This window comes from Protopterus annectens, chromosome 8.part0 (assembly GCF_019279795.1).
Source record: "Protopterus annectens isolate FY-2018-M chromosome 8.part0, PAN1.0, whole genome shotgun sequence".
Lineage (NCBI taxonomy): Eukaryota > Metazoa > Chordata > Ceratodontiformes > Protopteridae > Protopterus > Protopterus annectens.
In genome coordinates, this window is record NC_056741.1 from 1,342,576,548 (window position 1) to 1,342,796,547 (window position 220,000).

The 220,000-nt window shown below is 37.9% G+C and overlaps 1 protein-coding gene across 2 annotated transcripts; it reads left to right on the forward strand.

Moving 5' to 3' along the window:
- Window positions 1–5,543: 5,543 nt before the first annotated feature.
- CD3E (CD3e molecule) lies at window positions 5,544–149,635 on the forward strand. 2 transcript variants are annotated; one of them, XM_044080888.1, is made up of 7 exons: window positions 5,544–5,642; window positions 6,047–6,180; window positions 43,139–43,162; window positions 56,962–57,150; window positions 122,555–122,695; window positions 141,914–141,972; window positions 144,831–149,635. In XM_044080888.1, the coding sequence occupies exons 2-7, from the start codon at window positions 6,129–6,131 to the stop codon at window positions 144,897–144,899; spliced, it is 534 nt and encodes a 177-aa protein (XP_043936823.1). In that variant the 5' UTR covers window positions 5,544–5,642; window positions 6,047–6,128; the 3' UTR covers window positions 144,900–149,635. The 2 variants fall into 2 exon arrangements, with proteins under 2 accessions (XP_043936823.1, XP_043936824.1); XM_044080889.1 differs by lacking the exon at window positions 5,544–5,642 and adding an exon at window positions 5,727–5,799.
- The last annotated feature ends 70,365 nt before the right edge of the window (window positions 149,636–220,000 follow it).

Consider the following 220,000-nt stretch of genomic DNA (forward strand, 5'->3'; position numbering starts at 1 on the left):
AGGACAATGGAGGCATCCTTGAACTCTTGAGGGATAATTTCCTGTTGCCACATGGTCTGGAAGAGCTCAGTGAGCTTCTGTAACAAGACTGGTCCCCCTCATCTGTAGATTTCATCAGGGATGGAATTAGCGCCTGGTGCTTTTCCACTGGAGAGAAGGTTAATTGCTTCCTCAACCTCTGATTCCTTTGGAGAGTCTGCCAGGGAGGTATTAATAGCAACTTGCGGCATGTGGTCAGTGGCTTCGGCTTTGATGGAGGAAGGCCTGTTCAGGACATTGTTGAAGTGCTCAGTCCATCTTTCCAGGATGGCGTTCTTGTCAATGAGCAGAGCGGACACGTCTGTGTTCAGCAGTGGTGATTTTTCAGAAGATTGTGGCCCATAGATTGTCTTCAGGGCATCATAGAAATGCTTGAAGTTGTTGCTATCAGTGTACTTCTGGATCTCATCTGCTTTTCTGCTGAGCCAGGAGTCTTGTCTCTCTCTCAGCTTTACTTGCACCTTGCTTTTGATGGAGTTATAGGCTGATTTCTTGGAGATGGATGTAGTGTCTTGCTAGAGGGGTCTGAAGGCTTCATGCTTCTTATCCAGTTTCTGAATGCCTTCATCATTGTCGTTGAACCAGTCCTGATGTTTGCATATGTTCAGGTCCAAGTGAACAAGAGCGGTGTTGTAGACCACATCCCTAAAAGCTGCCCAGTCCTCTTCTGCACCATTGGTGCCAAAGCTGAGTTGGCCAAGCTTACTGTCAAGGTCTTCACTGAGGTTCTGGCACACAGAGTGCCATTCTAACTTGCTGACATTCAAGCGCCTATTGGTCTTTTTCCCCTGCAGGCGCCACCTGGGCTGAATGTGCATGTTCAGTTTTGAGAGGATGAGTCTGTGGTCTGTCCACCAGTCTGCACCATACATGGCCTTAGTCACTCTAACATCCTGCCTCTCCCTTCTCTTTACTATGACATAATCAATGAGATGCCAGTGCTTGCTGTGTGGGTGCATCCAAGACATCTTGTTACAATTAGGTAGGTGTTTGAAATCAACAGGTCAAGAGCTGCACAGGTCTTCAGAAGTAGATGACCATTGCTGTTACTTTTGTCAACTCGATTCCACCCAATGACTTCCTCCCATGTCTGGTAGTCTGCTCCAACACTGGCACTGAAGTCACCTAAAGTGATGAGTTTGTCCGCCTTGGGCACAGATGCTATGAGGGACTCCAAGTCTTCATAAAACTTGTCTTTGATATCCTCTGGGTTTGTCATGGTGGGGGCATATGCAGTGATGAAGGTGGCGTGGTGCTTTCCTTTGAGGGGGGAGCTGCAGAGACATGAGTCAGTTGTTGAATCCTTTTGGGAGGCTGACTAACTTGCTGATCAAAATAGATCTGATGGCAAAACCCACTCCTGCTTCATGACATTCATTGCTGCTGCAGCCACTCCAGAAAAAAGGTATAACCGGCTTTGACTTCTGTCAGCTGGCCTTTGTCTGCAAACATAGTCTCACTGAGGGCTGCTGTCTGGATATTGTACCTGCCAAGTTCTCTTGCAACAAGTACTGTCTACCATCATCTCTCAGGTCTGTCTGTTTTGGAACTATCTATGAGCATGCGCACATTCCATATGCCAATGGTAAGTGAAGTCACCAATGCTTTTTCCTTTGTGATTTGACTACATAATTGGGATCTCTGCCTGCAACAGCAAGCAGGCCAGGGGTTGAGTGAAGCAGGCTATATTCAGGGCTCCATTTCTAGCCCCTTTCTCAGACCATGGAGGTGAGCAGAGTGATCCTAAATATGGTTGCTCAGCCACCCAGAGGACTGCCGAACTCCACAGCTGCTTTGGTCCAGTAGAGAGCGACCCATTGCCCTGGGCTGCCTGTGTGGGGGTTGTAGCTACAGCTTCCAGTGACTCTGCACCTGCTGCTTCATCATTCACCCATTGCCACAGGACTTTAGAGAGAGGGGTGGTGTCTTGACTTGTGTGTGAATTGGATTATAGTGAGGACGATTTGCGCAGATCGTCAGTCTTATTCTCTCGTCCCAACCTATCTTGGTCCAGTGGCAGGACATAGTCGAGATGACTGGAGATGGGTTGGGATGCAGTGGATGGCCAGCAGTGTCCTAATGCTTCTCAGTGTGCCCTATTTGTGCTACACAGCACTTGCTGAGTCTGTCTTCCTGCCCATTGAATCAATGTGGTGATTTCCTCCACTCAGTCTGCCGGATCCAGTCTTCACATGCATAGATAGGCCCTGACTCACTGAGAGTTACAAACCCATCGGCTACCATCACCTGGTTTTTGCCAGCCAGTTGAAGCTATTGCCCGGGGTGTGGTCACTGTTGCATGCCAATAGGTACGAGGAGCCGCAGGTGAGAGTTGAGTGTCAGGTGAGGACCAAGGTTGGTGAACTACTCCACGAGCCCAATGTGTTTGCCCGTCAGAGGTACTGCCTCTCCCTGGCACCCCATACACCCCAATATAAACACACATACACATATATATATATATATATATATATATATATATATATATATATATATATATATATATGGGTCTACTTTGATTCACTGAAAACTCATTTCACTGAATTTCAAAACACTCACTCCAAATCGCTGAAAGCTCAAATCACTGAAAATTCATTTCATTGAATCACATTTCACTGAATGTAAGTACTGTTGGGCAAATAAAACTTATATGCCCTTTTCCCCATTGTAATGCAATCCTGGAGTTAGTATATATAGGTAGGGGTGTGTGAGGGGCATAGCCCCCCACCTACATTTGATTTTATATTGGTAGCTTTCAGTGAAATGAAATTCATAAATATAAAAGCTAAGTACAGTAGGTCGGGGGGCTACGCTCTCCCCCCAACTACATATACTAACTCCAGGATTGCACTATAATGGGGAAAAGGGCATATACATTTTATTTGCCCAACAGTACTTACATTCAGTGAAATGTGATTCAGTGAAATGAGTTTTCAGTGATTTGAGGTTTCAGTGATTATTTGAGGGTGAATTGAAATTCAGTGAAATGAGTTTTCAGTGAATCAAAGTAGACCCATAGATATATATATATATATATATAGATATATATATATATATATATATATATATATATATATAGATATATATAGATACACACACACACACACACACACACACACACACACACACACACACACACACACACACACACACACACACACACACACACACACACACACACACACACACACACACACACACACACACACACACACATATATATATATATATATATATATATATATATATGGGTTCACTTTATAACATCGAAATACTGAAATGTCGAATTTCAGTATCTCGAAGCTATAAAGTCGAATGTTCAAAATAGCGAACGTTCATAATCACGAATTTGACGAATGTCGAAAATATGTCGAATTCACGGTTATGAAGTTGCGCTATGTAATGTCCGGGTTTGGGTTTTGTTGGTGCGCGGTGCCGTGTTTGGATGTAGGTGTTATGTCAGGTAAGTGAGTGTTTTGTAAGGGTTTTGAGTGGGAGTTAGAGTGTGTGTGAGGGATTGGAGAATGTGCGTGTGTGAGTGAGCTTTTGTGTTGTATTTGTGCAATCTTGGAGTTAGTATATATAACTAGGGGTGTGGGTGCAGCCCCACATGGGGTGCAGGGGCTTGCCCTTCTTATGTGTGTGTGAGTTGTGTATGTGTGTTGTTTTTGTTTATGTTGTGATGTGGGTGTTTTCTTGTAGGTTTAGTGTAGTGTGTGCGGTGTTTTCGGTTATGTGGTTTCGCGGTTTTTGTTTGTCGGTGTTTTGTGGATTCGGTTTTATAGTCTCGAGATACTGAAATTTGATATTTCAGCATTTCGAGGTTATAAAGTGAATCCATATATATATATATATATATATATATATATATATATATATATATATTTGTTTTTTTTTGTTTGTTTGTTTTTTTAACTGACTTTAGTGTAGAAAGTGCAAGACTCAACTAGTGATGTCTGCATGCAGCTCACTATCAGGTTGTAGCTAAACCTCCCAGGCAGGGTGTTGGGCAGCTATGAGATCAACTGCTTGTAGTAGTAACAAACGTCTGTTCACAGCAGTAACAGTAGTCTGTTCACAGTAGTAAGAAACATCTGTTCACAGTAATAACAAACGTCTGTTCACTGCCTTCAGTGTCACAGTAGTCTTCACCGTCAATGTAGGGACCTCACTTTACTGGGTGTACAACTTATTTAACATTGAGATGGTAAAATGTGAAAACTACTTGTAGCTCAGAAGGCATACAGATGCAAGATTACATTATAAAGCATTATGGCATTAATAATGTCTTTTTTTCATACTTAAGTCCACTGAGTGCCTTGATTAGTGAGAGGTACTTCCTTTTTCTGAGTGTCTTTATAAAGTAATAAAAAGCCTGTATGTGTTACTTAAAACTGCCTGCCATGCATTTATTTCCTTATGGTTTCAACTTATTTTTATTTAAAATAGGGGAGCTGTGAAAATCTGAAACCAAAGTGACCATGTTTTTTTTGTTGTTCTATTTCAAAGGATTTTACCTATCTTCCAGTTTTAATTAATAGGACAGCTTTCTAGTTCAAAAGACAATCTCCCACAAAGATACCTTACTAAAAGGATACAAGGCCTAAACAACATGTCCTATATGGACTAGCTCTAAGCTTTGTCACCATACTCAGTATCCTACAGACTGGACACAGAGGTGTCCTATGTCTGGCATACAAGGCATCCTCTGACCCAATACTGATGAATTTATTACACATCAGGAAGTCAAATGGCATCAGAAATACTCAGTCAAGAGATCTAAATATCTTCCTCAACATCAGTAAAATAGTTTGGAGGGACAGGTATATCTCGCAGAGGATACCCTTCTTCTGGAACAGACTCCCCATCCACATAAAACAATGTTCAACCCTGTCCACATTGAAGCACAACTTGGATCTATGGATGGGAAATAGAACATTTACATCAGGACTGCCCCCTGTACTACTAATGGACAGAGGCAGATCCTAAATGCTTTATACCATGCATGAGTCCCCCCAAATGATCAATGCTATGATCCCAGTTATTCCCATTAAGAGTAATATATTATTATTGTCCATGGAATGGGTCAGGCCAATTTCTAACCAAATGGGATAGGTTAGTTCAAGCACAAAAAAGGAAACTGGCCAGACGTAAAATGGCCTGAAACGGCAGTTAGGCTAGTACTTACCTATGAACCAATAAAAAAGTCCTAGCACTTTATAGTATATTAAATTGGGTTACTTCTCTGTTTTACTGATATACACATTGGAGCCCTGAAGTTCTTACTACGCATTAGGATCAGCAAAAATATGTAATAACATAAATAAATAAATAAAAAACTCTAGTTGCATTACATAGTATCTAAAAATATATCTAACAGGAAGCATACATATGTTTTTATATTGCTGTTTGAATATAGAAAAAAGTAAGCCTTTCATATTCTGAGTTAACCATTTCCTCTGCTTCATATGTTGTGTTAGCAAATTTATGCACTAGATAAAAACATATGTCCCACCACCTCCATCTCACACCCTTGGTAAACTTCCTGTTCTGTTAAGAGTTCTTCTTGAAGTTGATCTGTTGTGCATCTTTTCACTTTACAGGCAAGTAATACCAAATCTTTCTAAAAACATATCTACTTTTTGATATGCTGAGAAAATATGCTTCAAACTGGAAAGTTATTTTAATGTGTTTCATTTAAAAGTTACTTGTCTTAGTAATCTGTTCTTGTCTGTCAGTCTCTCTTGACATGGTATCCGTGTAAGTAAAAGTTCTATTTTGGTGGGTCAGACCTATCAAACATTGAAATACGGATTACATAAATCATTTATTTATTTGAACTTGATTTTTTTATACCTAAGCACTTTGATCTACATATTACTATTGTGTCTCTAATTCTTATCAGTATTCAAAACTTCAATTTTTTAAATATATGTATGAAGAATGTAGTCATAATGACTTGTAATAATTTGATAATAACATTTGTTTTTCCCAAATATTTGTCTAGATAAAATGAATTGAAACTGTGGATTAGCAAAAGGTACAGTTTAAGTATCAGAGAGAAGTATTCGGTGACTGTTAATCTAAACATGAAGGGGATTACAACTGTCCTTTTCACTGGAACTATGCTGCTCTTTCTTGGTAAGTGTAACTGTGTTTCCTTGCTCCAGCTTTAAGAAGAATAAGAATTCCTTAAGAACAAACAACAAACAAAATTGTCTAACTTTGTGTAAATAACTATTCACATTTGCCTGTTATGTACTGAGTTACCACACAGTCAGGGTAAGACATACACAAACTATTCTAAAGTACCTTAAAATGTGCAAGTCCCTAAGTATCTATAAACTGAACTTTTGTAAACTGGGTATTTTCCAGAACAGGTTCACATTCTATAATTATTTAGCTGCATATACTAAGCCAGTTCACAGTTCTCAGCTATACAACACACAATGTGTTCTTTGTTTAATGAGTCCAAGACACCATTTGTATTCAGAGTAAATGAACAGTAAGACTTTGAACAGGGTTATCAAAATCTACATACAATACAGGTGCTTTCTTGTACATGTACATGTTTTCTAGACTACCTTACTTAACACTGATTACTTAATTGTATGTAAGACTGAATGTCACAGCTCTCTCTCTCTCTCTCTCTCGTATATGCACTACTCTTTATATTAGATTTTTCTTCTAGCCTGGGTCATAGCTGAAAAAGGTCCAAGGACCTCTTCACTTACTCAGGTAACATAAGCAAGTAAGTAAATAAGTAAATAAAGACATAAACAAATGTGTGGTCTCTTCCACTGCTTGCACGACGCACCCCAGTTTTAGGATCACCCTCTATTGTTGAAAAGTACATTAAAAAAAGACTGTCTACTCTTATGAATGAACTTTGCGTGCATTTTAAAGCAGAGACCCTCAGTAATCTTTAATAGCTGATGAATACTAAATATTGCAGGCTATAATAAAATAGTTTCTGTGGGAGTACAATTACATGTTGTATGTACTGCACTCAAGGGCTGAGAAATAAAACTAAGAGCTGAAAGGTATTAACTTATATTTTAATGCATTAAAGAAATGTTAAGCCTTAAAATCACAAAAAATAATAAGCTTATTGTTCTGTTTCCCTTCAGAAGCATAACAATTCAACCTATTAGCCTATGTTGTTTTCTTTTCTTTAAAATTTAGTGTTGCTAACAAGGAAAGAAATACTAGAGATATATTTATCTGGCCCAGCTTCCTTCCGTGAATGCTGTGATTTTGGAACGATGGCCTTATATTAAACTTAAGAAGTAGGATAATAACATTTGTAGTCTGCCATCTCCAATAACACGTCATCAGACTGTCTTCATACCCAGTTAAATAAAACTGGAGCTACCAAAAAGAATCAGGCAAGGGTAAAAGTACAGAACAGAAGTTACTTTTAGGATTTATACAAATGGCTGGTTTAAAATTTAGCATTTCAGTTCATTTAAAGTGTTTGCCCATTCTTTTATAACGCACCATCTTCTAACATCACCATAAAAGGAACTTTGTGCAATACAACACACTTTAAAACATGCACAAAGTGCCTATATGTTATGCGGGGTCTATACATGCTGTATTACTGTATATGAGATCTGCCCTCATATCTCCCACTTTTATATTTTATCTGTGTGATTGTTAATTGCCTCTGAAAAAGGCATGACAGCAATCAGCATAGAACCCTCTTATATACCAAGTGTGATGAACTTATGATTTGACAGATTGATAGAAAATAAATGGGTATTTGTCATACATACAGGGAAGTTTGTACTATTCTTTTCAGGTGCTACCAAGACAATTTAAATCTATATAAACAATTATTAGCAGACATGTTTCTGTTTTATAGTTATCCAGAAGATTTATTGTGATAAAAATCAGATTATTGTCATTGCTTTTCTACTGCAACTCTAAGAAGACTCTAAGAAGACATTTCTCATAAACTCTAACTAGAATAAAGCCATAGAAACCGAACCTGACATTGAAAGATTAAAAATTATTGAAGTTTTATGCTTCTGTTCACAAACTCTAATGATGGCATTTAAAACTTATTTAAATATTTTTGCATCATATTACCGATAGCACTTCATGACTTTACATCATGAAAATGGTGGAAATAAAAATTTTCATCTTTAAGCCATGAAAAAGAGTTTAATAAAGCCAGCTTTAATCTAGTTAATAAACAAAGTGCTTGGTGCTCTTGTGGCAGACTGGAAGATATAGCCTAGTACACACACACACACATTAATACACTCCGCATTCCCTACATTTTTTATAAACTCTGCGATCACTGGATTGAGACAGAAGAACAGCAGGGCAAGTTTTTTTTCCCTTTGTTTTTAATTTGTATGGTCTCTGGTATACACTATCCAGCAATGATCAATATTCAAACTACCATTTAGGCCCAAAGGTGACTTCATGTAATGGCATCAAAACTGCCTTTTTGGAAATTACAGTTGCAAATAATACTGAAAGCTTTGCATAAAATATTATGTCAACAAAGCTACAGGCTTCAAATACCTGCCGCAGTCCAATAGCTATTTTAAATAGATTTGCATTGGGCAATGAGAATATACTTTTTTAACTAGTTTATTGAGAAAAGTAAATAAATTTGTTAAATTTTCTGTCTGAAAGCTAATTCTGTGTTGTGTGAGCATAAAGGAATATTTTGTGGCATAAATTCTTGTGAAGAAGTAAAATATGTTTTTTACACTTATAAGATGCTTCAAAATGGTTGTATTCATAATTTAGTTGCAAAACAGAGGAAGAAAAAATATAAGTTTTATATATTTATTCACAAACTGGCTAGATGGATGTGACCAAATAATTTTTTAAGAAATATGGCCTGGACAAGAGTCAGTGATAAATCGATTCAAGTAATTTAAGGGTTACAATTTATAAATATAGATATAGAAATTAATAAACAAAGTGATAAGGATTTAACAGTTTTGCAAACCTAATGATTCTGGCACTTATCATTTGCCTGTCTATTAAACTACTTTTGTGTTGGACATCGTTTTATGACGTTTGCTTTTATTTTGATTCTGGTGCATATTTGTATAGTAAAATTATTCAGTGATTAATTTACAATGTTAAATAGAATAATCATGTTGCTAAAAAGACGTTTCCCCAAAGATAACTAAGGTGACCTCATTAAAATAGTATTATTAATAGTAATAATAATAATAATAATAACAATAGTAATAAAAATAATAATAATAACAACAGCAATAATACTGATAATAGAAGCAGGTATTATGGCAGAGTATAAATGACAGAGAAGTCTAGTAAGGTACATCCTGTGATAATTACATTTGGCACAGGTAAATCTTTATTTTTTATAATTTTGCAGCACGTCAGTATGACATCTTGTACTGTGTACCTCAGACAAAGGCTAAGAAGGATTTTCAGTCCATGTTTATAGGATGATTTTGGGTAAGGGCAAAGATATTGACATTCATCTAAGATATGAAAACATACAGCTGTTATATTCATAAAGTACTCTATAGATGTTATAGTGGTACAATCTATGGCAAAAATATAAGTACATCATCAAGTTAGTCTGCATTCACAAAAGTAGGTTAAGCTGTCAGCATTGCTTGCTTTGAAATATGATATTTCTGTACCATGTTTTCAATACAGCCTTCTTATTACTTATTTGGTGACAGATATGTTGTTTGTGTGAAAAACAGATTATTATCAGCCCTGGGGTTTACCAAATCGATCCTTTAGCAAGTAAAACAGCAATACTGCACAAAGGAAAAAGTCATAAATTACATAGCTGAGTTTGTACACGGTGCAAAATCAAACATAATTCTAATAAAAACTAAAAGCAGCTACCTGAATATTTGCTTAAATTAGTATCAATTTAAAGTTTATAATAAAGAAAGTGTTGTATTTGTCTCTGTCAGTACTAAAAATTGAATGAATGAATGAAAGTAGAGCAGGCCGCTATCACATACAAGTGTATTGCTGGGTAAAGGATAACATTTCATAACAAAATGGCCACCACCATTCCTCCGATTAGGAGCTGGCTCACTTTAAAATGACTTAATACATTTTGTAACTCTGATATCACATTTTATTGCTTAGGACACCTCTGAAACAATTGTCAGCATTTTGTGCCTAGTTTTATTAGTTTACACTTGCATTGCTATATTGCAAACAATTAAATTGATGAATGTATTATATTAAACTGTGCTACATATGTAAAGCCTTTGACTTATCACATTTTTGAAAATTAAATTTAAGAAATTTGTTTTTTCCGTTGATGCAGGTAATATATTTGATGTTGTGCTTTGATTTCCTGACATTCAGTTTATTTTTTGCATTTTTAACCGATTACAGTAAATCAATAAAAAAAAAATCAGAACTTAAAATATCAATTTGTCATTATTTTCACATGATTTTATATTCTGCCAACATCATAGCTGCAGTAGTTTAGTTTTGGATGAATGGAGCAGCATAAAAACTTATTCAGAATGAGTATCTTTTCCATCTGGTGGGCAGTCAGCAAATCATTGCAGTCCCTGTTTCACACTTTTCAGTGTTTCTTTATCAGATATTATGTCAAGAATCAGATGTTCATTGGTACTAGGTGGTACTTTATCAAAGCTTGGCACAGCGAAACTTGATGCTTTTGCCATTCTCTCTGTAAAATGACCCATATATCCCTATAGCTTTGCAGTGCATACTGTTAAACCAGTTTCATTGAATTAACTCACTTCAGTGATGGTGATAATTAATTCATGGTGAAAATTAGATTTTCCCGCATGGGCAAGGAGCTAATTTTGAACTCTAATATGGAAATGCTCTATTTTATTCTTAGCTCTGTCTAGATGAATCTCCTTGAATAAATGCTTTATTAAACTATAATTTGTCATACATATGCAGCTCCAGTGGCATAGAGGGATAAAGGCCTGACTACTGCCCAGTCGGCCTGGGTTAAATTAGTGGCTGAGGTGACTAATGGAGTGACAGCGAGTGATGGGAATGCCCTACCTGGGGGGAGGGTGGTTCTATATGTGTTACTTCTGATGATACCTTATGGAGGTTGGGGATGTCATGATGAGAAGGCATGGTCCAAAGAGCATAAAGGTTGGTGGACATGTTTGAGCTGCTGTGGAGGTGGGGTGATAATACCACATATCCCATTGCATGCCCTCCTCTCATATGCACTAATGAATGCTACATTGAAACAATACTAATTTCATGAACTTTAATCATACTTTGACTTAGGAATGGGGTCCATTCCCATCAAGGTATTAGAAACCCAAAAGACTTGGAGAAATTAAATAAGGGGGAGTAACAGGGTAGGCCATCATAAATAAAAAAAATGACTGAATAGAGATAGCTAGATACCCAGGATGCCAATAGGATGTGTGCCATCCCCAGCTGCACTGGGGCAAGTCATGGGTACATAGTGGAAGCTGGCAGACCTGGCAATGGATGTGGGGCACTGCGTAGAGCATCATATAATGATACAGTGGAGCAAAGAGTACTCCAAAAATAAAAATAACTTATCATATGTGCTGCCACCACTCCAGTACTGAAATCTTTGCCACCATCATTATTTTCTTCAATCTGTTTACACTTTGAGTTTTGTATTACTATAAATGCTACACATGGGAGATATTAACAGTCTGCTGCTCCTCCTGGCTGCCTGAAAACCACTTCATGTCTATTTGAAATAGAATTCTACCTGCACAAATGTCTAACAGCTGCAGGAATTCTTAAATACAGAGGATCCGTCCAACCTCTTTTAAAGTTTGAATGTGAGTCACATAAAGAACAGTCAAAAATTATAAACAATACAAAACAAAGACACACCTAAAATGCATAAGAGTCAAAGGCCATGTTATCCACTCCCCCATGCACTTTCACTGATGTAGAATGCCTACAGCAGGAGCTTTCTTGCCGTAGCTAAAGACAGACATCACCAATGCTGCTGCCTAATATTACTAATGGCATAAGTGGCAATAGTGTGTGCATACCCATTGGGGCAACTGGGGCTGTAGTCCCATTCCATGATAAGCCACACCAAAAAGAAATGGTAATATCCAAGAGATTTATATTAGAATGAGGTAAAACATATTATTACATAAGTATATAATATCGATAAGTCACACTTGGGTGTGGACAATGCAAGATCCACCCACTCTGATGATGTTTAGCCCTCTGAGTTTTACTTTTGTGGGTAAAATGCCCTAGTCATAGGTAAATCCATACCGCATGCATCTAAGTATGGCACATTGCTTAATTGTTCAGTATATCCATAGTGGTACTTGACATACAAATGAGGGACTGGATAAAGACTATTATTTTAAGCAGATACATTAAACTATATTTATTTCCCCACTTTTGTTGACTAGGAATATTTAAAGTAGATAATAATGTTGCAGGTTTATGGACAGCTAAGACATAAGAGTGTCATTATGATCCATTTCATTAATGTCTAGCGAAGGATGGTACATTGCTGCTTTGTATGTTTCACTACTTTATGTTCATATTATGTGGGAGGCTGACAAACAACAACTGGTGAATGAACAACTTTCAAGGGTTGTACCAGGGCTTTTGAAAGATTAAAATGCCTATTTTTTGTGCATATTATGGTAGTCACTGATTATAATTGAGATTAGTTTTTGAAAGTGAAGCTAAAATGTTACATATCAGTTAGCTACAATTTCTGTAAAATCAAATTTTGTGTGATCTGTACGTTAACACCAAAGTCTTACGCTTATTTTTTGTTTTATCAGCCATGATGTCTCATAGCCACTGCCATTTTCCTTAGCGCTACCTTAAAAACACAAAACAATTCAGATAGTCTATGGAAGTAGATTCAAAAATAAACTAATATATGCAATTTATTACTAATATATACCAGAAAGCATTTAAAATAGAATACTGTATATAATCATGCACTGCATTATACAGGAGGACAATATACAGATTCAGACTGTTTATTACTTTTTGATTGATACTATGGTGACCAACAAAACCTTGAAAGTAGCAGCTATGTGACAGTTAATTAAACCTGGTGACAATTTAGGCAGCACACATTTAACACTGAAAACAGAACACTGCCATGAAAAGCAGCAGCTGTGATCTCTGGTATATTTTAGTTTAGGTCCTTGCTCATGGTGTGAGGAGTGCAGCTGTGTTTTAATGTCTATGTGCTCCACTGTCATATTTTTACTACTTCGATATAAAAAACTATGGCTAGTTGAAGAGGTGGACAAGCCCCTTACCAGAGCAAGGTAAAACTCAATCATACAAGTGCTTGACACTGAAAAGTACAGTCACTAATAAACAAATATGTTTTGTTATGTACTGATTCAAAGATTGTGAGCTCTCTGAGAATTTTTCTTTCCTCTAAGGTGTAGAAGTGTCAGAGTTAGTATACAAGTAGCAGGTGTTTCGTTAAACAATTCCAGACCCACATTAGATGTGCAGCATAGGATAACCCCCACTGAAAAAACACTTTAATGTGCTGCAGTAGCTTGTGATGTTTGCTATTTCCTTTGAAATTGTATATTGGCAGTTACACTTTTCAGTGTCTAACTGAAGTCATGGATGCACACCTTTTATCACAACAGTGGCATAATAATGGTGCTTTGTTGACAATATCTAAAGGTAATAGTTGTGCAGTGTGCAATGATCAATTTGCTCCAAAGTTGTGCAGCACGAAGCTCAGAATTCGTAAAAGATGACTATGACTGTACCCTTCTTTGATAGCCTAGAATCCTAAAATCTGCAGAGCCTAAACTTCAGTATAACTGATGGTAGGAAATAGCATTCACATTTTAAATAACATGCATTATAAAAAGACTGAATAAGTAGCTTTATATATTACCAGGGCCTTCTGCCACCTTAAGAGTATAAATCCTGCAGACCTTATCTTTCTGTTGAGACATAAAGCTATGAACAAAATGGCAGCTCCAGCAGGTAAATTCTGAACCAGACAATTGTATATAAAGAAACTAGTATACTTCAATTGTACAAAGCAGAAGATTTCACGCCAACAACGTATACGACTACTATTATTATTTATTAGCGTCACAACTTTTTAATATATTTTTCCACCTTAATATCTGGTGGTGGATTTACTTTCAACTTAGTTATCCAGTTGTACTCATTTGTTTCTGTCGTACTACATGTATCACCAACTCTGGCATTAATGCTTACTTTTACAAGTACACATAGTTTCCTGTGATAATTACGGACAGAACAGGTATTAGAAAATGAATAAGAGATTAAATAAAGCTTTCTGAGTATGTTTTAAAGTATTTACTCTATTCTTTGCATAACTTAACCTTGTGGTATGCTTACCAATAAGCAGAATAGCAGTATTCTGACTGAGTGATTAATATAAAAATTTGTTGCTCTGAGAATTGTATGAAATGTTACTGGTATCAAACTTGGTTGGAAGTTAAAGGCATTGTGTTTGAAGAATGAATACAAGACCTGCATTCAAGTCTTTTTGGCCATGCATACAGTTTAATGCTGCATTCAGCCCAGTGATTCAGAATGTACCCAGTTTCTCTGAAGCACTTTAGGTGTCTTGTTTAGCTCCGGTACCAAGCTGTTGTAATTCTGTATCAAATATTTCCTGATGTAAGGAGTTTGCAGGCATATATCTGGAGCCCCAAATAGGTCTTTAGGAGGGTGGTCTCAGATATACAGTGGATTGTCTACCTCCAAAACTACCTTTTGTGCTGCTCATAGCAAGATAAGGTGGGCCCTTGCATCTGTCACATCTCGAGTCAAACACATCATAGAGCAGATATGATCAGCTTGTGTGGGTGATAACTTACTATACTGAAGAAAACTGCAAATGGTTGCACATTGTGTGCAGCTGGGATATAGCTATCACAAGCTACTTCTTTTAGCAAAAAGAATTTCACCTTAACAGAAAGCAGTAAGTCATTCAAATAATATCTGAAGATTACTTCTAATTGTTACAGACACCATTTTCTTTTTGGTTCAAACACCCACTTCCCTCCAAGTAATTCATCTATTTTATAAATCCAGGCCTTGACAGAATAGTAGGAATGCACTGTTGTAGCAGAAGGTGATTTTCATGGAGGTGACCTAGCAATCCCACTGAGGATGAAAATGTTACACCTCATTAATACATACATTTCTGATTAAAACAGTTACTTCTGGACAAGGCATAGTTTCACATATAAGAGGCATCAGCACAGGTAAATGCAGGAAACACAGCTAAGGAGTAAGAATAGGTAGAGGTATGCAAGTGTCTCTATAAGTAGCAATTTGAGGTATATTCCTGCATAGAACAGGTCAAATGCATTTGGGCAGGTGCAGGTCACTACAGATGGATGAAAGTGAAGGTTAGGAGCAGGTATGAGCTAAAAGCACAGAGAAGCACTTAGCAGCTTCTGTGAGCAATCTAAACATTGCCACCAGCCTGAGGAAAAAAAAAACTGCTGAGCACTACCTGAGAAGAAAATCAACACAAGCGACAGAGCCCAGCATGGTTTCAGGCTGCTGACTGCACAGAGTAGTGTTGTTCTGCATACCAGACAGCTTGGGTGCTGATTAAGTGCTGTTAAATAAAGTAAGCAACAAGATAGCAAGACGTAGTAAGGAAACAACCTCCATGCCTCAAAGAAAAAGAACAGAAGGGTAGATGGACAGTGGTGCTGGAAAAAGGCCCAGGACAAGGACACATCAGGAATTTAGACAAAAAATGACAGGTCAGGATGCTGCCAGGTCAAAGGTAAGGGAATAGCAAAGGCTAGAGTACAGCTGAGCAGATCTCCAGGTATGTGCCCACAAGTCCTTAAAAAAGACAAGCAATAGCTAAAGAACCAAAAAACTTCAGAAGACTAAGGGTGGAGGAGGAACTGCAGGCCAGAGGGCAGCATAGTGTCTATAGTGAAAGATTCAGTGGGTTGGCAGTAACTTAGAGGAGCAGGATAAACGGAGGAGGAAGAGGAGAAATGCAGTGCAGTTGCAGGTGAAGGACAGTTACACCAGAAAATGTGGAGGAAGGCAGTACACATGGAGGGGAAAGATAATTATACAGAAAGAAGGTGGCTCAACATGCAGGGAAAGGATAATTACACATGTATGATTCAAATGCGAGACATTCAATTTATGTTAGAAAGGAGGGAGCACAAACCACACAGGAGGAAAAAGACAGAAATAAATGTGCAGTGCTGCCTAGGGGAAGGAAGAAGACAGAGACAGAGAGATGAACTCTGGGGAGAGTAGACAGGATGATTGAGTGATTCCTTGTAGAATGGTTTGAAAAGAGGATATTGAATAAAACCAAGGTGAGAATCCTCAATCTAGTTTTTTACAGGAAAGGAAAGAAAAGGTGATTGATCTACATGTTATGGATGTGCTGGCAGACAGTGACTATACAATGAGGCAATTCACAGTAACCATGAAGAAAGAAATAGAAATTGGTCAAAGGACACTGGAGTCTATAGTTAAAAATATGATCACAGAAGAATTAATGACCAATAATCTTGAGATAAGGGAAGAAGTTTGTGGAACAAAACAAAAGAGAAGTATTTGAGGGTAAGATAAAAAAGGCTTAAGAGGGGTGCAATTGCAAACAGCAAAAAGAAACCAGAATGAAAAAAGGTGAAATATTTTTAAAGACAAGAGGAATTACAGGGACTGTTGAGAGAGGAGGAGAGGACCATTAGAGTTATGCATAGGCAGAAATATGTTGAAAAGGGCAGGGTGAAATGGAAGAAGAATGCTGGTACATATTAACAGAGGAAAATACATATTTAAGTATATGGGAGGGACTTAGAGTGCAGCTACAGCAACAGATGGATTGGCCTGGGAAGGTATGAAGTGCACAGAGGCCATGAAGAAACAGGATTTTTTAAAGTAATGTATTTTTGCTTTGCTCGCCAAGGAAAAGGAAGTTAGATACCAGTCTGAGGAACAGAACAGAAGAATGTTGAGGATGGACTGATGAAGATGCAAAGTGAGGAAATGATGAAGGCATTTGAGGCAGTAAGAAAGGGCAAGGTGCAGGGGCCTAATGGGACCTCCGTCCATAACCCTCAAGACAGCTGCTGGAAGAGCAATGACTGAGCATAGGTAGAGGTGGTCACCGTCTCAAAGGAGGTGCAAGAAGCAACCCAGTAGTAGGCAAGACCATGCGTGTGGTCCATAAAATAAGGGTTAAAAGATTTATCAAACAGAATGGGCTGTTGAACTAATTCCAGATTCACAGCAACAGGATCCTGACAACTAACCAGATCTGTTCTATGACTGGATTACCAGGGAGGTAGACATGGACAACCATATGGATGTGATATACCTAAACTTCATTGAAGTCTTTGATTAAGTTCCCACCACAGACTTCTGTCAGTAGGGGGGCAGACAGATGCAGGCAGGTGAATATTCAGGTGAGTAGAGAAATGCTTTGATGGCAGGTAGTAGAAAGTGGTAGTGAGGAATAGTTGTTAGGTGGTGGGAAGGTAACAACCGGCATCCCATAAGGATCAGTCATAGGCCCAGCATTATGAAATGGTTTTGGCACTGGTCTCACACAGGGAATAGAAAATTAACTGACTCAAATTCAATTTATTTGCAGATGATATAATTGCTGACACAGACAGACAGAGGGTTGTGTTTGATGGTGGGGCTGCAGGTCTAGCAAGGGACTTGAGAAGTCGTAAAGCATGGTCTGAGAGGTGGTAGCTGCTATTCCACCTTTATAAGTACATGGTAATATAGTCAGGAATTTTTATTCTTATGGTGCAATGTGCTCTGTAGGAAAGTCAACCTGAAAAACACAGTGCAGGAGACGTGTCTCCACCTCATCCTATATTACTTCATGGTGATGCCATGGAGAGCATTACCCTAATGGTGCAATATATTCTAGAGGGGTAATCAACTTCAAAAATCCAGAATAGAAGAAGGATTTGGGGTTATTATTTGCATTATTATTATGGAGAAAATGAACTGTCAGACAGTGTGGGAAAGGGGCAGCAAGTGCAAACCAAGTGTTAGGGTTAATACGTATAACGATGGAGGGGGTACCTATAACAGGTCCAAGGACCATAACTGAGATGCACTGATACAAGATTGCTATTTCAGCAATGAGGGATTATAGCAGCAAAAGTCAAAGATAACATCGTTAGTTACATTAGGAAACTAAGAAATCACAGCTTGCAATGTGCAGAACTAATCCCAAAATGAAATTACCCACTCACACCCTGAAGACATAGCTAACTTACTAGACAGATATAGTACTAATTGTACTCCAGAAACAATCATTGAAATTCCATGGATCCCCATGTCTCACTCACCACCCTCCTAAGATCTACATGGAACATGCCTTGACTGTATTCTCTAAAATTGAAAACACCACTTCCACAGGCACAGACAATTTATCTGGGTGCCTAACTAATAGCAAAATAAATAAAAAGTTCCACCATTTAGACAAAGCCGAATATATTATAAGATGCATAAACAATCAAATAAATAATAAATGTAAACTGACACCATGAGTACCAGTTATAAAACTTTAATGAAACAGTCAATAAAATACTGCAAAAGTAATACTTTCACTAGTAGACCTTCTTCAGGCAAAATATTAATTATTGTTATTTTTTGATTCCCTAACTTATAGCAACAGACTTGCCCAGCTCAACCCTCCAGTACCTGTTAAACTTAAGCCTCCCCACAGGATATGTCCCTGAGGTTTGAAAAACAGCTTTAATGGTACCCTCTGCAAAAAAGAGATCCTACCACAGATCCCAGGAGTTTTCGGTCCAACAGCCTAACTAGCCTAATCTGCAAGACCATGGACTGTTTGATATCTGACATCTTAAACTACGGTATTAAAAATCTCATACACCTGGACTGATGACAGTTTGGTTTTGTCTGTCTACTAAACTTGGTAAACTTCTTTGGGAAGGTTACAGAGGCAGCAGACAGTTGTCATTCAGTCCACACAACATATTTGGATCTGACCAAGGCCTTTGATAGCACCTCACACTGGTACTATAAATAAGCTAAAAGAACTAAAAGTGGACAATTACGTGGTAAGATGGACTGCAAAGTGGCTGAAAGATAGAACTCACCCTTAAGGTGGAAGAGGCCACTTCAGAAAGCAAGAAAGTAGCCAATGGAGCACCAAGGGGCTCTGTACTGGTGCCCCCTCCTTTTTGGTATCTTCTTTTCTGATCTCCTTGCCACAAACCCTGACCTATGGCTAACTAAATTCACAGATCTGATTTAGCAAGGGCTTGTCCTTCCAAGCCAATGGTGCACAGACAAAAGGCTGAAGCTAAATGTAATACATGCAGCACTGTAACCCTTGGGGAAACACTCCTCATCTACAATTTGCAGCATAGCCAGTACCCCACTCTACATGGACGAGGTAGTCAGGGGTTTCAGCACCTGGATCAACAATTCCCTCGCTCGTGTTCACTGCATTACAACAGTAAGGAAACCTTCTATCTAGCACAACTAATTTCCAAAGGTTTCTCATCTATATCAAAAGATTTTATTGCCCCTGTACTCTTTCCTAATTTAACTAGTTATTGAGTGCAGTGCTCCTTTCAGTATGTACTTAGAAAAAAATATCATGCAGATGGAATGGTCCCAAAACTTCATGATGAATAATATTATTGGCCTATAAATCCTTAACTACCAAGACATGCTAGAAGCCCTATCCCTGTACTCTGTGACTTATAGACTCCTGCATGAAGATCTATGTCTGGCATTCATTGCCATCAAAGACCCCACTCTGATAGAGCTCTTGGCCTTCACAGGACAAATGGCAAAAGTATTCATATTGATCAAATGACAAATCTATCGTTGAGTGCAGAGCGATTAAAAAAAAAAACAGCCAAAACAAGTTTTTGTTTTTTGGGGGTTTTTTTTGCATGGGGGACAAGCCCTCACATACCCCTCATCCCCTCACAGCCCTTGAACTTAAATATAGCTACTCCAAAGTCACACAACAGTGGAGAAAAAGAGGACTCCTCTTCTAGTGATAGTAGTTTTGCCCAGATTTACTTGGTCACTCTGCACTCACTTAAATTGCCTTTGATCACCTGACACATTCCCTACACAAACACCTGAACCAAGGATTTGAACTTCCACCAACATATAAATAAAACATTTTGGAGGGATATAATCATTACGCAGTAGTTTTCCAGTCTCTGGATCACAATGTCCTTGTATGTTAAGCAGTTTTAAGATGAACAAGCTAGTGACATATTTGATTCCTTCAAGGCTAACTTTGACAACTGGACAGATACACAAGTAAATTCCTAGCCTGAACCTTTTCCCTCATTGAAGTGGGGATGTACATCTTATCTTGAGGGCAGTGTTTGGCGAGATGCACATCATCTTCAAACTTACTTGTCTTGTAGTTTTTACAATCCTATGATTGTATAGACTAATGCAAGGTTGGGGTATTTCAGGGTGTTCTACCTACTCTAAGGTACATCATCTTTGGAGTCACCATATATAGTTAGCAAGGGCACGACAGGTATAGCTGTCCATGTCATGGGTGTAAAGCAGGGTCCTTCCTGCAGAAATTCTTTAATGGTATAGAAGTAAATTCTAAAATTCACTCTTCAGTGAATAGGTTTACAATAAATTTGTCAGAGTTCAGGGACCTGCCAAATCAGGTCTTGCATTTCTGAAAGTATCCAGGGAGAGAAAGTTAATGGAGTCTCTTTATTAAGCTCAAGATGAACCACATCATGAAATTACATGCAGTTCTGGAGCCCTAAAGAGAGAAAGAGTTCACAGTGCCACAGAAGTTATGAAGAAAAATAACTATGATGGTGTAAGGGACAGAGGGAATGCTGTACAAAAAAGGCATAAAGACCAGTTAGAAAAGGACATGATATGGTTACACATGACATTAAAATGGATGTCTGATCACATTAAGTTACGTAGAAATGACAAGATGGGAACAAGGTAAGGGGGGGTCTATTTCATGTGATCGAATCCGAGAAAATGGAATATTGGAATGTTGAAATGGCTTCTCCTCTGGATGCTGGTATTTTTTGGGGTTGGGTGTTTGCCCTTTCCCCATTGTGGAGCAATCTCAGAGTTGGTATATTTTATAGGCAGTGGGTGCAGGGGTGCAGCCTGCCACATGGGCTTGCCACCTTGCAAAAACACTGTTTTTCATGATGCTGACTTCCAGAGGAGAAGTCAGTTCAACATTCCAAGATTCAATCTTCTCAGATTTGATCATATGAAGTAGATCTGATAAGTGGGGTGGGTAAGTCTTTCAGATTAGCTGAACACAGGTGAAGTCATCCTCACTTAGATAATGGTACATAGGTGGAATGAGTTCTCCAGATGTTTAGTAAAAGCTAAGCCATTTGAGTCATTTAAAAAATCTTGGGAGGCCTGAAAAGAAAGGAGAAAAAAAGAGGGCAAACGCTATGGGCTTGCTGTGACATTCAGACAAATGAATAGACTCATAGTCTCCTTTTGCTCTTTATTGCATTGTGTTGTGCTCTGTGTGGAAACACTAAGAAGTTCTGTATAGGCCAAATAGATTCAGTAGAGTCCCATCACCCACCACTAGTTCATGAAAACATTGTAGTGTCACAGCCTGTAAGAAGACATTGTTGCAGCACACTTAATGATAGTAGTTTTCCACTGATCAGTTACTTAAGTTTTTGTGAAGTAAAACTGCAGGAAAGTTTTTAGTATCTTTACTATGAAAAGGCCTGAATAACTACTGCCACACACCTAACTGATGCCCATGGGGATTGCATATAAATGTGGACCACTGACCAGGAAAAAAATTAAACACTGAGCTACTCCCTCCTATGCCCCAGTTCAGAATTGACTTTCATCAGAATTGACTTTTATACCCTCAGGCTGGATCTTATTTTTATTTTACATTTACTTACCAGGGTAGTACAATGATTGCAACTGACCACTTGCAGATACTGTCTAGATCAGGTAGTGACAGCAGTTTCTGGTTCATCATTTTGTCTAGGGGACCTTTCTCATACCCAGCTCAACGCTTTCCTCCTGGACACATCTTTGCAGCATGTAGTGACATCATGGGAGTACATACATTCCTATATATGTGCCCCAGAATGTTATACATTAAACCCATAGAACTTGGACTGACCGAGAAGTCATGTTTCCTTCTTGTGCTCGGGGCAACCATCAGCGCTTTAAGTCTTGCCATCAACTGGCAAGGAGAACTAGGGATGGATCACATGATGTCTCTCTGTCTCTCCCTGAAGTCCTACCATTCAAAAACCTGGATCACCAGGGACATATATTCCTTTCCTCTATCTTGGAAGGTTGGTGAAGCCCTAGCAGTTTTTCTGGTTTGGCGGACACAGTGTTCTGAGTAATGTTTAATTTAAGAATATGTCAGTATTTTTTGTTCAAAAAAAAAATAGGTAATGATTTTCAAAATCATGATCATTTAAAAAATGAACATTTGTTTTTCTAAAGAAACACTTTGAAAAAGAAAGAATGCACTGCATGGAAACATTCAAGGCTTTTCATAAAAACAGCTGTTTCCAAGGGAGAAACTATGTGTGATGTGTGTCAGACTAGAATGTGACACTTGATGACAGCATGATTAGAAAATGCCTTGCATGTAATAAAAGTACAGGGTCAAGACACAACTGATTTTGCTGAACTCTAGTTTGGAAAGAGTATAAAATATCTAGGAAGTTATTAGCACGTGTGTTTAACTTCCTTGGCATGTAAGGCATAAGAAAGGATTTTGAAGAGGAAGTTGAACTCTTTTCAATAAATATATAAATAATAATAAAAAGGAAGAAACGTAGCATGGATTTTCAGAAACACAATGTGGAAAAAATTGAAAAGTAGTACAGGAGGTCTTGGCTCCGTGGTGTGCAGGAAAGACCTCTAGCTGTAGCCCAAATGAACTAAAATCAATTAGCAGCACAGTGATTGGAGGTGTCAGGGAGGGTGGTTGCTAGCTCTTTCAGTATGACAGGGAGGTGAGGGGCTTTTATCTGTAAATTGTCACTCTCTTGGTGGTAGGGCCCTGTTGTGATCACAAGACAGATTGCCATTAAAACTTTGGCATGAGATGGAAGGGCTGAAGCTGGCTAACTTTATATGTGGTGATGTGTGTGATGTCAGCAACTCAACCAGTTATGGCACCCCAACAAATCCCCCATGTACTCTTAGACATATATATGATGTTGATAGATACTCTTCTCTACATTTCTCCATCCCCTTCCCAACCCACTTGTGGCTGAGGACATCCCATTTCTGAGATGGTGCTTAGCACCAGTGGCAGTTGATGGGCATTAGCCACACTCCGTCTACTACCCAGTTCATTATCTGAAGCGAGATTTTAAGTGTTAAAAAGATAGGCACAATGCATTTTTTTATGTTTATCTATTTCCTGAGCACTTTTCTGGGGTGACCCAAGAGCACACTTCCTGGTTATTTGACTTGCTCAGAATCACACAGAAGGCAAACAGAGGTGCAAGAAATCAAGCCCTGCATGTTCAGCACATGAATCTTCTCATCAACAGTTCAGAGTTTTAGTCCTCTGCACTAACTGCCAGACACCACACATTCATAAATAGCCTGTAGTTTCTGATTTCTTCACAGTTTTATTTTGTATTTTTTCTAAAACTTTCAGGAAGAAATGTGTATGGCTAAATGAGTCCCATCACACAAGCTCTTGTATTTCTTTTCTTCTCATCTACTAATTCCCAGACCTGTCACAACTTGTTTATGCTTTCACAGTGTCTGCAATCTAATTTTTATTAGCTTATTTATTGCTATAAGTCTAGCACATAGTTCTAACTGTTGTTTACTTCACAGGTGTGTGCAGTGCCACACTTTACAAATACACAGAAGGACTAGTGTGAATATGTGAAAAACTAATGTTCAAGGGCGTAGTTTATTAAAATAACAACAATATAACAATGGAAAAGCTACTAATAAACATACTTAAATTGTATATGTTTAGGTGTTAACAGTTTTCTAACAATTGCCTTTGTGCTTAATTTTATTTATTATATCTGTCTACCTTATTCCAGTATGTCTTACTTGGAAGTAGTCCTTATAATCAAATATAAGCCATCATATGATACAGTAGACTGAAAACAGGGAAAGCAAGTTCTATGATTACTACAAATATAAAGCAAGTTGCTTTCTCGAAGATAAAACAATCATAGAGCTGATTAGTTTTCCCATTCAAACCAATATGCATTTATTTACCATAATGTTTGTTTTATCTTTTGATACTATTATTTGAAAGCAGAATTTTCTTATATTAAAATTGTCAGCTTGTAGCTCAGTCAACTAAGCTATCATTTTATTATATAAAGAGGGCAAGTGACAAAGTGAACTAGTGCCATATGCCTATCAAGGTTTGAATACTAAGTGACCTTAGTGACGTTATTGGAAGGTAGACAACTCCATTCTTACAGCAGATGAATGTCTGATGTGAATAAACTCAGGACTGGTCTTTCTTTTAACAGAACAGCTATTTTATTGGATGCTTGTTAATGTGACAATTTTAAATTTCTTATACATGTTCATTTGATTTGCAAGCACATATCTTGACAAAACATATTATTTATTTATTTTACATTTGTTTATCGGGATAGTCCAACTGGATACATGTCCATTTTTAGCGGAGGCCCAGGGAGAAAAGTTCCAATTAGACAAATTACAAAAATGACATTTAAAAAATATAAAATATAAAAAAGTATAAAAACAACATTTACAATGAAGAATAAAAAAACAAAGTGAGTATGTACAATGGTTCATGGTGTTCCCTAATAGGGATAGACAATTCACATGGTCAGACACAATTAAAGGCAGGAGACATTAGATAGCATACAGAGCTTGGTGAAATAGTTACCTGTTTGATATTTAGAGATTCTCCTTTCAGTATTTAACTTAATCAGGATTGGTACAAGGGCAGAGCCAGTTCATTTTGAGATACTGTTTGAGGTTATTTTTGAATAGACCTATGGAGGATTGTAGGGTTATATGATTTGGCAACGAATTCCAGGTTATGCCAACAAAGTTGGCAAACAGGGATTCACCAGCAGCATTGTTAGCTTTGTGGGCTTGGAAGAGTGGTTTGATGGTTACAACACAACAAGTTATGTTGTATAAATCTATGTTGAGCTTTAGTGCAATGACGTATTGGAATTACTGGTGGAACACAATGTGTGAGCAGCCTTTGCTTGGGAAGGAAGGAAAGTGACAAGCATGTAAGGTTTTATTTTCTCCTGAAGAAGTATTTATTTTCTGTATATGACACTTATCACACCAATGCATGCAGGAGGAACATAGTAAAACAAAAAATGTTTAATATTTAGCAGTGGGCATGGTGGTTTTACATTTTGTTTTCATTCTAATCACAGACCTTTTTAGAATTCTAATGCTTTTAAGCCTCTGAGCCATATTCCATTTAAACTGCTACACACAATACAGTCTAAGCCTGTAGATATAAAATAATTTACTCCCAGACTACGACTTAAAAGAACCTCTAGATTCGATAATTTGTGTTGTGATGTTTTGATTCATTGACACAGCTAAACATCAACAAGTCAGAATCCATTGCTAAACAGCAGTAATCAAACAAAAAAACTTTCAAGAATGTGTGCAAAATACAATTTTAATTCATGTTACACATATCTATATGTATTTATATCTATCTGCAGTTATCTATATCTATGTATTTTGATAGATAGATAGATAGATAGATAGATAGATAGATAGATAGATAGATAGATAGAGAGATAAAAGCACACATATATGGGTCTATATTAAAACCCCGAAAGAACTAAACATTGAGTGTATGTACATCGACACATAAAGGTCGATCTACATACACAGTGAAACACTGAAAGAGTGAAATCCAAAATGCCAAACAAATTTCATCATTAGAATGTGCCACACACGTAAGTTAAAAATAATACTAAATAATTAATTTAACACGCTTTTGCAGGGGGGCAAGCCCCCCTGCACCCCCCACCCCCTACCTAAATATACCAACTCTGAGACCACACTACAGTGGGGAAAAGGATATATTTCCTTATCCCCGCCATTGCACTGCTGCCCAGGAAACACATTCGGCATTTCAAATTCTGCTCTTTCAGTATTTCGCTGTGTATGTAGATTGACCTTTATGTGTCGATGTACATACACTCGATGTTTAGTCCTTTTGGGTTTTTAATATAGACCCCACGTATATAGATAGATAGGTCTTGAAGAACCCACTACCTTGCCTGTCCAGAGGTCTGTCCTACCCAAACCAGTGATGGTTTAGGATTAACTGAAAATATCTTAGAGAGATAGCTAGAGACTCAACTGAATTAAATGAACCTTAGTTAATCCTTAGTAGTGAATCTTCTACTCCATTGGAGAAAGGCAAATAGAGGTTGTTTTCCCCAAAAAATGTTATTAGTCAATGGATGAGCACTTATACAGATTTTCCAACATTACAAAGCATTAATGATTATGTTATTGCATGGACTATGGGAAGCTTAAAAAGGAAATTCAGAATAGGTCTGAAGTAACGTATGAGCACACAAAATAGAATTTTATACCTGGACTTTTAATGGTGACTAACTGGTAAGAGAACAGATGCAGGATTTAAAACATATTTTAAAATTATTGTTAGAACCTGTCGATAACAGTAAATGGAAATGTTAGAAATTTTTGCAGTTCACAGGTTTAAAAGAAGTCTGCCTAATCATATAAATAATGGGTATTGCAACGTGATTTGGAGAGCTCTGAAGCATTACTACCCTTAGTAGAAGACATATTACTTAATGACACATTTAAATCTGAATTGTCTGTTCCTGAGTCTAAACTTACATTAAAATGTGCCGTCTTCTGTGAAACAAAAAATCAAGTAATGTGTTAATTGGTTTCATAAGTGTGGCAGTTACATTACAAAGTTACATCCTGCTATTACTGAGATCAATGCTACTAAAAGAAAGGTGAAAACTGAACTGCATGATACCAGTAAAGTTGTTCCTATGGAGTGTGACAAGACTGCAGCTATAACAAATTTAGTGTTACATCGTTGTGTTACAAGTAAGGTGGTGAAGTATACTATATTTGCAGAGGTAAGAGAAGTTCAAACCCCACTAGAATTTGGAAGCATGATTACCTTTGTCAATGGTCCCTGTAATGTAAGCATAAGATGAGTAGCAACCAAAAATTTTAGGTTTAGTCATGGTACTAGAAAATAATATCCCTTTACATATATAGACATTCACAGCTCTGGGAAAACTGTTACACCCTGTAGATGTAACCCCTGATTTAACTCATGATGTAATAGTAGGAAATGATTTTCCCCATTCAAAGCACTTTGGAAAATGTGAGAGTAGAGAAAATCCACAGACATAATTTGGCAGGCTGACACACAAGAAGAAAGAGGTAGAACTGCAGCTCAGTGCACCCATTCAGTATAAAAATGAGGCAGAAGCAAGACACAATGTTCATACAAAGGTCAAGAATCAAAATTAGCAGAAGGGAACCAGCATAGAAGCTACAGAAAGGGGCCAGAATATGGCTGTGATCACACAAGAAAAACAATCCTGTTTATCAGAAACCTGTCCCAGTGATAGAGCAGCAGAAACCTAAAACTGTAAGAGATGTCTGTATAAGAAACAAAGGTGAACAGATAGGAAACTGTGAAGTAAAAAATCAGCATAAGTCAGAAGTTTGTACAGACTTACAATGAATGTTAGCACCAAAACAGAGACAAAAGATGTTGGATACTTGAGTGAGGACTCCCAGTGTGAAGAAATGGTAGTAAATACTAAAAGTGGCATGGATAAGGAAATGCATAGTTATGAACCAACTTCATTTAGTCTAAAGAAGAAACACAAGTAAAGCAGACCCTAAGCAACAGGTGTCTATAAATGAGTAAAGAAGAAAACCTGAAGATATATTTTGCTCTGAGATACCTTTTGAAGAACACTAACAGAGAGAAGGATCAGAGTGTGAGGAAGTGGTATCAACTCACACTAGGTTAGAGAGAAAACAAGCTAAAAAGAAAGCACTTGAGAGGCATATACAGTCAGCAGGGATAATAAAGTAGAAGGTATTTTTTGGGGATCTAAGACTACCCTTTACAAGGGAATACATAGGACAAGCTGCAATTTCAGTTCTAGTGTTTTTGCGATGAGGAAGCTACAGCTTCTGTTTCAAGGCAAGTTACTGAAGAACCCTGACTTTTTTTTGACTTATAGATAATCCTCATAAACTTTGAAAAAGAAAACAATGGGGGAATGTTACTTTAATTAGGACACATTAGAACACTGCCAAGATTGTAGGAGTAGGTAGTGCACAAGATGTTCTCATTACTTCTTACTCCTACATTCATTATAAATTATCTTTTAGACAGAGTAAGTAAATAAAGGAAAAAATATTTTTCATTTATTAGTTTCAAACCCTTATAGGACACTTGTAATAATAACCCACAGCCACATGTCAGGAGGTGGACAAGGCAGGGGTATTAGTCAAATGTTATGGGCGAGGTATAACGAAAGAGAAAACTTTTGTGCTTCTTGTTCTGAACATTAAAAAACTGCATGCTGTCATTGGTATAAAAGTTCAGTGATCCCAATGATTTTCATAGAATTTGAATGTATTGCTGCAGATATTGTGGTGGGCATTAGTAAAATCTAGGAATGGGTATCAGTACATACTAGTAATAATGGACAATGCCATGATATTTGCAGAAGCAATGCCATTTTGCAAAGCTAATATTAAGGCTATTGCCAAAGAATTGCTACAGTTATTTTCTAGAGAAGGCACCCCTAAAGAAATAATTACTGACCAGGGCACTACCTTTATGTCAATGTTGGTTGGCTAAAAAGAGGTTAAGAGAGCAGTCACAATAACAAACAGAAAGGCATCAGAGGCACACTACCAGCTTCTGGAAGGTGACTCAGTAGATGGCAAAAATAAACTCTATCAGGTTGCAAGTCAAAAACAGAAAGATAAAGAAGATAGTCAGACACCCTTTATAAGGGATGTCATCAACATCCCGCTCAGCAGTGCACAGAGCATCAAAGGCAGATGGAAGGAGTTATTCTAGCATTTTCTGAATGAAAAAAAAAACACAAAAGATTTAATGCCCCAGACACAGCCTACGATGGGAGAAGAGGAGGAGCCCGCCATAGAAGAAATAATAACAGCATTAAGGCAAATGAAGTTAGAGAAAGCACTCTTATGTGATCATGGCAGATATATTAAGATGTTTAGAGAAAAATGGCTCAAGGGGTTATGCATAGCAGTATGAGGAGAAGGCCATATCCCAGAAAACTGGAGAATAAACACTCCAGTGCCAGTGTGTACAAGAACAAAGGGGACATTCACAACTATGGTCAGTATAGAGGTATCAAACTCCTGTCACATTGTATGAAAATGCTAGAAAGAGTGATTGATAAATGAATATGCAGAACAGTAGAAAGTAAGGCAGGACAAGTGACCCACTGTTTGCACTGAAACAAATAGTTGAGAAGAAGATACAAATGGAGAAAGAGTCAAACTGGGCATTCCAGTGCTTGGTGAATGCATATGACATAGTCCTTTGGTGGTTTGAAGTCCCAAAAACATTGGAAGAATTAGTGCATGCTGTGTACAAGGACCCAATGAGTCAAGTACAAACAGCATTTGGTCTCACAGAAGGGTTCCTGTGGTTGTAGGTGTGCATCACAGATCACCTCTGAGCCCACTGATATTCATATTGTTGATGGACTACATTAGCAAATAGATTGTAAGGGACAGATCAACAAAGCTGCTGGGTACAGGTAATGTGACATTACTATAAGACTCGTAAGAGGAACTTTAACAAATGACAGAGAAATGGAATGAAAAACTGAAGGCACATGGGATGTAACAGGAGTAAAGACAAGACAAGGCAGTTGCCATGGCAGGAAATGGAGGAATCAGAAGAAGTTGAAAACTGGTACAGAAGGGAAAATAGTGGAACAGCTTAACAGCTTCAAGTATCTGAGAGAGATGTTTGAAAACAAGGGAAGTCTGAATAAGAAGGTCAAAACTAGAAACAAAGGGGCTCTAGCCAACTTGCACATTGTATGAGGTATAGTGTGTGACAGAAGAATGCCAAAGAAGCTGAAAAGTAAGGTAACAAAATAGTGTGTGAGCAGTACTTCTGCATGTTGCAGAAACCAGAGCAGTGAAGGCAGAGCAGAGCAGTTGATGAAGCTACAGGTGAAGAAGATGAAGTGCCTGAGATGGTTAGCAGGATGCACACTGTGAGACAAATAAAGAAATTATAGCATCAGGGAAGAAGCCAAAGTAGCTCCAAAGGCAGAGAAGATCAAATAAAACAGATGACAGTGGTTTGGGCACATGTGCAGGAAAGTAGAAAATACTTTGGTAAAAAAGCCTTGGGAGAGACATGAAGAAGGCAAGAGAAAATGAAAACATCCAACAAAGAGGTGGATGGATTACATGAGAAAAACCTTTCACAGTCAGGCATGACTGTTAAAGAAGATAGGAGAGTGGCACTGAATCAAGAGAGGGGGTGACAGTTGACATGACACCCTGACCCCATGTACAAAATTGGCAAAAAGGGGGTTGATAATGATGGTGATGATGCACACCATTCATGTCAAGGGTATTGCATCCATTCTTTAAAGTCAAACAGTTCAGCCTAATATCCATAGACTGATGGATTACTAGCCATGCTTTAATAAAATACTTGTTAAAGAAAGTTTTGGCACAGATAAGAAGAGCCGAGAAAAGTTGTTACCCTACTTTAAAGTTTAAGAGAGATGCCGGAAGCTTTACATACTTTACCCCATTTTAACTTTTGTGCAGAGGCATCTGAGTGAACTGCTGGATACTAGTAAGTACATTTGGAAGAAGATAAAACATTAATTAAAACTTCAATAGAACACTGTGTCATTTGCATGGTGATCTAATGCTGGTTATGCTCAAAGTAAAGGAGCACATGCAGAAAGCCTAGGTAATGCAGCAACAGATTTTTAACAAGAATGCCCAACTTAAAGAATTTAACCCAGAAACTAGTGTTAGTTCCTTCCATACCCAACAAATGCCTTGCTAAGTGATGACTGATATTTGTAGTAATTGAATGAATAATACTGTGAATTTTAGGGTAGACAGCCAGGAAGAAGAGAAATTGACAACATCTATCATATTAAGGCACTGAAGGCATGCAAAGAAGTGAAAAATTACACAGTGGGGTTGCAAACCAAACTTGATACAGAAGAAAAAACAGACAAGCTCTAGCTGAAGTGCAGTTAGACAAACCATTCCTGAGAGTGCAAAAGCAGAAGCAAAACAATTTCTCTTAAGAAATGAAAGAGTGTATTCAGAAATGTGTGGAGGAACTAAAATTGTAAAACACAATAAAGGAACAACTCATGGGATGACAGACTTGAGATCTTACAGAGAACACAAATCAAAATATAAGTTAGTAAGAGAAAAGATGTTCAAGCTAGGAGTGTTACAAGAGTCACAATGTTTTTATTTTTTTATCCTTTGTTTACCACTTTAATCCTAATAGGCTAGTAGCCTGTTTTCAGGGGAAACCTGTGGTGGAATTCATACTGGTAGGGTTTGGAGAAGCACTTCCCATTTCCATTCCAGGCAAAGAGGCAGCCCGGAGAGACAGGGAGGCAGATGGAGAGAGAAGCAGATGATGGAGTGGTGAAAGAAATGTAGGTGAAAGCAAATATCGAGACTGGAGAATGTGCACAGGATTCTGAGGAAATGTTTCAAAGAAACTAGTTTGATGAAGATGAGGCAGCAAATGATGGATGTATAATTACAATCCTCCATTTGGGAGGGTTGCAGAATGTTATTGTTGTGTCTTTCGGCTTTTCCCGGTTAGGGGTCGCCACAGCGGAACTCCGGTCTGCTAATGATTGGTAGTTGATTTTTACATGCCGAGTTACCAGCCCTGATGCACAACCTTCAATGAAGGTACGCCCATTCATGCATGTCTCCATGCAGAAGACGCTCTAGCTGTGAATCAAACTGGACAACGTCTGACTGTGAGGCGACAATGCTACCGCAGCACCACCGCCACAGACCGAGGGTTGCAGAATGATTTACTTAAAGAAAGAATGGTGCAGAGTGAGCCAGAAAATGAAGCAGATGTTTCCTGGGGGATGTTATGGAGAAAATACAAAGGAGGATGCAGAGACAACCCTGAAGAATATGGGTGAGAAGGAAAAGCAAACATATGCAGAGAAAGTAAAAGAAGGCAAAAGTAATGTAGCACAAAAGAAGGCAGAAGAAAATGAAAAACAGAAGTACATGGTAAGGATCCAAAGTAAAGAAGACAAAGAAATGGACAGGTATGAAGTGTGGGACAATTTAATAGCTCTTTCAGGTGTAAAAACATGAAGTAAGATAATTTATTCTTTTTAACAAAGAGACATTTTTGTTACATTATATTTGAGACTGTTTTTCAATGGAAAATTTTTTTGGAGAGTATAAAAAAGAAACACTGTAATCCATGGAATCTTTATATGATAGAAGCATTTAACAGGGAAACAAAAAAAAAATACTCATACAATTTTGAACAGTGGTAGAAATAGAGTCTCTGAAAGGAGATTTATAAGGTTTATGTAAAGAAGTAATGGACTTTGCAAAAGTTTATGACACAAGGAGATTATGGGTTGGTGGCTAGAATTGTAATATTATGTGAAAAATAGAAAGAGAAAAATATACATATACCAAGCCTGATAAATATAGGGAAGAATAGGGGTGCTATAAAATACTGGGGACAACCCAAAACATGTTTTTATGAAAAAGAAGGTCACTGGATAAGTTAATGTGACAAACAAAAATGTTATATTTGTGGGGAAATGGGATATGTTGCAAAAATGTGAATTGAAATTTTATAAATGTAACAAAATTGGATATGTATGGATGAATTGCAAAAATGAAAATACGAGTAAGGAAAAAGAAAAAGAAGAAAACGAACAAAGAGAAGACATTTTAGAAGTAATAGAAAAAGAAGGAAAATTAGATGAAAAGTAATAATAAAGAGGACATAGAAGAAAGCTCTGAAATTAGTGATGAAGAAGACATAAATTGGGCGGTAGTAAAAGGGAAAAAAGAATTCTATTGATAAAAAGGTAAAAGGCAGAAAAAGAAAATTTAAAGGGATAAGCAAAGAAGAAAAATGAAAGTAAATGGATGAAAAAGAATATATACAGCTAAATATTGGGCTTGTTATGATGGTGTTTGACTCACAGACTCAAGGTGCAGTGTTTGATTCTCACCTTTGAGAAAGAAATTGGTAAGGCTTAGAATGACCTCTTAAGAAAGTTAGCCTAGTAATTAGCTCTGAACTTATGAAACCATGCATCTAAGGAAAAGGAAAAATAAAAATTTTAGAGTACTTTCTGTAAATGTGAATAGTATTAAGAATATAGTAAAATTACTAGAAAATCTGGAGTGGTGTAATACATGTGATGTAGATGTGATTATATTAGAAGACATAAGATTTTTAACAAATGAAATATTACAAAGAAACTTTGAGGAGGAAAGAATTTGGAAAATGAGAGATGTTCTGGATTAGCGTTATTCTGTAGAAATACACTAAAGATATTAGATATAACTTTAGCAAAAATGGGAAGAATAACCATTGTAGGTTTAACATGGAAATAACAAGTATATAGAATTATAATGTTATATGCTTATACTAATTGTAAAAATGGGAAAGCTTATTTCATTATATTTTAGACTATGTAGTGATAAATATAAATATTATAATTACAAGAGATTTCAGTTGTGATTTAAGAGGCAAACATAAAAGACAGAAAACAATATAAGAAAAATGTTGAAAGTTATAAGCTGTAGTAAGTAAAAACTTTGGGACAAACATCCATGGACTTACAAATAGAGGTATATATAGAACTGAAATAGATTATTTTATAGTATGAGAAGCGAAGGTGGTTGAAATAGGATTTTCTAATCATCTTGCTATATGGCCAGAAATAAAGAAAAACAAGGAATATATATATATATATATATATATATATATATATATATATATATATATATATATAAATAGGCACACAAATAAAAAGGATAAATAACAAAGCATGGAATGAAGAATAAAAGAGATTAGTAATACTGTTATAGAATGATCATATTACTATGAGAACATTTTATAAAAATTGGTCTGAATGGTAGATGATATTTAAGGAAAAATGTTTTTACAGTGCAATATCATGTGAAAAAATTAGAGAAAGAAAATTATCAAAGAACATATAACAATGCATTGGAAGATTTAGAACATAAGGATACAAAGTACTTTGGCAAAGAAAAAGAAGTATATGAAAGAAACCGACAAAAACACAAGAATTGAAAGATGAGCGAAGATATTTCTACAAGGAAAAAGAGATGATATATTGAGTTACTTAAACAGAACATTAAAGGAAGATGGCAGTGTAATGAGAGAACTCAAAAATATAAAAGGAGAAATATAAGGAACTCAGGAAAAGTTTATGAATAGTGCAGTACAATATGTACAAGAAATGTTTAAAGAAAAAAGGTAGTGAAAAAAAACATGGAAAGTAAAAAGCTTAACAGAAAAGAGACTAAAGAGTTTGAAGAGGAATTTCTTTAAATAAGCTAGATGAAGTATCAGGACAAGTAAATATAGATTCAGTTACAGGGCCAGATGGAATAGAATATGAAATATATGAACAGTTAAGGTATTGGCAATAAAATATGTTTTAAAGATTTTAAGTGAATTTTTAAATGAAGGTTTTAAGCATAAAGAATTATGTAGAGGAATACTTAAATTCATATGGAAGAAGGACTATAGAAGACAATTATAAAACTTGAGACTGATATTATTGAATAATAATGATTATAAGATCTTTATGAAAATAGTATAAAAGAAATTTGAAACTAAAATGGAAAATATTATGGAAGATAGCTTATACAGTATTATTGGGAAGGGTTGTCAATAATTTTTAATGATACAGAAATGACAGCGAAAGGAAGAAGCGAAAATAGTAATAGAAGACATTGATAAGGTATTTGACACAACTGGATATGAAATCTTATAGGTAATAATGAAAGACAATAATTGAGAAAGTTAGGAAATTATGTATGTTGGCATATAGTAATAATAAAGTAAAAATACTGTAAATGACTGGTTCAGCCAAGAGGTACATATGAAGAGTGGTATAACACATAGATGTCCAATGAGTTATATACACTATGCATTAGTTATGAATGTGACAGAATGTGAAATAAATTACAAAATAAAGGAGGTAGAGCATTTCTCCTCAGGCCTCCGCTGAAAATAGGCTCTGTCCTAGTCTGACTTTCCCAGTCAACAAATGTTAAATAAATAAATAAATAAACTGAAGGGTAACTAATGCAGATGACTTTATAATAATTGCAAAAAAAAATTTGATAAAAGATGTAATAATTTGCACAAATGAATGTCTAGATATGTTAGAGATGGCTTTAAATAAAGAGAAAAGTAATGGGTTAGGTGATGTAGTAAAGATCGGGGGTATATATTTTACAATGAATTAAATTTCTGTGTTAGGTATAAAATTTGGGAATAAAGATATAAGTAGTATTCAATGGGAGAAATAGAAAAACAACTATCTTTTCCTGAGAATATATAAATTATCATTCAGAAAAAAAGGTTTATTTGATAAATTCAGTACTGGTGGGGAAAATAGCACACTTAGCAAGTGTATTTATGTTGCCAACAATATGTGAAAAGGAATTATTACAGATATGTTTTCATTTATATGAGGTTCTAGATTAAACCCAGTAAAAATAGTAGTTTTTATGTAAATAAAGAAGGAGGTAGTTTACAGTTAATTAACCCAGTTAAATTTGTATAAAGTGTTAAAGTGGATAAATGAAAAAGATGAGAGATTAGTATTAAAACTGCATTAATATAAGTATGATACATTTTGAGGTATGGTAAAGAAGTCTATAAGGAAAAAGAGTGTATAAATGAGGAAATAAAATACTACCAATAACATTTTTTTTGTGGAAAGCAAGAATTGATAATATAGAAAAAGACAGAAAAGTATGGTATTAGAATGTAATGATAAAACATTGCTATGTAAAACCATGGGAAAAATCTAACAGATGAAAAAAAAATAAAGCTATAAAAATAAGAAGCAAAGGCTGTAAGCAGAAAGTAGAATGTCAAGATTTTTTTGTGGAGACTGGTAACAGATACATTGCCAGTAAATGAAAATATGCCATATAATAAGAAAAGTGATAGAATATGTTTACATTGTCAAGAAGAAGAAACTATGAAACATGTATTTTTGAAATATAAATGAGTAAAATGTTATGGGGAAAACTATCTAAAGAAGATTTTTTGAAGATATAAAAGAAGTGAATAACATAAGAATGGATATTATTAAATATGTATATTCAAGTAAATGCAGTCACAATGGCGTGCAGGCAACCAAATAAAGGTACGTCATTAGTGACTGGGGTAGAGAATATCCCCCCATATTAGGGAAGCCATTATCAGGAACTATTATAGTGGCTAAAGCAAATAATGACACAAATTACCAAAGGGCATGTATCTTGGAGTATTCTCCATATATAAACAAAGTTAAACAGGTAATGACTAAAAATTTGAATATTTTGTTAGCAGATAATGACATAAGGGATATTGTGTGATCAGAACCATCCTTTGTTTACAAAATGGGGAATAACTTAAAGAGAAGTTTGGAACTGGGTTGGGTAAACATATTGCAAGATAAAAGACATACTAGGAAATGTGGCTGTTGTAGGCAATGTTCTAGTATATTAGAAGTCGAAGGGGTTGTGTTGGAAAATGTTAATAAAACCATGGTTACATTTGCACAGGGGAACTGCAACGCCAAATGTGTTGTGTACATGGTTAAATGTATAGCCTTTCTATGTTACTACAGCGGAAAAACAGAGAAATGTTTTAAGAATAGGATTTATGGTCACTTGTATAATATTACCAAAAAAGAAAAAAACTAATGCCCTTTATATGCATATTGAGTTGAAAGGATATGAACATACATTTAAATTTGCTGTTCTTGAACAGATAAAAATAGGTTCGAGAGGGGGTAACCTTAAAGCCCTTTTTGGGTATAGAGACTAGATGGCAGCTATTAACAAATGCTCTAAATTTTCCATGTCTTAATGATTACATCACAATTAAGCTTATTTTACAAATGCGCATATAGTGATGAGAGAATTGGAGGGAGAGAAAAGTGGTTTATAAAATATTTTTTTTATATTTTGTACATCAATTGATAGTGTGTTATGAATTTTATAATTTTTATGGTTAATATACTTGACATTTAACGTTTGTATGTTGTGAATTAATTTTTATTCTTATTTTCATATGTTTTCACATTTTTGTACATTTTTATTCTTTAATAGTATAATTGGTGTTTTTTTGGCATCAAAATGGCTTATATAAGGTGTAATTAATTGTTAACTAGTATTCTGATGAAGTTCACATTCCTGTGAATGAAAGCGCTAAACCCTGTGTTTGGTGAATAAAGAATTCTACAGCAAAATGTTTATAGTTTTGAGGGTGCGTTTGTTTTCAGAAGAATCCATTATTTCACTGGCGTGTTACACTTGCTTGGATAAATATGTATATTATAAGAGTAGAAGTAAAGAAAATGTTAAGAGAGAACAGAACATGTTATTGCATGTTATGTGGGTTATATGGAATGAAAGAATAAATAAAATTATGTTTAATGGTAAATGGATTTTTAGCAACAATATTAAGTAAAATTAGATGGTGGTGGTTACTGAAAAAGGAGTGGGGGATGAAACTTTAGTATGACTGTGTAAACAGATTTGTTTGTGTGTGTGTGTGTGTGTGTGTGTGTGTGTGTGTGTGTGTATATATATATATATATATATATATATATATATATATATATATATATTTATACATATATGGGTTACTCTCAAATGACTGAAAACCAAAAGACTGAATCCCAAAAAGCCTGAAAATTCAAAATACTGAATGATGGAATTTGCCCCTTCTCCACTGTTGTGCAATCTTGGAGTTGGTATATATAGTCAGCAGGGGGAGCAGGGGGGCTTGCCTCTTGCATTAAAAATGTATTCAGTATTTTGAATTTTCAGTCTTTTTCGGATTCAGTCTTTTGATTTTCAGTCATTTGATAGTAAATTTTATATATATATATATATATATATATATATATATATATATATATATATTTGTAAATATTTTGTAAATAAGAGTTATTTTGGTACATAAATAAAGGAACCCTACTTTATCAATAGGTGCCATGGGATCTTTTACATACACCTGAACTACCACCAGTTCAAGTGAATGGGAGCTTAGTATAACATCTTACTTGAAGGATGATGCACCCAAGAGTGCAGCACCACCCTTTTGCTGTACTGCAGTATCAATAGTCAGTCTACCTTGTATGTGAATAGAACACACAGCCTTCAGTATAAAAGACAAGTGTGCAACCTGTTCCCCCACTGACACTGCCCAATAAACAGGGGAGTCTGGAAACACTGGTAGTTCCTAAACATGATGGGAATATTATATTCTGTAAAGACTTCATGAAACTGAATAGCATTTCAAAGTTTAACAGCTATCCCATTCCAATGATTGATGAGTTGATATAAAACATAAGGAAAGCCAGATACTTGACAACACTAGGCTTGTTGAAAGGATACTGGTAGATTCCACTTACTCCTTATGACAAATAAAACCACATCCTTTGTAACTCCTGATGGGCAGTTTCTTTCAGTACTTAGTCTTATCATTTGGCCTAAATAGAGCCCCAAGCACCTTTCAGAAGATGTCAGGAAAAAATATAGAAACCTTAGTGCCAGTATGCTGTGGTATATTTATATGAAGTGCTCATTTATTCAGTGGACTGGGAGTCTCACTTACCAAAAGTGCAGGGTATGTTAGACTATGTAAGATAGGGAGGCTTAACTGTAAATGCTAAGCAAAGTAAAGTGGGTATGTGAAAGCCAAGTACTTATGATACCTTATCGGAAAATGGGTAGTACATTCACAATTAGGAGAAACACAGACCATCAAAAATGAGTATGTAGCCATGACAAACAGAGAGGTGAAAGCTTTTCTTGCAGTAGCTGAGTACTACAGAAAGTGTGTGCCTAATTCTGTGAATATTATTTGCCCTTTGACAGATCACATAGACCAGAAAACCCTTGTAAAAGTACAAAAGTCTCTTGAGACAACTGGATCATTTAATGAATTAAACTGTCCTGAACCTGTTTTAGCAACTCCTGATTTTACTAAAGAGTTTACATTACTAAAGGAGTGGAAGAAGATGCCATTCATTATCTGTTGGCATTTGAAAGATGAGAGTTTCATGTACTGAATTAACTTTAATATTGTAATTGTACTGTAATGTTTGATGCTTACTGGATGTACTTTTTGGCAGCTAGTATATCCAATGCTTGTTGCAGATAAGCCTTGTCTGTGGTTTACTGCTAACTGTTTTGGACTGTTACTTCAGAGAGTTTAGACTACTGACATTTGTGAGAATTATTAATATTCATCTAAGATGTTGGGGCACTATTCTTGATTTTGCAGTTGTTTTTTACTTCCACTTTTATGAGTCTTTTTAAGTTTATTATATTATTAATAGCTGGATCCAAGTGTTTTTCTTATCAGCCACTGTTTCTCCTTGTATTGTTGCTATTATAACTATTATCTGATTCATGTTACTTCTTGTACATTGTTTGGGTGATAATTAGATGTAAAGTGCTTAGGAAATAAGCACTATAACAAACTTGATCTTTAACCAATAAACTGACACATCAGGAGTAGGTTTCAGTTCAATGCTATCCCAAAACTTTCAATGTAAAGTACACCCTGTGTGTTATATCAGCAGAGGGCTGAGCAATGCAGAAAAGAGATATTGTGACATAGAGAGTGTTCAGTAATCAATTGGGCTTTCGATTCATTAAAATGTTTGTACTGGATAGGTGTTTCATCTTGGTAGCTGCCTGTACCCATCTTTAATGGCTGAGTAGGCAGACTGCTGGCAGTAGAAATGTGTGCCAGAGAGGTCTTTCCCTCTAACTCTTTCAGTTTGCTAATGCTTGCATGCTTGGTTTAGCCAACAAAAATGTCTGTGGGTTGTTGAGACCCTACAAGCCATCACTATGGCTAGAAAACTGGGAAGGGGGCAGTTTGTACTGAGAGTGTGGGTGACAGGTTACATTAGAAAAAGGTGTATGTGCCTTTAAATGTGGCTCCTGAATGAAACAATGCCACAGTGTTAGTCAGGAAAAATTCGTATTAGGCAGTTAACAAGGAAATGATTGCCAATTAATGCTGTACAAAAAGAGACAGCCTGAAACAGCAAGACAGGAAGTTTATTCCAGATATAGAGATTCAGAATTTTGAGCAGAAGCTTATTACAAAAAATACTAGAGGTTGTGATTGGGATAACCTAAGTGGGGCTAACTTGTAGAGTATACCTGGAAGAATCACCTGGACTATAGAGCTGGAACATAATTAGGGTCTGCAGTCTGAGATTTCTAAAAGGCAGCTTATTTTGTGGTGAGGCAGTGTGAACTGTGAATAGTTGCTAGAAAGTAACCAAAGGTAGAGTTTTGTTTTCATTTTGAACTGCAAATCCAAGTAGGCAAATATTTTACTTTGTACAGGGAATTACTGAAAAAATTGTTTTATACAGCCTAATGTTTCCAGTGGCTCCTTGGGCGTGCTATAGATAGAAGATAGACAGAGTTTTTTTTATCACAGTATTGAAGGCCACAATCTTGAAACCCATAATCCTTAAACCATAATATTGAAAGACCAAAATGCTGAAGACCACAATATGGAACTGCATTTGCCCCTCTGTAAGACCCATGTTAGCACGCATTCTGGGTCCACACTTATGCAGGACCCATGTTAGCACACATTCCTGGGTTCACATTGGTAGGGCAATTCAGTGCTTGAGTGTTATAGAGATTTTAGTACTCAAGTATAAAAATTAAGTTTTTCTAAATCCAGAATTGCAGGTGTAGAGTCATTCCAAATACTGGTGTCTCAGATAGTGAAACTAATATTAAGTTTTTATGTAGTAAGAAAAGGAGCAAATTAACCCATTCTGGACACAGAAGCAAAGAATCCAATCTTTTTAGCAGTGGCCCAGGCTTAGGAATGAACCCAGAGCATTAGTAGAACCAGCTGGCATGGGAGAGAGAGACAAAGTATCCTGTGATCCGCATCTTTTTTCTCTGAGTGTGGTTATGGACTTTCTTAGCAAACTCAGACACTCTGGATCTTGGGATGCATGGCACCACCAAAGAACTACTTGTATCATGTGCAGGCACATTAGGAGGGAGTGAGCACACTTATGTCCTTGTTATGATATAGTAACACTGCATGTACAGCAGGGGAAGACTTAAGAAAGAAGGAAATGGTTGTCAGGACCTCACTACAGGTAGGGTTAGGCCTACCCTGGTAAAGGTTACAGAGGAGGAGGAATCCTCTGAAGCCACCCAATGATGAATAGCTGGGTGTGGGTGGCATCATAAATTGATAGACACCGTGTCAGTTTTACAAAAAAGAAGGGCAAGTAATGTCAATAGCTTTAATATGGCTAAAGAAGACAACTCTATTCAAGTTTGTCTGCTAGCATAGTTTGAACATCTTTATAAGCAGGATACAAGTGCCATGTATGTGTACAATATACAGAATGTGCGTGCATTTTAAATATTCAGAAAAGTATTCTGTACACCCTCTAGATGTTACATCACCAATGTTACCACATTATCCCTTTCTGTCATGTCCAGAAGGGCTGATATCTTAATATGAGGAGTCCCCATATGTCCATGCACAGTACCCATATCTTTATATCTGCCTGTTTTGTCAGGCCCCCATTTTACTTGCCTGCTTCACACATCATTAGATATACAGGTATCATCACAGTCCACCTTTTCCTGCTTAAACCTTTCTTCACCATCTGTCTACTCTGCTAAATTCTAATTCCACTGTCTAAACTATCACTTTTATTTCCTTTTTCTTTTTCATTTTTCCCCACTAATAATCATGTTCTCTGTCTCTGCATCTTTCTCGGTGTGTTATACAAGCTGTGTTGTCATTACTATCATCATCATCATCATCAAACTTCTTTAAACTGCTTTGCTAAAATGCTGATGTAATATAGTTTTATCCATGAGTAAACAAGTATGTCTATTTGTTTATATACTGGCAGATAATTCTAAATATCTTTTTTTCAAATAAAGCCAAGAAATAGATTCCCTGGGACTAATGGAGCACCCTATTTCATGACATTGATATAATTATCCTAGTCTGTTAAACTCAGACTCTGTTTTCTTTTCGCCATTGCTGCCTACACCTCATTGAGGTAGGAACATAGGGTATGCTGTCTGAGATTCATCTCCTCATATAGTACTGTCTGGTTGTTAGTTATTCTGACATAATACCTGCAGTCTTTACTGTGTGTATTTAATAATATTTCCTTAGGTCCAGCATATATGATTATACACACAGTGCCTGTTTTTTCATTAGATACCTGTAGTTTGTGTTACATGACATGTTGAATTATTTGGGTTACCAGTTCAGTGAAGCAATAGCTTGAGTTCCTTCTGTGCTGTATGTACTTGTTTGTCATTCTTCACTAGTAACATCCAAGTATATGTATTTTGTCTGAGGCTTACCCCTTCTGACTCTCCTGTACTACATTCTTTGGACTAATAAGATCTACCAGATTGTGATTAATAAATAACATCATTCTTAATGTTTTAATTCATATAAGCATAAAATTGTGTTTCAATTTATTAGCCCTGACATTGTGATGGATTTCTATATATTTGGCTAGAAAACCTTTGTCTAGAACATAAAATCGTCAGTTTACATTTTAATTAATAACACTTTACTGTATTTTGGGTTTGCACAGGTCCTTCAGAGTCAAAGGCCTCTTAACAAGGAGTGAAAAGTGGTGGAACAGTTATTCTCGTTTATCTACCTGTACAGATAGACACAGTTTGCCTTTAGCATCTGCATACAATATCGCAGTAACAAAAAGTAGGAACTAATTTCTGTTGTGGTTTGTTTTTGCAGGTGCAGCTGAAGCAATTAGTCCAAGTAAGTTGTATTGAATTTGTAGTAGGAGTAAATGCTATTTTCCTCAGATGTTAATAGTATTAAAGAATTACAGAGATATTACTTGCACTTGTATTATGGGTCTGACACGAAGATGGACAATGTGACACCATATCTAAAACCATACAGAATTAAATTATTGGCACTGCAAACATGAAAATAAGGGGATTCCAGATTACAGTTAGGAAAAGTAAATCAAGTCAAAGGAGTTTAAGAGTAATGGTAAATCAGAAAGGCAAATGCTATGTGCTTTGAATATTCAGCTGAAACCCAGAAACTATATATGCCACATCCTTTGGAATCATAATTTGATTTCAATTTTAATTTGGAGGCATTTACCAGGAGAAGAGTTACAAGTCACAACCACACCCAATATACAATTTATACAGCGAGTACATAGAAGTGCTTCTGTTTTACAAGCTTTATCAACAACATTATCCAAAGCTTGATGCTTTCAGCCACAGACTGTTTATCAGTTGAATATTCACAGCTTTGAAACTTGACATCTGCTATTGACCAGGTGTCAAATATTTCAGTAAATATTCAAAATGTCTTTTATATTGATGCGGTATAGCAAGGAACTGGCAGAAAGTATAACATTCCATGTGTGTGTAGTAGTGCTTTCAGAATACATTGTGGAAACACAGTTATACAAGTTATGATATAAGCCATATATACATGTAAATCTGACAACTGGAATGGCAGGCATATATATCAGTTTCTTTTCCGTCATGAACCAGACATGAGGCATACAATCTGAACCTAAATCCAGCAAGAGTAAACCAATAAATGCGAGCCAGACAGGTGTATAAAGGTACTTTCACTGAGTTCAGATATCACACGGTAATTGCAGTGAAAGCCATTTTTCAGTTGTAGTGGCGTTTGCACTTCTTCCCAATATTTTGTGACCATCGAGTTCATGGTTTCATATGTGTGTATTAGGCTAATGACCACAAGGACCTTTTTAAGCCTACCCATGCATCCAAAATCTCTGACAAGTTCTGATACACTTGACACATGTAAGAAGGGGTTTGGGAGATGAAATATTTACAAGCAGGGGCCTAGGAGATGTACTATTTACAGGTTGCATGTGTCCATTAGAAACATAGCTGCCAAACCAGGGATAAATTTCCTGTTCCTCATCCAATTGTCCAAGTTACACTTGAACTGGTTTAGGGAGGAACTCTGAAACTTCATATGAAAGAGCAATGGATGATGCAGGATGCAGATCAAGAGAATATGCCACAGGAAGGTATTCTGGAACTTTTTGTAGAATGCTCACAGAAAACAGAGAATGAACAAGGTGCCTTCAGTTTAGAAGAAAAAGACTAAGGGAGGAGTTGTTTGATTTAACAGAGATGGATAGACATATTAAGATCAATGAAAGAAAAAGGTTACAGAAAGTCATTAAGACACAAAATGTTAGAAGTCTGATAAGACAGATGAACACAGTAATCAAGACTGTTAACAGAAACTCATGTGATATAACAGAAGTAAATACGATATATTACTGTGCAGCTAAATTAATAACAGATAATGTCTTACCACAAAAATTCAAGGCAATAAGTGAAAGGAAGGGAAGAAATCAAATGCCATCATGGAAGTATTGAATAGTGAAAACTGTAAGTGTCACTGTTAGAAGAATGTAGAACAGGGAACAGATCAACTAAAATACTTGGAAAGATAGATGTGATAAAAACAACATGCAGTATTAGAACAGACCAGGATCTATCATACACTATTGCAAATAATAAACTAAAGATATCAGCACAGGCAGAAAAACGCAGAAGATATGTAGATAAATATGAAGGGAAAGTACAAAATAAGCAATTATACAATGTCTCCCTATTAATATTCTAAAACGTGCACGCTGATTGGCCAGCCCAACCAGCATGCCCATTGTAAATCCCACAATATACCAACGGAAAAAGGTCCGGTCGCCCGGACTTTTTTCCATTGGTATAAACTGCCCCAAAACCTTTTTTTTTTACAATAAAAAAAAAAGAGAGAAAACGGAGCAACGGAGACTTTCTTTTCTCCGTTGCTTCAGTTTCAAAGCCTTGATGTACTGGGTTTGCGTGGGAATGCAAGTCCCATACGCATGCGTAGTACATCAAAACGCAGAATCAGTATACCACAACCAGCAGAAGAACAGCAATCCGCCGTTATACAAAGACATTATTTAAGAAAAGTACTTTTTTTTCTTAAATGATGTCATTGTATAATAGCAATAACCGACTCCGTGGTTGTGATATATTGAAGATTTACCCACGGTTGCCTTTGTTTAATCTCCACGTGGGCGAAATCTTCAGTATACCACACCACGTCATCAGTTATTGCTTAATTCATCAATGACTCAAAAAAGTTTTATAGAGAACTGAGAAACAAAGCAAAAGGAATAGAAACATTACCAAAAAAAGAAGAAATAGACACATTTTTGGAGAAATATCTATAAAGACCCTGTGGAATGTAACAAAGATGCTGAGTGGACAGAAGAAGAAAAAAAAACAATAAGAAGTTCAAATGTACAGGATATGAAATTAGATGAAGTAATGGGTAGAGAAATTGAAACAAAATTAAGAAAAGTTCCTAACTGGAAAATCTCAGGCCCAGATGCAGTACCTATCTTCTGGCTAAAGGTATTGACATCTTTACATGAAAATTTAGTCCTAAGTAAGAACTAATTATACACACATCCTGAACAGACACCAACCTGGTTAACAACAGGAAAAATGATACTCCTCCTTAAGACTGAACCTGCAAGCTATCCTAAGAACTATAGAGCAATAACTTGTCAGAGTTTATAGTCATTTAAAGAAATTCAATAATGGCAGTTGAAAAAAGGGTAACAAAAGAAAATCATATGGAACAAAGGATCATTTGTTGTTAAACCATATGATTTTCTTTTGTTACCCTTTTTTCAGTTGCCATGATTGTATTTCTTTAAATGACTATAAACTCTGACAGCATCCATTCCATTATGTAGTTTCACACTGAGCTTATCAAAGGAAGGACATTGAGCAAACTCAGATCTATAACATTAAGTATCCTGGTTTTTTGCTTATTTTTTCGAGTTATTTATAGCACTTTGTCTACTGCGTACTTTTCTAGCTAGTTTCACTGTGTGTGAGGTATTAACTGGAAATTGTCCACTTTTATTAAGCATCTGTTTGGGTTGTTTGATTCTGATCTCCTGCCAAGGAGAGTGTCATATAACTTGTTTGCAGTTAAAAGCTTTCTCTAGAGGCTCCTTTATCTGTTTAAAACTTTCATTTAAAGGCTCACTTCTGCTTTTCTGCTGTGAAAAACATTTCTGCAGTTTGTTGTACCTAAGTAGTGTGGATATTTGTAGCATTGTACATATTCAGGCTTGTGTTTCGGCCTAGTGTTTGTGGCGGCTGTGTGTCTGAGCACATGTTCAAGGACATCTTGGTTTAGCCAAAGCCATTAGGCATTTCAGTGAGAAAGGATTGTTTAGGGTCATTGGCTGACTGGGGTCATCTGGACTACAGCTTAGAGTAAGCACCTCATTGGTTTTTTTGAGCTCTTTTTTAAAGTTGTCTCAGGTTTCAACTTTCTGTTACCTAAGAAGTTAAGTTTGTGAGTGTTTCTGCCATTTCACACTGAGCTAATCGAATGAAGGACACTGAGCAAACTCAGATCTGTACTACATAACATTAAGTATCCTGTTTCTTTGCTTATTTTTTCCAGTTATTTATAGCACTTTGTCTACTGCATACTTTTCTAGCTAGTTTCACTGTGTGTGAGGTATTAACTGGAAAATGTTCACTTTATTAAGCATCTGTTTGGGTTGTTTGATTCTGATCTCCTGCCAAGGAGAGTGTCATATAACTTGTTTGCAGTTAAAAGCTTTCTCTAGAGGCTCCTTTATCTGCTAAAAACTTTCAATTGAAGGCTCACTGCTGCTTTTCTGCTGTGAGAAACATTTCTGCAGTTTGCTTCCCACCCTCCTTCCCTATTTGTATGCTGTTGTTATAGTTGGTGGCTTTGCAGTTGCCCGCCCCTACTGTAAATTTGATCTGGGACACTCCTCCCAGTCTAGTGTTATTACCTCATTCCACCTAATACAGGGAGAACATTTGAGAAGGCCAATCTACTTAGTTTCTGCTCCTCCCTTCTCTCTTTCCACCTAAAAAAAAAAAAAAAATTCTAAGCTTGTTTCCTGCCTTTCCTGTTGGTAGTCTAGTCTGGATACAGATTTGCTGTGTCCAGGACTGTTTGTGGGCTTCTGAGCCTCCAAGCCTTTCTGTGTTGGAGGGAAGCCTTCTAGATTAATTTTGTTTCTTAGAACTAGACAGTTTTCTTGTTTCAGCACTCAAGTCTGTTTCTTTGAGCTCAACACTTGTTCAGAACTCATTGTAAGCACTAAATAAGCTACAAATTACTACAGCACTCAACTTTCCTCACTTGTCTAGAGGAAAACAGTTTCTAGTACTTAACAAATAAGCATCTATACAGGCATGTCTAAGGGTCAGCTCCCGGTGTTTTTTCCTGTCTACCTGATGAATCTGGGCATCTTGGGGCAATGCAGCAATTACCTCATGTACACAGACAACCCACTCCTCCTACCACCTAACACTACAACCTGTGAGAGATGCACTTATATAGCCAAAATGGAAGCAAAGCTCTCTTCACCCAAGACTGGACTAGACAGTCAAGAGGAGAAGGTAAACACTTGCACCACACCACACTCATCACATACTCCTTCAAAATTTACACCACCAAAACACACACATAGAAACACAAAACACACACCTACATTCACGGAGGCTCTCAGTAAAAACCTGCCCAAGCAACAGGGACCTCCAAAGCAGAAACACAAGCAATCTCAACCCCCCCCAACACAACCCAAATGACATATAGCCCACAAACTCGGTGTGCCACTCAACCACAGCCCATAAGGCATAACAACATACCCAACGCTCTAGTCTTAGGTGACTCCATAGTCAGGCACACTGATGTTCCACTTACCAGGCTAAACAAGGAGAAAGTTACTGTCAGCTACCTGTCGGGTGCCAGGATCCGCCACATAACACATGCACTCAGGTCACTCCACAAGTACAAATATGACTCTGTCATTGTCCATGTTGGTGTGAATGACCTGAGATGTACCTCCCTGGACTACATGAAAAGGGACATGGAGGAGCTGTCCGATCTTGTAGCCCAGGCAGGAATGACCCTAGCCCTGAGTAGCATCCTGCCATCACCCAGAACGATACCACAGTACAAGGACAAAATGATTGACTTCAACAATTGGCTAAGCTTCTGGTGTCATTCTAAGGGGATCCAGTATCTGTCTGCCTGGGATGACATGATCGACAAACCATGATGCTTTACCAGAGATGGCCTGCACCTGTCACCCCAGGGATTCCGGATACTGGCTAAGGCTCTAGCCACCCCAATAGTGCCTTTTTTAAGCAAGGTTCAAATGACAAATTCACCACTGTAACAGGTGCAAGCAAGCAGAATCTGAGGGTATTGCTACTCAATGCTAGAAGTCTAAACCTCAAAATGCACTCACTCAAGGCACTCCTTAAAATGGAGAACATTGACATCTGTGCAGTGACAGAGACCTGGTTCAGGGCTCCAGAGAGTACCCCTGTATTGCCAGGTTGTAATTCATACCACAACTTTCTGCCACCTAACCTGGACTGAAACACTAAAGGCAGAGGCGTGTCCATATTCATTAAGGATATCCACACCTCCAGGCTAGTTGCTCAGCATAATGCATCCGAGATTATCCAAGTGCAACTAACTTTGGGCAAGACCATAATCCAAATTGTAGCTTGCTACAGATCCCCACCATGCCCCAGGATTCCCACTCCTCATTTCTTGATACACTGGAAAATATTAGAGTACAACCTAACACCCTAATAATGGGTGATTTCAACTACCCCACCATTAACTGGGAAAACTACTCATGTACCAACTCTTGTGCTCAACGTTTTCTGGAATTCATAAATTCCAACTCCCTGGATCAACTTATCCACACCCCCACCAGGGGCAGCAATATCCTAGACCTGGTTATTACCAACATGGGCAACTGGTGCTCCACACCAGAGGTCAATTCCTCGTTGGTCAGATCCGACCACAAGCTAATCACCCTAGACATCCACATCCCTCCCCCACCCCCATTAGGGAAACCACCATAAAAAATATCTCCAAAGCCAACTTCACGCTTCTTAAGACAGAAGTGGCAAACTTCACGACACCCATGCTGACAGACAGTAGAGGTATAACTGCTGAATCCTACACAAATGCAGTTTATAAGCACTTACATGAATGCATGGATCGTGCAATCCCTAAAAGAACCAAGATGCTATCCACCAAAAAAAAGGAAGCCAATCTGGTGGTCCCCTGCCATAAACAAACTCTACAACAGGAGAAAGAAACTGTTGCAAAAGAGAGTAAAATCCCTTGATTGGAGGAACTCCCTGGTCAGCCTCAGTAAGAAGCTGAGATTCCTCATAAAATCCTCCAAAGCTAGTTACGAAAACAAAATCACCACTGACTCTAAAGACAACCACAAAGCATTCTATAGCTATGTCAAGAATCTCAATGGCAACACTCAGATCTGCTCTGAGTTACAGCACAATGGCACTAAATATACAGAACCAACTGATATTGCCAACATCCTGGCAGATCGGTTCAGTGCTAACTTTACCCCCCCTCTCATCCACTAAAGGGCCCATCTCTGCAGAAGAATGCAAAGTTCCTGTAGTCACGGCTGCACAGGTAAAAAACACACTCTCCAAAGCCAAGAACACAGCATCCATGGGACCTGACAACATCCCAGGCTGCGTTCTACATGAACTACAGAACGAACTGGCACCCCGCCTAAGTACCATGTTCAATCATAGCCTCACCTCAGGCTATGTGCCCACTGAATGGCGCACAGCATGGGTTATCCCACTCTACAAAGGGGGAGCCACCAAGGACCCTGGAAACTACCGCCCCATTAGCCTGATGAGCCTGGTCTGAAAGGCTATGGAACGTATCATCATGAAACTTATAAACAATAACATTGGTAATCTCCAAACTCTGGATCCCACCCAGTTCGGGTTTGTAAAAGGCAGATCATGTCTCCTAAACCTAATAGACTTCTTTGAAGTGGTCACCAAAGCCGTAGATGAGGGTAAGGTGGTTCACACAGCCTATCTTGATCTCGCCAAGGGTTTCGACACCATCCCCCATTCTGGAATTATAGATAAACTCACTAAACTAGGTATAAATCCCTATGTCATAAGATGGGTTGCCAACTGGCTCACTGACAGGACCCACACTGTAAAAGTAGCAGACTTGAAATCCAACTTCAGACCAGGGACAAGTGGAGTACCACAGGGTTAAGTCCTGGGTCCTCTCCTGTTTGGTATCTACTTCTCTGAAGTACAGGCTAACACAGAAGGTCTTTGGCTAATGAAGCTTGCAGATGACTGCAAACTCCAAAAGATGTGGACATCCTACAAAAGGGTCTCGCTGAGACAGATACCTGGTGTCAAAGCCATGGCTTCAATCTCAATGCCAAAAAGTGCATTGTCATCCCTTTTGGTAAAAACTCTGTACCCATGAACTACCACATAGGTGGTAGTCTACTTAACACTGAAAGTGTGATAAGAGACCTTGGGACACAGGTGGACAGTAGTCTCTCCTTTGATAATAACATTGCCACAGTAGTCAGGAAATCTTTCTATGGGGCACACCTCATCACAAAAGGTTTCTCATCCAGGAAAAAAGAGGTCATTGTTCCCCTCTACTCGTCACTCATTAGACCCATTATAGAGTACAATGCCCCTTTTGGTATGTACCTCACAAGACATCTACAACAACTAGAAAGGCCGCAGAAATACCTCACAAAGAGGATTACCGGCCTCAAACAGATGCCCTACGCAGACCGTCTCAAAAAACTGTAGCTTTACTCCATCGCATATCGCCTACTCATAAGCAATCTCTGCCTAACACACAAAGCTATGTCAAACCTAGAGGTTTTGGACATGCTCCACTTAAAGAAATCCCAATCCCCCCGAGCTACACGCTCTAGGGACTTAAACCTTGTCACCACAATAAACAGAACATGCTGGAGGGCTAGATTCCTGTCCCAGAGACTTCCTATACTCTGGAACAAACTACCTCTCTATATCAAACAAAGCTTCTCATTAGCAGTCTTCAAGAAAAATCTTGATGATTGGATGGGAGATAGGAAATTCACCCCGAGGATCACCTCTGTGGCTCTGCTCGACAGTGGCACAGGAAAATAATTTTCTTGGGTGGCGAAAGTCAGGGTACCTCTTGGCTTGGCTTATATAGGCCCTAGGGCCAATAGCCTAGTACCTACCTATGAACCTATGGAGAATTTTAAAAAGAGCAATAATCTAAGTACGGCATGGAAAGATTACAAAAAAGGATTTGACAGCATCCCACATTCATGGATAAAGGAGTATTTGCAGATATATGAGATACACCCTACATTGATCAATTAAATTACAGTGGTCATGAAACAGTGGCAAACCACTTTGCAGCTAAGCCATGATAAAGTAGAAACTAATCCCAGCGATAAAAATTCAAAGGAGGATATTTAAGGGTGACTCTTTGTCACAGCTGCTCTTTTATCTTGCCCTTAACTGATTAAGCTGTCAGCTTAATAGATTAGCTCATGGTTACAATTTGGCTTACAGACAACAATAAAGTTAAAAGACTTCTCATCTTCTTTTTATGTATGATTAAAACTCTAAAACTCATCAGATGAGGAGCTTGAAGCACAACTGGAAGCTGTCAAATCTTTCTTAGATGAAATAAGAATGTCATTTGGTCTTGCTAAATGTGCAAAAGCAACTTTTAAAGCAAGAAAGCTGCAGCATCAAGAAAATATCAGTCTGGGGCAGGAATGTGATATAAAGGGACTTAAGCAGGAGGGATTGTATAAATATTTGGGAACTGATGAAGAATTGACAATAACACATGAACAAATGCGAACAAAACTTAATAATGAATATTTTAGAACACTAACGTTTATATTGAAAATGGCTCTGACATCCTGGAAGAAAGTCCAAGCTATAAACCAATTTGCTCCTCCTGTTCTAACTTACAGTAGCCATTGGATCAGTTGCACAGGAAAACAAGAAAAATGCTTCATGCTTATCAAATCAGTGTATGCCAAGATTATATATTCCTTATTCAGAAGGAGGTATCGGCCTCCTTAAAACTGATTACATGTATAGATCTGCAGTTGTAGATACATATCTGCTGACCTCACCAGATCCAAACCTAGTTAAAATTCTGAAACGTAAAGAGAACAAATTTAAGATGACTTCCCTGCTTATTTTAGCAGAAACATATTGGTGTCAAGCAGGAACGGAAACTAAACTGGAAGCAGTCAATCAGGCAACAACTAAATGTGCCAAAATAAACAAAAGAAAGAATATAAGGAGAAGGATCAAATGAGAAGGCCAGAAATGTAGAAAAGGCATACATATAGTTACAAATACAGAAAAATCCTGGAGCAACCTTATGTCAATCAGGATCCAACGTAGAAATGATTAAGGTAATACTAGCAGCGCAAGATAGTAACATATATAAGTTTGGGAATATGCTTTCACATGGTGATGCAGGAGGTCCTTGCAAATAAATATACTTTGAGGTTTAATGAAAGTGACCTTCAGTGACTTAGCTTTGCAATATTTTCACTCATTGAAATTTCCATCAGCAAGTCAACACGAAACCCCAAGAGTAGCAGGGACTCTACCTTGTACAGCCTAACTAGCTATGTTAAACTAGAAAAATATTTCCCATAATAAGCAAAATAAAAGGAATAAATCCCAAAGAGCTGAAAACTCAGTTTGAACAGTCTGTGCAGATAAAGAGAGAAGTAACATTACAATTACAAATGAGTTTATTTCAAGCAATAAGGATTATAATTCCATTAGATCCTAAGACTTGAACACAGCACTCTGTTTGAGCAATCAGTTTATCCAGGGAGCAATATAATTACAGTTCACTGTTTACTTCTCAAATGCCATTATTTTTTGCAAAAAAAAAAAAACAGTAAAACTACACCAACACAGAAGACCATTTTCCCCATAAAATGGAGCTTGTAAATAAGTACAAAAAGTGTCAGATGCACCCTTTCCATGACAGCAAGCCAGTATACCTTGTCAGACAGATTGCAGTGCTGCTCATACATAATGATTAGGAGGATACATTTATAGATGTGCACCTGCAGTGTTTACAGTGGTGCAAAATTAGAGACAGAAGAAGAAGCGCTAATAATGTGCATGCCTGCTGTACTGCATACTCAGTTCTCTATGTCTTCTCTGGTTTCAGGTGCAAACCATTTGCTGAATTTGTAATGTGATCTGATTGTTTTGGTTGGTTTAGATGGAAGGTGATTATTATGGGGTTTGGATGAGTTTGGGAGATCAAAGAAGAGCCCCAGATGCTAGCACATTTCTACTCACACAGTTCTAGCAGCGGCAGATCCAAGAAGGTGCATGTTATATAAAACAAGATCCTCAGTACTACAGTCCAACATGAAGCAATACATTTGATTTTACTTAAGTTTGCAGTGAATTGCCTTTGCTTAAGCCAGTTATATACCATCATAAATTTTCCCAGAGATCCATTTGAATAAGTCCAGCAGCAGCAGAAGAAGACTGGATGACTGAAACCAAATTTTTGGGTTTTGCCAGAATACATCTTAACATATAAGCCTGATTCTGAGTATTCTGTAATCATAACTGTCTTCAAATCACTGGCACATTTCAGACTCAAACTCTCTTGATTGGAAGCTACATACAAGAATCTAACCAGTGATGACGGCCAGGTCTGTGAAATGTACATCACAAAAAGCTCCTGTCCATATATTCTGAATGGCAGAGTCATAAAGGGGCAAGATAGAAAAGTCAGAGTACTATAAATGGGCTGGAAGAAATATCACGCAATGAAGCTCTATATTTAGATAGTTTGGCTTTAATTTGTTCTTACACCAGTGTTTTGAATAATTTTGGTTTAGGAAGGAAGTATATAACTTTGCTAACTGCTTAGCAGAGACCTTTTACCATTTTTAAAAATAAGACATAGAAAGGAATTAATCTTTCAGAACTAGTCACTGTGACCAGAAACAATTGTCTTTCGTCATCTGTGTCAGAATCAGTGCTACCAGATAGGATATTAGGACTGAAGGAAATAAAGTGGAACAATTTATGTAAGAGATATTTGCCAATCTTATTTTTACAGCTAAGCGCATTAGCAGCAGTAGAAAAAGGACTAAATGGAGTCAAGGTTGTTGTTTTACATAACCTTGTTGTTCTAGCAACCAGGCACTTGATTCTTCTCAAAACTTCCTTAGGATTTCTATGAATTTGAGATTGTATTTTCCTCTTGCATTCATTTATTTAAAATAGATATTACCTTTGAAAGAACCAGGAAACATATCACACATAATTTAATTTCTTTATTGTTGTATACTTTAGGATAAAGTCCACTCACCTGTGACAGCTGCAACCCCCTACCAGATGTGATTTCATTACAGTAGGCATTATACGACATTCAAAGTGATTAGTCTGAAATTTAAGTCAATAACAGAATTTAGGTAATAATTCTGGAAAACAGGGCCCCATTTTGCACTGTTAAAATGGTCTTGAAGGATGGTTTATGCATACTTTGACAACTGATGAAATCTGATGTTAGTGTATGCTAACTTCTGCTTCTTTACAGACTGGCAGAGACTGAGCAGTAATGTCTCAGTACAATTAGAAGTGACTCAGACTGAACATTTTTCATTTTTGGTGTTTTTTTATTAAAATTACATTTAGTACTCTGTTTCCTGACGTGACTTAGTAGAACTCAACAGTTAATCCTTGAAACTGGGAGCTATTTTGAAATACCCTGAGAAATGTGGTCTTATAAGGAAATCTGTGCAAGATTGTACATGTTAGGAAATGTGGTGTGCTTCCTATAGCTGTGCTGCATGTAGCCGAATTCCTGAAAGTTCTATTAAGCATTATTTCTGAAAGAAGTTTAGAACAATAAGAAGTCAAACATATTCCAGCTTAAGTAGCGTAATACCAAATGCCAATAACTGTTTTGTTTTGTTCCCTTTCCCCTTGCTTCATTCTTTTCCAGTCTTCTATCCCAGTCACCAGGTCTATCATCCCCTTCCTTCATTCCCCAGTCTAACACTGATTTTTCTTCAACTGGGGCCAGCATGGAACTTAAGGGTATCCTGGGAATTCTCACCAGCAAAAGGGATTTCCTTTTGTTTTGTTATGTCCTACCCTCTTGTCTATCCCCTTTCCTATATGTCTATTCTGCAATCATAATCCCCTCTTCATGGACTATGCCTCCCATCAGGGAGCACAGCATTGAACATCACCCCCTCCCCCTCACACAGGAGAGGCATGCCCATGCCTCCCCTGCCAGCAGCTCAGACACCTAAGCTGCTAATTGAACCTGGGTCACCATGGATGTAGTTAGGGCTTTATCCCTCTACACCATGCCTCCCTGCCAGCACCTCAGACACATAAGCTTCTAACTGAACCTGGGTAACCATGGATGTAGTTAGGGCTTTATCCTACTGCACCATGGCTCTGACCAGCACCAATTGCTCTTCTCAAGCCATAGGGAAAAAACTGTGCTAGTCTGTAGCTTAACCTTGGTAACTTTAGTAATATGTATTCATGTTGTTTTTTATTTGTGAATTGAAAATAAATGAAGAGCCATGCTACACTCTGAGCATCAACTGACCAGTTGAAAAGTATCTTTGTTTGGCTTTCTTATTTTGTGGGACCCTTTTTCACTTAGCTTTTGAGGAGCACACAGCAAACATCCTATGTTAAGTGTATCAGTGGAGTATGATGTCACAGCATGTTCTTACCCTCCCCAATAATTAGAGGAGTAAAATACATTTTCATTGACCAGTGACAGTAGACCTGCCTACAGCTACAAGGCCATCCCACTGATATAAAGAAACTGACTGAATAACACTGTGCCTTCCATTAGCAGGGAATGATAGGTGCCTAAATGTATTGTTTTACTAAATGATTGGGAACCGCCTGGTAAATGGAAATGTTGAGTTGCCAGGGGAAGCACAACAGTGGACAAAGACACTAGTGACAGCAAGAAAAGTAACTGCCAAAAGCCGGTGCGATCACAACACAAAAGACTGTCCTACCAGTAGGTAAGACATGTGAAAAACAAAACAGTAGTGCCACCCTTGTACTATTTCTGAATAAATACACTTGGGGACTCGCCAGCTATATAGCGTTAATGTTTTCATTAATACTTGGATACTTTGCAGACAGCACATCACCACCTCGCTTTATCTTTACGAAATTGTCCTGTAGTTCCTTATTTGTATTTCTGAGTCTGTCCAAGAACAGTCGCATTATTGCTACATTGAGCACCACTACCAATAAATTATGATAATTCAAAAGGTGCTTACAAAAGGACCAGTAGGAAGTCTACATTTTCAACAGCAAGTTGTTTCATTCAGTTCTTTGCTTTCCTGTGTAAAGCTAATCATGAAAACAGTATTAATATACATCTGATCTAGGTGTAATGATAGCGAATTTTAGCAATAATTAATATGCCAACACACAAACACACACACACACACACACACACACACACACACACACACACACACACACACACACACACACACACACACACACACACACACACACAGTGCTCATAGTGTTAGATTTGACATTGAACATACTTATGGTAGTAACTGTTTTATATTGACTTTTTCTGTTTTTTTCTAGTTAGTCCCGTTATTAGTGGCACAAAACTGCAACTCACTTGTGCAGATGCATCTAATCCAACTGGCATATGGGATCATAAAGGGGCCGAGAAAGAACTTCTGAACATTCCTAACCTGAGTGAAACTAGAGCAAACATTTACAAGTGTACAGTTGGAACTTCAAAGTATAATTTCTATGTAAAAGCAAAGGGTAAGGCTATATTTTAACAATTCTGTCTGCTCCTTTTTGTGTGGAAATACTTTCTGGAAGACCAATTTGTTGGAAAGTGCAACCCAATTACAAGAATGAAGGCCTGACTAGACGATTATGAAATGTTTATTATTATTACTGTTATTATTATTGTTGTTGTCGGTGTTGTTGTTACTATTATATTTGAGTCAGCCAGTTACTAAACCTAGCATACCTCATCCCATCCTCAGCTCTCCTAACTGTGGCATGTCCCCTAGTCTGCTTCTGGTTTGATTACTGTAAAGTCCTCTACCTGTGAAATTTGGACAGAGTTTTCCCTCCTTCAGTAGTTACAAACCTCTGCAGCTTAACTACTTACTGGGCTGTATAGGCACCACCATTTTGTACTGGATCTTCAGGGACTTCACTAACTGCCCATATGTCCATATGTCAGTGTGTCATCTATAAAGGTTTTGTACTAGTATTTCTAGTCCTACATGGCGTGGGTCCCTTCTATCTGCAGCATCTCTTGATCTGGTACTAGCCAGCCTCAGTGCTGATCTCCTTCAGGGATCTGTCCATTTTATGTTACTTAAATAATGCTGTGTAACCTTCAGATCTATTCCCCCTCAAGGATCCATCTGTCCCACTATTTTCTCAGTCATATAATATAACCTCCAGTACTAACCTCCCTCTGTAAAAATGGCTCATTAGAAGTTGTACTAACTAAAAATGTTCTCTTATTTGATAATGAGCCATTTTTGCAAGTAGCAGGAGTGGGCATGGGTATGCCTATGGCCAATACTTATGCTAACTTAGTCCTACATCAATGTGAAAAGGAATTTATTTACAGTGATAATAATAATATGAACAAAAAAAAATCTTCTTCTATCAACAATTTGTTGATGAGTGTTTTCTAATTTGGGATGGCACAGAGGAAAGTATGATTGAATATGTGAATTACCTGGACAATACCACTAGTTTTTTGAAGTTTAAAATGACCAGTTCTAATAATAAAATAACTTTTCTGGATGTCGAGACATAAAGGAAGGAGAACTTAATAGATACCAGTATTCATAGAAAAGATGTTCATGTGGACCGTTATGTTTCAAGGATGAGCATGCATGTACCGCATGTATTTAGGGGTATAGTTAAACCCCAACAAACAAGGATAAGTAGGTTAACTACTAATGATGTGAAGTATGAAAGGAAGATGAGAAAAACAGCCACAGAATTTTTTGAAAAAGGTTATGATAAAACTATCGTAGAAGATACTTTAAAAAATGTCCTTATAAATAGAATAAATCTGACTAAACCTATTTTTTATGCAGGGCAAAGCCCTAAGATAGGAAAACCAAACACAAACACGATTAGATATGTAACAACTTATAATGTTAGAACTAATGAGATGGAGAAAATAATTAGAAAGAACTGGAATATTTTACTGATTATGCCAGAGATACAAAGACTCTTGGGCAATAGACCAAGCTTCGCATATAGAAACTTGTGCAGTTTAAAAAATAAATTGTGTTTTAAAGACTTTAAAATTTTCAAGGGTAATTCTAGCAAAATTTGTACATTTCCCTGTTTAAACTGCTGCTGTTGTATTGACATCTCTCAAGTATTATTGTATTTAGTCATCCGATAAACAAACATTTTATTTTTCAATGTTCAGCTACATGTAGTACAATGTATTTGGTTTACTTAGCTACATGTGTGAAATGTTTCTCCTTCTATGTAGGAAAAAACACTAGGAAGTTAAAGAGCATATAACAGAGCACAAATCTAATATACATAGGAATGTTTTGACAAATGCTTTTTAATAAACACGTTTTGGATAGTGGTCCTGAACACTATTTTAAATTCGGGGCAATTAAAAAGGTTTTGAGGCAAACTAGAAGTGGGGACATCAATAATATATTGGAAAATAAGGAATATAGTTGGATAATAAAGCTGCAGGCAGACTTGCCTCCAGATTTAAATAGCACTGTTAGCATTAAGCCTGTTTTAGTTAAAAAACAATTACAATTGCATTAAAAGTGTAACTATTATCATATAGGTTCATAGGTTCATACTAGGCTATCTGCCCTAGGGCATTTATAAGCCTAGCCAGAGTGTGTTTGGCTTTCGCCACCCATTTTAAATTAATTTTGCTATGCCCTTTTTCGAGGTTAGTATACTGTGCCTCTGTCTAACAGTGACACAAAAGTGATACCCGGGGTAAACCTACGATCTCCCACCCACTCATCAAGATTCCTCTTGAAGAGAGTCAATGATGGACTCTGCCTAACCTGGACTGGGATCTTATTCCAGAGTGAAGGGAGCCTCTGGGTTATGAATCTGTCCCTCCAGCATGTCCTATTTATTTCAGTGCTGAGGTTCAAGTCTCTCGAGCATGTAGCTTGATGGGATTTGGATTTTCTGAGGTGAAGCATGTCCATTAATTCTGAGTTGGACATGGCTTTATACGTCAGGCACAGATCGCCTCTGAGCAGGCGGTATGCCACTGAATAGAGCTGGAGTTTCTTTAATCAGGCAGCATATGGCATCTGTTTGAGCCCTTTGATCCTCTTGGTGAGGTACTTTTGGGGTCTTTCCAGTTGCTGCAGGTGTCTGGTAAGGTACATCCCAAAAGGGGCATTGTACTCAATTATGGGCCTGATGAGGGATGAGTAAAGAGGCACGATGACCTCCCTGATCTAGATGTGAATCCCTTCATGATTAGGTGGGCTATATAAAATGTTTTTCTAACCACTTTGGCCACGTGGTTGTCAAATGAGAGATTGCTATCAACTTGGGTCCCCAGGTCCCTAATTACTTCTTCTGTACTTAATGGATTACCACCTATGTGGTAATTTGTGGGCACTTTGTTTTTTCCAAAGGGGATGACTATACACTTTTTGGTGTTTAGCTTGAGGCCATGGCTCTGGCACCAGTTGTCTGTTTCTATGAGGCCCTTTTGGAGGATGCTTGTTTCGGCTGGAGAGTCGATTATGGCACCCAGTTTGCAGTCATCTGCGAACTTGGTCAGCCACAGTCCTTTAGTGTTGGCCTGTACCTCCGAGAAATATATACCGAACAAGAGAGGTCCCAGGACTGAGCCTTGTGGGACACCACTTGTAACTGGTTTGGAGTCTGACATGGCTCCAGCAATTCTAACCATGTGGGTTCTGTCCTTGCGCCAGTTTACAACCCATCTAGTAACATAGGGGTTTATATTTAAACTGGTGAGCTTATCTATAATGCCCGAGTGGGGTATTGTATCGAAGGCTTTTGCGAGGTCCAGGTAGGCTGTGTGGACCACCTTCCCCTTGTCAATGGCCTTGGTGACTGTTTCAAAGAAATCAACCAGGTTTAAGAGGCAGGATCTGCCCTTAACAAAGCCGAACTGGGTAGGATCCAGTGTCTGTAGTTCCTCAATATCTTTATTTATGAGGTCCATGATGATCCTTTCCATAGCTTTGCAGACCAAGCTATTCAGGCTTATGGGGCGATAGTTTCCAGGATCTGTTGAGGCACCACCTTTGTGGAGAGGGACCACTGTTGCTGTACGCCACTCTTTGGGTACATATCCTGTAGTAAGCCTGAGATTGAACAGTAGTTTTATGTTTGAGTTTAGCTCTTCTTGGAGTTCATGTAGGACGCAGCCCGGGACACCGTCTGGTCCCATTGATGCTGTGTTTTTTGCTTTGGAGAGGGCGGCTCTTACCTGAGTGTTTGAGATGTCAGGGGGGCAGCACTCTGCTGGGATAGATATTTGCCCTTTTGGTGGGGGGGGGAGTTTGTGCTGAACCTGTCAGCTAGGATGTTGGCAATGTCTGTGGGTTCGGTGTATTTTTTGTCATTTTGGACTAATTCTGAACATATCTGGGAATTCCCACCCAGGTTCCTAACATAACTAAAGAAAGCCTTGTGATTATCCTTAGTGTCTTGTGCAATTTTTCTCTCGAAGCTGGCCTAAGACGATTTTATGAGTGCCCATAGTTTTTTGCAAATACTGATCAGAGATGCCTTCCCTTTTTGGGATTTTGCTCTATCATGTAGTAGCTTCCTCCTTCTATTGTATAGTTTGTTTATGGCTGGGGTCCACCAGACAGGACGTCTGCCTTTGGAGGATTGGGTCTTGGTTTTATTTGGGATTGCATGATCCATGCATTCCTGAAGGTGTTCATAGAATGCGTTTATAAAGGATTCTGCGGTCTGGGCCGTATTTTCCACAGGCCTTTGAATGATTCCACCTTGGTTTTGAGGAGTGTGAAATTTGCTTTAGAGAAGTTTTTCACTGTGGTTTTCTGGGCAGGGGGTGGGGTCGGGATGTGAATATCCAGTGAGATTAGTTTATGGTCTGATCTTACCAGTGAGGGATACACTTCTGGTCTGGAGCATAGAGTCCCCATGTTGGTGATGATCAGGTCCAGTATGTTTTCCCCTCTTGTGGGAGTGGTAACAAGTTGTTCCATAGCATTTGAGTTTATAAATTCTAGGAACCTTTGGGCTAGGGTGTTGGAGCTAGAGTAATGCTCCCAGTCTATGTTTGGGTAGTTGATGTTGCCCAATATAATGGTCTTTGGAGAGACCTTCATATTTTCCAGTGTTCTCAGGAATGCCGAGTGGGGTTCCTTGGTTTGGGAGGGTGGTCTGTAGCAGGCTATAAATTGGAAGGCAGTTTTATCCACTGTTAGTTGCACATGGATAGTTTCTGATACTTCGTGCTGTGCCACCAACCTGGAGGTGTGGGTATCTTTGACGAATATTGATACTCCCCCTCCTTTCGTGGTTCGGTCCAAGTTTTGGGGCCGAAAAGCATGGTATGAGGTATAACCTGGTAGTGCTGGGGTGCTCTCGGAAGCCTTGAACCAGGTTTCTGTTACTGCACAGATATCAATGTTCTCCATGCTAAGGAGAGTTTCGAGTGCGTGCATCTTGAGGTTTAGACTTCTGGCATTGAGTAGCATTACTCTTAGTTTCTTATCCCTTGTGATACCTATGGAGGTGGGTTTGTCTTTTGAGCCTTGCCTAAAAAAGGCACTATGGGGGTAGCAAGAGCCTTCATAGGCAAGAGCCTATGAAGGATTATTTCACATTAAAGTATTAATGAATATTTGTACAACTTTTTTATGATTTTATTTTCATTAGAATGTTTTATTAGTTAACTTCTTTTATTGGCTCACTGTGATCATGTGATTTTTTGATAGCTTTTTATATACGATGAAAAGTTTTTATATCTGAATAGCACTGAGGAAGGGTTATACCTGAAAACTTTGCATGCAGTAAATTCTCTGTTTTGTGAACAGTCTTGGAGTTAGTTTTGTTGATTTTATCCTACTTTCCTAACTTCTGGTTAGTCACTGCCTCAACTTCATTGTAATATTTGATTTTCACACACACACACACACACACACACACACACACACACACACACACACACCTGGGAAAGGCTGGCACAGATTTACGAGCTGTGCCCCCTCTGCCCAGACTATAAGGTAATTACACTGCCACAAGTTAGCTACTCTAAGGCTGTTACAAGGGTACCCAATTACACTGAGTAAAATTAATACTAATACAAATGGTAGAGTTTGACCAATGCATAAAGGCTTACGGGAGAGGCCACAGTGTCACTAAAATCAGTATAAGTACTCTTAAGATGTTAAAAGTATTTTCTAAAAGACCAGCCACAATGAAATGTATAGAAATATTTAATAACAAATAATAAAATAGAAAACATGAGAGTACTGAATATCTAGTTACAATAAACACCAGACTTTCAATCATAGGAGATTTAAAAATAACACAGCTGGATAGATGCACACAGATGCAGAAAAACATTACTTAACTAATCTCACTATATTTTCTTGACTGACTAAAGAATTACTATTCCTTAGTTAAGTTGCTTACTACTACACCGAGGCAAGATGATAAGTATTGAGTTGCTTACTACAGCCAGGCAAGATGAGCTGTGTGGATGTGTGAGATATCTGTGAGAGATCTTTCCTGGCAGGTTCTGAAGAACAAAGTGTTGCTGCGAAAGTTCCATCATATCTCTCACTAATATCTAAAAATCATTTCAGTGCTGATTTTAGAATGACATCACATCTGGTCACCTGACTCTGATACAGTACACACTCAAAGTTTTACTTAGATCTGTTGCAGCAGCAGCTGAATACTATAAAACAATTTCAAAAATGTCCACACTTCCAGCATAGCAATTAGTTCACCCCTCATGATACTACAGTAAGGTTCCTAGTACTGGTTTTCCCAGATATTTTTGTCACTGGCTGAAATCAGACCTGTAAGATCTTAATAGGTTAAATTAACCAGTTTTATTTTCAACCTATTTTTCAAAATTAGCTGGACTGAGATTAAAACCACTTTTAAAAAGCAGAGCGCCATAAAACTAAAAACTAAATATACCTAATACATAAGTCTAAAAAATAAATTAATATTATTAAATATACAAATATAAAATAATGAATTACCCAAAAATAAAATATAATATAATATATGTATATGTGTATGTATGGTATATATATATATCCAGATAAATACATTAAAAAAAAAAAATTAAGTGTGCCACTGCCTGCTGCCTTTTTCTTTAAGTAGATGCCCTTTGCCCTAAATTTAAACCATGACCTTTATCAGCTCTCAGCAAAATGATCCACCCTACTTTCTATCTTCGTATGATTCATGATGTCACCTCCTCTACATTTAACATTCATTTTTCCCAGCACCCTAAACATGAACTTGTTGTGGACAGGACTTTGTGTCACATGCTTGGCCAATGCATTCTGCAGATTGCCTTTCTTTATATTCTAACAGTGTTCCCTTATTCTGTCTCTTGGACTGAGATTAACCTCTTCCCTTCCAGAATTCCCTGTTAAAACATGTACATTAAAATCAGTTATAATACTACTGGCATACATGGGTATTTCTTTTCTGTCCAGCAGGACCCACTGTTGATGCATTTTTAACACAAGCAACTTTAAAAATACATTTTTAACACAAGCATTTGTACAAATCAGTGTGATAGTCAAATGACATAAAATTCTTTACAAAAGTCCAGCTAGCTATGCTGGCATATGTTGCACATGCACTGCCCTACTCTCCCTGGCACAGGTGAAACTACCTCATATCATATCATCATCCTCACTCATATTGTGTGATCCTGAGTGCTGTTCTCCCTCAGGAATCTCTGTGTTTCTTTGTTACCCAACTCACACTGTGTAACCTGCAGATCTATTCTCCCTCAGAGATCCATCTATGCCATTGGTACATCAGTCATGTAATACAGCCTTTATTACCACCCTCCCTTATGGATCTGTCTAGTCTTGTGTCACTGCCAAGTTATGGCATGTGATGCTCAAAGTTAATCTCCTTCAGGAATTTACTGTCACTGTGTTACACTCAGTCATGTTGTATGATCCTTGGTACCATCATTCTCAGGGATCTGTCTAGTCCTGTGTTTCTCCAGCTCCTGTCTGTCCATGGTTTACTGAACAACCCCTCTAAATTTACCTGGCTATTTAGGGTATCTTAACTGTAGGTAAGTCTGAAACCCCCTCAAAATAGCATTAATGTAGTTGTTTTTTTATAAAAGCCCTAATCGTACTTCAGAGAAGGGAAACAACCTTTTAGACTTGTTAATGAACATTCTGAATACCATTTGGTTACAGCTGAGTTAAACTCTCCACCCACTGATTGAAAGCTATTTGCATTTAGTAAGAGAAGAGAAGACTGTTTTTAAGATACCACTGTGAATCTAAAGTATAATCAGTATGTTACTTTTTCTGCAAGAGAGGCAAATATTTTGGATACTGCCATAACCTGTCCTGATTTACAGGTGACCAATGTGCAGGCTTTGTCTCCATTAAAAAAAAAGTCTGTACAATACATGGACAGGACTGTCATTAGTGTGCATAAATGTTTCTATACCGTTAGACCAGTGAAAAATATCTGTGGAGATGATTACCAAAAGATGAGAAGGCAGATTTAGCTTTTTTTCTGAATGCTCCTTATCAATTAATAAAACCCAGACTGCATTTCATGAATCATTAAATGATTTAAGAAGTTAGTATGTCCCTATGGTAACTGTTAAACCAGCCAGGAAGGAACAGCCAAGATCACAAAGTTATATAATAAAAAGTGTGGCATTTTGAAACTATATAAAATGTTTCCATTATACATCATGGAAAGAATGATCATACAAAGTTAACAAGGAACTGCCCAACACAATTTTTGCCAATAAAATGACATATGACTATAAACAATTCTAAGAAAACTTAAAGAGCTTTTTTTCAACCATCTGTGCTGCTTGCCCTCACATCTCATACAATTGGGTAAGTAAACCATTAATTAAATTCTAACCCCACCCCCAAGAATGAAAGAGTTCCATGGTTTGTATACATAAGCTAAGGACAAGTTTAAGTCCTACCTTATATAAAATTTTCTAGAACTTACTATAAAGATGTAATGTCACTGGTAACAGGAAGCATGGTATTGTAAGTCCAACTTTTAAGTTGGGACAACCTAGAATATCTTGGAAATTACAGAACAATTAGTCTCACCTGTATTTTTGGAAAACATTTTGAAAAAATATTATTCTCACTTTTACCACCATCTTTAATTCAGTCTTATCTCAGTTCAATCTGGCTTTATACCGCAGAAGTCTTGTATTTCCAGTTGAATCCAGTATGACAAGGTAATACATGGTAATGTAATTTTTAGATCTAAAAAACATTTAATAGTATCACACAGAGCATGATTATTTTACAGTTAATTATCTGAAATACTAATGCTTACATTATAAAATGAGTGGCATATTGGGTGTCAAGAGTTTTAGTGTATGTAGTGCTGACTAATTTTTAGAAACCAAAAGTGCTGAAAATACTTACTTTTTAAGGATCTGCTTTGGGCTCAATTTTTTAGTCATTATGCCTATACATCCACTAATACAGTGATGTAAATAAAACACATGACTCAGAATTTGGCTTTTTTATTAAACATGAACAACAGCTTGGTAGTAAAAGCTAGGAATAATCTTAGAGAATTCCTGCTAACAGTGTTGAGTTCTGCAAGGAAAACCATCAATATCCACATGCCATTAGTAATCCTATTATTGATACCAGTGAGCACTAGAAGGATCTTATTATTATGGTCACTATGGGCTTATATTTTGAACCACATATCCAAAGTACATGTAAAATGGCCTATGCCACCATACAGTTAATGGTTCTCGTTGCATGATACTCAGATACATTCCACTGCCCAATAATAAATTGTATTTTACCTATTATCTTAAATCCTTAAATGTGATGGCCACCAGGGGTGTAGCCTCTTGTGTTGCACTATACAGATTATTTCTAAGTAAGGCACACAAATATGAATCACTAAACAAATTCCTAAGTAAATCTTGCCATAAGGACATCAGGAATAATGCATTGTGCCCAGAGTATGGGCCTGCATCATTCACACACTTGAACAAGTTTCGTATTATACACCCCAGTCTTTGTTCAAGTTTCACACACACTCTTTTCACTGCTCTCTTTGGATTCCAGTGCCTTCCGGTGTTACCTGTCCACAGTAACTGTACTTTGAATAAACCCTAACACACACAAATGTATGTTAGTTTCCCAGAAAGGCTCATAATATTCTCCAACAATACAGAATTCTGTCCTGACCCAAAGAACTAAACTGTACCACCACAGAGTACCAGGATGGGAACCTCTCAGTTACTGTCTCACTGTTGTTAATAAGCACAATAATTATAAACACAGAGTAATGTGTCACTGAGCAGTCTGGACAGTTAGAGGTGGATGACAGCAGTTTGCAACCATTTAGCATTAAATATTCCCTCTTATCAATTAAAGATGGCTTGCCACAAAATTTTTCAAAGTAAATAAATAAAAATTACTTTTACTTAAGAAATACTGAATTAAGCAGCACAGTTAACAGATAAACAGTGCATACATAAATATAGGAAACTGCCTAGGAAAAGAGAAAATATTCCTTTTGAACAAATAAATTACTAGAAAGAAAACATCTGGCTAAAGGTCAAAAAATTGCTGGGCCAACAAAAAACAAAATAAACTGTCAGACACATTGAAGTGGGGGCTTCACCCCCACACCCCTAGATGTGAGGTGCTATGCCCCCACATCCTCCCTACTTAAATATGCCAACTCCAAGATCGCACTACATTGGAGGAAATGGCAAATTCCCGACAATGGCCAAGCAATTTTTTTTTCCCAGCGAAAAAAAATCGCTTTTGTGTTCATTCGACATTTAGGTATTTTTGTGTACTTGTGTCGATGTAAGGGCATTTGATGAACATCCCTGTTGACATGGCAATATAGACCCAGCTACAGCTACACTTTTTTCTACCTATTCTTAACTGCAGGAATTACAGACTCTTAAGTTAAACTGTCTAAATTTCCAAGCTGAATCAAAACTCAGATTTTTTTCAGACTCTAAGGGAGCCCTATCTTCTTTCTCTTTCTTTTTCTGTGTCAGCTATTTGATTTATATTTTTAGTAACCAAGTGCACAAAACTGTAAACTGAACCAAAAACAATACAGCTCCGGTGACAATAAAGGCTGTCTTCTCAATTCCAATATGTGATGCACATTTTATATATCATTTTATATAGAAGGATATATATATCTATTCCAACACCGACAAATTTAATTTGTAAACATTTTAAATGTTTGTTTTTTAAAAATACACTGGCTTTCATTTTTGGTGGTCGCAGATACAGGATGAGACAGTACGGAACTGTTTATATTCCAGTGGAACTGGCTGACCATGATATTATTTTTATTAAGTCTACTTTATTAAGTTGTGGTGGTACAAAGTTCCTGGGTAGCATTTACCTACTGTTCCTGGATGTGTATCAAAACATTACATATTATACACTTTATATTATATGTATAAATTGTTTGGTGATCAATATGTAAGGTGGTTCTTTAAGAAATGATTTACTAATTATTCAATTTTGATTGCCAGCCCATTTGGTGAATATATAAGATGCAAGGTTTGTTTGTTAATTGATTCTGAAGAAGTCTCCGGATGGAGACAAAAGCACTCAATCAGTGGATGTATTAATTTTGTTTTATCTGGTGGATTATTAAACCTGTTTTTTACTCTATTGGACTATTCGTTTTGCGTTTGGGCATCACATATTGGAATTGAGAAGACAGCCTTTATTGTCACCGGAGCTGTATTGCTTTTGGTTCAGTTTACAGTTTTGTGCACTTGGTTACTAGTTGATTTGTTTCTCCTGCTGTTCTGGTTACGAGGAGTATTGACTAATGGATAACAGCAGTCTATTAACTGAACTTATTAGAGTTATTCAAACTCACTCTCAGTCGGACACTTCGCCACTAAGTACGGGCAACGAAATTCCCTGTGCGCAAAGCAGTCCTAGGAAGACCGCCGCAGGCCAGATGATGGTCTGATGCTAGAAGCGACTGATGAGGAAGGGAGACCATACAGGATAGCGTTTAAACGGGACTGAATGGCGGGTCTACATATTCCAAAAAAGGCCACAGAGGCCAGGAGATACCAGATATTTACAAGGAACTGGACTTTCAAGTATGGTTGAATCAATCATTTAATTTCAACAGTAAAGAAAAGAAAAAAAGAAAACCCTGGAGGTACAACATATAAAGACAAATGTAAGACTTTTAAATCTTTGTTATTAAAATACAAAACCTTGGCCATTGAAAATTGGTACTTTGAAAAATGTTTAAAGGACAAAATAGTACCAAAAGGACTAAGGTTAAATAAATTTCCTAATAATGCAAAGGATGACAAGAATTTTTTTAAAGTTATCAGTGATATTTTGAATGATTGTGGGCTGGCAATATTAAAAGAAATGATTAAGTGGAATATTGACACTATGGAACACATTAAAAAAGAAATTGATAGATTGTATAACAATATTAGCACTGATTTGTTATTTTCTTTAGATGAATACAAGAATATAAATTTTAGGGTGTTGCATGACATTGATTATTCTATTAATACTAATACTAATAGGAAACTTTTGAAGCTGGAAAGGGACTTGAATGAATATGAAAGAGGCATTGCTTACTACTGCAAAACAAAAATTAACAAAGGTAGTTGGATTCCCAATGAACGAAATAAAGGTAGATACAATCCAACCAATAGAAATAGGGGTGGTGCTATGGGGAAGTGGGGGAATAGGACCGCTATGAACACGGTACTTATGGTTATGAACCACCATACAATGACAATAATGGTAACAGTAACACAAGAGAGGTGATCCCTTTAGATATGGAGGAACCAAGGAGGTCCGAGTGAATACAGAACCGGGCCCAACAACTCTCATATGCACAAGTTATGGGGAACAACAATACTCAATACACGGCAAGAGTACACAGGTAGTAAATGTTAATATACATCAAGTGGGCACCGATATAGGTAGTGAAAGCCAGTGTGATGACGAACATGAGAATAGTAAAGCTATTATTAGTTTGTTCAACAATTTTAACATTTTTAACTGCATGGATATCCAGATTAATGAGAATTATTTTAATTTATTTATTAAAGGATTCACATTTGTTCCTACAAAAATACCTAGGATCGAAAATATTTTGCTGGATATAAAAACATTCACATGGAAATTAAATTTTATGCGTATTTATAAGGACAGAGGTTTTCAGAACAAAGAAAACACACTAAAAATATCTAGTACCTATAGTCCTCCTCTCCATCATGAAATTATGAATTTTGAGAGATGTGTCACTAATAAAATTTGCAGGACATATATAAAAAAGACAACAAAGTAGTTAGTAATTTAACAGCAGTAGAAACTGACTTATTAAATGAATTACGTGGCAATGACAGAATACGAGTGATGAAACCGGATAAGGGAGGGGGGGGGTAGTACTTATGGACAAATGGGATTATACAAAAAGGATGATGGACATTTTGGATAAGGAAAATCAATATGGTTTAGTTTCGAGAAATGAGATAAATATATCATATAAGAAGATAAACATTTCTTTGGAAGATAATTTGTTACAAGGGTTGATAGACGTGGAGTTATATAATTTTTCAAAGGTCCCTAAACCTGTTATACCAATTATTTTTGGAATACCGAAAATCCACAAGTCCGTACACGACCCCCCCCCCCATGAGACCTATAGTTTTATTTCAAGGGTCCAAGACAAAACCTTTAGCTATTTACATGGACCATAAATTAAACAAGTTTCATAGTAAATATTCCCATATTTTGGTTGACTCCTGGGACTTTTTGAACAAAGTGGGAAAGTGTTTATACAATGATGAAACTATATTTATTACAATTGATGTCAGGGACTTGTTTTCAGTCATACCCCAGAATGAAGGGTTGATTTGGTTTGAAGAAATGTTAATTGAAATGGATTTCTTAACAGGAGACAAGTTTAAGTTAGTACTAGAGAATATGGAACTAGTTTTAAAATACAACTATCTATATTTCCAAGGAGATTATTATCACCAAAAGGAAGGGGTGGTAATGGGATCGGCATGTGCCCCGATATACGCGAATATTATTATGTTGTATTGGGAATGTAAATATGTGTTTATCTCAGAATATAATGATTACATCACAAAATATTTTAGATTTTTGGATAATATTTTTGTCCTGTGGAATGATCCCTATGATAAGACAGACAAATTTATAGATTATATTAACCATACCACTACATTTTTAGAATTTACCCATCAGATAGGCAAAGATTACATACATTTTCTAGATGTAAAACTAAACAAGGATTATACAAACAAATGTTATAAATCCAATATATATAGGAAGGAACATTATTCCAATGCCTACCTACACTTCGAAAGTGACCACCCTTATCAATTAAAAAAGAACATAGTCAAAGGACAAATGATAAGAATGGCTAGGATGATTTCAGATGAGGATGAATTTTTAAACGAAACTAACAATGTTGAAAAAATGTTTCATGAAAGAGGATATCCTGCTGAATTAACCAGGTCTATAAAGGAATATGTTCAACAAGGAAGGTATGATAATATATATGCCCCCCCTTTTGACAAAAGGTGGGTGCGTTGTTTCCAATACAACCAATAGTTATTCCCACAGATTAGATACTAAAAATAAAGAGAGTACAGGCATTTTACCATACCTAACCCTTACATACTATAAGGGGATTGGATGGCTGAAAAAATGTATAAACGAGAGCTGGGAGATGTTTAGGGAAATGTCTACCAAAACCAATACATTTCAGGATACTATCAAATATAGTTACAGGAGGAGTAGAAATATTAAGAATATTCTAGAAAGGAAGAAAATAACAAATGTACAAGGGACCTGCAGGAAATACGGAACTTTTAAATGTGGTAGATGTGCACAGTGTACCTATATTGCTGGATTAAAGGAAGTTAGAATACCCAGCTTGGGAATGACACTTAGGGCTAATAGATATAACAGTTGCTATTCAAAAGGAGTAGTATATTTAACATTTTGCAAAACCTGTTGGAGTTACTATTTAGGGAAAACCGGGCGCCATCTCAGGACTAGAATTTATGAGCACATTAGAGACATTAACAAACATAATGAGAATAATGCCCTATATAGACACGTGTTGGTCTGTAAAGGTGCGGACTTTAAATTTTGGGTAATAGAGGAGGTGAAATACCCTGAGAGGGGGGGTGACTGGGAAACACAACTGAGTTCAGAGAAATGATTTGGCAGCTAAGACTTGACGCATACTGTGGTAAGGGTCTAAATAACCACATTTCTATTACCCCAGCATTAAAATTACTTGCGGCAGACCCAAAGAAACATAATAATATTAAATAATAACAATAAAAACAAAAAGAATGATTAGAAAATAGATCAAAAGGGTTGTGTGTTTTCTGGTTTTTTAGTATTACACTATATGACTGGATAGTTGCAATGAGTATTAAATTAACTCACTTATTCTATTATCTATTCAAGTATTTATTTATTTGATATCTTTTGACAATCAAAAACTTGTAGGGACTATTTTGATCCATATTTAATTAGATTGAACTAGTTAAATTAGTTTATTTATTGGATTTATTGGAACTATCGATTTTATTTATTTGGTGATATTGTTCTGCATTTGTTATAACATCTATTATATTTATAATATTATATTCAAGATATTTATACAATATATATATATATATATATATATATATATATATATATATATATATATATATATATATATATATATATATATATTAGGGGTTATTATGATGTTTTTGATGTATTTATATAACAATATATATAAATATTTGTATAGTGAATTTTATAGTAATTCTTGTAGCAAACTATTTTTAAAGTTTATATGCCCACAATGGGCATATTAATTTTATATAGAAGGATATACATATATTCCAACACCGACAAATTTAATTTGTAAACATTTTAAATGTTTGTTTTTTAAAAATACACTGGCTTTTATTTTTGGTGGTTGCAGATACAGGATGAAACAGTACGGAACTGTTTATATTCCGGTGGAACTGGCTGACCCTAATATTATTTTATTAAGTCTACTTTATTAAGTTGTGGTGGTACAAAGTTCCTGGGTAGCATTTACCTATTGTTCCTGGATGTGTATCAAAACATTACATGTTATATACTTTATATTATATGTATAAATTGTTTGGTGATCAATATGTAAGGTGGTTCTTTAAGAAATGATTTACTAATTATTCAATTTTGTTTGCCAGCCCATTTGGTGAATATATAAGACGCAAGGTTTGTTTGTTAATTGATTCTGAAGAAGTCTCCGGATGGAGACAAAAGCGTTCAATCAGTGGATGTATTAATTTTGTTTTATCTGGTGGATTATTAAACCTGTTTTTTACTCTATTGGACTATTCATTTTGCATTTGTGCATCACATATTGGAATTGAGAAGACAGCCTTTATTGTCACCGGAGCTGTATTGTTTTTGATTTACATTTTTCCTACAAACTACGGTTCCAGCTGAGCCAAGTGACACATTTATATACCAATGAGTTTTTGTTTCCTGGCCTTGGCTAACTATCTCCTTTAGAGAATTGTCTATACTCATTTACAGCATTTAGCATGCTGGCCTAGGAATTCTTAGAAATTTTTTATGAACAGAGAAAAATAGTTACATGTTCACATCCTATGTATAATTATTGTATTTCTCAACAACATCGAAGAATCAAATGTTGAAAATGGTTTGCTGGAAAACCATTTCCGACATTTGATCCATGTGCTTGAATGGGAAAAAAACATTCACTTATTTGCCATTCAAACACTTGGTGAATCGGCATTGTGATTCTTTGCAGCCGTACCTCCGATGTTTTGCACGTTGCACATACGTCTTTCAACAAAATAAAGGTCAACTATATATATATATATATATATATATATATATATATATATATATATATACACACACACACACACACACACACACACACACACACACACACACACACACACACACACACACACACACACACACATCTATGTCTTGCTTTCCAGAAATTGTGTGCAGGCTACTGAGCTAAAGAGCAGATTAGTCCTTGTCTATTCTGTCAAATCCCATCTAGTGTTACTGCAGTACATTACCTCTTGGTAATGTAATGTTAAAAGGTTTCTCTTGGTATTATGTGCTCTACTGGTGTGTTGTTCTTCTCCTCCCCTTTATGAGTCATTGCCAGAAACCTACAATGCTTTTCTGGAGACAAACCATGTTTAACCCCTGACCAGTAAGTACTACTGCAGGTACATTACCTCTTGCAGTTTAGATATGCTGTGTTGACCCTCCCTGCAGTTTTTGGTACTCTGCAGTGGTATCAGGAGATAAGGTTTGCTTGCACCTCACCATGCCATTACAGTACTTTACTTTCTGCAGTACAGACATGCCTGTTCTTTCCCAAATGGCTGTTGGGACTGCAAAGTGATTCAGTATAACATGGAATCTGCATTTTCTTTCTTGTAACCATCCCAGTGCAGTTGTTATAACTTTGTAGTGCTAGTTGAAGTGCAGATCTGCTTCAGTTACTGTGTGTTATACATGCAAGCCCAGCACCCCACCACAGCAACAGTTTCTCATAAAATATGCCTCATATATCATTAGGTATATTAATTAGTTGTACAGAATAGTGCATGGCCAACAATTGCAGGACTGCACCTAAGTGCAGCACTGGCAGCAGGTGACACAGCAGTGTTTACTTGTAAGAAATACACACTACTGTTTACTCAATAATGTTAAATGGAACACTAATGAGCAACCGCACGCAAATTAAACAAGTGCAAACTTATAGCAGTCCCTGTGATACTGTAGAGGGGCTATATGTTACTCCAGACTGCAATCCATGTACAGAACTTTGTGACATTAAAATATGTGCATTGCTATGTGTTGTCAGTCATGAAAGAATAGAGGCCTGAGCAATAAATAGGTATTTTTTTTGTGTAATGAGTATGGCATTCCCTGTACCACTTTGAAACACTCTACTTCACACAGTGGAATATTTTGTTACAATCTGGTATTAATATTTCTTATCTCTATAACAGTATGCCATGCATATACATACAAAATCATCACAGGTGCATTTTTCTATAAATGGGGAGTGCTCATAAGCTCAGAGAAAATGGCTACCTAAACACAAAGGTCACAAGTTCCCACTATATAAAATTAAGAGTTCTGGCTGCCAGACAGACTCACGTGGGGTAGCACATGGACATAGTAAGCTAAGAATCTCACATAGTTAAGAATTTTGGGTAATTCAGAAAGCATGGAAGACAAACTTGACAGAGTCTGCAGATGTTGAGTGGCTTCCTAGGTTCATAGGAGATTACTAGGCTAATGGCTTAAGGGTCCTTACAAGCCTACCCAATATAACCTGATTTTACCCCTAGGGGCAAGAGAATGGCATGGATTTGTGCCTGTGGATTGAGTGTCTTACAGACTGACCCTGTCCATAAGGGATGTAGGCACTACCCCAGGTGTGAATTTACAATTCCTCATCCATTGATCCACACTGCATTTGAAGAGGGCCAGGGAAAGGCTCTGCTTAATGTAAATAGGAAGCCTGTTCCAAAGAAGGGGCAGTCTCTGAAACATATATCTGTCTCTCCAGCATGTTTTGTTTGAGTCGCTGACTTAGTTTAAAAACCTAGATCAGGTGACCATCATGCTATTTGACTTATGGATGTGTAGCAGCTTATGGATGTGTAGCAGCTCCATCAGGGCTGGATTTGTGAGTGCCTTGTAAGTCAGGCATCATAATTACCAGTATGTAGGAGACAAAGCAAAGGGATAGGGCTTGTAGTCTATCCACATAGTTCATGTTGTTTACATCCTATATTTTCTTTGCATGGAACCTCTGAGCTTGCTCAAGCTGCAGTAAGTGCCTAGTCAAATACATGCCAAATGGCGCACTGTATTCAATTATTGGTCTAATGAGGGCTGAGTACGGCAGGACTATAATTTCCTTGGATCTGGATGCCACTCCTTTACTTATGTTTTTTTATTTATTTATTTGACATTTGTTAACCGGGTTGGACCAGCTGGGCAGGAGCCCGTTTTCAGTGGAGACCGAAGGAGAAAAGCTCCAATTACAAAAACAATTAGGATAACATAGGTAACAAAACATAGAAAGTACCATAACCAAATATAACTCACTTTACATATTAATACAAATTATGACTCAAACATATTCAAATTACAGCAAGAGGGTTTTTTCAAAGAAATGAGTATATGAACCCCTAATGTGTTTTTTTTTTTTAATGTACAAAAACAAGCTATATACAAGTGATCAAATAAGAGATATACAAGTGAATCAGAATTCATTGCATAGGCTTTGTAGGAAGGTATAGGTGCTTTCAGGAGTTCAGAGGAAAGGAGCACCATTTGTATAAAGGGAGCATATCAGGTAGGTTTTAAACAGATACATGATTTGAGATGTTGAGAAGATAATGTTTGAGTTCCTTTTTAAAGTGTGCAGGGTGTATGATGGAGCAGATGTTCAGAGGAAGTTTGTTCCAAGTGTGGGCTATAGAGCAGTTATATTGCAGTTTGCCTGTGTTCTTCTTTGGATGGTCTACATTCAGAAGTTGTTGGTTAGAGGTGCGGAGGGTTCTAGAAGGGGTATTGGTAGATACAAGAGTAGTGAGAGCTGGACAGGATGAAGGCCAGTATAGAATGGAGTGAATAACTTGAAATTGAGAAAGAAGCAGTAGTTGAGGGAATTCAAACCATTGTAATGAGTTCAGGGCAAGGCAGTGATGGGAGTTGTAGGGGGGAGTTAGTAATGAATCTTGCAATATTATGGTAAGTTTGTTGCAGTTTTTTCATGGTAGTAGCTTGTATATTGGTTAGTATTGGGGCTGCATAGAGAAATGTGGGCAGGAGGAAGAATTGAGCTAGGGAGAGTCTAGCATTTGGAGTAAGAAATCTTTTGTTATGATAGAGCAAACCAAGTTTCTGATGTGGTTTTTATTCCTTCCAGTAAGTGTAAGTTAAATTTGAGCTCATCATCTATAATGACGCCTAACAGTTTAGTGTGTGGTTCAGGTTTTTTGATTGTGTGGTTAGAGGATGTTATGGTAAATGTAGATTTGTGATTGGAAAAAGAGCGGGGGAGAAAGAGCAGGAGCTTGGTCTTCTTAGGGTTAAGAATAAGCATATTGTCAGATAGCCATTTCTCTGTGGATAGAAAGGAGTTTTGAGTAAGGGTGAGAAGGTCTGTGATACTACTGGAGATTGAGATGAGTGTAGAGTCGTCTGCATATTGTATAAGAGAAGATTGTCAGCAAGAGGTGAATAGTTCGTTTATAATAATATTAAATAAGAGGGGACCCAAGATAGAGCCTTGATGAACGCCTGTTGGAACAGATATAAAGGGAGAGCAGGAGGAGAGCCATTTGACAGTTTGCTGCCTACCTGAAAGACAGCTGGAGAACCAAGCAAGGGGGGAAGAAGACAGGTTGAGGTTAGATAATTTAGAAAGCAGTATAGGGTGAGAGACTGTGTCAAAGGCTTTGGAAAGGTGAAGGAAGAGGCAGGATATTAGCTGATTGTTATCAAGGGCATTGGCTATGGTATGAGTGAAAGAGAGGAGGGTGGTGGATGTGCTGTGGTGGGGACGGAAACCATGCTGAGTGGGAGTGAGCAGGTTATGTTGGAGGAGATGGTTGAGAAGTTGTGAATGTATGCATTTTTGGAGCAACTTGGAGATGGGAGAAAGAATAGCAATGGGACAATAGTTAGATGGATCAGTGGAGTTGCCACCTTTATGCAGTGGGATAGTATAGAAGGATTTCCAGATAGTAGGAACTGTAGCCTCTTGTAGAGATATGTTAATAAGAATGGATATAGGATGGGCTATAGATTCAGCCGCGAGTTTGAGAAATGTAGGAGGTAGGTAGAGGGAGAGCATGGTTTAAGCTTAAGAAGAAGGGATTTGATGTAGGAAGTTGACACCGGTTTAAATGAGAAAAAATTCTGGCTATGAGGGTTGTTGGTAGTAGTGATAGTTTCAGCATTAGTATTTGAGGGTGTAAGGTTTTGGATAGTGTCAATGAAGTGTTTGTTGAGTAGGGTAGCAATTTCAGGAGGAGATTTGTTGGGGAAGGGTGAGGGGGCAAGAAGGCTTGCTAGGGTAAAGTATTTTGTTAAGAGTAGTCCAGAAGTTGCGTGGATTGGACCTGTTGTCCAGCTGAGGAGAGTCGTAGTAAGAGGTCTTGTCTTTGGTGACCAATTTCTTAACTAAGTTACGTAATGTTTTGTATTTAAGTAGATGGGGAGTATGCCTGGTTTTAAGCCATAATTTCCAGGTGCTATCCCTGGTATGCATTAGTGCTCTAGTATCTTTAGAGAGATATGGAGCATGGTTTGATTTAATTCTGATTTTCCTGGAGGGAGCAAGGGAATTAAGGGTATCTAGGAACATGTTGAATTTAATGACAGCATCATCAAGAGGGATATGTTTAAGGATGGACCAATCAATACTGCATAGCATGGAATTAAACTGGGTGTTATTGAAGTTAGAGAGCTTACGGCAATCTCTAAATAGGTATGGTTTGTGTGTCTGGGAGGTTTGAAAAGGATAGAGGTGGGGAGGTGATCACTTAAGGAGTCAGGCAGGGTACATGGGCTATGGTAGAGGTGAGAAGAGTTGGTGAGTATCCAGTCAATGCTGGAGCTGGAAAATAAGTCTTTATTGAAATGGTTGGGGGATGTAATTAGTTGATGGAAACCATGTAAGTTGATGCTGGATTGTGGTGAGTCAGTAGTAAGTTTGGACAAGTCTATATTGACATCACCAAGAATGAGGGTTTCATAGTCTAAGTTGTGACTAAACCAGGATAGGATATTTTCTAGGGTGGGTATATTATTCCCAGGGGGGATATAGATAAAAGTGACAGCAAAGTTCTTGTGAGTGTTGAGATGGCAGTTTAGGATGAGAACTTCAGCAAGATAGAAATTGGGGATGGGGATAGTGATAGGAGACAGGTTTAAGCTGTCTGAGTAGAGTATGGCTACACCGCCACCTTAGGGGATCTATCAGCATGATAGATGTTGAAACCTGGTGGCAGTATTTCACTATTAGTGATGTGGGACTTGAGCCAAGTTTCGGACAAGGCAAGGATGTTAGGGTTTGTATGGGCTATCCAGGAATGTAGTTCTGAGATCTTGTTTGTTAGACTTTGAATATTTATATTTTAAGATGTTTATGTGCAGGTGTTTGTTGTAAGTAAGTATGAGTATGATTAGGGGTGAGAGCAGAAGGGGTGGGATTGGAGGAATGATGAAGTGACCGAGAGCCTGGGTTAGGGTGGATGTCACCAGACAGTAGAAGTTTATTTGTAAGGTGAGTGAGTGGAGTATAAGCTAAGTGAAGGAAGATGAGTTTAGATTTAGGATTTCCTCACTACTGTGGACACATGGCAGTCATAGTGCAGGCTACAGTCTAGCTGCATACCTAGATCTTTCACCTCTGTGTCCACTCTAAGGGACATGCTATTGTTGCTGTAATTTGCAGGGGTATTTGACTTCCCAAAGGGCATAATAATGCATTTTTTTCATTTAGTTTTAGGCCATGGTTCTGGCACCAACCATTTGTCTGATCTAGACCCTCCAGAAGGATATCTGCATCACTGGGGAGATTCAGTGATTGCCCCCAGCTTGCAGTCATCAACAAACTTTGTCATCCAGAGGCCTTCCACATTTGCCTTGACTTCAGAGAAGTATATTCTGAACAGGAGTTGTCCCTGTACTGAGCCCTGTGGCATACCACTAGTAACTGGCTTCTTGCTGGATCTGGATTCACCCACTTTAACCACATCTGGTGACACAGGGGTGTATGCCTAGTTATGTGAGCTTATTTATAATACCTGAATGGGGAATTGTGTGAAATGCCTTGACAAGGTTGATGTAGGTGGTATGTACTGTTTTACCTTCATCCATGGCCTTAGTGAATTTTTCAAAGAAATCCACTAGGCTCAGTAGGCATGACCTGCCCTTGACAAAGCCAGATTGGGTCAGGCCCAGTGTTTGGAGGTTTCCTATGTCATTATTTATCAGGTTCATGATTATTCTTTCTTTGGCCTTAGACATAGGACTAGTCAAACTTATGGGTCTGTAATTACCTGGGTCAGTAGATGGTCCCCCTTTATGCAGAGGGATGACTGTTGCTGTCTTCCACTCTATTGGGACAAAGCCAGTCCTGAGGCTATGGTTAAACAGAGGTCCTAATAGACCTGATAAGTCCTGATTTAAGCTGTTTAAGAAGCAACCTGGTATATTGTCAGGCCCCACTGAAGCCATGTTTTTAGCTTTAGAGAACACAGTGGCAACCTGTTCTTTTGTGATAATTGGCAGTGGAGTTGTGGAGGCTATTTCTGGGGAGAAAACTGGGGGGTGATGGGGAGGTGAAATTTGAGCTGAATTTGTTGGCCCGCAGATTTGCTATGTCTTTTAGCTGAGTAGAGGTGATACCATCTACAACTAATTATGCACATTGTTGGACGTTGCTCTAGATGAGTGTTTGAGAGGGTGATGCACAAATCATTAGGGAAAGGTAGAGTGAAATGGAGTGGGTAAAGTCAGAACGGGCGAGTACTAGAGTTACAGTTTTAATGGAGGTAGACGAGAAGAGGCAAATAAAAATAACTGTATGTGCAGTGCATTGGTGAAGTAAAGAATTTGAAAACCACTCATTTAGGGAGAATATCCTCATTAAGAGCTTCTCAGAACTATTGTTGGCATATTTTTAAAGGCAGTTAAAAGTGCTAAACAGGCAGGTGAGCAACCAGAGAGCTTGCAGGTTGTTCTGAATAGGACAAAGAGAGTAAGAAAAAAAAAAGAGACCAAATGAGGATGTGGCAGAGGCAAGTGATCTGTAGCAAAGTTGTAGCTTATACAGTAAGACCAGGAAATGGCAGTTGTCTTGCTATGAAGACACAAGGTATAACTTTAAGAAGGTTCCTGTCTTGAATTGCTAAAGAAGAGAAAGGCTTAAAATGAGATTACATGTTAACACAGGTAGCAGCTGGGGTGTGCTTAGCATACACCAAAAGATTGACAGTAATACAGCAGTGAAGGTTTATTCTGAGTCCTCTTGAAAGATTGCATTGCTGGCAAGGACCACATGCTCATGGCCAGAACTAAAAAAGTCAGAAAAGGGAACAGACAACCTAACTGGGGCAGAAAAGAGTATGAATACATAATTTAACAGGATGAAAGGGGTGAATGGGAAGCTGACTCCAGACAAGCATTCTCAAAGAGGGGGGTGGGGCAACCAGAACTGCAGTGGGAGGCGCTGCCTTAGAACCACATGAAAAAGAAGATAATAGAGAGAATAAGGACAAATAATAAACAAGCAAAAAGCCCAAAGCATAAAGGTGGAGGAAGCCACAGGAATGTCAGGGAAAATAAAGGGGATCAAGAATGGATATGTTATTTATATCTGCAGACATATTACCGAATTGAATGCAAATAACTGTAGTCCCTGGATCATTGTACACCAAATATTTTGATTATTAAGATGAAGGAAATTGTCAGGCAAGGAAAGGATAAGATGTCCAGCATGGTGTAAGAGAAATGATTTCATTACTTATATTCACATCCAAATTTATTAACCATTTGGTTGAGAATGATAAAGTAGCTGCTTCTTTATATATTAAATGGGATACCTTATAAATTTAACAATAAAAGAAAAACAATATCTAAAATAAATTAAGTTAATTATTTGTATCGGTTATTGGCTATGAACTGTGACAAATATTTTACAATTTGGAGAACAAAAGTAGATTTATTTAGTTACCGTTTGAATATTTTAGAGCAGACATGGAAGATTTATATTTTCAGTGGTTTGAGCGATGGGTTTCCATTAGATAACCCTAGTGTCAGGAAAAGTGAATGGCTCAATAATAGGCAAAACAACAGTGGTGTTAGTAATAACAGAGAGAAGAATGCCACTTCATCCCAGGTTTTTTCGGGGGCCAAAAATGAGGACACGGGTGGCCAACAGAACCGGGTACAACAACAACAACGTTGGAAAAAGAAGCCACAGAACAAGAGAAGGAGATAGAAACTTCTGATATAGACACCATGGACATGGGTTTAATGGACTGTGAAAATTCAGTTGAAATTTTGGTGAATAGTACAAATGATTTTAAAATTTATAACTATTCTTCATTTATGCCTTCCCCACTATTAATTGAAGTCCTAGCTAAAGGATTTACATTTGTGCCCACTATTAGAGTGGACTTGGCCAGGACCCTAATTGACCTAAAGACATATACTAGGAAACTGAATTTGAATGTTCTTTTTGGTAACAACTCTAGTATTGTTAATGGATTTAGGGTAGCTAGTGTTTTCAACCCTACATTGCATTTTTCTATATTACTTTTTGAAAAAATCTGTGATAATGACATTAGAGCCCTTTTTAACAACAAAGTTCCATACAAATTTCAGAACTTTAATTTGTCTATCAATGAGAATGACGCTCTTAAAGAATTGAGCTTTGCTGACATTTGTGTTATTAAGCCTGATAAAGGGGGAGGGCTGATTTTTATGAATACTGACAACTATAAAGATAAAATGAAAACCCTCCTAACTAATGAGGCCTATGTTAAGGTTTCAAGAAATGAGATTAATGGGGCCTATCAATGTTTAATGGGGTTTATTAATGATCTTTTCATCGATGGATGTATAGATGTAGATTTATACAATTATCTCTGCATCAATTACCCAATCACCCCTGTAATTTTTGGGCTGCCAAAGATCCATAAAGACTTGAGGGATCCCCCTTTTTGTCCCATTGTTGATGGTAGACAGTCTATCACATATGGTTGAGCAAAGTTTGTTGACAATAAAGTTGGCACTAACTGATGAATCTCCAATTTGTAGGAATTTGTGGGCCTTTTTGGAGAGCATTAACAACTTCCCTTTTTCTGAAGAGATTAATTTTCTCACAATTGATGTCTGTGATTTATATACAGTGATACCTCAGGACATCGGTTGTGATTGGGTTAGGGAATTTTTGTTGGAGAAACATGTTGATGGGTCCAGCATCGATCTAATTATTTATTTATTAGAATTGGTGTTTAAGTACAACTATTTCATTTTTGATAAAGAATTCTATTTACAAAAACCGGGTGTGGCCATGGGTTCACCTTGTGGGGGCACTTTTGCCAACACAGTTATGGCTTTTTGGGAAAAACATTTTCTATTTAAGAATGACAATTTCTGGCAAAAGGTAGCCTGGTACATGCATTTCTGGGATGACATATTCATCCTTTGGAAGGGGGACCAAACTTCAGTTGATACCTTCATTCAACATATTACACACTACACTAATTTTTTGAAATTTACTTGGGATTTTTGGACTGATAAAATTTCATATTTAGATGTTGAATTGATTAAAGATCTTCCTAATAGGAGATTTATCTCCAGAATCTTTAGGAAACCAACTTATTCTAATGTCTTTCTTCATTATTCTAGCTCCCACCCCCATTTTCAGAAAAGGGCGGTAGTAAAAGGTCAACTTGATCGGGCGGCTGGAATAGTTTCCTTGGAAAAAGATTTTTTAGAAGAATGTAATCAGTTGAGGGAGATGTTTACCAAACATGAGTACCCCAGTGATCTATTGGACAATTTGATCCATGAGGTTCACCATAAGAGGTTAAATGGTATTTTTAAACCTTTACTAAGGAAGGACGTAATGGATGTTTTGCTAGCTCCTGGACTAGATCTTGGTGAATCGAATATTGGTATTGGTGAGAATAATTTGTGGGGTGTTATGGCTGAAAATACTAGTTCAATAATTGAACCTGATGGCCTAGATTCTCTAGATCAGGGGGATGAGAAGTTGAGTTTCATTACTACCTTTTCTTTGGATGCCCCGTTGTTAAGGTCTATTCTCATCAAGAATTGGTGTTTTTTGACTCAAGACAACATTGTAAAAAAATGTGTGGGTAGTTCACCTAAAGTGGTTTTTAGAAAAGGAAGGAATACTAAATGTATTTTGGAGAATGAGACCCCTAAACAACATTTACCCCACAACAGCATGTTTAAATGTGAAGCTTGCCGGTGGTGCAAATGCATTAATGTTAGGAATTATTTTACAATTTCTGAAAGAAAATATTATATTAAGGGCAAATTTAATTGCAATTCAAAGGGGGTTGTGTATTTGAGTACATGCACTCTATGTGGGTTTTTTTATGTTGGAAAAACGGAGAGAACCCTTAAGAATAGGATTTACGAACATCTGTATGCTATTGACAAATTGAATTTAAATAATGCTCTAGCTAGACATATTAAAGATCATCCTGAGCATAGTTTTGTTTTCCTTGTCATAGATAAAGTGTATGAGAACAACAGGGGTGGCCCAGTGTCCTTGAAGTTGGATGAGAAGGAACTAATGTGGCAACTTAAATTGAATGCCCTTGTTTTTCCAGGCCTCAATGATTCTGTTTCTATTGGAAGTATTTTAAAAATGAGGGCCCTTAAAAGATAATGTTAAATTATGAATTGGTATATTTATACATTTGGATGGGTATTTTTATTTATATACATGTATAGATTTATGTATTTATAGTCTAATCCCTTTGTGCTTTATTTAAACAGAATTTTATTGTATGTCACAAGCGTGTGTATATATATATATATATATATATATATATATATATATATATATATACTCTTTGTTCATAGCCCTTTAAATGGAGGTTTGATTTTTTAATTGATTATTTGTGGTGATGTCAATTAATTTGTGCCTATTTAAGGAATGTATTTTACTTTGTGGAATTTGTCTGATGAAGTTTGCTTACTTTTAGTAAACTAAAGCGCTTACAAAACACTTATTTATGTGTCTTCAGTGTGGTTTCTTCATTTTTTGGTTTACTAAATATTTAAAATATTTATTGATGATAATATTGACCTACTCAGTATAGCTGCAATCTATTTTACTTTATATGTAAGTCAAATGTGGATATTGCTTAACTGTACATGTACAAAACGTTTGGATTGCAGCCCTCTAACTTGCAATCATCACAACCTGAGCCTTTTGATAAAATCAGGTTATAAACTACCAGTACAAACAAGTGTACATATCTCTAAAATTCTAACTTTTACTACAGAAGTACAAAGAGCAGAACTGGTCAGGACAAACATATCTTCAAAATAGTATCAATTATTAGTTTAGAAGTCTTAAATTGAACTGAATGGTATGAGTCAAAATAAAGAAGTTAATGTTAGCGTTTACAATGTTTCTTAAACAACTTACAATACCAGGATACTTTCAAGTTGCACACACACTGTCAGCAGCACTTTTATTCATCCACTTGTGAGCTTTTATATCAATGAAATAGTTCTACTCACTAGAGAGGTAAAGGGTAGAAGGGAAATGGGAAGGAAATAGTGAAAAAAAAGGAGAACAAGCCTGGTGGGGAAGAGTTCTTCAGGGACAATTAGAGGAAGAGAGAAAGGAAGTATGTAAGGAGGATGGGAGACAGAAGGCAGAGATATATACTAAGAGATTGACATTGGATGACAGATGTCAATAAATTAAAATTAAAAGCATAAGTCCCCCCGAATTGCTGCTCACCCAAACCATGAAAACTTATTTTGCAGCATTACCCAAGTGTTTATCCTCTCCAGGCCAGGGCATCAGATCCTACCCCAATGACAGTGGGTCTTCTATGTTAGATGAGTGACCTACAGTGCCACTACTACTGCTTGCGGAGGCAGGCTTTGATTGGGTATGGCCCCAGCCCCTTCTACATGCTGGCAACACTTGGGTAGGTTCAGTTAGTAATGATGCCTGGTATTTGGAGCATTCTCACCATAAGCCCTAGGTTGGCAATGACTCCCAGTCCTACTCACCCACCCCCCATTTCCAAACCTTTGTTTCTACCAGAGATGTAGACAAATGGCCCATATCTAAACATATATCACCCCCATCTCAATTCCCAGAGAAGGGCAATCAGAGTAAGTCACTTTTGTCTCTGTCCCACAGCAACTCCAATAATCACCTGAGCTGCTAATCAAACTCTGTTGCCTAGCAGCTTGCCAAGGTTTTATCTTAATATGGACCTGGAGTAAAAAGTTAGTACTATCTGAGATAGCTAATAACTAATAGGGGGTTAGCAGGAATTTAGGGGGTAAAGAATAACTGAGGATGTTTGCCAGCATCACATAGTTAAATGCAAAACTAATGATGCTGCTAGTGTAAAAAGGGGAAAGGAGTTAGGTCCAAAATAAAGTAGTGGGTGACATAGGATGGGAATAGAGATTTGGTAGTTTTAAAAGCCACTGAAGAGGGTACATGCTACCCACTGTAAGAACATTGGAGTGGTTCAATGGGCAAGACTAGCTAGAGGTTGTGGTTTCAGTATAAATGTTATAGGCTAAAACTTGCCCAGCTGATGTTAGTGAAATGTGGAAAGTACAAAATTATTTCCTAGATGAAATTCTACAGACATTAAGGAAGTGTGGGAAGTGAGTATAATTTTAGGAAAGGGTCATATAGGGTAAAGGTACGGTAAGAAGAAACAAATAGCAAGTGGAGGTATATGTAGTTATGAAACATTAATTCCAGTGGAATGGAAAGGTGGAAAATGCGGGTAACAGTAATGGATAAATGTTGTCTGCATTCCAGAGTTAGATCATTTGTTTCAAAAGAAGAACCAAAACAGGAGGTACCTGAGAGGTGAAAGAAGGGAGGGAAAGATGCAATGTGATAGATATGTGGAGGGCTCATAGAAGGAAGCGGGAACATATGTTCTTCAAGGATGAAGATAAATAATTGAGATGTTTGAATAGGTTGTTGGTAAGCACAGATATAGTGGGAGATGTCTGAGGGAGGAGAATAGGACAAAGATATTAGTCTGATCGTGCACCCGTCAAGTTCATGTTGAGTGTCATCAAAAAGAGGGCTAGAGGAATAGTAAATATTGACTGAATATATGCACTAGAAAAGAGAGGATTAAAAGGCTAGATGGCAGACAAAGTAATGAAAACATGGGAGAATAACTTTAAAACATGGGTTATTGAACCAAGGATGCTGTGGGATGAATTAAAATATGTCTAGAAGATGAAGATGTGTGGAAAAGAGCATAGCCCTAAGGAAGACAAGGGAGAAAGGGATAACATAATGGGAGAGTTAGTTAAAGAAATGGCAGAAGCAGTATAGAAAAGGGAATATGGGAAATAACAGAACAAGACTTAGGACAGAGGGCCTAAAAATGGCTGCTGAAAACTGGGATGATGAGTAAGGTGGAGGCAAAGATTGGTAAGGAATGAGATCTCAGGTGTGTGCAGTGCAGAAGTGGGGATGAGATAAGTTTTGAAGATCCAGAGGTTCTGACAATGGCAGGTAGGCTAGTGCAAAGAATTAGTATGCAGAGAAGGGGTAGGGGATAAAAGATGACCACCGCAATTTGGAGTTGAGATGTCTAATAAGGAGGAAAAGAACTTACTGGAGGAGGAGAAGATTATGGAAGAGAGAGAGAGAGTAGAAAAAGGCCATTGTCTATTTAAAATGAAGGAAACATGAAGAAAAGATAGCTTTCCCATTAGTTTTTATTAAGATAAGTTAAACTGTATGCAACAGTGGTACTGAAAGAAATATTTGTTAAGGCACTCAATGGAAAGAGATTGCTATAGTCATTGTGTTGGGTCTTAACGCTAGTGCTGACCAAAAGGAAGGTAGGAAAAATATATGGGAAATTTCTTCCCATTCTGATGACTTTTTGTCTTAGACTATCGGGCAGTGATCTGGCTTAACTGCTCTAGGGCAAAATTCCATTGCTAGGCTTTTGAATTGCACACCAAGGACTTGTTATATAATGCCTCTGCTGAAGGATTTGTTGCCAGTTGCATCTGGTTGTTTATTTAAATTTCTCACCCTCACTTTCCATGCCCTTCAAGATCTTAGGCCTTATGTCCTTACAAGACATCTCATTTATCTATCAGGTAAGGAGTTGGTGACTGCTCCAAGGGCTCAGTCTGAGACCACTGACAGAATTCTGTTTGAGTATCTTGTCCCAGTCCTTTGGGAATCCTCCACCTTTCCTGATTTGGGCATGTGAGATGGAATCCTCATTAAGAATTTCCTGAAATTAATTGCAGGCTTGGCAGGGGTACTTTAACTTTAGAATTCTGAACTTTTGAAATGGGACCATAGTAAAACTTTCAATTTATTAATTTTGTTATTATAAATGATTTCACTGATGGATTTAACACTTATTTTTAAATAGTTTTTATCTGAACATGGTTATTATGTAAACCTTTTAATACTTCAGTAAATACAGTAAATGAATACAAGAATAAATAAAATACATACTATTTGGTCATAATGTCTCTTCTTTACTCCACTGACTTTGATACTGTTGTTAGGGCTTCAGTATATTCTACTGTTTCCTTCATTCAATGGCCCCTGTCCAACAGAAGAGAGCTAAATCGACTGTTTTCTGGATAACCCATGAAATCAGTATCCTCATAACACAGCAGTTTAAAGCTTTTAAACAATACTGCTATAAGGAATCCATTCAGTATTTCCAAAACTATGAACTGTAGAGCAAAATAAAATCTAGACTTAACACTAGCAAAAATGAAGAACTCTCAAGTCCTTCAGACTTGATCTTGTTATAACCCTTAATGCGTCTGGCATGTAATACACAATTTAATCAGCTTTAGAAAAGTAAAGAAGCCTAATTCTGAACCCCAGTCCTCACTTTAAAAGGAAGCTAATCAGGTCTGTCCATTTTTCATTTGCTACATGCCCTGTTTCTCCAGATCAGCTGGTGTTAACAACTCCAGTAAACACTTAATGTTTATTGAGATTATCTCAGTTTCATTTCCAACTAGTTGTTAGTACGCATTTTAATAAAACTTAGACATGATTTCTTGCTGCCAATCTGCTTTCCTATAAATACATAAAACTCACTGCAGGATCAATACCCATATGCCTGTTTCCTTCCTGATGGATTACCCAGTGAGTGAAAGCTATGTGCCAACCATTCAGAAAACTGTCATTATTGTCCTTTTACATAAAGGTGGCGCAGTGCATACAGATAATAATTTTCAACCAAGTACATTATTATTCCCTGTCAAAGTTTACTATAAATGTATCCATACCAAATTTCTGTATCTAGTTACTCAAAGCTGCCTAACTCTCAACAAAGATTTGTTCCGGGTCATGTTGTTGTTTGTCTTTTCGGCTTTTCCCGGTTAGGGGGTCATCACAGCAGAACTCCGGTCTGCTAATGATTGGCAGTAGATTTTTATGGTGCCGAGTTGCCAGCCCGACGCCCAACCTTCAGCGAAGGCACGCCCATTCACGCATGTCTTTTGGAGGCCACTCGACCACAGGGAGGACATGCAGACTCCACAGAGAAGGCACTCCAGGTCATAATAATATAAAAAATTACAAGTGCATAAATATATATACATATATAGATAGATAGATAGATAGATAAAAGTATGACAACAAAATAATTCTAGCACTCATGAAAATCAAACGAAAACTGTTTATTGAACACCATAATACTGTAGCTGTGCACTTTGTTGGTTGATAGGTTGATATATATGTGTGTATATATACATATATATATATATATATATATATATATATATATATATATATATATATATATATATATAGATATATATATGGGTCTACTTCAGTAAACCGAAATTACACTTAATCGAAACTTACTTTACCAAGACATCACCAAAGTTTGAATAAACCAAAGCTTCACATTACCACATTTTTTTTACAGGGAATGGAGGCACTTGGCCAACAATCAATATAACAACGCACCGCAGTATGTCAAACTCACCCAGGTTAGGGGCTGTGCCCCCACACCCCCCAGTTAAATATACCAACTCCGGGATTGCACTACAGTGGGGAAAAGGGCAAATTGCCCCATGTTGACCAAGTGCCTCCATTCCCTGTAAAAAAATGCAGTAATGTGAAGCTTTGGTTTATTCAAACTTGGATGATGTCATCTTAGTAAAGTAAGTGTAATTTCGGTCTACTGAAGTGCACCCAGATATATATATATATATATATATATATATATATATATATATATATATATACACATATATAGATGGGCGGCTGCGGTGGTGCAGCGGTTACTGTTGCCTCCTCACAGCAAAAGGTTCTCCAGTTTGATCCTTGGCTGGGGTGCCTTCTGTGCAGAGTCTGCATGTCCTCCCTATGGTCGCATGGGTTTCCTCCGGGTGCTCCGGTTCCCTCCCACATCCCAAAGACATGCTGTAGGTTGATTGGACACTCTAAATTGGCCCTAGGTGTGAGTCTGTGCATGTGTGTGCCTTCTGTGGAAGGTTGGGTGCCGGGCTGGCAACTCGACACTGTAAAACTCCACTGCCAATCATGAACGGATAGGTGCTCTGCTGTGGCAACCCCTAACCGGGAAAAGCCGAAAGAAGAAGAAGAAGAACCGCCAAAAAAAAATTAACAAAGGAAAAAAACAAAAGCACAGGCCATGCTCCAAGACATAACCTTGGAACATGCAATGCTACACCCCCCATCCCCTGCTACTTACATATACCAACTCTGAGATCACACAATACCAGGAAAGGACATATTCCCCTATCCCAGCATTAAGCAGGCAGCTTTTCTGACGACCAAACTCAGCAGACATGAAAGCTGTCGACTTAGCTACCAATTGACCATTTTCACTACTCTCATATATATCATTGCTTTAGTCTTTGAGGTCCTAAGAGTCACTGTTGTCCGGCCAGGTTTCCTTGTGTGGTTAAGTATTTAGTGCTGATTGCTCAGGTTTCTACCTTAAGGAGTTCTTTCTGCAGTATTTGTTACAGCATGCTCAGACTTTCTGAAAGGTATGCAAATATGGCATCTCCTGCAAATTGTACAATAGTCATTGAACCACAGTGTTACCATAATTGGTTTACAAAGTCTCAATTCAGTATCAAAAGCAAATCCTTGCCAAACTACCAGAAGCTGTTTCTTGTGTAAAGACAGAGGTGTCATATGTAGTTATTGGTGACCACTTTCCAGCTTGTATTTGAATGAAGAAGGGCTAGAGATAGAGATGTGGATTCTTTCTTTGGCCAGTCTATATAATGAATAAGTCCTGCACAGCTTTAAAATGTCCAGATATATTATTGCCATACAATTACTTTTTTAACACCTTTATTGAATTATTACTTAACACATAGGCAAACATATATTTATATAAAAGAAAACAGATGGAGTTAGCATGTTGTTCACAGTTAAAAACATTATACATTATACATATTTTTTTATACAATTGTCATAAATCCACCATTCTTAAATTTGTCAATTCCTGCCTTCCCTTAAACCTCACTCCTCCTCCAAAATATTATTATGCATGCATTGTTCAATCAATTTCCATTATTTCTATGTAAGCGGCTCCTACCTTTTTCTAAAGATCCCAGTCAAGTTTTTTTTTAATCTGTGTTACAATATTCACTACTTCAAATAAATCTGGTTTAGACTCTGATATCCCTGTTCTAGTAAATGTATTTGGGCATCCATCAGACTTAAACTTAACAAGGTCTTACTATGTCTAGGTAACACAAATCCTGTATCCCAGCTCAGAATAATAATTTCCTTATACCAACTTGCTCACCCAATATTTTGACAGAGTACTCTGCAGGGAATTTTTAAAGTCTGCCAACTCATTACACTCCAGAACATATGGTCCCGTTACCTCTTTCTTCCCCATCACATCTCCAACATTTGCCATCTGCCTGAGGAAAAATCTTTGGAGTCTACTTGTGGTATAAAAATACCTTTTCAAAGACTTCCAAGCAAAAATCCTAAATATTGTAGGTTTGTCTGCATATCTGGGAGCCATATATATGGTATGCCATTGTTTTCTTGTGAAGTGCTTATCCAATTTCTCTTCCCAACCTTTTCTAAGTTCCTCTGATTGATTCCTATAGTTATCATGCAATATTTTATATGCACTACTAATTATAACTTTTTTTAGCAGCAGCTTCTGCTTTAGATTCAAGTAAAAACTCTGATCCCTCATGTATCTTCCTAATAAACCTTATTACTGTATCAGGGAATGAAAATGTTTCCATTGCCTTACTCATAAAATCCCACCTTACAATGTCAAATGCTTTCTTTCCATCAAGACCATCTGAAAAGAATGGAATTTTCTTACATTTTGCTTCCCCCAGATCATTACTGTTTTCTTTCTTTCAGGATGTTGGTGCTTCCCCTCCTTTTAAAATACTGTTAAACAAAACCTTCTCAATCTTTATCACTTTCTTCCCTGATTAGCTTCCAAACTTCCAAACTTCCACAGGAATACTAATTATTCCTGGAAATTTTCTTGCAAATTGATTTTACATTCCCATTTTTATCTCATCTCCTCCTATCTCAACTGTTAATTGTTGAGCCTCATCTACCACTAACCTTGGCATACCTAAGTCTTCCATAAATATTTCCGGTTGTGCTTTTTCTTGATTTCCACATTCCTCTGCTTTATACAAAGTTTCATAAAATTTCCGAAATATATCTAATACTCCTATATGATCTCATGTTATTTTTCTTGCTATAGGCATCCTAGGTTTAGCATCAGTCCTGTCTCTGTTGCCTAAGTTGTACTAAAAATGTGTGTGGGCTGGAGTTATTATCAAAAATAGTTGCTTAACTTCAATATTTCTAAACTCGTGCTTATTATTCATATACCTTCTTATTTTCTTTTAACACTCTGCATTTGCTCTTCTTCTTGTTCTGTGAGATCCCTTTTATTCTGAAATACTTTAACCTTTGTCATCCCCTCTAAATAATTATTTTTACTTTTTAAGCATATCTGTTTTTATTTTATTTCTACCCTATTTTTAAACTCCATTTTCATTTTATTTAACTCACTAGCCATAACTTATGAAGAAATGTCTATCTTCCCTAATAACTCTCAAATAATTTCCACTACCCATTCCTTAAATTCAGCTCTTTTTAACTCATAGGTGGGGAAGCACCAGTTTCCTATTGGCACTTTATTACCCTGTATATTTATCTTAGTTGTTATAGGTGCATGATCTGAAATAATATTTGGATGTGTGTTGAAGCTTTCAATTAAATTCATATTGTTCCTGCAAAATATAATTTCTGTCTTGTCTAGCCCAGTTATTGTACCTGGGAGAATAATATGTAAATTCTCTCCAAGTTCCTACTACTAAATTCATGTCTTCTATACCAAATATTTTCAAACATTTCTTCTAAAATCTCCATTCTTTTGTTATATTTTCCCTTCTAAGTCCCCCAGATACATCACTGTTGCAAATCAAGTTCCAGTCCTCACCTACAAATAATATTCCCTGCTGAAAGCTGAATATTTCTCCCCAACATTTCTTAAGCTCCATAATAGCAGTTTTAGGTGGAATATAAATGCATGCCAGTGTAATCTTCTTCCCTTCCCAGTAGCCCCTTACTACCACAAATCTAACATTACTATCTTTTTTTTCTCTATCACTATTGGAGTCCCTCTAGCAATTAGTATACAGTAAGTACACTCATTTTCCTTTGCCCCTGATATTCTGCTGAATATCCATCCTAAAACCCTTTCTTTAACAAATCCACATGTACATTTCTTTCCAAATCTGTTTCCAGAATCATTGCTATGTGCACTGTGCATTTCTTAATATAATTCAAAACTCTTACCTTTTTGTCTATACCCATTAAACCATTCACATTCCAAAATATGTTTAGTGTAGCCATTATGAGAAAAGGTTATTATCCCTACCTATTATATATGACTGCTTTTTTAAATGTCATTTTCCAGCTTTTGTGTTACATGTACCCACTAATGTTTGACAGGTTGAGCCTTTATATAATCGTTTCTTGTCATCTCCATTAGAACCTATGGCACATTTCACAAGACGTTTTGTTTGAATGAAAATCCTCAAGAAACATACCCCCATAATACCCCCAGGACCCATTAACTTAAAACAAACACACAAAACTATGCACATATTCAAATAATTAAGTTTAACCCTCCTGATAGGAACAATTGTCCCAAATAGACAACTGCACTCACAGGCATTAACTAATCTAAAGTTAAGGTTATCCATGCTAAAGCACATGCTATAGCCTGTGTTCCTACTTTCAGTAATTGCTGTCTGTCCTTGTCTTATATTTATTCCCCTAACATATGTGAAAACAGCCTATTTGCTTTCAGAAAAAAATAGCTTTTAGCCTTAAGAAAAAGAGAACTGGTTATCTTTAAGCAAAACTAAATAATGCATTGTTCTAGTTAATGCATTAAAGTATTTAGTTAACCAGAAAAGCTGCTATCTCTTACTCACTTCCAACAATTTCAAGCTTTATTTTTTACTGAGCTGCTTGCCTGTGTACCTTTTAATTTTATGTTTCTGTCAGGAAACAATTATCCAGATCTTTAAATTTGTTGTCTTCGCCTTTAGTTCATAGGTTCATATGTGTTTACTAGGTTAATGATCACAAGGGCCTTTTAAAGCCTAGCCATGCATCCCAAATCTCTGACAAGTTCTGATACCCTTGATAAGTGTAAGCATGGGCCTGGGAGATGAACCATTTACAGGTTACCTGAGTCCATTAGAGACATAGGTGCCAAACTAGGGTTGAATTTCTGGTTTCCCATCCAACTGTTCAAGTTGCACTTGAACTGGGTTAGGGAGGAACTCTGCTTCACATGAATGGGGAGCCTGTTCCATAGACTGGTTAGTCTCTGGGATACATACCTATCTCTCCAGCAGCTCCTATTTATATCACAGGCAAAATTTAAGCCTTTAGAATGGGTAATTCTGGTGCTGTTTATTTTGTGGAGATGCAGGAGGTCTATCACAGTGGGGTCTGACAATGCCCTGTATGACAGGCATAGATCTCTCCTTAAAAGTCTGTAGGATGCAGAATACAGGGATAGGGCCTTGAGGCGGTCTGCACAGGATATTTTACCCTGTATTTTTTTAGTGAGGAACCTCTGTGGACATTCCATTTGTTGGACGTGCCTGGTTAGGTACATATCAAAGGGGGCATTGAGAGGTGTAATGAATGCCGAATATAGTGGAACAATGACTTCCTTGGACTTAGATGCCATACCATTGTTTATAAGTTGCACAACATAGAATGATTTCCTCACCACTGTAGACACATGATGATCAAAGGCTAGATTACTATCCATGTGTGTCCCAAAGTCCCTGACTACTGGGTCAGTTCTAAAGGGCATGTTGTCAATATGATAGTTACCAGGGATAGATGACTTCCTGAAGTATACTATTATGCTTTTCTTGGCATTTAGTTTTAGTCCATGGCTCTAACACCAGTTGTTTGTCTGTGTCATCCCCTCCTGGAGAACATTTGTGTCAGTGTGAGATTCAATGACAGCTCCTAATTTGCAATCATCTGCAAATTTAGTCAGCCAGAGACCGCTGACATTTGCCTTGACTTCTGGGAAGTAAATGACAAAAAAGAGCAGTCCGAGGACTAATCCCTGAGGGACTCCACTTCTGACTGGCCTTTTTGTAGAGGTGGACTCCCCAATTCTACCTTCCTAGAGCCTGTCTGTGAGCCAGTTGGCTATCCACTAGGTGACATATGGGTTTGTACCTAACATCTTGAGTTTGTCAACAATGCCCAAGTGGGGTATTGTGTCAAATGCCTTGGCCAGGTCAAGGTAGTCAGTGTGAACAATTTTGCCTTCTTCCATTGCTTTGGTGACCCTCTCAAAAAGGTCCACCAGGTTTAGTAAGCATGATCTGCCCTTGACGAAACCAAACTGGGTTGGGTCCAGTGTCTGGACATTTACCATCTCTCTGTTGATCATCTCCATGATAATTCTTTCCATGGTTTTACATATAAGACTAGTGAGCCTTATGAGTGTGTACTTTCCAGGGTCTGTAGATGGCCCACCTTTGTGCAAAGGGATGACTGTTGCCTTTCTCCATTCATGAGGCACAAAACCTGTTTGGAGGCTACAGTTAAATAATAATTCCAGTGGGCCTGATAGGTCATGTTTCATGCTATTTAGAAGGCATTCTGGGATATTGTCTAGACCCATTGATCCAGTGTTCTTGGTCTTAGAGAGAGCATTAAGTACCTGTTCCCTAGTGATAGTAGGGGGAGTTATATTTGAGGGTATTTCCTGAGAAAAGATTAAGGGGGAAGAAAGGGGTAAAGTTGGAGCTGAATTTATCAGTGAGGAGGTTTGCTATATCTTCTGGCTCAGTATAGGTGGCTCCATTTACAATGAGTTCTGCACACAATTGTGTATTGTCTTTGAGGTCGCAGATATAGCTATAGAATGCTTTATGGTTGTCCTAGGCCTGGTAGGCCAAACTTACCTCAAATTTGGCTTTGGTGGGCTTTATTTGTCCTCTGAGTTGTTTGTTTAGTTTGATGAGAGTGCTTTTATCTTGCTGGATGCTGCACCTACTAATGTTTGCCATGATTTTCTTCCTCCTGTTATATAGTCAATTAATTTTGTGATTCCACCAGGGTGTCTTGTTTTTTGAGTTAGTTACATACTTCTTCCTAGTGGGTACAACTGCCTCTATGCAGCTATTAACATGCTTGTACAGGGTTTCTGTAAACAGTTCTGCATAGGCAGAAGTGTTCTCAGGGTTTATGGAGGCCTGAAATTTTGCCAGGTTCCCATTTAATAGTAGGAGGTTAGCCTTAGAATAGTTTCTGAATGTTCCAGGTTTAGCTGGGGGTCCAGGTTTTATTTTTACTTCAAAGGAAACCATTTTGTGGTCTGACCTTACCAGAGAAGGCATTACAGTAGGGGGTGTGCAACAGTCTCCCATATTAGTGAGGACCAGATCCAGTATGATTGCACCCCTGGTTGGTGTATTGACTATCTGGTCCAAGGAGTTTGTGTTTACAAAATCCAGGAATTTCTTTGCATATATGTCTGGTATCGTAAAGGATTCCCAGTTAATAGTGGGGTAATTAAAGTCACCCATGAATATGGTACTTGGTGGGATGGTTAGTGTGTCTAATAAGTTTAAATACATGGTGTGGGTTTCCTGGGTCATAGAGGGGGACCTATAGCTTGCAAGGAAGTGGTATTGTATTTTACCTATGGTCATCTTGTTTCCATGGAAACATATAGACAGAATGTATTTCTCAACTGACGCTGAACATTTATTTGCTAAAGGAAAACTATTTATTACATTGTGGTCACTCATTTAAAAAATCACTTTAACAAAAACACTTGTCATTAGATTAAACCAAGGTCATTAATCCAGACATTGATCTCTGCAAAAGTAAAATAAAATGTGTATTATGATCAGTGCACTTTTACATCTTATCTCCCACCACAAGAGCCCAAGATTACAAGATTTCTTAAAAATAAAAAAGGAAAAAAGTACTTGTTTACTTTAGTATCTTTATCATATTCAACAATCTCTTAAAATGCTTAAATATATAACATGCAGTTTATATCATTTACATCAGTCTCAGACTCAGCCAGCCTTTTCTTCATTTCAACATCTGATATTTGCAGTTGTGTCAGTTCATCTGAATAGCTGCTTAAAGCTTCCGTTTTTCCAACCTTTTATATTTGAGTTGAAATACTCCTTCAGTGTTTCATTTCACTCTGAGCACATTTGACTTACTTTTTCCTCCAAATTACAGGCAGCTATCTTTTCTACAAAGCTGGAGCCTGAACTTCTTTCTGAACAGGTGCAGCATTCTACCCGGTCAGTGTTTTCTCTTTACCTTTTCTAGTTGATTTTCTTTCAGGCTCTCTAAGTTTCTTCTTTGCTAGCATCCAGGCAGTGTACTTACTAACCAGTAATTGAATTTTGCTAAAACAGGCAGAATTACTGCCCTTATCCGCCAATTTCATTTTCACACTGGGAGATCTAAAATCAAGCTGTTGATCAGTGTGCAGCCATCGTGGAAAGCCTTCGCTACATAATTTATTTTATCTAGAATCTTTATATTTTTCTTTATCAGGGACTCTAGAGTTGTCTCAACTTGCTCCATTATGCTTAATTCAAACTGAATGCTTGAGACTATTGCATATCTTAGCATGTATTTTAGAGCTGCTGGTATACAGTCTTTTCCAGTACTTTTGCTAAATTGTTTAGAAAGGAAATTGTTCTGCAGTTATACTGTACATGGTGTCACTATGTTTATATATTGGCAGTGGATAACTTACCACAGCAGTGACCCCTGTGTTTTCAATAATTCAGTGCCCTAAGATAGAAAGGATCATCATGGATGGGGCAGTGGACTGTTTTAGATTGTTCTTGCATCTGAAAAGGTTTAAAAATAAGAGCACCAACTATACAGGTTAATGGATCAAGATCTGGGCTCCTTCTCACCCACTGTCCACCTAATAGTATGAGGACATTCCTCCTAGATTTTATGAACTTTCTTTTTAACTTTACATTGGAGTTCCCAAAGTAATGTAGTTTTGGAAGATTTCAGCATTTAGGTCAACAAGTAACCCATTGTTACGATGTCCTGTATTTTATGAAAATATTTGATTTTTCTCAGGTTATTACTTTTGGAATCATTCTTTTAAGACACACATTAGACTTGATATTTAATATTGATATGACAAGCTTGAATTTGGCAATGGAGCCAATGTCTTAGATCCCCCCCCCTCCCATTGTGTGGTTCACAATGTATCTCTCCTAGTTAAGAAATTCTGAATATTGGTAGAATCTGCAGGAACATGAATATTGTTGTTGTTGTTGTTGTCTTTCGGCTTTTCCCGGTTAGGGGTCACCACAGCGGAACTCCAGTCCGCTAATGATTGGTAGAAGATTTTTACGTGCCGAGTTACCAGCCCTGATGCACAACCTTCAACGAAGGTACGCCCCTTCACGCATGTCTCCACACAGAAGACGCTTTAGCTGAGTATTGAACGGACAACGTTTTGCTGTGAGTCGACAATGCTACTGCAGCACCACCACCGCAGATATCTGTCATAAAAGGCTACATTCCTGTCTAGTGAGGTTTCCACTGCATTAGCCATACTGTTCCTGCTGATCATCAGACTATGTGATGTGTCTGGCATAATATGTGGAGATGTGCTTTTCTCTGATTGATTCTTTCATATGTTAGATTATGGCAAAGTAATGTCCTTTGCTGCAGGGAAACATTTGCTGCACAACATGGCTAGTTGTCACCTGCCAAGATGTTCTGGGTTATTTATTCATCCAACTGTCTTCATCTCTTCTTCCAGTCATATATTTCTATCTTACTAAGGAGGGACCTTTGACATTAGTCTTGGAGAAGGCTGTGTTAGACCTTAATGATTTAAATAGTTACATCCCATCTCTAACCATTCAGTTATTGGTAAGATTATCAAGATGTTATATTTTTACAACATGACTTCATTCTAAAAAAACAGGGAATTCATGACCACTCCCAGTTTCATTTTCACACTAAACATTACTCTGGGATTGTCATATTGGTAATGAATGACCTCCTAATGGCAAAAAAAATCAATGCTTTTATTCATTTCTTGTCATGCTTAAACTCTCTTCGTATTTTATATGGTTAATGATCATATCCTTTTGAATCAACTTTAGCCCTCTTACGGGGTCTTCATTACTGTCCTAAACTACTTTACCTGTTATCCTTTGGACTTACTCAGAGGGTAGTGTCAGGGGAAATTCATCTTTCTTCCTTATTCTGGATCACAGAAGATTATTGCAATGCAGATGATACAGTGTTATAGCTCTCCTTCTCTCAGGAGCACATGTTTATTGCAAATTCCCTTGTGGATGATCCAGAATCCATCCAAAACTGGATGAATAGTAAAAACCTGAAGCTTAATGTCACAAAGAGACTGTCATAGCGTAAGCTTAATATCCTACTTGAACAAACCCTTATTGTCCATTTTTTAATCCCTGCACTGTTTATTGGGGGGGGGGGGTAGGTTGGACTTTGTAAGCAAGGTGACAGACATCAGTATTGTCCTGGAGGGCAGAGTGAAACTTAGACTCCAAGTATTAGTTGTTTTTAAGCTATCTTATTTTCACCCGAGGAACTTCACTTAAATCAAGTGGCTGCTTCCATCTCAGGGCTTTTATTGTATGTGTATGCTTTCATTTCCTCCCAGCTTGATTTTTTTATTTATTTATTTTTATTTTACATTTATTTTACATTTGTTGACCGGGCTAGTCCAACTGGATATATGTCTGTTTTCAGCAGAAGCCCGGGGAGAAAAGCTCCAACCATAGACATAGAATATTTATTACATTTATACATGAAAGATACATATAGTGAATTCATTTGAATAATACACTAGACTAAACATATACAATGACATAAAGTTTGACATGTTAAAGCATACACAGTTCATGGGCTAAAAGAAACATTCTGACATGTTAAAGCATACACAGTTCATGGGATAACAGAAACATTCAATCTTAGTACAACAAAAAAGTATCTTTGAACCTAGGGATATAAGAGAGAGTTAGTCAGTTTGAGTACAGGGACATAGTCAACGTGTTGTGAAGTACTGTTTAAGGTTATTTTTGAATAGGGTTTCAATAGGCAGTAAGTTCCAGGTTTTGCCAACAGAGTTAGAGAACAAGGAGTCACCAGCTGTGTTGTTGGTTTTAGCTATTTGTACTAGAAGCCTGTTGGATGAGCGTAGGGTCTTAAGGTTGTTGTATGAGGTGATAAGGTTATTAAGTACGGGAGTGTTATCAAGTTGGTAAAGAATTTTATGTGCAATTATAATTTGATTGTATTGTAGCTGGTTGGGCAATTCTAACCATCCTAAGTGACTCAAGTTATGACAGTGGTGGGTTCTGTATGCAGCTCTAGTGGCAAATCTAGTAATGTTATTATAGGAGCTTGCCAGTTTGTTAAGGTCATTTTACTCAAGTTTGTAAATATGGGGGAAGCTTAAAGGAAAGTAGACAGTAAGTGGGTGCGGGCAATAACAGTCCTAGCTAGTGGGGTAAGGAAGTGATTAATCCTGTATAGAGAGCCAAGTTTTTTATTGACTATTTTTATAGTATGGTCAATATGCACATCAAACTTGAGGTTGTTATCAATTAATACCCCTAATAGTTTGGTGGAGGGATCAAGAGATATGATGGTGCCGTTGTTTGACTTAACAGTAAAGGTAAGTGGGGAGGACCTATGGGTTGGAGAGAATAGTAGTAATTTTGTTTTCTTAGGATTCAATATGAGTCGATGGTTAAGGACCCAGTTTTCAACTATGTTGAACACATTTTGGGTTAGAGACTGTAGATTAGAGGGGGAAGTAGCTGAGCATATTAATGGGAATTGTCTGCATATTGAATACAGGTAGCATGTGGAATGACTGAGTGCAGGTCATTAATAAAGAATGAAAATAGAAGAAGTCCTAATATGGAACCTTGTGGAACACCAAGGGTAATGGGAAGATGGGATGATATCTTGTTTTGCCATAGGACAGCCTGTTGTCTATCATTTAGGTAAGATTGAAACCATTGTATAGCCAGATTATCTAGAGAAAAGGAACTAAGTATGTTTATGAATAGTTGATGGCTTACCATGTCAAACGCTTTAGAGAGATCAATAAAGAGGGCTTAGGAAAGAATTTTATTATTGTGATTTTTGTTAATGGCATCAGAAAAAGACAGGAGGACAGAGGTGAAACTGTGAAATAGTCTAAAACCATGTTGAGAGTTGGTGAGTACGTTGTTTTGGATAAGACAGCTCAGCAGTTGTCTATGTATACATTTCTCCATGATTTTAGCCAAGGGTGATAATATGGCTATGGGTCTATAATTTGATAATTCATTAGAGTTGCCAACTTTATGCAGAGGGATAATATGAGATAACTTCCAGATAGAGGGTATGGAACCTTCGGTTATAGTTCTATTAATCAGGATGGAGATGGGATAGGCTATGGCATCCACAGCTTTTTGCAGATATTCTGTAGGTAAGAGATCAGCAGAGAGGGTGATTGGTCTAAGTGTCTTAATAAGGGTTCGAACAAGGGATGTGGGAAGAGGTTGAAGGTGAAAAGAGGGTTGAGAGCTAGGTATAGAAGTAATGGGACTTGAGCCATCAGAAGATAGCTGGTTTTCTAGAGACTGGATGGTTTCAGTAAAGAAACTGTTAAAGGTATTGGAAACTTCTTCAGGACTATTGTGGTTAGTGCCTGAGGGGGTCGGAGTGGAGGATTGTCCTGGTGCAGGAGTTTATTGATACCTGCCCAGAATTTTTGAGGTTTATTTTGGTGGGCTTGCTGTAGTTAATAATAAAAGTTTTTTTTATCTAACAAAATGGATTTTTTGTGTCATTCCTTAGCTGTCTGTATTTAATTTGAGCTACAGGGTTTTTTGTGGTACGCCACTGTATTTCTAGGTAGGATTTTTTGTCTAGTTTCTTTCCTGATCCATGGGGCATTTTTTGTTTTAGTTCTTATAGAACGTGTTGGTGCATGGTAGTCTAGAATGGCTAAGTATTTAGTATTAAAGTATGTTACTGCTTCCTCCAGTGACTGGTGTTTTATTTTTTTCTCAATAATTTTTATTTATTCTTTTCATCTATACAAAATAGTAAACACAGTACAACAAGAATAGGTATCATATATTTACAATAATACAGTTGTTATGGATTGAGGTTAATACAAGAAGAGATAAAACAAACTGACAATAATATTTACACTATATAAATGGATGCTTTCAGTATTCAGGAAAGAGAAAAAAACAAAAAACAAAGAAAGGGTGTTACAATTCAGTAAGTGTTATTGTGGGTAGAAATCTAAATTAGAGAAGGGAGAGAAGAGAAATGTATACTTAGATGGATCATGGGTATCAATTAAATTAGGACCTTTTGATCGTAGTTAAGTCTGGTTGTTTGTGGGAAGTTAAGCAAGAATAATATTAAAGACTTGTTCCCATAACTTCCTAATCATATTCTTTTTATTCTCCTTATCGATTAACATTTTTTGGGCTAATTATTCTAAAACTCTCCCAAGAAATGTTAATTGCATTAAGCCAATTGGTTGCTATATAAAGTTTCATTAAAAGGAAAATGTTGATCATTGTAACTGCTTGTGCTTTAGGAATGTTGTTTGGTAGGATATGTAAGAGAGTAAATTCCCAGGTGAGAGTAGATGTCTGATAGCCCATTTTTTGTAGTTGAAGTTTAAGGGAGTTCCAAAGTTTAAATACACACTTACAGCTCCAGAATAGATGTAGTATATCAGCTGTTTGGTCTTTACAGTGAGGACAGAGTGGAGATTTCTTAGGGTCGAATTTATGTAGAATGGCAGGAGTAAAATATGCGTTGTTATAAATCATAAGTTGTGTGAATGCTAGTTTTTTAAGAGGTATAGATTTACTTGTTAGGTTAATTGCTTGGTTCAGTTGTTGGTTATCAATGGAAGAATTAATCTTTCTCCAGTAGTCTGAAACAAGTATATTTTTGTGGAATTTGATGTCTTTTATTAATTTATATGTATTAGTAATGAATTTCTTAGATGAGAGGATGGTTTTCCAGAGTAAATTACTGGTTATTATATCGTTGTTGGTTATATTGTAATTTTGGAGATAGCTAGTACATAGTTCTTTAATTTGCCTTAAAATAACTGTATAAGATTTGGGGAGATTCAGTTGGTTTTTCATTTTTTGTAATGTACAGTTTAGATATGTCTTGGATGGTTGTATTAATTAATCGAGGAAAGGAGTTCAGGTTTAGAGTTTGATTGTTTATTTTAAGGTTGGGATTTGTGTGCAATGGTTGTAATTTCCCATCATAGTTTGTGCAAGATTTAAATATTTAAAGAGTTTTTGTGCAATTGATATAGAGAGTTTCAGAGGTTCTATTATATTGTATGATTTTAGTAAATTTGTATTTATGAATGGTAAGGCTTTGGGGTTGATATCCAGGCTTTTAGTGTGCCTTTGGTATACTGTAAGCCACTGTGGGGACCAAACATTATTCTTTGGGTTGTATTCAGTTATTCACAATATTCTCTTAGAATTTATAATTAGATAATATATCTCGAAATTGGGAAGATCTAAGCCACCTTTATATTTTGGGGTCGTGTGTTTTTCATATGAAATTCTGTTTTTTTTTGGTTCCCATATGAATTTTGCAAGCAAAGTATGAATTTGTTTAAAAAATTTATTGGGTATGTTTAGTTGAGTAGTCATGAATATATAAAGTAATCTGGGTAGCACATTCATTTTGATTACAGACACTTTGGCCATAAATGGCAATTTTAGATTTTTCCATCTATTTAGGTCTAAAATAATATTTTGCCATTTTTGCGTAGAAAAGTTTTAAGTAGAAACCTTTATTGTTTATAGAGAAAGTAATGCCTATATAGTTAATTACTTATTTTGTTTTTAATTTACCTACCAGCAGTAAGAGTGGGAATGGTTTAGGGGTTTTTAAAGGAAATATGTTAGTTTTTTTTTAATTTAGTTTGTAGTTTGATATCTTAGAGAAGTGTTCCATAGTCGATAGAATTTTATTTATATCTGAGATTGGTGTGGTACAGTAAATATTCAAGTCATCAGCAAAGGCTGATAGGAAAATTTTGGTATTATATATTGTTGGGGGGGGGGTTAAAGTATAGATTTTGTTTAATACTTAGAAAGAGTGATTCTAGGTATAAATTAAAAAGTATAGGAGATAGAGAGCTTCCTTGGTGGGTTCCATTTTTAATTGAAATTCTTTTTGACCAGGTTTTGTTAATGTATAGAGATGTATAGGAGTTATTATATAATATTTGTCGAATTTGGATAAACTTTTGGGGTATATTAAAATAAGGTAACGTTTGGAGTAGAAATTCTATATTTACTCGATCAAAGGCTTTATGAGCATCTATAACTAATGCATATATGTTTGAATTAATATGATTAGTATAAGAGATTAGTGTATTGAGAGTTAGTGTATTATCACTCGTTTGCCTAGATGTTGTAAAGCCAGATTGTTCAGAGGAGATAATTTTGTCTAGCAGGTTTTTCAGTCTGTTTGCAAGTATGGATGTTAATATTCTGGTGTCAATGTTTAACAGTGAGATAGGTCTATAACTATCTGGGTTTTTTGGGTCAGCTTGTTCTTTGAATATGAAAATTGTTTAGATGCATTAAAGTGCAAATCATTAATTTTATTGTTTATGATATAATTCAGTATATGGAACAAAAGGGCTATTATGGGGGAGAAAGTTTTGTAGAATTCAACCATAAGTCCGTCTGGACCTGGAGCTTTAGTTTTTCCTGTTGTTTTAGATTTAATTTTGGGAAATTGAGTTTTTGGAGAAAACATGCTCTATCTTCTTTTGAGGATATTGATAATTGTTCTCCATAGGTCTGAGAGTATATTAATTCAAAGGTTTTAATAATATCTTCCATTTTGGTGTAATGAATATTTTCATAGAGTATTTCAGATATTTGGGAGTGAGGTTTAGTTTGGGTTATAATTCTGGCCAGTGCTCGAGATGGCATTTGTACTTCATTAGCATAGTTGGCTAACATTCTGGTTTCATAGAAGGATAGTTTGTTGTTTTTTAAGAGGTATGATTCTTTTTGAAGTTTCATTATTTCTGTTTGACTTTTATAGTTAGCTAATAGGTCATTCTCGAGTTTTTGTATCTTGGCTTCTAAATCCTGCTCTTCTTTAAGTTGAATTTTTTTATAGTAGGCTGCTTTTTTAATAAAAATTCCTCTAATTTGAGCTTTGGTTGCTGCCCATTCAATATCCAGGGGTAATTGAGATTTAAGGATGTTAGACATGGTTAGATTGAGTAGAGATTGGATATCATTTATTATCTCCTTTTTGGTTAGAAGGTTGGGGTTCAGAGACCAATTGTAGCCTTTTCTCATTGTACTATTCTTTGTAATTCCATCAAGGTTTAATGTAATTTTGGAGTGATCTGAGAGGTATCTAGTGTGGATGGTCATTTTCGAGTCTATTTTAATGAATGAGTCTGAGATTAGAAAAAAATCTATTCTCGACCACATTTTGTGGCATTGGGAGTAAAATGTAAATCTGTTAGATTTGTTAATACTATCTCCGTAATTAAAAGGGTCATATAATTTATAATCCTGAATAAGTTCTCTTAGGACTAAATGAGCTTGTTTGTTAGGTAATATAGTTGTACTTGATTTATCTTGGTCAGGATTTGGATATGTGTTCCAGTCTCCACCCAGAATCATATAATGATTCTGGAATTTATTTAAGATAGGGTATAATGAGGCAAAGAAGATATGTTGATTTTTACAAGGGGCGTAGACATTAAGGATAAGAAGAGGTTTAGAAAGAATTGGGGTTAGAATAGTTACATAACACTACCTTCCCTCCTTGTCTACTTTAGTTTCTAAAATTTTGTCTTGGAATTGTTTCTTAATTATTATAGCTACCCCTGCACTGTTAGTTTTGTCTTCAGAGACTATAATATCCCTTATCCATTTTCCCTTTAATTTCTGACCATTGTTCAAGAGTCAAATGTGTTTCCTGAACTAATATGAAGTTTGTTTTTGTTTTTAGGATGAGGTGTAAGAAAAGTTTTCTTTTTTTTTCTTATTCTGGAGCCCTTTGATATTCCATGAGTCAAATTCCCACATTTGTGTGTCTGAGATGTTGGTGAAGTAAGTCTTGTGTGATCGTTTGTGATAATAATTTTTGATTATGTATTAATAAAATAAGATTACGAAAGCATCCTATTATTCCCGTCCCAACCCCGTGCCTAACCACTACTCCCATGGACCAGGAATAAAGGTGGGAATAAGTAGTTATTAACTTTAGAGATCTCAAATTCAGTAACGTGTTTATATAATGAGTTTTACTCTTTAAGTGATAAATGGTAACTAGTGTCCCTGCAAATATTTTCTCTACATTGTCAAAGCTTAACAAGCTAATTCCCTTAAAAAAAACAATATATTTTGTTTAAACCTAATAGAACAACTAGAGTGTATAATCTATAAGATTAGTAACCATTAAGAGATATGAGTTTGAAAGTTGTTAGTAGAACCATTATATTGGGTAGGGGTCAATCTAGGTTATTCAGATTGTTGTATTATCTTCATTGCTCCCTATATATTATCCATTTGAGTCATTTCCATGTAGCTTAAGAAGCTGAAACCATGAGTCCAGAGGCATCAGGGAGTAATAGAACTTGTGACAGCTTCACTCCGCATGGCTTCTACTACACCCACACTTCAGTGTCAGAGCAAACCACCCCATGTTCCCGTCCTAAGAAGACATAATCCCCCCTCTCGAAAGGAGGCGGGACCTATCTCAAGCCAAAACAACAGAATAAAGTCTCCCTTTAAAAAATGAACACCAAATAAGTGAAAGTTGACACACCACAGGGCTTATCCTCGTAGAAAAGTGGAAGCGGTGAGTGTAGCGAGACAGCATATCAGTTGTAGCAGTCTATTTCCGCCTCTGAAGACGGGAAACACAGGACGTGGTCTGACTTCTCTAAATTAGCAGTACTAGAAAACCAGCAATGTATGGTGACTTTCTGTACATCCGACAGCTTTTAAAATTGTACATGATGAGGGGGATTAATAAAAAAGTGTAGACGGGTAAATTGTTCTTTAAAGATGAACACATATCTTCGAAAAATATTTAGATCATGTGCAGGAGTGAAGCAGGTCTGGAAAATGGGAAAACTCTCCAAAACAGAGACAGCTGAGATGTCTACATTTGCTTTTTGGATAAGCATGATGACATGAGTATTTATGCCTGCCACAAATTTGACAATGGTTATGTAAATGTTTAAAACTCAACAAGTGATATGCGGTTATCAGTCTAACCACTGCTGGTTAAAGCTAGTGTATTTCTTGGTGCTCGCTTTGCGAGAGTTGGAGTGATCAAAGTGTTTGATCCAGTGCAGGGGGACCATTTCAGCATGTAACATGGCCCGGAAGTGTCATGCTTTGGCGGCTTAAGGTGTAGCGCATGCTAGAGCACTTTGGTTCCTGGCGTGGGAAAGTCCAGAGGCGGAAGCAGAGGAGAATTCCTTTGGTAAAACCTCGTGGCTTGTGAAAGGATGATAGAGGGCTATAATATCATTGATAGAGGCCTACAAAGGCCCAGGACGAGTCTGGAGGCTGAAAATCCATCTTGAAGTGCCAAATGTGAACGAACATCCGTCCTATCATCAGTGATCACAACGGTGAGTATATTTAACATTCCATTGACGGGATTTTTTTGAAGACAGAAAGAAAGGTTTGTCTGGCATCTTTTTGGTTTGAAATTGTATGTTTATTCCCTTCTAGATGGAAAGTTAGTGTGTTAGGGTATTTCATTTGAAATTTGATTTTTCTTTCGATCAGGAACTTGCAATACGGGGAGAGAAATTGTCTTGCTTGTCTTATTTGAAAGGGCAGATCTTGGGCCAATGATATTATGTTATTGTTCCAGTTTATAGTTCCTCCGTTTTTTTTTTACAGTCAGCAAAACTGTATTAACATCTTGAAAGTTTAATAGTTTAGCATATACAGGTCTGGGTTTATATGAAACTTGGGTTTCTCTCAATGCTCTATGGGCCCTTTCTATTATTATTTGTTTAGCTGATCCAGGATCTTTAAGCAGTATGCTGAATATTTGTATGGTGGAAGGAATCAGTTCATTGTGGGTTATAAATTCTGGTATGCCTCTTATGATGATATTATTTCTTCTGGATCTTGCTTCCAGATCTGTAAGTTTTGCTTGGATGTTTTGGATTTCTTTATCACGAGAGTCAGATTTTTTGGTTATTAGTGTTATTTTCTCCTCATTTTCTGTGATTTTGGCTTCAGATTTATCCAATCTGTCTATTATTTGATTAAAGGTGTCTCTGAATGCTTGTAGTTGTATAGATAAACCTTTTATTGCTTCTTGAATGGGAAGTAAGGCTGTCTTAATGTCCTCCAGGTTTGCTGGTTGGTCAGATTTATTTTTGTTTCCAGTTTTAGATGCATCTGGTTGTTTTGTTATCTTCTGTCTCTTAGAGTTTAAATCTTTTTAAGGTGATAGTAAATCTGAAAGTTTTGTCTTTGATGTGGTAGTGTCCATATTTTTATCTTCTTTTGACATCCTGCAATGTTGTTAATTCCAGTTTTGAGTGTAGATTTCAGTGTGTCAAGCTGCAGAAGCACACGGCTTATGTTAACCTCTCTGTATCCTTTTCAATCTTGCTTGATTAAAAATTTTACCAGTTATTTTTTCTTATTGGCTTTATTTAGGAGTTCTTTAGAGTTAATATTTCAAGATAGTTTGTTGAAATTGGTTCTGGTTAGTCTTCTGGGTCAGTTTTATTCTGGCTGGTTAGAGGAGCTAAGGATTAGCAGTGTTTACAGAGCAGCGGCCATCTTTGACTCCCCCAGTGACTAGTGTTTTAGGACTGACCAATCACATGAACATAGTTTATTTTGGAAGTTATCAGGGTTGAAGTTTTTATTGTTTCTTATTGTCTTATAGGTGAGTTGGTTAAGAATGTCAGTCTTATGCCTAATTATAAAAGTAAGAAAGTGGTCACTTATATCATCAGGGAGGGTCCCTGCCTTGTATATTTGGGGATGACTATTAATGAGAATCCAGTCTAAGGTACTTTCTTTGTTGTTGGGTTTGCTGATCCTATTGGGGGAGGTAATGGTCTGAGTAAACCCATATAGGTTAACATGGATAGTAGGGTGTTCAGAGGAACAGTTGTTCCCATCGATGTTAAAGTCACCAAGGACTATGGTTTCTTGGGGGTAGTTAGTTGACAGCCAATATAGGATGTCCTCAAGGGTGTTAATGTTATTACCTGAAGGTATATAGACACAGATGATATATATGCATTTACATTTATTGATTTGTATCATAGTAACAAGAATTTCAGCATTACTAACTGGGGTGGTTGAGAGGCTTTAGAGGTCGCCTGTAGTCCAGATTTATATAGAACAGCTACCCCCTCCCTTCCTGGCTTTGTGGTCAAGTCTTATTATATTATAGCTGGGTGGTATTACTTCATTGTCTTGTGTTGATGGTTTTAGCCATGTTTCGGTAAGACATAATATGTCTAGATAATGAACATCTAAGAGGGCATGCAGGTGGGGGACCTTATTATTTATACTTCTAATGTTCAGATGGCTGATCAAGAGTGAGTTGTGAGGTCTGTTTAGGGTTTGTAAGTTAGAGGGAAAAGTAGCATTAGGGCTTGGGTTATTGATAGTGGTCGGGCCACGGTTCGGGTGAATGTCTCCATCTATTATGAGATTGTTTGTATCATAAATATAAGTTTTCGGAGTTTACTTATTAGGTTGTGGTATTTTCTGGCTTTCGGGTTTATGTATCTAGTACGAATGAGTCGGTGATATTTTGTAAATAGGTAGTTAGGTAAGTAAGGTTTGTTTACTTGATTTTGGAAATTTGGCCCAGTTGGAGTAGAGGTTTGGCCTCTAGGGTATTGAAAGCCTAGATAGTTCTGATATTCATAGGTGATGAGTAGATATGGGATAGTCATAAGAGGTAATAGGGAAAATAGCAGTAGTAACTTCAGATGTGTTGAAGTAGGTAGTAGTGGCATTTTAGCAGCCTTGCACTTTGACTAGGATATAGGGCAGTAAGTAAAGGTAGTCTACAGCTAGTAAGTTAAGCATATGCCATTTTAGTATTAGGACTTTGTTGATTGGTTCTGAGAAGTGGGGGTGTGGCATAGGTCCTTTAAATTTAGCACTGCTGGGGGTGGGTGGTAATAGGGGGCAGGGTAGGTCACAGACCGAGCCCGAGCACAGCGAGCTGAGTGGGGCTAATACAGACACAAGGTACTTACAGCCTCCTAAAGGATTGAATAAGCAAGGAAAAAAGTTTGAATTTATATGTTTTTCTTTTTAAATGCACCAAATTGTTCTATGTCCTGTGCTAGTAGGTACCTTAGCCTAATATTTAAGTCGTTGTTTTTATTGTTTCTTTTTTTTTTTTTTTTGATACATCTGGTTTAGCATTTAGGTAAATTCAATTCAGGTTAAAATGGGGATTTCACTAACAAAATGCTAGGAACACCTCCAGTGCTATAGACCCAGGGCTTTAAATAAATTCAGTAGTTCATTCACAATATTAACCTTGTAGAAGTAGGTTGCTGAGGGGTAGGACAGCTTTAACTCTCTATGTTACAATTTCGGCAGGGTGATATCCTTCCTATGTTGCAAGCCTTTCAAGTTGTAGGTAGTTTAGAGGGGGATAGCACCTAATCAGAAAATAGTAAGTTAGTATACTAATAATCTGTAAGGTATTTATGTATTTCTAGTGGTTCTTACAACAAAGAGCACACTGTAGCTACTATTATTCTGCAAGCCAGTATACCAATATACAACTTATAGTAGTGTGTATAGGTTATCCCAAGGACCAGAACATAACTTTTTCATTTAAAAGTTTCAAAGTAGGTAAAATAATTCAGTGACTACTCCAACAGTCATGTCATAGATCTATAGAGCTAGCGACTAACTCTTACAATCAGTTTTTGGCTTCTAAGGCTAACACAGCATTTTTACAAGGCATTTCTTGTTCAATTACATTCCGAGTAGCTCAGTTTAATCAGCGACTGACCCAGTGGTACAATTGTAGTGATATAGAGCTAGTGATTTCACTTTTAAGCAGCTTTTGAATCACAGAAGAAGAAATTTGTACTATGTCAGCAACATCTCTTATGCATTTAGGCTGAAACACAAAACAGCTTATTCCTACGTATGCAGCGTTTCCATCGAGATTACATTAAATAACAGCAGTCTGAGTAAGCTTTATGTAAAATAAAATTCCCTGGGGAAACATAAGTATAGTAGTATATGAGGCAGCATAATTAGTTTGTTCTAGCAAATAGCAAGGTACATACCACTTTAATGACTCCCTTTACCACGGGTGTCCTAATTTGGAATTTGATTGCCTTCAGGCTAGTATAGAACTTTGCAGCTAGTTGCTTGCAGGAATTTACTGTTGCTAACATATCAAACCAGTTCTGCAGAGTCTGCAATAATTTGGTCCTAAATCACCTACCAAATTCCTGTGTTGGTTTACTTAGCCCTTCATGACCTACATTTCCCCTTACTTGAAAAAGAGTTTCTAGTTCATTACAGCTCAGCGGGAGCTCTGTGTTCTGTCTGTTATTCTGTAATTATTAGGGGTGACTAGGAGCATCTGGAATCTTCTGGCATTTTATATTGTTTCTTATAAGGCTCCACACGTCTGGAATCTTCATCCTCAGTAACTGAGGGAGTATATTACATCTGGGGATGTCAGAGCTCCCTCAAAACACAACTTTTCTAACCGGCATTGACTAGCTTTGCATTTTACTGTAGCTGATGTGAGTAAAACGTGATTTGGTTTGACCTCTCATACCATTTTACTGTATTTAACTGATTTCTCTGCTGAGCACCCAGTGCCTTTATATTCTAACATAATTGGTTGCCTTCTATATTTGTAGAACTATTTGCTCACCGACTGTTTGTGCTATGTATTTTTATAGTGTTACAGTTGTAATTAAGGGTCAGTCTGCCTACCTATAATCAACTTCCTTTGGCCTTAAACGGTAGCCCATTGGTACTTACAATTATCACATACAATTTTGGTCCCACACAGTGTAACTGTAGAATGTTTTAATTAAGACTGGTAACATACAAGCTGAAGTGGCAGCTGAAGGAAAGTTCTGCACTTGCTGCTGGTGTTTTATTGCTGAACGGAAGATTTTTGACTTTCTGTTTGCTTCCAAGACATTTTATGCTTTTTCTTAAGTTCATAAGTTTGAAAATGATAAGATGCCGTAGTTGCAGGAAATAGTTCCATTCCATTATACTGGATGTGCATTTGTTTCTGAGGTAATTGATTTGTGTGTGTGTGTGTGTGTGTGTGTGTGTGTGTGTGTGTGTGTGTGTGTGTGTGTGTGTGTGTGTGTGTGTGTGTTTTTTTTTTTGTCTCTTCTTTTTCTCCACACATTTCTTTCTTATCTTCTTCCAGGGGGAAAGTTGGCATAATGGTTAAGGCCTTCAGCTCATAAATACAAGGTACAAGATTTGTTTCTGATTGTGGGTTATTGGTCCTTCAGGGCAGTTACCCCAGTTTTTACCTATAAACCTATTATCTATGAGTCTCTATCAGTCCTAATACCTTAGTTCAGCCCTGTAGTTGATATATCCCAGGCTCCGTTTCATCATGAAGATGCACAGTTACTGAGAATGCTTAGTAATGCTTCTGTGATGAAACACGCAGTTTCATTCAATGATGATTCCGAAATTATACATAATTAGTCTAACTCCCACGGCTGTTACAGAGTCAGATTTTTGTTGTCTCTGACTAAATGGTCTTTAGTGAATTTGATAGGCTGATACATTGTATATGAGTAAGTGCTCACTAATAATATTTTGCATAGTACTGACTGATCTTATGCGATCCATGAATCCTGTTTAAAATTTTGAATGTGTCAATATGAGTGCCTTTTCTAGGAGGGAGAGTAAGCCCATGTAAGTGTTCATTTATACTATAAGTGTTGTTTCTTGTTTCTTAGATTGGCAAAAAACACCCAGAATAATTACGACATAGTTGGTATTTTCAGTAATACATCCAGATTTCTCTGTCTGGTAGTAGATGAAGTGCCACTCTTGAATAATTAGTTTTGTCTATTTTAATTCTTCCTTTGCTATGGGTGGTGTATCTGTGCTTATTTCTATTTTCTTAATAACTGGTTCTAATCAGATCTCAGATATACCTACCATGTCAGGTTTGTTAACAGAGACCATTGCTTGTAGCTCCGCAAATTTGGTTACATTATACTTGTTAGATTAATACAAATTACTTTACTACCTTGTTGGATGTTCAGTATATGCTAGAGGAGGCTGTGGGGGCGGTTAAATTTGTATTAGCAGGTATACTGACAGGGCCAGAATTTGCATGCATGTTCCCTGCAAACAGAAGTTTTATTTTTATAGCAATAACCTAGTAACAAAAGTTTTATTTTGAAAGGGTAATGAGAGTTTGTCTGGTGGACACTTTAGTCTTCCAGTTATATCTTCTCAATTGCATATACTGCTTTGCAGTGCATATATGTGATTTTGTAATAATGAGCAGTCATTCATAAAGGGAGCTTGGCTCCAGCATCGCATTTTTTTTCACTATTTGGTTTGTTTGGTCTCATTTGTTGCAGCTCTGTGGTTGCTGCCAAGTGCAGAAAGGTGAGTACTGCAAGGTGTCTTATCCTTGGACCTCATATATGTTCCTCATCATATGTACTTGCACTTTCAGTCTTCCAAGGATTAAAATACACTAACCTTTAAGCTGATGAATGACAACTACTGCCCTCCTCTGATGAACTACTGGCCAAAAGCCAATGCTATTCATTGAGAGAGAGATGCATAAGAAATAAGGTAGCACTAGTTAAATGGAACACTATTTCAAAAATATTAGCGTGACTATAGACCTTAAGAACTCCATTGTCTAGGTAATGGGGAAATCACTAGGGCAAGTATATTTCCTACATATAGAGTTGTTAAAGCTATTTAAAAATTATGTAAATTAGCCAAGTTGCTGGAAATATTAGCTAAAAGTATCTTTAGAACCATAAAAAACATCACTATCTTTTCAGGACACATCTGCAAATTATAAATGAGGTGGTATAAAGCAAATATATTCAAACCAGATTGCAGTAGTTATCAATACAGATATAAAGTAACTACAAAAATGGTGCCTGTAAACTTTTGTTAGGGACCTCAGGAGGAGCTGTTAGACTGAGGGTATTCTTAATGAATTCACTATAGTACATTAAGGTTGAATAATAGGCCTGAGAATGTAGAGTCAGACTTATGTTTTCATGTATGCATTCAGTTTCAGGGAAAGACAGTTCATTAGAAAAGAACAGATAATATTTCTGGCTAAGCATGAGATGTACAGAAATAAGTTTTCAGGGAGAGCTACAGAATGTTCCTTTCTCAAGAGAAAGATATGTGCATTTGCATTTCCTGAAAAATTATAAGGTTGATTAGGAGGATATATGAGAAGAGGTGAAAATTAAAGTGGGTGGGATCCTCTCTAATAATTTCTGCTTGAGCAGAGGAACCAGGCTGGGCTATCCTATTTCCCTTTTCTTATTTGTGTTATATTTAGAACCATTGGCAAAGAAATTCAAGGATATAATTGGTATGGTAATCAAGAAAAGCTGGCTTTATTTGCAGATGATATGGTTTTGTACTTGACAAAACCAGAAAAAAACATCACAGTGTTGAACATTTTGAGATAGTTTCAGATCTTTTCAGGATACAAAATTAATGAAGCTGAAACAAAGGCAATAGTGGTAAATTATGTACCCACACATTAACTAGTTCAGGAATGCCCATATTTATGGGGACAAAATAAAATGAAATATTTAGGAGTTTGGATTAAAAATTTTTCTAGTGTGGCAGCTAAGGATATGCGGGAAGAGACTACACGAAAGATAATACAAAAACTGAGAAAATGGAAGCTTTGCTATATGGATATGGACAGTAAGATACAAGCAGTTGAAATGTTTTTAGTCCCTTTAGTCTTATACACAGGTCAGGCATATTTTTATCAACAAAAGGAGAAGTTGTGGGTAGCAATTAATAAAAAGCTGAAGGACTTTATCTGGCAGGGGAAGATGGCAAGAATCAAGTGGGATAGGCTGATTCTTCCAGTAGAACAGGGTGGATTGGGATTACCCAACTTGAAGGGGTATTTCAGAGCTACACAGTTAAGACTCCTGTACATAGAACAAGCCAAAAACTATAATTCAAAGTGGAAAGGGATGATGATGATGAAACATGGGGGAAGCCCATGAAACAAGGAGAGACTGGAATTTTTAGATGCAGACCTTTAAGGATAATAACAATAATCATGCAGAATATTATATCCATAGAGTAGCAGAAAGCAGTCTAAGAACTAAACCAACATGGGAACAGATAAAGGAGATTCTGATAATAGGGATGACTGTGATTAGGGATAAAGACAAGAGGCAAAAAGGGGACAGAATTTATTGGAGAAAACTGGCAAAGGAACCAAGGTATTGGGAGCAAATAACTAGAGAGGGAAAGGTAATAAAATGGGAAGACACCAAGAATTTGTTTGAGCTGCAGGTTAGAGATTGCCTTCCCTATCAGGGATTGATATCAGAGTATAGGCAAAGAGAAAGAAATAACAGAGGGGGGTCCTATATGAAAGACCACCACTGGTAGAGTTTCTACTAGAATAGAAACTGCCATTAAAAAAGGAATAATTAGTACAGCATATAAAATATTGTATGATAACTAAAATAATCAATCAGAGGAGATTAGAAAGGATTGGGAAAAGAGACTGGATAAGCACTTCACAAAGAAACAATGTGAGGATATATGTATGTCTCCAAAATATGCAACAAAATCTAAAAGATTTAGGATTTTTGCCTGGAAATGTTTACATAGATATTTTTATACCCCAAGTAGACTCCAGAGAATTTTTCCTCAGACAGACAGTAAATGTTGGAGGTGTAAAAGGGAAGAAAGAGGTCATTGGGAACATGTTTTCTTGGAGTGCAGTGAGTTAAAGGACTTTAAGGATTCCCTATGGGATGCATTGTTGGAGATGCTGGGTGGGCGGATTGGTCTGACAAGGGGAGATGATTTTTCTGAGCTATGATACAGACTCGGAATTGCCTAGACATGGTAAGGCCTTGCTATGTCTAATTATGGTGGCTGCCAAAAAAGCAATTACTAGAAAATGGAAATCAAAATCTAAACCAACTATACTAGAAGTAATGAATATAGTAACAGAGATAAAACAACTGGAAATGAGATCTTTAGAAAAGGGTAGAAACAAACTACATAGGAAAAAATGGGAATTGTGGGAACAATACATAGAAGGGAGGAATGAGGTCTAAAAGGCAGCAGAACTTAAATGAGTGATGTAATGTTTGAGTGAGTAATATTGGGTAGATTATAAGTGATGTGTAATGTTTGCAACTGGGAGTGTGTCACTATGGTTTGTGATGCAAAATGCTTGCAACTAGCATTGTGTCTGTGTGGTTTGTTTTCAGTTATAGAAATGTATAATTGCCTGTGTAGTAAGTGATGGTTTTATAAAGATGTTTCTTGTTTAAAAAATTCAGGAATTGAATAATGTATGTAACATTGTTTAGGTTATATGATATATAGCAATATATGTGAAGTATAATGTCTGTTATGTTATTATAGTTTAATTACTTTTATATGAATGCAGATTTGCCTGTGTCACAAGTGATAATTCGGTAAAGGTGTTTGGAAAAAAAGGGAAAGATATGTGTACTTGCAATAGAATGCTACATAAAGAATAGACTGTGAGGCACCTGCAAGACAAGGCTTGGAAACCAAGACTAAAGAGCAGTATAAAACATTACAGGGTTTTGGTATTATTAGCATATACTTCAGACACAGTCAGTGAAGTCAGTAAATTAGCTTTTGGACTGATATGAAAAAGAGTCTTTACAGTACAGGCACTCAAGCCTGAATACAGAAGTCATTTATACTATTCAGGAGGAAAATACTGTTTCAGTTGATATTATTCAGGAAAATTAGAATATACTTACAGAAACTTTGGATATATTTATCTGCACTATTATTGTTATCCAGCATTCCAGAATTTTTAGAGACTGCTATTGTTTACCAGCTGTTATTAAAGACAGCATTCGGATATTGTTACTTTATTGAAAAAGTACAAAAAGACTTGACCCTTAAAGGAGAGACCTGTTCAGCACACGTTTAGGTAATTAACAGATAAAGACTTTCATTCCAGTCTCATTTCATTTTTTTCCAGTTAATTCTAGTATAATACAGTCTTATCAATTGTTTCATCCATTCTAAAAATAAGGACACACCTCCTGTTATGCCCTCCTGCTATGATAAGTGTAACTACTTTAAAGATATATTTTAACTTGCGATTACTGCAGTTCATAGGCACTTCCTATGTCTCACTTTAAGTAAGTATACAAAGCTGTGATGACTATTGTTTGTTACTATGTAAGCACACCAGCATAATGTTTATTAATGTTAGTTCTACCTTTCTGCGTTGTTTTAATAGTGTCAGAAGCCTGTACAATTACTGTTCCTCATTATGCATATGCACTACTCTTACTACGCCTTTACTAACAGGTAATTTATGTGCTGTGTTTCTTGTTGCTGTTTCTGAAAAAAGCAATATGTACAATAAACAGCCTAGGGCTCTATGAATATTTTTGGTATACTGTATGATATATTAGTCTTAAGGCTTGGGTCATTGCTAAAAAGGGTCCAAGGACCAATCCAGTTACCCAGTAAAACAAGAAAATAAATAAACAAAAAATAAGCCTAGGCATTAATACCAAACACTTACAAAAGCCTTTAAGATACAAATGACACTAAACAGAAGTCAAATGTAGAAACAAACTAAACGCATTACCTATTTTTTCTCATAATGTATTACATTTTATTAACACAGTGATCATGCTATCTGCTGTAACTGCATACCTTTAAAAGTGTAAAATGAAAAAAAAATCCATAATATAGCTAATAGTACTTTGTGCTGCTGCCAGTAAATTCAGATCAGTTTTGAGATTTCTTCCGTGAAAAATAAGCAGCAAAAGGGCTTCAACAATGAATTAGCTGATATGCAAATTTTAATGTAAACCACATGACTCAGTTAAATGTTCATAATAAACCTACCTCTAAATACCAAGCAACAATCAATATAAGTACATTTTTTTCAGACTGGGCGATTGGACGACTTTAACTACCCATCCATTGACTTTGTGAATTTATCGTGCTCAAACTCACTTGCCCAAAGGTTCCTTGACTTTATTAACTTCAATACCCTGAACCAGCTGGTTGACACCCCCACAAGGGGTGCCAACATCCTGGATCTGGTGCTTACCAGTATGGGGGACTACTTTAGCACCCCACTGTGAGGTCTTCCATGGTGAGATCTGACCAAACATCAGTTTCATTCAAAGTAGCTATCACACCTGACCCTCACCCCCAGCAACAATTAAACTAAAAAAAGCTTCTCCAAAGTAGATTATAACCTTTTACAGGATGGTATAAATAGCTTCACTGCACCTCCCCCCTCAGATGGAACTGGCAACTATGCCAAGTTCTGCACTAATGCTTTATACAAACACCTGTATAACTGCACTGAATCGGCCATACCTAACAGGACCAAAACAAACTCCTCAAGGAAGAGCAAATTTGCCTGGTGGACAACTGCCATTAACAGGCTTTACAATAACAGGAAGAAATTGCTGTCTAAGAGTAAGAGGTTGCGAACCCTAAACTAGAAACACTCCCTCCTCAGCTTAAACAACTAAATAAGACTTCTTGTGAAGTCCTCCAAAGCAAACTACAAATCCAAATTAGCTTCCTCAACTAAAGACAACCATAAGGCATTCTTTAGTTACACTAGCCTAAAAGGAAAGGCTCAGATCTGCAACAAACTGGTAGTTAATGAGACCACATTTACTGAGCCGGTGGACATAGCTAACCTGTTGACCAACAGGTTCTGTGAAAACTTCACTCCACTGTCCCTGCCACATGTATCCCTTGACATTCCTACCACCTGTCCCCTACCTTGTATCTCTAAAGAGCAGGTTGTAAATACCCTCTCTAAGGCCAAAAATACAACATCTATGGGACCTGATAATATCACAGGCTGCATCCTACATAGGCTCCAACAAGAATTAGCAACACCATTAGGTACTCTTTTCAGTCATAGTCTGAGCACCAGCTTTGTCCAAGCTGAATGGAAAATGGCCACCGTTATCCCCTTGCACAAAGGTGGTGCTTCCACTGACCCTGGTAACTATAGACCTATTAGCCTGAGTAGTCTTATCTGCAAGGCCATGGAGCAAATCATCATTGACCTTATCAACAAAGATATAGGTAATCTCCAAACACTTGATCCTACTCCGTTTGGATTTGTGAAAGGAAGATCATGCCTGTTAAACCTGGTGGAATTCTTTGAGACAGTCACCAAGCCCTTGGACAAGGGAAAATCTGTGCATACAGCCTACCTAGACTTAGCCAAGGTATTTGCTACTATCCCCCACTCAGGCATCACTGACAAACTCACCCAGCTAGCTATCAACCCTTATATCATTAGATGGGTCACTAACTGGCTCACTGATAGAACCCATATAAATAAAATGGGGGAATCCCCCTCCAACAGCAGACCTGTAACCAGTGGTGTTCCACAGGTATCAGTCTTGGGACCTCTACTGTTTGGAATCTATTTCTCTGATGTAAAAGCAAAAACTAAAGGTCTGTGCCTGACAAACTTTGCTGATGACTGCAAACTGGGAGTGGTCATATAATCTCCAAATGATGTCAACATCCTACAAGAGGGTCTTACAAAACAAATGATTGGTGCCTAAGTCATTGTCAATACAAAAAAATGTATTATCATGCTTTTCAATAAGAGCAATGCTCCTGATAAGTACCACATCAATAGCAACACCTTAAGTACGTACTCAGTGGTGAGAGACCTGGGCACACAGATTGACAGCAATCTTACCTTTGACCACCATGTCTCCACAGTGGTGAGAATGGCATTCTATATTACTTCTCTCATAAGTAATGGCATTGCCTCCAGAAAAAAAAGACATTATAACATCCCTCTACTCTTCCCTCATCAGGCCAGTAATTGAGTACAACACCCCTTTTGGTATGTACCGTTCCAAGCACCTGCAGCAATTGGAGAAACCACAAAAGTTCCTCACAAGGAAATTTCAAGGTCTTCAGCATCTATGTGAATCATCTGAAATCACTGTCACTTTATTCTGTTTTATACAGACTACTTAGAGGTGATCTCTGCCTTGCATACAAGGCAATTTCTGTGTTTGCTTTACTGGAAATGCTGCATATCCGTAAGTCAAATGGTACATGGGTTATTCAGTCTAAAGACCTTAACCTGGTATATGACATTAATAGAACCTGGTGGAGGGACAGATTTGTCTCTCAGAGGTTACGACATCTTTGGAACGGACTCCCGCTTCATATCAAACAGAGCAGCTCATTGGCCCTCTTCAAATACACTCTGAATGATTGGATGGGTAACAGTAAATTCACCCCAGAGATTCCACCTGTGTCCTCATGGACAGAGGCAATAGGTGCTGATCATGGAAATAAAGGTAAAACTTGGCTAGGCTTGTAAGGGCCCGAGGCCATTAACCTAGTAACTTCCTATGATCCTATGATCCTATGTTATCTTGGCTCTAGATGATTGGCACTGTTGAAGTGACAATCTGACCCCGTGTGCAAAAATGGGAAAAAGAGGTTGCGGATGGCTGGCTGGATGTCATAGTACTACTGAACAGCAACAACAAGGTTTACATTTGCTAAAAAATATGACAGTCAATGCTAACATAAACAAATGACGCAAATAAAGCATTTTTTGCTGTAGGACAAGGCCCCCCTGCACCCTCTACATCCATGACACCCAAAGTATATTAACTATTTTCTCAGCCTTGCTGGTAAGAGAGCACTCCTATGTGGGACAACGCAGGTTTGATTGTTTTGTCTTGATGAAATAGCATTCAGAGTCATTGCTATCAAATAAATTACACATGGTCACTCAAGGTATAATATACTATCACAATTTAAACTTATCTGGGTTAACTAACTTTAACATGCTGTGTGAAATGACAATGGCTGGCTTTACTCTGTTTCTACTTAGATTTTAGCATTGCATTTAACATGGGACATACAACAGCTTAGTGAACAAACTACATGGTCTTAGAGCGGGTCATAGCATTCCAGAAGGGGTAAATCATGGTGCTGAAAGAGGCACAAAATGATCATAGCAGATGGTATTCCCTAGGATGAAGAGATACTTACCAGTGGAGTACTACAGGATCAACTCTTTCCTTTGTGATTATATGTAGTGATACAACATAGTTAATACACAAGAAGGTACAGAAAAGATGAGAAGAGACTGGTTAAACTGGAGGACTGGCCTATGACATGACAGTTTAAATTCAGTGCAATAAAACAAAAAGTAATCTATATGGGAACTAAAAACCCAGGAGAGGAGTAAATAGCTGCTGAGGAAGTAGAGGTAAAATTAAATCAGGAAAGGGCTATAGAGGCGTAGAGGAAACCATATCAAATGAGTAATTAAAGTTAAGCAGTCAGTATGAAAAAACATCAAAGAAGGCTTGCAGGATAGTTTCTTTTGCAAGAAAAGGCAGCACTAGAGGCTCGCAACAAATTACTATCCTTCTATATAGACAATGTTAAGACCCTTCCAGGCATACTCTGTACAGGACTAAAGACCTGGCCTTTCCTGCCACTACAACACAGGGTGTTATGGCTGTGAGTAAATAACATACTTCATTCTGTAATCTTGAGTTATAGAGACCTTCAGTCTCTAAAGGACTTCAGTACTTACTTATAAACTTTGTGAACCTGGGTAAACCATTTAACTATATAGCGGTCCCATATTACCCTTGAAGAAAAAGGGGCAGTTTATGTGTTTTGCACTCACCAGGTTAACAAATGAATAAAGCAAGAAAATAAACAGATTTAGAGAACATAGTAAGTCTATTAAAAGCTGTGTAAGGCAGGAATAAAAGAGTTTAATATGTGTAGTCCTGAAATACAAATGAAAAGGATAAAGGATAATAAACAAGTTTATAATTCAATACAAAATAGTTAGTATGTTCAAAAAAAAGAGATAAACGAGGGCAATTTACAAAGAAAAAACAGAGGTAGCATAAAATATTATTTTATAGAAAAGGTGGTCTCTGACAGAAACAGCCTACCAGACGTAGTAATACAGTCGAATATAGTACTGAAATTCAAGAATGTATTGAGCATGTCAAATAAATTAAATAAAATGTTGGTTAAATAGGATATATGGCTTTTTCCATTAGTCAGAGACAAGGGCAGACTAGGTGGTTCTAGTAGACTTATCTGCCATTACAATCATTGCTTCTGTTTGTTTTTTTCTCTGCTGCACTGCTGATTTGAATTTACTTTGCCATTTTATTTGACAGTGTGTCCAAACTGTGTGGATATGAATGCTATGACTGTAGCAGGCATAATTGTGGCTGACCTCCTGATTACACTCGGGGTGGGCATGACAGTGTACTACTGCACCAAGAACAGGCAAGCAAAAGGAAACGCCTGGTCAAAAGGTAAGAGCCTAAAGCTATACTGATATCATTAATCAGATTTTCAGCAGGTCTGGCACTGTGCTTCAGCCTTGAAGTAGTTTGGTTTACAAGTACCATGAATATTACTTATGCTCAGAAGATTCACAAAGGCAGGACATATGGCCCTTACAGTCAGTGTCAAAAGAGTAGATTGTGAAGTAACATGAATTAAGGGCAAAACTACTGATTTGTATTTCAGAGTTCAGCTTTGATGTGTCCATCATGTCACACCATGTTGATTCAGTGAGACACTTAATGACAATTCCAGGGGCAATGTGGTGCTCCTCAACAGTAATAAATTGTGGATTTGTATGTTTGCATTATCCCGAGCTAGTAATTGCAAAAAGTTATTCCTTACTCAGCATAAAAGTCAGAGCAAGCTTGCACTGAGAAAATAAAATTCAGTTGAATACTCCTCAAAGTGATTTAAAGTGTGACTTATTTTGCCTTCTCAATCCTCCATTTTCTGTCTTTTGATGAATCATGTAAACCAGACAAAAGGCCTTTCAGAAGATCACCCAGTCATATTTTTTCCCTCTGTATTATATAAAACACATATTGTTCACTGTGAGTAAACAACATTACCTCCTATGCTAAGCTTCAGAACGCTTTTGTGTATGACACAGATCTTTAGTGCGTAATCTCAGACTCCCTAAGGCAAAAAAAAATCAAACAGGTCTAGTTCAGTATTCAAATAAATGCACCAGCATGTAATAGTCCTACAAAAAATTCACTGTCATCTGCAAAAGACAGCTTTGGTTTTGCTTCAAAAAAGCCATAACAGTTGTGTTTATTCAAAAGTAGAAAAGGTGAATTTGAGCCATAAAGCCAAGATAAACAATCCTTCTGTCCCTTGTGTCAAGCTAAGTGCCAAAATAAAATAAACATAATTTTAAAATAGTAACAGAAAACAGCATATTTAATAGCCTTCAAAAAAGACATCTCAAAACCACTCAAAATGCAGTTAACAGAGGTACACAATCACTCTACTTTAATTATTTTAAATAAGATATCACACAAACCTTTATACTTTTAAGGGTTTTTTTGTTTCAAAGCATAAACAAGGGGAACATTTTTAAAATTCTCTAGAGTTAAAATCTTCTATCCTCCATCCAAACACTAGAAGAAAATCATAAGCTTTTATAATAGAAAATGGGTAAGAAGGCAGAAGGGATAAGAAGGTGGAATTTGTTACATTTTTAGGGGTTCATTTGGGCTAGACAGAACAGGAGAAAGAAAAAAAAACAGAAGAATCTACATGCTAGTAGAAGATTTTGTAGAGTTAATAAGGCAATTATATTAGGAGAAATTGTAAGAGTTTATGGGATCCCTGATGAGTTTTGCAAGCTGTCTGGCAGTCATTTAAACCTTGCTTCTAAATTATGTAATGAAATGTTTAGACATGGTGAAATAAAAGGGTTTAATATGGTTGTAGTTATTTTTATTCCTAAGAAAGATGATGTGAAGAGTTTAGGAAACTGTAGGGGTATAAGGATTAGGAGCAGGTTGGGTTTGTACATATGAAGGGTAAGATATGCAGCAAGTCGCAAGCTTATTAAAGAAAACATTTGTACAGTGACAGGAGACAAAATCAAGACTTTTGTGAAAGAGATCAGTAAAGATCTTTTGACAAGGTTAATTATGTTTATTATTAGCTGTGTTTATATAATATAAATTGGTGTTACCCTAAGGAAAGTGAGTTATTTATTACATATGAAGACAGAGGTTTTATTCTAAGAACTAAACCAACACAGAAATGGAGAAAGGAAATTCTACCAACAGGGATGACTGCAATTGGGGATGCAAAGAATAGGCAAGAGGGGGGTGGAATTTACTGGAGGAAACCAGCAAAGGAAACCAAGGCACTGGGAGCAAATAATTAGAGAGGAAAAGTTAACAGAATGGGAAGAAGCCAAGAAAACATTTGGACTGCAGGCTAGAGACTGCCTTCCTTATCAGTGATTGATATCAGAGTATAGACAAAGAAAAAGGGATAGGGGATCCTAAGCTAAGGACCAGCACTGGTAGAGTTTTTAGTTAAATCTAGAATAGAAGCTGCAGTTAAAAAAGGGATAATTAGTACGACTTATAAATTATTGCACAGTAACTATAGGAATGAATCAGTAGAGCTTAGAAAAGATTGGGGCGAGAAACTGGATAAATAATTCACAGTGAAACAAAGGCAGGACATATGTACGGCTCCCAGATATTCAACAAAGTCTAGAAGATCTAGGATTTTTGCTTGGAAGTGTTTGCATAGGTATTTTTATACTCCAAACAGACTCCAAAGAATTTTTCCTCCGGTAGATTCAAATGTTGAAAGTGTGATGGGGAAGAAAGAGGTAATTGGGAATATATTTTGGGAGTGTAATTAGTTGGCAGACTTTAAAAATTCCCCGTAGAATATTCTATCAGAAATATTGGGTGAGCAAATTGGTGTAACTAAGAAAATGAGTTTTTTGAGCTGGGATACAGGATTTGAATAACATAGAATAACATAGATACAGTAAGGCCTTAAGAAGCAATTACTAGAAAATGGAAATCAAAGAATAAACCAAACAAATTTGAAGTAGTGAATATTGTAACAGAAATAAAAGAACTGGAAATGAGAGCATTCAAAAGGATAAGAGCAAATTACATAGAAAAAATGGAATTTTTAGGAACAGTACCTGCAGAAAATGTTTTGGAGGAGTAATGAGGTTTAAGGGAAGGCAAGAATTGACTAGTTTATGTAATGTTGAATTGATTGTGTTCTACAAAAGAATATATGTGATATATAATGTTTATAACTGTAAACAAGTTAATATGGTTTGTTTTCTTTTATATGAATGTAACTTTGCCTAAGTCAGAAGTGATAATTCAATAAAGGTATTCAAAAAAGACAATGGTTTATGTATGGTTTAAAAGAATTAAAACCAGGCTAGTAAAAACTAAAGTTGACCTATCAGAGAGTGTTCTATAAGTTTTTCTACATTATATATGTAACAGAGCTGTTGACTCCATTACTAATATTTTTTTTATATTTTACTGGCTGAGAGCCATGTGCATGTGTAGCCTGCACTTCATGGTATAATCTGGGATCTTTTAGCAACTTCCTTTGTATAAGGAAGGAGAGAAACTGAGTTCAAAATGCTATGGAACACTTCTTGAAAATTTTCAGCATACTTAGCTTAGTAGTCTGGGCAGTTTTGATTTGTTGTTTTGACAGCAGTTTAAGATTTATATTGGTTGTCATTATGAAACAGCATTATATCAGCGTTATAGATTGTGCAGCTGAATTTAAAATGTGTTTTCTCTCCATTTTTTTCCAGATTGATTTCTGTGGAAGTTTATTTGTTAGTTGACGTTTCTCCCTTCTCTTTCTTTACATTTAACATACGTATTTCCTATTTCTTAAATGAATTGCTTGTTTAGTTTAGAGTGTGTTGTTTAGCAGTATATGCTAATGTAATAGTTTTCTTACAGCGTGTAGCAGAATCACTGCACATGTATTGCACCAGTTGTCTGCATATGACAATGAACTAATTTTGTTATGATGTAAATATGTTTTCTGTAGGTTAAATTTAAGAAAATTTGTTTTCAGTTTTTTTAATATTTTATTATGATATTTCACTCTCTCAATCAGCTAGTTTACTATAGTGGATATTAGCAGCTATAGCTCAGACCATCACCAATAATCGCCACTTATTCTGATAATGTTACAGTCTGCATTACTTAATGATTAATTATTTTTGTTGACCTTAACATATGGATGTCAGTATGCATATATTAGAGTAGAGACATTAATTACAGTAAAACTTGCAGTAATTGAAACAGAGATAGACAAATACTGAAACACAGAAAGTTGAGTTCAAAATATAATTTTGGCATTGCAGAAGATACTGCAACACTCATGCTTTTTAAAATGCATATTCATACAAATTGATTGTCAGGGAGTAGAATGCATCTGTCTTTGTTGTTTTGATAAGTGTATTTTTGTTATTTATTTGTTGTATGAATTATATTGTGAATAAAGTATCCTATTATTGAATTTGTTAGTGTAAAGTTCTGGGTTGTCATGTGACTTTGTGATTTTTAGTTATTGAAAAAATGGTGCTTTTGGTGAAGTGATAGAAGTGTTATTGTATACTGTTTTCACTTTGTAGTTTTTGCAAATTGTCTATTGTACTTTACAGAATAGAAACTGGTGAAGACCTACATCTTTTACAAAAGAATTAGAACAGATCTGAAGTCAGTGTGCATGAATTCCACCTGATCTAGCCCTAATGGAGATGTGAAATGTCACTGTATGAAGTAGAACAGACTGGCATTGTACCGCAGACAGCTGTTTTCTGTGCAGTTGTCATGTTATTACTCACTGTTTTCATACAAAGTAGAGCATGGAAAAGAAGTAGGGAATGGAAACTGGATTGATGTACCCTCATCTAAAACCAGACATGATTCCTACTCTACTTTGTAGGCTCCAACACCAAGCTGTGGTGGTGTAATTCTTGCCAGTATAGCACCATGAAAGTGATTCAAACCATTCAAGTTAGTCCGCTGTTGTTTTTTCTTATTGTGAAAGTACAAAAGAACTGAGGAGAAACTCTAATTTCTACTTAATTAATAAGGATCTCATTATGTACAAAGGGCAGTACAACAAAGATATACAATAGCCATCATGTGTGAGTGTATATGGGGGAAGGTGTTGGGGTTTCATCATGAATAAATTAACTGTTAAGTATTCACTATACCTGACTTCAGCAAAATTGTCTGTTGTTATTGGGACAGGTGTGATTATTGTTGTTTTATTATTAGGAAAGTACCTAGTAATCATGCTTACAGTTATAAAGTTTTAAATCACAGATGAAAAAAAAAATGTAACATGCAACATAGCAAGTGTTTTATTTTCTACAAAAGCCATAACTATTTCTGTATATAATTATATATCAAGTCTGAGTGTGAGTAGTGTCATAGTTACAACACTATGAAACTGTCTACTACGTATTTATCCTTCCTGTTCCGTCTACTGTATTAAGCAGTGGCATTTGTCACAAGATTGTTTCCATTTGTGACACATGCTGTTTAAGTCCCTGGACTCTTTATAAATAAAAATAAACATGTTATAGGACAGCCATTGCATAGCCAGGAATAAAGAAATTATAATCATTTTATCATGTTCTTGCAGGCTTTGTGAATTTAAATCTACATCTGCATTTCATAAAGAAAAAAAGTCCTTTATCAAATTACGAGCATAAGTTTTCTGCAGACATTTTTAAATCCTTTTGTGTCTTACCACAATGCACCCTGTGACTTTTTCGTTACACTCAATAATCAGATGACAGTATAACTTAATGGCAATAACAAATATTGGGGCACAACAACAATTACCTTCACACTAGTAGTACAAGCAACTAGAAAATGTAGTATTACAGATTAATAAGCAACATAACACAACAACAGGTAATGCCCTTTCTTTCAGGAAGAATTTATTATTCTTCACTTCTGTTACCATTAAGTTTTACTACCAGACATCAAAATCTTAAGGGAAAACTATTACAGATTAGCTTTATATGCATAACATTTATTGAAAAAACACATTCTTCATCTTATACACTGTGTAATCTATTTTTGTTAGTAAACACATAAGTCAAACTTTATATTACGTCTTCAATATTCTGTACAACACCCTAAAATAAAAAGGCACTACATGCTCAGCACTGCATATTCTGTACAGTTATCTACCTTATAAAAACATTTATGGTAAAAAATCACTGACCAGTGCTGCTCACTGGGCCTTCTTGAATATGTACTGATCCAGTTTCATACGAGTACACAGTGCTTTAGTTCCATGACACACGGTGCTCACACATACAGGGATGAATGTTGCCAAGATCAGAGAAAGACAATGTAGGTACTATAAGATCAACTTCATCATCTTCAGACTCAGCTTCTATATTTGATCCAAACTTCAAACTAAAAATCATGTGTAATTTTAACATAACACCAAAAACAAGTTTTATCTCCTCCCATAAACATCTCTTGTCCCCCAGATGATGTCATTACCTTTGGTCTTCCAGAATTCATTAATATGTAAAGGAATGCATGTGCACATGACCACTGTTCCGTTAAAGATGAAACAATAAGTATAATCATTTGACAAATAACAACATACTAAAATACACATTTAACATAAATTAGAACATATGAACCAGTTCATTTAAACAAGAGTGATTGTGGTAGCCACTCTTTAATATACTATTGAAAGCTACTGAGAAAGGAATTAAGGAAGGTAAATGATCTTGTGTTAAGATAGGTACTTGTGATGGTGATTTAAACATAGTTGTTAGTACTGAGGGAACATTAAAGAAGCTTATACAGAAAATCTGAAGGGCTGAGGAAAGCTGTGGTTACAAAAACTAAATGTGATGTATTTATTTACATAAGGAGAAAGCAATGGAGATCTTCCTTTAGAAAACATTGACAGTGGAGATACTGGGTATAAGGTCTGAGGAATGAACAGAGAAGAAACTAATTCTTATTATTCTGGCAACTGTATGACTGGAAAAACATTAGAAGAAAGAACATTTAGCAGAAGGGATCAGGTCTGAAAAAATTAAAAAGATGAGAAGTTAAAATTTTTTTTATTACTGTGTATGACAGCAGTCATATAGTTGCCAGAGTAATAAGAATTATGTTTTGCAAATAATTCTTTTTTCATTGATTCAGAGGAATAGGGTTATTCATTTCCAGTTCAAAGACATGGTAAAGCCACACAAAGAAGTACTTCATTACTGTCTCATAAACATAGGTTCATAGGTTCATAGGTAGATACTAGGCTATTGGCCCTAGGGCCTATATAAGCCTAGCCAAAAAAGGTACCCTGGCTTTTGCCACCCAAGAAAATTATTTTCTTGTGCTCCTGTCAAGCAGAGCCACAGAAGTGATCCCCGGGGTGAATTTCCTATTTCCCATCCAATCATCAAGATTTTTCTTGAAGAGTGCTAATGAGGAGCTCTGTTTGACATAGATAGGTTGTCTGTTCCAGAGTATGGGAAGTCTCTGGGACAGGAATCTATCCCTCCAGCATGTTCTGTTTATAGTGGTGACAAGGTTTAGGTCCCTAGAGCGTGTAGCTCGGAGGGATTGGGATTTCTTTATGTGGAGCATGTCCAACAGCTCTGGGTTTGAGATAGCTTTGTATGTTAGGCAGAGATCGCCTCTGAGTAGGCGATATGCGACGGAGTAAAGCTGGAGTTTTTTTAGACAGTCTGCGTAGGGTATCTGTTTGAGGCCAGTAATCCTCTTTGTGAGATATTTCTGTGGCCTCTGCAGTTGTTGTAGATGTCTTGTGAGGTACATGCCAAAATGGGCGCTGTACTCTATAATGGGTCTAATGAGTGATGAGTAGAGGGGAACAATGACCTCTTTTTTTCTGGATGAGAAACCTTTTGTGATGAGGTGTGCCACATAGAAGGATTTCCTGACCACTGTGGCGATGTGATTGTCAAAGGAGAGACTACAGTCCACCTGTGTCCCAAGGTCTCTTAGTATTGAACACTGTGCTGGTATATGTGATAACACCACTGTTCTCGCTGGTAACCCTTGCATCACATTAGCAAAGCCAACTCAGTAAATGAGCACACACACCCAGACACTCATGATTCACACATATACACACACACATACACTCATTTGCAAACAAGTCCTCCCCACAATCACTCACACTGACAGAAATGCTCACACATACACCTGTGCACATGCTCCAACATACATACACACACACACACACACACACACACACACACACACACACACACACACACACACATGGGCGTGCACACACACACACACACACACACACACACACACACACACACACACACACACACATTCACTTGCACTTAGAGCTCGTCTCATTATAGTCTATCTACCTACTATACTGCAACTACCTAGACAGGCAAACAGAGAGGCAGATGGACAGACACACAGATGCACACACATACACTCACACACACACACACACACACACACACACACACACACACACACACACACACACGTGCACATACATACACACACACACACACACACACACACACACACACACACACACACAAGTGCACATGGTTCCCATTCAGAAGCCTGAAACATCATAAGCCTGAAAATCAAAATCCTGAAACCAAAAGCCTGAAAATTCAGAATCCTGAAAACTCAAAATCCTGAAAGCCCAAAATCCTGAAAGACCAAAATCCTGAAACTCAAAATCCTGAAAACACAAATAATGCTAATATGTCACTATAAAGACACTAATATCTACCAACTGACCCTGACCCTAACCCTAACCCTAAGGTCCGTCACTATCGCACACTCACCTGACCCGCGCCCTAACCCTAACTCACTTAAACCGCCCCTAACCCCAATATTTGTCACTATTGCATACATGCCTAACCTGCGCTCTAACCCTAACTCACTTAAACCGCCCCTAACCCTAAAATAAAACCAACCGCACACTTATCTGACCCCAACGCATGACCTAACACCACAGGGCTAACAATAGCAAAGCCACAATGACATCAGTATGTCTATTTTGTGTTTTCAGGATTTTGAGTTTCAGGATTTTGGTCTTTCAGGATTTTGGGCTTTCAGGATTTTGAGTTTTCAGGATTCTGAATTTTCAGGCTTTTGGTTTCAGGATTTTGATTTTCAGGCTTATGATGTTTCAGGCTTCTGAATGGGAACCGTGCACATACATACACACACACAAACACACACATATTCACTTTCACCTAGATCTAGTCTCATCATAGTCTATCTACCTACTATACTGCAACTACCTAGGTAGGCAGACAGAAAGACAGACGGACACACACACACACACACACACACACACACACACACACACACACACACAGCCTCAGTCATACCCCCATGGATTTGTTGAACGTACTTATACTGTGAGTACTACCAGAGGAGTGGCTGAGTGACTGCTGTAAAATGGCAGTATTCACTTTTTCCTCATAGAATAAAATTTTACTTACCTAAGTGATTCTCTGAATATAGGGGTAGTACATAGATAATTACCCCTAGCCTCACCCCTGGACTGCTATATTAGCAAGTGGCATCACCTTGGATATCTCTCCCTGCAAGGGAAAAAAACATAATGGCGGACCAGTCTAAGAATCATAAACGCTTACCATGATGTGGAAACCTTCTGTGACAAGGCTTCTGCATGATATTGAGCCCTTCTGAAACCCAAGAAAAGTTGTTTTGTTTTATTTTGGAAGTATGGAAAGCGTAAAGAGTTAGAAGGCTAATGAGCAGGAGCACCAGAAAGGCTTATTTCATGTAATTCAGATACTTTTTTGTATGCTTAAACTTTCATAAAATCATCATTCCAATGTTTCAATAACCATAACTACTAAGCATAGTTACATCACTCATCACTTTATAAGAAAAGATAAATACCTACCAATCCGGTCTAACTGAAAACATATAATTCTAAAAAGTTAACCCATAAGAGTGTTTCCCTGTATCTAAACTACAATAACCTGGAGAATTATGTCATAAAAAGGGCAAATAAGATAAACCTAGGTTTAACACTTTTAATCTTATATATTGATATATTATATTATTAATGTACTAAATCTAATTAGCACAAGTGGTCATTATTAAACCTATTTGGCTGAAATTTTAGATCTGTCTAATACTGCTAATTTTGGCCCAGACTTTCACATTAAGTTGGAGCCGTAGAGATACGATTTCCTGCATATTGATATTGTAAATAATATTAACCATTCTCCTTTCATATAAATATTTGCTGAGTTTCATCATCTAATGAACATTTTCCATGCAGTGGCTAGCAAAATCCATAGTCACTGTTGTTATTATTTCTATACATATTTTGGTAGCGGAGAATTGTATAAAATCATTCACTTGTTCAAGCAAAAATTATCCAGCCCATAGAATTGCATGCATTTGTAGACAAAATGTTGAAAAGGTCACGTATTTATAGAAAACACAGGCCTATGAGCCTTTTGTTAAGTAAAACAACTCAAACAATAAATATTCTGAAGATGGGAACATTTAAAAAGATGGTCGAATGTAATACAGTATGTGGTAAGAACTGTTACAAAAAACATTTCCAGTAGGGTAATGAAAAAGGATAATGAGAAGTACAAATATTATTATTATTATTATTATTATTGTTATTATTATTATTATTGTTGTTGTTATTATTATTATTATTATTATTGTTGTTGTTGTTATTGTTATTACTATTATTATTATTATTGTTATTATTGTTATTATTGTTATTATTATTATTATTATTATTATTATTATTATTACAATTATCAGTTGGTCGTTCTTAGTTTGGTATGGTGATAGAATCAACTAGTATGTGTGCTGGGCATGTATGTCACCAGGGGTTATCATAAAGTGAAGATGACCAGTAAGGAAATGATTTCAGAAAGCATGCAAGTACATAAATGAAATCACATGGGAAATGTACACCTCTTTGGGTCACATACCTAACACAAAAAGAAAGTTGAGGTCTTAGTAGATACCACAGAAAATGAAGAAGCAGTCTGCTCCATCACTTAAGCACTATAGATTGTGGCACTAGATATGTTATTCAGAAAATATAGAAGATTTTTGGGTTGGAAGATAATTTTATCATGCTTAGTCTTTACTTGAACCGTATACTTTTAAAAAGTTCAATTTAATTAAGTTGGATATCTGAAAGGTTATGGCACGAAAGTTAAGCTCTGCAGTTTCATTTTGATTTTTGTTTATTCTTATGCCCACAAAAGATAAAATAGGATATCCAGCTGGGTCTTAGAGACAGAAAGATAGACTGTGTAGTAGTGAATGTGAAGTTTACAGACATTTTTGCTTCCAGAACTGAGCAATGGAGAAATAAGAAAAATGACTTCCATCTGACTTTTTTCTGCACCTGAAGCATTTCAGTGGTTGTTCACCTTGACATTTGCAGCACTAATTATGTAGCCTGCATTTAGCCTTCTGTGCCTACAGCAAATCAAAGGCAACTGCACAAAAAACATTGTTGTTTCAATTTAACTCAGTCTTAAAGGTTCATACATTCATAGGAGATTACTAGGCTAATGGCTTGAGATCCCTTATAAGCATAGCCAGTATAGCTTGATTTTCCCAATGTATGGCCCCTAGGGGAAAGAGGATGTCATGGATTTGTGCCTATGCTTAAAGTATCTTAAATATTGTTTTTTTAGTACTGAATCTGTTGCATTTAATCCCAAGTTAAAGAACTTAAATATACAAAAAATATTTCCATTTAGCAAGTCTTATATTTAACAATTCTGTTAATCAGTTCCAAGTAGTCATTGTCCATCTTGTCAGCACAAACAATTTTCATACTTCGTTGGAGCACTTCTTGGCATGTACAAATTAGTTTAAACCATATTGTTATATTGCAGTCATAAGTAAAACAATCCAGAGATGTAAATGCTTAAAGATGCTGCCATGAAAGGATGGTCAGAACACAAGCCTCCTGTAAGGAAAGAAATATAGCCTTATTTTTTTCATTTAAAGAATAGAAGATTATATGTGACCTTTTCAATGCAGATAATATAATGGTGTCAACTGATTTAGGGAATAAAGTGCTCAGAACAATACATACATTTCAGTTGGACATTGTAAAATGTAATAAAAGAGTTTTGCTGTGGTCTTTTAGTCAGAAGTGTCTGTAGAATGAGCATGAGAAATGCAAAACTGTGTTTGTGCAATGTCTACCATAGTAATAATCTGAGAACAGCAATGTTATCCTATTCAGCACTTCGAAGATCACATTAAAAACCTGAGGCATACTTTGAGTGCTAAGAGTTTACAAATTTGAACAGTTTTTGTGACTATTTAAATTTCCTGAGGTTGTGAAGCTGATAGATAATATGAGCAGAAGTGTGATTAATATACTGAATGATATATGCTCAAGCTTTACATTCCAGATGTAGCTGTATCAGTTAATAATCTGTAGCATTTCTGCATGGAATTTAAAAGAATTTCAGAACAATGGCAGTTTCATAAAATGTTCAGTCCTAACTATCCCCACTCTAATGTTGAAGTAGAGAGCACATTGTAGGCTGTTAAAATCTGGGAATGAATTACACAGTCCTAACAGTGACCATTCTGAGAACTCTCATCTGGCATTATTGGACTATTCCGCTGTAAAGTGTTGGTCTATTGCCTGAAGAGTTACTTATGGGTCACAAATTAAAAGAAAGGGCTCCTATATCTACATCATTGTGAACACCAGCAAATTGGAATCTGGTACAAAAGAGATTGAAACAGAATCAGGCAAAACAATTAGTCTATTACAATAAGAATTCTAGTTCCATTCCTTGGAAAAGGAAAAAGGGAAATAATTCCTTGCAATTGCAGTATGAAGCAATCAAAAGTAGTTATTCTGGGGGAAGGTGATCAGTCAAGGTAAGAAGCTAGACATAACAGCAGACACTCATTCAGAACAAATATGTCTGAAACAGTAAAATATGGTACCATCCATGATGCTAATAAAAAGTACAGATGCTTCAAGAAAAGATGAGGACTTTCCAAGAAGTGATATCCAAAGAAATTCCCAAAGAATTGTTCAGAGAGCCTATAGTAAGATATGAGTATCCCAAAGAACATTCAAAAGAGATAGAAAAATGTCCATAACTTCTGCATCAGTTATGCAGCCTCTAAGATACTCCCAGTTTTTTACATAGCTGAAAAAGAAGCAGCTAGATATTCAGACAGTTCATAACTGGGAGAAATACAAAATATACAAAATTATTTTATTTATTGTCAGTAAAGGATATTGAATATTTAACTGAAATGCCATTTCCAGAAGTAAAACTATTTGAAAAACATAAGCAATGTTTAATGAATGCAAAGCATAAGATTTATTAAAACTGGTTTCTTAAGAATGTGCAGAACTGTTTATAAGACTGAATATAGTGATGCTATCTCGTATAAAATGGTTAGAGTGCATTTTTTTCTGAAAATAAGAAATGTAATATATGGATGAATTAGTTTAAATAATGTATGCCTTAGCACTGTTTGACATACCAAGATGTGAATCACATGGTCTAATCTCCTAACTGTATGACAGTCTGAAAGTAAAACTGATTAAGCTGGCAGAGCCAAGCTTCATATCATGTTTCATTTTACTGGGTAAGGAACACTAAATGTTAAAGATGTTAAGAATAGATTGCCACATTTGTTACATAATGTTATTATGAAAAACAAACCTGCAGAGTTAAACAAAGAGGTATTTTTGATTATTTAAACTAAGATATGTTGTGAAGAGGGATAGAAGTAGAGTTGTTTTTTTTTTTCTCTTTACACTGGAAACAAGCTTTTGATGATATATTATTATTATTACTTTAATGAAAGGTTTTAGGGATAGATTAAAATTTAATGATACAAAGGGTACCGTACTGATAAACATTTGATGGAAATGCCAGTGCAAGAGGTGCTGGGATTCTCTCCTAAGTTATCATATATTGTATATTATAATAATTATCATATTTCAAAAATAATTCTAGACAGTAGGTTAAATAAAGCAATGAGGAAAGAAGAGAATGTCAGATTGGAAAATTTTATGAAAGGCAAAAAGGGACCAGTAATCTTTAGGATATACATGAATTATGCAAAGAAGTAGGTTTACTGGAACATAATAAAGATAAAAATTGTAATATTTATATACAAGAGAGAAACTTAACTAAGAAAAGTGGATTTCAATAAGAAGGGTGGGAGCATTTAGGTGTGATATAAATAAGGAATGTGATAAGGAATGCAAGTGGAAATTTGATCACGTGGCAGAGGTAGTATAGTCATGGGAAGGGAAACAAAAACAGAAGGGAAAAAAAAAACATGTGTATGATGAAGCTATAGTTATTACCTATGGTAAATTATTTAGGAGTTGTTTTCCTATGATCTGAAGATATGGAAGCTAGGCATACCTCTTAACCTCTTAGCACAAGAAATCTGGATAAAGCTGAAAATAATGGGGGGGTACAAAGACCAAAAATCAGGGACAGATTTTAAATATTGCTGTTATAAGCTTAAAAAGTTGATAGAATAACAGGATTTGCATTAGCATGTATTTTTTGAGGGGTATGGAATCTGAAACTGAAATGCCTTTGATTTGTTAGTGGCTTCAATCCTCAATCATTTGACAGAAAACATCAAATTTTATGAGGAACAGACCAAAAATATTAGGCAAAAATCTGGACATTCTGTGAAAATCTGGACATTTGAGCGGTATAAAGTTAGGTTGCTGGGAAACATTTTGAGATTATATGGGGTTGTTTAATGACATATGGGTATAGTCTAGATAGCTGAAGACTCTTTTCTTTCAGTTTTATGGAAAGTAAATTTTAATTTTGTTTCATTTATGTCAAGATAAACAAGTCAAGGAATTAGTTCAGGATAAATGAGAAAAAAGGAAGAAATGTATATGAAAGTATGGTGGGATGAGTATAATGTGACTGGTTGAAAGGGCTTTTTCTAAAAAATTAAGATATGAAAAATTGGGGTTGCATAGAAATAAATATGTAGAAAACTGGGGGTTATGTGAGAAATAAGGTAATAGGACAAGTATTCGGTAAACAAGTCAGTCATTTTGTTTGAAAAATAGGAACAGAGGGGAAATCAAGAATTCAAATATAAAAGAAAGCAAAGTATTGCTTTAAGTACGTATGTTTAAATCATGCAAAAAATATTTCTAATTTACAGGTTATATGTGATGTATTAACTGATTGATGGAAATGACCATGGTTAAAATATTAAAACCTGGAAATATTAATGAAGAATGGGACAAATCATGGGGAACTAATTAAAAGGTGTGTATATGCGTTTCCGTTTCTCTTAAATTGGAAATATAGAAAAATAGTTAAATGTCTGCTGCTGTGTTCGCGGTGGTGGTGCTGCGGTAGCGTTGTCGCCTCACAGTAAGACGCTGTCCAGTTCGATTCTCAGCTAGAGCGTCTTCTGCGTGGAGACATGCGTGAATGAGCGTACCTTCGTTGAAGGTTATGCATCAGGGCTGGTAACTCGGCACGTAAAAATCAACTACCAATCATTGGTGGACCGGAGTTCCGCTGTGACGACCCCTAACTAAAACCCCTAAAAGCCGAAAGACACAACAACAAAAAAAAAAGTTAAATGTCTGCTGCTCAGCAATAGCCCATGAATATACAGAAATTAATATTTAAAGTTATGAGTGCAATTTGAGATTTGAAAGAAAAGTAAAATTTGGAGGAAAGAACACTAGAAAAAAATGGAAAACAATATGCCACTAATTTAAATGTCAGTTTTGTTTTTACGCTTTTGCTGTAAACAGTTTGTGAATAAGTTACAATGAATATTAATTAATCTTTTAAACAAAAAAATCCCCTACTTTTACTTCAATAGTAGGGAAGGGATCTTTAAACTCTATCTGTGATACTATCTACTCAAGTATTATTCGATAAGAGGAAGTATGCCATGATCAGAATAACACTCTGGGTGTTTGTATCTCCACTAACTGACTGTAAAAGTACTATTTCTTATCGTTTACTGTCTCTATCAAGTGCGTAACTTTGTCTTTTGCAATTATGCCATTTGATTTATTGATATTGGCAATCTTTGACAAAGCATTTAAGGTATATTTAAATGCTATGAAAAAAAAATCAACACTAAATACCAACAGGTTTGAGCAACTACAAAAATAATAAAAAAGTGTTTAAAGGATTTGAAAGGGGATTGTTTAATAAACCACACAAATAAATAAAACAAAAATGAGTGTAACTGCTTTTGTCTCTGAAGGGAACTGAAACTTCAACAGACTTGTTCCTATCATGTATACAAGAAATACAAACCCTATATAAGGTACATGTGCTGTCATGTGATATGAAGAGAGTTAACTTACATGGGCAATAAAAAACATTTATAGTACTATCACTTTAGCTCAAACGTAGCAATCACTTCAATTTAAAAAGCAGTACATAGATGTTAATTTATGTTTCAAAGGCAACATTTTTAAAACTGTCTGGAAATTAATATGCTCATTAAAACATTAAGTACATTTTGTCAAGTATACTATTTGAAACCTAGTTAGTTGGCATTGTCCCCCCCCCCATATCAACATTAACCTTACCTACCACATAATAAAGAATCCTTTGAAATTAGTACAAACTTTAGAGTGTTAAAAAAGCACTTTTTTTTTGAGTAGCATAAGTATGCGCATCAATTATATTATTTAAACACCTTGTAGTACACCAAAATAAAATGCATCACAATTAATGCACTTGGCAACATAAACCACATTCTAAGATTTACAATTAAGATATCTGGGAGCTTGATATGGTCTCTGTGTAGTCTCACAATGAAAAGGTGAATTATTAGCAACAAACTTACACTGTTTACATGACTTACATACAAAGATGCCCTTTAGCTTGCCTCTAATTCCATATTTGAAGTTTGACTTTCTATGGTGTCTTTAAAATTATTTTTTAACTAATAGTGGCACTTTTCCAACAATATTTTTTAATTCAAATAGTAACATTTTTAAGCACTAGATAATAACATCCCTGATGGCAAGTGAGTCTTAACTATAACTAGAAAAAAACTCAATGCCCAAATAACTCCACCACTGGTGGTTTCAGTGCTACTGGTCACAACCCTTTCAGAAATTGTAAGTTTATACATAGTGGTTTTATCATTTGACAGATGGGTTTCAAGTTCATTGAGTAAGTCTGTGTGATAGTCTCACATAAGAAATTTTTATTTTAGTCATCTTATTTCTTCAGCAAAATACCTTCATCTGCAGTGATCCTGCAAATTTTCACCATTTTCCCTTTTACATAATGTTCCTTTAAATATATAATGAGTGTTTACTTTTGAATTCAAGATTAGAGTTACCAGCAACTTTCTCTCTATGAGTAGAGACCTTATTCCCCACTTGGGCCTAATAGACAAACTCTCTCAACTAGGTATCAATCCATATGTTATCAGATGGGTAGCAAACTGGCTCACTGAAACAACCCACTTAATCAAAATAGGGAAAGCCACCTCAAGCAGTAGACCAGTAACAATCAGTGTACCCCAGGGATCAGTCTTGGGGCCTCTGTTATTTGAGATATACTTCTCTGAGGTGCAGGCCAAGACTAGTGGCCTATGGCTGACCAAGTTTGTAGATGACTGCAAGCTGGGGACGGTCATCAATTCCCCAAGTGATGTGGACATCCTCCAAGAGGGTCTCACCCAAACAAATGACTGTTGCCAGAAACATGGCTTCAGGCTGAATGCCAAAAAATGCATCATCATCCCCTTTGGGGAGAGTGATGACCCAAATGTTATCAGCATTAATAACAATGTCCTAAGCATGCAATCAGTCATGAGGGATTTGGGCACCCAGGTTGATAGCAACCTGACTTTTGGCCATCATGTTGCTTCCATTGTATGGAAAGCTTTCTACATGGCCCACCTCATAAGTAAGGGTATCTCATCCAGGGACAAGGACATCATAACATCCCTGTACTCTTCCCTTATAAGGCAATTATTGAGTACAACGCCCCCCTTCGGCATGTACCTTGAAAAGCACATGCAGCAGCTGGAAGAGACCACAGAGGTTTCTCACCAGAAGAATCCAGGGCCTCAAACATCTACCCTACACAGATAGGCTAAAAGCCCTATCCTTCTACTTAGTTTCATACAGAGTCCTCAGAGGTGACCTCTGTCTGGCATACAAAGCAATCTCAGACCCCCACCTTGATGGGGATGCTGCATATCCGCAAGTCAAACTCCACTTGCGTAACCCACACCATGACCGCAACTTGGTCTATGACATCAATAAGACTTGTTGTCAGGACAGCTTTGTGTCCAGGAGACTCCCCAATCTGTGGATTAGACTCCCTCTCCATGTCAAGCAGAGTAACTCATTATCCCTCTACAAGTGCAACCTGGATAACTGGATGGGAAACAGAAAATACACCCCTGGGATTCAACCTGTTTCCCTGCTGGACAGAGGCTTTGGGTGCTGACTTGTCTAAACATGGGCCAAACACTTGGCTAGGCTTATAAGGGCCTCAGGGTCAATAGCCTAGTAACTTCCTATGATCCTATGATAAAATAATTATTCAATATGTTATTCAATATGTCTTTATGAATCACAATGTCTAAAAAATCACCTTTAGGTAAATTATTATGAACACTAATTCTAAAATAAAACAATAGAATAACTTAATGAATCACAGAACAAATTTGTTTTCACCTGACAGAATAAAAAATATCTTCAAAAAATGAAAAAAGCTTTATAAAACAGTTGATGTTTGTAAACCAACAATTTTTCCCAGCATACCATTATTATATTGGCATAAGTAGTAGCCAATAGCTAAAGGAATGATTTGTAAATGCTTTTATTGCTCATGTTTATTATTTGTATTCATGTCACATAATAGCACTTGTAACTTATATCAGGCTCATAGTTCATGAATTAAACCACTTTGTTGAAATCTCAATACTCTTAAGAAAAGGAAACACTTACGCCTGGTTCTGTTTTATTTATTTGTGTAGTTTATTTAACAACTCCATTTAAATCTTTCAAGTGCATTTATATTACATTTGAATACTAGCTTTCAAAAAAGTAACAAAGTGCTTTTATTCAGACTTAGAATTGTAGTTCCAGACCATATTTTCTAGCTGAAGTGGTAGACTTGTCAAATGTGACAGATAACACACATTCACCAACCGCACACACACACACACACACACACACACACACACACACACACACACACACACACACACACACACACACACACACACACGCACGCACGCACGCACACACACACACACACACACACACACACACATTTTGATGTAGACTGCATTTAGTACCTATTTGTAAAACTTTTTTGTACCCCTGTATCTAGAATCAGTGACCTGCTTATTATTCTGTTTTCTTACGGGTAAGTGTCTTTGCATATATAATATTACAGATGATGTGTCAAATACCAGAAGGAAATAAGGAGAAAGCAAAAAAAAAAACTTCAGAAACAAGCTTTAGGCAGAAATAGAAGTATTTATATCATTAACGGGAAGGAATAAAGTACTTTGTAATGAATGACAGAAACTTTCACTGGAGTTTTTTTTGATTAATAGCACTGTTTACAGGTATTTTGATTTGTATAATAAATGTTATTTTTTTGGAATTTACAGCGTACAATGGTGGTATGGATCAGCATCGCCCTCCACCTGTTCCCAATCCAGATTATGCGGTAAGAATTTTTTTTTCTCTATTTATTCTATTTTGTGTACCATTAAGACTGTAATTCATGTTGCATACTTTAATTTGAAGTCTCTGATCTTTGAATACCAGAGTAATGTTCCAGTTTCCCATTTCTGTATATTATATAGTATGACTGGGCTATAACCAATGAATTTAGGGAAAGCCAGTTTTTCTGTTTTCTTCCTATACTGCTCTTTGTTAGTCCTATTTGGTATTCTTGATTAGTGGGGGGGGTCATGTCAGTGCACCTTGCTACAACACCTGTAGTCTCCACTACACCTGTAGCCATTGAAACGATGAGCTATGGGTATTTTCATACCACAAACGTTTAGGACATTCTCATAAACATACTTAACTATGGGTCATTTGAATTACTTCAAAGACTTAGGAGGCAGTTTTAAATCACAAGCAGGTGGTTTGAGTTAGCCAGCAAACAGGGCACAACTCCTCCAAATATTATTCCTGAGCAGAGCACACAACCATGGCAAAAGCCACTGTCACTCTCCACTCCATGGTAGCATCATATGCCAAAGATGCAGTAAGTAATCCCAGATCATAGTCAAGCATCAACACACCAAAAAGTGTGCAATTTTAAATCAGAGTCATCATGGATCAGATCACATCAGCTCACCATCTAGAAAGTTATTGCAATATTACACTCATCTACATAAATACTGCATATATAGGTAGTCTTACATCACCTCCAAGTTTCTGGAATAAATTTACATCAACCCCCCAACTAAAGAAGCAGCATCAACACCACACCAAGTGACATGATGTTCACCTATATCAACATCAAAGCTATGGTCACAAGGTTATGTTGCATGCAGGTAGCATTAAATCAGCCAACAATGATGACAAAAAGGAGAAACATCTTTCCTTTGCTGTGCTGACTTAATTTTTTTATTGAAATCAAACCTGTGAATGCTTTTGTTCTTGCGGTAAAGAGCTTCTTCAGACTGATTACAGATTAGAATACAAGTGCATCAAACATAACTACCAATACTAAAGGAATAATCTAATGCCACACTCTGCCACCTAGTTTTCATGTACATTAACACCTCCAACTAATACTGTGACGTGCAATCACACTCCATAATCTTGATAAAGATTATATACACATATATAAAATCACTGTCCTGGCTAAAGTTGTAATCCCACAAAACTGTCTTCCACTTGGACTCATCTGCATTAACACCCCAAGTAAGGGCGCAGTCACATCATAGCTAGCCACCTAATGTTAATCTATAACATTGTCAAAACTAATGGTGAAATTCCATATCTCAGCAAGTTACCTGGTGCTTACCGACACTAATATTCCCAGTAGAGAAGTGCAATTTTGTATTACATCAGCCTCCTGGAGCCAGCCTATACCTTCACCAACATCCAAACTAGGGGTGCATCACAGCTGCAATTTGGGATTATCCTATATCAACAGGCCAGTTAAGACTTTAGTTTCACACCAAAATCTACAACATCCACCACAGGGGTGCTGTCTTACATTGCACCTAGCGATATAGATTGAGCCTACATCACCACCCAAAGTAAATATGCATCTTATGTCACAATCATTCTCCAGGGGTTCATCTACATAAACATACCAAGAAGGGGTGCATTTTCACATCACAGTCAGCCATCCACAGTCACCCTCTATCAAGACCTCAACTTAAAATACGTATCATGCCACAGACAGATTCCTGGGTCTCATCTACATAAACACCCCAAGAAAGGGCAGAGCTTCACAACACAGCCATCCATCTAGGATCATGCTACATCAGCACCCCAACTATGGGTGCAGTCGCATGTAATAGTCTATAATTTCGACTCCCCTGAATCAGCATACTGACAGAGGATATAGTTCCATATCAAAGCCATATAAGTAAGCTTGTATGAATCCCATATTACAGTCAGCTACCTAGGGCTCATGTACCCCACCAACCTAGTTAATGGCTGAATCTCACATCATACCCAGGAACCAAAGATACATCTATACATCCAACTAAAAGTACTTTTTCACATTCCACTCAGCTTGCTGAATCAACACCCCAAGAATGGATGTAGACCCAGAACACAGCCAATCACTTGAGAGTGTGATAACATCAGTGTCGCATCAATGAGCGCAGTTCCAGAACACAAAAAGTCACCTGAGAATGTTTTAACATCGGTGCCCTAAAACATGACCAATTACCTGATAATGACATCAGTGTCACAGCTAGAGATGCAAAGGTGCATTATAGGAGTCATATAAAGCCATCTTATATGAGCATCTTAAGAGTCTAGTAGCTGATATCCTACATTAGTACCCCAACTAAAGTACAGTCCCTCATTATATCCAGTTGAGGAAAGGCTTTATGAACATTCTGACTAATAAAAAGCATCATTGCTGGAAACATGAAGGACCCCAGTTCCCTCCAGTCTCTGTTAACTAGGGTGCCCTGCATGCTGCACCTGGTTATAATACTCATTTGTGTTTGTTCAGTATTTGCACCAGTTTGGGGTAATAGCTGAAGTAGCACCAAATGGGTTGCAGAGCAAGAAGTCATTCAGGCAAAGTAACACAGGTCAAGTAATAATAACGTCACAGGGACACATAAAAAGGAGCAGTATTCCAGAATTAGAGTATAATCTTTCATCATAAACAATTATTTTACATTAGCTCACATTAGCAACCTAGAAACATGATACTATTACAAAAAAACAAGTGTGGTAAATAGCTGCCTTATCTACTGCCCTGCCACTCTGTCTCATTGCCAGACTTTTAAATTCATCCCCGTACTGGAAACAACTGGTCATTCTGGTTATGTACTACAGGCAAACCACCTAAGTAATTTTTTTTTCTCTCAACAGGCACTCAGCAAGCCTAAACGAGAAGTTTATAGTTCCCTCAACCCCCAAAAGAAGTTTGCTCCAGCCTGATCATTCCATTCCAGTGAAGCCCTGAAGAAGAGAATATGATGAACATTTTCTTGTACTTTACAGATTCTTGCAAAACTGCCTGTTTCCGAACTGTAATCATTGCAATGTGCTGATCAGAGATACTTAGTAACAATGTAACAGATGCCAGTTTGAAAACTGCTGTGATATCTAAAGAAAGTGCATGGTGAAATCTCTTTGTAAACTAAGATGATATAATGTAAGATAGCATATAATAAATTTTCAGACATACAAAAGCAAGTATCTGTATAAACATGATGCATGTCAATTTAAAAAAAATTCTTTGTAAAAAAATATATATTTCTACATAGCACGTCTCACCGCAGACCTTTTAATATACTCTGCACTGCTTACTGTTTACTCATGGATAAGATATACCTCTGTTTTTTCTATAGTCCATCACAATTTTCCTTACCCTGATATCACAGTTATGATGTGTATACTTGACACATATTTTAGAAAGGGATTTCTGGAGTGGATCTGGCCAATGAGACAACCTTTCAACATGTATTCCACTCAGAAATAAAAGCTCCCAAAATCACTATCTACAGGAAGAAAGTCTCCTGACTCCACTCTGTAATCCTTTCTCTAGGGTAATGGTTTGAAATTGTAAGACGCACAACTGCAGGCCTCAGAAATATGAGGCTAATTGTGCAAAAAAAGAACGTATGGATGCTAAGTCTTAGATTATTCTCAGAAAGAGGTACCTTGGTGCTCCCCTTACTCCAATGCACAAAAATCTGAAGAGTCAGTAGATATACAAAGCAGGGGAGATGCAACACTCTGCATTGGGCAATGTAGGGGACTTGTCTTCCTCTAAAAACATTTTAAAAGGAGTACAGTTAATTTTGACATTAACTCTTATACTTGAGATTCACTGCTTACTTTTCATAATTGTGGGACTTGCAGTTACTGATCTCACAATTACTCTAGGGAGCCTTATCCTAGGGTACATGATACTTCTCACAGCCTGAACATTTAGGTTTGACTCATAATCAGCAAAATTGCCTTCCAAGTCAATGGAAAGATAAACAAACATGATAAACAGAAAGGCTTATTACATCATAATTCCCATCCAGAACTTTGAGCTTGGCAACCGAATATAATTTTCAAAGTCCCCAAGTGAACTTGCACTAATAGGAGGGGAAACATGTGGTCAAAACCAAGTGTTTATTCTAAAAGTCCTTCTCTATGATCTTTGGATTTTGTCTGTGGTTAATACACATGTCAGAGCCATCTCAGTCTGAGATAACTTCTGAGTGCGTCCAATGAGTGTGGGGATTCATGAGCATTACAGAAGGCATCCCGGAGAAAAGTGAAAAACAGGTGTCAGGTAATTCAAGACAAGATAGGCTCTGTGAAGTAAGCCCTTACTGGGATTCAGATGACCAGTTTAGTAACCTGTATGTCAGCAAAGGTGGGAGAGAGTGGATGCCAGCAAATCACCTGTCATGGGGAAAAGGAAGCAGTTTATTTCATCTGATTCTATTAGGAGGTGATCTGTGAGCCAGAGATGATATGGTCAGCTAATTTCTTGCATAACATCCATTTAGTTGCTGCTCTCCCTTTCTGAACCAGAACAAAGTAACAAATAACTGATATGTTCTGCAAATTGACATTACCCTGATTAGGTGCAGCCAGCTATTTATGAACATGTTAAGGTGCAAAGCAGCTGTTCTCCACCCCTCCCCATATACACATTATGGCTTTTCACTGCCTTTCTGGAATAAAGGCCAGAAACTGATCACCTGGTTCAGGGAGTTCTGACATTCCCTTTTATTAACAACCAAGTTTCATCTTCAGGTGATCTAGCTTCCTGTAAAAGGCTTAATAAGGCTCCTTGTTCATCAAGTTGCAAAGTACTGGAAATATTCTATGCAAAATTATTGCCACTGGAAACTAGGTCTTTCAGAATGCAGGCTTCAGCTCTGTCAAGGATTTGGAATTGAAGAGTAGAGATGTCATTTATACAACCATAAAAATAAAATCCTATAGCAAGAAATGGTTCATTATAGGAAGGCAGATGTGGAAGAGTCCCTGCAAAAATAATTTTATCTCCCTGTGTATTACATTACACGCTCACCCTTCAACAAGAGAAAGGCTGAAAAGGTGGAAGAAGGAATTGGTAATGAATATCAGGGTATTAACAGGCATAAAATGTCAAGTTTTCTTAGGCTCATAGGAGATCATAGGAGATTACTAGGCTATCGACCCAGAGGTCATTTTAAGTCTAGCCATTTCAACCCAATGTAATACCGTAGAAGTACTAGTCAATACCCACTATTGCATTTAGTAGTGATTGCCCATGTCCAGGAGGGTTGTAAGCACTAGCCTGGTAAGAAGTTACAGTGCCCCATCCACTCATCCAGGTTCCTTTTGAACAGTGTCAATGAGGTCCTCTGTTTCACGTGAATTGGTAGTCTGTTCCAAAGATGTGGCAGTCTCTGGGAGATAAATCTGTCCTTCCAGCATGCCCTATTTAACTCGTAGACCATATTTAAGTCTCTGGAATGGGTAGCCCTAGACCCATTTCATTTATGGATATGCAGTAAGTTCATTAGGTTTGGAACTTCGGTTGCTCTGTAGGACAGGCATAAATCTCCCCTAAAAAGTCTATACAATACGGAGTATAGTGACTGGGACTTTAATCGGTCTGTGGAGGCCCTTGATCTTCTTTGTTAGAAACCTCTAAGGTCTCTCTAATTGCTGCAGGTGCTTAGTACAGTACATACTGAATGGCACAGTATACTCAATTATGAGCCAGATAAGTGCAAAGTATAGGGGGTTATAACTTGTTTTGCTTTCGAGTTGATGCCTTTACTAATAAAGTGAGCTATGTGGAGAGCTTTCCTTACAACAGTAGACATGTGGTGGTCGAAGTTAAGGTCGTGGTCAACCTATGATCCCAGGTCCCTTACCACTTCATGAGTACTTAGGGTATTGTTGTAGATTTGATAGTGGGAACGGACATTGTTTGTGCTGAAGGGAATGATGATGCATTTCTTTGCATTCAGTTTGAGGCTGTGACTAGTACACCAGCCTTTGGTCTGTGTGAGACCCTTCTGGAGTATACTGACATCATTTTTTGTGGATTCATGTCAAAACAAAGAGTCACAAAAACAAAATCACAAACACTGAGGTAAAAAACACAAAAGCCACAGAATAGAAAATGAACAAAAATGAAACCAGCAACCATACAAAAATAAAATCAACTAAAAGAAAAACTAGTCCATAACTCCTTTGTATTGTGGACAATCTCAACAAAACCTGGGTTCCCCTAAGGTGAAAGTATTAAAGACAAACTCTTAATATCCCGAGCAATCTGAGACTGAGAGAGTTGTGGCTCCTCAGTATTTCTGAACGTGAAGGCTCTAAATGGTCATCATAATGACTATTTGTGACAGCTTGCCCCCACACTCTTCCTAAATATACAAACTTCATACATGCACAGGTGTGGTCAAAGGGTAAGCACCCTGAACAAGTGAGAGAAGTGTCGCAATGCGGTAATCGTATAAAAGATGCACTGAAACACCATCATCCATCAGTTCATTGACACACTCTCATACCGGGATAAATCTTCTAACACACGACTCTGCTCTACATCCTCTGGTAATACATCTTTAATTCCATCTCATTATTATTAACACAAAATCAAATAACAGTCCTGACAACAATGAGTTTCACTTAAACAGCAATTTGTTAATTTGTCATCAATATTACAGGCCACAATGTTAAAGACTCAGCAGAATAAAATGTCCTCATATTTTTAGCGTTCTGTTTAACCTTAGAGTAACATGAATATTATGAACATGTCTTCAAAGCTTTCTTCTCTGGAGAGCATGGCTTTTGTTGAGATTGTCCACCTGATAAGGAGAGTTACTGGATTAGCTTTTGTGATCATGTCCATCTCATAAAATGTTTGAATAAATATCTGAGTCAAAAGTTTACAGAAACCTGAGCTAGCCTCCTTTAAAGATATTGTATGTAATATGGCATATTCTAGGTCGGGAGTCTTTCAATACTGATCTCTCAGTGTATTTACTTTAAATCAAATGTACTTATAAATTTAGTGTAGCTAAAAAACATATCTTTCAAGATGTATTCTCTCTGCTGGCAAAAATATCTCAAATAAAGCATCTGCAGGAGCAGAATCACTTTCTTAATGAGCAGCATACATCTTGAGAGATGTTCCTGTTAGATCCACTCTGAAAGACCCACTGATTTAAAATAAAACATCCAGTGAAAGGCTTTATTTTTCACAAGTTACCTACAGTTTTGTCAGCATGCTGAAATGACTGGCTCTTTACATAATATAAATTGATGCTTCATGCTAGTAACTTTATGGTAGGTGCAACATTTCTAAAACTAGCCCTGCTATCATATCTTTTAAGAACAGAGCTCGGCCACAGCACTCTGATGCATTATGGAAACTAAGTAATACTTTAACAAGGTGTTAGAATAAACTAAACCCCAAAGTCTGCATCAAGATACAGATAAGCCATTTAGGCTTTTTTTCTGATTAGGTCATACTTTTATAGCTTGTCTTTTAATTCAAAAATGGGACAAATGTCAAATAATTCATCAGATGTATTGCTTTTTCTTTGACAATACAAAACTAATATATTAGTGGGCACATTTTATGTTGAGTATTCAGTCTTTTTATGTTTATTTCTTGATGGTCTATATGAATAAAAAGGCACAGATGTATTTACAAGTTATTTTTTGTTGTCTTGATTTCTTAGTATTTTAAGCTCACTTATACAGACTATAAACAAAGCTTTCTTTTCAAGATATGAAGGTTACACAAGGGAAATACTAACACTAGAATGGCTCAGATAACAGCCATCTGCAGTGACACTGCATAGTTTCAACTCAGTGTATAGAACTATATGTGATACTAACTTTGTGTGTGTGTGTGTGTGTGTGTGTGTGTGTGTGTGTGTGTGTGTGTGTGTGTGTGTGTGTGTGTGTGTGTGTGTGTGTGTGTGTGTGTGTGTGTGTGTGTGTGTGTGTGTGTGTGTGTGTGTGTGTGTGTGTGTGTGTGTGTGTGTGTGTGTGTGTGTGTGTGTGTGTGTGTGTGTGTGTGTGTGTGTGTGTGTGTGTGTGTGTGTGTGTGTGTGTGTGTCTGTATTACTATACCACACATTTGTTAGCTGACAGGATATGTCTCTTAAAAAAACTAAACACCTATCTGTCCAGTGGCTTTTATTTACCCAGTAGTACAGTGATGCCAGCACAGTAAGATGGATGTCCTTGGTTTGAGTCCCAAATGACAGCTAACAATATTTTTTCAGTACTATGGTTCTATCAGTTCCAGAACAGAGAGTTTTGTGTGTGTGTGTGTGTGTGTGTGTGTGTGTGTGTGTGTGTGTGTGTGTGTGTGTGTGTGTGTGTGTGTGTGTGTGTGTATCTTTGTGTTAAGCTCAATGGATATGTTCATAGGTAGTTACTAGGCTACTGACTTGTGAGAATCTTAAGAAGCCTAGCCCTGCATCCCCATGGTAATTATTAGTCCTTATACTTTGCAACATAAATTTCCAAAGATGTCCGCACAAGTTTATGTTGGTTGCCTACATGTCTTCCTTGTACATGAGGGCCATTGGAACCAAACCAAGAATGAATTTGCTGTTACCCAACCATTCATCCATGGATTATGTTTGAATATAGTAAGAGAAGTACTTGGGTCTATGGTGGGCTGGTTCCATGAAAGTAGTATTCTCTGTGATACATGGCTATCTCACCAGCATGTTGTTAATCTTGAAAAGAAAATCAAAGTCCCTTGATTTGGTGCTTATGATTCCACTGCACTTCTGAATGTGTAATATGTCTAGTAGAACAAGATCTGTCGAGGCTCTATATGCAAGGAGGAGGTTGCCTGTCAGTAGTCTATAATATGCTGAAAACAGAGACAAGACAGGTGGTCTGCAATGTTTTTATGATTTTGGCCTTTTTTTTTGGTGAGGAAGAGTTGTGGTTGTTCTAGCTGTGTCAAGTGTTTGGAAAGGTAAACAACGAAAGGAGCATTAAAATCAATTCTCGACCTAATGAGAGACGACTTCAGAGGATCAGTTAATTAAGTGCCTGGATCTGGTGCCATACTCTTCAGTATAAGATGCACAATGCAAAAGGCCTTCTTAGAGTAGGGAATACTCACTGAGCAAAGGATAGTTCATTATCAACATACTTCTCACAGATCTCTAACTAGACGATCAGTGGGGGGGGGGGGATGTTGTCAATGTGGTAAGTACAAAGTGAGTAAAATCACTTTAATTATTCTGCTTACAATTTTTATTTTTACTCCATTCTTTTATTTTATTTTAATCAGCATGACAATGTAACTAGAAACAGACAGATAGAAAGATAGACAGATACACACATGCATGCATACAAACATACATATACAAAGGGGTCTACTTCATAGGATCGAAATCTCAGAACATAAAACCTCTAATCATCGAAGACCAGAGGACTGAAGTTTTGAAATATTAAACCTACAAAAAAAAAATCTAAAACGTGAAAACTTCTAATTTCACATTTTTGCAGGGGGACAAAACCCTGTGCACCCCCACACCCTCTGCTACTTACATATACCAACTCCGAGATCGCACTACAGTGAATGGTAAAGTTCCTGTTCTGCACTGTACAGTGAGCTCCATTCACAAGGTTCGATATTTCAAAACTTCGATCCTCTGCTCTTTGATGATCAGAGGTTCGATGTTCTGAGATTTCAGTCCTATGACAGGGATCCATACAAAGTTTACAGGGGCTTGAGATCATAATGGAGCAGGCATGTAGGACAGATGTGCCTATCATGGGGCATAACACTCAAGTGTGCCTGAATTTGCAAAATGTCATTGAAATTGCCTCATATTTTTGCCCTGTCAGTTGTACAGTTTTTGATTTTATGGAAATTGACTGAGGATTGTAGTTAGGGAGTAATGACTGATGTTAGGGATTCCTTCTTCTTACTGTTCAGAAAATGCATGTTAATGCAAAACTTGATGTTCTATTAACTTTTAAAGTGAATTAGAGTAATTTTTAAAAATTGCCCTTGATTTTGTTCATTTGTACCTCGATTATTTATTGATATTGTTCAGAATTCTTGAGCAATGAACTTGAGAAGTATGCCCTGGGAAGGGAAGGTACCGGGCAGAGCATGAGTGCTGGTGATGACCAGACTTCATACACAGATTACCAGGCTGGGCATGTGATTGGGGCTAAGAAGTAGATTACTGCAAGGGGCTAGGTCAGGACCATCTTTAGACTATTCCTCATTGCCTGCCCAGCGGAACTACACATACTAACATGCTGGAAACGGTATTAGGTCAGGGATAGCTGATTTGCTGCCACATAAATGTATGCATGATGGTTCCGAGTACTGTGCCCCACACCCTAATGGGATTCCTCACTTCTCTGATGTTACAAATGTGCATTAGTAAAGTAAATTCTCCATGAAGTTGGGGATCAGCTGGTGCTTAGGTCATGTTGAGGGCAGTGTGGTAGGAGCAATGGAGGGACCTGGGGTAGCAGGGCATTGCAATCAGGGGTACATCTTCAGGGGTAAATGGTGCCAGGTGGGCAGGGGAGGAATAAGATAGATAGATAGATAGATAGATAGATAGATAGATAGATAGATAGATAGATAGATAGATAGATAAGAATAACTGCCAACAAATTTTGGTGATTACCTGCCCTTCACATCCTTTCCATGTATGGGCTGATAAAATAAATCCCCTATTATTAATTGCATCACCAATAAATTGGCAGATTCAGAACAGCTCTTCAACCACAAACACAACTTCTACCTTTACTCTCAATGAAAAACATGAATGGAGCCCTACAATTACAACTCAACAAAATAATAAAGCAACATTATGAAATATTATATTTTCCTTATGCAGATAAATAGATCAGAAGAATTATCCTGTATTCATAGTTTTGAATACAGCTGTTTCCTTGGCTCCCAAATACTTTACTTTCTCCAAAAGTTCAGTTCTCTTTCTTTTCTCTAACACTTATAAAACTAAGTGTCATGCTTTCAGTATGTACAGAATTTTGAAACAACGACACTGTTTTCAATAGTACTTGAAAGCTTTGCTCCATGAAGCACATTCACGATCCACACTTTCAGTGCTGGGGAAAACAGAAAAATATACTAAAAGGAAGTTTCCACTGAAAGTAGTCAGCATATGACCTGCTAACAGCAATATGGACATTCAACCTCATCAAACAATGCATCCATCTAAATTGTGGGTGCCAACGACTTCAAAATAATTTGTGTAAGGGGAGCAAGCATTCTATACAGCACCCCAGAAGGCTCCATAGTCATATAACCACAACAAATATAGAAAACCCTAAAAAGAGTCAAAAAATGGCTCACACAATTAAGGTGTCACTGTGCAGCTATAATAATATAAAACAGTTTCAAGAACTGAATTTTTTTGGAAGTTGGAATTGACGAAATGAGATTTCTGGAAATATGTTTTGTCAAAAGTAAGTAGTGCAATAATCATTTATAATAAATCTATAGAGTAAAAAAGCAAATGCAAAAACAAAAAAACTGATAAAACCACACACACAAGGTCGCATAGATTCAGACAAACCAGCTCCAGCAATTCAAAACTTGTTGATAAGCGCTTTTGTTTTATTCAATAATATTTTATTCAATAATAAAACTTCATCAGATAAACATAAAATGGCCTGACAACATTTAAATGAACTTTTAAAATATCATATGACCAACATTTTCAAATCATTTGAGCAACTTAAAATCATGACAGCTGAATCATGTGAGCAACTTAAAATCATGTGAGAGCCGAAGTCCTGTGCAAGTCCTAAGTCAAACACAGTAAAAATCACCAAGTTAAAAAAGTAAATATACACTACTGCAACCCATATACTGAGTAGATAGTTTTAAATAATTTTAAATTTAAAACTTGTCACTTAACTTGAATGCACACAAAACTATAGTTAGAAACATTTTGATAAAAAATGCTTAATCATGAATGAATAAATAAATAAATAAATTTGTTGGTAAACAATGGAAGCAGTGTCATATTTGCAATCCACTCAGTTTTAAAACGCAACTGACAGAAATCTGATAATTTATACCTGGCCAGGAATTTGCTTTAAACATAAGTTACCAATATAAAGTACAGTTGTGTACACTTACAATAAATGTAGATGTTCGAGTGTATTCAGTGTTGCAGTCCTGGTTTCCCTCCCTCAAGCCTCCTGGGTTTCTTTATCCTTCTACCTCTACTCTCTATGGCTATCCCCAATGGCATTGGTATTTACTTTTTACTGGTGGTGTTCCTCACCATTTACAAGCTCCTTTTTTGGGGGGCTCCTGAAATCTGGGGCAAGAAAAACTGATTTAAAGGCAGCTGCCTGTTTTATACCCCTGACGACCTGACATCATGGAAGAAGCGACAGCATCCAGTGCAGAAATACTAAGACTCTGGTATTCGGGCCGACTGAGGGCTTCCTGCTGGCAGATAACTCAAGTGTGATGACTGCAACAGTAAACCACGAAGAACATTTCACGTTCTTCTAGTTTAATCTGCCAGGTCCCACCACATTCACCAAGTGTTATCTTTTCCATGACAGTGAACTTAAACCTATGATCTGAATGTTCTACTGAATATTTTGCTAGGGCATTTTTTATTTTTATTTTTTTAATGTCATATAAATGCTCAGCAATTCTCTCTTTAAATTTGTGTTCAGTTTTCCCTATGTAGAAAACCGAACAGTGTTGGCAACATGCCACATATACTACCCTGCCATACCTCTCAACCTCTTAGAGCAAGAAATCTGGACAAAGCCATAAATAATGGGGCGTACAGAGGCTCAAAAATAGGGACAATTTTTAAATATTTCTCGTACAAATCTAGAAAGTTAATAGAATAGCAGGTTTTGCATTAGAATTAGTTTTCTGAAGAGTATGAAGTCTGTAACTCAAATGTGTGTCAGTGTTTTCTGACTTCAAACCTCAATGATTTGCCAATGATCAGTCAGAGAAAACAAAATTCTATGAGGAACAGACTGAAAATATGAAGCAAAAATCTGGACATTCTGTGAAAATCTGGACAGTTGAGAGGTATGTACCCAGCTAGTTAAGCAGTTAAATGTTCCTTTTATGTTCAAAGTAAAATTCTATATAATTACTTGTTCTTCCACCACGATATAGGGTCAAATGGAACAACAACCACACTTGGACATATGATGGGCTTTATGACTGGTAAATACTGATGTTTTACTAGGGTGTTCAATTACATTTTTAAGGTTACAACCCCTTTTATAAGAAATGCATGGTGTGTCCCCCCCCACCTTTTTAATAGCATTCCTGCCTTCCCTTAAAACAGCCAGGTTTTTCTGAATGATGCTCCTAATGAGTGTACTATCAATGTTATAGTTGGTGAGAAAGGACATGGTAAAATCTTTATTTTGTACAGGGTGCTGTATAAATGTGAGGGAGTAGATTCACCAGAAGGGGTAGTGTTGTTGACCATAAATTCATCTGTTTGTACAACACCTACTGATGCTTCATGATGACTTAAAATTAGCTTGAAAAAAAACCTCTCTCTTGTTTATTACTTCATAAATGAGCTGGTTAACAAAAGCATGGGGGTAACCTCTAGCCAGGAACATGCCCTTAATTTTCTCACATTCGTCTAGAAAATTGTCAAATGTTAACACCGTTCGTGCTGCTCTTACAAAGTAGACCAAAGCATGTTTTTGGAGGGGGGGTGTAAATTAGAATAATGCAAATAGGTGTTAGAGAATGTGGGTTTACAGTAAATCTGAGCACAGAATTCATCTCTATCATTGTCTTTAGATAGAAGAATGGCTAGATAAAAAATACTAGATTCACTAGTCTCAAATGTAAACTTCAAAAAAAATGTGTGGTTTTATTGATGTAATCAAAAAACTTTTAAAACTGTCAAAATCATTGTTCCATGCAATAAAAACATCATCTAAAAAATGGGTATACAGTGGATTCACTTTATAATCTCGAAATACTAAAATACCGAATTTTAGTATCTCGAGACTATAAAGCCGAAAGCCCACAAAACCAACACCCACAACTGCGAAATTCAAAATCGCAGTCAGTCACATACACACACCACCACACAAACAAGCATGCATACACCTACCTAATGACACTACAACAAACAAAACAACACACACAAACGCAGCATAACAAACAAACACACCTATCCTACCTATAAGGAGGGGGCAAGCCCATGTGGGGGGCTGCACCCCCACCTCCTGCTACTTATATACACTAACTCCGAAGTCACACTAAACACACAAAACTCACCACTGCACACACTCACACATGCTAAAATCCCTACCCAATACCCTTACAAGAACACCACTTACCTGAATCCCCAGCTAAATCCACAAACCGTACTGCACATCACGAACACGACACCACAATGGTAGATTCAACATTTCTGCATTCGATATTATGCAGTTTCATGTAACTGCACTTTCAACTTTATAGTCTGGAAATACTAAAATTCGATATATTAGTATTTTGAGATTATAAAGTGAAACGTATACAGCATACAATTTTTCACGAACTCTGAATTGAACACAAAATTGTATTCCCATGTTGTCATTGCTATATTAGCAAAAAGTCCACCACACATGGAACCATTTGCTACACCTGTGCAATGATGGTAGCATTCATGTTCAAACAGTATAAAATTATTGTTTAACACAATTTTTGCATAGGTGTTTACATTGCCCTGGCTTATACCCTTGCATATCAGGTATTCAGAAAACTATTCAATACTCTGCTCGTGAGGGATCATGGTATTTAGGTCCTGAACATCTACAGTTAAAAGTAAACAATTTCTATTGAACTCAGGAAGATTTATTTTCCCCAAAAAGTCCCAAGAATCTTTACAAATGTGTTTTTCTAGGGTGACTAAATATTTTAATGTTTCATCGAGGAACTTGGCACATGAGTTTGCTATAGAACCTCTGGCATCCACGATCAGTCTCATTGGTGACTCCTCAATATTTTTATGAATTTTTGGGATGCCAAAGATTGAGGGAATAATAGGTGCCATAGAGTTTAAGTAGTCATGTTCGTTCAAGTCAATTTGTTTATCTATAAATAAATCATTAAGGGGGTCCCTCACTTTTTTCCAGACTGTGTTAAGTTCATTCAATGACACCTTACTGTAGGTAGCTCCAGAAAGCATATTGAGCATTTTTTGTTTATATTCATGTGCTTCCATCACCACCAGACCACCACCTTTGTCTAGTTTCATCAACCTGAAGTTTTGGTTACTTAGATCTCTTATAAGTTTCTTCTCATCAGGTAGCAGGTAATCATTTAAAAATTATTTTTGTTTGTTGTTTTTCAACAGTGCCTGAAAATCCAGTTCACATATCTTTTCAAAACACTCAGTCATGGGGTGAACTGAAAGGCTGAACATGCTACACACCCTGAGATAATTTGAGATATTACTAGGAATGTCAAACAAAGTACTCAAGTTCAGCTTTCTAATAAATAGTTTATAATACATTAGAAGTTTTGCCATATTAGCATGTTCATTAGGGACAAAAGTGAGTCCGCGTTCAAACAAGTTCTTACATTCTGAGGTTAAACGGTAAACAGAATAATTGTATATGATGAAATCTCCCTTAATGTTGGTAATCAAAACACGTGAAGAACCACTGAAACTCAAAAAGGAATTCTCACAATTTACCTCCGATTGTTGCCTTTGAATTTCTGCTTCTGCCACCGTGTCTGGCCTCTCTGTCGGAAATCATCGATTTTGATAGTTGTGATGTTACTTCGCCTGGATTCTCACTGACAGGTGAAGTAAAGTGGGTTCTAAAGGGAGATTCTCAGTATTGTTGGTAACATTGCTTTGGTTATGCACTGGTGAAGTACCTTCTGTAAAATCACTGGGGGTTTATTAACTGTAGAACCCTGGTAGGTCTCACATCTACAACCCCATGCCTGAGAATCCAGGGGGCTCATGATATGCTGCGTGGTTAAGATAGGCTAACGTATCTCTTTCCATTTTTTTTATTTTAAATATATCATCATCGATACTCTTAAAGATTGTGTTATAATCAAATTTATACTGTTCAAAGCTCAGATGATGGGTAATCAAGTTATTAAGTATATTAATGTTCCCGCTAATTCCTCTATTAGTTTGTTATTAAAATTAACAAATACCTGCATATATTTGCATCCGTTTCGATCAAATAACTGTAGTAATTTCAGATGAAGCAGCGGGTAGGGCCAGTTGCGCAAACCTTTGGGAGCTCAATGTTCTCTGATACATTCCACCAGGAATGTCATCTGTAATTGCACTTTCTTATATTTCATGAGTTTATAATCAAATTGTTCCAGATACTCTGTAATACTGGAAGTAGAAACAGAGGAAACAGGCTGCTTTTAAATAAAATGAAAGTTACCATGAAGCCATTAGTTTAAAGCTGGAACCTGAACAGTAGTGTTGGCCCTTGTAGTGTTATTGCCAGCAAAATCTCTTCCTGATGCAATATCTGTTGGTTGCAACAGCTCTGGAGTAAGTAAAAAGCTTCCATATGGATCGTCAGCTCTGTCAGACCCTCTCCCTGCCTGGAATGGCAATGAAGCTGAAATACTGTCAACACACTCAGTTAATTGTTGAATTAGTAGCGTCAGATCGCCTACAGAGCGTTGTAATGATATAGAGAATGTCTGGGGAAACACTGCCACTCGGGGAATTAAACTCCCTTTATGTACATTTTAGATGTTTTAAAAATATGCAAACTTTTTAATTGTGTGGTTAATTCAAATACTTGTTACATCTTAAAAAGTTAAGTTTTGAACATACTTCCATTAAGAACTAGTTCTTGTAATGATCTGAAATGCAAAGGAACCTTAATAAAGATATTTTTGCCTTCAGTATTTTTACTCTGTTAAAGCACTTTTACAGTTTGAGGAATATCAGTATTATTATAGGTTCATAGGTAGGTACTAGGCTATCTGCCCGAGGGCATTTTTAAGCCTAGCCAGAGTGTGTCGGCTTTCGCCACCCCATTGATTAATTAACTGAGCTTATTTCAAGCAGAGCCAATTAAGTGATCCCAGGTGTGTATTTTCTGTTACCCATCCACTCATCAAGCCTTCTCTTGAAGAGTGTTAGTGAGGGGCTCTGCCTAATGTAGTTAGGAATTTTGTTCCAAAGCATGGGGAGTCTCTGTGACAGGAATCTATCCCTCCAGCATGTTCTATTTATTGTTGTGGCGAGGTTTAGCTCACTAGAGCGCGTGGCTCGCAGCGACTTGGATTTCTTTAGGTGGAGTATGTCCATCAATTCTGAGTTGGACATGGCTTTGTAAGTTAGGCAGAGATCACCTTTGAGTAAGCGATATGCCACTGAGTACAGCTGGAGTTTTTTCAGTCGGGCTGCATAGGACATATGTCTGAGGCCAGTAATCCTCTTGGTGAGGTGCTTTTGTGGTCTTTCCAGCTGTTGGAAGTGTCTTGTAAGGTACATCCCAAATGGGGTATTGTACTCTATGATGGGTCTGATGAGTGACGAGTAGAGAGGCACTATAACCTCTTTATTTCTAGATGCAAACCCCTTAGTAATTAGATGGGTCACATAGAAGGATTTCCTAACTACGTTGGCAATATGATTGTCAAAGGAGAGATTACTATCTACCTGGGTCCCCAGATCTCTTATTACCTCTTCTGTATTAAAGGGGCTGCCGCCTATGTGGTAATTCGTAAACACTGTTGTGCTCTGGCCAGGCCTGGTACACATAAATCTGCATACCAAATCTGTAACAATTCAGGAAAAGCCCTACATAAAAGGGAAGACCAGGTGCAGTCTTGCCACATTGTGTAAGCATATTATACCCTGCATGGAGTACATATGCAAAACACCTCCCCCAACTCCTGTCAGTATGTAATTCAGAACCAGCACCACTGGAGTATAGTCAGGTCCCAGTGGGGTAACTAACAGGCAGAAACTGAATGCTTACCAATCATGCTATGCTCCTGAATGCAGCAATCCTTTCCCCCACTAGTATGTTACTTGTGTTCCTGAATGCAGCAATACCCTCCATTACTAGTATGTTATTCTGCACACTGCGGGAGCAACATATTGCACAGTAAGGCATTAAATAAATAAAACACCAAGTCTGTTATACGTCAGGAAAATCCCTGTCAGCAATGGAACTGCAATTTAGGCAAACAAGCTACCACACACAGTAAAACAATATACCAAGTCTGTTGAATGGTAGGAAAATCCCTTCTAGTAATGGAGTTCCATATAACTTAGGCAGACACACCACTATACACTATATTGCCCCATCCCTGCAGACAGTGATGCTGCAGTTCTCACCAACCACAGCTCATACAGCACCAGTCCCTCTCATTAGCAGGATATGGTAATGATTCCTGCTCCACCCTCATGCCTGTTGAGTCTGATTTCTTTATGAATAAAAGTCATAGGTTCATAGGAGGCTACTAGGCTAATGTCCCTAGGGCCTTTACAAGCCTAGACATGTAAAGACCATTGTACCCTTATTGACCATAGTTAGCTGGTCATTGTTAGCAGCATGATTTTGTGATCAGCACCAACTGCCCCTGTCCATGAGGGTCATAGGTGCCACCCCCAGGGTGAATTTACGGTCACCAATCCAGTTGTCCAGGTTGCGCTTGAATAGGGTCATTGAGGACCTCTGCTTCACATGGTGTGGGAGCTTATTCCAGAGGAGCAGCAATCACTGGGAGATATATCTGTCTTGTCTCTCTAACATGTTCTGTTTATGTCACAGGCTAGGCTGAGGCATGAAAGCAGAGCACAGCACTTAGTTGTACGGCAATTGCTTACAGTACAATATGTTTTGCCAAGGAGCTAAACATACCTAATTGTTAAGGCAACTGTACTGTCCTAAATGCCATACACTGCTGTGGTGTGTAGCTCTGTTACACTGCTTAGTACTGCCTACCATCTGCAGCACAGGATCACTTTATTGGCTCATAGTTGTTTACTAGGGTCTTTTTAAAGCTAGCCATGCATCCCAAATCTCTGAGAAGCTCTCGTACCTTTGATAAGTGTAAACAGGGGCTTGAAAGGTAAAACATTTACAAGCAGGGGCCTGGGGGATGAACCATTTGCAGGCTGCCTGTGTTCTTTACAGACATAGGTGCCAAACCAGAGATCAATTTCCTATTCCCAATCCAATTGTCCAAGTTACACTGGAAATGGGTTAGGGAGGAACTCTGCTTCACATGGATGGGGAGCCTGTTCCAGAGATGGGGTAGTCTCTGGGATATGTACCTGTCTCTCCAGCAGGTCCTATTTATATCAAAGGCAAGGTTTAAGTCTTTACGATGGATAATTCTGGTGCTGTTTGCTTTGTGGATATGCAGGAGGTCCATCAGAGTGGGGTCTAATAATGTCTCAACAGCCTGTAGGAGATAGAATACAAATATAGGGCCTTGAGAGGGGCTGCATACGACATGTTACTTACAACCTGTATTCTTTTAGTGAGAAACCTCTGTTGGCATTCCAATTGTTGGTTATGCCTAGTTAGGTACATACAAAAGGGGGCATTGTGCTCGATGATAAGTCTGATGAATGCCACATACAGTGGAACAATGACTTCCCTGGACTTAGATGCCATACCCTTGTTTATAAGTTGCACAACATAGAATGATTCCCTCACTACTGTAGACACATGATGGTCAAAGGCTAGATTACTGTCTATATGTGTCCCCAAGTCCCTGACTACTGGGTCAAGTCCTAGGGGTGTGTTGTCAATATTATAGTTACCAGAGGTGGGTGATACTATTATGCATTTCTTGGTATTTAGTTTTAGGTCATGGCTCTGACACCAGTTGTTTGTCTGTGTCAGCCTTTCCTGGAGAACATTTGTGTCAGTAGATGATTCAATGAAAACTCCTAATTTGCAATCATCTGGAAATTTAGTCATTCAGAGGTAATTTACATTGGCCTTAACTTTTAGTAAAAAGGAGCAGTCCAATGACCGATCCCTGAGAAACTCCACTTGTGACTTGCCTCTTTGCAGAGGTGAACTCCCCAGTTCTAACTTCCTGGGTCCTGTCTATGAGCCATATGGCTATCCACCTGGTGATATAACAATTTGTACCTAACCTCCTGAGTTTGTCAACAATGCCTGAGTGGGGTATTGTGTCAAATGCCTTGACCAGGTCAAGGTAGGCAGTGTCAATGACTTTGCCCTCATCCATTGCTTTGGTGAACGTCTCAAAGAAGTCCACCAGGTTGAGTAGGCATGATCTGCCCTTGATGAAACCAAATTTGGTTGGGTCCAATGTCTGGAGGTTTCCTTTGTCATTATAATTTCGTTGATAATTCTTTCCACGGCTTTGCATATAAGACTAGTGAGAGTTATGGGTCTCTAGTTTCCAGGGTCTGTAGCTGGCCCGCCTTTATGCAGAGGGATGGCTGCTGCTGTTCTCTATTCATGAGACATAAAGCTTGTTTGGAGGCTACAATTAGATAGCAATTCCAGAAGACCTGATAGGTCATGTTTCATGCTATTTAGAAGGCAACCTGGGATATTGGGCCCATTGATGCAGTGTTCTTGACCTTAGAGAGACACAATATTAATGACCTGTTCCCAAGTGATAGCAGGGGAGTTATATTTCATGGTATTTTCCTAGGGAAGGTTGAGGGAAGATGGGGTAAAGTTGGATCTGAATTTCTTGGTCAGTAGGTTTGCTATATTTTCTGGCTCAGTATAGATTGTTCCATTTACATTGAGCTCTGCACACAACTATGAATTGCCTTTGAGGTCGCAGACATAGCTAAAGAATGTCTTGTGTTTATCCTTGCTCTGGGAGGCCAAATTTACCTGAAATTTAACTTTGATATACTTTTTTTGCCCTTTGGATTGCTGTTAAGTTTGATGAGAGTGCTTAACTCTAATGTCTGAAATTATTGACTGACTAGAATGGTCAGTGGCAATATGGCTGACATGCTCAAGACTTCATGATAAAGCCCAGTGAGTGGGGAGACACTAGATGACACCAGGGAGTATTTCTAAATATTATTGTAATCCACATAACAAGTTAATAGTACATGTCTTGCATCCAAATGCATTTTCTGAACTGTAAGAAGAATGAAACTCTAATATCTGGCATTATGGAATGACTAACCGTTCATGATTTACACAGGACAGTGACAAACTGGGGACATTGTCTACACTCAGTGACAAGTAAGATGTATGGCAGTGTGTGTGTGTGTGTGTGTGTGTGTGTGTGTGTGTGTGTGTGTGTGTGTGTGTGTGTGTGTGTGTGTGTGTATTTCTGTGTATATGTATGTTTGGAAGTATGTATGGGGGGGTGAATGGGGGTGTCTGTGTTAACAAGATGCATCAACCACCAGCAATGACTACCATAATGGCAGCAGAAAAGGGCCTGTTGGAACTTGTGGTAATCATCAAGTGATTCTAAGACATGCAAATTAGCCAGTAACGAGGTCTTTCCTCATTACAGCTAATGTGTCTGAATCACAGGTTTCCAGGATCACACTAAAAAGGCACTTTTTGCCTCACCTTCACTGTTTGTGGCCTGTTTCTGAATCCTGGTGATAGTGTACACAATGCTGATACGCATCTGCACACTATGTTTATGAGCACTAGGGTGTAATCATTAATGTCGCATCCCTAGGGTGAGTTTTCTGAAACTTTGCTCATCTGCCAGATGTATTTGCTAGCATTTATTTTATTGTTTTTCATGTTAATAAAGTAAGACCAAGAAGGCATAAGTGTTTTTTTTCAGGGAAACCTAGAAATACTGTCTGTTTAAATAAATTCCTCAGACTATACAAAATACATGTAGATACTAAGGAAAGCAAAACTAAGAGTATAAAATAAAATCGCTGGCAGTTTATATCCTTAATCACCTAAACTGTACTTCACATCTGTCAGAAATTTTGTAAGTAGTTTGTAACTTTACTACTTTTAAATGTTCAGCCTGGTATCACTGCAAAGCACTTTATGAAATGTTACATATTTCTACACTATTTAATTCTGAAAGGTGATTTCACACAAAAAAATACAGAAAAATCTCTACACAGCAATTTGTAAAATGATCCTTTGTGATGGAACAGTCCAACAACAGTTTCATAATTTGTGAGGTGGCACCACAAGATGAGGTTGTTGAAATGTTTAAGAAAAATATTTACAACGTACATACTTATGCAAGTGCATTTGTTTTCCTAATTGCATAGCTCATAAATTGATCAATTTCTGGTATTTTGATAAAAAAGTAAACAAACTATTCTTATCTTTAGGCAACATATCTAAAATACAGATATGAATGTGCTTTATTACCTGTAGAGCATTTGTAAACTTCTGTGGAGGGAGGATTTTACATCAAAACAGAATATAAAATAAATATTTCTGTTACCAAAAATAAGTTCATTGAAATGATAATGAATATAAAAATACACATGTCCATTTCTTAACTGCAATAAGGCTCTAGGGATATGAATGATGCAGACATTATTGCATGCCTAGGTATAGTAAGGCACTCAGCCTTTGGACTAATGCTTCACAGAATCCCTGGGTGTGCATCGGTATCTGTAGAATGCACACCATTTCATGTCTTATTGCTTACTTATTTACAAGTATACACACAACAAACCATTAATAAATATGCCATGCAATAAATTGTGTATAACAAATAAGAAATACATGTAACTGGTGGTTCAGGTTAAGCAAAAACTCTCTCTCTCTCTCTCTCTCTATATATATATATATATATAAAAAACACATATATTTATGATATATATATATATATATGTAGACATACTTAATGTGCATGTGTGAAATTTACTCCTTTGACTTTTTGCTTATTTCTCAAAAAAAATGTCACTTACTTTGGTAAGATTATACTTGAATCAGTCAGCCTGATGGCACAGACATACGTTTGGGAACAGGCTTAGGCCACTGTTACTGGCAGCCACTGTGGATGGGATGAAGGGGAGGGTGAAGAAAGGGATGTCTGCCTGTGTTCCATTTGTAAGGTGGAGACCAGTAGTCTGATTGGTTAACAGTTGATAGCACTATGCTTTCGATGAGTGGGTGGGTGACAGTATCTAGCATGTTGCCAACACTGCATGTCACGCCTGCTGAATGGATGCTGCAACATGATTGGTCCCGCCATCCTGTCCACTTCACCCCATTCAGTCTTCACTTTCTGGCTCTTAAGAATTAGACCATAAGGCAAATTTCCCAAGGAGTCAGCGGCTCCAGCCAACAAAGAAATGCATCTGGGGTTGGCAGAAAAGAGGTATAGGTGGAATGTGGTGCAGGAATAAGCTAGAGGACCAGACATGAAACAGGTAAAAAAATTAGAACATTTCTCTCTTCTCTCACAACAACATTGAAAGTTATTTTCAGCTTTAATTCTTGTACAAGTGATACAACTATAGGTACATCCATATCTGTTAATTTCTTTTACTGTCCTCTGATAATTTTGCTGCTGCTTTTCTTGCATTGGTATTTAACACAAATATTAAGCATTAAGGCTAATATTATGTAGTAAGTGCTACTGTCTGAATTCAGACAAAGCACTGCACAATCTGGAAATAAAGCCTACTCCTTACAATTCTGAAACTGACTGCTTGCTAGTACTGAATCACTCCTCACCAAGCAGGTATATTTGGTGCATGTTTGCTCTTTTTTTAATAGGAAAAAATGAATGAGCCGCTAAAATGTTGTGCCTCCATTCACCCTTGGTAGCATCACTTTCATTCATATTGCCCTCCCAATCACCACCACAGCACATAACAATACAAACAATAAGATCATTTGATAATACATCATATTCTAAAAAGCATCAGTCATAAGATCTCCTTTTTCATAAAACAAAGAATATCATAACTATGCCTCTAAACAAAACAAATCATTTCTTCTATTTATAATATCACTCTACACAGAAAATTCTACATTTCTTCCCAACACTAAATAAATGAAGGTGAGAACACATGTAGCAATACACGCTCACACGAAACCCCAAGTACATACATCCTTTCATTATATTAATACAACCTCTTCATTGGTCAGGACATTTGTCACCCTAAACACCATACAAAATGCAAAAAAAAAAAAATGCATCTTAACTTGCATGAAGTTAAGTGCACACTCCACTCTAACCTTTCCACAACCTCCACTAATAATCACCTTAACAATCATACTAGCAGGTGCCATCCATACTATTGTGGATTTTGGACTACTCCATTCCAGATCATTAATAGTCTCAAAATAACATCCCTCATTACAGAACTTATCAAAAACAAATTCAGCCTACTAGATCCATGGTTACATGATCATAAACCTGAAATGGTAGCCATTTCATAATCATGGTTAAAGCCCTCTGAGGCATCCCTTACAGCACCAGCTGTATTTACAATACTTATTATAATACTCACCCAGTACCATATATCAACAGCAGTGTTATGCTTCTCATCACTAAGATAATTTACTCCCCTATCCATGACATCACCCATGTTACCCTACTGTTCACCAAGTGATAAACAGATAAGGTTTGAACTCAAGTCATTTAAATTCACCAACACTGAGCTCTGTTGCTGTTTCTCGTACAAAATTGCATTGGTGTGATCATTGATTGTGCTGCAGTAGTAATTCAGTGTATGTGATCTTTTCATCTTTCTCTGCACCCATGTGACTGTGAAGTTTACATATTTAAGTAAGAGATGTTGATTATACTCATAACTCTCAACTGTACAGATTTTTGCAAAATGTCCAGATTTTTGCAGAATGTCCAGATTTTTGCCTCATATTTTTGGTCTGTTTTTCATAAAATTGTGCTTTTCTGGCAAATTAGTGGCACATCATTACAGATTGAAGTTAGAAAATAAAGACAGACATTTGAGTTTCAGACTTCATTCCCTTCAGAAAATGTATACTAAAGCAAAACCTGTTGTTCTGTCAACTTTCTAAGTTTGTAAGAGCAATACTTAAAAAGTATCCCTATTTTCAGGCCTTTGACCCACTTTTATTTATACTTTTGTCCAGATTTCTTGCTGTAACAGGTTGAGAGGTATGATTATACTTTTTATGAAGTTTCAACTAGTTGAAAGTTTGACCATTTTTTTCATCCAGCTGAACCTTCATCTAGTTGGAACTTGGAAAATCCTCCATCCAGCCACACTGACCAGAACTCCAAATGGCTAATATGCACTTACACTACCAGTAATACCCTTGCAATCTACATTTCATCAAGCTATATTCCACCATTATATCTGTCTTACTTTACACTCATTAAAAACATGACTTTACACTCCTCGGAATATTTAATAATCACAGGGCTCCCAAAGTAATTTCAGCTACTATACCATCATTCACTAATTGCAACCAACATCAAACTATCACTATACCTACAAGGTATAGTCCACTAACAGAAAAGAAAACTCAGTCATTGACTGGATCATTACCAGCAACACCAATAAAATGAACAGCACACAAGTGCATTACCTTTCAACAACAGTACAATGACAAAGAGTGTCAGCACAACATTCTCATTTTACACTCTACAGTTCTGGTAATATTATTCCTTTTACTTGTTTATTATTTTTTTAATTTATCATTTGTTTACCAGGAAAGTCCCCTGGGACAGAGCCCATTTTCAGAAGAGGCCCGGGAAGAAACACTCCAGATGCATGTCTTTGGAATGTGGGAGGAAACCAAAGCACCCAGAGGAAACCCATGAGAATGCAGTGAGGACATGCAGACTCCGCACAGAAGGAACCCCAGCTGAGAATCAAACTGGAGAACCTTTTGCTGTGAGGCAACAATGTTAACTTCTGCACCACTGCACCACCCAATAGAAAAATATGTCATACCTACTACTAGAAATAACCAGTACAGACTGGACATTGGTTACTTTCCAGACAGATGCAATTCTGCGCCCAGTTTCAACTAAACATCCTACTAACTCTGAAGTACTAAAAGAGGCCCATACATTTTTCAACACCATGGTATATACCCCAAATCAAAAGAGGAATCAATGGCAGAGAGACTGGCTGGTTCCAATACAAAACAGAAAATGTTCCTTCTACCTAGTAGACCTACTGCAAATTACAAATACTTGTGAAAAAAATTATAAAAACATACTCTAAGATTCAGAGAGACTCTCGCAGTGGGTGGTAAGAGCTGCAGCCAAAAGGGGCTGTTTCCATGAATGTGGAAAATGTGATTCAGTGGCAAAAAAAATCTACAATTTGACAGAGCAGGAATGGACTCTATTAAATGAATTAAAAGACAATTAGGATATGCGGGTACTGAAACCTGATAAAAGAGGAGGGTACTGATTATGGACACCTACATTTATTCACAAATAATATTTGAATATTTGCATGATAGATCTTATTTTTTCACTGCTTCTATTAATGAAGTTAAAATTTCCTATCATAGGATTGATTAAATACTGAATGATTTAGCCTTTTAGGTTCATAGGTTCATGGGTAGGTACTAGGCTATCTGCCCGAAGGCATTTATAAGCCTAGCCAGAATGTGTTGGCTTTTGCTGCCCCCTTAGATTAGTTCACTGTTTGCAAACTCAGTTGGACTAACCCGGTTAACAAATGTGAAATAAAAAATAAATAAATAAAATTATTGGGGTCCACTGTTACCCTCTATTTGCCCAAAATCACACTATCTATGACCTGTTTCCAAGTGATAGCTGGGGGGGGGTGATGGCATTTCCTGGGCGGTGACAGAGGGCGAGAAGGGTTCAATTGGGTGGGTGACTACACACTTTCAGCCAGTACTGAGGGTGGATGCGCACCCAGGATTCAGACAAGCAGTGCCACAGTGTCATCAGATGGTTAGTCAGGTATCTGTGGCTCGTGTCTTATCATCATCATCAGCTGCAGCACAGGAGGCAATATCAGCCTGTTTTTGTGCCCCCGACTTGACACAGCTGTCACTGCAGCAGTGATCTTGCCTGTGAAGCTGTAACAAAAAACACACTAGAGTGAGGAGTACCTGTTGCAAAACTCCACCCCTATCATATGCACACTAACGATATCCAGCAAAATGTACTATACACAGCCAGCTCACTGCTGCCATCCAGACATAGCAGCTTACCTAATGTACAGAAACAATACACAGCAAACTGCCTTGATCAGCCTATGATGTCTATGTGCAGTGCAGCTTACAGTAATCTAGTGTGAGCTGTACTAACCCAGTGCGTTATCCACCAAGACATGTGGCTGTGGGTCCAGCTTGATGTCAGTGTCCACAAATGCAGGCATAACTTTCAAATCTGCAGGGACACTCAGTTAGGTTATTGCCCTCAGAAGCCCTCCTGCAGACCTCATAGCTGCTATAGAATATTCCTTTTCCTGGGCACTGCATAGCACATCAATAACATGCTTACGACACAGTTGTAATGTGCAACTATCTCCCATAACATTTATGTTATGGACTACTGTCTGCCACATCTAGTCAGCCAATCCTTAACCTAACAGGTGCTGCCCATGTTTCTGAAAGTACAGTTGTGTACACTTAACATAAATGTAGATGTTCGAGTGTATTCACTGTTGCAGTCATCACTTGTGGGTTATCCCTGCTGGGTAGCCCTCGGCCGGCCCAAATACCAGAGTAAAGAGTATCCCTCCTGTGCCAGCTGCGGGTCATCAGGGACTGACGTCAGGTTATCAGGGGTATAAAGCAAGGCAGCTGACGCCATTACATCAGTTTTTCTTGCCCCAACCTATACGAACCCTGCCCAGAAGTCCTGAGGAAGGTCAAACTGGGGGATGCCCATAGGTGTAAATTGGCTTGAAGGAAGCAGAGAAAGAAATAGAGGGGGAAGGAGGGAGAGAAAACAGGACTGCAACAGTGAATACACTCAAACATCTACATTTATGGTAAGTGTACGCAACTGTTCTTCATGTTTCACTGTTGCAGTCATCACTTGTGGGAAGATTCCCAAAGCTGAAGGTAGGGTGAAAGGCAGGAAGGGAAGGAATAGAAGAACAGGCTTGCAGTGCTCTAAGTGGAAAACAGCATGCCTTGCAGGACTGCAGAGGTAAAGCCTGCCCGGGATTTGGAGTAAAGAGGCAATCGGTATTGTTTGGTGAAGGTGTGAACAGAAGTCCAAGTGGCAGCTTCTAGGATGTCTTTGGTAGGAACACCCCTGAGGAAAGCAGTGGAAGTAGATGCTGCCCTAGTAGAATGGCTTCAGACAGGCTTGGGAGGTATTTTTCCATGGGAGTGGTAGCAGAATTGGATACAGTGGGATATCCATGTTGAAATGGTCTGCTTGGAAATAGGTTTCCTCTCTGCCCCTGAGGTGAATTTGACCAGCAGCTGGTCAGTCTTTCTAAGAGACTTGGTCCTATCCAGATAGTATCTAAGTTGTCTGTTACATCCAGTGAATGAAGGATCACTCCCCCCACACTATTTTTAGGGTTAGGAAAGAAGCTGGGAAGATGGATAGCCTGATTAAGTGTCATGTCTGTTACCACCTTAGGCATAAAGGAAGGGTTAGTTCTAAGAGACACCCTATCTGCATGGAAGATAATGATGGGATCAATGACCATGAGGGCCTGCAGCTTGGAAACCCTCCTGGTTGAGGTTATGGCCAGCAGGAAGGCCGTTTTCCAAGAGAGGTGTTTCAGTTCTGCTGAAGCAGCTGGTTCATAAGGGGGTAAGGTAAATTTTTCTAAGACATAGTTCAGGTCCCACGCAGGGGTGGGTGGCCTTCTGGGTGGTCTGATGTGTGATACCCATCTAAGGAATTGTTTTAGCAGGGAGTGGGAGAACAAATGTTGCTCTGTATGAGAATAGGCAGAGATAGCTGAGGCATGAATTTTGATGGAAGATAATCCTTTTTGACTAGCTCCGCCATGTAGTCTAGAATCAAAGTGAGGGTGGCAAGGGAGCTGCTTGTACCCTTAGTTTGGCACTAGGCATTAAATCTTTTCCATTTTACAGAGTAGGATTTCCTGGTGCTGGGCCTCCTGACCTCCTTAATGATATCCAGGGCCTGCTTACTCAACGGTGGCCTGGCATTTGCCTCTAGGGTATAAGCCATGTGGATAGGCTGAGAGTTTGTAGATTGGGATGCAGTACTGAGCCTTTTTCTTGGTTTAGCAGTCCTTCTGTGAGAGGCAAGTTCCTGGGTAGCTCCTTGGTCAGGCTGAGTAGCAAGGGGTACCAATGCTGCCTGGGCCAATTTGAAGCAATATGTATAGCTCTTGGCCCTTCCTCCCTGATCTTTAGCTGTACCCTTGGAATCATTATCAAGGGGGGAAGGCATAGACAAACAGGCTGGCCCAGTGGAAAGAGAGTGCATCCACCTTCCAGGATCCTGGGTGGAACTCTCTGGTGCAGAACTTTTCCAACTGTCTTGTTTTCTATGGAAGCAAAGAGGTCTACCACTGGGGTCCCCCATATTTGGGTGACGTTGAGGGAAGACTCCTTCCGAAGCTGCCATTCGTAGGGGTCCAGGACACTTCTGCTGAGGTGGTCTGCTAGGGTGTTGTGCACCCCTGGGATATACTGGGCTATCAGATGCAGACCCATCATAGAGGCAGTCTGCCAGAGCAACATGGCTAGATGACAAAGGGGGGCAGGAGTGGACTCCCCCCACTTGTTGATGTACCACATGACTGTGGTATTGTCTGTTTTGATGAGGAGCACCCCTGGTTTTAGGTGGCTTTTTAAGGCTGCAATAGTCCTGAGCACCTCCATCATTTCCTTCAGGTTGATGTGTAGGTGTAGGTCCCTGAGATCCCAGGTGCCTTGGGTGCACATGTTCCCTAAGTGGGCTCCCCAGGCCATGTCTAATGCATCTGTGGTGATGGTGTGGCCATGGGGATGAATAAGAAATGGTAGGCCCTTGTTCAGTGTACAGACTTCTGCCCACAATAGATGTTCCTTCTTAAGCAGGGAATCAGAGGGGTAAATGTGTATGTTTTTCTGTCTGCAAAAGGCAATGACATGGGCCAGGCATTTGATGAAAACACTGGGAGCAGTAGATAAGCCAAAGGGCAGAGCAGAGAATTGAAAGTGTTTTGAGCCTGCCCTGAAGGGAAGGAACCTTCTGCAGGATTCCCTTACAGGGATATGGAGGTAGGCATCCTTCAGATCTAGGGTGACTAGCCAGGCATTTGGAGTCAGCATAGGCAAGAGTTTTTGGAGTGTAACATTTTGAATTTTGGCACTAGCAGGGAAAGGATTAGGATGGATAGATCTAGAATAGGGTGCCAAGTGCCCTCTTTTCTGGGTACCAGGAACAATACTGAATAAAACCCTTTTCTGGTTTGTTCCTCAGGTGCAGGCTCCACTGCTCCTTAAGCACAGAGTTTCTGAATCTGGCAGAGGGCCTCTGACTGCTAATTTGCTGGAATGTCTGGGTACCCTGTTAAGCTTGGGTTCTCCTTGAATGAGAATCTGTATCCTTGGGAAATAATTTTTAAGACCCACTGATCTTCTGTGATGGTTTGCCATTTTTCTTTGAAAAGGGACAGCCTTCCTCCTAACCTTTGGGGGAGGGGGGCAGAGGGGTAGGTGGAGTCATTGTGAGTCCTTAGGGTAGGGAGTGGAATTAGAACTCCCTGCCCTGGTGGTTGTAGTGGTCCATTGTCTGGGCCTCTGCTGGCCTTGTAGCTGCTGCCTGGGGGGCCTATCCCTGCACCCTTTCCTTTGCACAGGCTTGGTTTGGGAAGGAAAGGACCAGTGTTTGGTGGGAAAGTTCCTGCTGAATCTAGGAGGTTGCACCTGTAGGAAATCTTTTACTGTCTACATTGACTTGGCCTTATCCTCCACTTTCTTAATCACCTCCTATGCCTTAGATCCAAAAAACAGTCCTTACTTGGGGGGGGGGGGGCATCTAGGAGTCTGGATTTAACATGATCAGGCAGAGGCTGCTCTTTCAGCCACGCATGTCTCCTACTGACTGACCCAGAAAAAGCAGCCCTGCTAGAGGCTTCTAGGGCATTGAATCCGCAGTGTAGGGAATGGTTTGTCACTTGAGAGCTGGAGTGTAAGAGCTCTCCAAGTTCTCTGGTAGTAGTACTGTCTGGTAAGGAGGAAATGTTCTGCTTTAATAGTTCCAGCATGTGCTGTTGATATTTAAGCACATGGAACTGGCAGTTAAGAGCTCTGATAGCTAAGGCAGCAGAGGTGTATACCTTTTTACCCCATCCCTCTAGAGCTCTGCTATCCTTGTCAGAAGGTAATGGATTTTTGGAGCAACTGCCCCTAGCCCCTTTGGGCCCCTGGGTGATGACCTCTGGGTTGGCTGTAGGGTTCTTGAATAAATATTTGTGGGTGTCTGGCACCCCGTAATATCTGTCATGCTTTCTGGGTGCAAGACGTAGGGCATCAGGGGTGAGGCTAGACTTCATAAAGATATACTCTACCACATCCAAAATGGGAGGAATGGCTAAAGGTGTATGCTGGGGTAGGTGCAAAACTCTCTTACTGTCTTCTTTACTGGGGGTAGTCCTGAGCTTTCCAATGGAAGTTTTCCCAGAGGGTATGTAAGATCTCTCCAAATGAGAGGTCCTCGGGGGGGATGCAGATGGGATGGATTCCTCTGCATCAGAATCCTCAAAGGTAGTAAGGGGCTGCTGTTCATTGTCTGAGTCCAGAAAGTGTGATTCCTCAATGTCAGGCTCTGAGAGCATTTCTGGGGAAAGGTACTTTTTTTCTTTTTCTTTTGGCTGGGGTAGTCTGATTACCTCTGATGAGCGTGATCAGATCCTCAGCCATCTTAAGTAGCTGCTGTGACTCAGCAGGCTAGGCATGAGGAAGAGGGTGACTGGGAATTGTGGAATGGGTTTTTCTAGGAGTGGCCTTGCTTTTAGGCCTCAGTGTTTCGATGGGCCTGGGTACGGCTGTGGCTGGCAGCATGGCTGTCGGTCTTTGTCTGATGTCGGTTATCTGAAAGGCTTCCTCAGAAGCCGGTGCCTGGAGAGCGGCTCCAGACCCAACCAAAGGGGCTGACAACTGAAATCTCAGCTGGGGTAGTCTGATCTGGTGGTATACCAGACTCGAAATGGGTCTCGGTAGAGGCCTTCTGTGGCTGTGCAGCTGTCATCAGGGACTGCGTAGGCACCTCATTGAATTCTGCCGTGCTAGTGACTCTCTTCAGGTTAGAGTTGTCTGTAGGCTAAACCTTTTGTGGCCTGTCCCTTTCTTTGTCTTTTCTCTTTTTGGAGATATGCACTGAAGGCTGACTGACAGACACCATTTTGTACTGAGAAGGACTCTCCTTAAAATGTCTAGCTACAAAAGAATACTATAACACTGACAGGGATACACAGGGACAGTATGACCTGAGATTCTGGGCTATCTTGTTGTCAATCTCTTCACAAACGTTAAACAGAGGCAGGCACACATATTCCTGTTGTTAAGTATTTTGCAATTTGACAAAGGGGAAGGCTGCACATCCTTATGAAGGTAGACAAAATACAGCTGACCACACCCATTCAGAGTACCGTGTGCCTGATCAGACTGCCTGTATATCCAACCCATGCTGCTATTCTTCATAATAGTTGTAGTTGTGTCTTTCGGCTTTTTCCCGGTTAGGGGTTGCCACAGCAAAACTCCGGTCCACTAATGATTGGCAGAAGATTTTTACGTGCTGAGTTGCCAGCCCTAAAGCACAACCTTCAACAAAGGTATGCCCATTCATGCATGTCTCCACAGAGATGACGCTCTAACTGAGAATCGACAGCGTCTTACTGTGAGGCGACAACGCTACTGCAGTACCACCACCGCAGTAGCTATTCTTCATAATAGTGTGGACCAAAAAAAGCAAGGTAGCTTCCCAAATCTGCATGTCTTAGCTTGGTAAAAGGTGACTCATCACAAACTATGAAGGTTTATACCTACTTGCATTGCATGCAAGGCAAATTAGGTCTGAAGGAATGAAAGACTGTAAAACACTATATTATTCTGCTGCATCCATGTTTCATAAGATGCAGCCTACTGCCTATGCCGACTGCATACAGCTCATTGCTGAGTTTATGACAGAGACCTGATACAGTCTGCACATGACACTACTTTGCATGTAGTCACGATGCAGAAATCACATTGCAGGTGTAATTCACAGGATACTATTTTGTTCCTCACAAAAGTAGCACCATTTTCAGAGGGGATTCTAGAAAATGTCAGCTTCTCCTACTACCCACCTGACAGTGCCTACATGGTGTGTGAAGGGGAGTATGATTATGCTACATATTCTGCACAGCTCTTTCAGGGCTGAGGAGTTGTCCCCAGCTGTGAGCATCATCAGAATGGGGAATACTATAGTCATCACTCTAATCACACAATCATCATCAGTCTGTCATGCAGCTAATGGGAAGTACTTATGAGATTTCATCTGATATTCTAGCATCATAGTTTAAACAGCACAATACAAATCTTGCTGCCTTCCTCAGGAGGCAGGAGAAGACTATGGACAGTTGTGATTAGTTTCCCTCAAATGAACTGCCATGACTTCTAAATAAAATCAGCCCAATATCATGCTAGACTCACTTATGTCTGCCTTCCCATTTTATCTCGTAACTACAGGTCCTGACTACAGCGACTTCCACCACAGCCCCTCCCCATTAAGTTGTGGTTGGAGGTATATGAGGGTGATAAGCATGGGAGTGCCTCATCAGAGCGAGGTTTTTGCTTTTCATTTGCAGGTAGCCCTCCTGCATTGTCTCACATGGTTTACTTTTAGCTGAAGCACATGGTGAAGTCTATGGTGGAGAGAGCAGTGGACAGGTATAAGCCCCTGATGAAATGTTTCTTAGAGTAGATTGCAATTCACCCCACCAGCCAGCCCCTACCCTCAGGCCATAAGGGGAGAATGTGGCCCATACCACCAGCTACCCTGATCCATCACATGGAGATAGCACCTTGTAATACCCCTCTTGATCAAGAATGAAGATGAAACAATAGCGGTTATTAATGATGTTATAAATTGCAAAGCTGTTTTGAAAAATAAGTCTCTGCAACATTAATGTAGTTGTTAGCTGTTAGACATATTTGATTTGTTCATCTTATCATGTGACTTGTTCAAATCTTATTTAATTATTCACCCTAGCCACAGTCACGTGTGTTTCTTTCCTCTAATGTCCCAAACAATAACCTGTATATTATTATTATTCAACTCTCCCCATCATGATTTGTCTACCCTCTGTTTGACTGTGTGCCTCCACTCTTTTGGGGGAGCTGTTCTGGGTTAAATTCTATGTCTGAAGAACTAATAAATGGTCCTTCATTTGTTTAGAAACCTATTAGCACACTACTGAAACTGGTTCTCAAGATAAACAAGAAGGCATGTTTGAAGAAAGTACAGTTGTGTACACTTACCATAAATGTAGATGTTCGAGTGTATTCACTGTTGCAATCATCACACTTGGGCCATCCTACCAGGGGCAGCCCCCAGTTGGCCAAACACCAGAGGCCCAGCACTTCCGTGTCGGTCGCCGTCACTCCAGGACTGACGCCAGGTCATCAGAGGCACAAATTCATACACATTTTTCAGTAAATGGTGGAATTTGTGATGGTAAAAAAAAAAAGGTTTCTTCTATATTTGGAATTCCAGAGGTCCACAAATCTGCTATCGACCTACCACTAAGGCCAATAGTAGGATCTAAAACAGAACTCCCTTACTAAATATGTGGACCAACAATTAAACATTTTTTAGGAATAAGAAACACATATTATTGATTCATAACATTTTTTAAAAAGTATAGGCAACTGTGACTTTTATGAAGACATTTTAATGGTTGCCATTAATATATAGGATTTGTTCTTAGTCATACCCCATGATGTGGGTTTAGAGTGGTTTGATGAAACTTTAACTCAACAGAGTATACTAACTACTAATTTAATTCAAGTCCTGCATTTATTGATGGAATTAAATTTATGTTACAATTTTGTCTACTTTGAGGGGCAATACTACAGATAGGTAAAATATGTTGCAATGGGGGCCTCTGTTGCCCCTGTATTTGTGAATGCAATATTATAGTGGTACAAAGCTGGGAGGATCACTAGATAACACCAGGAATATTTTTTAACTGAACATAATAAATCAACAAGTATAGTATCATGAAGCATTTTCTGAACAATAAGAAGAATGAAACTCTGATGTCTGGCATTATTGACTCTTCCCCTTACCTCACAGACAATAGCTATCTGTCATTAATAGTAGCAGTTATATTCCCCTCAAAGTATTATCGATATATATATATATATATATATATATATATATATATATATATATATAAATATTTACGTTACTTGGATAATATTTTTATAATGTGGTATGGTGAAAAAGTTAGATCATTTCTGCAATACATTAATGGAATGGAATAAAATTTACAGCAGAAATGAATGTGGAAAGATTTAATTATTTAGATGTTACCATTATGAAATATTTGGTCAATAGGAAATATGACTCTAATATTTTAGAAAACATACTTTTTCTAATAGTTTTTATGCATTTTGACAGTTGCTATCCACCACGGGAAAAAATAAATCCAGTCAAGTGGCAGATGGTAAGGCTCTCACAATTGCTTTCCAATAAAAACAATCACAGCCCTTAAGGCCAAACACCATGCCTGATACACTAGTAATAGGTGACTCTATAGTCAGACACACTGATGTTCCGCTTACCAGGCTGAACAAGGAGAAGGTAACGGTGAGCTGCTTATCGGGAGTTAGGATCCACCACATAACACGCGCACTCAGGTCACTCCAAAGCAAGTACAAATATGACTCCGTCATTGTCCATGCCAGCGTGAATGACCTGAGACGTACCTCCCAGGACTACATGAAAAGAGACATAGAGGAGCTCTCTGATTATGTAGTCCAGGCTGGTATGACCCTGACCCTGAGCAGCATCTTGCCCTCACCAAGAATGATGCCACAATACAAAGACAAGATGACCAGCTTTAATAATTGGCTCAAATACTGGTGTCATTCTAGGGGGATCCAATGTCTGTCTGCTTGGGATGACATACTGGACAAGCCATGCTGCTTCGCAAGAGACGGCTTGCATCTCTCACCACTGGGCTTCCAGATATTGGCTAAGGCTCTTGCCTCCCCCATAGTGCCTTTTTTAGGCAAGGCTCAAAAGACAAACCCACCTCCTTAGAAAACAAAAATGGAAAAAAATTAAGGGTAATGCTGCTCAACGCCAGAAGTCTAAATCTCAAGATGCAGACTCTCGAAGCACTCCTCAGTATGGAGGACATCGATGTCTGTGCAGTAACTGAAACCTGGTTCAAGGCTCCAGAGAGCACCCCAGTGCTACCAGGCTATACCTCGTATCATGCATTTTGGCCCCAAAACTCGGGCCAAACCAAAAAGGGAGGGGGAGTGTCCATATTCATCAAGGACACCCACACCTCCAGGTTAGTGGCAACACATGAAGCATCAGAGACCATCCAGGTGCAACTAACCATAGGCAAAACTGCTATACAACTGGTAGCATGTTACAGACCACCCTCCCAATCTCAGGAACCCCACTCATCCTTCCTGAAGACATTGGAGGATATGAATGTCTCACCAAACACCATCATATTGGGAGACTTCAACTACCTTAACATAGACTGGGTGCATTATTCTAGCCCAAACACCCTAGCCCAAAGGTTCCTGGAATTCATAAATTCAAATGCAATGGAACAGCTAGTCACCTCTCCCACAAGGGGAGATAATATACTAGACCTGATCATCACAAACATGGGGACAAAGTGCTCCACACCGGAAGTATACCCTTCACTAGTGAGGTCTGACCACAAACTAATCACCCTGGATATATATATCCCACCTCCACCCCCAACACAAAAGACTACAGTGAAAAACTTCTCAGAAGCCGACTTTACACTTCTTAAAACTGAGATGGTATCCTTTAAGCCCACTGTGACATTGGAAACCACATCCCACAATGCAGAATCCTTCACAAATGCTTTCTACGGACATCTCCAAGAATGCATGGATCATGCAATCCCAAATAAAACCAAGACCCTCTCCACCAAGGGCAGGCGTCCTGTCTGGTGGACCCCAGCCATAAACAAATTGTATAACAAAAGAAGGAAGCTACTGCATGACAGAGCAAAATCCCATAAAGAGAAGGCATCTCTGATCAGCACTAGTAGAAAGCTACGTTCTCTCATAAAAACATCCAAGGCCAACTTTGAGAGAAAAATCGCTATGGACACTAAAGATAACCACAACGCCTTCTTCAGCTATGTTAGAAACCTGGGCGGAAACCCTCAGATATGTTCAGAGTTAGTTCACAATGACAAAAAATACACTGAACCCACAGATATTGCCAACATTCTGGCAGACAGGTTCAGTGCAAATTTCTCCCCTCCCTCACCCCCAAAAGATGAAATACTTATCCCAGCTGAATGTAACCTCCCTGTCATCTCAGACGTCCAGGTGAGAACCGCCCTCAGCAAAGCTAAAAACACAGCATCAATGGGATCCGACAGTATCCCGGGTTGCGTGCTACGTGAACTCCAAGAGGAGCTAAACCCGCACATAAAAATGTTATTTAACCTTAGCCTTATTACAGGATATGTACCTGAAAACTGGCGTACAGCAACAGTAGTCCCACTCCACAAAGGAGGCACCTCTACTGACCCTGGTAACTACCTCCCCATAAGCTTAACCAGCCTGGTCTGCAAAGCTATGGAAAGAATCATTATGGAACTAATAAACAGAGACATTGGGGACTTACAGACACTTGATCCCACCCAGTTCAGCTTTGTAAAAGGTAGAGCCTGCCTTCTAAACCTGGTTGACTTTTTCAAAACAGTCACTAGAGCCATTGACGAGGGCAAAGCAGTCCATACAGCCTACCTGGACTTGGCTAAAGCTTTCAACACAATACCCCACTCTGGCATCATAGACAAGCTCAACAGCTTAAATGTAAATCCATATGTCACAAGATGGGTGGCAAACTGGCTAAAGGATAGAACCCATAAAGTCAAAATCGCTGGAGCCATGTCAGACTCAAAGCCAGTGACAAGTGGTGTACCACAGGGCTCTGTCCTGGGACCCCTCTTGTTCGGCATTTATTTCTCAGATGTGAAAGCAAACATGGGTGGGTTGTGGCTGACAAAGTTCGCAGATGACTGCAAACTAGGCGCCATAGTCAATACACCAGAAAGGCCTCACTGAAACAGACAACTGGTGCCGGAATCATGGCCTTAAACTAAATGCCAAAAAATGTATAGTCATCCACTTTGGGAAAAACAAAATGCCCACAAATTATCACATAGGCGGTAACCCACTGAGTACAGAAAAAGTAATCAGAGACCTGGGGACCCAAGTCGATAGTGACCTCTCATTTGACACCCACGTTGCCAAAGTGGTTAGAAAGACTTTCTACCTTGCCCACCTTATCATGAAGGGATTCACATCCAGATCAAAGGAGGTCATTGTGCCCCTGTACTCCTCCCCCCTTATCAGGCCCATGATTGAGTAAAATGCCCCATTTGGTATGTACCTCACCCGGCACTTGCAACAGCTAGAGAGACCCCAAAAGTACCTCACCAAGAGGATCAAGGGTCTCCAACATATGTCATATGCTGCCAGACTAAAGAAACTCCAACTCTATTCAGTAGCATACCGCCTACTCAGAGGTGATCTGTGCCTGACGTACAAGACCATGTCCAATCAGGAATTGATGGACATGCTCCACCTCAAAAAATCCAAATCCATCAGAATCACGAGAGCTAAAGATTTAATCCTCAGCACAAATATGAACAGGACATGCTGGAGGGACAGATTCATAACTCAGAGGCTTCCCATACTCTGGAACATAATCCCAGTTTATGTTAGGCAGAGCCCCTCACTGACTCTCTTCAAGAGAAATCTTGACGAGTGGATGGGAGACCATAGGTTTACCCCAGGGGTCATCTCTGTGTCACTACTAGACAGAGGCACAGTAAACTAATTCTATTATGTAAGGGGGTCTTCACTGTGTCACTACTAGACAGAGGCACAGTATTCTAAATCTATTCTGTACACTTTTGTACCATTACATGGGGTGGCGAAAGCCACATCACTATGGCTAGGCTTATAAATGCCCCAGGGCAGATAGCCTAGTACCAAACTATGAAACTATGAAACTATAAGTATATGCTTAGTTTTGAGCTCTAAATGCAAAAAAAAATGTCTCTGGAAATGCATTGTCCTAAAAACTGGTTGCTGAGATAGGAGAGGAAATCACACAAGTCAGATGGAATAAATTTCCACCTATTCTTCATAGACCTGATAGTACTGGGGTGAATATTAGGGAGAAGCAAAACTTTTTTAAGGCAATGGTTCTCCCCTACGGCTTGCAGTCAAGTCAGATAAAATCAATATTACTTAAAAAAATGATCCTATATTGTGCCATCATTTGGAATGACTGAGAAGTTGGGAAACAATCCTATTGCTGTATATAAAAACAATAAAAATATTAAGACCATTTTGGAAAGTAAAAAGGGACCAAATATGCCCTTAAGAAAAATGTAATGCTTAAATATGGTTCATGTGCGCATATTCATTCATTAATGATTGTAGTAACACTGTGACATCTATGTTCTTTATTCTGATGAAGTTCCAGAAATACAGGAGTGAAACTTTCTCCAAGAATGACGCATATTTTTTGTTTTGAGTTTTTAGTTTTACATGAATTAAAGAAGGTTTTCTAATTCAGAGACATGTTAGCCGTGATGAGGAAAGACCTCATTACAGGCTAATTTGCAAGTCTCTTGAATCACCAGTAATTATTGCTAGTATAAACCAGGACCTTCCTGAGGTAAGCACGTCAGGTGTCCCATGCATCTCATTGGCTCAGGCACCCCTCCTGCCATCACTCTCTCACACACATACACAAATGGAAAAACTCACACACACACACACACACACACACACACACACACACACACACACACACACACACACACACACACACACACATATCAGCAGAATCTCCTTTCTCCATCCCTGTGTTGGCTTAAGTTTTAGAATACTTTCTGCTACTTTAGGAATATAATATTCTGCACAATTATCTTTATTCTCCTTAAGGATCTGCATCCAAAATCCCAGTCTTTCCTTATTTCTTGAGCTCCCCCCAGTTTCATCGCCATCCCTTTCCACTTTAAATTATAGCTTTCTGCTTGAGCTATGTATAGGAGCCTTAACTCTGTAGTTCTGAAATACTCCTTCAAACCACCTTGTTCTACTGGAAGGATCAACATATCCCACTTGACCCTTGCCCTCATCCCCATCATAGATAAAATACTCCAACTTTTTTAATTGCTATATGTGATTCTCCTTTGGTTGATAAAAATGTGCCTGACCTGTGTATAAAACTAAAGGGACTAAAACATTTTCATTGCTTGTGTCTTGCTATCCATATCCACAAAACAGCTTCAAATATTTTCAGTTTTTGTATTATCTTTTTATTAGTCTCTTCCCACATATCCTGAATTACTATAACAGAATCCTTCTTAATCCAAACTCATAAGGACTTCATTTTATCATGCCCCCATAAATATGGGTATTGTTGAACCAGCTCATGTGTGGATACATAGTTTACAGTTATGGCCTTTGTTTTATCTTCATTAATTTTGTATCCCAAAAAGACTTGAAAGTGTCTCAGAATGTTCCACAACACTGAAATGTCCTTTTCTTGTTTTATCAGGTATAAGATAATATCATCTGCAAATAAAGACAACTTTTCTTGACTACTATACCAATTATATCTTTCAATTTCTGAGTCCCTTGTTGTCTTTGCCAATGGTTCTAAATAAAAGGGAAACAACAAAGGGGAAAGAGGACACCCTTTCCTGGTTCCTCTGCCCAAACAGAACTTATCAGAGAGGAACCCACCCATTTTAATTTTTGTCTCTGATCTCTCACATATCTTCCTAATCAACTTTATAATTTTATATTTTAAGACTATACTTGGTGTTTTGTGTTCCCTGTCAGCCACACATATTTCCTAATGCAAAACCATTGCTCTATTAACTTTATTCAGGACTTAGACAGTCCCTGGTGTCTAATGTACCTATCGTATTGCAGAATTTGCTGGTTAGTCTAGATGAGTTTGCCTCAGCCCCCACCACACACACCACAAACACACATTCCCATAGTCATGCAGACACACGCACTTAGGCTCCTCTCACCTGATCACAGTCACATACACTCACCCATACACACTCACATACATGCACATGCAAACACAGACACAGTTCCCCTCACCCAATAGCACTCTCAGACACACACATCCATGTACATACTGACACACTCACCCATATACACACAGAAACACAGACCCTACCTATTCCTTAACTAACCTCCCTACTGCAAAAACCCAGGGAGAAACACCATCACACACACACACTCACTCACACACACACACACACACACACACACACACACACACACACACACACACACACACACACACACACACACACACACACACACTCACACACACACACACACACACACACACACACACACACACACACACACACACACACGCACACACACACTCACAGACACACACAGATACACACACACACACACACACACACACACACACACACACACACACATCAGCAGAATCTCCTTTCTCCATCCCTGTGTTGGCTTAAGTTTTATAATACTTTCTGCTACTTTATGAATATAATATTCTGCATGATTATTTTTATTCTCCTTAAGAATCTGCATCCAAAATCCCAGTCTCTCCTTATTTCTTGAGGCCCAGTTTCATTGCCATCCCTTTCCACTTTGAATTATAGCTTTCTGCTTGAGCTATGTATAGGAGCCTTAACTCTGTAGCTCTGAAATACACCTTCAAACCACCTTGTTCTACTGGAAGGATCAACATATCCCACTTGACCCTTGCCCTCATCCCCATCATAGATAAAATACTCCGACTTTTTTTAATTGCTATATGTAATTCTCCTCTGGTTGATAAAAATGTGCCTGACCTGTGTATAAAACTAAAGGGACTAAACCATTTTCATTGCTTGTGTCTTGCTATCCATATTCTTAAAACAGCTTCAAATTTCTCAGTTTTTGTATTATCTTTTGTTTAGTATCTTCCCGCATATCCGTAATTACCATAACAGAATCCTTCTTAATCCAAAATCCTAAGGACTTCATTTTATCATGTCCCCATAAATATGGGAATTGCTGAACCAGTTCGTGTGTGGATACATAGTTTACAGTTATGGCCTTTGTTTTATCTTCATTAATTTTGTATCCCAAAAAGACTTGAAACTGTCTCAGAATGTTCCACAAAACTGAAATGTCCTTTTCTTGTTTTATCAGGTATAAAACAATATCAACTGCAAATAAGGACAACTTTTCTTGACTACTGTACCAATTATATCTTTCAATTTCTGAGTCCCTTGTTTTCTTTGCCAATGGTTCTAAATATAATGCAAATAACAAAGTGGAAAGAGTACACCCTTGCCTGGTTCCTCTGCCTAAACAGAACTTATCAGAGAGGAACCTGCCCATTTTAATTTTTTTCTCTGATCCCTCACATATCTTCCTAATCAACCTTATAATTTTATATTTAAAGACTATACTTGGTGTTTTGTGTTCCCTGTCAGCCATGCATCTTTCCTAATGCAAAACCATTTCTCTATTAACTTTGTACAGGACTTAGACAGTCCCTGGTGTATAATGTACCCACCATATTGCAAAATTTGCTGGTTATTCTAGATGAGTTTGCCTCAGCCCCCACCGCACACACCACAAACACACATCCCCATAGTCATGCAGACACACACACTCAGGCTCCTCTCACCTGATGGCAGTCACACACACTCACCCATACACACTCACACACATGCACATGCACACACAGATACAGTCCCCCTCACCCAATAGCGACATAAGCGCAAAAGTACTTTTACTCCACCTATTCCTGGACATGTAGATTGCTTTATTAAAATGTGCGAAAGAGATTTCTATCACTATTTTTATAGTGATAAGAAAAAATGTTTGTATTTCAATTTATCTAAGCAAGAAAGATTATCTTTGATTACACTTACTAAAGATTCCTCGTTATGCATTAGACCAGCAGATAAGGGAGGGGGACTTGTGTTGCTAGATAGCCATGATTACGTTAATTATATGCTGGAGATGCTGAATGATACAGACACCTATGCCATTATTAATAGAGTGAAGTTAATGAAAATAATAGAAAGTATTAATGCACTATATGACATGCTAATGTGCCACCAGATCTCGAAGGAACTTTATGATTTTCTTTCAATAGAATATCCACAAGTACCCATTATTAAAGGTCTCCCAAAAATGCACAAAGGTGTTTTTCCCCCTCCCATGTGACCTATAGTCTCTGGAGAAAAGTGGGTGACTGAAAATATTTCAGTTTTTCTGGAAGACATGTTGAGACCAGTTGTTAATGACATCTGCAGTATCCTTAAAGACACATATCAACTGCTTGATTATCTAGATTCTCTAGACACACCTTTAGTGAAAGGTCAGCATCTACTAATTACCATGGATGTACAAAGCTTATTCACTTGTATCCCTAATGATAAAGGCATAGAAGCAATAAGAGAATTAATATCAACACATCCATCATTTGATCACAATAAACAGATCTTAATATGCCAACTTTTGGACATTGTCCTTAGTAACAATGTATTCTCCTATGGCGAGCGTTTATACATACAAAGAGCAGGGGTAGCAATGGGTACCCCTTGCGCCAATACGTACGCCAATTTGGTTGTACACAAATGGGAGAAAGAGTTTGTATTCACACATCAGTCCTTCACTAAAGTTATAGTTTATAAGCGATTTGTAGATGACATCTTAGTGATTTGGGATGGAACTGCAGGTGAATTTAATCAATTTATACATCAGCTAACATTCACCACTAGTTTTTTGAAATTTACCATAGAAACATCATATGAATCAGTGGATTTTTTGGATGTAACTTTGTTTATTGAAAAAGGCAGGCTCATTTCAAAGTTACATAGAAAAACAAGTTGGAAAAATACAATATTGCGGTTCGATAGCATGCATCCACGGCACATTTTTAATGGCATTGTGAAAAGTCAGTTCAATAGATTATCTAAACTTTGTAAAAATAATGCTGATCTAGTAACAGAAGCAAATAAAATGGAAGATATATTTTTAAAAAGAGGCTATAATAAAGCAACTGTGAAAGAAATAAGAATACAAATATTAGAAGATATGAACACCACAGATCATTTTGATATGCATCAGCCAACCAATAACATGTTTACTACTGGTGGTTTTATTAATAAAAATAGAGGAGAAAAAGTCAGGTTTATAACCACATATTCTAATGATATCTATAACATAAAGAAAATTATTATTGATAATTGGCATGTATTAACAATTGATGAGCAGACTCAAAAAATAGTAGGAAAATTTCCTTTATTTACTTTTAGAAATAATAAAAATTTGAAACGACTCTTATGTGCCAACTCAGGGGTAGCCAATGCTGACATTGATAGAGTACCTAATACAAGAAAGATAGGCACGTTCCCATGCTATCATTGTAATTATTGTAAATATATTTCTAAGAATCAAGTTTTTGAACATCCTATAATTAATGATTTTTCTTTCACTCCTAGGCTTCAAGCCTCATGTGACACTACAGGCTTGATTTATTTAGCCACCTGCACATCATGCTCTAGTTTTTACATTGGGATGACCAAGAGAAAATTAAAAAATAGGATATACAACCACTTGTATGATATTAAACGTGGAAACGAGTTAAATGCCTTAGCCAGGCATATTAAACTTTATCCTGGTCATTCCTTTGTATTTAGGGTATTGCAAGTTATTAAACAAAATCCAAGAGGAGGAGATTATATGTTATTGCTTGAACAAAAAGAGCTACATTGGATATTTAAACTTGGGGGACACATTTCACCAGGTTTGAATACCTATATAACACTTAAATCTCATCTTCAATCACGGAGATGAATCTAATACATTCAGTTTCCTACTAAATATGATGATGCAGATGGATGATCAACTAATACTTTTCATAATATAATATACATTTGTTTTTGCCAGGTTCACATTTATATTGGTTATTATACCATTGATTAATATATAGTATACTATAATATTATTCATAACATGCTCTATTAAAGTTTAGTTAAAGTTAAATTTATTTCATATATTAGGATTTTAAGTTATAAATGTTCAAAACACATCACACAAGTCATAAATATTAAATATTAAATATTAATTGTTCATTAATTATTTTATTTAGATAGGTTTTACATTATACATCTATTTTACAATTCATCTAATATATATAATTGATGAAATATATTCATTTATTTATTTATTTAGTTAATGTTTTTATGACATTGTTTTTTGTGATATTGTTACTTGAAGGATTCTAAAGCTACTAATTATAGCAGTTAATTGCTTCATCACATAATTAATTTATTGCTTGTGGTGCTTTTGATGATGGTGCTATTTTGTATAAAAGGAAGCAATGGCGATGTTTTAACATATGGTCTGTGGAAGCGTATCGTTTGATACGTGAAAGCGCTTACCCAATAAAGCTGTTTTTATATTTTACTAAAGCCTTTCGTGGTGAGTCCGAGGTTTTCTTTTCTTCAAACTTTGTACAGGACTTAGAGAGTACCTGGTGTATAATGTACCCACCATATTGCAAAATTTGCTGGTTATTCTAGATGAGTTTGCCTCAGCCCCCACTGCACACACCACAAACACACATCCCCATAGTCATGCAGACACACACACTCAGGCTCCTCTCACCTGATGGCAGTCACACACACTCACCCATACACACTCACACACATGCACACACAGATACAGTCCCCCTCACCCAATAGCACTCTCAGACACACACATCCATGTACACACTGACACACTCACCCATATATACACAGGCACACAGACCCTACCTATTCCTTAACTAACCTCTCTATTGCAACCACCCAGGGAGACACACCATCTCTCTCTCTCACACACACACACACACACACACACACACACACACACACACACACACACAGTCCCCCTTCTTGCCCAGTCACACTCACAAACACACTCACCTATAAATACACACACACACACACACACACACACACACACACACACACACACACACACACACACACACTTACCCTACCTATCCCCAAACTAACCTCCCTACTGTGACCACCCTTGCAGACATACCATCTCTCACACACACACACACACACACACACACACACACACACACACACACACACACACACACACACACACACACACACACACACACACACACACACACACACACACACACCACTAGTATTTTGTTGCTAAACTCCCTTGCACTTACATCTAATGCAGTCTCACTCATTTTGGCTGTATTATTTAACATGGCCAGCTGAGCTGTTTTATGCAGCAGAGTGAATCTCTTTATCACTTTGCATTTCTGGTGGAGATCACATGGCATATTACCATAGTTCAGTCCTGTGGAATGCCTCATTAGCATTTACTATTTCCCACAAAAACTGCCCACTGTGGGTCTGAACCTCTTTGTGATAGAGCACGGTGGTGGAACTGTCTCACAAATGGTTACTATGAGCAGTAAAATGCGTTTACTGCTCACAGTAACTTTTCTGACTCTCCTCAAAAAAGCTAGGTTAAGGTAGAAATGGAAATTTTATTTTATTGAATTCTTTATTATGATAGCTTGGTTGCTATTTGATTGCCTAATACTTAATTACATGAAACCTGAGAATATATAGTTTCATTTTTTTTTTGTTTTGTTTTTTTGCATTCTGAAAATAGGCCATTTTATGTATGTACTACCCTGCCAGAATTCCTGCTATAGTTATGCTGTACTCTTAAACTCGATGGCCTCTGAGCTATCTGCCCCTTATGTCATTTGGTGAAATAAACATGAGCCACCCTCTCATCCCTGCTTTGTTCATACCTATTAGCTGATTGTGCCAAGCATGAGAGCACTGAATCTGCTTTTATGTCTGCAGTAAGTATTCTGCAGAGGTAAATCTAATTATTAAAAAACAGTAAAGTTTATGTCACAATCCGCTCCAGGCAGTGGTCAAAGAAGGCCCTACATTCAAAAGAAGACTAGGTGAAGACCTTGAAGTTTTCTGGACAGAAAGCACAAGAGTTCAAAGAATTACTTGGGGGTCTAGGACCTCAAGAAGAAGAGGAAATAGGTGGAGTTGAAGATGAATGGCAGTGCCTCAAACAGCATGTGTGAGGGCTGTAGAACAGATATGTGGCCTAACCCAGTATGGAAGCAAGGTACCTAAGAAAAGCTGGTGGTGGAATGCAGCAGCCCAGGAATTCAACAGAAGAAAGAAGGAGTGTAGGAAAAAGTGAGAGATACAAAAGACAGACCAGGCAAAGAAGCAATACTGCTTGGTTAACAAAAGACATTAAGAGAGGAGTTGCAATGGCAAAGAATAAGGCATCAGAGGCACTCTACCAGCTTCTGGAAAGTGACTCAGTAGATGCCACAAGGAAACTTTATCATGTCGCAAGGCAAAAACAGAAGGATAAAAAAAGAGAGCCAGACACCCTTCATAAGGGATTTCAGCAACAATCTGTTCACCAATCCACAGGACAGCAAAGGCAGATGAAATGAGTGCTTCCTGCAGCTTCTAAATGAAGAAAACCCCACAGAAACTGTACTGCTCTGAAGCCCACCCTAGAAGTCAAAACAGCACTAAGGCAAATTAAGTCAGTGAAAGCAGCAGGCTCAGGTGAGGTCACAGCAAATATAACCAACATGTTGGGTGAGATAAGGAAGAAATGGCTGCGAGGATACTCATAGCAGTGTGGACAGAAAGGTGTATGCCAGATGACTGGACACTGCATACAGCAGTGCCAGTGTACAAGAACAAGTGCACATTTACAACTGTGGGCAATACAGAGCTATCAAACTCCTGTCACACTGCATGAACGTTCTAGACGGGCTTGATTGATAAATAAATATGCAGAGTAGTAGAAAGTAAGATGGGAGATGAGCAGTTCAGACTCAGATCAGGATGCAGCACAACTGACCTGAATTTTGCAATGAGACAGATAGTTGAGAAGAAGCTAGAGTTGAGGCAAGAGTCCAACTGGCCATTCCTAGACTTGGAGAACACATATAACAAGGTCCCAAGAAAGATGCTTTTGGCAGTCCTGTGTTGATTTAATGTCCCAAAAACATTGGTAGAATTAGTACAGGCTATTTACAAGGACCCATGACTCAAGTATGAACAGTGTTCGGTCTCACAGGGGGGTTTCTCAGTGGGTGTGGGTTTGCCAGGGTTCAGGTCTGAGCCCACTCCTGTTCATACTGGTGATGGACTACATTAGCAAACAGGTCAGAGGTGACAGACCAACAAAGATGCTGTGTGAAGATAAGATTGTATTACAACATCAGCAATGACAGGAGAATGAAAGGCAAAGCAAAACTGAAGGCACATGAGATGAAACTGAGTTCAGATAAGACAGTTTTAATGGTAGCAAATGAGGGAAATCAAAAGAAATTGAGAACTCAGATAGGAGGGAAAATGGTGGAACAGGTTAACAGCTTCACGTATCTGGAAAGGGTAGCTGAGGAGAAGGGAAGTCTGAATGAGGAGGTCAGAGCTAGAAACAGAGGGGTTGCAGCTAAATGGTGCAGAGTATCAAGTGTAGTCTATGACAGAAGAATGCCAAAAAAGCTGAAAAGTAAGGTGTACAAGACAGTGGTGCAACCAGTACTACTGTATGGTACAGAAACCTAGGCAGTAAAGGTAGAACAGTTGAAGAAGCTAGAGGTGATGGAAATGAAGTGCCTGAGAAAAGTGATAGGATGCACACTGTGGGACAGACAAAGAAATGAGGACATAAGAGCAGAAACCAAAGTAGCTCCAATTGCAGGTAAGGTCAACGAGAACAGATTATTATGGTTCAGGCACATGTGCAGAAAAGCAGAAGATGATCTGGTAGAGAAAATTTGGGACAGACAGGAAGGAGACAAGAGGAAGCGAGGACATCCAGCAAAGAGATAGATGGACTGTGTGAGAGAAGACCTATGCCAGTCAGGCATGACTGTTGAGGAAGGTAAAAGAGTGACACTGAATTGGGAAAAATGGCAACAGTTGAGACGACACCCTGACCTCGTGTAGAAAATGGGAAAAAAGGGGTTGATAATGGTGAAGATGATGATGATGATGATTATGATGATGAGCAAAGTTTCTCTCGGGTGGAGTTTCACTATATGAGGACTATTATAAGGGTCTACTGCACTGTAGGTGCTTAGTAATATTTCCCATGACTGCAGGGTGCTCATAAGGAAGAGACCCAAGAAAGGGATAGGATGGAAGGAGAAATTTGAATAAAAGCTGCTTGAGTTACCTTTGGTGAGGAAGGGGGGTTGGCTCTGCAAGTTTTGGGATGCATATGGGGTATGCAGTAAAATGAGTGACCTTAAGAGGAAAATGTGGGAGCTAGAAATGGAAGTGAATTTGTTAGGCAATAAACAATACTGTGAGGATGAACAGCAGGTGGAAGTAAGAGGCCAGCAGATGGACAAAGCAAATAAGCAGAAATAATAAGAGAATATGAGAACAGGTAGACATATGAGTGTAAGCAAGCAGGACAGCGAGTGAAGTGATGACAAAGAGAAGAAATTAAAAGTGAAAGGATAGGGTCAGGCAATAGCAACAAGTGATAAAGGGAGATAAAGCCACAAGATGCAACGAAAGCCAAGAATACAAAGTGAGATGAAAGGAAGTAGACATGTTAGACCACTCAGCAAGATGTGAGGGGTGGAGGATAAATAGGACAAAAATAGGATACCTTAGGAGAGCAGAGCAAAAGTCATATCAACAGAATGAAGTGAAGGAAAAGAAGAGGAAGGAAGAACAGCTGAAAGGAGGAACTAAGTGGAATAAAATGAAAGCGTGTTAGGGATGGATAGTAGTGGATAGGGACTGGGGGAATGTATAGTAGTGATAGAAAAAGGGTTAGCTATGATACAGGGAGAGACCCAACAAGGACAGACAGTAAGAAAAGCTGAGATATGAATATGGAAGGGAAAGGTAACATATTAGAGGTGTAGTGGCATGGTGCAGGACATGTAGTGGACAACAGCTAATGTGGGGATAGAGAATACAGGAAAGGATGATGGTGACTGGAGATTCAGTCTATGAGGAGATGAAAAGTCTTGTCAAGAGAGACAGGAAAAACAAGGTTACAGAGAGCTGACTGTAGCAAGACATAAACAGATGTGATAAAGGTGGTTGGCCGATCACCTAAATGGAAAGCTAGATGTATGCTGTAATGCCCACAGAATCTAATGACTTGCAGCTGAGTTGGCAACAATCAGTGCCATGGAGGTCACAGAGAGATGCCAAAAATGGAACTTGGAGGTTGTGTTCTCAAATGTGTTGTTTGTACCGAAATTGACATGCTACAGAAGTGGGGGATTAAGGGGTATAGTGACTGAGACTGGACAACAGTTAAGAACTTAGGACTGATGGGAAAATGGGTGAGAACCTTGTAAGCAGATCGTAACCCTGAAAGGATGCTCAGAACTGGGCTGAAAGGTCTGCCAACAATCAGACCATTAAATTGAGATGGAGGCGAAGGCAAAGAGGTAAGAAAACAAAATGAGGTAGATCCTCGGATAGTATCCAGAAGGAAAACATGGAGACGGAAGGTTGCAGGCAGACAAACAAGGGTGGCTCAGATGATGTTTGAATAGTATTACTATACATTGCAACTAGTTTAAGTTGACAGATGGGAGAATAATTTGCCAAAATTAAAAAAGAAAAAAAATTAACAGTTTGTGTTCAACATAAAATCAAACAAAAGTATGTAATGAAAAACTACAAATTATTAAAGATGATAAAAACAAAATATACACAAACCATTCCTTAGTTAAATGCAACAAATACTTCTCACAGAGTGACTTACATACATTGACTGGTACCTTTTTTCTCTGACTTCAGAATCTCTTATTTATTAGGTAACATCAAGAACATTATAAACCAAGTTGTAAATTATTTTTTTTTCTGAAAATTAACCAGACATTTTGTATTCCATATATGCCTTCACAAAATCCCAACCATCAGCCTTAGGAACCTCAAGCCATATAAGCCCACATTCCATGAACTACTTTTTTTATACGGAACATTTTAGTTAGTTATCTTTTGTTAACCTAGTTAGTCCCACTAGGTTAGTGGTCTCCTTTCAGGGGAGACCAAAAGTGGTATTTATACTACTAAGGGAAATTTGGCCAGGTCATTGGGGAACTTTTCCTACCCTTTTTAATAGGCGCTGTGAGATCTTTTACATACACCTGAGTTACCACCAGCTCAAGTAGATGAGACCTCAAGTTTAATGTCTCATTTGAAGGTTGACACATTTAGGAGTGCAGAACCCCCTAATGCTTCACTTCAGTGTCAGCAATTAAATTAACCCAAGCACCAGTCATGAAAATGGAACTCACAGCCTTCTAAAATCCCTGTACCAAGGGTATATGCGTAACTGTTAAGCCACTGACACTGCTTGTATTTCAGCTTGCTAATTTTCCACCTGTCAGTAGATAAGGGTCCAAAACTATTAACTTTCAAAAATCAAATGAACTATTGTTTCTTCTTAATATAAACACTCGTTCATACTACAGTACATTTAATCCCTTTGCATTTGAGAATAGCGTTCACTGTAATCCTCTCTAAACAAATATCCATTTTACATTGCACATATAAATTGGAAGATACGCCTCATTTATCATTTCCTTCACACTCATTCTTACTTCTCCAAATTTTTCATTCCATGCTATCAAAGCAAAAAACTCCAGAATCACTGTTTATTAAAGTCTTTCCCTACCAACCTATCTTACTTTCCCATCTCACCTCACACTTTTCATACTTCAGCTTTCATTTAAAATTCTCTTTCAACCAGCTTTCGGTGTCACACATATGCCATATTTTAAACACCATACTGTTCTAATTTATGTTCTCAAAGAATATAAAATACTGCATATGTTAACCCCGCAACTCTGCCCTACTGATCACCTTAGGTAACCACCCTTCCAAACTATTATTAAGGAGCTTCACAGTCAGTTTCAGATCCAGATTTAACAAGCAAATAGATCCCCAGTTAATATATCCTTTAGGTTTCAATTTTAACATAACAAAACAAAAGCACCCACATTAAAAAATCCGCTCCCCAGTCAAAAATACATTGAAAGATTTCTGCTAACTTATTAAGTGAAAGTGACAAAAATTATAAATTTCATAAGACAAACCATTCTACCACAACCTTTCCATTAACCAGTTTCATAAGTTCCCCTACCTCTGCCAGTGTACCCTTCCCTACAGTCCATTCCTGCTTCACATTTACTCTCAAATCCCAGCCATCCTCACTAAGTATTCATGCAGTGTGCCATGTGACACACTCAACTGTGCTATTAACACTCCTAATCAACATTCCAGACCACTTGTCTGTAATTCTTTAATTGTCTGTTTTTACTTACATTTTTAAAAACATCCAAAATTGCATCCTTCCTTCTCGGTACCCACAAAATGCATTGTTCTCACCCCACACCACATAAATGTACAATGATCTATGATCAGTAAAACTTACAGAATATACTCCTTTATGAATTCATGTACCACCACCTGCAGCCATCATACATACCTACAACATCAACAAATGGACTATTTTTTCCAATAAAAAGTACTATCTTTAGAGCCAGTTATCAGTTTTCATCCTTTTTTTGATAATTTTACAAGTATTTCATGTGCATTGAATCATTTGTATTTTGATGTCTAGAATAATTTAATTCCATAATCTAGATAATATTTTTTCCAATAAATAAAAAAGGTTCAGTAGTTCTAAATATTTCTTCTAAACAATGTTGTTTAAACTGAGTTATATGAACAAATAAGTGTCAATCAGAAATATATTCCATGATTGTATCTATTTCATATGATCGAAAGGCCATATGATCGAATTAAGAAAATCAAATCTTGGAATGCCAAACAGGCTTCTCAACTAGTAGCCAGCATCATGAAAAATAGTGTTTTTGCAGGGGGGAGCAAGCCCTCCACAACCCCAACCCCCCCTGCTTATTATATATACCAACTCTATTTTTGCTCCATATTGAGAAAAGGACAAACACCCAACCCCAAAAACTAACAGCTTCCAGAGTAGAAGACAGTTTGATGTTCTGAGATTTGATCTTCTCTGGTTTGATCATATGGTCTTTCGATCATATGAAATAGACCCTCATGATTAACATCAACAGTTGATGTTCTCATTTCACACTGACATCTGTTCTTCAGCACCACCCATTCAAGCCTGCAAATACTCCAAAACACCTATCCTCTCCAGCAACTCTTATAACTTTAGTCTGTCCCCAAAGCCTGCTGTAAAACCCTTATCTTTTACATGCTTAAATAAATGCCCTGCAAAAAAAAAACATCAGGGATTAATTTAAGCAATAATTTTACATTCCCACCTTCTTTGAAGGTTTAACAGTCTTAAAATGAGGTAACACAATTTTCATGTACTCCTCCTCTTTATTTATTTATTTATTTATTTCACTTTAGGAGCTGCATCATTCTTCCCATTTGCGTTTTTGGTCCAGAAACATTTAATCCAGCTGTTGCTTTTTCTTCTGACCTACCTTTTTTGTTTTCAACTGTTACTTGCAAAACTATAAACATATTTCTAACAGGAATCCCCGATGGCCCTTCATTTAATTCCACACTTGTTCCCTCCAGCTCCCATTATACTTCTTAATATTTTATTAGTGAAACCTTTTTGTTCTGCCCTCCCTTATTTATGAACAGACCCCTGCTTCTCACTTCAGCTGTAAGATGCTTGCACAGAATTTGAAATAATTTCCTTCTGTGCTGCATAAATGACATCATACCTTTTCACATTGATTTATCTTGTTACCTTCTTCATAAACAGCAGGCCCTGCACATTTACACAGTCGTTTTTAACATGACTGTACTTCCCCCAACTAAAACAGGTCTTAGGCTGGCCAATATAAAAAGGTCTTGCATGTCATAAACAGAAATAAACCTGTTGGGTACATGCAGCACCATACCACCCTTACATTTTTAATTTCACAAATCATTTAGCATCATAAATAGGTGCAAAGTCTTCTAGAACATCAGATAAATAGTGCAACCTAACCTTAGAAACAGCAGCTAATGCACATTCTGCATGGCACAGAAAAGATACTGGCTTTGCCAAATTACCACATAATTGGTGAACTTTAATCTCTCAACTGTACAGATTTTCGCAGAATGCCCAGATTTTTTGTCTCCTATTTTTGGTCTGTTTCTCATAAAATAATGGTGTTCTGGCAAATCACTGTCAAATCATTAATGGTTGAGGTCAGAAAATAATGACAAACATCTGAGTTTCAGACTTCATACCATTCAGAAAAGTCATGCTAATGCAAAAGCTGTTGTTATTCTTTCAACCTTATACATTTGTAAGAGCAATATATAAAAAGTGTCCCTATTTTTGGGCCTTTGTCCCCTATTATTTATGGCTTTCTCCAGATTTCTTGCTCTAAAAAGTTGAGAGGTATGCTTTCCAACCATGCCTCTCGACTGTACAGATTTTTGCAGAATGTCCTGATTTTTGCTTTATATTTTTGTCCATTTTTCATAAAATTGTGGCTTTCTGGAAATTAGTGGCAAATCATTGAAGACTGAAATTGGAAAATAATGACAGACATTTGAGTTTTAGACTTCATACCATTCAGAAAATTCACGCTAATGCAAAATCTACTATTCTATCAACTTTCTAAGTTTGTAAGAGCAATATTTCAAAACTGTCCCTATTTGTACCACTTTTTATGGCTTTGTCCAGATTTCTTACTCTAAGAGGTTGAGAGGTATGCTTTGCATAGGTTTTTTTCCTACTATGATTCCCATATGTAGGGTGTTCTGCGGAAAGCATACCTCTCAACTGTACAGATTTTTGCATAATGTCCAGATTTTTGTTTCCTATTTTTTGGTCTGCTTCTCATAAAAATTGTGGTTTTCTGGCATATCATTGATGGCTGAAGTCAGAAAATAATGATAAACATTTGAGTTTCAGACTTCATACCCTTCAGAAAATCCATGCTAATGTAAAGCCTGTTATTCTACCAACTTTGTAAGTTTGTAAGAACAACATTTAAAAAGTATCCCTATTTTTGGGCTTTCGTCCCCAATTATTTATGGCTTTGTCCAGATTCCTTGCACAAAGAGGCTGAGAGGTATGCCCTGTTCTGTATTTCTCACAGAGTTGCAGCCTCCAAATGTTCTCTGCCATATTGCTTCAGGCAGAGGTTTAGCCCTTGAGCATCTAGCCCAAATTCCACCCAATATACTAAACATTTGCACTGCCATTAACACACTGTAAACTCCAGCAATTGATATTACACTGGCACAGCAAGAAACAGCTGCCTCTTCCACCATGGCTAAATCAATTCATCTCCACAGAAAGCAATACTCTGTGCTTCAGATCCACAATATGGCTGCAAAAACAAAATGAATTGCTCCAAAGCATCACTCTCCATAGTTTTCTTCATATAAAAAAAACTCTTTTCTTGTATCTCATTCAGAATCTCATCTGCTAAGCGTGTCTGCTGATACAAAATGTTCCCACCAGAATGAGATGGGGAGCTGCAAGTAGTGATGCCAAAGAGGAAGGTGGACATTGCTGGTATCACAGAAATATGAGCTAGTGAGAAGTGGGTGTATTTCATTCCATCTGACTGTCATCAGAAAGTGTCATTTTGTTGTTCTAGGTTTGCCTCTTTAGTCTATTCAGCATCATTGTTGTTTTTGTTAACCCCCTCCATTCCCTCTTACCCCCTTTACACATTTCTCATCCTTTTCTGTATGCATTTCTGATTTTTGTCTCTACCAACCATTCTCTTTCTCAGTTCCACTTTGCTACCACGATTTCCATGAAGACATTTCACAGAACTAGAGAGTAGTTTAATCCTTCGTTCTGCTGCCTTTGGCATCTCATTCTCCTTCTGTCCTTTCTGGTCAGGCTGATCTCTTAACACCTCCTTGACATTATCTTTTTGAACCCATATCATGTCCCTTCTATCTCTTCTAGTCTCCAGGGGGAAAGTTTCAGATGTTTTTGTCTCAGTTGATAGTTGTCCCCTCCATACCCTTCTCTCCTTGATGATCTTTCCTCAGACTTCATCCAGTAGCCTCACATTACCTCTTTTGTAAGGCCTCTGAAATTGTATGCAATACTTAATATGCAATCTCACCAAGGTCCAGGATAATGGAAATACTACTCCTTACTTTTGTGACCTATACCCCTAAGGATACATCCCAGTCCATTGTTTTGTACCACCATCTGCTCTCACACTGTTACTTCTGGTTCAGTCTTAGTGGCACCTTCAGTTCTACTCCCCTACCCGGTCGTTGCTCCTAGGCCCAATACAGTACAGTACATAACATTTATCTGCATTGAACCTCATCTTTCACCTCCATAAACACTGGGCCAGCCATTAAAAATCCTTTCTAAGGCTCTGTCTCTGTCAGACTACTCTTTTTAGTATTCTCTGGCTTTCTGTCCCCTCAAATATGTCTGAGATAGAGTGAAATATGGAACACAGAACAGACCCCTGCTGGTTTCCAGTACAGTACATAACATTTATCTGCATTGAACCTCGGCTTTCACCTCCATAAACACTGGGCCAGCCATTAAAAATCCTTTCTAAGGCTCTGTCTCTGTCAGACTACACTCTTTTTTAGAATTCTCTGGCTTTCTGTCCCCTCATTGCATCTGAAATCCCATAATGACCATTTCTGGTGTCATATTCTATAACTCTATAAGCAAGCTTCTCTGCAGTTCCTTATTTTTTGTCCCTTCCCACTAACTACAGTTTACCTTTCAGATATCTTTGCAGGACCATGTCAAAGGTCCAGGTATCCGTTGTACAAAAGTTCTTTTTGTTTCTAGATTCTATCATGACATAACCCTAAAACTATATTAGAGTTGAGTGACAGCTCCTTCTGGCCATGAATCCAGTTGGGTGCTATCCTATGGTTATTTTTCTTTTTCAATAAAGAAACCAATCTTCATCTCGTAATTTGTTTGACCTTCCCAGACATCTGTGTCAACCAGAATGATTTGTAGCTGCCTGGGTTCCTTATACTCTACTCGTGTTGGGGAGATGCCATTGCTGTCTGTTAGTGCTTCGTTACTTGTATGGGACAGTGACCTATTGAAAAACTCTTGTCAGGTAATTAGTCCAACATTCTGGTAAAATGTTTGAGTATCTTGGGGGGACAGGCTTTTTGCCTTGTGTCTTGTCCTCCCTTAGAAGAGCCATTTCTCTGCCACCCTCCCCTCTCTCTTGTCTCTGTGCTGCTGTGTGCTCAATTTCCATCAGCCTCTCTCTTCTTCATACCTCTCAACTGTACAGATTTTTGCAGAATGGCCAGATTTTATTTCTCCTATTTTTGGTCTGTTTCTCATAAAATAGTGGTTTTCTGGCAAATCACTGGGCAGGATTCAGGAAGCCTCTGTGTAAGAGTTACAAGTCTTACACGGAGGCTGCAGATAAATGGTGTGACGTCAGCATGCCATGCATATTCATGAGGGCATGCTGACTCACACCCAAGGCTAACACGGTCCGTGTAAGAAAGTAGGGGGCGTGTCCGCAGGGCGAGTCCTGCAAATGGACACGCCCCCAGAAGAGTAACAGTCCCAAAAGTAAACCCCCACGACAGAGTCCGCGTAAATGTCAACAAACACAACACAACACATGCCCCCACAGACTATAAACATAAAATGTAAAGATGTTTGCCCGTGATTGCGCTTGTTTGCGCGGGCATGCCCATCGCTTAGCCACAGTTAGCAGTCAGTGGAAAAGCATATAAGATCTAAATATGCAAAGTAAGCCAAGAAGCAATAGCGTAGTGGTAGAGACGTCGGCTGAAGAGGAGGCAGTCATGGCTCGAGCCCCCACAACATCAATTTTTATTTTTAGTGAAATAAGCACGAAACAATGCCCTGACATATATGTACATATATAAAATTATATTTTATGTAAATTGTAATGAAATGGGCCATGTATTTTGAAGAAATGTGTAATAATAAAAAAAAAATGTCAGAAGTGCCTATAGCTGAGCTACACTCTAACAAGCTGAGTATATCTGCCTGTAGGTGAGCAGTGGTTTAACAGGTGTAAAATGAGTGCCTGGGGTTGAGCAGCATTTTAACATGCTGAAACTGTGTGCCCATAGCTGAGCTGAGCATAATATGTGTGCTGACAGCCAAATGATGTGTAAACCAGCGTAATCCATTTGCGCGGAGCTGCGCACCGTGCCAACAAGCTAACCGGCGGGCAATGTTGAGCAAGCTGTATCAAAACTGCCTTTACACAGACACACCTCCCAGCCTGTGTAGACAGTCATAAAATAAAAAAGCAATGGCCAGGCTCGAACTCAGGATACCATGCACCATAGTCAAAGTACTGAACCACTAAGCCATGAAAGTTGCTCTTAGAAATGCAGTAATAGCATATATATAGGAATGAATGGAAAGAGAAGCATGACAAAGCAGGTTTTGTGAAGCTGATACATTTCCAAAATGGCCAATCACAGATAAGTGTGGGAAAAACGGCATATATAAGCCCCATAGGCAGGAATACACAGCATAACTGATTGTGGAATCGATTTGCAGTCAGGATGGCAGGTGTAGGAGAGGGTAGTTGCTTCCGAGCACAGAGGTGGGGCATTAAAGAGTCCAAATATATGGTTTGGCTCCTCGTCCATGATCATGAGGCCCAATTCATGCAGGGCCAGGTCCTGTGGGGAGCATACAAGGCTGAGGCATGGGACTGGTTGGCACATGATCTCACCAGTGCCACAGGAATACCAAGGACTGGTGAACAGGTCCATCACCACCATGCGGACTTGAAGAGATGGAAGCAGGCCAACTGAACCGTTGGATCCAGGAGGCCCGGTAAATGCCCAACGCCCCACTACTGAGTAAGTTACATGTAATTATTTATGTAAGAAGTTAACCTAGCTGATATTATGGAGATGTGTATTCCAATATTACTTCATTTATATTACAGCTGCAGGTGTCCGTTCCATGAATCGTCGAGTCTATGCCGATAGGCTTGTGCGGTTGCGCCACCAGAAAGGTTAGTAATTCTCTCCCTGTAACTGTTAAAAAATATAAGTATGACAGCTTTCAAAAGAGTGCAGTGTAGTCACCTATTAATAAAAAGTGCAAGTAACAGCGTAAGAGAGATTCTGCTAGTACTGTGTGATTATATAAGTGTAATGCAGCCTGTAATCCAAAAATAAAAATGAAACAAGTCTGAAATAAAGATGTTCCACCTGTAATATAATAGTACATAACCTGCAGCAGGCTGTAAATTACAGCTACACAAGCTGAGTAAAACACATGTGTGAAATATATCCCCGTTTAAAATCTGAAACATGACACAAGTGAGACTGTTGGAAAGGATTGTTGTAACCAAGTAAAACATGTCAATAAAGCCTAGAATTAAGTACCATCCTGAATTGTAAAAATAAAACAAGTGAGAGTGTGAGAAAGAGGTATGAATCCACCAATAAAGTTGTAATAACTCCTGAATAAAGTATACTGCAGTCAGTACAGAATGAAATGAATGTGACAGGCACAACCAAACAGCGAAATGTGTGGAATAAAGTACTGAAGCTGGAATGTGTGTCCCACAATTTGGATATGTTGCTGTATGTTTGCAATATGCAGATAGTATGGTTGTATGAAATACCAAACATCCACAGTTGTCTAGAGCCATATAAAGCAAATATAGCAGGATGCTGTAGCTGAACAGAGCCAGATATGAATGTGTATGAATAAAAACGCAATGTATATTAATGTAGCAGTAACATTCCCATCACCAACTGTATAAATCTGCAGTTAGTAGAAATGTACAGCAAATGTATACGTATTTGAAGTTGTTAATGAAATATTTCTTCACCCTACCCTATAACCACAAATAATCCATTCCACATGAAATGGGTATGTGTCTTCACAATTAACTCAGAACAGATGGAAGAGGCACAAATCCGTAATCCACATGAATTCCTTTATTAAAACGACTCTTCAGTCCAATAAAACATAGAAACAATAAGTTTGACTATACAGTCCACTAACGCGATTACACCAGCACTGCATTTTCGTTTAAACCACTTCATCAGATGGAGACAAATGCATACCTAAACAAAAAACACTCCTTATATATTCATCAAAATAATTAAACAATGAGTTAATTAAAGGGAGCAAGATACTTAAACATTTAAAGGGGTAAGACTTATAATGCATACAACACAAACATTAAAATATATTATAATGGATTCCCCCCATACTGACCTGATACATTAATGGATTAATAAATTAATATTATTATCAAAATTTAATAAAAACTTTATAATAACTTAATCTAATAAAACAAACTAAAATCTTTTATACAACCAGCAAAAGCATTACAGCTTGTGGTATCCTATACTACCAACACTTTATAATGTAAACTGATTTTAATACACATTTAAAATAAGATAAATATAGAAAAAAATAATAATAAAAAAAACATAAAATGAAAACACTTAAAGCTTAGCTGATCTCAGCTTGAGTACAGGTGCTAAAGAGATGGCATCATTTAGACCTGGAGGTTTATTCGCCTCCAAGGAAAGCTGCCACAACAGCTCTTTATACTCAATCGAAGTTTCCCATAGCCCACCTCTTACATCCTTTTCCACTACTTCCAACACAAAGAAGATAAATTTAGCTTCCTGGCAAATTAATTTATGTCGGTATAAAGCATTATTAGTACATTTTGTTTTTATCTCATAGTAATGCTCATAAATTCTATTTTTTAACTTTCTTTCCGATTTCCCTATATAAAAATGCATCACAATGATCACACAAACCTAAATAAACTATCCCAGAGGTGTGACAGTTCGCAAAATATTTGCTCTGGAACAGTTTGTCCCTGCTCTCTAAAAAAATTGTTTGCTTAGTACAAATAAATGGGCATTGGGAACACCTTCCACATTTAAAGGTTCCTAGTTTCCCTTCCTTAACTTTCTTCATACCATATTTACCCTCCAGAATAGTCTTTAAGCTTTTGCCCCTTCTATATGTACATTTCAAAGGTTCTTCAAAGATACATTTCAAATCCGAAATCTGACCAAACCTACACCATTCTTCCTCCAAAATCTTCCTAATTCTAGGTGCACTACCATTATAATCAACTACAAAATTGCCTGTACCCTCACTGTTAAGCTTTGTAGAATTCATCTCATTCAAGACAAAATTTGAACCCAAAATGGGTTTAAATTTGTCATATCTACCTTCCCTAACTTCTCTTTCTATAGGCTCAATAAGATCTTTAGGGTAGCCTCGATCCATAAACATATTGTGCAAAATCTTACATTCATCAAAATCACTCTCCCTTGATGTCATATGGCTACCCCTCACATATTGTCCCTTAACAATACCTTTTTTCTGATGGTAAGGGTGAGCACTATTAAAAGCCAAATAAGAATTCGAAAATGTTGGCTTTCTAAAAATCTTAGAATAAAAACAACCCTCACTTTTGCCTATAGTAATATCCAAATAATTAAAAAATTCTTTATCCTTATTATAAGTAAATTTTAAAAAAATCAGTGGACTCTGAGATATACTTAAAAAATTCTAAAAATTAATCCATCGTGCCCACCCATAAAAAGAACATATCATCCAAGAAACGCTTGTAAAATTTCCAATTATGGGCATATATTTGAATTAATAATAAATTTTTCTTCCCAAGCTGTTAAAATAATATTAACATATGTGGGGGCACATCTTGCACCCATCCCTACTCCCTGAATCTGCTTAAAAAATTCTCCCTTATAATGAATAAAGTTGTTGTTTAAAACTAATTCCATAAAAACTAGGATCAAATAAAATTCATTATTATTAAATTTACCGTAATTTATCAGGGCTTCTTCAAACCACATCATCCCCTCATTAAGGGGTATAGATGAAAAAAGGTCCACTATATCAATAGTTATAAAAGTAATATTGTCATCATACAAATCCTGAGTTATACTACGCAAAAGGTCCTAAGAGTCTTTAACAGTCCCCTGGCCTCCCATAGATAAAGACTTTAGCTTTACATCCAACCATCTCACCAGTGGTGCAGTAACTGAGCCCTCCAAAGCAACAATAGGTCTCAAAGGGGGGTCTTCCAAGTCTTTATGTACTTTTGGTATCCCAAAAATAGAGGAGACCTTAGGTTTCTCAACGTGAAGGTATTTAAAAGTTTCAACATCAATAGAGCATTCCATAAGCAAGTCATTTAAAACCACATATTTTTTTTATTACCTATATTAATCTCATTTAAAGAGGCTCTGACATATTTGTCTAAATCATCTAAAATTTCCATCATCCTAGCTTCATATAAAATATTATCCATAATAACAGAACCTCCACCTTTATCTGGTTTCATAACTCTCACTGTAGTGTCCTCCCTAAATTCCTTTAATAACCCATATTCTTCCTTAGTAAGGTTATATGTAATATTGTTCCTTGGGAGCTCAGCTCTAAGTCTACTCTCCATTAAGACCTCAAAATTTCTTAATTGTGGGTGTAAAGGTGGATTGAACAAACTTTTCCTTTTCAAAACCTCACATTTCTCCCCAGTACTAGCATGTCCCTGAAAAAACAGTTCTAAATTTTTCTTTCTTAAAAATAACTTGAGGTCAATCAACACCTTACTAATATCCGCCTTCGTGTTAGGAACAAATTTAAGACCTTTTGATAGTAACGAAAAATGTGCTTTATTTAATTCATATTTACTATAATTGTAAATAGTATAACCCTGATATTTATTGATGCAGCCTTGGGAAAAAATAAAATCTGTGTTGATACAATTGCTAAACATATGTTCTTCTATCAATTCCACTGCTGAAATCTCTTGTTGCTGCTGTTGTAGTTGTTGTTCTGCATGTCCCTTGCCCCTATATACCCCCCGTACTGGTAGTTTTGTTGCTGGTAATTTCTTATTCTCTCTGACCTCCTTAAAGGGGGGTATTCATCCAAATTATTCAGATCACCTACTTCATCTTCTCCATTTGATACAAAGTGCTCATTCCCTCTCCTATCCGTACCAAAATCATTATGGTTTCTGTACGAAAAATATCTTGGTTTGGGATAACACACTTTGTCCTTATATTCTTCAATGTCTCTATCTAACTTCCTACTTTTCCTAATATATGCTTTATTAATATTATTATCAATCTTCTGCAACATATCGTAATACTGTCTCTGCCCTTCCTCTACTGAAACTAACAAATCTTCTGTAATTTTCTGGTTAATACCTTCAATTTTACTAGATAGAATTTTCATTTCCCTTTCATTTTCTCTAATAATGGCTTTTAATATTTCAAACCCACAATTATCAAAAATTTCTAACAATTCCTGGTGAAAAATACTTCCTTCCTTCACTTTATTAGGATATTTCACCACCCTCAAGCCTTTAGGCACAATTTTTAAACGTAAACATTCCCTCAGGTATGCATTCTCCATATCATAATTTTTGTATTGAAAAAAAACATCATCTAACAATTTTATATTATAGTCAAACTTCATTATGTATCAGGTCAGTATGGGGGGAATCCATTATAATATAGTTTAATGTATGTGTTGTATGCATTATAAGTCTTACCCCTTTAAATGTTTAAGTATCTTGTTCCCTTTAATTAACTAATTGTTTAATTATTTTGATGAATATATAAGGAGTGTTTTTTGTGTAGGTATGCATTTGTCTCCATCTGATGAAGTGGTTTAAATGAAAATGCAGTGCTGGTGTAATCGCGTTAGTGGACTGTATAGTCAAACTTATTGTTTCTGCATTTTATTGGACTGAAGAGTCATTTTAATAAAGGAATTCATGTGGATTACGGATTTGTGCCTCTTCCATCTGTTCTGCATTTTTGGTGTTTTGGTGAACATTGGAACAGTGATTCTTTTTGGTTTGTGTTGTTCACAATTAACTCCCCTGGACATTTGTCCTGTTGGTTCATACATATTTGCATGTACGTTGATGCATGTGCCCTGTTCATACATCCAAACCTGATGGCCTGTTGCCATCAATCAACCATGCATGTTGTTGGATTGTGTATTGTTGTTCAAATTATGCATGGGTTATGCTTGCTGTTCAATGGCTTGAATTTATGGGTGTTTGGTTAATGGGAATACTAATGCATGCTGTTACAACAAATTGTGAATGGTATTGTACATTACTAACCCAAACTGTCATAAAATAATGCAAAACATAGGACGACAGGGAAGGCGGGTTCCAGCAGACCCACCTCTCCCACCTCAGCTGGCGAGTGCACCTGGCAGTAGTGCCCAGGCCAGACCCTCCCCCGGTGGCCCTGTGCCACCTGCGGGTGGAAGCGCTGCAGGGGATGGGGCTCGTCCCCCCTCTGCAAGCGTGGCCAGAGGAGAACATCCACTCACCCTCCGTAGTGTCCGGATTGTGGTGCATAGGGAGATCAGGCATGCTGTGCTTGGGCCTCTACGCCAGCTTGAGGCATGGGTGGCACAACTCATGGGCATGCCTGCTGCCCGTCCTACACAGCCCCCAGCACAGCCCCATCCTGGGCAGTGAAGGCACAGTGGCAACTGCCCATGGGTGGGGATCTCAGTTCCACTGTTGCCATCTGTGGGCTCATGGGCTCGAGATATCCAAACATCCACCCCCGTCAATTCTGTATCCCCCCACATGTGTCATACACCACCCCTGTATGCATCTTGTTTGTCTTGTCTGTTAACCTCCCCTACCTACCTCCCCAGCTATACCTACTTCCTGTACCAGACATACCACTCTCACCTGAAAAAAAAGGGCACTCTGTACCCACAAAAAAATTACGCCTCCATACATAGCTGCCCATTTTGTACACATGTCTGCTGGACATGTAAACTGGCAATTACAATTGGCTGTACAACAAATATTGTTGTCCTCACACCTCTCTCAGGGGTGGAAGGTTTAAAATTTCACACCAAATTACAAACATATGCACAGCTGTTGCTGATGAAGAAATGGGCAGCTATGGGCCTTTCCTACATCCCTCCTGCAAAACCCGAGCTTGTTTTCCTACAGTCCTACCCTCTTTGTGCCCCCTTTTTTACCACTTTCCTATCTTCCCATTTTCTTTTCTTTAAAAGAAATTAGCGTGGGTGTGCGCTAGAGTAAGCACTTTTAAGCAGTAGTAAGCGGGAGTGAGCTTCTGTGCGCTTAGCTAAGCATGTGTGTGCGAAGCTAAGCAGCAGTGTGCATGAGTGAGCTCCGCACAAACCAGCACTAACGCACTTACACCTGCTTAAAAGGGATGGAGGGGAAGCCCTTGTGGTTAATGTAGGCCCTACCCCGCTCACCGGCTGATGCTTTGATGCGTATGTGCGTGCAGTCTATTGCACCCACTACCTCAGGGTATTCCGCTATTTGCTGGAAGAGACGCATATTGCTGGCCAATACCTCACGGGAATTGGGGAAATATACATGCTCACCGACATGTACTGACATGGCATCCAGGAACTGGTGCAGTACCCTGGAAGCTGATGCCTGTGATATCCCCATCATATCACCAGTTGGTCTCTGGAACGTACCTGTTGCTAGTATTCTTAGGCCAACACATACCTTGGTTTCCACTGGGATGGGTTCCCCTCTGTTGGTTCTGTGTGTGAGGTGTGGCCTGCACAGCTCAACAATTTGCTGCAGGAGGTCTCTGTCCACTCTATAGCGCTCCACTATCTCCAGCTCATGTAACCCCTGGTTGGTGACCCTGGGCCTGTACACTCTTCTCCGTCTCCTCACTGTGGGTTATCTGGCAGCATTTGCATTGTCACCACCCTCAGCAAGTCTCCTATGTCTCCTTATAACAGCTATGGCAGCCCCTAGCATGTTTGGTCTGAGTGCAGCTTTTTCAGTTTTCACTTCTAATAGCTTACTCCTGTCTTGCAGTGTCTCTTGAGAGAAACATACTGCAATGCTGTTTGCAGTGTTTTAAGTGCTGGGCTGGGCTAGTATTCTGCCTGTGTAATTGCCTGCTTCTAATTGTTTTCACCTGCTAAGTCTACCAGTATTCCCTGCTAGCTTCCTACTATTTCTTTTGCTTCCTTTTCCCTCTCTGTTTCCTCAGGGGGGAGCAGCGCGCATCCCAGCGAAAACACGCTCACAGTGGCTACCATGCGCGCACACATGCTTACACGGACTAGAATCTGCTTATTTGGGTTAAAACACACGCACACCAGCGCAAACAGGTTTACAAATCTTTAAACAGGCTCCTACATGCTTACTCTGCCTTACACGCGCGCACTCTGTCTTACTCGCGCCTCCCAGCACACACACTCGTGCATGCACGCACAGCAAGAAACTTTGGTGTTGGCCACAGTGTACACCTTCCATTTCTTGACTTTCCCATGCTTATCTGTTGACACTCCTCTTTCTATGCTGTGTGACTGACATCTTTCACATACCACTTTGCTCCAATGAGCTTGATTTCTTTCTAACATTCCCCGCTGTGATGTCACCTATCTCCTACTCTGTTACTCCCCCTTATCTAACTCTTACACTACACGGGATGTGCTCATTTGCTATGTGACAGTGCGATTCACTATCCTACCACTCATTTACATAGGATTGCCTACTAATGCTTAGTTACGTGTCTTACACTCAGCTTCCGCCCTTAGCAACCTCTAAACGGTGGCCATGTTGTTTTTGGTCTGCTAGTCCCTGCATTGTAAATCCATGCATTGCATAAAACCCACATTTGTGGGTTTCAAACCTTTATTTTTATGTCTTATTTAGCGCAGCCCATTTGCGCGGGGCTGAGTTGTGTTTAAACCTCTCCGATCGCCGGAATAAAAAATGTATTTTATTTCATGTTTGCATCGGGTTACCGTGCCAATGGCCACATATTTGGCCATTGGCATGCTGCCTGATACATATGCACACTTTATTTTGAGCTGTCATGGCTCCATTGTATTATTTGCAGAAACGTACTCAGTTGTCAACTGAGTACATTTCTACACCTAACACGACTCTTACACGTGCTGGTTTCAGCTTCGTGGATCGCTAATCTACCTCATTTGCATTTCGGCTGCAAGTGAGCTAATTAGCATATCCACGCCCTGCCCGTGTAAGAGACATTTTAGCTGGTCTCTTACACGGTATTTCGGGCTGTTCCTGGATCGCGATGGCTGCATGGAGTCTTACATGACTCATAGACTCCATGCAAGCCATTGTGAATCCTGCCCACTGTCAAATCATTGATGACTGAAGTCAGAAAATAATGACAAACATTCGAGTTTCAGACTTCATACCCTTTAGAAAGTTCATGCCAATGCAAAGTCTGTTATTATTTCAGTTTTATAACTTTGTAAGAGCAATATTTAGAAAGTGTCCCTATTTTGAGGCCTTTGTCCCCCGTTATTTATGGCTTTGTCCAGATTTCTTGCTCGAAAAAGCTGAGAGATATGCTCCTCTTCTTTTCCTTGCTGAATACTCAGGTGAAATGCTCACTCAGTACTTCATCTTTATACTGATCGCCTGTGACCTTCTTCCCAGTATCATTTAGCCTGGTGATAGCTGTACCTCCTTACTGACAGAGATATACTGAAGAATGGCTTTGTTCCCTTTCCCAAACATCTCTACTATTTCCAGTTTCATGCATGCATTTACTAATCTCCTCTGCACAATTGCTCTTTTGCTTGCCTCTTGTATAGTGTTTCCATAATTCTTCCCTCTTGCTTTCTATGTATTATACACTTATTCTTTTGTCCTAATTTCTATTCTCACTTTCTTATGCAGCCATATTTATATTCTTTCACTTCATCTCTGACCCATGTTCGGTAGTTTATCTTTTGCTGCAGTTCACCACCAAAAACTTATCTCTTTTTTTAAATCTTTGATCTATTTCCACATATTTTTACTCTCTTTAGTCTTATATAATTGTATTTGTCCTTATTTTACATACAGTATACAGCAATCTACTTAACACCGAATGCATGATAAGAGACCTTGGGACCTGGGTGGACAGACGTCTCTCCTTTGATAGTCGCAGCGCCACAGTAGTCAGGAAGTCCTTCTATGTGGCACACCTCATCATAAAAGGGTTCTCATCCAGGATAAAAGAGGTCATTGTTCCCCTCTACTCGACACTCATTAGACTAATTATAGAGTTCAATGCCCCTTTTGGAATGTACCTCACAAGACATCTGCAGCAGCTGGAAAGGCCCCAGACGTACCTCACAAAGAGAATTACTGGCCTCAAACAAATGCCCTACACTGACCACCTCAAAAAACTCCAGCTTTACTTCGCAGCATATCGTCTACTCCGAGGTGATCTCTGCCTAACATATAAAGCTATGTCAAACCCAGAGCTGTTGGACATGCTGCACCTAAAGAAATCCCAACCCCTCTGTGCTACATGTTGTAGGGACCTAAACCTTCTCAGCACAATAAACAGGACATGCTGGTGGGATAGATTCCTGTCCCAAAGACTTCCCATACTCTGGAACAGGCTATCCATCTATGTCAAGCAAAGTTCTTCATTAGCACTCTTCAAGAAAAATCTTGATGAGTGGATGGGAAATAGGAAATACACCCCATCACTTCTGTGTCTCTGCTCGACAGTGGCACAGGAAAATAACTTTCTTGGGTGGCGTAAGCCAGGGAACCTTGTTGGCTAGGCTTACGTAGGCCCTTGGGCCAATAGCCTAGTACCTACCTATGACACTATGAACCTAAGTAGTATGGTCACTGCTACCTAGGTATGCCATCACCTTGATGCCCATGACCCTTTAACCCCTTGTTTAGTACCACACCTAGCATGCTGATATATTTCTGATCCAATCTCCTACCAGCTGACAGATTCCTTCTTGGTCCAAGGCCTCAATCACTTTCTAACTTTCAGTCCATATGAGAGTTGGACCTTCTTGTCTGACTCTACTAGACTCAGGTCCCCAACTCAATGACTCTCATCTACTTTCTTTTTTTCTCTTATTCTTTATTGCAGTCATTCATCTGCCTCCTCCATAGACATGTCAGAGGGCCAATATACTACGCCCATTAACCAGCCTTCTTCTTTTTCCTTAACTGTCAGAAAATTTATTTCTGGCTTTGGATTTTACTTTTCCCTCTCCCAAAATGGGTACATTTCATCTTTCTCTCTCAGCTTGCATTTGCTATCTACTCTTACATATACTGCCATCCCATCTGTCTTCTCTCTTTTCTTTCTATGTAATTTATGGCCTAGTCCATGCTTATCATATTGCCTCTCCTGAATGGTCCATGTCTCCATTATGCAATCAATGTCCACACTGCCATCCTGCATCACAGCTAGCAGCTCCTACATTTATCCACAGACCCTATCCACTGTATAATGCTATTACTACCCATCCGCTGTCCAAGTATAACTTGTTTCCTTCATTGCTTCTCTGTAAATCTTTCATGGTCTTGTGCTTTGTACCTCTTCAGTTAGCCTTCTCCATCCCTCTACCATTATTTTTAGTTTAATGCTAGTGTGTTAGCAAGGTATATTTCCACTCTCTCCTTTAACAATGATATCCCTTTTAGGCTTATGTGCAGTTCAGATCTAATTTCTTACCCCTGCTTCAAAGCTCCTGACAACATTCTACCAATTCCAGGCCATTTTCCACTGTTCACTATTTCAGCAATTCATAGACATGCCGGGGGATAGGTTGCTCATGTATGATGGAGAGACAGAAGGGATGGAGAAGGTAATGAGCATAGCTTGATGCAGTTTCATGAGGTTATAAATAACAGCACTGAATTCCTTAAATTTACTATCAGTAGTTCTTACATCATTGATTTTTTAGATGTAAGAATAACAAGGGATAGTGTAAGGGGATTCGATACACAGATACACAGGAAAGAATGCTATAGGAGCTCATACCTCCACAGGCAAAGTATGCATCCAGGGCACATTTTTAAGAATGTTATCAAAGGCCAAGTCCTAAGAACTTCAAGATTAGTGGCAAATTCTCAGAAGTTTAAGTCTGAACTTGAGAATCTTAAAGACAAGTTCATGGATAGAGGCTACAATGAGAGGGAAGTTACAGGTATACTTTCCCAAATACCCGAATATAGAGGGGAAAGGGGTAGACCCTACTTCTCAGATACTATTGTCAGTAACAGTGATGGAAATAAAGGTAGAAGATTTATGTGCATACCTATCACTTATTCCAGTAATATAAGGTTACTGCAGGACATATTTGTGAAATACTGGGATATATTATGTACAGATGACAAAGTGAGGCACATAGTAGGAGACAGACCTAACTATACATACAAAAATAAGAAATTTTTGAAAAGGCTACTATGTGGGCCGAGGGATCCCTTTATAAATAGTACTAATAGTGGTAGGAGGGGTATTTTCCCATGTAAAAAATGTAATTACTGTGGATATTTAGACACCAGTAGTAAGTTCACTCACCCAGAAACTGGTTAAGTATGGGAATTTAAGTTAACAGCGGACTGTAATACAACTGACCTGGTATATCTGGCTTACTGTAGTAGATGCTATTCATTCTACATAGGGAAAACAAATCATATGTTAAAAGAATGCATGAGAGAACATCTGTATACTATATCCGGGGATGCTGAATCCAATGCTTTAGCCAAACATGTAGCTACATATGCTCATACACAAATATTCAAATTCACGGTGATGGAAATAATCCCCAAGAATGAAAGAGGAGAAGACATCAGAAATAAAACAGAGACAGCAGAGTTAGAATGGATCATAAGGATGAGAGATAACATGGGCAGAGGTATCAATGAAAAAGTTTCTATAAAGCCAGTTTTACAGGCTAGGGGACTGCCCAGATGACTACTATTTTAAATTGTTCACATTTATGTGTAATATGTTTATGTTTTAAATGTTTACTGCATAGATGACTATTTTTAAACTGATTATAGATATGGTTTTGTATGTCTTTAAATACGGATTGTATTTATTACCCTATGTAATTGAACAAATGATTTTGTTGGTTGTTTTTAGTTTAAAAGTAAGACACTGCATTTCTTGTATGTCTGATGAAGCAGCTTCATGTGCTGTGAAAGCGCTTACCATTAAACGGAATTCTTTTTTATCTGCTGCCTGCTATGGTTTGGTTCATCCGCTTTTGTTTTTGTTTCATGCTTGTTAAATTGTTGGTTGAACCAATTATCTACACCATATTCTTGTTTTTTTTTTTTTTTTTTGCCAATGCAAAAAATATATTATCATCCCCTTCAGTAAGATGATGTTACTGCTAACTACCACATCAACAACAATACCCTAAGTATGCACTCAGTGGTAACCTGGGCACAAAGGTTGACAGCAACCTTACCTTTGATCACTGTGTCTCCAAAGTGATAAGAAGGGCATTGTATATGGTTCCTCTCATAACTTCCCTGTACCCTTCCTCATCAGGCCAATAATTTAATGCAATGCCCCTTTTGGTATGTACCTTTCCAAGCACCTGCAGCAATTGGAGAGGTTCCTCACAAGGAAAATTCAAGGTCTTCAGCATTTGTCCTATGTGGATCATATTAAATCACTGTCGCTTTATTCTGTTTCATAAAGACTACTTAGAGGTGATCTCTGCCTTGCATAAAAAGCAATCTTTGACCCTGTTTTATTGGAAATGCTGCATATCCGCAAGTCAAATGTTACATGGGTCACTCGCTCTAAAGGCCTTAACCTGGTATGTGACATTAATAGAACCTGTTAGAGGGACATATTTGTCCCTCAGAAGTTACCACACTGCTGGAACAGACTCCCACTTTATGTCAAGTAAAGCACCTCACTGCCAATCTTCAAACGCAATCTAGATGATTGGATGGTAACCGTTAGATCAATCCAGGGGGTCCACCTGTGTCCCTCTTGGACAGGGCAATAGGTGTTGATCATGGAAATAGGGGTACAACTTGGCTAGGCTTGTAAGGGCCTTATGGTCATTATTCTAGTAACCTCCTATGATCTTATGATCCTATGGATCAGAAAACTCTGATATGAAGTATCAGGCAGAAGGAGTAAGTTTTGTGGCAAGAGAGCAGGAAATGAATCTGGGGTAATGATCACTCCTAGACTGGACTACTAGGAAAAAAGTGAGAGGACTGTGTCTACAGCAAACAGAATGCTTAATGATGAAGTGCTTAGTCAGGGGATAAACCCCAGAAGCACAAAGCCAATGCTTCTACTGTATGGGCATCTGGTTATTCCACACTCTACATGCTGCATGATGCAGTTCTAGAAGTCAGACAAGGAGTTGGACAGTAAACATCTAGAAGGAGTCAAAGGAAAATCAACAGAATGGTTCAAAGATGGAGGGAAAGACTATGACCAGAGGCTAAAGAATCTGGAACTCTTCTCACTAGAAAGAAAAAGCCATGATGTGTGCCCACAATCATATAGGGAAGACAGGAAAGAGTCACAGAAGAAAAAGAAGCAAACCGTCAAGCCAGCTACGCCATGTATCTGTGAAAATACTTCTTCAGAGACAAGGCTGTGGACCCTTGGAAAGGAGTGCCATAATAGATGGTGGAGACAGAATCCGAAGCAGCATGATACGTGTAAAGAAAGGGTGAGAGGGAAGGATAGGATAGATGAGAGGTAGAAGACAGTTAAGGAAATAAATAAACTGTCTTAATATGTCATTAAACAAATGCAACGTAAAGTAGTTAGAAATCTTTTTTGGGGTTGGTTGAACAGCACAATGGATAAAGTAATAAACTGTCAACAGAGACCTGTACTTGGACCACTTTTTTTCTTACTTTTTAGTAATGACTTGCATTCATGCCTACCCAAAATAGACTGTGTATTGTACACTGATGACTTCATACTACTGAAATCCTACATGGATACTAATCAACTTAATTCAGACCTAGAAAATGATTTCTCTGCTCTTTGCAACTGGGTACCTAGAAACAGACTAGCTAGTAATACTAAAATATCAACACATAAAAATGTAGCTATTGCAAATTCAGACTCTGGATAACACTCCCAAACCTTGTGCCCACAATCAAAAGTATCTGAACCATATCTCTGAACTGCACAGATTTTCGCAGAATGTCCAGATTTTTACCTCATATTTTTGGTCCATTTTTCATAAAATTGTGTTTTTTCTGGCAAATTAATGACAAATCTTTAAAGACCAAAGTTAGAAAATAATGACAAGTGTTTTGAGTTTCAGACTTTATACCCTTCAGAAAATTCATGCTAATTCAAAATATGTTATTCTATTAACTTTCTAAGTTTGTAAGAGCAACATTTAAAAATTGTCCCTAATTTTGGGCCTTTGTCCCACTTTTATTTATGGCTTTGTCCAGATTTCTTGCACTAAGAGGTTGAGAGCTATGATATGAGCATTAATATGGGTGACACATTATTCTTCACCAAACGCACAGAACAGCAAATTACTAAAGTCCTTAGCCAAACCAAGAGCTTTATAGAGAATATCATATCTGTTATCCTTAGAAGTTAGATGGGTAGTTGCATTCAATGTACTGCAAGTAAGACTAGAATATGGTTTCCCTATTATAGCACTCCACTCTCCACACAATACAGCTATGCTACAAAGTGCAGTGAATAAGATGCTAAGATTTATATGTCTGGACAAAAATCATCAGTATCACTGTGTTACTTTGCAGAGTAAGTGGATACCATTGAAAGCTATGGCTAATTTTTTTTTTACTCTGTAACTTCATGCCTCACAGTAAGACGTCCGGTTCGATTCTCAGCTAGAGCGTCTTCTGCGTGGAGACATGCGTGAATGGGTGTACCTTCGTTGAAGGTTGTGCGTCAGGGCTGGCAACTCGGCACGTAAAAATCAACTGCCAATCATTAGCGGACCGGAGTTCCGCTGTGGCGACCCCTAACTGGGAAAAGCCGAAAGACACAACACAACAACATCATATTCAGACTATCAAAATGGCAGGTATTGTTTTCTACTTACATATAAACCCTTTATTAGTAATTACATTTAAAATTTCAGAAACCAGGAGAGCTTCAAGATTCAAAGGCTCCCATTTATCTTGGCTGTCACAGAGAAAGCATTTAGCAAACTTACTCCTAGCATCTGGAATGCTTTGCCTTAAAGTGTGAAAAATAGTGGCAGTCTTACAGTGTTACACAAATGGCTAAAATAACACCTTACAGGTAGGTAGGTATAAGTGTAACTGACCTAGAGATGGACTAGTAATGGCTCTGCCATTTGTTTGCAAACTAAGGAACTCACTCCATGATATAATTTTAAAAATCTGTAAACATTTGTTTTGTTAGGGTATAAATTGGGGGTAATCGTCATCACCACCTTCATCTATATCATCATGATTACTTTATTTTTCTTCAGTTTCTCAGTCACATATTTTTCTGATTCTTTAAATGTATTAGGTAAATCATGCCTTTTTAGGCTGCATGAAATTCTGAAGTAATAAATATTTATGCATCTACTTCATTTTTGCACATTTAGATCATTTGTTTTCATAGGATCATAGGAGGTTTCTGGCCCTGAGACCCTTACAAGCCTAGGCAAGAGTGTATCCTCAAAAAAGAAACCTCACTCAGCACCTGTCACCCCTGTCATTTTTGTTAATGAATCTACTGCTATATATTTGGTGTTGCTATTTGGCCCAGGTCATAGCTGAAAATGGTCCAGTGTTAGGGCTTGGACATTTACCTGGTTAACAAAGGAAATAAATAAAACTTCTGCTGTGCTGACATACATCTGACTCCATGAACTGGCATTTGTATACTGCATGCCTTATATTATAACTGAACTCATCTGGTCACCACAGCAAAATAGGCACTGTTATGTTCTAGAACTTTCTTGTTTGCTCTCAACTTCACTTTTCTTGCTTTTAGCAGTTATGAACCTTGGAATAAACCATATGCTCGCTTGCAATCCTTGAGATATAGTTTCTGAAAAAAAAATGCAAAATATCCATTTTTACACACACACACAAATTTGTTGTTTATGACAGTAATAAGTGAAAAAAAGATCTTAAGCTGATCACAAGGCCTTTGGCAGTTTAGAGAGGGTGGACCAAAGCAGCAGCCAATAGAAAATGAGCAGGCATGTGGTTTCCTGTTAGGGTTTTGCAGCTGTCTGTGAGCTATAGATCTGCTAAGAAACTAGAGCTTTTACTTGTGCACCAACAGAAAGGATGTGGTTAGCTTATCAGCTACTGCGACTAGCAATTGTAAAACTGGTGGTCGGCTGGGAAAGGTAGTGCAACTGTAACATTTGGGCTGTGGTTACTTACTGGCAAGTACAGTTTAATAGCGTTTTTAACACCCTGTTGTCAGAAGCTTTTCTAACAACATATTAAATTTACATATATGTTACAAGATTATTCCTCATCATTAGCATATATGTTCATCCTTATCATTGGAATCATTTGGATTCTTCATCTAGCATTTAACCCATTTCATCTTTTTAAAGGATGCTACACATTTTTTCAGACAGTTATTTTCCCCATCCTCACCTCCAGTCCTTATGTTAAACATTTGGATGGAACATAATTTAAGTCTGCACACATAGTCTTACTCTTACAATTTCTTCAGCACCTACAGGAAGTACTATGGAAGAGAACTGTTTTCAATATGTAGAACATGGGCAGTTTCCATGTAATTCACCTTTTTCCAAAAAAAAAAAATGCTATCAGAATGTGCTTACTGAAGTGATTTCACTTATTACTAAGTGTCATCCCCAATCCAAGCATGAGAGAAAAGTATTTTATGGAACAATGCTTCCACATTCTAATGTGGAATTCTTAATATTGAAAGTACATTAAAGCACCTAATATAGTATGCAGGTCATCTTGTGCCTAAGCTAGAAGATTAGATCATTATGACATATATGCTTACAGCTGTGTGTTGTGTGTGTGTGTGTGTGTGTGTGTGTGTGTGTGTGTGTGTGTGTGTGTGTGTGTGTGTGTGTGTGTGTGTGTGTGTGTGTGTTTAATCATTTTTGTTTTGCTAACTGGACATGTCCAGTTATACAAGGCCTATTGACAGTACAGCCATATAGAGAAAAGCTGTTTGCAGACAGTACATATACTGATGAAATTAAAAATATGAGCGAGTAGTACAATTTACAAATTCAATCAAAAAGTAAACATGTCATTGTATAATAGCAATAACTGACTCTGTGATGTGGTGTATTAAGATTTATCCACGGTTGGCTTAATTTAATCACTCGGCTTCGCCCTCATGATTAAATCACACCAACCATGAGTAAATGTTAATATACCACACCAAAGTCATTGGTTATTGCTTAATTATACCATGACCCCCCATTAATATTCCAAAACGTGCACGCCGATTGGCCAACGTGCACGTTGTAAATCGACTTATACTAATAGAAAAAGGTCCGGTCGCCCGGACTTTTTCCATTAGTATAAGTCTCTTTTAAAACACTGTCTCGCTATGTTAAAAGAGTTTAACATAGCAACACAGGTTTAAAAAAAGCAACGGAGATCTCCATTGCTTTTTTAAAGCTGTCTCACTATGCTAAACTCCTTTAGCATAGCGACACAGTGTGTAAAAAGCAACGGAGATCTTGCTTTCTCCCTTGCTTTTTTTAAACCTGTCTCGCTATGTTAAATGGGTTTAACATAGCGAGACAGCTTTAAAATAAGCAACGGAGATCTCCGTTGCTTATTTTAAAGCTGTCTCGCTGTGTTAAACCCATTTAACATAGCGAGACAAGTTAAAAAAAAAAAAGCAACGGAGAAAGCAAGATCTCCGTTGCTTTTTACTGTTTTGCTATGTTAAATGGGTTTAACATAGCGAGACAGCTTTAAAATAAGCAACGGACATCTCCGTTGCTTATTTTAAAGCTGTCTCGCTATGTTAAACCTATTTAACATAGCAAAACAGTAAAAAGCAATGGAGATCTTGCTTTCTCCGTTGCTTTTGGCCACAGCTCTGATGTACTGCATAGGCATGTGCAGTACATCAGAACTGCCGCGGATACCAGACAGCTGCGGAAGGGCAGCAAAGAGGCATTATACAATGCCATTATTTAAGAAAAGTAATTATTTATTTTCTTAAATAATGTCATAGTATAATAGCAATAACCCACTTCTGGGTGTGGGTAATGCGGGATTTACCCATGGTTGTCTTTGTTTGGTCGCCCTCGGGACCAAACCACGCCAACCGTGGGTAAATCCCGCATTACCCACACCCAGGCGTGGGTTATTGCTATAATATTCCATTCTGCACTGTACAGCGATCTCCATTCAGAAAGTTCAAAGTTTCAGAACTTTGATCTTCTGGTCTCAGCCTTTTGAAGTTCGAAGTTTTGGAACTTCGAGCTTCTGAAGTGAATCTGTGTGCGTGTGTGTATGTGTGTGCGTGTGTGTGTGTGTGTGTGTGTGTGTGTGTGTATGTGTGTCTGTGCATGTGTGTGCATGTGTGTGCATGCGTGTGTGTGTGTGTGTTTGTGTGTGTGTGTGTGTGTGTGTGTGTGTCTCTCTCTCTCTCTCTCTCTCTCTCTCTCTCTCTCTCTCTCTCTCCCTATATATATATATATATATATATATATATATATATATATATAAACTACACCACCAAGGATCCAGCACTCGAATACAGCATTAGTTAGTCAAAAAGTATCTTTAATCCAAATAAACTTCTCAAAAAAAGAAAAAAATTACATTTGAAGTAGCCATAAAACTAATTACCAATTATGTTTTTTTGAGAAGTTTATTTGTATTAAAGATACTTTTGGACTGCCTAATGTTGTATTCGAGGGCTGGATCCTTGGTGGTGTAGTTACATTTGTTGTTCCATGCACCGGAATGCACTTGGTTGTGTGGACTTATATATTTTGTGTGTATATATATATATATATATATATATATATAGTCACTAAACTTCATGCACAAAATACCAAACAGCATAATCCTGACAAAAAATGCTGCGTCTATATCACCTTGTTGAATCGCTAATGAGCGAACACCTATT

Bases quoted from the DNA above. Each gene is read 5' to 3' on its own strand.
- CD3E (XM_044080888.1), top strand. From the start codon at position 6,129: ATGAAGGGGATTACAACTGTCCTTTTCACTGGAACTATGCTGCTCTTT. The intron at 6,181-43,138 runs GTAAGTGTAACT...TTGTTTTTGCAG, and splicing joins AACTATGCTGCTCTTTCTTG to GTGCAGCTGAAGCAATTAGT. The intron at 122,696-141,913 runs GTAAGAGCCTAA...TGGAATTTACAG, and splicing joins AGGAAACGCCTGGTCAAAAG to CGTACAATGGTGGTATGGAT.